This window comes from Salmo trutta, chromosome 23 (assembly GCF_901001165.1).
Source record: "Salmo trutta chromosome 23, fSalTru1.1, whole genome shotgun sequence".
In the NCBI taxonomy this organism is placed as follows: Eukaryota; Metazoa; Chordata; class Actinopteri; order Salmoniformes; family Salmonidae; genus Salmo; species Salmo trutta.
The window spans coordinates 12,642,579-12,930,936 of NC_042979.1; the positions used below are offsets into that span (position 1 = coordinate 12,642,579).

At 43.3% G+C, this 288,358-nt stretch overlaps 7 protein-coding genes across 19 annotated transcripts; 3 read left to right on the forward strand and 4 right to left on the reverse strand.

Moving 5' to 3' along the window:
• Window positions 1-32,701: 32,701 nt before the first annotated feature.
• Window positions 32,702-53,640, reverse strand: LOC115159369 (pikachurin). 6 transcript variants are annotated; one of them, XR_003868879.1, is made up of 20 exons: window positions 53,271-53,640; window positions 52,704-52,813; window positions 46,292-46,378; window positions 46,172-46,198; window positions 45,922-46,039; window positions 45,392-45,527; window positions 43,765-43,931; window positions 43,558-43,673; window positions 42,978-43,449; window positions 42,756-42,856; window positions 42,505-42,605; window positions 42,288-42,432; window positions 41,951-42,140; window positions 40,968-41,093; window positions 40,644-40,887; window positions 40,329-40,440; window positions 40,020-40,148; window positions 35,170-35,350; window positions 33,587-33,690; window positions 33,403-33,489 (listed from the first exon to the last, which is right to left on the reverse strand). XR_003868879.1 is itself a non-coding variant. In XM_029709006.1 (20 exons), coding segments are annotated over exons 1-20 (2,694 nt in total). In that variant the 5' UTR covers window positions 53,377-53,640; the 3' UTR covers window positions 33,603-33,688. The 6 variants fall into 6 exon arrangements, 5 of the variants coding, with proteins under 5 accessions (XP_029564865.1, XP_029564867.1, XP_029564868.1 ...); XM_029709006.1 differs by lacking the exon at window positions 33,403-33,489 and adding an exon at window positions 35,030-35,053 and having other exon boundaries at window positions 33,603-33,690; XM_029709005.1 differs by lacking the exon at window positions 33,587-33,690 and having other exon boundaries at window positions 32,702-33,489.
• Window positions 53,641-85,599: 31,959 nt separating this feature from the next.
• On the forward strand, window positions 85,600-97,186 carry LOC115159371 (glial cell line-derived neurotrophic factor). Its single transcript, XM_029709010.1, has 4 exons — window positions 85,600-86,353; window positions 87,634-87,864; window positions 93,659-95,003; window positions 95,767-97,186. Exons 2-3 carry the CDS (start codon window positions 87,660-87,662, stop codon window positions 94,249-94,251), a joined length of 798 nt encoding a protein of 265 aa, XP_029564870.1. The 5' UTR covers window positions 85,600-86,353; window positions 87,634-87,659; the 3' UTR covers window positions 94,252-95,003; window positions 95,767-97,186.
• Window positions 97,187-99,197: 2,011 nt separating this feature from the next.
• Window positions 99,198-182,543, reverse strand: wdr70 (WD repeat domain 70). The gene is made up of 18 exons (XM_029709018.1): window positions 182,203-182,543; window positions 181,316-181,369; window positions 181,114-181,197; window positions 180,919-181,012; window positions 180,538-180,754; window positions 179,589-179,648; window positions 174,994-175,127; window positions 168,189-168,342; window positions 165,506-165,582; window positions 147,734-147,908; window positions 128,586-128,685; window positions 127,857-127,941; window positions 127,501-127,639; window positions 118,938-119,038; window positions 111,047-111,126; window positions 107,859-107,975; window positions 101,882-102,044; window positions 99,198-99,431 (listed from the first exon to the last, which is right to left on the reverse strand). Exons 1-18 carry the CDS (start codon window positions 182,225-182,227, stop codon window positions 99,344-99,346), a joined length of 1,947 nt encoding a protein of 648 aa, XP_029564878.1. The 5' UTR covers window positions 182,228-182,543; the 3' UTR covers window positions 99,198-99,343.
• On the reverse strand, window positions 181,920-213,273 carry cplane1 (ciliogenesis and planar polarity effector 1). Of its 6 annotated transcripts, none has more exons than XM_029709013.1 (44): window positions 213,113-213,273; window positions 212,625-212,821; window positions 212,328-212,463; window positions 211,898-212,017; window positions 211,569-211,801; window positions 211,342-211,442; window positions 210,916-211,176; window positions 210,647-210,829; window positions 208,352-208,604; window positions 208,004-208,186; window positions 207,128-207,888; window positions 206,812-207,002; window positions 206,608-206,688; window positions 206,365-206,529; window positions 206,014-206,181; window positions 205,682-205,913; window positions 205,410-205,549; window positions 205,056-205,273; window positions 201,112-201,276; window positions 200,721-200,862; window positions 200,525-200,634; window positions 200,263-200,415; window positions 200,014-200,125; window positions 199,436-199,772; window positions 198,282-199,263; window positions 196,364-196,518; window positions 196,038-196,290; window positions 195,877-195,935; window positions 195,481-195,561; window positions 195,108-195,336; window positions 193,387-195,021; window positions 191,603-191,819; window positions 191,270-191,505; window positions 191,038-191,140; window positions 190,401-190,595; window positions 189,877-189,936; window positions 189,524-189,557; window positions 189,240-189,371; window positions 188,472-188,649; window positions 188,332-188,387; window positions 187,589-187,780; window positions 187,301-187,467; window positions 187,022-187,120; window positions 181,920-183,390 (listed from the first exon to the last, which is right to left on the reverse strand). In XM_029709013.1, exons 2-44 carry the CDS (start codon window positions 212,703-212,705, stop codon window positions 183,098-183,100), a joined length of 9,882 nt encoding a protein of 3,293 aa, XP_029564873.1. In that variant the 5' UTR covers window positions 212,706-212,821; window positions 213,113-213,273; the 3' UTR covers window positions 181,920-183,097. The 6 variants fall into 6 exon arrangements, with proteins under 6 accessions (XP_029564873.1, XP_029564872.1, XP_029564874.1 ...); XM_029709012.1 differs by having other exon boundaries at window positions 182,748-183,390; window positions 188,472-188,652; window positions 212,625-212,736; XM_029709014.1 differs by having other exon boundaries at window positions 182,748-183,390; window positions 188,472-188,652; window positions 189,240-189,368.
• Window positions 213,274-213,361: 88 nt separating this feature from the next.
• On the forward strand, window positions 213,362-219,764 carry LOC115159376 (serine/threonine-protein phosphatase PGAM5, mitochondrial). Its single transcript, XM_029709021.1, has 6 exons — window positions 213,362-213,780; window positions 213,962-214,143; window positions 214,261-214,386; window positions 218,709-218,794; window positions 218,995-219,125; window positions 219,383-219,764. The coding sequence occupies exons 1-6, from the start codon at window positions 213,548-213,550 to the stop codon at window positions 219,531-219,533; spliced, it is 909 nt and encodes a 302-aa protein (XP_029564881.1). The 5' UTR covers window positions 213,362-213,547; the 3' UTR covers window positions 219,534-219,764.
• Window positions 219,711-227,588, reverse strand: LOC115159374 (ankyrin repeat and LEM domain-containing protein 2). Its single transcript, XM_029709017.1, has 13 exons — window positions 227,458-227,588; window positions 226,230-226,601; window positions 225,943-226,140; window positions 225,610-225,803; window positions 225,321-225,509; window positions 225,048-225,170; window positions 224,818-224,881; window positions 224,538-224,719; window positions 224,323-224,429; window positions 223,147-223,346; window positions 222,550-223,024; window positions 222,285-222,416; window positions 219,711-220,439 (listed from the first exon to the last, which is right to left on the reverse strand). Exons 2-13 carry the CDS (start codon window positions 226,585-226,587, stop codon window positions 220,298-220,300), a joined length of 2,364 nt encoding a protein of 787 aa, XP_029564877.1. The 5' UTR covers window positions 226,588-226,601; window positions 227,458-227,588; the 3' UTR covers window positions 219,711-220,297.
• A 13,080-nt stretch (window positions 227,589-240,668) lies between these two features.
• Window positions 240,669-273,903, forward strand: LOC115159377 (protein FAM222A-like). 3 transcript variants are annotated; one of them, XM_029709023.1, is made up of 3 exons: window positions 240,669-240,960; window positions 261,808-261,964; window positions 272,268-273,903. In XM_029709023.1, the coding sequence occupies exons 2-3, from the start codon at window positions 261,856-261,858 to the stop codon at window positions 273,653-273,655; spliced, it is 1,497 nt and encodes a 498-aa protein (XP_029564883.1). In that variant the 5' UTR covers window positions 240,669-240,960; window positions 261,808-261,855; the 3' UTR covers window positions 273,656-273,903. The 3 variants fall into 3 exon arrangements, with proteins under 3 accessions (XP_029564883.1, XP_029564882.1, XP_029564884.1); XM_029709022.1 differs by having other exon boundaries at window positions 240,669-240,956; XM_029709024.1 differs by lacking the exon at window positions 240,669-240,960 and adding an exon at window positions 244,640-245,374.
• The last annotated feature ends 14,455 nt before the right edge of the window (window positions 273,904-288,358 follow it).

Below are 288,358 nucleotides of genomic sequence, written 5' to 3' on the forward strand. Positions count from 1 at the left end.
GTAGGGGAAGAGGTAGTTGTATGGGCTACATTATAGATGGGCTATGTACAGGTGCAGTGATCTGTGAGCTGCTCTGACAGCTGGTGCTTAAAGCTAGTGAGGGAGATAAGTGTTTCCAGTTTCAGAGATTTTTGTTGTTCGTTCCAGTCATTGGCAGCAGAGAACGGCCAAAGGATACATAGGGGGTACTTGACAAGACTCATGAGATCATAGGCCTACTGGTAAAATGCACATGGGGGATACTTCAGGGGTATTCTGGACAGAGCTAAATTAATTTGGTTGTACAGTAACTGAAAAAGGTTGAGATGAAGCTGAATTTATCTATGATCCTTCATGCGTTTGGGAGCAACTGAGATACATTGTCTAAATATAGTAAAATATTGTCTGCGTATAATGAGATGAAGTAGATCAGTAGATTTTAAGGAAATGTATGTTATTTCCTTCACTTGATGAATTTCCTGGGCCAGGGGTTCCATGGATAATAAAAATAGCAAAGGTGAAATTGGATCGCCCTGTCTGCTGCTTCTAGTGATTCCGAATGGAGCACAGCAGATAATGCCTGTTACAACTATGGCTGAGTTGTATGCATATATCGACTATGCATATAGCATTTTAATGCATATAGCATTATATTAATGAAATTGGAGGCAATTTCCATTATGTTCCAAGACAGACCAGAGATATGACCATTATATCATATCAAAAGTTTTTTCTGCATCGAGAGATAATACAGCCCAAGGAGCTGTTGTTTCTGATGAAGCATTTAAGACATGTAATTATCACGCCTGCCCCCGCTCCCCCTCTCTGGCACTCGAGGGCGCCAGGCGGCCCATCATTACGCACACCTGTCACCATCGTTATGCGCATCAGCGCTTCATGGGACTCACCTGGACTCTATTACTTTATCGATTGCCTCCCCTATATCTGTCACTTCCTCAGTTTCTTCCCCGTGTCTGCATAAATGTCGTTTTGTTCCCCGTCCAGACGCTGTTCTTGTTTTGTTTCATGTCCGTAATTTATTAAATATTCACTCTCTGCACTTGCTTCTCGTCTCCCAGAGTTTGTCCTTACAGTTGGTGGAGATTATCCGAAAATAAACGTTTTTTAACAAACACACTTTAGTCTGTGTGGGCCAATTTGGGTAATTAAGTCTCGAGACAGGACAACAACATTTTGGAAAACAGTTTTATTTCTGTGTTTATCATAGATAGGGGGTTATAGTGAGAACACAGGGTGGCATCCTTTCCTTTTTTTAATAAAAGCGAAATTAGTGCTGTATTCACGTCTTTCCAAAATGAACCTTTGTGAATGGCTGTATTCATCATTTCGAACAATAGTGGACCTCATTTATTTAAAAAATGAAATTTGCCTTTATTCATGCTATCCAATGCCCTTTTGAGTTGAGAGAGATTTGGGCTCACAGCGAGGTGACTTCTTCTGTTGAGAGAAGAGGAGTTACTAATTATTTTAGAAAGGACTTAGTCTGGCTTGGTGTGGATTTACAATCAGAGATGTACAGTTTTTTATAGAAGCGGGATAATATTTGATTCATTCATTTGAGTTCTGACCGTAATTCCCCTGTTTTAGATTCAGTAGTTACTATATCAGCTAACTGTTCATTACTGCGAAGTTTGTTTGTCAGTAAACGACTAGGATGATTACCATGTAAGTAATGGTTGAGTCTAACTCGATGGATGGTAAATTCTGCTTTATGTCTTATCAATAAATGAAGTTCTGTCTTGATTTTAAAAGAGTAACTGGTGTGAAAAGAGTGTTTGTTGAGAACGCTCTAACACAGTTAACAACATTTCCATTTCAGATATACTTTTTAATTGCAATTTATTCAACCAGGTGCAAATGCAGTTGCACTATTTTTTATAAAACCTTTAGTGGCATCCCATAGAATCCAGGGGTCAACTGAATTTTGATTGATCATTATGAATTAATTTAGTTCAATTTCAAATTAATCAGAATGTAGGATTTTGTAGTAATGAAAGGTTGAAACGCCATCTTGTGGCTCTTTTAGTAGATTCGAAGATTTGAAGTTGGCAGTAGTTTGTGTGGTGATCAGACAAGCTCATATTAAGTCAGATTTCTATTTTCTTGATTAAAGAAAATATTGGTGTAGATAATTGTATGAAATCGATTTGCGAGAATGTTTCCTTTGCTTTAAGATGATGTGCTTGCCAGGCATCAATGATGTTGTAATCAGAGAGTATACAGTATGCTGGAGAGCCTTGGTTGCGTGTGGACTGTAGTTATTAGATTTGTCTCGCACGTCCAAAATGTCGTTAATGTCTGTCCGTATAACCAGATGGAATTCAGTTAATTATAACAATAGGGTGTTCAGAGAATCAAAAAATGCAGGATCATATGAATTTGGAGCATACACATACAGGCTATAGTAGTAGGTGCCAGGCCCCCTGGTTTGAGTGTGTCAAGAACTGCAACGCTGCTGGGTTTTTCACGCTCAACAGTTTCCCGTGTGTATCAAGAATGGTCGACCACCCAAAGGACATCCAGCCAACTTGACACAACTGTGGGAAGCATTAGAGTCAACATGGACCAGCATCCCTGTGGAACGCTTTCGACAGCTTGTAGTGTCCATGCCCCAACGAATTGAGGCTGTTCTGAAAAAAGGGGGTGGAACTCAATATAAGGAAGGTGTTGATAATGTTGTTTGTACACTAACTGTATATATTTGTTTAGGAATTAAGTTATTCATAAATAAATCAAGTGAAACACAATAAGTAAGCATTTACCCCTTCAGACTGGTACATTTAAGCAAGTAGACTTGATGAGATATGGTGGGTAATAAAAGAAAAGGAGAAAAGTAGGTGAGATATAACTGATATGCAAGCCTAAACAGTCAAATAGGACGGCTGTACTGTAGGAGTAATATCCCTTGAGCCATAATCCTCATTATTATTATTAGCAATATGGTTTAAATGACCATAAACATAAATGTACCCTTAATTTGTATTAAGCATTTAGGTGCTCTATACTACATTTTCAGTAGCGTAAATGGAAGGGGACACTGATCAACAGGAAGAAGAAAAAAAGGAATTGTGTGGTAGCCCATATAGGACTGGCCATCTATCCTAAACAGTAGTACAATAAAAATAGTAGGGGAATAGCTTCCAATTTGTATTGCCATATTTAGACCACATATGGATGCAATGTGCTGTATCCCCACAATGAAGCAGCCCCAGTCTGTATGACACTTCAATATATTGTCCATTGTTCATTAATTGACGTAGAGTCCTTTTTGTCTAGATGTCCTGGATCATAGGCAATATAGTAAGAAGGAAGTCCAATGTTCAGCAATAATAGTATTAATAGTGTTCCTTTTACCCAAGTGAGAGGGTGTCCTCGTCATTGTCTTATGCTGAGGGCAGCATCATAGCCATAGGCTGTTGTGGTTATGCATGGTTGTGTGGTTGTAGTCTAATTCAATAGTCTAATTCAAATAATTCCAGACTTATTCAATGTATTTTTTTAGAAGGGACGCCCTGCAGTGTAGTGAATCAAATAAAGTTTTACAGAATCAACATAGCTTTCAACTCGCAATACTGCAAACATTTTGAAGACAGATTTGATACGAGCTTCATCTTCAAATCACAAAATCCATCAATCAATCTATGTTAGCAGAGAGAAAATGACTGAACAAATCAGAAATAAGTCAATTCCACATACCTGTTGCCCTAGTGATGTCCTCCTCCTCCTGTTGAGTCTATGTTCGTATGGACTGGTGGAGATGGGTGACTTTGGCTGCGCAGCATGTATAGGAAGTGCTGGAGAGAGCAGACAGACTGAAGGTTTAAATGTTGTGTAAGGTTCTAGACTCAAGCCTCTCTCTCTCTCTAATTCCTGGGTTAGGTGGAGCCTGACGTTTGTTCAGATAGTCTGATGATAATCACCCAAAGCTACAGGAATCAACTGCTCTGCTCTCCACTACTCTGCTCTCACCTCAGCCTCCTCTCAGCCAGCCAGTCAGCCAGCCAGCTGAAAGAGTAACAGTGAGAGAGGAGGAAGCAGCCTCCCCCACCCCCGACTCCTCCCCTGCTTCCCACCCTCCCCTGTCACTCTGCCCTCTGTTCTCACGCTGGTCATGTGTTACATTGATTTCCAATGTGCTTTTGGCAATACTTCTCAATGTTGCATGTAACCTTTAAATCTTAATTAGTTTTGGATTAGATTAGTTATTCATTTACTATGTAGACTTTGACTGAATTCCATGATGAGGACATTTGTGAGGAGTGCAGGTCTTGGCAGTGTTGCAGTATTAAGGAGAGGGGGCAGTCTGATCATGTCAGGCACAGGGACTACATTTCAGCAGGGGTCATTAAACTCGTTTTTCAACCACTCCAAACATTTCTTGTTAACAAACTATTATTTTGGCAAGTCGGTTAGGACATCTACTTTGTGCATGACACAAATTATTTTTCCAATAATTGTTTACAGATTATTTCACTTATAATTCATTGTATCACAATTCCAGTGGGTCAGAAATTTGCATACACTAAGTTGACTGTGCCTTTAAACAGCTTGGAAAATTCCAGAAAATAATGTCATGGCTTGAGAAGCTTATGGTCATCATTTGAGTCAATTGGAGGTGTACCTGTGGATGTATTTCAAGGCCTACCTTCAAACTCAGTATCTCTTTGCTTCACATCATGGGAATATCAAAAGAAATCAGCCAAGACCTCAGAAAAAAAATTGTAGACCTCCACAAGTCTGGTTCATCCTTGGGAGCAATTTCCAAACGCCTGAAGGTACCACGTTCATCTGTACAAACAAAAGTACGTAAGTATAAACACCATTGGACCACGTAGCTGTCATACCGCTCAGGAAGGAGACGCGTTCTGTCTCCTAGAGATGAACGTACTTTGGTGCGAAAAGTGCAAATCAAACCCAGAACATCAGCAAAGCACCTTGTGAAGATGCTGAAGGAAACAGGGACAAAAGTATCTATATCCACAGTAAAACGAGTCCTATATCGACATAACCTGAAAGGCCGCTCAGCGAGGAAGAGGCAACTGCTCCAAATCTGCCATAAAAAAAGCCAGACTACGGTTTGCAGCTGCACATGGGGACAAGGATCGTACTTTTTGGAGAAATGTCCTCTGGTCTGATGAAACAAAAATAGAACTGTTTGGCCATAATGACCATTGTTATGTTTGGAGGATAAAGGGGGACGCTTGCAAGCCGAAGAACACCATCCCAACCGTGAAGCACGGGGGTGGCAGCATCATGTTGTGGGGGTGCTTTGCTGCAGGTTGGAGACTGGTGTGCTTCACAAAATAGATGGCATCATGAGGATGGACAATTATGTGGATAAATTGAAGCAACATCTCAAGACATCAGTCAGGAAGTTAAAGCTTGGTCGCAAATGGGTCTTCCAAATCGACAATTACCCAAAGCATACTTTCAAAGTTGTGGCAAAACGGCTTAAGGACAACAAAGTCAAGGTATTGGAGTGGCCATCACAACACCCTGACCTCAATTCTATAGAAAAATTGTAGGCAGAACTGAAAAAGCGTGTGCGAGCAAGGAGGCCTACAAACCTGACTCAGTTACACCAGCTCTGTCAGGAGGAATGGACCAAAATTCACCCAATTTATTGTGGGAAGCTTGTGGAAGGCTACCTGAAACGTTTGACCCAAGTTAAACAATTTAAAGGCAATGCTACCAAATACTAATTGCGTGTATGTAAACTTCTGACCCACTGGGAATGTGATGAATGAAATAAAAGCTGAAAGAAATAATTCTCTCTACTATTATTCTGACATTTCACATAAAGTGGTGAGCCTAACTGACCTAAGACAGGGAATTTGTACTAGCATTAAATGTCAGGAATTGTGAAAAACTTTATTTAAATGTATTTGGCTAAGGTGTATGTAAACTTTCGACTTCGAGCTGTAAATCCTGTTTTAAACATCTTTGCCATACCCTATATTCCTTGGTAACACGGTGATATAAAGTCGTTTCAAGTGGCTTAAAAGTACAGTGACTGGTAGATGTGCTGTCTACAGTTTTAGATTATTTCACTTTTATTTATTTGTATTTATTTACTTAACCTTTATTTAACTAGGCAAGTCAGTTAACCTGTTTAGGATAGGGGGCAGTATTTTCACGGCCGGATAAAAAATGTACCCGATTTAATCTGGTTATTACTCCTGCCCAGAAACTAGAATATGCATATAATTATTTGATTTGGATAGGAAACACCCTAAAGTTTCTAAAACTGTTTGAATGGTGTCTGTGAGTATAACAGAACTCATATGGCAGGCCAAAACCTGAGAAGATTCCGTACAGGAAGTGCCCTCTCTGACCATTTCTTGGCCTTCTATAACCTCTTGATCAAAAATAGAGGATCTCTGCTGTAACGTGACATTTTCTAAGGCTCCCTTAGGCTCTCAGAAGGCGCCAGAACGGGGAATGATGACTCTGCAGTCTCTGGGCGAAAAACAGTAGGGCTTTTGGAAAGTGGTCGTTCTGAGAACAATGACACTGAGGCGCACGTGCATGTGAAGACTCCATTTTCTATTTTCAGTGTTTGAACGAAAACAAGGTCTCCCGGTCGGAATATTATCGCTATTTTACGAGAAAAATCGCATAAAAATGTATTTTAAACAGCGTTTGACATGCTTCGAAGTACGGTAATGGAATATTTTGACATTTTTTGTCACGATATGCGCCGGCGCGTCACCCTTCGGATAGTGTCTGGAACGCAAGAACAAAACGCAGCTATTTGGATATAACTATGGATTATTTGGAACCAAAACAACATTGGGTGTTGAAGTAGAAGTCCTGGGAGTGCATTCTGACGAAGAACAGGAAAGGTACCATTTTTCTTATAGGAAATATGATTTTGATGAAGGCTAAACTTGCCGGGTGTCTAAATAGCTAGCCCGTGATGGCTGGGCTATGTACTTAGAATATTGCAAAATGTGCTTCATCCGAAAAGCTATTTTAAAATCGGACATAGAGTGCATAGAGGAGTTCTGTATCTATAATTCTTAAAATAATTGTTATGCTTTTTGTGAGCGTTTATCGTGAGTAATTTAGTAAATTGTTAGTAAATTCCCCGGAAGTTTGCGGGGGTATGCTTTTTCTGAACGTCACATGCTAATGTAAAAAGCTGTTTTTTGATATAAATATGAACTTGATTGAACAAAACATGCATGTATTGTATAACATAATGTCCTAGGAGTGTCATCTGATGAAGATCATCAAAGGTTAGTGCTGCATTTAGCTGTGGTTTTGGTTTTTGTGGCATTATATGCTAGCTTGAAAAATGGGTGTGTGATTATTTCTGGCTGGGTACTCTCCTGACATAATCTAATGTTTTGCTTTCGTTATAAAGCCTTTTTGAAATCGGACAATGTGGTTAGATAAAGGAGAGTCTTGTCTTTAAAATGGTGTAAAATAGTCATATGTTTGAAAAAATTGAAGTTTTTGGATTTCTGAGGTGTTTGTAATTCGCGCCACGCTCTATCATTGGATATTGGCGAGGCGTTCCGCTAGCGGCACATCTAGATGGAAGAGGTTTTAAAAACCAATTCTTATTTACACTGACAGCCCACTTACCCAGCATGACACAGGATCACAGAGTTGCAGACTGGTATCAGACTGACTGGGTCAAGCAAAGCATGGAGGAACAGGTGCAACAGAGAAAATCGACTGCATTGGTCAATTACCTGAAGACAGGACAGACAGGAGAGTATGTATTGAACTGCACCTGTCGCCCACTAAGGCTGTCTGGCTCTCAGCTAGATAGTATGAGCTTTATAAGCATACATGTTGTATCATTGCATTATGTAGGCTCTACAACATACTGTATCATTCCTAGACTCCAATCTCCATTATATAACTACTGTAAATGCGGAACATCACAGATAATTCACTTCTAAAAAGCGCTGTTCTTCTCTCTATCTCTGCGTGCCTTAATCAGATCTGAGTGTACATAGAGCTCCAGGGCCCAAGGTACATGGAAGGTGAGAGCAGTGTGGCCCAGCTTGGCTCCCTACAGAGGGGAGGAGAGACCGAAGTGATCCAGCATGGGGATTCAGGGAGAATCAGCCCTTTTAAACCAGCATCAGGCCTGTTAAATGAGCAGCCATGTGTAAGGGAAGGTTAGTCCTGGGAGAGGGACAGATAAAAGCCTCCCCACTTTTATCAAGTCACGCCCAAGTGAGCAAGCAGCTGCCGTTCCACTCCCTAAGACCCTATTCAGACCGCTTTGCTCAAAAACCAAAATACTAAACTCGATTATCTTGGGTTCACCACAGGTCAGAACTCACTAAAGGGTGTAAAAAGAGTGCCTTCGCCACTTGTAAAAGAGATAGCAGGTTCACGATGTACAGGGTTTGTCAGGACACAAGAGACTGTGGATAAAGAAAGAAAGGTGTTATTTAAACTCCACCCCTGAGGACAGTAAAAACGGCTGAATTCATTCCATTTTCTAGGGAATTTGATTTGTTGCAAATAGAATATTTATCACCAGCTCCAGTGCTTTAGAATGTTCCATTCACAAAAATACAAATGCCACACTTTTTCCACATAATAGATTTTTTTCCACTGGATGACAACTACAGTGCCTTCAGAAAGTATTCATGCCCCTTGACTTTTTCCACATTTTGTTACGTTACAGCTTTATTCTAAAATGGACGAAATTAGAAATGTTCCTTATGTTCCTACACACAATACCCCATAATGACAAAGCAAAAACAGGTTTTTATTAAATAAGTATTCAGACCCTTTGCTATGATACTCGAAATTGAGCTCAGATGCATCCTGTTTCCATTGATCATCCTTGAGATGTTTACGCAACTTGATGAGTCCAACTGTGGTAAATTCAATTGATTGGACATGATTTTGAATGGCACACACCTGTCTATATAAGGTCCCACAGGTGACAGTGCATGACAGAGCAAAAACCAAGCAATGAGGTCGAAGGAATTGTCCCTAGAGCTCAGAGACAGGATTGTGTTGAGGCACAGATCTGGGGAAGTGTGCCTAAAAATGTCTACAGCATTGAAGGTCCCCAAGAACACAGTGGCCTCCATCATTCTTAAATAAAATACGTTTGAAACCACCAAGACTCTTCCTAGAGCTGGCAGCCTGGCCAAACTGAGCAATCGGGGGATTAATCTTGATCAGGGCCAAGAACTAGATGGCGCCGACAGAAATGGTCACCTCGCTTCGAGTTCTTAGGAAACTATGCAGTATTTCGGGGGTTTTTACGTGTTATTTCTTATATTGTTACCACAGGAAATCGGCTAGGCCACTTTTTTCTCAATTTCACCCTGAAAGACGTGCCCAAAGTAAACTGCCTGTTGCTCAATTTAATCTGGTTATTACTCCTGCCCAGAAACTAGAATATGCATATAATTAGTAGATTTGGATAGAAAACACTCTAAAGTTTCTAAAACTGTTTGAATAGGTGTGAGTATAACAGAACTCATATGGCAGGCCAAAACCTGAGAAGATTCTATACAGGAAGTGCCCTGTCTGACAATTTGTTCTCCTTCTAGGACATCTCTATCAAAAATACAGCATCTCTGCTGTAACGTGACATTTTCTAAGGCTTTCATTGGCTCTAGGAAGGCGCCAGAAAGTGGAATGAGAGCTCTCCAGTCTCTGGGCGAAAAACAGAAGGGGTTTTTGTGAGTGGCCCTTCTGAGAACAATGACACTGGAGTTCTGTATCTATAATTCTTAAAATAATTGTTATGTTTTTTGTAAACATTTATCGTGAGTAATTTAGTAAATTCACCGGAAGTTTGCGGTGGGTATGCTAGTTCTGAACATCACATGCTAATGTAAAAAGCAGTTTTTTGATATAAATATGAACTTGATTGAACAAAACATGCATGTATTGTATAACATAATGTCCTAGGAGTGTCATCTGATGAAGATCATCAAAGGTTAGTGCTGCATTTAGCTGTGGTTTTGGTTTTTGTGACATATATGCTAGTTTGAAAAATGGCTGTGTGATTATTTCTGGCTGGGTACTCTCCTGACATAATCTAATGTTTTGCTTTCGCTGTAAAGTCTTTTTGAAATCGGACAATGTGGTTGGATTAACGAGAGTCTTTTCTTTCAAATGGTGTAAAATAGTCATATGTTTGAGAAATTGAAATTATTGCATTTTTAAGGTTTTTCGTATTTCGCGCCAGGCGCTACCATTGGATATTGATGAGGCGTTCCGCTAGCGGAACGTCTGTCCATAATTAACAAAGCAAATTTGAGAACAAGTCTACCTAAATTCTTCCAGCATATTGATTGCGCTACGCGTATGTTCAATACCCTCGACCACTGCTGCTCTAACTTCCACGATGCATAAAAAGCTCTCCCCCGCCCTCCCTACGGCAAATTCGACCATGACGTCATCTTGCTCCTTCCATCAAAAACTCAAACAGGATGTACCAGAGACGAAAACCATTCAATGCGGGTCCGACTAATTGGAAGCCACGCTTCAAGATTTTTTGATCACGCGGACTGAAATATGTTCCGGTCAGTCTCAGAGAACAACATCGACCTATACGCTGACTCTGTGAGTGCGCTTATAAAGAAGTGCATTGGAGATGTTGTACCCACTGTGACTATTAAAACCTACCCTAACCAGAAACCGTGGATGAATGGCGGCATTCACGCAAAACTGAAAGCGCGATCCACCGCATTTAACCATGGATAGCAGCTTTTCCCTCCGCAAAGCAATCAAACAAGCGAAATGCCAGAACAGGGACAAGGTGGAGTCGCAATTAAATGGCTCAGACACGAGACGTATGTGGCAGGGTCTACAGGAAATCACGGACTCCAACAATAAATCCAGCCACATCACGGACACCGACGTCACGCTTCCAGACAAACTAAACACCTTCTTTTCCCACTTTGAGGATAATACAGTGCCACATGGCTGGTGTGTTTACGGACATATTCAATCGCTCCCTATACCAGTCTGTTGTCCCCACATGCTTCAAGATGGCTACCATTGTTCCTGTACACAAGAAGGCAAAGATAACTGAACTAAATGACTACTGCCCCATAGCACTCACTTCTGTCATCATGAAGTGCTTTGAGAGAGTAGTTAAGGATCATATCACCTCCACCTTACCGGCCACCCTAGACCCACTTCAGTATGCATACTGCCCCAACAGGTCCAGAGACGACGCAATCGCCATCACACTGCACACTGCCCTATCCCATCTGGACAAATGTAATACCTATGTAAGAATGCTGTTCATTGACTACAGTTCAGCATTCTACCCATAGTACCCTCCAAGCTCATCATCAAGCTGGAGGCCCTGGGTCTCAACCCCGCCCTGTGCAATTGGGTCCTGGACTTTCTGAAGGGCCGCCTCCAGGTGGTGAAGGTAGGAAACAACATCTCCACTTTGCTGACCCTCAACACTGGGGCCCCAACAAGGCTGTGTGCTCAGCCCCCTCCTGTACTCCCTGTTCACCCACGACTGCGTGGCCATGCACGCCTCCAACTCAATCATCAAGTTTGCAGACAACACAACAGTAGCGGGCTTGATTACCAACAACGACGAGACAGCCTACAGGGAAGAGGTAAGGGCACTCGGAGTGTGGTGTCAGGAAAACAACCTCTCACTCAACGCCAACAAAACAAAGGAGATGATCGTGGACTTCAGGAAACAGCAGAGGGAGCACCCCCCTATCCACATCGAAGGGGCAGAAGTGGAGAAGGTGAAATGTTTTAAGTTCCTCGGCGTACACATCACAGACAAACTGAAATGGTCCACTCACACAGACACCGTGGTGAAGAAGGCGCAACAACGCCTCTACAACCTCAGGAGGCTGAAGAAATGTGGCTTGTCACCCAACACCCTGGCAAACTTTTACAGATGCACAATCGAGAGCATCCTGTCGGGCTGTATTACAGCTTGGTATGGTAACTGCACCGCCCTCAACCGCAAGGCTCTCCAGAGGGTGGTGCGGTCTGCACAACGCATCACCGGGGGCAGACTACCTGCCCTCCATGACACCTACAGCACCCGATGTCACAGGAAGGCCAAAAAGATCATCAAGGACATCAACCACCCGAGGCACTGCCTGTTCACCCTGCTATCATCCAGAAGGCGAGGTTAGTACAGGTGCATCAAAGCTGGGACCGAGAGACTGAAAAACAGCTTCTATCTCAAGGCCATCAGACTGCTAAACAGCAATCACTAACTCGGAGAGGCTGCTGCCTACATTGAGACCCAATCACTGGCCACTTTAATGAATGGATCACTAGTCACTTTATACAATGCACTCTAAATAATGGCACTTTAATAATGTTTACATATCTTACATTACTCATATCACATGTACTGTATATACTGTATTTTTTTAACCATTTATTGCACCTTGCCTATGCTGCTCGGCCATCGCTCATCCATATACTTTCATGTACATATTCTCATTCACCCCTTTAGATTTGTGTGTATTAGGTAGTTGTTGGGGAATTGTTCGATTATTTGTTAGATATTACTGCACTGTCGGAACTAGAAGCACAAGCATTTTGCTACACTCGCATTAACATCTGCTAACCATGTGTATGTGACAAATAAAATTTGATTTGAACACGATGGTCACTCTGACAGGGCTCCAGAGTTCCTCTGTGGAGATGGGAGAACCTTCCAGAAGGACAACCATCTCTGCAGCACGCCACCAATCAGACTTTTATGGTAGACTGGCCAGACAGTAAAAGGCACGTGACAGCCCACTTGGAGTTTTCCAAAAAGGCACCTAAAGGACTCTCAGACCATGAGGAACAAGATTTCTCTGGTCTGATGAAATCAAGATTGAACTCTTTGGCCTGAATGCCAAGCGTCCCGTCTGGAGGAAACCTGGCACCATCCCTACGGTGAAGCATGGTGGTGGCAGCATTATGCTGTGGATATATTTTTCAGCGGCAGGGAAGTGGAGACTAGTCAGGATCGAGGGAAAGATGAATGGAGCAAAGTACAGAGAGTTCCTTGATGAAAACCTGCTCCAGAGCGCTCAAGACCTCAGACTGGGGGCGAAGGTTTACCTTCCAACAGGACAATGACCCTAAACACACAGCCAAGACAACGCAGGAGTGGCTTCGGGACAAGTCTCTGAATGTCCTTGAGTGGCCCAGCCAGAACCCGGACTGGAACCTGATCAAACATCTCTGGAGAGACCTGAAAATAGCATCCAACCTGACAGAGCTTGAGAGGATCTGCAGAGAAGAATGGGAGAAACTCCCCAAATACAGGTGTGCCAAGCTTGTAGTGTCATACCCAAGAAGACTCTAAGCTGTAATCACTGCCAAAGGTGCATCAACAAGTACTGAGTAAAGGGTCTGAATACTTATGTAAATGTAATATTACATTTTGTGGGTAGATTGATGAGGAAAAACAACAATTGAATCTATTTTAGAATAAGACTAACGTAGCAAAATGTGGAAAAAGTCAAGGTGTCTGAATACTTTCCGAATGCACTGTAAGTATTCACACCCCTGAGTCAATACATGTCAGAATCATCTTTGGCTGTGATTACAATTGTGAGTCTTTCTGTGTAAGTCTTTGAGCTTCTGAGCTTTGCACACCTCAATTCTACAATATTTGCACATTATTATTTTCCAAGGGGTGTGAATACTTTCTGAAGGCACTGTAACTGACACTACAAAATGCTTTTGTTTTTATAAAAAATATGAGTATCTGCAGCTCTGTTGATGGGTTGCTCTGTGGACCAGTTTATTTTAGGCCAAACACAGCCAGTCCATGGTTGTGATTACCAGCTGATCCACGGGCAGAGGTTTATCATTGCTGAAACAAAGCCAACTAGTGTTCCTGGACATAACGGAGACACGAAGCCCTCTCCGAACGCTGCATCATGAAAGGAGCTCTCCAGGCATCTTACACGCATTACCCCCTACTGCTACAGCACTATGGGCTGTGAGTGTCTGGGTCTTTGGGCTCTATGGGCCCTGGTCAAAAGTATTGCACTATATAGGGAATAGGGTGCCATTTCGAATGGTATTTAGACTAATTAGAGGACACAGCCAAAGGAAAGTCCCATAAGACTGTATGGCCTGTAGCATTAGGTTATGTTATGTTATCTTAACGGTGTGGGGTAGAATCTCAAATATAGCTTTGTGATATTTGCCATATCATCATAACCATTTTATATTGCTGTTGTTACCACCTCATGTTTTAGGTCCACAGATGGTGTCAGACTTCCACCGAAGGTGGCTCCTCTCCCTGTTCGGGCGGTGCTCGGCGGTCGTTGTCGCCGGCCTACTAGCTGCCACCGATCCATTTTTCCTTTTCGTTTGTGTCTGTCTGTTTTATCACACCTGTGTTCATTTAGTTGATTTCGATGGGTTTATTTACATCCCGCTGCCTGCTAGTCTTTGTGCGGGATTGTTCAGTGTTACTTTGTTAGGGGTGCGTGTATGCACCACGGGGGTTTTCTTTGCTCACGGTAATGTTACCGTTTTGATTTATTCGTCTAGGAGTACAAGTTTCTCCTCCGTGTGTTGCGTTTCTTCCCTGTGTGTGGCGACTTCGTTTTAGCGTGTTTTCCCACGTGTTGTTGTTTGTTTGGGACTCCTTGAGTAAACGATTGTGCCACTGGGACTTCCTTGCTCTCCTGCTCCTGATTCCTGCACCTCCCTCCTACTAGGAGGTACATAACAGATGGTGCTGCGATTACATCCATGAATGCATGTCAATCTTACTGGCCACCCCAGCCACAATTTTTTCTAACGCTGAATAAATTCTTTTTTTTATCACTATAAAATAACTGTATATCATTCACTCCCTGATATCTGATTTCAGGAGTGAAATAACTGTATTCCAAAATGCCTCTCATTTGTGCTAGTGGCATATGCCATTGCAGCCTGCTTGGGACAGGTCACCCTACCTGCTGTCTCTGCTGTGGGTAATAGGCCATCTGATTGGTCTGTCACCCTCTGCTCTGGGGCCACTGCGCAGGCTAGGTGTGAAAAGACAGCTATAGCCCACACATACACATCATCTAGCCCACCACAGCAGAGGTCAAATAAATGCACTTTAACTTACTTAGGTTGTTGTTGTTGTTTGTGTGTGTGTGTGTGTGTGTGTGTGTGTGTGTGTGTGTGTGTGTGTGTGTGTGTGTGTGTGTGTGTGTGTGTGTGTGTGTGTGTGTGTGCGTGCATGCCTGCGTGTGTGCCTGTGTGTGTGTGTGAAAGTCACAAAGGAAAGGGTGGGGGGGGGTGTGAATTCTAAGAGTAAGGCCATATTCTGAGAAGAGGCAGCAAGATGTAAGAGCTTCTGAGAAAAGGCATTGTACCACACTATGGGTATGTTGTGGTGAGACTGTGTTTTAATTTGAGAACCACTCAGGACAGGTAGATGTGGGTGTGAAGTTAGGGGAAAGGGAACCTAGCAGAACTGACAGGTAGGGCACTGCAAATGCCTGCAGAAGAAAGTAATTTGTAAGTCTACATTTTAGTAATTTAGCAGACACTCTTATCCAGAGTGACTTACAGTTAGTGCATTCATCTTAAGATAGCTAGGTGGGACAACCACATATCTCAGTCATAGTAAGTACATTTTTCCTCGATAAAGTAGCTATCAGCAAAGTCAGTGCTAGTAGGAAAAGATCAAGTGTGAGTGTTAGTTTACGAAAGGCAAGAGTGATAGTGTAACGTGTGCGCTGAGAGTCGGGAAGCAAGTTCAGGGAGCGAGTGTTTTAATAAATAAACGCAACTAAATACAAACACGAAACGCAAACAATGCACAGACATGACACTGGAATAGAAACAATGACGCCTGGGGAAGGAACCAAAGGTAATGACATACATAGGGCAGGTAATCAAGGAGGTGATGGAGTCCAGGTGAGTCTGATGATACGCAAGTGTGCGTAACGATGGTGACAGGTGTGCGCCATAACGAGCAGCCTGGTGACTGGAGAGGGAGCACACGTGACAGTACCCCCTTCCCGACACGAGGCTCCTGCCGCAGGACGCCGACCAAAATTACGATCCCGGGGATCAGGAGCGGACCGGTCACCTCTCCTGAGGTGTGGGAAACCTGTCAGTCTGGCTGAGACGGTTGAGCATGGCGACCTAGAGCGCCGGAGAGAGAGCATACGTGACGGTACCCCCTCCCCTTTCAGCTCCAGCCGCAGGACGCCAACCAAAGGGACGATCCCGGGGCCCCGGAGCAGACCGGTCGCCTGAGGCATGAGAGCCTGATGAGCCGGCTGAGACCTCCGCTGTTGCCTCGGTCGAGGCATGGGAACCTGTTCACCCGCTGAGTGTCATGTCCTGACCAGTAAAAGGGGTTATTTGTCATTGTAGTTTGGTCAGGGCGTGGCAGGGGGTGTTTGTTTTGTGTGTTTCGGTGTTTTGGGGTTTAGGTCCTATGTTCTCTATTTCTATGTTTATATCTAGTTTTCTATTTCTATGATGGGTTTTTGGCAATGCCTTCCAATTAGAGGCAGCTGGTTGTCGTTGTCTCTAATTGGAGGCCATATTTAGTTGGTGTTTGTTTCACTTGTGTTTTGTGGGTGGTTGTTTTCCTGTATAGCCTGTGTTGCCTTACGGAACTGTTTCGTCGTTTGTTTATTTAGTTTAAGTGTTTTCTTCAAATAAATTAAGAAGATGAGCACTTTACCCGCTGCGCCTTGGTCCAATCCTTACGACGCTTATGACACTGAGGCATGGGAGCCTATCGAGCCCGCTGATGTATGGGAGCCTATCGAGCCAGCTGAGGCATGGGAGCCTATCGATCCCACTGAGGTATCGGAAACCCGTCGAGCCAGCTGAGGCAGGGGAACCCGACAAACCATCTGAGGCCTCCCAGGTAGCTTTGGTTCGGACACCCGGACCAGACATCACCTCCAACACACACACAAAAAAATCACCCCCTAATGCTTCCCTTTTATGAGGCATCATTCTGTAAAGTGTGCGCTGAGAGTCAGGAAGCAAGTTCAGAGAGTGAGTTTTAATAAATAAATGCAACTAAATACAAAACAAGAAACACAAACAATGCACAGACATGACACTGGAACAGAAACAATTATGCCTGGGGAAGGAACCAAAGGGAGTGACATACATAGGGCAGGTAATCAAGAAGGTGATGGAGTCCAGGTGAGTCTGATGATGCGCAGGTGTGCGTAACGATGGTGACAGGTGTGCGCCATAACGAGCAGCCTGGTGACCTAGAGGCCGGAGAGGGAGCACACGTGACAGATCGTTTTTCTTTTTTTTTTATAGAAGGGAGGGGCAGGTGCTGTGGGATTAGTCAAGATAGTCCGTGAAGAGGTAGGGTTTCAGACATTTTCGGAAGATGGGCAGGGACTCTGCTGTCCTAACATCAACTCTGGGAGGGGGACACTGTGGAATTGTCAACCATGATGGAGAGGTCTTGGAGTGGGAAGTCCTTCCCCAGGAGGAAGACCAGCTCCGAGGTTGAGGTGGTGGGCCAACATCCAAGCTCAGATGTCTGGGCCGATTTCCAAACTGAGATGTGTTTTGCTACCTGGGTGTCAGAAGGCGAAAAGGAGAAAAGTAGTTGAGTGACATCTTCATAGCAATGATAGGAGAAACCATGTGAGGATATGACAGAGCTGAGTGACTTAGTGCATAAAGAAAAGAGGGGAGGGCCTAGAACCGAGCCCTGGGGGACACCAGTAGTGAAGGAACGTAGTGCAGACACAGATCCTCGCCACATCACCTGGTAGGTTGGATGCAATCCAAGAGTGTGCAAAGCCTGAGACACCCAGCCTTGAGAGGGTGTAGGGGAGGATCTGATGGTTCACTGTGTTGAAGGCAGTGAATATATCTAGGATGAGAACAGAGGAGAGAGAGTCCCCTTTGGCAGAGTGGATAGCCTCCATGACACTGAGGAGAGCGGTCCCAGTAGAATGATGCGTCTTGAAGTCTGACTGGTTAGGGTCAAGAACATTGATCTGAGAGAGATAACGAGAGAGTTGGCCATAGACAGCACACTCAAGTGTTTTGGAAAGAAATAAGGGATACCGGTCTGTAGTTTTTGAAGTCAGAGGGGTCGAGTGTTTCTAGAGGGGAGCAACTGTGGCCATCTTGAAGTCCGAACGGACAGCCAAAGGTCAGGGATGAGTTGATGAGGGAAGATAGGAATGGGAGAAGGTCTCCAGAGATGGTCTGGAGAAGGGAGGAGGGGATGTGGTCAAGTGGGTAGGTTGTCAGTAGCTGGACATCACTAGTTACACAATTTCATCTGGAGAAAGAGGTCAAGGCATAGGGTAGTTCTGTGTGGCTGGGACTAGTGGACTAATAGACTGTGAATGAGGAGCAGATGTCGTCAAACTTCTTTTCAAAGTGGTTGACAAAGTCATCCACAGAGAGGGAGGAAGAAGGGAGAGGAAGTGGATGATTAAGGAGGGAGGAGAAGGTGGAAAATAGTTTCATAAGGTTAGAGGCAGAAGTTTAAAATTTTGAGTAATAGAAAGCGGCTTTAGCAGCAGATAGAAAGAGAAAGTAGAGAAGAAGGAGGGGAAGAATACCTGCAGCCCTGTTCTGTGAGCCCGCAGTGAGCCACACAGCCACAGAGCGGGAGGGGAAGGCCTAGCCAGCGGGGAGGAATGGGAACATTGAAAATCAAAGGATGCTGAAAGGTGATAAGAGTAGGGAGAAGGATTTAGCAGAGGGGAGAGATGATAGGATAGAGGAGCAGTAGTGGGAGAGTGAGCGGAGATTGCGACGTGCAGGACCATCTGGGTAGGGGCTGAGTGGGTAGGGTGGGAGGAGAGAGGAAAGGAACATTTGTGATCAGAGACATGGAGGGGGGTTGCAGTGAGATTAGTAGGTGAACCGCATCTAGTAAAGATGAGGTCAAGCGCATTGCCTACCTTGTATTGTGCGTGTGAGGGGACTGGGAAAGGGTGAAATCAAAAGAGGAAAGGAGTGGAAAGAAAGAGGTGGAAAGAAATTAATCGAAGGCAGGCTTTGAGGGGTTAAAGTCACCCAGTACAATGAGTGGTGGGCCATCGTTGGGAAATTAGCTTATCAAGGTGTCAAGCTCATTGAGGAACTCTCCAAGGGCACCTGGTAGGCGATAGATGACAACAATGTTAAGCTTTAGTGGACAAGTGACAATTACAGCATGGAATTCAAATGAGTAGATGGACAGGTGAGAGAGGAGGAAAAGAGAAAATCTCTGCTTAGGAGTAATGAGTAGCATCTTCTGGACCGCAGATTGGAAGTGCCAAATGCTGCCAGAGACCAGGAATTACACATGGGGTGTGCACGCAGGGTACACTAAATTAGAAGGGTTGCAGCCACAGGGTGGAGAGCATCTGTAAAACCTACAGGGAGAGGAACGAACAGGGATAAAAAACAAACACATAGTTGACACGTGGGTTGCTTGACAAAGCTATAAAAGAGCTAAATGAGATCATCTGAAAATAACTAGGCAAGAAACTCAAGTGAGAGAGTGGTGTGGAGCCTTCCTCTCTATTTCCCTCCTCAAACAACTCCGCAGAACAACTCAGCAGAACTGTCTTTGTTTTGTTGACAGTTTTGGCAATAAGGTCACCGCTTCACAAGACTGCCACTTACAGCTGCCATACAAGCACTAATTGCTGATTGCCTAGCACAGGGTTCCCAAAGTGGGGTCAAATATATATATATATATATATATATATGTATATATATATATATATATATATATATATATATATATATATATATATGTATATATATATATATTGCTAACAATAGCAGATTAAAATACTTTTGGACAAGGGATCTGTGTTAAAAGCTTAGAGGGTGCAGTACAATACAATGTAATATTAATAATCCACAATTTATGTTCTAAACTCTTAAATGCATGGGCCTGGAAGGCTCACAGGGATATTGGTATCCACAGTAGGGTCGTTCCACCAATTAGGTGCCTTTTGAGTAGTGTGACTTGGTAAAAAAAAATATTTGATTTCAGATCATTTTAACAGTATGTCATAAAAAGTACATGTTCATAAAAACAAGTTTTCCCATCTCAAAAGGTTTGATAAAACAATGACTATAGTGCCTATTAAGTGCCAAATATAGTATCAGCGTTGACTGTAACAGCGTTGACTGTAACAGGGTTGACGATTTCATCATAAAACAGTCATAAATCCAGGGAAGTGCAATTGAAAATAATCTTCACAAAAAAAGTTACACGTTAAAACATCTCTGTCTATCTATGGGTAACACGGTCTGCATTGTTGGAAAAGGACCTGTAAGTAAGCATTTCACTGTTAGTCTACACCTGTTGTTTACGAAGCATGTGACAAGTACAATTGGATGGATTTCCACCACAAAATACCAGAACATGGCCAAAAAGAATAGAATGCTTTTACACTATGGTTTGACTATTAGGTGTTTAGTGTTCTTCTGAATATTTTTTTTTAAAAAGGAATAGTTTCCCTCAGTTCGCGTAACAGGGTTGATCTTAAAATGAGGGACAGATGTAAATGTATAATAATCTTCAGAAATGACTAGGGCTTTACAATGATGGTGAAAACTTAAGTGGGTGAAAGCCCCCATGTAGTCTTTGTAATTGTATTTTAAAATCATCACTGTGTCTCTAATAAATCACTGTGTGTTTGCTTAAGGATCCGACCCTTTTTTTCAATTTTCGCCTAAAATGACATACCCAAATCTAACTGCCTGTAGCTCAGGACCTGAAGCAAGGACATCCATATTCTTTATACCATTTGAAAGGAAACACTTTGAAGTTTCTGGAAATGTGAAATTAATGTAGGAGAATAGAACACATTAGATCTGGTAAAAGAAAATACAAAGGAAAAACAACTGTTTTTTTGTATTTATTTTGTACCATCATCTTTGAAATGCAATAGAAAGGCCATAATGTTTAATTCCAGCCCAGGCGCAATTTAGATTTAAATAGATGGCAGCAGTGTATGTGCAAAGTTTTAGACTGATCCAATGAACCATTGCGTTTCTGTTCAAAATGTTGTATCAAGACTGCCCAAATGTGTCTAATTGGTTTATTAATAACTTTCAAGTTCATAACTGTGTACTCTCCTCAAACAATATCATGAAATTCTTTCACTGTAATAGCTACTGTAAATTGGACAGCGCAGTTAGATTAACAAGAATTTAAGCTTTCTGCAAATATCAGATATGTCTATGTCCTGGGACATTTTCTTGTTACTTACAACCTCATGCTAATCACATTAGCCTACGTTAGTTCAACCGTCACACGGGGGACCCACCGATCTTGTTTAATGAAAATAAAATGTATTTTTTATCATTCATTTCCCTGTGCCTTCTTTGGCCCTTGAAATACTCAGTCTGATGGTGTGGGCATTCTGAAAAAATTTAGAAGATATTTACATACACAGCCCTTATTGGCTGATAGGATGGTCTAAAGCCCGCCCCCTTAACCAGATGAACAGTCATTGGTTTAATATAATCAGATTACATTGTGATGTCATTATGTGGGCCAAAAGTTCCATCATACCTGAACAGGCTGATATTCCAGGCATTTCTTTCAAACAGCTCTTACACAAAAAGGACATTATCATAATTTTCACAATTTCAAACTGATGCGGGATCGGCAACGTTGTAGTTACTCCACAAATCTAACCTAAATGACAGAGTGAAAAGAAGAATGTACAGAATAAAAATATTACAAAACATGCATCCTGTTTGCAATCAGGCAATAAAGTAAAACTGCAAAAAATGTGGCAAAGAAATTAACTTTATGTCCTGATTACAAAGCGTTATGTTTGGGGCAAATCCATCAACACATCACTGAGTACCACTCTTCATATTTTCAAGCATGCTGGTGGCTTCATCATGTTATGGGTATGCCTGTCATCGGCAAGGACTAGGGAGTTTTTTAGGGGGGGGGGTAAAAAGATACAGAATAGAGCTAAGCACAGGCAAAATCCTAGAGAAAAACCTGTTTCAGTCTGCTTTCCAACAGACACTAGGAGACAAATTCACGTTTCAGCAGGACAATAACCTAAGACACAAGGTCAAATATACACTGGAGTTGCTTACCAAGACAACATTGAATGTTCCTAAGTGGCCTAGTTACAGTTTTGACTTAAATCGGCTTGAAAATCTATGGCAAAACTTGGAAATGGCTGTCTATCAATGATCAACAACCAACTTGACAGAGCTTTTTATTTATTTATTTTTTATTTAACCTTTATTTAACAAGGCAAGCTTGAAGAATAATGTGCAAATGTTGTACAATCCAGGTGTGCAAATCTCTTAGAGACTTACCCAGAAAGCTTCCCAGCTCTATTCGCTGTCAAAGGTGATTCTAACATGTATTTACTCAGGGAGTGTGAATACTTATGTAAATTAGATATTTCTGTATTTCATTTTCAATACATTTGCAAACATTTCTAAAAACATGTTTTCACTTTGTCATTATGGGGTATTGTATGTAGATGTGTGAGAAAAAATTTATTTAATCCATTTTGAATCCTGGTAGACAGCACCCCCACAAATGAGACACTACCGACGCTCAAAGCTATGGATGGATAAATAAGTCTGCCAATGACGGGGCATTGTCGGGACGTCGCACCGCTACAGTAGACCAGGGTCAAATACCTTCAAATATTTCAGGTGCGCTTGGTTTAGCTTGACCAGAATGCTCTTTTGGGACCATTCCACTGCTTCCATTATGCCAGGGAAGTGAAGCGCATATTTGAAAGAAAACAAATAGACCCACGACAAATATCAGAGCCTGAGTAGGAGCATGAGTCATTGTTCTGTGAGCTTATTGCACTCTTGGTTCTCTCAGGCTAAAGGAAACAGGCATACATGGCCAGATGCTATTTCCTACTGCATCAGCTGTTTTCCCAGCCCAGCCCAGCCCCAGAGGCAGTCTGAGAGAGTGCCACAGAGGATCACCCATCAGCAGTATCATCCTGGTCTTAAACATCTCTAAGGGGGCACGCTGCCCTGGGATTCCAGGAGGATGAGGAGAAGAGGACTGATTCAATGCTACACTTCTCACCACCCCCACACCACATTCTTCCTGTGACTCCCTACCTTTCTCCCTGTGTGTGTGTCTGTGTGTGCGTGCGCGCGCGCGCGCGAGCGTATGGATGTGTGTGTGTGTGTGTCAGACCTGGGTTGAAATACTATTTATGGTATTTCAATGACTTTGATAGACATTTGGAAGTAAGTATTTAAATATTGAAAAGACAAGTAGTTGAACATTGGAATATATTTGGAAATACACATGGAAAGTATTTGAAAATACTCAAATAGACGCATTTAACCCAGGTATTTGAAAATAGTATTTGAAATAGTTGATTCGGGGCACATTATTTGAAAATACTCAAATACACAGAAAATACGTATTTAAATAACAAATGTATTTGAATCCAGTTCTGGTGTGCGTGTATTGGGAAGCACAGGCCAGGGCTAGGCAATGGACCAGAGCAGAGAGAGAAAGAGAATAGGTTATTGATCGGGTGACACAGACTTTTAATTAGACTGACCAGGCAGTCATTGACAGATACTGAATAGCCTTCAGGACACAGGCTGCATTCACACAGGCAGCCTAATTCTGATATTTTTTTCCACTAATTGGTCTTTTGACCGACCACATCAGACTTTTTCACATCAGATATTTTTCAGAGGTGATCTGATTGGTCAAAAGACCAATTAGGCTGCATTTACACAGACAGCCCAATTCTGAAATGTTTTCCACTAATTGGTCTTTTGACCAATCACATCAGATCTTATCACATATTTTTCAGAGCTTGTCCTTTCTAGGGTAGGGGGCAGTAGTACACCTCTGGATGAAAAGCGTGCCCAAAGTAAACTGCCTGTTACTCAGGTCCAGAAGCTAGGATATGCATATAATTGGTAGATGTGGACCCTCTAAAGTTTCCAAAACTGTTAAAATAATGTCTGTGAGTATAACAAAACTGATATGGTAGGTGGAAACCTGAGAAAAATCCATCCTGGAAGTGGAATTATTTTCATGTGGTTGTTTTTCAACTCAATGCCTATAGAGAATCCAACGGGTTAGGAATCAGATTGCAGTTCCTATGGCTTCCACTAGATGTCAACAGTCTTTAGACATGGTTTCAGGCTTTTATTTTGAAAAACGATGTGTAAATAGCCATTTTGGTCAGAGGACAGAGGAAGTTTGCAGACCTGATTTGGCGCACTCCTGTGAGCGCACCGTTTGTTATTTTTCCTTTCTATTGAAAACGGTATTGTCCGGTTGAAATATTATTGATCGTAAAGACAATAAACAACCTGAGGATTAATTATAAACATCGTTTGACAAGTTTCGACGAACTTTACTGGTACTTTTAGTATGTATTTGTCTGCCTGTTGTGATTGCCTTGGAACCATTGGATTACTGAACAAAACACACCAACAAAACTGAGTTTTTGGGACATAAAGAGGGACTTTATTGAACAAAACAAACATTTACTGTGTAACTGGGAGTCTTGTGAGTGCAACCATATGAAGATCATCAAAGGTAAGTGATTCATTTTATCGCTATTTCTGACTTTAGTGACTCCTTGACTTGGCTGGTAAATGATTGTATGCTTTTCTACACGGGGCGCTGTCCTGAGATAATCGCATGGTATGCTTTCGCCGTAAAGCCTTTTTGAAATCTGACACAGCGGCTGGATTAACAAGAAGTTCATCTTTAAGCCGATGTATGACACTTGTATATTTTTATGAATGCTTATTATGTGTATTCCTGTATTTTAAATTTGGCGCTCTGCAATTTTACCGGATGTTGGCCAGGTGGGACGTTAGCATCCCACCTACCCTAGAGAGGTTATCTGATTGGTCAATTGACCAATTAGTTAAAAAAATATCTGAATTGGGCTGCCTGTGTAAATGCAGCCATAGTGAATAAAAAGATCAGAATTGAGCTGCCTGTCTAAACACAGTTTATAGAGCGGGGACGAGAGGGTCAGCTCAGCTGCTTATGGCTGTGGGCCACAACTGAGGGAATTCAATGTTCCAAGATCAGGGACAGGTGATTTAGTTGTCTCAGACTGCATTTAAACAGGCATTTTTTTTACCAATCAGATCAGCTCTGAAAAAGATCTGATGTGAAAAGATCTGATGTGATTGGTCAAAAAAACAATTAGTAAAAAAAATATCAGAATTGGGCTGCCTGTATAAACGCAGCCATAGTCACTCTGATCATTCAATCAGGAAGGTATGGTGGGGTAGAGAAACCAGTTGAACGATTTTATGTGATTTAAATGAATCACTAATTACAAAACCAATTACAACACATTCTTACTCAATATAGTCCTTGTTACATACATTATATTGAAGTAGAAATCTTCCCTCTGAAGATTTCATGAGAAGCAGCAACCTCAAGTGGACAGGTTGTATTCAACAACTCAGTGGGGTGCTAATCAACATTCTGTCCTAGCAGAGCCAGAACCAGAGGGTTACTGGTGCACCCGCTCCAAATACTGGTCTATCATTAAGTGAAACGTGTTATCTAATAGCAGTGGAGATCAAGCCGTCATTCATGTTAGGGACTGATACTGTGCTGTCAGTATAGATTAGTATGGATTTAGCTACAGCCAATGGCAACGCACAGCCAATTCATGACAGATTATCATTAAGGAAACTACCAATGACAGGAAGCACAGTCAACAACAGGGTTAAAACTGATCGTTACTGAGACGTTTGGAATTCATAACTCAGGACACACATCTGTTCGAAGCAATTTACATGGACATTCTGGAGAACATATTAGCCAATTGTATCTATCACAGCAGCGCAGACTAAGCATTTTAGACTGCTGTGCCTGGCTGAATAGTTCCTCACAATAGTGTGAGGAAGTCAGCTAACTTCAACATTAACAGTCCATTTGCGTGACCATTCAACCATACTGCTATTGCTGCTGGTAAAGGAAACCTTGGGACGGAATCACTGTATGCACATAACTTATACCTGAAGGACTCAAGTAGCAGTATACCATCTGATACTCTTAATTCAACAATGAATCTCTGCGCCAAGCCATAGGAAAGGACACTGTAAAAGAAAGGAAGCATTAACCAGAGACTTCTCAGTAGCATGTGCCTATTGTACACCGGAGAATAACACATAATGGTGAGTGGGTAAGGAGAGGTGAGATCATGGGAGTGGATGGTGGTGAAAATGGAGGAAGAGTGCCCAAGTTTCAGCCTGGGAAACCAGGGGTTGAAGAGAAACAGAAACAGAGAGAAGGGGGGAGAGAGGAAACGAAGCCAGAGCTATTAGGCTGGAGAACAGATGAGCTCCTTAGGAGGGAAGGAAGGAGAGCTTTAGGAGGAGTGTCAGATGGGATTATCACAATGCAGTCTCTCTCTCTGTAGTTACACCCAGAGAGGAACATCATCATCAGTTTAAGCACTCTGGGGCAAACCCCATGACAGAGAGAGCAACAGACGTAAACCGTCCGCCCGCACAGCATACAGCCACAAACAAACAAAACAACTTTAGAATCAGCTCCGTCTCTCTGAGATTTAACACAGAATTCTCAGACAGTATACAATTTCTCTGAATTTCTTCTCCCCATGGCATTCAAGCTTAGGCTGTTTACTTAAAAAATGTATATACATTATCTTCGTGCAAAAACTATAAATGTTATATATTTTCACCCTGATATATAGATTCTTATTAGATGATTGTATCATTGTGCTTGAGGGTGTGAAGTTAATTAGACAAGGGATGATAAAAAGCTATGTATGCTCTCTGTACAGTTGAGTGGTGAACACCCCAGGGCAAAGTCTTAAATAACCTCTATCCACCAACAGTTAATCTGGCATGCCTTCTCAAACAACTACAACTGTATCCCGCATCTGTTGCTATGGGGTAATGATGTTAGGGACAGTATAGGATGGAATCACAATGGAATGTAAAGTGCATAATAATTGTTCAACATTTAGATGTTGTACTGCCAGTCATTGTTATAGGTAACAATCCTTTGTAGGAAGTGGCAACATTATTGAGCATATTATTCGTCAATTGTGTGAATGAATTAAGATATGCAAGATTTTTTTAAATACACTGAATCAAAATATAAACGCAACATGTAAAGTTTTGGTCCCGTGTTTTATGAGCTGAAATAAAAGATCCTAGAGCATTTCCATATTCACAAAAAGCATATTTCTCTCAAATGTTGTGGACAAATTTGGTTACATCCCTGTTAGTGAACATTTTTCCTTTGCCAAGATAATCCATCCACCTGACAGGTGTGGTATATCAAGAAGCTGATTAAACAGCATGATCGTTGCGCAGGTGCACCTTGTACTGGGGACAATAAAAGGCCACTCTAAAATGCGCAGTTTTGTCACACAACACAATGCCACAGAGTTTTGAGGGAGCATGCAATTGGCATGCTGACTGCAGGAATGTCCAACAGAGCTGTTTCCAGATCATTTCATATTAATTTCTTTTCGATAAGCAGACTCCAACTTCGTTTTAGAGAATTTGGCAGTACGTCCAACTGGCCTAACAACCGCAGAACACGTGTATGGCGTCGTGTTGGCAAGCGGTTTGCTGATGTCAACGTTGTGAACAGAGTGCCCCATGGTGGAGGTTGGGCTATGGTATGGGCAGGCATAAGCTACTGACAACAAACATAATTGCATTTTATCTATGGCAATTTGAATGCACAGAGATACTGTGACGAGATCTCCACCTCCAACACCTCATGTTTCAGCATGATAATGCATGGCCCCATGTCGCAAGGATCTGTTCATAATTCCTGGAAGCTGAAAATGTCCTAGTTCTTCCATCGCCTGCATAGTCACCAGACATGCCATTGAGCATGTTTGGGATGCTCTGGATATTGCCGTGTACGACAGCGTGTTCCAGTTCCCGCTAATATCCAGCAACTTCACACAGCCATTGAAGAGAAGTGGGACAACATTCCACAGGCCACAATCAACAACCTGGTCAACTCTATGCAAATGAGGTATGTCGCACTGCATGAGGCAAATGGTGGTCACACCAGATACTGACTGGTTTTCTGATCCATGCCCCTAAGGTATCTGTGACCAACAGATGCATATCTGTATTCCCAGTCATGTGAAATCCATAGACTAGGGCCTAATGAATTTGTTTCAATTGACTGATTTCCTGATATGAACTGTAACTCAGTAAAATCTTTGAAATTATTGTTGCGTTTATATTTTTTGTTCAGTATATATACTGTATATATACAGTACCAGTCAAAAGTTTGGACACACCTACTCATTTAAAGGTTTTTCTTAATTTTTACTATTTTCTACATTGCAGAATAATAGTGAAGACATTAAAACGCTGAAATAACGCAAATGGAATCATGTAGTAACCAAAAAAGTGTTGAACAAATCAAAATATCTTCTTCAAATAGACACGCTTTGCCTTGATGACAGCTTTGCACACTCTTGGCATTCTCTCAAGCAGCTTCACCTGGAATGATTATCCAACAGTCTTGAAGGAGTAGTCAGACTCCTTCCCTTTTTCCACATTTTGTTATGTTACAGCCTTCTTAAAAAAATTCCATCTCATCAATCTACACAGAATACCCCATAATGACAAAGTGAAGACAGGTTTTTATATATTTTTGCAAATACTGAAATACCTTATTTACATAAGTATTCAGACCCTTTGCAATGAGACTCAGGTGCATCCTGTTTCCAATGATCATCCTTGAGATGTTTCTAGAACTTAGATTCCACCGGTGGAAAATTCAATTGATTGGACATGATTTGGAAAGGTATACACCTGTCTGCATAAGCTCCCACAGTGCATATCAGAGCAAAAACCAAACCATGAGGTCAAAGGAATTGTCCTTATAGCTCTGAGACATTTCTGCAGCATTGAATGTCCCCAAGAACAAAGTGGCCTCCATCATTCTTAAATGGAAGAAGTTTGGAACCACCAAGACTCTCCCTAGAGCTGGTTGCCCGGCCAAACTGAGCAATTGGGGGAGAAGGTCCTTGGTCAGGGAGATTACCAAGAACCCGATGGTCACTCTGACAGAGCTCCAGAGTTCCTCTGTGGAGATGGGAGAACCTTCCAGAAGGACAACCATCTCTTCATCACTCCACCAATCAGGCCTTTATGGTAGACTGGCCAGACAGAAGCCACTCCTCAGTAAAAGGCCCATGACAGACCACTTGGAGTTTGCAGAAAGGCACCTAAAGGACTCTCAGACCATGAGAAACAAGATTCTCTGATCTGATGAAACCAACATTGAACTCTTTGGCCTGAATGCCAAGAGTTACGTCTGGAGGCAACCTGACACCATCCCTACGGTGAAGCATGTTGGTGGCAGAACCATGATGTAGCAATGTTTTTGAGCAGCAGGGACTGGGAGACTAATCAGGATTGAGGGAAAGATGAACAGAGCACAGTACAGAGAGATCCTTGATGAAAACCTGCTCCAGAGCGCTCAGGACCTCAGACGGGGGCGAAGGTTCACCTTCCAACAGGACAACTACTCTTAGCACACAGCCAAGACAACGCAGGAGTGGCTTCGGGACAAGTCTCTGAATGTTCTTCAGTGGCCCAGCCAGAGCCTGGACTTGAAACTGATTAAACATCTCTGGAGAGACCTGAAAATAGCTGTGCAGCGACGCTCCCCGTCCAACCTGACAGAGCTTGAGAGGTTCTGCAGAGAAGAATGGGAGAAACTCCCCAAATACAGGTGTGCCAAGCTTGTAGTGTCATACCTAAGAAGACTCGAGGCTGTAATCACTGCCAAAGGTGCTTCAACAAAGTACTGAGTAAAGGGTCTGAATACTTATGTAAATGTGATATTTCAGTTTTAATGTTTAATACATTTGCAAAAATGTCTAAAAACAAGTTTTTGCTTTGTCATTATGAGGTATTGTGTGTCAATTCATGAGGGGAAAAAACTATTTAATCAATTTTAAGAATAAAGCTGTAACATAACCAAATGTGGAAAAAGTCAAGGGGTCTGAATACTTTCAGAATGCACTGTATATATATATATATATATATATATATATATATATATATATATATATATATATATATATATATATATATATATATATGCACACACATACACACACTACCGTTCAAAAGTTTGGGGTCACTTAGAAATGTCCTTGTTTTTGATAGAAAATACATTTTTTGGTCCATTAAAATAACATCAAATTGATCAGAAATACAGTGTAGACATTGTTAATGTTGTAAATGACTATTGTAGCTGGAAACAGCAGATTCTTTATAGAATATCTACATAGGCATACAGAGGCCCATTATCAGCAACCATCACTTCTGTGTTCCAATGGCACGTTGTGTTAGCTAATCCAAGTTTATCATTTTAAAAGGCTAATTGATCATTAGAAAACCCTTTTGCAATTATGTTAGCACAGCTGAAAACTGTTGTTCTGATTAAAGAAGCAATAAATTGGCCTGTTTCTCAAACTAGACACTAATGTACTTGTCCTCTTGCTCAGTTGTGCAACGGGGCCTCCCACTCCTCTTTCTAATCTGGTTAGAACCAATTTGAGCTGTTCTGTGAAGGGAGTAGTACACAGCGTTGTACAAGATCTTCAGTTTCTTGGCAATTTCTCACATGGAATAGCCTTCATTTCTCAGAACAAGAATAGACTGACGAGTTTCAGAAGAAAGGTCTTTGTTCCTGGCCATTTTGAGTCTGTAATCGAACCCACAAATGCTGATGCTTCAGATACTCAAGTAGTCTAAAGAAGTCTAAAGAAAATCCGCCATTTCCAGCAACAATAGTCATTTCTAACATTAACAATGTCTGCACTGTATTTCTGATCAATTTGATGTTATTTCAATGGACAAAAAATGTGCTTTTCTTTCAAAAACAAGGACATTTCTAAGTGACCCCAAACTTTTGAACGGTAGTGTGTATATATATATATATATGGGGAATGGAAATGATGCAAACAGTTACATTGACAGAACCCACAATCTATCTGCAATATTAAAGCTGATCTAACCTCCTACAAAAAATAAACAGTCTCTAGAAAGTGTTGACAGTTCCTTTTCTTTCAGTGGTTCTCAAGAAAAGCTACAGTACAGGCAACTTGAGGTAAGACAATGAGAAGTGGACGGCAGCCACAATGGTTTACTGTTTTGTTCCGTGGTGTCCACAGGATCTCAGGCCTCTAGGAACAGCTCTCAGGGAAGAACCCAAATCATACTGTCCTTGTAGCTTCTGATTGTCAGCATAATCGTAATGAGTCAGAGAGAACACCTCAGCATCTTTGCCCAGGCTGTCAGTCTTTGTCTCTCTGTATGCCTCTCTTTATATCTCACCTAGATCTGATGTGTTTGACATTTGTATCCCCAGGTAACTGGAATGTGAGGTGAGATGGGATTAGTGGGGTAAGATGGGGCCACCGCTCTGCTCACGGACCCCTGGAGGCTCCTGAAGGCCCCCCCCCAGAACCAGACAGACTGTCTCCCTCTATCTGGGCTCAGTGATGGGAGAGAGCAAAGTGATTTAGAGCAGACCCATCATTACCGCTTGGTAAAACTGTCCAGATAACATCGTATTCTTAGCTTATCCAGCTGAAATACAGAACACCTTAATTAACTGTAGCAGTCTGCTTAAGGACAGTCAATGACAAGGATCTCGTCATACACACCTTGTTAACAGTGGACCTGGGATGTCATCGTGACTAAAACTGAAACGTCAGATCTCGGCTATTTATACTTCCCCGGTTACAATGAGAGGATGAGGAGGATGTTTTTCCAGCTGAGTACATGCTTTTGCCTTATATAAATTGATCAGCGACCAATGCATTCTTTCTGTCATTTGCAAGGGTTCGGGTTGAGGTATTGTTAACCTGGCAACACTACTTTGTACAGTATGAGTATTATACAGTGAGTATTGTACAGCATGAGTATTATACATTGAATATTGTACAGTATGAGTATTATACACTGAGTATCGTACAGTATGAGTATCGTACAGTGAGTATCATACAGTATGAGTATTGTACCCAGAGTATTGTACACCGAGTATAATACAGCATGAGTATAATACAGTGAGTATTTTGCAGTGTGTATTATACTGTGAGTGCATCATTGAGCAGCACAGGGGTGTCTTCCTAACAAGCAAGGTTTCCGCTATGAATCTGTTGTATAGGAAAAGGTACACGACATGCTGCAAGACATGCTAGATGGAAATAGTTATTTTCAGTAGGAGTAATTGTTCTGAGACTCTTATGACCATTTTCACCTGGAACGGCAGAAATGGCCTTAAGATTCTCAGAAAAGAAAACAGAACATTTGCTCTTTCTCCTACTGAAAATAAGATGATTTTTTCCCACCAATTTCTGACGGACATCTTTTTGAGCGGAAGATGTGCATGAACGTTTCTAGGAATGGTTTATATGTCCTTTCACCATCACTTTCTGTTGAGCTATTGTTCCTCTATGGCAGACAATATAACAAGGACTGTATATGTGTTTGTATGGAGGAGTCTGGCAGACTATTTCTGGCCCAGTAGGTGGCCAGGAACAACCACAAAGAGCAGAGGTGACAAAATGTTTTACTTTGGAGGACCAGTCAGGCATACTGCTCCAGTCTGCAAAGAACAGTTGTTTGGGAAAATAATGTTTCAGTTTTAAAACCTTTTTTTTCCTGTTATGACACAACACAAGAAAGGTAACTTTAGTGGTACACCTGTCAAGACAATATTACCACATTCTTTCTCAATGAAAGACAATCAAATATAACATGCTGTTTAAAATGTTTATGTTTCTAAAAAGACGTCAGGACATGTTATGGCATTTGTATATATTTCCACATCCAGAAAATCTTCTGCATATTGCAATACATATACATCCTATACATTTCCTTTGACAGATATGGTTACAATACAAGATGAAGGTTGTATTCGTCATATGTACAGGATACACATGGTGGACACTGTCCAAGGAAATGCTTACTTGCAGGCTCCTTCTCTACAATGCAACAACAATAAGAAATAATAAGAGTTAAGAATATGAACATAAAGTAAACACGATGCATGTATTACGGGATTAAATCCACAAAACAGCTGGATAGCAGTATCTGACAGTACAAAACACCACACCTCAGTATCAGGCACACAGAGATTCTAGAAGGCTGAGTTCCATGCCTCTACTGTCCATGAGACGGGAATCCCATAAAATCAGACATATTCAAAACAATTGAAATTCTTTACAGTAAAAAAAAAACAGAAAATAATAAAATATTTGCAAGTTTAACCATCAATTGAGTGTTTGGGTTCATCCCAAGACATACAGTAAATATGAACATAATTCTAAAACATGATATAGTCTGCTCATGGTCTCCGCTGTAAATGAGTGCCCAGGGAAACGAGGTCAGCAGCTGTCAGGGACTGCATGTGTTGATGTTCTTGCCAGCGGCTGCATCCTCCACCAGAGACAGGTGGTAGTCAGTAGAGGGAGAGCTGAGAAACGCAGCCCACCAGGCCCCACAGGTACTGGCCATGGGTATACAAGCCAACCTCTTTCATTCCACCTGCAGGAACCATGGCGTCATCAATATTATTTTCAACATCAATATTCCCACCACCACCACCATTACCCCTACTATCTCCATCAACAGCACTACTGACCCAGGTACACCATGCTGTTGGTATTGAGCTGTCTCATGTTGCCTGGTGATCTCCCTGTACTGGTCTCATAGTGGTCCACTGTCAGGCTCCCATACTGGCCATCTCTAATAAAGAGACAACCTCATTACATCACACCACCAGGAAGCAGACTCAACAAATCGCTGTGTAAATGCAGGTAACGGAATTGTTTGTCAACACGTCAATATTTCTGAGCCAAAGAAAGGCTAGAATAGTGAAAGAGGTCACCTGACTGCTTTGACCCGATGCCATATACAGTGTCTTCAGAAAGTATTCATACCCTTTGACTTTTTCCACATTTTGTTGTGTCACAGCCTTAATTAACAAAAATGATTAAATATATGTTTTTTCTAATCCATCTACACACAATACCCCATAATGACAAAGTGAAAACATGTTTTTAGAAATGTTGATGAATGAATGAAATGATGAAATACAGAAATGTGTCATTTACATAAGTATTCACACCCCTCAGTCCAGAATCACCTTAGCGATTACAGCTGGGAGGCTTTTCTTCAAGCTCTATCAAGTTGGTTGTTGATCATTGCTTGACAGCCATTTTTTTTTAAGTCTAGACTGTAATTAGACCACTTAGGAACATTCAATGCCATCTTGGTAGGCAAGTCCAGTGTTTATTAAGACTTATGTTACTGTCCTGCTGAAAGTCTCCCAGTGTCTGTTGGAAAGCAGACAACCAGGATTTTGCCTGTGCTTAGCTCTATTCCGTTTCTGCTCAAAGGGATATTCAATGATTTTTGTTACTTTTTAAAATGTTTACCCATCTAAAAATAGTTGCCTTTCTTTGGGAGGCATAGGAAAACCTCCCTGGTCTTTGTGGTTTAATCTGTGTTTGAAATTCACTGCCGACTGTGGTACCTTACAAATATTTGTATGGGTGTGGTACAGAGATGAGGTGGTCATTCAAAAATCATGTTAAACACCATTATTGCACAGAGTCCATGCAACTTATGTGACTTAAGAAAATTCATACTCCTGAACTTATTTAGGCTTGCCATAACAAAGGTGTTGAATATGTACTGACATTTCAGCTTTAAATTTTTAATTAATTTATGAACATGTCTAAAAACATAATCCCACTTTGACATTATGGTGCATTGTGTGGAGGTCAGTGACACAAAATCTCAATTTAAAATCAATAAAAAAAAATCTTCCTTTAACAACAAAATGTGGGAAAAGTCAAAGGGTGTGAATACTTCCTGAAGGCACAGTAAAGGGGAACCTGTACTTACCCACAATTTCCACTAGATGGCAGTACAACGTTTCACATGGACAGATTCAAATCAATAGACTGTTTCCAATTACAAGTAAACGCCACATGCTTTCACATGCTGTTATACAGCTTATTGTTATATGTCATTGTAGAATTATGCACCGGAGCAACATGACACACACAGTGAGACTTACAGTTCATGCAGAAAGTCCCACATTCTGCTCAGCAATACCATGGTCAGAGAAGAGAGAGAGAGGGTGAGAGGTGGGTACACTAGATATGTGTGCATGCAGCATACACATGCATTATATAGTATAGCAGTGAGAGGTCTGACCTTGCAGGCAGTGCTTTCCAGTGTATCCCAGGGGGCAGTCACACTCATACAAGGCCTGTTTTGGGCGGCACGTGCCCCTGTTGGCACATGGGGAGTCTACACAGGGGTGCAGGGAGTTCTCTATGTTTACCCCGTCAGAGAAGTCCTGGGGCAGACGGATGCTGCGCTCATTAAGAGTGATCTGATAGAGATGGGAACGGCAGAGGAATATGGAACAGTCAATAAGGATAAAGGAGGGTGGAGACAAATAGTTAGGGCATAACTATGTAATGTATCCCCAGCAATCATTATGTACAATACTGTTACAGAACCACATAGCTTCAGTAAAGGTCACTAAGTGTATTTGACAGCGATGAGATTAGAAACGTTTACATTTCCTATGGGGGACATGCCCTGCAAACAATAATGAGTCGTTGGGACGTCATGAAATGGTTGCCTGAAGTCGTCAGGACGTTGTGTCATTGTCTGCTGGAGGTTTTGTGTAGTTCCTGGTTTGTTCCGGGATGGTTTTAGGACTTTCTTGGAATGTTGTGTCATGGTCCCATGAATGGCCTCTAACTTTCTTGGGATGTTGTCATGGTCCCGTGGAGGTGTTTGTCTAGTTCCCGGTTTGTCCTGTGGATTTAATTTTTTTTAACCCAGCCCCCCCCACCCACAAACAACCTAGTTTCATTATACATCACAACCTTGTTACTGTTGCCAAGCCCATCAAGGCCCTGATTGGTGAACAACTGATCCAGTCACAGCTCTTTGTCTTTTGGCAATGCTGGGGACACAGAGTGCTTTTCACATAGTGTTTTCAACTTATACAGTTGACACATTTTGACATACATAATGTATGTATTTTTCATACAGTAATTATTACTTAACATGTCCTCACCTGGGATTTGAACTCACAACCTCATGGTTCACAGCATTCCGATCTTCCTGCTATGCCGCCATGTCTGTATCAATTTCACCTGTAGGCCTATTCCTACACTTTGCAAAATATACTGAAGAAAAATGACTATATTCAGGAGTAACATTAAAACAGAATAATATGCCCCACCAACATTAGACAACTACACCAAAATCCAAAACTCAAATTGCTGAAATTAAATCAATAAGAGAATAGTCATATTAACTTAACTAAAATAGCAGTGCAGATGGCACTCTTTTTCTAAGTGCAGAAATGTATTATAGGTAATGAATGTGTAGGGAGGGGACATCTGAACTTCTACAGACTTTGTGGTGCAGCAGAAAGGTCAGCATACCCCAAACCCAGAGGTTGGGAGTTCAAATCCCATATTGGAGTCAGTACTGACCATGTCAAATGTGATCATATTGTCATTGATTAAAGGTTTACACTATTTTAGCTGAACAGCGTACCATTTACCTTAAAAAACTCCTATACCATCTCATTGCTTTACTTATAATGGTTTGAGACATCTGGGACTCACCTGACAAAAACCTCCAGGGGACCATGACACAATGTCCAAAGAACGTTCAAGGGACCATGACACAACGTCCCAAGAACGTCTTAAAAGTGGCTAACCGGGAACGATAAAAAGGTCCGCCAAAGAATGTTCACTTGGGACCATCACCTGATGTTTTATTTGTAGTTAAGTTTATTAATTCGACCATTTTAAAAAACAAGCACTCAAACAACTTGAAAAAGCCAAACATGCAAATGAGTTAAATCATGGAGGATAACACACAATAAAGTCTGGGTCTTGTTTCCATTGTTTTCCTCTTGAGACAAGATGGCTAGGTAAGATCGAACACGGTTGAACACAGTATGACAGCGAGATAATAAAACAAAAAACAAAAGAAGAACATCTATTTCATCATTGCAGTTTACATCATAGGGGTCATTCATATGGGCACAGAAGACATCAAACAGTTTTTTACTATATTTTTAAAGCTGCCCAGAGGGGAAGTCATTTTTATGTGCAGAGGCAACTCATTCCACTCTGAGGCTCCAGTATACAAGACAGTACCTTTCCCAGCATTACTCCTGAATCTGTATAAGCACACATTAGCAACACCTGATCTGGGGCCTCATTTATAAAACTGTGCAGAGGATTCACGTCAAAAGGTGGCATACGGACGAAACAGAGAAAGTGCTTACGCACAAAAATATTCTGATTTATAACAGTGCACACGCACGTCCCACGCCAGTTTCCCTTCATAAATCACAATCAACTCAATTTGGCGCATGTGAGCGAGCGTCTTGTCCCACCTTTTTTTTTTATTTTTATTTATTTATTTCACCTTTATTTAACCAGGTAGGCAAGTTGAGAACAAGTTCTCATTTACAATTGCGACCTGGCCAAGATAAAGCAAAGCAGTTCGACAACATACAAAAACACAGAGTAACACATGGAGTAAAACAACATACATTTTTAACGCCCATAGTTGCCTATAAATAGTCAGTGAAACGCCCTAATTAATATTCATCCAAAACTGACTGCATGACGACAATGACGGCAAATCACAACAGAAAGGCTAAAAAAAGACATTTCACCCAGTGTGAAATGGAAGTTCTTGTAGGGGAGGTTGAAGCAAGAAAAAATATATTGTTTGGTGGACGCAGTGTGGGAATTACAAATGCCTAAAAGGCGTTAGAGTGGCAGCATGTGGCGGACGCTGTGAATGCTGCTGGCTCAGAAGGTCGGACCCTCTCAGAAATAAAAAAGTGGTCCGACATAAAAGTGGAGGCCAAAAGGCGCATAGCCTTCTGGGTGGAGTAGTGACGGAGGTGGAGGGGGACACGGACATGCAAGACGCACCGGATGATCCAGGTATGTAATAGGAATTCCCTCGCTTTAAAAGAGTCAACCAAATGCATTCAAATTGTGTTTAAACATATTTACACAAACAATTGGGACATTTTCTATTGTTTTTAGTCACTGCGTGTTCCAGCGGGGGTCGGTGGTGCTGCAGCTGAGCGGAAGCTGAGTGTTCCAGCGGGGGTCGGTGGTGCTGCAGCTGAGCGGAAGCTGAGTGTTCCAGCGGGGGTCGGTGGTGCTGCAGCTGAGCGGAAGCTGAGTGTTCCAGCGGGGGTCGGTGGTGCTGCAGCTGAGCGGAAGCTGAGTGCTCCAGCGGGGGTCGGTGGTGCTGCAGCTGAGCGGAAGCTGAGTGTTCCAGCGGGGGTCGGTGGTGCTGCAGCTGAGCGGAAGCTGAGTGCTCCAGCGGGGGTCGGTGGTGCTGCAGCTGAGCGGAAGCTGAGTGTTCCAGCGGGGGTCGGTGGTGCTGCAGCTGAGCGGAAGCTGAGTGTTCCAGCGGGGGTCGGTGGTGCTGCAGCTGAGCGGAAGCTGAGTGTTCCAGCGGGGGTCGGTGGTGCTGCAGCTGAGCGGAAGCTGAGTGTTCCAGCGGGGGTCGGTGGTGCTGCAGCTGAGCGGAACCTGAGTGTTCCAGCGGGGGTCGGTGGTGCTGCAGCTGAGAGGGAAGCTGAGTGCGCCCAGCCCCGGCGTCTCCACCGCACCTCGTGCGTCGCAATCCTCCAGCGGCCGTGTCCTCACATACGCAGTCCTGCAAACGCAAAGAGACTATAGACGCCATAAACGAGGTTGCCAAGGAGATGAAGTGGGACAGGCATGGCTTGGTTTCTGCGGGTGCTTCTCTGTAAAGCTGGGCCCACTACAGCACAGAGATCCAAGAGAACAGCGCTTGGTAATTGGAACAGGCTCATAAACCACTCATCGTCGTTCTTCCATTCTCCAAATCTTCCAACAGTGCCAAAGCAGTTTGTAATTGCATGCCTTTTTATACCCACCCATTTGACTGTCAAAGCTCCCCAATTGCGTAACACCTTCAGGTGAGGTAATTACCCTGATTGTAACTGACAATGACAGGGCCATTATCACAGTGACAGTTCTGCACAACAAACATGTGATAACAATATGTGAAACTGTGCACTCCTATCTGCCCGACTGAGGCATCGAAAAATGCATCAGTTTATACATAATTTGTCCTAACGTTCACCTTATTATAAACAGACATCTCTATTTATTATCCTAAATCATGTTTTTTTGTGTGTACTCCAGGGAGCTCTTCATATATAAGACGTGAGAGGTAATATTTAGATTTATTTTACACAATGGTATCAATTTCAAAGCATTTCTTGAGTTTCTAATTTCTGCAGTTTATGTGCGTACGTATGGGTCAAAGTGTCAGTGGAGGACCGCACATTCTCAAGATAGTTTTTTTATAAATCCCAAAGTTTGCTTAGAAAGTGGCGTACACCTTATTTTGTAATCAGTTAGATATCTGGGCGCAGAACCATAAATACTCCCGTAAACGAAACCCAGTCTAATCTGGGACACCCTAGCCCCAACAGGCAGCCAATTGAGTTCCTGAAAGCAGCTCCTGCCTATGTGAGTATGTGGACTCCCCTTCAATACTAGCCTGATCAGCTTATTCTGGGATATCTGGAGCTTCCCCTACATAAGCTTAGAAAAGCCCCCAAACCAGGAAGTACTAGCGAGACAAAATGGCATTGAATGAGGGCAGTAGCTAGCACTTTCATGGAGTCCTTATCAAGTAGCTTGGACTTTCTACCCAAAAACTTAGTCCTGGCATTAACCTTCCCTAGCACTTTAGTGGAAATGCTCACACCTCCTAAGGACTATTAAAATGAAAGTCCTGAGAACGTCCTAAAAAGGTCCTGACATGGTCCTCAGTGACATCCTGGGAACATACAGGGAACTAGACAAAGGTCCCCCAGAGAACGTTCCCTTGGGATAACGTCGCATCGAAACCCTTAAGGGACAAAATGGGAACGTCGCCGAATGTCCACAGGACATCCCGTTTACTGGGTGGTGTCATATCTACCAACCAAACACTGGGGGCTCATTGGTCTGTGGTACCTTTTGGATACTGCCAGTGAAGTGGTGTAGCAGGGCAGCACCAGCGTTGATCTTAGTCCTGGGGTTGGTGTGTTCTGGAACGCCCCCGATGTACAGAGGACCGCTGCACCTGATCTGAGTGAATGCTCCCTGAACAACAGGAGAGAGGAAGCCAAACTACATTTACTTCAATCTACATTTACTTAAAACAACAAAGACGACCAAATTCACATTTCAGTATTCTTCTAATTTACGGTTTGAATACATTTTGATCAGTCTTTACTGAAATGTTCAGTGTATGTTTTCAGCAGGCTCCATGAAGGTCTGTACCTCGCCCAGGCTGTGTGTGGGCATCTGGTTATCCACCTGCAGGATGCCCTCTCTGCCCGTCCTGGAGACACGCAGCTCATGCCACTCGTTCATTGTGAGCGTCTCTTCACTCCTGCACATGAACGGATACATCAGCCTTACCAGTGCTGACCGGACACAGCCTTTCTCCTATTTGGTTACATTTATGTAATGCCTTGGTTCTGCACATAGATGGCCTTTCCTCGACAACATCAACATGTTGAAATATAAAAATTGTGCATGCTTCTCAAAAACAGGACTCTCCCACGACTAAGCAACCCTACTGTTATCCCTAACCTGATGGTGGCTGTCCCAGAGCCACAGTCGAAGCTGAACTCCAAGTAACCTCCCAGCAGACTGATTGACAGGAAGTCTCTGCTGGCTGAGTCCTGGCTGTAGAGCAGAATGCCATCAGGAGCCGTCGGCCTGAAGGTCACCTCAAACTCCATCCAGGACAGGTTGTGTCTGGAGGACCGAGGCCAGGGGGCGCTAGCGTATGACAGCACAGACGCATTAAAGTACGGCACCACCAGCTGGAAGCCTGGGGGAATACATGGAAGGTGTGTGTGTAATTACAGTAGGTTCAAAATAAAAAAATGTGGAGATGTGGTAGCTACTCACTCTCCTGGCATAGAGGACCCCTATAACCCAGTGCGCACAGACATATGTACCCATCTGCATGGCTGGCAAAGCAAGTTCCTCCATTGGCACAGGTGACCCCTTCACAGACACTGGCACTGCATTCACCTACAGGGTGAACCACATACACCATAGTATACCAGTCATTTAAACAGTCCTACATACATTGTCATACAGAATATATGTTTATGAAAGTGAACAAGAGAGCGAGGGAGAGAAAGAAAGAGAAAAGAGGTAGAGATATTGAAAGAAAGATAGATAAGGAGAAAGAGTAAAAAAGACAGACAGAAAAAAAAGACAGAAATTGTGTCAGTCCACAAATGGACCAAAACAAAAATCCCTTTTTACATAATCTCACTTATCGAGTCAGCTCATTAGGGACTATTGTGTCTGACCACTTTGGCATCTCCCTGCTGGCATTCATCATATCCTATTGAACTAGAACACAGACTTCCTTTCTGTCTCTCTGAATAATAGGAGTGATGAGGAGGAAGCCTTCCAGAGGCTGCCATAGAAACGCATCTCACCAACCCTAGGCCATTCGAACCAGACGCAGACCCACACATCAAAGCTTTGTCTGCTCCGTCTTAATGTGCACATGTTGTACACAACAAGGACTGCTGTGTGTCACAATATCTACTGAACAACTGACTCAAGATGACAGTATGTTCTTAGGATATTCAGACATCAACAAGAAAGAAGGCAAATTGGCCAGTGACCAGGAAGTTGTTGGTTCCGACAGAAAATAAGACATGACAAAGGGCTTCAGAACAAATACAAGTTTATAACCTACTGTCATTCAACACTTATGTTAATCATTGATTGACATGTTACTTGCTATGACCTTCACGCAATGACATAAATAAGCAGGGATAAACTCACCAACAGAGAGAGTAAATGAGGTGAGAGATTATGATGGAAACATTAATGTATTAGAATCCAGTGGCTTCAGTTCAGTGACTCACCCACATCCGCCCCACTAAGAGCCCATCCCATTGGCCAAGGCCTCATGTCCGTCACCCTGCTGTTGATACTTAGCGTCTGGATACACCCCTGGAAACCCCGATTGGTCCCTGCTGTCCTGGCCAGCCAATAAGCATTAGGGGAGCCGCCCACGTAAAGAGGGGTTCTGAATGTGATCTTATTGTAGTCGCCCTGTAGGATCAGAGATTAGGAGATACACACCCGGACAGGGCCTGGCCGCACGTAGGGTTATTACATTGTATAGTGTGTATTTACCAGTAGCAGCAGAGTGTGCTCTTTTGTAATGTACGTCCTATATACAGAATGAAATGTCCTGACCTGTGAGTGTCCTGTGACAGGTGTGTCATTGTCCAGTCTTAGCCAGCCAATCACACCCTCCCTGCCGACAACGACACTGTGCCACTGGTCCAGTGCCACCCGACTCCCACTCACTATCTGGGCAGTGCCTGTGCCACAGTTAAACCTGCACACACAGATAGAGGTGAGGTGAGTCAGTCAGTGTGTGACTGACTGATTTGTATCAACATGCACCCACCTAAAGTGGAGCTTCCCATGTATGAGAGCCAGTGAGGTGAAGTCTCCACTGCCATGTTCATTCTCCCCACAGAACAACAGAAGGCCATTCTCTGAGTCAGTCTGTGGAGTAACAAGACAGGGGTGAGCATCCATTTGTTTTACATTCTTTAGAATACCATGGACTTTTATTTGGGATGTACAAAATAGCTTTACAGCTTATTTCTATGAAGGAACTGCAACACATTCAGAATGAAACAGACAACATTTTACCTTAAACTCAAGCATGATCTGAAAGGATTGATAGGAATTCTTCAGTGGCTCAAAGGCAATATGGGAGAAGCCGTAAAACTGTGGATATTTCACCACTACAACTGGAGGACAAAGAAACCCAGAACAAAAATAGACAAATAAGCTCAAATTCAGTAGCAAAACAGAGACTAGTGTCCATCAACTAAGCAATAATAGTCCATTAGAGTGGTTCTCTTGTCTCACCCTGAGAGCAGGCGTCCCCTCCTCGGCCCAGGGCACAGTAACAGCGAGATCCCCCACTTTGGTAGTCATCTATACACACACTGTTGAGAGAACACACAGCATCCTCACAGGCCAGGTCATACAGCCCCCTCACCTGTCCCTTCCACTGGGACCTGGGGCCGGGAGGGGTAGGGGAGAGGGGGCCAGCCAGGGTGGAGCGGGCCGGGAGTGGGGCTGAGCTAGGGGTCGGCAGAACGCTATCCAGGCCTGGAGACGAGGTGAGGGCAACTGGGTTGGTGGTAAGGGTGGGGTTGGCGGGAATGGGTGTGGTAGAGGTGGATATTATAGTGGCTGCCTTGTTAGCAGTGACGATGGTGCCAGAATCAGCAGTGTTCTCACTAGGAGACATTCCTCCTCCCCCTGTGTGTGAGATGGGACTCCATGTTCGGGACCTCGGCAGAGATCTTCTGTCTTCTTCTGGAGAGAAAAGTGGCTGGAGCAAAGACAGTAGGACACAATAAAGAAGAGATACTTGGGACGTTTGGGAAATAACTCACGAGAAACATGGTGATTGTGAAGCCTGCATGACACTGTCTTTTACCTCCTGAATGAGGGCCCCATAATCAGAGTTCTCAACATCAGTCAGATCCTCCTGATTAATGTTGCCGTTGCCAGGAGAACCCTGACCCAAGCTCCCGCTGCCCCCCTCCTGCACACCTAAACACAGAGACATGAATAAATGACAAATCACGGACTTGGACGAGCAGTTTATCAAATCATTAATGAAGAGATGCCTTCCCACACTCACTGAAGGTCCATATTGGGTCAGTGATGACGCTGTGTGGGCTGGCTCCGTAGACATTGACTGCCTGGACAGCAAAATGGTACTGAGTGTCAGGATCCAGTCCTCTCACAACCACCGAGCTGCCGTTCACTGGATCCTTTAGGGACGTCCACTCAGAGTCCAGCTCTGGTCTGCATGGTATCACAGGTAGAGACAGACTCTGAGGTAACGGTATAAGTAACTGTGAATGCATTTAACTTGTTAAATTAGCCATTACAATCTGACTGGGTAGTGTGTCAAAGACAAGGCGGGTAAGGGATAGGTTAGGAGCTCTCTTACACACGTTAGACAACGTCCACGTGTGAGGCAGGCTCTTCCAGAACACAAACACCTGCTTGCTTACAGTAATTGCGTGCTCATATTGCCATTGCTGGGACAGGTTGAGACATTATAGAATTGTGAAGGTCTGAACAACAGCATGTCACAGAAACTGAGCTCAGCAAAATATAGACAAGTGAAGTATGTTCGCATTGCCCTTGTCCACAAATCCATGCTGACTACAGCCTTCATAAGTATTATACTGTCTTTGTCAACATCCTTCAACTCCGGTCACGTAGTTTCAATGATAGTCACTATCCATCCTCTATTCACAACAGATTCAAGCGAGGAAAGACTGTGACTCAAATAGTCATCTCTAGTCATCTCTCTCTGGTGTATACTGTATGTGTGTGGTCTGTCCCTGGCTCTGGATATCTGCTATCTGGCCATTCTGGCAGCTCTTTAGACAAGAGATGAATTACTCAATAAAAATCCTACGGTACTTCACAGCATCATTAACATTCCTTGTTTGGTCTCAACACGCAAACAGGCTGCACGCAAACATTTACTCGGTTTGCTGTTCAAATGACTCCTTTTGGAATGTCCATTCAAATCTATCAAAATGTTTGACTAATTGACTATTTCTTTAGTTCTTCTCTAAATCCTTGTACCCATAGAAAAATCACACAGCTCGTCCCCAATGAACTGTCAACATCTCAAAGTATTGTGGTGTTTGTGTGTCAGACCGTAACCTTGTGAACCACTGTAAAATCTATTATCAGGCTTAGCACTCCTGTATATTTCATCATAATATTTCCGACACTGTTTTTCCTCTACTGCTTTTGTTAATCAAAACCAAACGTGTTGGTAACCTATCTGTAAGAGCAGTGGTTCCAGGAGATGAAAATAGCCACCGTACGTTATGTACAACCTAATCTCCCGTGGACAAACCCAAGAATCAGCCGGGATTGAATGGGAGGTGTGAGATAACGATGTGGAGTAGCTCCGGTCTTTGGGTTTTCACCGCTGGTTATACAGACGTATCAGGATTGGGAGAAGACAGAGTTTCCTTTTGTGAGAGGTGGAAACTTCAAACTGCCAGAACTGTCCATTTCTAACACATATAAACACACAAGTTAATGAGACAGCTGACCAAATTTTGCAAGATTATGAGATTATGCACAACCATAATATTTTCAGCCAAAGTGGTCTTCAAGTTAATTCAAGGACACATTAACCATTACACACTTTCAGGAAAAATAACAGCAGTAAAGGAAATAAAAGACAAGCGGTTGCCTGGGTCACACTCTAATAGGAGAAAAACAACTCTTACCTGATATAATACACAATGAAATGGAGGACAGGTGAGCTTCCCTTTCTTTCACTCCGTTTCCATGACAACTCGGTTTCAGTGTCTGAAACGGCCCCTACGGCTGGTTGTGAGGGGGCCGAGGGGGGCATGCACATCTCTGTTGAGGGTAGTGGTGGAGTGTGGAAAGATACAAAAACAATCAAAGATGTGAAATCTTTTCTCTGGAATTCCACGTCCTTGTTATTAACTCAAAGCGTGGGTGCATTCAGGGGCAGTGGAGCAAAGGGTCATTCAGTAGGTTCCATGATGCATGAACATCCCCTCAACACCAGCATCAAATTGTTGTTGTACAGTACAGTGAATGAACTGAAAATGACATTCCCAGAAGAGCCATTTGTAATCAAAGTGCCATCTCCTACCATTCCACTCTTTTCTAAACATTCAGTAAATTCAGCCCCAGATTCATTGCTACACGCAGTAAGCTCACTGGTTTTCCCTCATTCAGGATGACTAGACTGGCCAAGGTGAGTCCCTCTGCTCCATCCACTTACCTGGTTGGAAGGTGCTGACTCTCCGTGGCACGCTGTGTCGTCCCTCTCCTGCCCATCCATAAGCACCGACACTAAACACATACTGAGCTGCCATCTTCAAACTGCCAATTTCTACATCCTTACAGCCACAGGAAGATTTTTTTTTTAAATATATAGGAAGATACAAACACTGAATCTCGTGTTGTGCTCATTCTACAAGTAGTCTCAGTTGAATGATATTAGTTGAACATGCAATGCAAAATACACTTACAAAAATGGTGTGCCCTTTGAACTTTACCTGGGGGTAAAAATAAAGGATTTTCAGAGAAAAACTGTCGAAAGAATAACTTGGAAATATAACGTATTCAATATATAAGGAGAAATAGCTCACTGTAGCCAACATGTCCAGACTGAGACGAACATTCACTGCTACTGCTGAACTTGCTGGACGGCCATTCCTCATCTCAGTGTAAAACACCTACAGCAGAACACACGTGAATACACAAAATACTGCATGTAGAATTATACATTATAAATATACATATCTGTATACATCTCAGGACACCTCAGATTAATCACCTCTGGGATCATTTCTATTGTAAAACAGTCAAGGAAACCATGTGGTTGTCTGTATACAAAAGTGAGCTCTAAAGGACTGGGGGTAGTTGACGATAGCAGAGGACAACAAAAGAGTCCATAAGAGACAAACAGAACCGAGTCTAAGTTACTGTAGCCCACTGAACTGTATCAGATTTCTGGGCTGACTTAGCTCATCGTTTAACAATGTGGCCCATTACAATGACAAGCCATAGTCAAAGCTGAAACACTAACTGCATGTTGTTTTACGGTAGAACAATTAGTGTACAGCTGCCTGCTCAACCACAGCAAGACATGATTACTGCCACGCTGAACAATATCTCTGTCACGCTATTAAAAGCAGACAACAGAACTCCAAATGAGACAAAGAGCTGTAATAACTCAAAAATATCTCAAGGCTTGCAGTCTGTTCAATTGAATTAGCATCTTGCCACAACCAGCACCTCACAAACTACAACATGCCATATCAATCTGCGCACCTCTCTTTCCCTGCACATTAGCAGATTGTTCAAGACGCCAGCAGTACACTCACATGTCTGATAGGATTGAAGTGTTCCTTGTCCTTCTTACTTCCAAACATCCTCCCTGAGCCTGTGTTGGTACTACACAGTGTTGGCATTAACCCTAAGGGTAAACTCCTGTCCTGTACAGTTCCTTCAGGAAAGGATTCAGACCCCTTGACTTTTTCCACATTTTGTTATGTTACAGCCTCAGCAATCTACACACAATACCCCATAATGACAAAGTGGAAACAGGTTCTTAGACATTTTTGCTAATTTATTAAAAATAAAAAACAGATTTTCCTTATTTACATAAATATTCAGACCCTTTGCTATGAGACTCAAAATTGAGTTCAGGTGCATCCTGTTTCCATCGATCATCCTTGAGATGTTTCTACAACTTGGAGTCCACCTGTGGTAAATTCAATTGATTGGACATGACTTGGAAAGGCACACACCTGTCTATATAAGGCCCCACAGTTGACGGTGCATATCAGAGCAAAAACCAAACCAGGAGGTCGAAGAAATTGTCTGTAAATCAAATGTTATTGGTCACATACACATATTTAGCAGATGTTATTGTGGGTGTAGCGAAATGCTTGTGTTCCAAAAGTGCAGTAGTATCAAACAATACACAAATTTAAACGTAAAAGAGTGGAATTAAGAAATATATAAATATTAGGTTGAGCAATGTCGGAGTGGCATTTACTAAAATACAGTTGAATAGAACACAGTATATACATGGGTAAAGCAGTATGTAAACATTATTAAAGTGGCCAGGGATTCCCTGTCTATGTATATAGGGCAGCAGCCTCTAAGGTGCAGGGTTGAGTAACCGGGTGGTACCCGACTAGTGATGGCTATTTAACACTCTGATGGCCTTGAGATAGAGACTGAAAAACAGCTTCTTGGTCCCAGCTTTGATGTACCTGTACTGACCACGCCTTCTGGATGATAGCGGGGTGAACAGGTGGAGGCTCAGGTTGTTGATGTCTTTGATGATCTTTTTGGCCTTCCTGTGACATTGGGTGATATAGGTGTCCTGGAGGGCAGGCAGTGTGCCCCCAGTGATGCGTTGGGCAGACCGCGCCACCCTTTGGAGAACCCTGCGGTTGCGGGCGTTGCAGTTGCCATACCAGGCGTTGATACAGCCCGACAGGAGGCTCTCAGTTGTGCATCTAAACATTTCTGCGGGTCTTAGGTGCCAAGCCAAATTTCTTCAGCCACCTGAGGTTGAAGAGGCGCTGTTGCTCCTTCTTCACCACACTGTCTGTGTGGAAGAACCATTTCAAATTGTCAGTGATGTGTACGCTGAGGAACTTGAAGCTTTCCACCTTTTCCACTGCGGTCCCGTCGATGTGGATAAGGGTGTGCTCCCTCTGCGGTTTCCTCAAGTCCACTATTAGCTCCTTCATTTTGTTGACATTGATGGAGAGGTTATTTTCCTGGCTCCACAACGCCAGGGCCCTCAACTCCTCCCTGTAGGCTGTCTGGTCATTGTTGGTAATCAGGTCTACTGCTGTTGTGTCGTCAGAAAACTTGATTGTGTTGGAGGCGTGCGTGACTACGCAGTCATGGGTGAACAGGGAGTACAGGAGGGGGCTGAGCACGCACCTTTGTGGGGCCCCTGTGTTGAGGATCAGCGAAGTGGAGGTGTTGTTATCTACCTTCACCACCTGAGGGGGGTGGCCCGTCAGGAAGTCCAAGACCCAGTTACACAGGGTGGAGTTCAGACCCAGGGCATAATGATGAACTTGGAGGGTACTGTGGTGTTAAAGCCTGAGCTATAGTCAATGAACAGCATTCTGACGTAGATATTCCTCTTGTCCAGATGGTATATTGTCCCGTGTAGCTCAGTTGGTAGAGCATGGTGTGTGCAACGCCAGGGTTGGGGTTCGATTCCCACGGGGGACCAGTATGGAGAAAAATAAAATAAAAAATGTATGAAATGTATGCATTCTGGATAAGAGCGTCTGCTAAATGACTAAAATGTAATGTAAAAATGGATAAGGCAGTGTGCAGTGCGATGGCGATTGCATCGTCTGAATCTATTAGGGCGGTAAGCCATGGAGAATGAGAGTCCACAGACCTTGGGAGCAGGCCGCGTCGGCGGCACTGTGATATCCTCAAAGCAGGCAAAGAAGGTGTTTAGCTTGTCTGGAAGCAAGACGTCGGTGTCCACGACATGGCTGGTTTTCCCTTTGTAACCCATGATTGTCTGTAGACTCTGCCACATACGTCTCGTGTCTGATTGTGTCGAGGCACAGATCTGGGGAACGGTACCAAAAAGTTCTACAGCAGTGAAGATCCCCAAGAACACAGTGGCCTCGATCATTCTTAAATGGAAGAAGTCTGGAAACACCATGACTCTTCCTAGAGCTGGCCTCACGGCCAAACAGAGCAATCGGGGGAGAAGGGCCTTGGTCATGGAGGTGAAGGACAACCATCTCCAGAGAAGGACAACCATCTCTGCAGCATTCAACCAATCAGACCTTTATGGTAGACTGGCCAGACGGATGCCACTCCTCAGTAAAAAGGCACATGACAGCCCACTTGGAGTTCGCCAAAAGGCACCTAAAGGACTCTCGGATCATGAAAAACAAGATTCTCTGATCTGATGAAACCAACATTGAACTCTTTGGCCTGAATGCCAAGCGTTACGTCTGGAGGAAACCCGGCACCATCCCTACGGTGAAGCATGGTGGTGGCAGCATCATGCTGTGGGGATGTTCTTCAGTGGCAGGGACTTGGAGACTAGTCAGGATCGAGGGGAAAGATGTACAGAGCAAAGTACAGTGAGATCCTTGATGAAAACCTGCTCCAGAGCGCTCAGGACCTCAGACTGGGGGCGAAGGATCACCTTCCAACGACCCTAAGCACACAGCCAAGATAACACAGGAGTGGATTCGGGGGGGGGGGGGGGGGGGGGGGGGAGTGTCTGAATGTCCATGAATGGCCCAGCCAGAGCCCAGACTTGAACCCGATCGAACATCTCTGGAGACCTGAAAATAGCTGTGCAGTAATGCTCCCCATCCAACCTGACAGAGCTTGAGAGGATCTGCAGAGAAGAACAGGAGAAACTCCCCAAGCTTGTAGCGTCATACCCAAGAAGACTTGAGGCTATTGTCGCTGCTAAATGTACTTCAACAAAGTACTGATTAAAAGGTCTGAATACTTATATAAAATGTGATATCCGTTTTTTTTATTTTTAATACAATTTGCAAAAAGCTCTAAAAACCTGTTTTTGCTTTGTCATTGTGGGGTATTGTGTGTAGATTGAGGGGAACATTTTAATTGAATCAAATTTAGAATAAGGCTGTAACGTTACAAAACTTGGAAAAAGTCAAGGGGTCTAAGTACTTTCTGAATGCACTGTATAAAGCGCTTTAATTTCTAAACAGTGAATCAGATATGTATGAAAATACCCTCAAATAAAAAGGTGACATTAATGTACAGTTGCCTCATGAAACATTTGATCTCAAATCCAAAATGATGGAGTATAGAGCCCCCAAATTTTTTTTACAAATAATATCATAATTAGGGGAGTGTATATTTAATTCAATAAAATATCCTTCTCGGTATTAATTGTTTGCATCTTTCTCCTCATTAAAGTGATGCTCCCAAACTTTTGCATAATTTCAGCCAGTAATTTTAAAAGTGATGCTCACAAGCCAAAACAGGTCACCGTTTTCTGTGTACTATGTCATCCAATTGTGTACTACGTCATCCATTTCGTATGATACTGTACGTTACGTCCTGCAAAAAAAATATACAAAAATGTATGAATCCAATTCGTACAATATGTTACAAATGTGTTGTGTTTAAGATACTGGACTGCATCTTTAAGTGCATAAAGACACTTCATGACAGGCTTTCCTTGCTAAATCATATCATATACACAACACAAGTCACCTTGGCAGCTCTTTACACATATGCGGTTTGAAAATGGCAGATTTGTTCACTGATAAGCACCTAAATTGGACTGCAGTGGCTAACATGCTATACATGCCACAAGCAAACCACACACCCCTCAGTCCAAATGTGCATTTCACATTTCCATATTATAAAACAAATGTAAATTACAGCATTAATGTTTATAATTGCATACGTTCGATGTACAGTTATAAGGATAACATGGCATCATACCCTGGGTTGTTCTGAACAGAATGAGCCTGTTTGTCATATTTGCGGAACACTCACCTGAATGCACTCATGAATCCATTCTATACGCACCAAAGTGCCTTGTGAAAACTTAACACTATAAGATTGTATAACTTAGCTAGTCATGTTGACAATAGAACAAGCTTTCAAATGATGCCCACCTGACCCAGATTGCGATTTATAATGGACCGTTTTTGGATTGCGTAAACACCAGTATTGTGTGATGGTGGGGATGCAGGTCCAGTCAGTGTGCCCCCCCCCCCCCCAAGCAAATACTGCTTACAGATATTTTTATAAATAATTATGATAAAAAGTGGGCTTAAAAATTAAGCTAGTAAATCATTTTACATCAGAATTTTTTTTAAACAGGACAAATCTGAGAGGGCACGTGCCCTTGTGTCTTGGGCATAACGGATCTCGATGCAGGGCTATGTTCCAAACAAAAAAATACAAGTGTGCTTGGCTAGGAGAGCTCAAAAAAGCACCTCATAGTTGAAGGCTCTTTCCTTGAGTCATGAAAGTGCATTGAAATTATTTAGTAACTGTGCACACTTTGGAGAGGTGTGTGTGGCCTCTTATGCAAACCCTTGTCGTTTTTTTGGTCTTATGTTGCACCTACCCCTCATTTACCATGAATATCGTTATTATGTTACTGAATGTATCCACAGAATTTTCAGATTTCATTATCGACAAATCCTGCGAAAAGAACAGTAAATGCTAAATGTACATAAAAGCAAGTGTAATATTCGTATTCAGTCTTGTGTCAGGTGAAGTGATGCGTCTCACCTTTGGTCTGATCATTTCCCCATAATCTCCAAAGTCTTCCCTTTCAATTGCTACCATGGTTATGCATAGGTCTCTCATATTTTCTTCTGTTTGAAACAATTCAATTTGGTACTATCCCACGAGTGTAAACGGTTAACAAACAATCTGCTAAAATACAGTAAAGACAGGCTTGTTTTGGATCTCAAAGGTAGCAGTGGCCAGAAATCTGACAGAATTGAACACTCTCATAAAGACACAGTTACTTTGTAGGCTGTCCCCTGGGGGAAACTGACTGGGGGTAAAATGACTTTGACTAGATGACAAAATGACTACAGGATTTTACAAGCTGTCATGTGGATCTCTAAGCATGGATTATTAATTTAATCATCTCCTCCCAGGCCCAGGGCCTTGTCACAATTCTGTATTACAACTAAGAGTCTGAATATAAACAGTGACTAAAAGCAAACAAATCCTTTCTGATTTTCCCTTGGGAGAGTACATTGAAAACTGCAGTAGCTAATGATGTGTGTGGGAAGCAAACCTCGCACAGTTTCACATGACAATGGGGTTTCTGTCTACTAGAGATATACCAAGGGAGGAAATTTGATTTGGAATAAATTCAATTGAAAACAAACTATTTTCTTAGTGTTGGGAGAAGAGTAGGCAGGGGTCAGTCGCTCTCTCTTCATGAGAACTTCACTAAGATCAGAGATGGTTTTCCTTACAACACTCAAACATCATCATTCCAGAGGTGTACAAGTGAGACACAGTAGATCTTACCTTGTAACCTGTAACAGTACTGACGTGTCTCCAGGGTAACCTCCACTTGACCCGGACTGCAGTGCAGTTGATCGTCTCCAGCTCAATTTCCAGAGGTGGATGGAGACGCTCTGCACAACCAAGGAAAAACATGACTATTTTTAACCCAGTAGTACCAAGTGAACAAAGACAGTGACATTTATAATTGTATTGAACAATTTTGTCCACTGGAAATTGTACTATAGGATGCTTTCAAACCCATAGAGCTGCTGAGTTGACAGCATAGCTCACATCCCTATATTACCTAGCTATCTTCCGTGGCAGCTATATAACGTTACTGGGAAAAGAAGTTCCTCCATTAACATATATGGGCTACAGGTACGAATAACAGCCGATAAACTAACGCATTCCAAAAGTCACCAAAGTCTATGTGTCGCCTAAACATAACAATGCTGAAAGGTTTTTATTGGGTGAATTGGGCTACATCATAATGAAACAAATACGAAGCTACACAACAAGTACTTGAATAAAATGTCCACAATAAATGATCAGAACTTCAACTTAATGCAGGTGAGGACATTAACTTACCGGATCTTCTGACGTACGTCCTTTTAACAGCAAAAGATATCCCCACCGCGTTCAGTAACACCAACAAAATAAAGCACATGCGTATCTTTTGACTCAAGACATCCATAACTCAGAAAAAGTTAATTAAATGTAAACACAGAGGATAAAACTTTGAGGGATGCGTTTGAGCACCACGTTGCAAACTGCAAATGTTTCCCGAGAATAGGTGTGTGTATGCGCAAGTGAGACGATCAACATTCGGATGATGATGATACCGGACAGCCTTCTCCACCGCGTATCTGGACCATATTGGCGTGAATTATCTTCAGTAGCCTACCAGTACAGTGGGCGTGTACTGTAGTCCAGTGTCGGACGCTACAGTTTTGACAGCACCTTCTATCAGTGCAGCCAGGTAGTGAGCAGGTAGGTTGGTGTAGGCGGCATGTGGGTTAATTATGTGACTGATCACAGGTTATCGAATAATAATAACAACACGGGTTCATTCATTCACCAGTCATTAGAGACAATGTTGGTAAATTGTGTTTGTCAGTATGTCCCCCTTTAAAAAAATAAGTATAACAGTATAACAGTAGTTTGAATATAATATACAAATGATTGACAATATACAGACAAGAAATATATACAGTGCATTCGGAAAGTATTCAGACTCCTTCTTTTCCACATTTTGTTACATTACAGCCTTATTCTAAAATGTATTAAATCTTTTTTTTTTCTCATCAATCTACACACAATACCCCATAATGGCAAAGCAAAAACAGGTTTTAGAAATGTTTGCAAATTTATAAAAAATATATAAAACAGAAATACCTTATTTACATAAGTATTCAGACCCTTGGCTATGAGACTCGAAATTGAGCTCAGGTGCATCCTGTTTCCATTGATCATCCTCGAGATGTTTCTACAACTTGATTGGAGTCCACCTGTGGTAAGTTAAATTGATTGGAAAAGATTTGGAAAGGAACACACCTGCCTATATAAGGTCGCACAGTTGACAACACATGTCAGAGAAAAAAAAAAACAAGAAAAAAAACAAGCCGTGAGGTCGAAGGCATTGTATGGAGAGCGCTGAGGCATTGTGTGGAGAGCGCTGAGGCATTGTGTGGAGAGCGCTGAGGCATTGTGTGGAGAGCGCTGAGGCATTGTGTGGAGAGCGCTGAGGCATTGTGTGGAGAGCGCTGAGGCAGGATTGTGTTGAGGCACAGATCTGGGAAGGGTACCAAATCAGTTCTGCAGCGTTGAAGGTCCCCAAGAACACAGTGGCCTCAATCCCCTCATAAATGTATAGTCCCAATATTTGGGGACCCTATTTGTTTTCGTTTATTCAATTCAGTGTGTGATCAGAATGGTAGCCCCTACAGTATCTGCAAAAGCAGGGTGTCTGCGGAAAGCTGAGTATCTTGGCTATTGATCAGTGCCTTCAAATCTTTGACTTACTACCATATATGGGCATACGAATTTGTAAGGCCGATGACCTCTTTCAAGATGGCTGCTATCTACATTCCGGTTAGTGTTGTGAAGCATAAACGAAATAAACACGGAATACGTTGATACACACCGAAAGCCGGAACTCCACAGATCACGAGGGTATCTTATTGTTTGCCTGTGACTTACCGTTATTGATCACCAGCCAAGATAGTCAAAATGTTTATTTTACAAAACGTTTTCACCAAACAGCAACCATCTTACAAGGTAAGCTTCGATTTGGTCTGTTTGAGTTATAGCTGCATTGGGTTATCAAATTAATCCTTAGGTTGGTAGGAACAAATCTAGCCTATTGCGAATATTATCTAATGATGTATTACTTAATGTCAACATCGAATGTTCACCAAGTGACTCTTTTCACATGCATAATGCAAACAATTGCTACCTGGCTCAGATTTTTCTTCTCGGCAGACAAAGATTGCTTTCTAGAAGGATTGGATCCAGTTTTAGATCTGTAAGTAAATTATTTTCATGACTTTATATAGCTAATTTACTCAATGTATTTTTTTTAATAAGTTGTCTGCTTTTTGTGCTTTGAATTTAGTTTACATAGGCCAATGTAACAAGTAATTTCAATGTTATATAATTCCAAAGTAGTTATTTTCTGTTTCTTCAAATTAGTTCACTGTTTGCTGTTCTAAGTTTCATCCTTAACTTAGGAGAGGCCACTAAACTCTCAAGTCATTGTTTGTTTATTTGTGGTTCTCACCTATGCATTTGTCTCCAAAGCGTTACTGTTTGCATTGTGTGTGTTTGTGCTACACACCTATGTGAGTCACTGTACAGGTAAAGTTTAGGCTTGGTGTTTTTACTTTACAGTAATGGGTTTTGTACATTTTGTCAACTGTAATTCTGTCTTACAACAATATATCCCTTTATTGTATTCACCGCAGAGGATTTGGATGATGACTTTTGGGAGCCACCCCTCCACAGCAAGCTCCCCCGCCGGTCAAGGTCCTCACTGCCATGTCAATCACCCCGTCTGATGGTTCTACATCCACCACTCCTCTTCAACCACCCCCACTGCAGGCCTTGGCACACTCCCCTCTGCAAGTTCATCTGGAGGCGTGGGGGCAGGGAAGAGCTCTAGGCCTCAACAGAGAAGATGCAGTGGAAGCAGCACAACAGAGGGAGATGAGACTGAGGACCGGTGGCATAGCGTCCTTGAAGATGAGGATCCAGAACAATTTAGGTATACACCCAAATGACCTGAAGGCCCACAGTTGGTTAGTGATGAAATATACACCACCTTTCAGCTGATTCAGCTCTACTTTACCACCTCTACTGGGAACACAAAGTAGTAATACCAACAAGTATGGGGACAAGACGCAACAGGGGGAAGGAAGATGTCCTGGAAACCTGTCACCAAAGGTGACATGCTCAACTACATTTCCTTGGTGATTTACATGGGACTGGTAAAGGTATCAAGACTAGTTGACAACTGGAGCAAGTCCCCACTCTATCAGTTCGAGTTCCCCACCTCCATCATGAGTGAACTGATTCTTGGCCATCAACTGTACTCTTCACATGAGTGACACACAAAAGGATCAGGAGAATGACCAGAAGAAGGGGGCTACAGGGTATGATCGTCTTGCAAGAGTCAAGCCCCTTTATCATGACATGGTGGAGGCATGCAAAACTTACTTCCAGCCTGCTTAAAATCGATCTATAGAGGAGTACATTGGCTTGAACCAATATATTAAAAATAAGCCAACCAAATGCTCTTTGTGCTAGCCAATTCTGCCTACACGTGGGACCTTTTCATCTATTGCCACGTCTGCTCCTCCCCTCCGGTGTACAACGTCACCAGAATACTGACCACCGGTCCTGGGATTCATCATGACGCTCACTTGTGAATCATTGATTCACACCTGGACCCCATTACCTTCATCATTTCCTCTCCCACGTTCACTCACCAGTTGGTATTAGAGGTCGACCGATTAATCGGAATGGCAGATTTAATTAGGGCTGATTTCAAGTTTTCATAACAATCGGAAACCGGTATTTTTGGACACCGATTTTGCCTATTTATTTTAAATTATTTTTTACACCTTTAACTAGGCAAGTCATTTAAGAACACATTCTTATTTTCAATGACGGCCTAGGAAGGGTGGGTTAACTGCCTTGTTCAGGGGCAGAACGACAGATTTTTACCTTCTCAGTTCGGGGATTCGTTTTTGCAACCTTCCGGTTACTAGTCCAACGCTCTAACCACCTGCCTTACTTTGCACTCCACAAGGAGCCTGCCTGGCAGGCTGACTACCTGTTACGCGAGGGCAGCAAGAAGCCAAGGTAAGTTGCTAGCTAGCATTAAACTTATAAAAATCAATCAAGCTTCACATAATCACTAGTTAACTACACATGGTTGATGATATTACTAGTTTATCTAGCGTGTCCTGCGTTGCATATAATCGATGAGGTGCCTGTTAATTTCTCATCGAATCACACCCTACTTCGCCAAACGGGTGATTTAGCACTGTCGTTGCACCTAACCATAAACAACAATGCCTTTCTTTAAAATCAATACAGAAGTATATATTTTTAAACCTGCATATTTAGTTAATATTGCCTGCTAACATGAATTTCTTATAATTAGGGAAATTGTGTCACTTCTCTTGCGTTCCGTGCAAGCAGTCAGGGTATATGCAGCAGTTTGGGCCGCCTGGCTAGTTCCGAACTGTGTGAAGTCCATTTATTCCTAACAAAGACCGTAATTAATTTGCCAGAATTGTATATAATTATGACATAACATTGAAGGTTGTACAATGTAACAGCAATATTTAGACTTAGGGATGCCACCCGTTAGATAAAATACGGAACGGTTCCGTATTTCACTGAAAGAATAAGTTTTGTTTTCGAAATGATATTTTCCGGATTTGACCATATTAATGACCTAAGGCTTGTATATCTGTGTTATAATTAAGTCTATGATTTGATAGAGCAGTCTGACTGAGCGATGGTAGGCAGCAGCAGGCTCGTAAGTATTCATTCAAACAGCACTTTCGTGCGTTTGCCAGCAGCTCTTCGCAATGCTTCAAGCATTGTGCTGTTTATGACTTAAAGCCTATCAATTCCCGAGATTAGGCTGGTGTAACCGATATGAAATGGCTAGCTAGTTAGAGGGGTGCACGCTAATAGCGTTTCAAACGTCACTCGCTCTGAGACTTGGAGTAGTTTTTCACCTTGCTCTGCAAGGGCCGCGGCTTTTGTGGAGCGATGGGTAATGATGCTTCGAGGGTGGCTGTCGATGTGTTCCTGGTTCGAGCCCAGGTAGGGGCGAGGAGAGGGACAGAAGCTATACTGTTACACTGGCAATACTAAAATGCCTATAAGAACATCCAATAGTCAAAGGTATATGAAATACAAATGGTATAGAGAGAAATAGTACTATAATAACCTAAAACTTTTTACCTGGGAATATTGAAGACTCATGTTAAAAGGAACCACCAGCTTTCATATGTTCTCATGTTCTGAGCAAGGAACTTAAACGTTAGCTTTTTCACATGGCACATATTGCACTTTTACTTTCTTCTCCAACACTTTGTTTTTGCATTATTTAAACCAAATTGAACATGTTTCATTATTTATTTGAGGCTAAATTGATTTTATTGATGTATTATATTAAGTTAAAATAAGTGTTCATTCAGTATTGTTGTAATTGTCATTATTACAAATAAATAAAAATCGGCCGATTAATCGTTATTGGCTTTTTTTGGTCCTCCAATAATCGGTATCGGCGTTGAAAAGTCATAATCTGTCGACCTCTACTTGTTATTGTGTATCGGCGTACTACCTTATGTTAGTGTCGTGTTCTTGGTTTTGTTATATTAAAACATTTCACCTGCACCTGCTTCCGACTCAACGCCCCATCATTACATCTGTGAAGGCAAGGCGATCACACCGACTGGGAAGGGCCTTAGTTATGACTCTGTCATGCAGCTGATGTACTTCCCCTTACTTGGCAGTGGGTACAAGCTCTTTGTGGACAATTTTTATACTAGTCCCATGCTTTTCATAGGCCTCTTGAAGAAGAAAATGGGGTCTTGTGGCACCATTTGTCCTAACAGAATAGTTTTTTCTAAGACCAAGGTAAACGACATGCCAAAGACAGCGGAGAGAAGGACTAAACGTTGGATCAAGACTAACAAGCTGCTTTTTGTGAAATGGAAGGACACTAGGGAAGTAACCATGCACACCACACAGTATAAGGCATTCAATAACGACCATATCTCAAGGAGAGTGAAATTCCAATAGGGCACGGTTCTGAGGAATGTCCACGGTTCTGTGAAAGACTACAATGCCAGCATGGGGGGTGTCAACCTATCTGATGCTCTGATGGGCTACTACCAGGTCCTCCACAAGACCAGGAAGTGGTAAGACTTTTTTATTTATTTATTTTTTTAACCACTTTGTGGACATTGCTATAGTAAATGCTTTCGTTCTCCACAAGCAGATGGTCAAAGCAGATGGCCAAAGCAAAAGGTCAAACCCCTCTCTTCAATTTGACCTTCCGAGAGCAGCTGGTGTTGGAAATGGCTGAATTGGGGGCCCAAAGCAACCTCACAACCATCACAAGACCCCCCCCCCCCCTCACTCAAGGTGAGTGCCACTATCCAACACACATGCCAAAAGACAAAAGGAAGAACTGTAAGCATTGCACAAACACGGGGAAAATGCCAGTTCGCTTTTTGTTTCTTGGCATAGAGGGACTGCTTCAAAGATTATCATGACATGCACAAGATATGGTGAAAGTGAAATCGAATCATCTACACCTGGGATGTAAAACAAACACAAATGCCCTTTGTAAATAGTTCAGCTTATTTTTATTTTTGCACCTTTTTTTAGTGAAGGACACGTGTGTGACGAAGTTTGTTTGAGACATTTTTATATATTTTATTTACAGTACCAGTCAAAAGTTTGGCCACACCTACTCATTTCAGGGTTTTTCTTTATTTTTACATCGTAGAATGATAGTGATGACATCAAAACTATGAAATAACTCATATGGAATCATGTAGTAACCAAAAAAGTTTAACAAATCTAAATATGTTTTATTTTTGAGATACTTAAGTACCCACCCTTTGCCTTGACAGCTTTGCACACTTGACATTCTCTCAACCTTCAGGAGGTAGTCACCTGGAATGCATTTCAATTAATAGGTGTGCCTTAAGTTAATTTGTGGAATTGCGTTCCTTCTTAAAGGGACGCCTATCCCGAAGAAGTTAATGCAGTTAATGCGTTTGAGCCTATCAGTTGTGACAAGGTAAGGGTGGTATAGCAAAGATAGCCCTATTTGGAAAAAGACCCAAGTCCATATTATTGCAAGAACAGCCCAAATAAGCAAAGAGAAACAACAGACCATCATTACTTTAAGACATGAAGGTCAGTCAATACGGAAAATGTTAAGAACTTTGAAAGTTTCTTCAATTGCAGTCACAAAAACCATCAAGCGATATGATGAAACTGGCTCTCATGACGACCGCCACAGGAAAGGAAGATCCAGCATTACCTCTGCTGCAGAGGATACGTTCATTAGAGTTACCAGGCTCAGAAATTTCAACCCAAATGCTTCAGAGTTCCAGTAACAGACACATCTCAACATCAACTGTTTAGAGGAGACTGTGCGAATAAGGCCTTCATGGTCAAATTGCTGCAAAGAAACCACTACTAAAGGACACCAATAAGAAGCAGAGATTTACTTGGGCCAAGTACACAAACAAAGGACATTCGACCGATGGAAATCTGTCCTTTGGTCTGATGAGTCCAAATTTGAGGTTTTTGGTTCCAACCGCGTGTCTCTTTGAGACGCAGAGTAGGTGAACGGATTATCTCCGCATGTGTGGTTCTCACCATAGAGGAGGTGTGATTGTGTGGGGGTGCTTTGCTGGTGACACTGTCTGTGATTTATTTAAAATTCAAGGCACATTTTAACCAGCATGATACCTTTCACGTCTATTCCCTCTCCGGCGCTCGACGTTGCCAGTTTACTCATTACGCACACCTGCGCCTCATGAGACTCCATCACTTCTATGATTACCTCCCCTATATCTGTCACTCCCTTTGGTTCATTCCCCAGGCAGTATTAGTTATGTTTTTCATGTCCAGACGCTACTCTTGTTTTGTATTGTTCCATGTTTATTATATTATTAAATTCCCCCTGTACTTGCATCTCGACTCCCAGCGTTTGCGTTACGCTATCACAGCATTCTGCAGCAATACGCCATCCCAACTGGTTTGAGCTTAGTGGGACTATCATTTGTTTTTCAACAGGACAGTGACTGAAAACACACCTCCAGGAGAGTGATGGAGTGCTGCATCAGATGACCTGGCCTCCAGTGGCAGTCGAAGAACTGTGGCCTCCATCATTATTAAATGGAAGAAGTTTGGAACCACCAAGACTCTTCCTAGAGCTGGCCGCCCAGCCAAACAGAGCAATCGGGGGAGAAGGGCCTTGGTCAGGGAGGTGACCAAGAACCCAATGGTCACTGACAGAGCTCTAGAGTTTCACTGTGGAGATGGGAGAACCTTTCAGAAGGACAACCATCTCTGCAGCACTCCACCAATCAGGCCTTTATGGTAGAGTGGCCAGATGGAAGCCATTCCTCAGTAAAAGGCACTGACAGCCCACTTGGAGTTTGCAGAAAGGCACCTATAGGACTCTCAGACCATGAGAAACAAGATTCTCTGGTCTGATGAAACCAAGATTGAACTCCTTGGCCTGAATGCCAAGTGTCACGTCTGGAAGAAACCAGGCACCATCCCTATGGTGAAGCATGGTGGTGGCAGCATAATGCTGGGGTTATGTTTTTCAGCGGCAGGGACTGTGACACCAGTCAGGATCGAGGGAAAGATGAATGAAGCAAAGTACAGATAGATCCTTGATTGAAAACCTGCTACAGAGCGCTCAGGACCTCCGACTGGGGAAAAAGTTCACCTTCCAACAGGTCAACAACCCTAAGCACACAGCCAAGACAATGCAGGAGTGGCTTCAGGACAAATCTCAATGTCCAGCCAGAGCCCGGACTTGAATCCGATCGATCATCTCTGGAGAAACCTGAAAATAGCTGTGCAGCAACACTCCGCATCCAACCTGACCGCGCTTAAGAGGATCTGCAGAAAAGAATGGTAGAAACTCCCCGTCTCAGCAGACCAGACAATCCATTTCAGTGATGGAGGAGGTGAGGATGGACTCAATGATGGTCGTTTAGAACTGAACCAGTACACACAGCAGTCAAAGGAGGACTAAGGACAAAACAACATCATGCATTCACCAAACATTTCACTGTGGAAAACAGATGTTTTATAGTAATTGTCTATCAATTACAGATAATTAAATTATTTAAATTTGGCATTGAAAATTTTATTGAATAAAGTCAAATACAGGAGTCAAATCGCATATGGAGTCTCATCAGATCAGATGTTTCCAGCAAGCCAGAGCCATCAGTGGAAAGAGCACAAGTAGAACAAACATGAGTGCAAACATAATAAATGTATCATTCAACATAAGTTTCCACATAAAACAATGATATGAGCTTGGTCCCAATTCATCTCTGCCCAACTCCTCACTTCCTCTCTACTCACATCCTTCTCAACCCCCGTTGGAGGAGTTCTGAGGCGTGGAACCTTGGGTTGTCTGCTCCAGGGGGGTTTTAGGAGGCACAATGGTCAGACCTTGCATCCTTAGCGATGTCTTTGAATTTGAGTGGTTACATTTCTCCAGCCCATCCCTCAGCTTTTTATCGAAACAGGGGTGGGGTGATGCTTTCTTGTTTCAACTGCTGATTTCCACTTTAAGAAACCCATAAATGAGCATACAAGTATGTTTAAACATGACTGTTGGGAGTGTGGTGCCATACCTTTTAGCTCCCAGGTGCAGCAGAGCTGACAAACTATAGATACATTTTCAGCAAATGACTTGACCACCCTCTGGTTGTTCTCCAGACAGATGACTTGACCTCCCTCTGGTTGTTCTCCAGACAGATGACTTGACCTCCCTCTGGTTGTTCTCCCGTCAGATGACTTGACCTCCCTCTGGTTGTTCTCCAGACAGATGACTTGACCACCCTCTGGTTGTTCTCCAGACAGATGACTTGACCACCCTCTGGTTGTTCTCCAGACAGATGACTTGACCACCCTCTGGTTGTTCTCCAGACAGATGACTTGACCACCCTCTGGTTGTTCTCCAGACAGATGACTTGACCACCCTCTGGTTGTTCTCCCGACAGATGACTTGACCACCCTCTGGCTGTTCTCCCGTCAAATGACTTGACCTCCCTCTGGCTGTTCTCCCGTCAGATGACTTGACCCCCCTCTGGCTGTTCTCCCGTCACTGTTTGTGGACACCACCTCCCTCAGTAAATCAAATCAAATGTATTTATATAGCCCTTCGTACATCAGCTGATATCTCAAAGTGCTGTACAGAAACCCAGCCTAAAACCCCAAACAGCAAGCAATGCATGTGAAAGAAGCACGGTGGCTAGGAAAAACTACCTAGAAAGGCAAAAAACCTAGGAAGAAACCTAGAGAGGAACCAGGCTATGAGGGGTGGCCAGTCCTCTTCTGGCTGTGCCGGGTGGATATTATGACAGAACATGGTCAAGATGTTAAAATGTTCATAAATGACCGGCATGGTCAAATAATAATCATAGTAGTCGAGGGTGCAACAAGCACGTCCGGTGAACAGGTCAGGTTTCCATAGCCGCAGTACCAGTGAAGATCTCCAGGTTCTTACAGAGGGGCATCAGCATAATCTATAGAGGACAGAACAATACAGGAGATGGAATTAGATTTGTTATGGAGTCGAAGTCCCAACTTAAAACCATTGTACAATCCATAGACATTGCTGAAAAGGTAAGCAAAAGTAGGGCAGTGGGAGGAAGGTGGAGCGATACATATGTGCAGAGTTGTGTAAGGCATAAGATGAGTTGGTGTCTCACTGGTCCAAACTTGGCGTCCTCTGCTTCATTGGTGTAGTGGTCCAAGGCGATGAAGTAGGAGCCTAACTCCACCTGGTCAAACGTGTTCCCTCTACACACACTGGCCTCTATCCTGAGAACAACTGGAGTGACCGAGTGGAAAATAAGATGTCAGACGGTTCAATTTAAGTTTTTTAAATGTTTTAACATCTTAATGTTGCATTCAAGTAAAAGTCCATTATAACTATGGATAATAATTTAGCCAAATAAGAGAACACACAATGTGATACTGGACTGAGCACAGCTGTAGGGAAATTCCACTGTACCAGTCATGCTGACGCTCAGTTTCTAAACTTTTAAAAACCCACCTTTGTGGAGAGCTATCCTCCTGTAGGTGTTCACTTCATCCTTTACCTACACTCATTTATTGTTTAGCAATGACTATCACATACATTCATTAAAGAACCATCTTTCTAACCAATAGACAGCAGCTGGTCATCAACGTGACAAATGTCCTATGCACAATGCCTTCAAAAATGGAATTCTCAGTACCACTAATGATTACATTAGTAATGTGCCTAGTGGAGAGCCAAGGTAACCTACTTGGAACAGAATGGACTCCTGTATCTGTCAGCTGAGCAGATAACAACTTCACCACCACATATTATTGACAATGGACTTGCATGGCAAGAGGGATGGAGAGAGAGAAATGGTTTGAGGTCATTCTCAATTATTTAAAAGTTATCAAATCTTTTTCAATCGGATTGTATCACAAAGTATGCGGTTTGTGGTTTGGTTCAGTCTGACCTCTTGGCTCCAGTGAGGGTCTTCCCTGTTTGTTCTCACCCTGCCTCTCCCTTCTGCCACCCAGTCATGCTGGTCTTCCAAGTCCTCTACCAAACCCCTCCTCGACTTAGGTACACTGCTCTTAGTAAACCAGAGGCGGTACAGAAACCACCTTGGCTTTGGTTAAACCACATGGTTAGCTTCCTAGCTACCTGACGTTAACCTAGCTTGCCTCATCAATAGCCTGCTTTAATAATAGAAGATTAAATAACTACTTACTTCAAAATTGAAATCATAGTCGATTAGCTAGCTAGTGGGTTTAGGTTTCTACTGAAATGATCGAACTCTTTTGTTAGCCATCGTTCACCTTTCACCGACCCTATCATCTCTATGGTCAAAACTCCGGACGTTTGAATTGTATTTGACACCAAAATGCACTAAATTAAACATTAAGAAAGTCTATAGCGCATAGCTTTAGCACAGACTACCTCATGAAGCTGGTTGAGAAAATGCCAAGAGTGTGCAAAGCTGTCATCAAGGCAAAGGGTGGCTACTTTGAAGAATATATTTTGGTTTGATTAACAGTTTATTGGTTACTACATGATTCCGGTGTCTTCACTATTATTCAACTATGTAGAAAATAGTACAAATAAATAAATAACCCTTGAATAAGTAGGTGTGTCCAAACCTTTGACTGGTACCTACTGTACAGTATATGTATACATTACCTCGATTAACCTGTACCCCCAAACATTGACTCTGTACCGGTACCCCCGTATATAGCCTCGCTACTGTTATTTTACTGCTGCTCTTTAATTTTTTATTTAGAAAAAACAAATACTAATCTCTTTTTTTACTTAACCAACAATGCAGTTAAGAAAAATAAGTGTTAAGGACTTGTAAGTAAGCATTTCATTGTAAGGTCTACACCAGTTGTATTAGGAGCATGTGACAAATACGATTTGATTTACTACACTGCTCAAAAAAATAAAGGGAACACTAAAATAACACATCCTAGATCTGAATGAATGAAATAATCTTATTAAATACTTTTTTCTTTACATAGTTGAATGTGCTGACAACAAAATCACACAAAAATAATCAATGGAAATCCAATTTATCAACCCATGGAGGTCTGGATTTGGAGACACACTCAAAATTAAAGTGGAAAACCACACTACAGGCTGATCCAACTTTAATGTAATGTCCTTAAAACAAGTCAAAATGAGGCTCAGTAGTGTGTGTGTGTGTGTGTGTGTGTGTGGCCTCCACGTGCCTGTATGACCTCCCTACAACGCCTGGGCATGCTCCTGATGAGGTGGCAGATGGTCTCCTGAGGGATCTCCCCCCAGACCTGGACTAAAGCATCCGCCAACTCCTGGACAGTCTGTGGTGCAACGTGGCGTTGGTGGATGGAGCGAGACATGATGTCCCAGATGTGCTCAATTGGATTCAGGTCTGGGGAACGGGCGGGCCAGTCCATAGCCTCAATGCCTTCCTCTTGCAGGAACTGCGGACACACTCCAGCCACATGAGGTCTAGCATTGTCTTGCATTAGGAGGAACCCAGGGCCAACCGCACCAGCATATGTTCTCACAAGGGGTCTGAGGATCTCATCTCGGTACCTAATGGCAGTCAGGCTACCTCTGGCAAGCACATGGAGGGCTGTGCGGCCCCCCAAAGAAATGCCACTCCACACCATGACTGTCCCACCGCCAAACCAGTCTTGCTGGAGGATGTTGCAGGCAGCAGAACGTTCTCCACGGCGTCTCCAGACTCTGTCACGTCTGTCACATGTGCTCAGTGTGAACCTGCTTTCATCTGTGAAGAGCACAGGGCGCCAGTGGCAAATTTGCCAATCTTGGTGTTCTCTGGCAAATGCCAAACGTCCTGCACGGTGTTGGGCTGTAAGCACAACCCCTACCTGTGGACGTCGGGCCCTCATACCACCCTCATGGAGTCTGTTTCTGACCGTTTGAGCAGACACATGCACATTTGTGGCCTGCTGGAGGTCATTTTGCAGGGCTCTGGCAGTGCTCCCCTCCTGCTCCTCCTTGCACAAAGGCGGAGGTAGCGGTCCTGCTGCTGGGTTGTTGCCCTCCTACAGCCTCCTCCACGTCTCCTGATGTACTGGCCTGTCTCCTGGTAGCGCCTCCATGCTCTGGACACTACGCTGACAGACACAGCAAACCTTCTTGCCACAGCTCGCATTGATGTGCCATCCTGGATGAGCTGCACTACCTGAGCCATTTGTGTGGGTTGTAAACTCCGTCTCATGCTACCACTAAATTGAAAACACCGCCAGCATTCAAAAGTGACCAAAACATCAGCCAGGAAGCATAGGAACTGGGAAGTGGTCTGTGGTCACCACCTGCAGAACCACTCCTTTATTGGGGGATGTCTTGCTAATTGCCTATCATTTCCACCTGTTGTCTATTCCATTTGCACAACAGCATGTGAAATTTATTGTCAATCAGTGTTGCTTCCTAAGTGGACAGTTTGATTCACAGAAGTGTGATTGACTTGGAGTTACATTGTGTTATTTAAGTGTTCCCTTTATTTTTTTGAGCAGTGTATATATGGCTGTTCAGGGATTGCAAAAGCCAGTACCTGGGCTTTAGTGAGGCTTTCCAGTTTCTCAAAGGCCATTTCACACTTTTCATCCTACCCAGATCTGAAGGGTTTTGAGGGCTTAAAGTACACCTAGTATTTTTCTTCCTTTCTCAATTGAGAGAAGGTAACCATGCAGGAGTTAATTCAACGGGTAACTCACTTTTGAGTAATCTTTCCCAAAGTGTGTGTGTGTGTGTGTGTGTGTGTACTATATCCGAGGAAAGAGTGCAGAGACAGTGTCTGGTCTCGGCCATGTGGTTACTGTTTCGATCTTTGATGGATCTGAAGCCACTCGGTCCTGGGATACTGTGTCCAACATCGTTGCGATTTGACACTTGTTCAAAGACAACTTCAGGGCTTCAACTTTTAAATGATCCAACACTTCGAGAAGCCTCGCTTAGTATTTTGTAAAAATACTGGAAGAACACAGTCAGATCATCTAAGTACACAAGAACTTAGAGCAGATTCGTGTCTCTAAAGGTCTGTTCTATAACACGTTGAAAAGTTGCTGGTGCTCCAGACATACCCTGTGGCATCCTCTCACACCAATTAGAATCCAGACAGACGTATGAAAGCAGTCTTCTCTTTGTCAGCTTCACTCATCAGAATTTGATAATTTCCACTTCTGAGATCCAACACGCTGAACCATACGATTCCATTCAAACTGGTCAGGGCATCTTCAATCCGTGGAACTGTGTATTGGTCAGGAACTACGTCTGAGTGTCCTGTAGTCCACACACATCCGTATGGTTCCGTTCTTCTTCCTCACCACCACAATCTGCAATGCATAGATCATTTCAGCATCTTTAGTAGTTTCTCACTTCTTCCACATGAGCTGGGCCAGCTGTCGAGACCTCTCCCTAAAGTGTCATCAGTGACTGATGGTATGGTGAGTGCTCTTGGAACAAACAACGTCAAACTCATAAGTTGAGAACGCATCTTGTCAGATATAACCTCTTCTTCCATTCTTCAGATACACAGTTGAATCACCAAAGTTGAATGAAATAGGAGTCAGCTTCTCCGGTAAATTTCCCTTATCACAGCAGAAGCTACTACAGTACACATCTACAGGAAACAAGTAAGCAATGGGCATGCTACATGTTAAGGTGAATTCCCGCGATGATACATTCCTGAATGCAAATGTTATTCTTCGAGACGACACAGCCGTAGACGTCTGCATTTCAGGTCTCACAAGAAGTTATTCTGGAAACTGGGATTCTTCATCCCTATCCACCAGGAATTTCTGGGTACAAGGTGATCCAGGTAACTTCTGAATTCCAGTTACTCTTGCTAGTCCAAAAGTTTTGTCTGCAAGAACCAAACTATTCCTCTTTTCTGGTCATCAACATCAGTTGGGGTCTCTTTCATTTTCTCATAAACCTCTTTGATGGCAGGATGAACTCGGTGTGCTCAGGAAGTCTTTACCTCCCTTTTCTTCTCATGCCGTCATCAGCCTTCTCACCACAGAAGTCTTCGTACCAACCAGCATAGAGACTTCACCTTTTATGGCCGGGTCTGGACATGCCAACACAAGTGCTTCAATGGTCTCCGCTACACCGACTACTGATCCTGTGAACTCCAACTTCAGTGACAAATAGCCATCTTTGGGGTTTTTTTCTGCGCTAAGCCCCCTAATCTCCAAGTGTTTAATGGCAGATGAGTCAAGTACTTGTTGTAAAGGGACCTGTAAAGTTGAGTAATCTGAGACCTACTACCTAGTAAAGCTTTAGCCTCGATGTATTCAATCTTTAAGGGAACAATAGAGGTAGGGCCCATTTAAACTGGTAAGTAGTCTGTATTATCTATTCACGTTTCTTTTTGCACTTGGTGGAACATACTGTATCTTCACCGGGACTTCAGGACGCTCCTTTACTGGGTCCCTCTGTAGTTCCCCATCGACTGTTTCTAGCTGATGAGACACTTGTTGACTTTCTTCAGATTTTCCAGACCCTCAGTCTCATTTGAAGTATCCATACTCTCCACATTTATAGCAGAAGATACCAGGTCTGCCTTCATCCTTGGTAGGACCTTGAGATGGATCAGCGCTCTTCTTTTTGACAGCGGAATCTGACTTTTGAGTGGGCGTGTCATGCTTACTTGTGGCGACAACAGCAGACCTAAGACGAGTCATCTCAATGTTCAAACCATTCAGATCTTTTCTCAGCAGCTCCATTGCACTGTTAGCTTCTGTGGTTGCAGCAGTATTTGTAGTGACATCACAGTTCTCGTCTTGAATCATGTCTTCCTTCTCCCTCACCTCGTGAAGCAGAACAGAGAAGGCAGATGGCGCACGCAGCTTGTACATAATCCATATGGTTTCTAATTGGCTAACCAAATCCAGCCATTCTAGTTCGCATCAATGCAAAAGGTCAAACTAATTGCGTGGATGGTACATTAGATAATTCAAGCAACAATGACTGACAGGTTGTTTCTTTGAAGTTTGCACATGAAAGAAACAAGTATGTGCAATGCAAAACCACAGGCTCAACAGCAAAGGCTGTAGTAAAAACGTGTTTCTAATGCATGGTTTTAGCAGGGTATTACAGTAATGATTAATAAATGGTAAATACACAATTGATAAATGATTTATTATGGACTGTTACCATGGGTAAATACATGACCAGTTATGTATTTACTGGTCATGTATTGCAACAACAATTTGACAAAGAACAGTCCCTGAGCTATATGCGTCTCTGCCCAGAAGATTCCCAGAAGGACATAATGTTTCTTGGCACATCTTGCGCCTCTATCAGACTTCATATCAATGTCTGGTATCAGGCTTTATCTGATTTCCCGCTATTGATCAATAACCTTTTTACTGGTTTCTTTCACAACCCCAGGCTCCCATTTTAGTGACATTCATCCACTAACCCTCTAGACAGGAAGCCAGGTTGGAATTTGACTGTTGATGTTATTTCAGACACTTGTTTTCAATTCATAAAGCTTCCTACTGTTACAGTTTGGAAGTATTCATTAAACCAGGGTCAACTGACGTAAAGTCATCCTATACTGCCCTCACACAGAACCAAGATTATAACACCATATTTTACTGTCCAGGGCTTTGCCAGTGCCACTACTCTGGGTAACACCATTGATGTCTAACTATTTCAGAATGTACTGTAAATGAAAGCTTGGTTATAAGTATCACTTCATTATACAATGATCTTACTTACTTAATATAGGCCCACTAGTAACACATATTTACAACTAAACTGGATATGTACATTCAACCCACTATATTCAATATTACGGAGGACATTTGAGATTAAAGTCTGCAGTAGATTGAAATTCACTGGCAAACTCACGGGGTCTATCAATAAAGGTTTTCGTTACCAAGGTTAGAGTGTAAGATCATTTGGTCAGTGGGAACATATTAAGCATGCTAAGATATTCATGGCACTGGAATAAGAGCTGGTGTTCTCACATTGCACACTGAGGTTTTTCTTTTCTATTTTCAGTATTTGAATGACAAATGTAGGATCTGGAAGTCATAGCTCTAGGCAACTCAAACACATTCCATCTCTGTTACCCACACACTGACCCTGGCCTTAACTCCCTCCCAACCCCAAAGGTGATGGACTCTTTTTCAAATAAAGGCCAAGTTATGCACGGACACACACACATGGACACACACACACACTTGAATAGCATTGCTTACCGTATAACACTTTAATAACATAAAAAGGGCAGAGTTCTCAGCTGTTTCAGAAAAATAAAGAGCAAACTTTTGCACAGTTCCTTTGTTCACATATCTGCCGGTAAAGGATATACACTATGTTAGTTAGACTACCAGAACATTGTTATGTCTTGATGTTTACTCCCACCTAGTGGACCCAGGAGGCAAACACTTCCAAAGGGTCAGCTATACTGATGGACTGTAGAGTAGGGCAGGGCAGTCGTTGGTGGTCTGTGGTGGGCCTCTACAGCTGTAAATAATGTCCTGACACGTGTCTGACCACTCCTGTGTCTCTGACCCCTGAAAGCTTGGCTTTTCCACCTGGTGGAAGGTTGCTCTTGATCTCCCATCACCTCCCTCATACTGAGAGAAGAGAGCTCACTCCATCTCCCTGTAAAGATTTACAACCTCAACCTTACGACACATGACACACAGACAGCTCCTTATACAGTACCAGTCAGAAGTTTAAGAACACCTACTCATTCAAGGGTTTTTCTTTATTTTTACTATTTTCTACATTGTAGAATAATAGTGAAGACAAACTATGAAATAACACATGAAATCATGTAGTAACCAAAACGGTGTTAAACAAATCAAGATATATTTGAGATTCTTAAAAGCAGCCACCCTTTGCCTTGCTTACAGCTTTGCACACTCTTGGCATTCTCTCAACCAGCTTCATGAGGTAGTCACCTGGAATGCATTTCAATTAACAGGTGTGCCTTGTTAAAAGTACATTTTTGGAATTTCTTTCTTTCTTAATGCGTTTGAGCCAATCAGTTGTGTTGTGACAAGGTAGGGTTAGTATACAGAAGACAGCCCTATTTGGTAAAGTCCATGTTATGGCAAGAACAGCTCAAATAAGAGAAATGACAGTCCATTACTTTTAAGACATGAAGGTCAGTCAATACGGAAAATTTGAAGAACTTTTAAAGTTTCTTCAAGTGCAGTTGCAAAAACCATCAAGCGCTATGATAAAACTGGCTCTCATGAGGACCGCCACAGGAATGGAAGACCCAGAGTTACCTCTGCTGCAGAGGATAAGTTCATTAGAGTTACTAGCCTCAGAAATTACAGCCCAAATAAATGCTTCACAGAGTTCAAGTAACAAACACATCTCAACATCAACTGTTCACAGGAGACTGTGTGTATCAGGCCTTCATGGTCGAATTGCTGCAAAGAAACCACTACCAAAGGACACCAATAAGAAGAAGAGACTTGCTTGTGACAAGAAACACGAGAAATGGACATTAGACCGGTGGAAATCTGTCCTTTGGTCTGATGAGTCCAAATTTGAGATTTTTGGTTCCAACCGCTGTGTCTTTGTGAGACGCAGAGTAGGTGAACGGATGATCTCCGCATGTGTAGTTTCCACTGTGAAGCATGGAGGAGGTGGTGTGATGGTACTTTGCTGGTGACACGGCACACTTAATCAGCCAAAGCACAATTAACCAGCATGGCTACCACAGCATTCTGCAGCGATACGCCATCCCATCTGGTTTGCGCTTAGCGGGACTATCACTTGTTTTTCAACAGGACAATGACCCAACACACCTCCAGGCTGTGTAAGGGCTATTTGACCAAGAAGGAGAGTGATGGAGTGCTGCATCAGATGACCTGGCTTCCGCAATCAACTGACCTCCACCCAATTGAGATGGTTTGGAATGAGCTGGACTGCAGAGTGAAGGAAAAGCAGCCAACAAGTGCTCAGCATATGTGGGAACTCCTTCAAGACTGTTGGAAAAGCATTCCAGGTGAAGCTGGTTGAGAGAATGCCAAGATTGTGCAAAGCTGTCATCAAGGCAAAGGGTAGCTACTTTGAAGAATCTCAAATCTAAAACCAATTTAATTTAACACTTTTTTTAATTCCGTATGTGTTATTTCATAGTTTTGATATCTTTACTATTATTCTACAATGCAGAACATAGTAAAAAATAAAGAAAAACCCTTGAATGAGTAGGTGTCCTAACTTTTGACTGGTACAATATTTAAAGGGATACCACTCTCAAAAAGTGGATGGTACATTAGAGGTTAGGTTGTGTTATTCATTTCTGACCTTAAAGGATATCATATGTCTTAAGTATTTTACGCGTGTTACACATGTCACACATGCCATACTTCAGAATTTTGTTTAACAGGTTTGTTGTAATCCTAAGTAACTATGTAAAACACTGTCACAATCAGTCACACTAGAGTTTGGTCAAATCCAGGAAAATATCCGAATAAAGAAATGTTTTTGCTTGAGATGTAAGATGAGTCTGAGAGGGCAGCTCTCTCATTCAGTACACACTGCTTGTTCTCATTCAGTACACACTGCTTGTTCTCATTCAGTACACACTGCTTGTTCTCATTCAGTACACACTGCTTGTTCTCATTCAGTACACACTGCTTGTTCTCATTCAGTACACACTGCTTGTTCTCATTCAATACACACTGCTTGTTCTCATTCAGTACACACTGCTTGTTCTCATTCAGTACACACTGCTTGTTTTTCATTATTTCAGCTGATATCTCTTGATCATTGAGATGAGTTTCAAAAGGTGCCCTCACCATGCCTTGCCCTATATTTTGCTCAGACTAACTGTATTTAGCCAATCCCCGAAGAGGCATTTATTTACGTCATTGTAAATCATCCGAAACAAATACTATGGACTGTAGCTGTTGCTCATTTTGGACTTAAAGCGCGCACACACACACACACACACACACACACACACACACACACACACACACACACACACACACACACACACACACACCCGCAACAGACCAGCTGTTTCCAAGTTCACCTTAAACTGACCAAAGACACAGACATCCCCCTCAAGACCTCCATATGTTTGTTCAGGGGCAGGTGATGGTAGTAACAGGTTTAGCAATGTAACCTTCCTGTTGAGGTCTGGTAGTACGACTAATATGGACAACTACATGCGTGACGAGCTGGGCAAATGGCTTCACTAAAACGTAAAAGAAAAGTATTTCTTTGTTGCAGGAGACTCTTGCATGAAAGCTTATCACAAAGTATAGATTCTAAATGTCTTTGAATATGGTGCGATGGTGATAGGTAAAGAATAGGTTGTCAAAAGTCAAAAGAGAGCACAGGTGCTGCAAGGTAACTACACGAAGTCCAGCCATCAATTTGGTCCTGTAGGTGTGTCTTTGTCCATTGCTAATGTGGATATAAAAGGACGACGGGTGAGCAATTTATCAAATCTCCAACACTTACATAGTCTGCACGCCCCGTTTACATTGCTTCAAAGGAACGCCACCTCCACCATGCAACATGTGCAGGGGCGTGCAGCCATTCGATCAGCTTTATCTCTCGGTTTATTCAAAGATACATCAGCAACAATGGGACAAGGCTCACTCCCACCATCTGCTCTATTGTCAGGAGCATTGTCTAGTCTCTTTTATTCCCCAGCCCACATGCACTATAGTACAATATAGTGCAGGGGAGGACTGCTCTTCACAAGGCTGGTAACATGATGACCCTACAAAGGAGAGGTGAGTAAAAGCCCCACCCCACTCGCACTGAGACATGTGTCACAGTCCAGTCCCCTCTCCACCTTTCTTGTGGTCTCCTTTCTCTGTCCCCCCGCTCTGTGTCTTCTTGCCCCCCGGCCACAACGATAAAGCCCCATCTGCTTAAAAGACTCAGGCCTTTCTCTCTCTGTAATGACCCCTTACAGCACATTCCCTTTGACACACACACAGATCACGTATCGCATTTGAAATATTGCTTTTTGGCATGCAGACAGTTGAAGGGATAGCTCTTTTCGGTTGTAATAGCAATGTGTAGAAATAGAAAATAATTGCGCTCCTCATCGGTTTCACCACGAAGGCCAGGTTTGTGTCTGTCTCTCCAAAGCCTTTGCCTCTGGGTGGTAGTGACACCAATCCCCTGGTGAAAACACACAACATTGACATGCAGAAGAAAAGCAGAAAGGAATGCATGAATACAGCATGTTGATCCTACCTGGGAGCTGCATAATTGACCCCTTGGTTGGCTGACCTACATTTGTCTTGGAAAATAAATAGAAATAAAGATTTTGTGTTACACCATTCTCTTAAACACAAATACAGTATCTTAAATGTTCACAAAATGCATCCAGATTACTCCAGTGCATGCAAATAAAGATGCTGTCAAGTGTCAAGCATTTGTTGCCAGAGTATTCCCTCCCCTCAGATCACCCCGAAGCTCTCTCTCTTCATCTGTCTATTCATCCATCCCTCCCTTTCTTGACCACAGAGTAATCACAGGTCATTTTTATCATAGTATTTTTCAGCTGTTTCTACACGCCACATAACAGCTGTGTTGTAGGCTACATACAGGGACGCCCCTGATTAGATAGGACTACATAGGTTCAGGCCGCTGCTCTGCACCGCAGACACCAATTGTTTGACACATGAGACCACAGTTCCAACCCTCTGTCAGTCCGATCTTCTATCACAGGTCATTGGAGCAGTGGTTAGGGAAATGGACTGGTAACAAACAATGTATGGGCACAGGAGCCGTACAGAAGTACTGTAGCAGCTATAAGTAAATCTATATCCTTAAGCCGTTCAAGGTTCAGAACTTCAGATCCACCCCCTGACTCACCATGAGTAATCTGTGACACCTGAACCTTGACCCCTGAACCTAATTCCCTGATCAGTTGGTCAGCTTCTCCTTGCAGTCAGAAAACACGTCTGATACAGTACAAGTGTGACTGCAAACTCACTGGTGATTGACTGCTCTTAATCATGGTCTTTCCTCAGGTTATAGTCAGAGTCACCGTCCTTGGAGAACATGCAAGGACGGTGACTGACCTCCCTGTTCAGATAAAGTAAACAGATGTGGTAATAAACCAAGCCTGCATCCCATTAATTTATCTGATTAGCAGACTACATTGTGTTTGTTGTTCCTTTCATCAACAAATGTATTTACATTGTCCAATGTTGGCACCCTAATCCCCTTTAAGACCCAGACCCAGCTACTGCGGTTTAATTCCATGTCTAAATATTATCCCTGTGAAATTCCATTAAAAGGGTTTCATGTTTCCCAGTCTATTGTTTGCATGGGGCTGTAGTTGTTTGGTGTGGGAGCCCAGTAGCAAGCTAAATTAACCCGGCCTAGCAACTCTTATTACAACATCTAATTAGGCCACGTCTGATCCTTCCATTCCAGGTGATTTACTACAGTACAATTCCATGGCCTTATCGGAGCCGCTTGGAGAGATGCCCATCAAAGCAGTAGGCACTATTTCCCCCTGTACTGAATTGCAGCATTGCTGTCTATACGTAGGCTGTCCCTAACAGTTACAGTCCCAAAAGTTATTTATTTTAATTGTTTCTTGGCAAACTTCATTATGAATGATGTCCAAGGCTGTGGCCACATTTAACACAGCATGAGCATTCCATTGACCATTCCATTGACCCATCATGAGCATTCCATTGACCATTCCATTGACCCATCATGAGCATTCCATTGACCCATCATGAGCATTCCATTGACCCATCATGAGCATTCCATTGACCCATCATGAGCATTCCATTGACCCATCATGAGCATTCCATTGACCCATCAGGAGCATTCCATTGACCCATCATGAGCATTCCATTGACCCATCATGAGCATTCCATTTGGCAGAACCCTAAGGGAAACGCAGGGAGATTCACACAAGGGCTGATCACTGCTGAGCTACAGTACTGTACGGCTTCCGTCTCCACCCAGAACAGCTCTGTATTGGAACAGCAGGTGCAGAAATGGCCTAGAATGACATACATTTCTCTCCTTTTCAAGTACCAAGTCTAGGCTCAAGATAACCCCACATACTGTATATCCCCAGTATCCACCAACTTGTAACACCATACATGACCAAATTTACTGGTGGTAATGTGAGAAGCTCATACTTGCATTTTTTTTTCATGAATTCCTCAGCTCTATTATGTAATTGTAATTTCACATAATTGTTGCTCACCTAATTTGAACGTGTAAAACAACATTCTCAACCTAGCAGCTGCCATGATATACAGCGGGGAAGGACATCCAGCTGTAACAATACTGGCATTAGGGCATAATGTACCTTTCTGGCTGGGATCAAAGTGTGTTTAGGTTTCCCAATTTAGCCTATGAAGTATAGATAGGAATGGCTGGTCCCACTGTTGTTCTGTGTCAGTGATTTATGTGGACTAGTGACCCTTTTGGATTGGTGTCAGGTCTCCTCTTTACCCAGTCTCCTCACTGTGATAGTGAGACAAATTTAGCCCTGTTATTAATAGATAAAAACTGATCCCAACTGGACCACTAGCAATGATATACAGATGGGCAAATTAGTCTCAGAGTGTTACCACATTGGTGGTCATAGACTGTACTGCTGGCTGCAGAATGAGTAAATACAATTTTCTGCAAGTACTCAAAGATTTAGGGTAACCAGGTGCAGATCCACTTATCTAAAACAATGCTGTTTTTCCTGATGATATACAGTAGTACATTGCACCTGGAAGCATTATTTATTTGCTGAAATATCGGATTTTGATCAATGTAACAGTGACTGTAAGCAGCATGTAAGCTGATTGACACCAGTGTTACTGTCATGCTGTCATGGCCTGGGGAGCCAGCTGCTCACTCTGCTGAGAGAGAGACATAATATCCTCTGGGTATAAACTGACATGGAGGTGTGTGTGTGTGTGTGTGTGTGTGTGTGTGTGTGTGTGTGTGTGTGTGTGTGTGTGTGTGTGTGTGTGAGTTTGTGTGTGCCTGACATCCATCAGGTGCTCTCTGTGTCCAGTGTGAGCGAAGCATTGGAGGAAGTATGGCGTTAGCGACTCTTTGCACTGCCACCGGATGGAAGCACACAGCCAATGGCCCCCACCCTGTTCTCAACACATGCTAGGCTGGATTAGAAAGGGGAACCAGAGCAGAGGCGAGCAGAAACAGGATCCGACCCCCTCTCCAATTTCTCGCAGGGGCCACAACCCCTCCCCCAAAAACATCCTCGGCACTTCCTCCTCCAATTAGTGCGACCTTGTTACATTTGGGACGGGTACGCGTTGTGAAAGGTAAGACCGAGCCCCTCGCCTGTACAACGCTTTTAGCCAGCAGCAGCAGGCTAGCAAGCCTGAAGGCTAGAGGTTATCATTAAAATAGCACTCCTCAGCTCTGTAAAGAGATAGTGTATAAAGCAGCAGGACAACAAGCAGCGTAATCATTTCCTTTCCCCAGGGATGTTTTACTCTAAGCCCAGTGAGGCTACTCAGTGCTGCTCAGCGCTCTCGCCCATCCAAGTTTGTTTAGTAACAGCAGTAGGAAGAGGGGCCGGCACGGCGGACTCTCTTTGAATGGTCAAAGTCGTAAAGCCAACGTCGGTTCTAACACAGTGGCACCTTGGGGACCGTCCTACATGTCTTCTATGAGATGGTTCCTCACACTGACAGCTGCTGAAGGTCAGAGGTTAAGCCCATCACAGGTACCATATCAGCCCAAAGGCATGCTGGCGGCCCACAGAGACCCTCTTAGGGCTGGCTGTGGGCTGAATTAAAAGGCCCTGTTGGAACACTATCAGCTCTACCATAGACGCGTGCCCTTGACTGCAGGCCGGTATGTCTGACGGCCTGAGGAAGGCTTAGAGAGCCGGCACAAAGCGGACCAAACAGTAGACAAACTCAGCACAGACGCCACTCACTGCCTGACTGCCGTACAAACCCTGCAGAAATCTCCTGGGAGTCCTAGTTTGATTAATTGATTATGCATCAATTAACAGAGCTGCATTACATATGACCAGACAAGGTTACAAAGATAGGGTATATTACCGGTAACTTTCTGAGTTTAGCAGTATACTACTGGAGTGTTTTATACTGAACAAAAATATAAATGCAACATGTAAAGTGTTGGTCCCATGTTTCATGAGCTGAAATAAAAGATCCCAGAAATATTCCATATGCACAAAACCCTTATTATTCTCAAATTGCAAGCACAAATGTGTTTATATCCCTGTTTGTGAGCATTTCTCCTTTACCAAGATAATCCATCCACCTGACAGGTGTGGCATATCAAGAAGCTGATTAAACAGCATAATCATGACACATGTGCACCTTGTGCTGGGGACAATAAAAGTCCACTCTAAAATGTGTAGTTTTGTCACACACCACAGATGTCTCAACTTTTTAAGGAGCGTGCAATTGGCATACTGACTGCAGGAATGTCCACCAGAGCCGTTGCAAGATAATTTAATGTTAATTTCTCTGCCATAAGCCACCTCCAGTGTCATTTTAAAGAATTTGGCAGTACATCCAATCGGCCTCACAACCGCAGACCATGTGTATGGCATCGTGTGAGCGAGCGGATTGCTGATGTCAATGTTGTGAACAGAATGCCCCATGGTGGCAGTGGGGTTATGGTATGGGCAGGCATAAGCTACGGACAACGAACACAATTCATTTTATCGATGGCAATTTGAATGCACAAAACTACCGTGATGAGATCCTGAGGCCCATTTATTTTTGAAGGTATCTGTGACCTACAGATGCAAATATGTATTCCAAGTCATGTGAAATCCATAGATTAGGGCCTAATGAATTTATTTAAATTGTTTGATTTCCTCAAATGAACTGTTACTCAGTAAAATCTTTCAAATTGTTGCAGTGTTGCATTAATATTTTTGTTCAGTATTTAGTTTCAGAATAAAATATATATAATTTTTTTACACACTTTTCTTTATTTTACCTTGTCAATATGTATTTTGATGTCAATGTTTTGGTGCCAAACTGGTGGCAGTTGTGAAAAAAGTAAATAGTTGGAGGACTTGCAGAGTTAATTGGAAATTACGTAATTGTTGACTAGATGCTTTCATCATTAATTATGCTGTTTATAAAGTTTGAATTCTTATGAAAGTATCCATAGATCACGTGTTAATCACCAAAATTTGGAGTAGTTATGCTACCCTAGTCCAGACTCTACATCCACATTTCTGTCATTGTTATAGGACATGCTACTCCAAAAGGAAGCCTCTGTTTCATTACAAAAAGTAAAAGGTGAACAATTGCGAAAGGCACATCAATCACCACCCCTTGATTAGAAACCACATTCAGCACACTCCACCACCTTAATCAAGGACCTTGAAAAATGTCCATCAGAAGCCTATGCGCGCCATATTATTTTGGCCTTGTATTAAGCTCCTTTGATTCTCATGAGGTGATAATTCACCCTTGACCAATAATGAGCTGTTCCCAGACCTCCCCAGCATGCTGCTCTATAACAGTCAGACAGATCAATCACTGGCCTTTATCTCCACTTTACAATCTTCCAGATTCCTGAGGCACAGCTAGAAGACAGCCGGACAAAAAGTGAAAGGATGGGAATGGTGATCTTCACCCTCACATCTCCTCTTGGATTAATGTGTCAATTGGATTCTTTGACACATTTCATCTGCAATATATCGCATTGGAAAAGAGAGACGGTATTTGACGGAGTGGTGCGTAGGTTTTTAAAATGTGATCTCTCTCTATATGTTACATTTCTTCGTTTGAAGGATTTAACCTGCATTTCCTCACTTCTATTAATAACGGTGTCATAGTCCTGCCTGCAGTGTGATACTGTGTACTCACACACACATATACATCTCTCTCTCTCTCAGCAACACCTCAGCTGTTTCAGCAAAGCACAGATGATATTGGGTGGTATCTTACTGTAAGTGACCTAGATGGTTTCTCATAGAGTAACATGAGATACAGTAGATTGTGTCAGTAATACCTATACACCACCTTGTGTGTATGATAAAAATAATGGGAGAGAACAGGTGGAGATGAAGCACTGTATGGCACAGTGAGCAGTAGTATAAGAATTGCCTACTGCTCTAACTGTTACATACTGCACTACTCTAACTGTCACATACTGCTCTCTCAACAGGAACCTGTTGGTTCCACGGGTTATCCAGGGTGGGTGCCTGTGGCAGCCTGTGGCAGCTGGGTATTAGTGGAGTCGTGACACTGCCCTCCAGGGTATTAGTGCCCAGGCACACCGCAGAGGATAGAGACTCAAATTCCACCCTTGTCCTGGCTGATCAAGAGTTCCAGAGGGGATTTAGAGACAGGACCACTATGCAATGCCATGTGACTGTCCCACAGCCACATCAAACAAACACTGCCTGATACTATCTGGCTAGGGTGGGACCTGGTCAGGGTCGGCTCGCTCGGCAGCTCAGGAAGTGGGTGGTGGTACTGTCAGTGATCATGCCACGTTGTTTCACAAGCATGTAGTTCAAATGAAGCCCACAAACTGCTGAAGCCCCCAAACTGTGCATTTGTTTTCATCACATGATATGGATGCAGGTCAATACACCTGTCTCAACTGATTTAATCAAGTCATCACCATCAAAGGCCTACTGAAGTTGGGACAGAAATGCACACTGCAGTGGCCTCGAGTTCTGTCACCGTATACAGTGTCACGGATCACATCAGAACATAAGGTCCACTCCGTGGGTGTAGTGGGAGTGAGGGGTGTATGATGTGTGTGAATTCCATGTGCTAGCCTGATAATCCTGCGAACATGCCGACCTTTTAGACAAGCCCACATATCACTGGAGTGGCTACTGTGGTCAGGACCGTAAAACACACCAGACAAAACTCTCAACAGGCTGATGAGTGGTTAACATGTCAGCCATGTGATAAACACAATGGTGGATCATACTAAAGCCTTCTAGGAATATCTTTAATGTACGTGTGTGACATGGGGATTGTTCATTGTGTATTTGATTCAAGCGGATCAACATTGACATCATGAGTTGTCAACCGGCTACAGAGTTTAGTATGATGACCCCTGTTATTCCGCATTCCTCTGTCCTCTATGACACACACACACGATGACTCCCACCACCACACAACGAGACCCAAAGCTGTCCAATAAAAAAGTCCCCAAACTCCCAGTGACTAGCACTATTAAACCCTGGGGTTGAGTTTGAATACTAAAAGGTCAACGAAGAGTCACCCTCCTCCTCAGACAGATAAGGCTGTTTGTGTGCTCTGAGGGGTTGGCATTCAAAATAAAGTGGTTTGCCCCGTCGCACTGCACGCCTAATGAGAGAAGAAGGCACTTCCATCTCAGTGACTGGTCCCTTCTGCGAATGACACCCTCAGCCTGGGATGTGTTCTCACACAAAGGAGCTTTCTAAAACATGGACTATGTTTGGAAGCCATTACTACCTCGTTTATGTTAGTATCAGCGGTCCAGAGAAACGGTAGTATGGAGGGAGTCTTTGGTGTCACCCCAGTTTACCCCAGTGTGGTCCAGTGTTTACCAACTCCAGTCCTCCAGCACCCCCAACAGCAGACATTTTGTTGTAGCCCCAGACAAACTCACCTGATTCAACTCACGGAGGACTTGACGATTAGTTGACAAGTTAAATAATGTGTGCTTGTCCGGGTCTACAACAAAAATGAATGCTGTTGGGGGTATTAGAGGACTGGAGTTGGGAAACACGGGACAAGTCCACATAACAAAACACACTCTGTCTGGGCCATGAGCTGTCCATGTTCAACTAGTCTGTGACATCAGAGAGCTCTGTGACACACTCCCTTGTAAACGCCGCTAAAAGGAAAAGACCAGTCATCACTGAAAGAGAGTGATTGCTTTTTATGATATGGATTGATTGGATCCCAGTGGAGTCATTACTGGATCTCTTTCGCTCAGTTCTCTGTGACAAGGTTTTGGTATTCCCTCCCTTCTAACCCTACTGGCTCTGTACACTGGCATGACTATCTCCAACCATAAACACTGCTGTTACATGTACTCATGCCAGTCATGCAAACTTTTGATACAATTTCCCAGTGCCAGCCAGAGGAAGCTTTTTGATATTTCCCAAAGATGTTGTTCTCTGCCTGGTTGTTCAGTTATCACTTCATAAAAGCTCCTGAGCTCCTTAATTCCCCCCCCCCCTCCACACACACACACACACACACACACACAGGGGATAGCTATTCTCTCCAGTACAACCCCCCCACCTGTAGAATTCTCAGCCCCTCCCCTTAAAAAATGCTCTCAATGTCAGCACTTTAAATCACTTCTTTTTTTTAAAGACCCAAGCTGTAGTTCAGGACCACTGTTGGTTGTATATGTTGTCTGTTTGTTCCCATCTGTTACTGGACACGACTATGACATTACTGTGCTTGTTGGTAGCAGACAGCATGTTAATCCTTGTTGTCATTACTGTTGATATTCTCATTGACCGTAAGGGGGAAAAGGGGCATTATGCAATCCTGTTTATTCTTGTTTTTATTGTAGTGTTTGTTTGTCATGGTCTGTTAGTAACCACTAGTAACCGCTGCTTCCATAAAGGATGAGTGATGCATCTAGGTGTCCATGGCCAATGGGCATCATTCCTGGAGACACCAGCGCCAAGCTAAACATTTGGCCAAACCCAGAGAATCACAGAGGCACACACAGCTCCGACTGTCAATAACACCCAGAGGAGATAGAACAGGAAACCAACAGTTAAGTTGATTCCTCATGACAAGACCTAAATCAGAGGGGCTGGGCAGAGCACCAATTATGACTGGACCGCTTAAATATAACCCCACTCACATATCTCAATGGAGGAGCAAGAGATAGGACTTCACTACGGAATGAGTGCCTCCCTTCAAATGTCAACTGATTGACCCACAGCAGACACATGGTTCTTCTATCAGCCTGTGGTTAAATGGTTCCGCCATCATTTACTGTCAATATTACTACAAGTTGTAGTACTGTAACCTGACTATCAACCGTTCCTCCAGTGACATGATATGAATCAGTCAGTGACTCTGATGGCATCTAAACAACCATTTGGATCACCAACAGAAACAAATAGTGAATACAGATCATCCGGAGACAGAGGACATTTTGTTGAGCTTGTGGATGGTAGACTAGACTGTTCAGGTCCGTTAACTTGATCCAGAGTGCAGATTAGGCCATGAATTCTCTCAGGGTCAGAGTAAGTACATTTTGTTGAGCTTGTGGATGGTAGACTAGACTGTTCAGGTCCGTTAAATTGATCCAGAGTGCAGATTAGGCCACGATTTCTCTCAGGGTCAGAGTAAGTACAGGCAGAATAGATCACATTTAACCCCTTCCCATGAAATCCTAGATGTCAAAGGTTCTAAACAGAGGAAAAGCAAGTTAATGGGGGTTGTGCAAATCCTTATAGCTAACACCAAGAGAGGGACAGAGGAGAGGTGATACTAGGAATGTAAAAATAGGAGAATCCCACCCATCCACCATCAATTTACTGTCGTTTTTGTAAAAACAAAAAACAACATTAACATGTCATACTGTAAACTCCCTTAGCCTGCACCTGCACTTAGAAAGTACTGACTGGTCAAGTGTTCTGTTGTATAGGACATCACCTCTCTTGGCTTTTAAAACATCTTACATTTTGACACAGACTGACAAACAGACACTACACTTAAAAGGGATTCACTGAGGAAAAATTGTTATGCTGTGTTTCAGGTATTATTGTGAGATGCAACATAAGCAGAACACAGTCAGCCATAGGTGTGTTTTAAAGGCACGGATTTAGACAATTGTATACCTCTCGACCGGTTATTGGAGCGCCCATTACTCACAGAATGTTACTGATCCAGTAACAATGAAGTGCATAGCTTCTGAAGAGAACATGACAGTGAGGAATCTACAGTATTGTGTATGTAGAAAGGAGTCAATACCAAGAGGACACAGATGGTAACCAAGGCAGACACACAAAGAAACAGATTAGAGAATACATGCATTAACGTGTGATCCCAGTCCTGGAGCTAACAAATATGCACCTTCTAATGCCAATGAACGGTCAAAATGAGCTAAATCACATCACCAGTAGCCTTAGACTGACAGTGTCAACCGTTGAATTTGCATCCCTTGTGTCACAGCCAGAATGTTGCCCTCTGTAATTTGCCTGTCAAACTTAAATAAAATCCTTCTCTCTGAATGTTTTATTTTTAAACGTGTAAAATATCTGGGTGTATTCTCACTCGTCAACGCTGAAATGAGTTGAATTCATAAACAGTTGGGTAAAACCAGGAAGAATGTAGTTATCCTGAAGATGAAAGAGATCTAGAGTGTCAATGAGGGCTAATGGACCAGGCCTCTCAGGTACCACATCACAGGGGGTTTATAGTCCCTCTATTGTGGGCCACACAGACCCCTGCAGGCAAAAGGACACCAAACACTGGTTATTAAGTGACCATTTGCTCCAAGCTATAGTGTGCATCTGAATACTTCCCACTGGCCACAGACTTCAATTCAAAGTCTATTCTACGTTTGTTCAACATAATGTAATTGAAATGACGTGTAAACAACGTTGATTCAACCAGTGTGTGCCCAGTGTGTTATGTAATGGGTATTCTACAGCTGCTGCAGTGCATTATATTGTGGAGTATTATATAGTGTGCCATATGTATAACATGTTAAAAGGACTTACATATTTTCACCTTTACCCACAAATGCCCATCACACTTATTTACAAGTCTGTCCTAGTAAATAAGTGTGGTGGGCATCCTAATTTGATCTATGAGTAGCTGGAACCCGACACCCAGCGCGCGCGGTAAAGATCAGTGTATTCAAGGAACATGTATAGCAAACGAACGTCTCCAAATCGCCTTCCGCATTACTGAAATCTAACCCCAGGACATTAGGAAAGTGACATACTCCTAAAGAGATCCCGAAACTGCGACCCAGCAAATGGAGCGCCAGGGGTGTTTTGGAGACGTGAGTTTGCGTGTACTTCTGTTTGTACTTGCTGTTTGGTTGTGCAGAGGTCGAGAAAAGAAGGGCGGACTCTTCGAAACGTCAGCGCGCTCAAAGCTATAAATCTATCCAAACCGTCTTCTGCGTCTCTACAGCGTGATGCGCAGACAGCTGCACATCTGTACTGCCAGTGCCAGTCTGGAGAGAATATACAGAGCCCGCATGTGGACTCCTTGCGCGGACACCACTTGGATATAATGGAGAATACACATTGCCCTCGTTTTTTATTAGAATACCAAGTCCATTGGGGATATGAAAACAGCAAGTAAATCTTCTTGACCATATGTTGGTCTGGTGGATGTTACAGTCGTTTTTGGTTCGATTTTCTCTCATTAAAAAAGTTTATGGTAACACGTAATAAACTGTCTCTCTAAAGCGCGATTCGGTGCGTTTTCCCTGCGCTTCGGCTTTGGCAAACCGCTCTGCTCCCTGCGTCGGTAAAGCTGATGTCTTCATTTGACTCCTTGCAGTTGGTGATGGTGGATCTCTCTCGGATTTCCAATGTGGAAACCAGCATCCAATTAGTTTGCGATTGAGCGCCTGGATAGACAGCGCAGAGGCACTTTGGCCAGCTAGCCACTTAAGCGTGTAGCCTACCTGTGGGCAGACGCATGGTTGGGCGCTCTGTAGGCTACAGAATTCCATTAATTCTGAGTGTCATTTTTACTTATAGTTTTTTTGTTGACATTGTCATTTAAATTGAACGCATCGGATCTTGTTTATGTGATCAGATAAAACTGTACAGTCTGATTATATCATTTGGATACAAGTACTTCTAACTCACCACGGAACGTTAAATGCATCGCTGTGTGTTGGACTTTAATACCGATACGATTGCAGGTCTGCAAGGGCCAGATTTAAGGTAAGCACATTCCATTCACAGTTATTAGATTGTGCAATAAAAAAAATTGTAAGTGAGATGCACTTGTGTAGACTGTGAACCTACTGAAGGAATTTTGAGGATATCAGACCTATTCTGAATGTCGATCAGCCTACAAAGTAAGCATTCACAATGGATAAAACACGTACAAAAAAGGAAAAAATATATTTTAACACGCATTAACAGTGTGTCAAATTTTTCTAGGTATTAGTTGCAAATCGGAAGTAATTTATTTTACGCATTACGCCTATTCAAAAAGTACACCCTATGGACATACTTTAGCTGCAGCCAATGCTCAATTAACAATAGTCACAAAAGCAATAGAGATTCACCATCTGGCAAATAGATGCCAACATGAAGGCTACTGTAGCCTTTCTACTGGACACCAGCCAATACTCGATGTATGGTGCGTCCATAAACGAATTTTGGAGTAAAGGCGCACCCTTTGCCTGTGACGGCCACCCATTTCAGTAACACGCACTCATAAATTATCACTCAAATAGGTCAGAAATGTGTTGTAATCGAGGTGCTTTGGATCAGAATGTCCATCATATACAAAAACAATAATTAAAACGACATTGTAATATCAATATGTTGTATCATGTAGAAGCTATGGAGGTCCCTAAAAGTAATAGGATAGTTCAGTATGAAATCATATTAATAGATTATATCTAGGCCATGTCAACCTAAAGACCATGGGCTAACAGTTTATATTTAGCCTACATATAGCGTTTAGAACTTTCTAGCTATATTTGACCTTTTTGTTGAAAAATATACCATTTGATACAATGTAAATAATGGTCTCTGAAGTTTGTTCATTTGGATCCCCAATAGCTGTGCCAAAACACAACAGCCAACAAAACATCATACATACAGCAAGTTGGCTTGTTTCACTGTTGTTGAATGGGCATATCCTCTTGACATGAAGGATGGTTGCTATTGCCAAATGAATTTCCAAAGATGTCATCATGACTCAAGACTGTTTTCTGCACTGTATCAAAGCAGGTCAACAATGTGCCAGTCCTGAGCTACAGTATCTACTACACCTTATTCCCATCCTTCATAGTATCAACATCAAATATTCATGCTTGTAATATTTTCTCGCAATTCAAAAGATGACCAAACTAAGCCCATTTTGGCACTGTGTCCTATGTTTCCCATGTTTACAGCCTACACATATTTTTACATTTCAATCTAATTTGTAAATGTAGGATTATTTCAAAGGTTGATCCAACTCAGACACCTGTTTTGTTTTCTTGCAGCTTCCTTCATAGGAACTGAGTCTAAGATGAAGTTATGGGATGTTTTGGCCACGTGTTTGTTGCTCCTGAGCTCCGTCTCCACACGCCCCCTCTACCAAAACCTTCAGCCTGCCAAGAGAGCTCACTACTCGGATCGGTACAGTGATTCTCTGTCCCTGTCTGTGGAGGAACCAGAGCCAGAGTTCCAGTCAGAGTCTCACAGCCTGCAGGAAATCTCCATGGAGGATAAATGTAAGTCAAGACTCTGATAGTGTTTTCTCACCTGCTGAAGTGTGAGTCAAATATACTTTCTTCTGATTAAAGGTAAAATTCTTGGGTGCTACATCCATTTTTGAACTTGTGATATAAACCCATTGGTTATTGGAGAATATAACATATGAATGCCTCATGAGCTTAGTTCAACTGTCATACCCCATCAGAGCCCCAAATACAGTTGAAGTCGGAAGTTTACATACACATACATTAAAACTAGTTTTTCAACCACTCCACAAATTTCTCCACAAATTTCTTGTTAACAAACTATATTTTCAAGTCTGTTAGGACATCTACTTTGTGCATGACACAAGTAAGTTTTCCAACAATTGTTTACAGATTATTTCACTTATAATTCACTGTATCACAATTCCAGTGGGTCAGAAGTTTACATACACTAAGTTGACTGTGCCTTTAAACAGCTTGGAAAATTCCAGAAAATGATGTCATGGCTTTAGAAGCTTCTCATAGGCTAATTGACATTATTTGAGTCAATTGGAGATGTATCTGTGGATGTATTTCAATGCCTACCTTCAAACTCAGTGCCTCTGTGCTTGACATCATGGGAAAATCAAAAGAAATCAGCCAAGACTTCAGAAAAAAAATTGCAGACCTCCACCAGTCTGGTTCATCCTTGGGAGCAATTTCCAAATGCCTGAAGGTACCACGTTCATCTGTACAAACAAAAGTACACAAGTAGAAACACCATGGGACCACGCAGCCGTCATACCGCTCAGGAAGGAGACGCGTTCTGTCTCCTAGAGATAGACGTACTTTGGTGCGAAAAGTGCAAATCAATCCCAGAACAACAGCAAAGGATCTTCTGAAGATGTTGGAGGAAACAGGTACAAAAGTATCTATATCCACAGTAAATCGAGTCCTATATCGACATAACCTGAAAGGCCGCTCAGCAATGAAGAAGCCACTGCTCCAAAACCGCCATAAAAAAGCCAGACTACGGTTTGCAACCGCACATGGGGACAAAGATCCTACTTTTTGGAGAAATGTCCTCTGGTCTGATGAAACAAAAATAGAACTGTTTGGTCATAATGACCATCCTTATGTTTGGAGGAAAAAGGGGGAGGCTTGCAAGCCGATGAACACCATCCCAACCGTGAAGCACGGGGATGGCAGCATCATGTTGTGGGGGTGCTTTGCTGCAGGAGGGAGTGGTGCACTTCACAAAATAGATGGCATCATGAGGAGGGAAAATTATGTGGATATATTGAAGCAATATCTCAAGACATCAGTCAGGAAGTTAAAGCTTGGTCACAAATGGGTCTTCCAAATGGACAATGACCCCAAGCATAGTTACAAAGTTGTGGCAAAATGGCTTAAGGACAACAAAGTCAAGGTATTGGAGTGGCCATCACAAAGCCCTGACCTCAATCCTATAAATAATTTGTGGGCAGAACTGAAAAAGCGTGTGCGAGCAAGGAGGCCTACAAACCTGACTCAGTTACACCAGCTCTGTCAGGAGGAATGGACCAAAATTCACCCAACGTATTGTGGGAAGCTTGTGGAAGGCTACCCGAAACATTTGACCGAAGTTAAACAATTTAAAGGCAATGCTACCAAATACTAATTGGTGTGTATGTAAACTTCTGACCTACTGGGAATGTGATGAAAGAAATAAAAGCTGAAATAAGTCATTCACTCTACTATTATTCTGACATTTCACATTCTTAAAATAAAGTGGTGATCCAAACTGACCTAAGACAGGGAATTTTTACTAGGATTAAATGTCAGGTCGTGAAAAACTGAGTTTAAATGTATTTGGCTAAGGTGTATGTAAACTTCAACTAGCCTACCTGATTAAATAAAGGTGAAATAAAAAAATAAAACTATATAAGCTTGTTTTACATTGTTTACAATGTAAATGTAAACAAACACTGTATAGCCACAAAATGGGGTTAAAACTATCATATTTATATCGTGGATGGTCAGTCCTTGTATCCATTGCTCTGTATATTAATTTGTGAGTGGTTACATTTCTCCAGGCCCATCCCTCAGCTTTTTAATAAAACAGAGGCGGGGTGACTGCTTTGTTGCTAATTCAATGAAGGACTCTAGCTTTAAGATCAGTCCGTGTTCTAGAAAAGGATTCTCTTACAGAAGGCTAATAAAAGTTGCTTGATGAGGCTCTGTTGCAAAACCATGGCAATAAAGTGACTGCAGTACTGAGTAGTCAACTGGTTCTCAGTTCCTTGAAGTGTATATGGGTTTGAAGAGGGTGACAAACACGGCCGCTGGAAAATGCACATTCAACATACCATTTATGGTTTGGCACTTAGTTTGTTCAAAGGCCTGATTACCAAAACAAACGGGACATACTCAGCCCAAACATGTAACCCAAACCTCAGAGAGGATACATATGTTTATGTGATGGCCAGAGGTTGCCATGTGTTCCGTATTGCACATACAGTATTATGTGTTTTTAAATAGAGTCAGGGTTGCTCCCTTGGTAGGAACAGGCTCTCCTTGGGTTCACACTTGGGTTAAAGTCTTGCAAGCCATGAACCTTTGCTATGGATCATATTGTAGCAACTAGCAAGGCAAGCTTATCCCAAATAAAGGGAGTCAATGTAATTGAGGGCTGATTGTTTGAGTTGATTTTTTTTTTACAGGGACAGTGCACATTAATCAACATTTCAGTAAAAGTGACGGTTTAGCCAGCTGGCTAATTTTCAACCGCAGTTGCTGGGCAGGTTATTACAAATAATGACAATAACAATACAATACAGACAAACAATGAGCAGTGAGCACATGCAGAGCAGCATAGGACAATCAACACGTAGCACGCAGACAGAACAACACAAAAAGCAACAAAACAAAATACATAAACGCAACTGTTTCCACAGCTCACAAGCTGCAGACTACATGGAAAGACACAATACACAGCTAGGGATTATGTTCACAAGTCTGACTGGCCTTTAGCCTTGTCTTTATGTTTTGTGTGAAGGTGCTATAAGTGGTGCAGTTGATGACAGTGTGTTCCAGACATGGGAAGCTCTCACAGAGAAAGCAGATTGACTAAAGGTGATTTTCCTTAAGGGAACTATACAGTCACCTCTCATGGCAGACCTTGTGGATCTGCGGCCATGGGTTTGGGTTTTCTGTTGAACAAAAGTACTAAGTGGTGGGGGGCAGGCCATTTAGGATCTTGAATACAAGACATGCGTCAGTGTATTGCACAATAATTTTGTTCTTTCTGGGGATGTAACAGTGATGATGGCTATTGGGCTTCCTATCAAGCACTTTGAGAGCCTGTTTGTAGACAGTCTGAAAGGATTTTCATGTTGTACAGCAAGCTTGGGCCCAACTAGTCAAGCAGTATGTTAAGTGGGGGAGTATCATAGATTTGAAGTAGTTTTGTTACCTCTGTAGTCAAACAATTTTGTCTGAATCGGAAATTAGCTAGGTTGAATTTGGTTATTTGAGTTACGTTTTTCACCTACTTGTTAATTGTTGAAGGGCACTTAAACTGAGGCACCCATGGGGCCAGACCAGTCATTGATAAATCCTGCTGACTACCTACTTCAGAGCAGTTTGTCTAGCAGCAGGTTTAATTAAACAGTTTTCTCTACTGCTGTGTGCAGCATCACGTTGATGGTAAAAACATTTACTGCTGTGGGCAGCATCACGCTGATGGTAAAAACATCTACTGCTGTGTGCAGCATCACGTTGATGGTAAAAACATCTACTGCTGTGTGCAGCATCACGCTGATGGTAAAAACATCTACTGCTGTGTGCAGCATCACGCTGATGGTAAAAACATTTACTGCGGTGGGCAGCATCACGCTGATGGTAAAAACATCCACGCGGCAGAAGGAGCAAGAAATAGTGAGTGCGGCTCCTCAGTTCCAAACACAGAGGCTGGCGCTGACATTCCTTTTGCTTGTTTATCTTCACCCCCGTCTCTCTGGGACTGCAGGACCTGTGCCCTCTCCCTGTCAGGAAAACATAGCGTGTTGTGTTTTATCCCTAACCAAGTTAGAGTAAAGGAACATGGAAACAGATGCAGATCACAGGAGAAAGACTGGACAATACGGCAGAGTCAAAACCAACAAGGGCACGTGCAATATTGTGTTCAGGCTCATTTTAGCATCTTCGAGGGCAAGGAATTCCATTTGTTTAAAAGAACATAACAGTCTTGACTTTACACAGTAGTAAACTGTGCAGCGCTCTAGATAAGGCATGGAACATTTAGAACAGATAAATGTTTTTCCCTTCACCTCATATTCAGTTAGCGGTGGTGAGTGACATCACCTCAGCCTGTTCTGTAACTTAAGACCTTTAACAATGCACCAAGGTGTAAACAACCCTGGAACTCAATGGGAGGTTTGGCCTTTTGTTTCGGGTGTGATGTCTGTGGTAAGCGATGAATCTTGTACCAGTTCCAAGTAACCTTTGGAGCCAAGTGTCTCTGCAGCTGATCCACTGCCTCTAGAGATACTTGTGTCTGGCTTCTGGTGCATGCTCCACTAGGCTAGAAAACTATGTGAAGTGAAGTATTTAATACAAAAATCTTTTTGTATGCCTTGTCAGGACTTCACTTTGTTCTCAGTGGAGTGTTACACCCGGCAGACTACAGAACTGATCGCTAAATCATAACAAACGTGATTCTGGAGAACATTTGAAACAGGTGCACGGGGAGACCTGGGAGGTGTTGCTGTCGTTTGGGCTGTGGAACAATTGTGTCTGTCAGCTGGCGTAGAATAGGTGCTATCCCTGTCTGTCTACTCTATCGTCCATCAGTTGATAGCCACACAATAGAAGGTGTTTAAATCAAAGGGCACAGGGTGTCTAAACAGATTGGTCCCTGGCTCACCCGATACCGCCGCGACGGCCCAATCAGCCGTGGCGCTGGGTGGATCAGATGACCTGTACGCTGGCAGTGGGACAGGTGAGACAGGTGACTCCCAACGGCAAGAAGAGGCTGGGCTACTGACACCTCCGCCTGGCAGATAGACACACTACACAACCTGCCTGGGTGCCCTGTGCCCGCCACACACAGGCCAGTCCACTGAGGCCTGGAGTAAATCATGCCAAGGCCAGCTTTAAGGGCATTCCTTCTCTACTAACCCCACCTCCACTGATCGAACACACACGCACAAAAGCTAGCCACACACACACACTTATACACACACATTAAAACATAAAAAAACATCATACACCTGACATTCATATTGGGTAATATGATTAGTGTCATACTAATTGAGTCATTTAACAATAATGTTTTCTGTGATCTTCTGAGTGGGTTGCCAGACGTTTAAGCGATGCGGAGAAGGAGGGGGGAGTTTACACTATAATGGAATCACCGTGTATTACATGAGGATCAAAGGGCTCTCTGGGGTTTTGTTTCCCTCTGCAGATGGCGGAGGGCTTCCTGCATGTTTTGAATTTGAAATAGAATAAGTGCTGAAGAGAGATGAAATCGTCTCTCTCCATATGATTCCCTTCTAGCGGTGCTTTGAAGCTCTGATTCAGTATTTTAAAAAGGGAACGAGAAGGTGGTCCGTTCCAAGAAGTATAACTACAATTACTAAGAAATACTAAAACAATCTTCTATATGGAACTGTCAACTGTTACAGTTATTGAAGCATCGCTACCTTGTCACGGGGAAACTCTATATTGATTTAACATTCTAATTGTTGCCATCACTATTTTTACTTCTATTGTTTATTACTACAGTATATGTTGTCACTTTAATGCATTGACTTTACTATTGCATTATCAGTCATTTCCTCTTTGCATCCTCTCTCTCTTATAGATGACATCACAGGCCCATATCCGGACCAGTTTGATGATGTAATGGATTTTATCAAGGCTACCATTGGCAGACTGAGGAGATCATCAGAGCCCGCCGGCGGCTCAAGGGAAAGGAGGGAGCAGAGAGAGCAGGAGAGACAGAGAGGAGCAGCAAACGCGGACCGAGGAGGAGGAGGGAGAGGAGAGGGGAGAGGAGGACGGGTGAGAGGAGGACGCCCGGAGAAGAAGAAGGGTCGGGGGCGAGGGGGCAAAGGAAGGAGCAGTGAAAGAGGGGAGCAGCGGATGAAGCCGGTTGAAGGCCGTGGCTGCTTGCTAAAAGAGGTCCATCTCAACGTGACAGACTTAGGTCTGGGCTACCAGACCAAAGAGGAGCTGATCTTCCGGTACTGCAGCGGCCCCTGTTCGGACGCAGAGACCAACTATGACAAGATCCTCAACAACCTCACCCACAACAAGAAGCTGGTCAAGGACATACCTTCCCGCACCTGCTGTCGACCAATCGCCTTTGACGATGACCTGTCGTTCCTGGATGACAACAACGAGGACTACCACATTCTGCAGAAGCATTCCGCCCGCAAATGTGGTTGTGTTTGACTCTGGGAGAGATGAAATGAGAGAGAAAGGCAAAGAGAGAAAGGCAAAATAACGGAACGTGAGACGGATAGTCCACTCCAGTGGTGTCTTAGGACCCATGGCCAGTGTTAGCGTGTCCTGTCCTACTCCTGAGAAGCTGCAAAGGGTTGAACAGGGATGGTGTCGTCCCCAAACCTCCAGTGATTAAGCTGATCCAGAGCCCAAGTCAGGTCACAGTGGAGAAGGGACTCCTCTATGTTCTAACGACAGTTTATGACTGACATTAAATGACATCGAAATTCAGTGTAACAGCCCATTAAAGAGACATTGTCAATTCAGCTCAGTATTCACTTCATGGTTGGATCCCGTCATTGGAGGCCTACATGGATACTGTCTCATTTACCTATTGAACCATGCTGTTAGACTCAAAGGCTGGCCTGCAATGGAGTTGCTGAGACAGAACCAGACAGAGGAAATCTGGATATTGAAAGCTGGTCTGTTCCTCAAAACGCCAGATTCTCCTGGGAGCATCTATTTTCCCAGGAACTTAGTCAGCTCCTGAGGCTCACAGTGAGAACAGTGAGAGCAGACCTCGTCCCAATGAGTATTTTTAGCTGCAGTCCAGTGCGTTCTGGTTCCACTGCACAGACTGGACCTTAAAGTTTACATTCACAATGAACGAGGGAACGGGAGAAAAAGAAAAAGTAGAGAGGACTCTTCAACCTGTCGACTGGCTTAGTCCTACAGCAGGCTGTCTGGTGCAACACATCAATGTAAAATCCCAAATATTTCAAATTATATATGAGATGTATTTATTAAGATTGAATTAATTTATTGTTATTTATTGCAGTCCATTTTATGATTTTCCTTATTTATTTGAGCTTTGTTTTGTCCTGGATAGTGCCAAAGCAGAGCATGTGTTTTCTAAGGGAAATCAGATTGTGCTGAAACAACCAGGTTCAAGGTGCAGCCATAACTAATCAAACTCATCCTTATGTTTCAAAACGCTGTACAGTTTGTATCCGAATTCCATGGTAGATAATCCTAAACCCACTGCTGATTCCAAAACATCATGGATTTATGAGAATAACATAAGGTATCAGGTTTAGGGAGGGAAAGCAGAGAGAGAAAGACAGACAGCTCGGAGTGGACCAATTTCAACCTTTTTCTAAACAAAAAAATCTTATCTCTGCTTTCCGATCATTTTGAAGTATGCCAGGTTTGAGCGTCTTTGACAGTGTTCCTCATTTGTCACTAATGGAAAGCAGAGAGGATGGAGCGGCCTGGGACGTTAGGGGCTGAGGGCCTGGGAGAGACCAGTCAGCTGCTCCTCACTCCTAACTCTATCAAAGTAAAGGGGTAAACAAACCATGGCATGCCATTATATGTTTACAAAGGAGCATACAAACCCTGCATTCTCGTTTTTTTTTTTTAGGACAGAATAAAGTCGTACTGCCGGTGGTTATCTCAGACAGCTGTGCATCCTTCCCTACAATGATACTCCCCACATTAATTCAACGTTCTCTTCTTTTCTAGACAGAATAACAAAAGGACCTCAGGAGGTACAGGACAGGTTGGATATGGGCAGCCTCCAGGTCCACTGCTTTCAACGCACTTTCATTCTCTTTCAATCACACCATTTGCAAAGTAATATTTCACTGACCGCTTTACAAAAGACCACAAAAAAAAAAATCATACAGAAAATCTCTGATATAGTGAAAACCTTGAGGGAATAGACTGTGGAAAATGAACCCAGTGTCCTTTGGCCATCACAGTGCAGAAGTTGACGGTATGCATGCATGCTTGGCTGCCAGGGTCTTATATCTCAACCTTCAGCCTGGTCCTGGCTCTACACCAAGTCTGGGCAAAGGCTTTGTAGTGGTTACTGTCCCAGTAGGCTTTAGCGTTCCTGGGAGTGTCTCCGTCTCTGTTGTCTCTGCTCAGACACAGGTCTTTCTCACTGATCTGGGGTTAGTTTGAAAACGATCCTCTAACATGCAGCTTAGCCCACTACTCCCACTGGCCAAGGCACCCTGGTGTTTAAAACCATTTAAGGGAGATCTGGCTCTGTCTCTCTTAGCCAAGCCGACATACATGTCTTAGGGCCAGACAGTACAACAAAGAGACGGACATAGATTGTGACATTACTAAAGGGGAGAGAGGGGAGCACTGGGGTAACCAGGCATTCTCAGTGTGAGGACTATACAGTATACCATCAATCCTCACCCAAAACAACTACTGAACAGAAGAAAAAAAGAACACAAACAGAGGACTCTTCAAAGCATATTACTACAGTACTATGCCCTTGTCCCATGTTCATATAGAGGAGCTTGTGAGTGAAACCCAGAGAAAGGGTGCCCCAGAGCAGGCCTTGATATTAGCATGGATTATGGACCAGAGTATCTGTGCTCACCCAACAGAAACCAAGCCAGCTTTAGCCCCATAATCTCCCCCAGCACACAGAACAAATCCACGGCATCAAGATGGATTTAGGCCACTGTCAGAGAAAGATCGACCCCTTTAATCACAGCATGCTTTTATCAATTGGATCATCATCCCCTTTAATAACTGATTTCTGTGTAAGCCTTTCCGGCAGCCTCTTGGGCCCTTACCTTTCCGTATGTTACTTTTAAGTGTGTGTGAACTGTGGCTGACCACTCCCCCTCTGTCTTTACACATTGTTGTTTCCTCAACTGTCAGTGTTCCTTTTCCTGTGTGTTCATAACGCTGGCAGTTATTTTGTGAAGGTAAGGTGTGTGTAAAGGCAGAGGAATCTCCAGTGCAAACACCATGTAGAAAGGATTGCATTTTTGGTTTTCAGACCCATGTTTGTGTTATAATCGCCTGTGAAAGAAAAGGTGTAATGTTTTGTGTTACTGAACCAAAGCCCTCAACAAACTTTATTTTTGTACAATATTCATTTTATAACTTTTTACAGAATTAAACTCATTTTTATCAAAATGTCTGTCTGATGGCTATTGAATACTAAATGCTTGTTGCTTCAGTGAGCTGTAGAATCTGAAAAAGATTGCCAGGTTTTCGCCAGCCAGAAAGGTCTTTCATAACATAAGTAGTCTCTCCCCAACATACATTTGTGGAGAAAATAAAGAGAAAATGTAAGCAAGGCGAGTGCAAAAGTATTTCTCATTGTGGAATAATTTATCATCTTGTTGGAGGTTGTCATCAGCACTTGAAGTTAGGGGGGGTCAGGGGAGTGGGTGGTTGAGGGTTGTAGGTGTGTGTAGGGAGTCGTAGGACCGGATTCGAGAGAGGAGATAGAGGCTCTCTAGTGCTTTACTCCTCGTGTTGTGCATTCCTGAACGCCGTCCCAGGGTTGTGCGGTAAACAAAAGCTTGCTGTAAAGCGACACCATGCTGTAAATCGAGGCACTCAGCGGGAATGTTTCCACCGTGCAGAGAAGATATGTAAACGCTGATGAGAAAAAATGGCACAGTTGGCCAGGCGGAGTGAGTCAGTCAACTTCTGCCGGTGTGTATACACCAAGGTTTATGTACCTTGATCTTTTACAGTGGATAAAACCAAAGCACTGATTATGTACACACAACTGTCCTGTGAGGATCAAGACTTCACGCCTGGACTATCGGCCAACCAGATTCCTTTAGTCCAAAACCTGCCCCTCTCTTGAACTAATGGCGGCAAGGAGATGGGGACAAACTTGAGACTAAAACAGAGGAGATTTGATCCTCTGACTTCTCCATGACTTATACGGGCCGTAGTGCCAAACAGGGCCCCAACACACCCTTTGCCCACTACTAAAGGAGGCAGATGATCACACTGGGCATGGGTGGACTGTGACATCACCCATGGCTCTCCTGCATTCTAACATTGTGGCATTCCCGGGCCAGTAACAGACACTGCTGGAGCCAGTGGCTGGTGACGTCAGCATTTGGAATAGTAGTGCTGGGCAGCAGGATTGGCTAAGCCACGCTCCTTTGGGAGTTATTACGGCTTTCAGGACGTTTGAGGCTTTTTCATGGCGATCTGGCCACAGCCCAGATAATGAGCAGCTTTCGAGGATTTGTGTTTAGAACACGTTTTCTAGTCCAGATCTCTTGGGATGATTGTTTGTGCAGGCCAAAGCACAGCACACCCTTTGCGATTTGATTGACTAAGAAGGAAAGACAAATCGAAACCCTTTCCATGCCTGTATTCGGTCACACCGGTGAAAGACGTCGGACACTTTCTAAAGGCACTATAGTAGTGCTTGTTGAAACTGAACGGTCTTCTCAATCCCACACAACTGTTTGGTGGGTTAACCAGAGGCTACATTCCAGGGGATTGTAATGAACACAAACATGTGATCCATGAACTGTATGGCATAGCTTTTTCTGTCACACTAACGTAATTATACACACTACAGGATGTACAAGAGATTTAGGACAACACTGCTGACTGTCGTCACTATCTAGTTTCCGGGTGAGGCGAAAGGAAGCAATTCAAGTATATTTAAAAAATGTCTAGCTATGCAGCAGCTTGTTACCCATATAGTTCTATTGGGTATGTATAACAGAAACATAACCTTCTAGTCAATTCATACCCCCCAAACTATTCTCCAACATGATGGATCGGAAGTTACACCACATGGCATGGAGTTGTCTTGGTATTTCCGAACGCAATCATTCATTTTCATGCAAAATGTTCACTTTTCCCACCAATATTTAGGAATGTTTGAGTCCTGCAAGTGAAACGCACTAGTATAAATATTTATTTGAAGGAGTGACTCACAAAGGAAACACATGCACGTCCTTCAGTCCATGACTAAGACTGAGTGGACATCCAAGAGGGTGAACTCTCTGATAGAATCCATCTTGATCTATCTGGTTTCTAAGTGGAGGATATTGCATCACAAAATCTTGATCTGGGTTGATCTTGGACTCTGCAGGCCCAAAGACAATGCTATAAGCATCAATGAGATGAGGTAAAATGAGGTAAAAGTACTGTGAGTGTGACTTGGATGAACTGTCCCTTTTATTACTGTTTCTCAGGAGATCACACTACATTTGATTCAAGTACAGTAAAGTACAAAAACATGCACATATCCAAACACACCTGTGCACACTCGCACAAACACACACAAAGGGGTTGCTGCGGCTCAGATCTTGCGTTTCTTCCACTCTGGTTCCTTGTCAGCCTCTTCATCAGACTCTTCCTCCTCTTGAAAGATGGCATCTGGTTGGGTCCTGGCAGAAGACCGGGAGAAGGGGAGACAACTTACTATACATCTTTTACTTTGGTACAGTACAATACAACCATCCTTATTCAATCCAAATAAGAGGGTCGAATTCAGGGTCAACCCTCACTAGACAATGAAGACAGATGTGGGAGATGGAAGGGACAAGATAAAGAGAGAGAACGGAGGAGTAGTGAAAGGGAAAGGACACAAACCAGTGCAGCAGGACAGGATGAGATTAAACATTCCTCTATTTTTATCACTCTGTCTATTCTGAGCAGTGATTAAAAGCCAACATCTGTCCTGTGTGAGTTACGGAGGGGATGTGACACACACTCATAGAAACGTGCACAGACGTACGCGGAAAAAACACACACATAGGGTTGGACTATAGGAAGGAGTACGGAAATTAAGAATATGCTCTTCCAAAACCTTCACTAGTTCATCTCCCCATACTGGGTCAATTGGCTGAACCAGGCCACTCAGATGAGAGGCTACAGGTAGAGGTTACATGGATCAGGGGGTTTACTTAGGCCAGACTAGATCAGGGTGTGTACTTAGTCCCCTCCTGTACTCCCTGTTCACCCATGACCGCGTGGCCAAACACGACTCCAACACCATCATTAAGTTTGCTGACGACACAACAGCGGGAGGCCTGATCACCGACAATGATGAGACGGCCTATAGGGAGGTCAGAGAACTGGCAGTGTGGTGCCAGGACAACAACCTCTCCCTCATTGTGAGCAAGACAAAGGAGCTGATCGTGGACTACAGGAAAAGGCGGCCGAACAGGCCCCCATTATCATCAACAGGGCTGTAGTGGAGTGGGTCGAGAGTTTCAAGTTCCTTGGTGTCCACATCACCAACGAACTGTCATGGTCAAAACATACCAAGACAGTCGTGAAGAGGGCACGACAAAATCTTTTCCACCTCAGGAGACTGAAAAGATTTGGCATGGGTCCTCAGATCCTGAAAAAGTTGCACCATCGAGAGCATCCGGACCGGTTGCATCCCTGCCTGGTATGGCAACTGCTCGGCATCTGACCGTAAGGCGCTACAGAGGGTAGTGCGAACGGCCCAGTACATCACTGGGGCAAAGCTTCCTGCCATCCAGGACCTATATAATAGGCGGTGTCAGAGGAAAGCCCAAAAAATGTCAAAGACTCCAGTCACCCAAGTTATAGACTATTTTCTCTGCTACCGCACGGCAAGCAGTACCGGAGTGCCAAGTCTAGGACCAAAAGGCTCCTCAACAGCTTCTACCCCCAGGACAATTTACATTGACCCCCCCCGTACACTGCTGCTACTCACTGTTTGTTTGTTAGCTGTGCATTGTCACTTCAGCCCCACCTACATGTACAGATTACCTCAACTAGCCTGTACCCCTGCACACTGTATATAACCTTGTTATTGGTAAATATTTTAATATTGATAATATCTTCTTCTTGAACTGCACTGTTGGTTAAGGGCTTGTAAGTAAGGGTTTATGACATAGCCCCTCTAGTAATTAGCAGGATTTCTATGGTCAGATCCCACCAATAGAGTTCCAGACACTTTTAGAATCTATGCCAAGGTGCACTGCAGCTGTTCTGGCTCATGGTGGCCCAACGCCCTATTAGGTTGGTGTTTCTTTTATTTCGGCAGTTACATGTACCTGTATGGATGACGATGAAGATAACATCTCCATAACTCATCTCTGCACCTGTCCACTGGTGAGGTGATAAGCTATTGACAGACAATCCATTGGGATTGTGTCGCTAGAATTAGACTGATGCATAATGCATGTGAACACCCAAACAAGCAGAGACCAGAGCCAAGAGAGGTGTGACTGTTGCTGTTACTCCCAGAGGGCCAAACCGGGGCCAGGCTACACTCCAACCTCTAGAGCAATAGCATCAACATGAGGGAATCTCTCTCAGGGGAGTGACCTATTCTTACGCCTGGTCATTTTAGATTTTCGATCATTAAATTGAGTTGAAAGGTTACATAAGGTAAAACTGTCAACCCCAATAAGTTCATTCACTCATTTACTGTTCCAACTAAAATACCGTGAGCTTATCTCCTGCCAAACACCCTGCCATGAATTACATTGATACGGGCCTGCTCATACCATCAAGGGGTCCGATACGTCTACAGATGAATGTGGAAGTTCTCCTTCAACACCTTTAGATCCTCAGCCAAGAATAGCCCCGTTCTTTAGCCAGCGTGTCTGTGGACACTGAGGTGAAACACAAGCCCTCTCAGGTAGCTGATTGGTTGTGAGTGGGCCTCCAGGCCTAGGCTGCAGCTTTTTAAACATTCATGTGTCACCAAGCCAGCCAGGCAGGAAGGCTGGAACCTTAGCACAGCCACACTGCCATAAACTACACCCAGTGAAGACTCACCTTACTGTCTGTCTGCGTCATCCCAGTAGTGTGTGTGTGTGTGCGTGTGTGTGTGTGTACGTGTGGCCAGTCTTACTTGGTGTAGGCAGGGGCAACCCAGTAGGGGTTTTCGGAGGCCTCCTTGGCGTGTCGGAGGATGGCCTGGCGAGGATTGCTATCGTCTGTTTTGTCCAGAGCAATGTTCTTGACAATGAAAGAGGACAGAGTACCTCCATGGGCTGCCACGCGACCACCACGACCTGAGAGGAGACGACAACCACTGGGTTAGGAACACACGTAACTCATGCACAAGCACAGACAGACAGGCAGTGAGGCAGACAGAGACAGACACACCAGGAAAAGCATACACACCACCAAACATAGATGACAGAAAAAGTCTACCACAAATTTAGTGACATGCAAGGAAACACATTCCTCTTCCGCCAAAACATACACACATGAGAACGTTGGGAAAAACATCCTTGTCTCTGTAAGAGGGTATTTATGTTGCGTTTAAACATGGACTGGCACACACACACACACACACACACACACACACACACACACACACACACACACACACACACACACACACACACACACACAGTGAGGCCCAGCTGAAAGAGGAGACTTCAGTGATATCCTGTCTCCAGTGGGTTGGTGTCAGAGGTGGCTGTTAAGGGAGGGTTGAAGGAGGTCCTCTTGCAAGCAACCAGCCAAAATCCCAAACATTACACTACATTAAAAGGTAGGTTAATCAGGATGATAAACAAATGACAGTGAATTAGCCAACAAGTCATTCTCTCTCTACCTCTTTCTTCCACTTTCTCCATCTCGAGGAAGAAGATATGGGACGTTTCAAGAGGAAAGCTGGGGTGTAAACTTTCTCATCGCATCACAGCTAAACAGACAGCTGGGAGACATTTAGTCCAGAAAGGTTGTGCCCGCACCTCAGCTTATTGAGGGAGGGTGAGGTAGAGCGTAGAGGTTGACTGTATGCAGCGTGGACATAGGAGTTCACCTTAGTGCAGCAGCATCACTAGGCAGTTAGGGAAATGACACAGTGGCCAAACGTGTTAGGAGTGAAAAGCCCACAGGGGCTTAGAGTGAAAAGTATTTTTCACAGCGTGAAAATCTATACTGCTGTGTGACGCCGAACTGCAGCTGTATTACTGTAGAAAATCTAATCTAGGGTATGAGTGGCTTTGGATGAATGTGTCTGCCGTCTGGTAAGCAAAGAATGATCGAGTCAATTCATTTCAAGAGGAAAACACTTCCAACAGTCAAGCCCCTGGATGCACCTGCCTTGGGTAAGAAGTGTTCCTACCACCAGTAATAACACTAGTAGACAGATATAGTGGCGGTATTGGTCGTGTAACATTAATAACAGTAGATATATGTAGTGGTATTTAACTGCCAAAATAAAGGAAACACCAACATAAAGTGTCTCAATAGGGCGTTGGGCCACAACGAGCCAGAAAAGCTTCAATGTGCCTTGGCAAAGATTCTCTAAGTGTCTGGAAGGATGTGACACCAGTCTTCCACGAGAAATTCGATCATTTAGTGTGTTTACGATGGTGGAAAACGCCGTCTCAGGCGCCGCTCGAGAATCTCCCATACCGTAAGTGTTCAATTGGGTTGCGATCTGGTGACTGAGACGGCCATGGAATATGGTTGACATTATTTTCATGCTCATCAAACCATTCAGTAACCACTTGTGCCCTGTGGATGGGGGCATTCTTATCCTGGAAGAGACCACTCCCATCAGGATAGATATTCATCACCATAGGTTAAAAGTGATCACTCAGAATTAGGTTTGGGCGACATACCGTTTATAGCGTATACCGGGGTATTTCGAAATATAGACGGTATGATTTCCAATACCGTAATAAATTATGAATAATAATAGGGCTGTATTTTTCCATATACGGTGCCTTCAGAAAGTATTTATACACTTGACACAAATTCTGTTGTTAGAGCCTGAATTTAAAAGGAATGAAATGCTCTCTCTGTCACCCATCTACACACAACACCTCATAATGACAAAGTAAAAACATATTTTTATATTTTTTGTAAATTTATTGAAAATTAAATACAAAAATATAACTTTTCACACCCCTTTCAATAATTTGTAGAAGCACCTTTGGCGGTGATTACAGCTGTGAGTCTATTTGGGTAAGTTTCTAAATGTCAACCAGTGCATGTAAACTTCTGACCCACTGGAATTGGGATACAGTGAAATATACTGCTCAAAAAAATAAAGGGAACACTTAAACAACACAATGTAACTCCAAGTCAATCACACTTCTGTGAAATCAAACTGTCCACTTAGGAAGCAACACTGATTGACAATAAATTTCACATGCTGTTGTGCAAATGGAATAGACAACAGGTGGAAATTATAAGCAATTAGCAAGACACCCCCAATAAAGGAGTGGTTCTGCAGGTGAGGACCACAGACCACTTCTCAGTTCCTATGCTTCTTGGCTGATGTTTTGGTCACTTTTGAATGCTGGTGGTGCTTTCACTCTAGTGGTAGCATGAGACTGAGTCTACAACCCACACAAGTGGCTCAGGTAGTGCAGCTCATCCAGGATGGCACATCAATGCGAGCTGTGGCAAGAAGGTTTGCTGTGTCTGTCAGCGTAGTGTCCAGAGCATGGAGGCGCTACCAGGAGACAGGCAGTACATCAGGAGACGTGGAGGAGGCCGTAGGAGGGCAACAACCCAGTAGCAGGACCGCTACCTCCGCCTTTGTGCAAGGAGGAGCAGGAGGAGCACTGCCAGAGCCCTGCAAAATGACCTCCAGCAGGCCACAAATGTGCATGTGTCTGCTCAAACGGTCAGAAACAGACTCCATGAGGGTGGTATGAGGGCCCGACGTCCACAGGTGGGGGTTGTGCTTACAGCCCAACACCGTGCAGGACGTTTGGCATTTGCCAGAGAACACCAAGATTGGCAAATTCGCCATTGGCGCCCTGTGCTCTTCACAGATGAAAGCAGGTTCACACTGAGCACATGTGACAGACGTGACAGAGTCTGGAGACGCCGTGGAGAACGTTCTGCTGCCTGCAACATCCTCCAGCAAGACTGGTTTGGCGGTGGGACAGTCATGGTGTGGAGTGGCATTTCTTTGGGGGGCCGCACAGCCCTCCATGTGCTTGCCAGAGGTAGCCTGACTGCCATTAGGTACCGAGATGAGATCCTCAGACCCCTTGTGAGAACATATGCTGGTGCGGTTGGCCCTGGGTTCCTCCTAATGCAAGACAATGCTAGACCTCATGTGGCTGGAGTGTGTCAGCAGTTCCTGCAAGAGGAAGGCATTGAGGCTATGGACTGGCCCGCCCGTTCCCCAGACCTGAATCCAATTGAGCACATCTGGGACATCATGTCTCGCTCCATCCACCAACGCCACGTTGCACCACAGACTGTCCAGGAGTTGGCGGATGCTTTAGTCCAGGTCTGGGAGGAGATCCCTCAGGAGACCATCCGCCACCTCATCAGGAGCATACCCAGGCGTTGTAGGGAGGTCATACAGGCACGTGGAGGCCACACACACTACTGAGCCTCATTTTGACTTGTTTTAAGGACATTACATCAAAGTTGGATCAGCCTGTAGTGTGGTTTTCCACTTTAATTTTGAGTGTGACTCCAAATCCAGACCTCCATGGGTTGATAAATTGGATTTCCATTGATTATTTTTGTGTGATTTTGTTGTCAGCACATTCAACTATGTAAAGAAAAAAGTATTTAATAAGATTATTTCATTCATTCAGATCTAGGATGTGTTATTTTAGTGGTCCCTTAATTTTTTTGAGCAGTGTATAAGTTAAATAATCTGTCTGTAAACAAGTGTTGGTAAAATGACTTGTGTCATGCACAAAGTAGATGTCCTAACCGACTTGCCAAAATGAGTTTGTTAACAAGAAATTTGTGGAGTGGTTGAAAAATGAGTTTTAATGACCCCAACCTAAGTGTATGTAAACTTCCAACTTCAACTGTGTGTGTGTGTGTGTGTGTGTGTGTGTGTGTGTGTGTGTGTGTGTGTGTGTGTGTGTGTGTGTGTGTGTGTGTGTATATATATATATATATATACTTATATTTGTACCTTTATTTAATTAGGCAAGTCAGTTAAGAACAAATTCTTATTTACAATGACGGCCTACAGCGGCCAAGCCCGGACGACGAAAGGCCAATTGTGCGCTGCCCTATGGGACTCCCAATCATGGCTGGTTGAGATATGGCCTGGATTCCAACCAGGGTGTCTGTAGTGACGCCTCTAGCACTGAGATGCAGAGTAGACTGCTGCGCCACCCGGGAGCTTCTCTAAGAGCTTTGCACACCTGGAATGTACAATATTTGCCCATTATTCTTTTAAAAATTCTTCAAGCTCTATCAAGTTGATAGTTGATCATGGCTATAGCGCCATTTTCAAGACTTGCCATAGATTTAAGTAAAAAATGTAACTCCGCCACTCAGTAACATTCAATGTCTTCTTGGTAAGCAACTCCATTGTATATTTGGCTTCGTGTTTTAGGTTATTGTACTGCTGAAAGGTGAATTAGTCTCCCAGTGTCTGTTGGAAAGAAGACAAACAGGTTTTTCTCTAGGATTTTGCCTGTGCTTATAGCTGTATTTCGTTTATTTTTATCCTAAAAGAATTCCCTAGTCCTTGCTGATGAAAAGCATACCCATAACATGATGCAGCCACCACCATGCTTGAAAATATGAAGAATAGTACTCATTGATGTGTTGTGTTTGCTCCAAACATAACACTTTGTATTCAGAACAAAAAGTTAATTTCTTTGCCACATTTCTTGCAGTATTACTTAAGTGCATTTTTGCAAACGAGATGCATGTTTTGTAATATTTGTATTCTGTACAGGCTTTCTACTTTTCACTCTGTCATTTAGGTTAGTATTGTGGAGTAACTACAATGTTGTTGATCCATCCTCAGTTCTCATATAACAACCATTAAACTCTGTAACTGTTTTTAAGTCACCATTTGCCTCGTGGTGAAATCCCTGAGTGGTTTCCTTCCACTCCGGCAACTGAGTTAAGAAGGACGCTGTCACGTCCTGACCAGTAAAAGAGGTTGTTTGTTATTGTAGTGTGGTCAGGGCGTGGCAGGGGGTGTTTGTTTTGTGTGTTTCGGGGTTTTTGGGTTATGTTCTAGTTTTTCTATGTTTCTATCTAGCTTTTCTATGTCTATGTTGGTTTTGGTAGGACCTCCAATTAGAGGCAGCTGGTTGTCATTGCCTCTAATTGGAGGCCATATTTAGTTGGGTTAGTTTTCTCTTGTGTTTTGTGGGTGGTTGTTTCCTAATATAGTCTGAGCACCTTATGGGACTGTTTTCGTCATTTGTTTTGTGTAAGTGTTTTTTTTCTTCTCCCTTCAATAAATACGAAGATGAGCAATATACCCACTGCATATTGGTCCGATGATTTCTCCTCTTCTGACGACAAAGATTATGACAGACACCTGTATCTTTGTAGTGACTGGGTGTATTGATACACCATCCAAAGTATAATTAATAACTTCACCATGCTCAAAGGAATATTCAAAGTCTGCTTTTTTTCAACCCATCTACCAATATGTGAGGCATTGGAAAACCTCCCTGGTCTTTGTGGTTGAATCTGTGATTGAAATTCACCACTTGGTTGAGGGATCTTACAGATAATTGTATATGTGGGGTACAGAGATGGGGTAGTCATTCAAAAATCATGTTACCCACTATTACTGAACACGGAATGACTCTGTGCAACTTATGTGATTTGTTAAGCATATTTTTTACTCCTGAACTTATTTAGGTGTGCCATAACAGAGTGGTTGAATACTTATTTACTCAAGACGTTTAAGCTTTACATTTGTATTCATTTCTAAAATGTTCTACAAACAAAATGCCACATTGACATTATGGGGTATTGTGTGTAGATCAGTGACACAAAATCTAAATGTAATCCATTTTAAATTCAGGCTTTAACACAACAAAATGCGGAAAAAGGGGTGTGAATACTTTAAGGCACTGTATAATATATGTATGTATGTAGTGGAATTTTCCGTGTAACGTTACCTGGTCCAGTGACAGGGGGTTCAGGCTTGTGGGACTTCATTGGGTCCAGTCTGTCTTTCTCCAGCTGTTTCTTAGTGCTGCGCTGCCGGGCCTCGCGGAACATGGGAAGAGCATGGGCTGGCGGGAGAGAAGAAATGATCAAATATGAGAGAGAGAGAGAGAGAGAGAGAGAGAGAGAGAGAGAGAGGGGGAGAAACAGAAAACGAGTAGAAAACGCATACATTAACAAACACTTCAATAAGCCTAAGTGCAGAGCATAGCATAAAAGCCAAACACTCAAACACACCAAGTGGCCTCTCGCGAGGTCTATAGCACTCTGCCTACTGCCATGTTGGACACCAACACAATCACGTCCATGTTTATATTTCACAGTTTGCTGAACACCACCCCAATGCATGTCTGGGGAACTTTACAGCGTAAGTGTGTATTCTATGTCTATACCTGAGTTATTGCGTGTGTGTCCCCAACAGTATGTGTACGCTTGTATAACTGAGTAAGTACCAGTGTGTGTGTGTGTGTGTGTGTGTGTGTGTGTGTGTGTGTGTGTGTGTGTGTGTGTGTTTCCTCAGGGGTTACAAAGGGACACAGTGTGGGCTAGATGAAGTGATTTTCCATTCAGGAGCCCCTGTTGTCACTGCTCAGTGTTAATTCTTCTCCTCCATGCTACATTAAGCAAAAAGGTTACTGTTAACAGATTCCCACTCTTTTCTCAATGGGCCATCACCACGCTTCCTGTCCCCACTAATTTTCCAGCACAAGGGCACAAGTGCGTCACTCAGCGATCGCGGTCATCAGACACCGGCCTATAGTCTCTCAGCTTGTCTGGGTGGCGATGAAATCACATGATGGATATTAGAGAAGGGTTCTGTCACCTAAACAATAAGCTGTGTTTCCCTCCTAGTCTATCACGGCTCAGCCAGGTGTCTTGTCCTCCAGTTACCTCAGTGGAGTGAGAGAGTCTTCTGTATGAGGTTGAGAGAGCCACACGTCGTCCATGCACCGTGCAGCTGAGTGACTCGTGTGGAAATGACAGACTGGCTGGGTTAAAGAATGGTCAAGTGTGGTGGGTTGTAGGGAGGGGGGGGGGAGTGTGTTGATTCAGGAGAGGGGTGAGTGGGAGTATGAGACGGGAGTGTGTGTGTGTTAGCGGGGGTATCACGCTGCCAGGGTTGGGCGAGGTGGCTGTCCCTGGCGTGACTGGAGCCCTGGTGGCTGACCTGTGGCTGACGCGTGGCATCATGCCCTGTGGCTGTCTGTTCACTCATGCTCACCCCACGCCATCAGCTAATGGCAACACTCTGATGCTGCCTCTGAAAGCTGTGTGTGTGTGTGTGTGTGTGTGTGTGTGTGTGTGTGTGTGTGTGTGTCACGGTTTCCGTTAGCCGGTAATAGTCGGCTTTTGGACGCTAAAAATGTGAAAAGCAGATAAATAAAATTGGCGCCGGCCAATTATCTGGGAGAAGAAAAAAAAATAATCACATTGCTAAACAATGCTTTTTTTTGCCTATTCATTGATGGAAATCCCAGTTGATGGAAATACATTTGACAGGTCATGCTTATCCGTCTATAGGTTCATTTGCATAATTTTGTGTAATACAAAATGGCGCATGGGTACATTCGGTATGCATCTTATTTATCACATGCGCACAGCGTTACAGACAAAAAGCCTTTGAGCGGAAAATCTGTCAGACAACGCGAGAGCTGCTGCTAATCTCCTCAAATAGCTCTTCGTTGCTGCTAAGCTCCTCAAACAGCTCTTTGTTGCTGCTGGAGTGAAAAGTGTGCTTTTATAAGCCCAAACAGTTTTGATTGCTATGACTAAAATGAGCTACTATTTTTATTCCTCAACTTGTAATTGATGCGTACTTCCCATTCGCCATTCAAATGCATAGGCAACGGAAGGCAGGCTTCATCAGCGCGTCACACAGCACTTTGCAATGATCTAAAGGCAGTATGCATTTTGAAAACATACTTGTTTGAAACCTGAACGTTTTACTACATATTATGAGGCATGTCTTACCTTTTTTCAAAGTACCCTAGCCAAAATTCGACCATATCTGTGGAGGCAACCATTTTATAAAGACTTCCAGATGCCATTAAAACCAGTAACCTATTGTTTTATGAAGACTTCCATATGTCATTGAAACCAGTAGCCTATTTCTCTCATGTTCTATTGGTTTTCAAATCAACTTTCTTTCACCGTTCAGTAGCCGAAGGCACAATCCTAGCCATATTAGCAACCCATGCTAGTTCTTACATCTTTAGATCTCCCCTCTTTCTAGCAGATATTCATCTCTGTCACATGAAACCGCTAGCATGTGCAGTGTGGAACGAACATTCGTGCATAGCCTACTGAAGAAACAGTAGTTTATCAACATTTAAAGCTAAATGTTGCATCAGCCTCATTGCTTTTTAACGTTTAAAAAAAATCAATTATATAGCCTAGGCCTACTGGTTCTATTCATTCGGGATAGGCTATTTCTTTCTCAACAAGCTGACCAAAAGAATAGGTGAACTTTTCTACTATGGGGGATAGTAGATTGACATAGGCTAGTGATTTTGCTGATCGTTACTGGTCTTGTTGTCTGAGGAAAAGTACATGTGGACAGTTATTCTAACATCTTCAAAGTGCGCATTGGAATTCAGTAAGAAGAACGGTCAAATGTCCAGCGCTACATTTTCCCAACGGAAACCCTGGTGTATGTGTGTGTATAGTGTTCCGATTGTCTAACAAGCTTTCACAAGCCCCCCCACTCCACATCATGCAGTAATGCGGTGGCTTTCTGTGTTCTGGTGCAGTGCGTTTTAGACTAGGATGGCTGTCCTTCCTGGAACACTGTGACATATGGGAGGGAGCAGGTCACTGGTGACCAGATGGTTGTAGCTGGTTCAAGGTAGCTCCTACCGCTGTAGTACCCTTGAGAAAGGCACTTAAGCCAAATTGCTCTGGTAATTGTCCACCTCGTAAACTGACTAAATTGTATGCCTTGCACAATGACTTACCCTGAGGGAAAGAGGGTCTATAATGCCTATATGACAGTGTTAGGACCGACAGCTACTGTTTAACTTGAGTTACGACTACAAGGAGCTACTAGCTAGGAAATAATTAAGTGATCATGGATGGTATATGGTAGGTGTGTTGTAGATCTGATACTAAATAATGCACAGGTGTGTGTTGAGGTACTTACGTGTGATGATGTAGTCTTGCGTCAGTGTCTCCGCTTGCCTCTCTTTCCTCTTGCTCTTCACCACACACAGCTTAGCTCCCCTACACACAGAGAGATAGAGGAGACACCATAGAGTTCATATTTCATTATGTGGGAGACACGGTCAGCTTTATACACCGTTCTCAAACGTGGGTGACTGTAGCTTAGATACAGTACAGGCCAGTCTCTTCTGATCTGCTCCTAACAGGATGGAGTCTAGACAACCCACTTCCGACTAGTGTTGTCGAAAAACCAGAATATTGACTTCCATACTGATACCAGGTTTTTATTTTTTTTATTTCACCTTTATTTAACCAGGTAGGCTAGTTGAGAACAAGTTCTCATTTACAACTGCGACCTGGCCAGTTGTAATATCATGTTTAATATCATGATACTCGATACCGAAACAATACCACAGCAAAAAAAGAAAGTGTATTAGCTTAAGTCACTGAATAACCACTGGGCTTTAGTTTTTAAACATTGAACAATATGTTGATAAATGGTAGAACAACAAAATTAACAAATAGAATATCTTCCGTTCTATATGAAATTGCTTGAAATAATAAAACACCATATTAAATAACAGAAGAATCTTACATCTTCCTTATGCAAAACCATACCAGACAACAAAATAATTTTAAACGTACATCTAAACGGTTTTAAAATATAATTTGATACACGTTAAGCTGAAGTTGCTCATCTATGGCCTTAATATTGGGTCAAATGACATTCATTATACCAAAATCATGTAATGTATTATATGAATAGTTTGAGCCAAAACGACATAAAACACACACTTTGAAGCTTCTATTTTTTATTTTTATTTTCACCTTTATTTAACCAGGTAGGCCAGTTGAGAACAAGTTCTCATTTACAACTGTGACCTGGCCAAGATAAAGCAAGGCAGTGCGACAAAAACAACACAGAGTTACACATAAACAAACGTACTGTCAATAACACAATAGAAAAAAATCTATGTACAGTGTGTGCAAATGTAGAAGAGTAGGGAGGTAGGCAATAAATAAGCCATAGAGGCAAAATAATTACAATTTATCATTAACACTGGAGTGATAGATGTGCAGATGATGATGTGCAAGTAGAGATACTGGGGTGCAAAAGAGCAAGAGAATAAGTAACAATATGGGGATGAGGTAGTTGGGTGTGCTATTTACAGATTGGCTGTGTACAGGTACAGTGATCGTTGAGCTTCTCTGACAGCTGATGCTTAAAGTTAGAGAGGGAGATATAAGACCCCAGCTTCAGTGATTTTTGTAAATCGTTCCAGTCACAGGCAGCAGAGAACTGGAAGGAAAGGCGGCCAAAGGAAGTGTTGGCTTTGGGGATGACCAGTGAAATATACCTGCTGGAGCGTGTGCTACGGGTGGGTGTTGCTATGGTGACCAGTGAGCTGAGATAAGGCAGGGCTTTACCTAGCAAATACTTATAGATGACCTGGAGCCAGTGGGTTTGGCGATGAATATGTAGTGAGGGCCAGCCAACGAGAGCATACAGGTCACAGTGGTGGGTAGTATATGGGGCTTTGGTGACAAAACGGATGGCACTGTGATAGACAACATCCAGTTTGCTGAGTAGAGTGTTGGAAGGTGTTACGAGGGTATGTTTGGCATCATAAGTGAAGGAGGCTTTGTTGCGAAATAGGAAGCCGATTCTAGATTTAATTTTGGATTGGAGATGCTTAATGTGAGTCTGGAAGGAGAGTTTACAGTCTAACCAGACACCTAGGTGTTTGTAGTTGTCCACATATTCTAAGTCAGAACCGTCCAGAGGAGTGATGCTAGTCGGGCGGGAGGGTGCGGGGCAGCAATCGGTTGAAGAGCATGCACTTAGTTTTACTAGCATTTAAAAGCAGTTGAAGACTACGGAAGGAGTGTTGTATGGTATTGAATCTCATTTGGAGGTTTGTTAGCACAGTGTCCAAAGAAGGGCCAGATGTATACAGAATGGTGTCATCTGCATAGAGGTGGATCAGAGAATCACCAGCAGCAAGAGCGATGTCATTGATATATACAGAGAAAAGAGTCGGCCCAAGAATTGAACCCTGTGGCACCCCATAGAGACTGCCAGAGGTCCGGATGGGACAACAGGCCCTCCGAATTGACACACTGAACTCTATCTGAGAAATAGTTGGTGAACCAGGCGAGGCAGTCATTTGAGAAGCCAAGGCTATTGAGTCTGTTTGTTAACTTGGCTTTCAAAGTTTTTTGAAAAGGCAGGGCAGGATGGATATAGGTCTATAACAGTTTGGGTCTAGAGTGTCTCCTCCTTTGAAGAGGGGGGATGACCGTGGCAGCTTTCCAATCTTTGGGGATCTCAGACGATACAAAAGAGAGGTTGAATAGGCTAGTAATAGGGGTTGCAACAATTTCGGTGGATAATTTTAGAAAGAGAGAGTCCAGATTGTCTAGCCCAGCTGATTTGTAGGGATCCAGATTTTGCAGCTCTTTCAGAACATCAGCTGTGGGGGGGGGCTTTGGCAAGTTGCTGCAGGGGGTGCTGAGGTGCTGGCCGGGATAGGGGTAGCCAGGCCTCTATAGGCCTCTACGATTCCCAGAGTACATTTTAACTCCCAGGATGCAATGCTCCACCCAGGGCTGCTGGTGGGCTAGTGGCTAGTGGCCCACAAGCTCAGACAAACAAAGTACTCTAAATATACTGCTGTCATAAATTGAGTGCATTTCACATTACTTTTGGGTTGTCATATTATAATGCTCACATGAATGTCATGCTGAATATATGTTCATGTCATTGTCACTCAAAAAAAATTGAATTTACAATGCCTTTAGAAGGTATTCATACCTCTTGATTTATTCCACATTTTGTTGTGTTACAGCCTGAATTCAAAACGTATTAAATATACACTACTGTTCAAAAGTTTGTGGTCACTTAGTAATGTCCTTGTTTTCCATGAAAACATACATGAAATGAGTTGCAAAATGAATAGGAAACAGTCAAGATGTTGACAAGGACATAAATAATGATTTTTAATAATAATTGTGTCCTTCAAACTTTGCTTTCGTCAAAGAATCCTCCATTTGCAGCAATTACAGCCTTGCAGACCTTTGGCATTCTAGTTGTCAATTTGTTGAGGTAATCTGAAGAGATTTCACCCTATGCTTCCTGAAGCACCTCCCACAAATTGGATTGGCTTGATGGGCACTTCTTACGTACCCATACGGTCAAGCTGCTCCCACAACAGCTCAATAGGGTTGAGATCTGGTGTCTGTGCTGGCCACTCCATTATAGGCAGAATACCAGCTGACTGCTTCTTCCCTACATAGTTCATGCATAGTTAGGAGCTGTGCTTTGGGTCATTGTCCTGCTGTAGGAGGAAATTGGCTCCAACCGTCCACAGGGTATGGCATGGCGTTGCAAAATGGAGTGATAGCCTTCCTTCTTCAAGATCCCTTTTACCCTGTACAAATCTCCCACTTTACCACCACCAAAGCACCCCCAGACCATCACAGATGGCTTCAAGAACTCATCCAGCATCCTGTAATTTTTTCTGCATCTCACCAAAGTTCTTCTTTGTGATCCCATCACCTCAAACTTAGATTCATCTGTCCATAAGACTTTTTTCCAATCTTCCTCTGTCCAGTGTCTGTGTTCTTTTCCCCATCTTAATCTTTTATTTTTATTGGCCAGTCTGAGATATGGCTTTTTCTTTGCAACTCTGCCTTGATGGCCAGCATGTTTCAGTTTTCAGCTGCGCTAACATAATAGCAAAAGGGATTTGTAATAATTAATTAGCCTTTTAAAATGATAAACTTGGATTAGCTAACACAACGTGTCATTGGAACACAGGAGTGATGGTTGCTGATAATGGGCCTCTGTACACCTATGTACAGCTACAATAGTCATTTACAACATTAACAACATCTACACGGTATTTCTGATCAATTTGATGTTATTTTAATGGACTTTTAAAAATATTTTCTTTCAAATACAAGGACATTTCTAAGTGACCCTAAACTTTTGAATGGTAGTGTATGTTTTTTCTCACCCATCTACACACAATATGTCACGGTCGTCGTCGGTGAAGGAGGACCAAAACGCAGCAGGTACGTGTATGCTCATCTTGCTTTTAATAAATACAACATGAACACCAAAATAACAAAGAATGAACGATCAACAAAAACAGTCTGGTAAGGCACAAGGCTAAACACAGAACAATCACCCACAAATATCAAAGGCAGATAGACAACACCTGCCTTCAACTGAGAGTCCCAACCCCAATTAACCAAACATAGACATACACTCACTAGACTCCACATAGAAATACCTAAACATAAACCAAAACCCGGAATTACTAAATCAAACACCCTTTTAACCTCTACGGGCTAGGGGGCAGTATTGAGAATTTTGGAAAAAATATGTTCCCATTTTTAACTGCCTCCTACACCAACTCAGAAGCTAGAATATGCATATTATTGTTCAGGTTTGGATAGAAAACACTCTGAATTTTCTAAAACTGTTTGAATGGTGTCTGTGAGTATAACAGAACTCCTATGGCAGGCAAAAACCTGACAAGGTTTCAAGCAGGAAGTACCCTGTCTGACAAGGAGTCGTGCGTCTTGCATCTTTTTATTGAAAAGTAAGGATCTTAGCTGTAACGTGACAATTCCCAGGGCTCCAATAGGCTCTCAGAGCCCGGGAAATAACTGAAGGTTTACGAGGGAGCCTCAGGCTGAAACATATTATCACCTTTTGTAAGTGGCTGCTCAGAGGACCTTTGAATGAGGCGCGTGCACGATTCGCTCCTGAGGAGAAATTTTATTCGGCTGTTTAGGCTCAATGCATATTCCCGGTCGGAATATTATCACTTATCTACGAGATAAATGGCATAAAAATTGGTTTTAAACAGCGGTTGACATGCTTCGAAGTACGGTAATGGAATATTTAGACATTTTTGACACGCCAATGCGCCATGCGCGACACCGTGAAGAAGCATTCTGACAGTGTCTAGAACTCACGAACAAAACGTCGCTGTTTGGATATAACGATGGATTATTTGGGACCAAACCAACATTTGTTATTGAAGTAGAAGTCCTGGCAGTGTATTCTGACGAAGAACAAGCAAGGTAAGAACATTTTTCTTATAGGAAATGTGATTTTGGTGGAGGCTGACCTGGGTGGGTATCTAAATAGCTAGCCCTGTGATGCCGGGCTATGTACTTAGATTATTGCTAAATGTGCTTCATCCGAAAAGCTATTTTAAAATCGGACATATCGAGTGCATAGAGGAGTAATGTATCTATAATTCTTAAAATAATTGTTATGCTTTTTGTGAACGTTTATCGTGAGTAATTTAGCAAACTGTTAGTAAATTCCCCGGAAGTTTGCGGGGGTTATGCTTTTTCTGAACGTCACATGCTAATGTAAAAAGCTGTTTTTTGATATAAATATGAACTTGCTTGAACAGACATGCATGTATTGTATAACACAATGTCCTAGGCGTGTCATCTGATGAAGATCATAAAAGGTTAGTGCTGCATTTAGCTGTGGTTTGGGTTTATGTGACATGATATGCTAGCTTGAAAAATGGGTGTCTGATTTTTTTCTGGCTGGGCACTCTGCTGACATAATCTAATGTTTTGCTTTCGTTGTAAAGCCTTTTTGAAATCGGACAGTGGGGTTAGATTAACGAGATTCTTGTCTTTAAATAGCTGTAAAATAGTCATATGTTTGAGAAATTGAAGTAATAGTATTTCTAACGATTCAAAAATCGCGCCACTGGATTTCAGTGGCTGTTACGTAGGTGGGACGAGTTCGTCCCACATACCCTAGAGAGGTTAACAAAACACACCACCCTGAACCACATAAAACAAATACCCTCTGCCACGTCCTGACCAAACTACAAAACAATTAACCTTATACTGGCCAGGACGTGACACAATATCCCATAATTTTATTGAAATGTTTGCAAATGTATTGAAAATGAAATACAGAAATAACTAATTTGCATAAGTATTCACACCCTCGAGTCAATATGTTGTAGAAGCACCTTTGGCAGCGATTACAGCTGTGACTATTTCTGGGGAAGTCTCTAAGAGCTTGGATTGTGCAACATTCGCCCATTATTCTTTTCAAAATTCTTCCAGCTCTGTAAAATTGGTTGTTGATCATTGCTAGACAACCATTTTCAGGTATTGCCATACATTTTCAAGTAGATTTAAGTCAAAAACGTGACTCGGCCACACAGGAACATTCACTGTCTTCTTGGTAAGCAACTCCACTTTTAGGTTACTGTCCTGCTAAAAGGTGAATTAATCACCCAGTGTCTGGTGGAAGGCAGACAACCAGATTTTCCTATAGGATTTTACCTGTGCTTAGCTCCATTCCATTTATTTTTTTATCCTGAAAAACTCCCAATTCATTAACGATTACAAGCCTACCCATAACATGATGCAGCCACCACTATGCTTGAAAATATTGAGAATGGTATTCAATAATGTGTTGTATTGGATTTACCCCGATCATAACACTTTGTATTCAGGACAAAAAGTGAATTGCTTTTCCAAATGTTTTGCAGTATTATGTTAGTGCCTTGTTGCAAACAGGATGCATGTTTTTGAATATATTTATTCTGTATAGGCTTCTTTCTTGTCACTATCAATTAGGTTAGTATTGCGGAGTAACTACAATGTTGTTGATCCATCCTGTTTTCTCCTATCACAGCCATTAAACAAACTATTTTAAAGTCACCATTGGCCTCAGGGTGAAATCAAAGGGATATACAATGTCTGCTTTTTATTACCCATCTACCAATAGGTGCCCTTCTTTGCGAGGCATTGGAAAACCTCCCTGGTCTTTGTGGTTGAATCTGTGTTTGAAATTCACTGCTCGACTAAGGGACCTTAAAGATAATTGTATGTGTGGGGTACAGAGATTAGGTAAAAATCCTGTTAAACACTATTATTGCACACAAGAGTCCACGCAACTTATTATTTGACTTGTTAAGCACATTTTCACTCCTGATCTTATTTAGGCTTGCTATAAGAAAGGGATTGTATACTTATTTACTCAAAACATTTCAGCTTTTTTTTTTTTTTCTTTTTACATTATGGGGTATTGTGTGTAGGCCAGTGAAAGAAAATCTCAATTTAGGCTAAATTCAGGCTGTAAAACAACAAAATGTGGAAAAAGTCAAGGGGTGTGAAAATGTTCCGAAGGCACTGTAGTTACTAGTAGAATAACGTTACAATGCAAATGTCATGTGTGAATATATATCTTTTTTTAAGTAGTTTTGGAACTAAAACTTCCTTGCACTGCACGGCTTTGTAACACTTTTTGCATAGTTGTTTGGGTGGGCTGGCCCTCATCTGCTCTGCAAGGAAAGTATTCCCATATTTCGCTTCAGGAGGCATTTTTGTCAACAAGCTGCGGGCATGGAGGTATGTTTTTGTTAGAAGAAGCCATGCTGTCGGCATTTTCTCTCCCCTCGCATGCTTCCCAAAAGTGGCTCTCGCTGTGTCAGCTGCATGCACAAGCGCAAGTAGCCTGGCTAGCTTACTACTGCCCCCTTGAGAAGACTCAGACAAATTACTAGACAGACTCAATCCCTTTCAATCCGTACATGACGTGAGACTCACATATGACAGAACTACCGAAAGTAACAAAAATTATAGCACCGACCCGTTTGTCATGTTCTAGTATCAAAAAAGTACCGACGTTTCAGTATACCGTGCAACACTACTTCAAACCTATTATCAAATATACACACTATCATTTCTCAATGGGAGTTTGTACAGTGAAGTCAGAAAAAGACTGATAATGTACAGGACAGCTAAAAACTCGTCATGAAAAACACAACTTCCGTCCACAGCTAAAGGTAAGCATTCTCAGCGCAGCGTACCTGTGACTCTTGACAGGGTCGTAGTAGACCTTAGCCAGTCCGTTTCCAGTCCCCACCATAATCTGATTCAGCTTGGGATGCCAGAGACACCGCACCACACCCTGAAAACGACACAAAGAGAAACAGAGACAGGAGATGAGCTTTTCAGAAACATGGTGAACATTTGATTGTAACATGAGATTAAAAACATTCTTAGTGAAAACTGCTGGAGCGGACACAGGCAGGTTTTGAACTGTCGGAGTGGTCGCTGCATTAGCTGACTATATTTGGTCGTCAGGACGCGGCCTGGATCCTTCAGTCTGTGTATGACAGATGGCTCGCTGCCAAGGGCAAATGTGACCACGCTCATCCAGAGTGTGTGTGTGTGGTGTTTGTGTGTACGCAAAAGTGTGTGTGGGTTTAGCAGTGAGGAAGCACCTACGAGTGCATGTGTGTAGAGACTTCCAGTCAATTTGTTTGAAATTCTGAGTTGCAAAGCAGATGTGTGGCAGCTAACACAGTAGCGGCTGGACGTTGGGATGTTTCTGAATGTAGAGCAGAATCTTCAGGCTTTTTTGAGCTCTCTTCGTCCCTCTCTTGAAGACCCTCTTTGTAACAAAGGGGCCAAAACAGAGGACTGGAAGAGGATGCATTGCTCTCACGCATGGCACAATTAGCATACAACCGTGTAGCCGACGGTTGTGGACGAAGACCATCATGAAAATAAAATATCCTTCATAACAGTAAAATGTCAAGTGTTTCATGTTTCATGAGCTGAAATAAAAAGATCCCAGAAATGTTTCATACGCACAAGAAGCTTATTTCTCTCAAACTTCCCGCACAAATGTGTTTACATCCCTGTTAGTGAGCATTTCTCCTTTGCCAAGATAATCCAGCCACATGACAGGTGTGGCATATCATTACACAGGTGCACCTTGTGCTGGGGACAATAAAAGGCCACTTTAAAATGTGCAGTTGTGTCACACAACACAATGCCACAGATGTCTCAAGTTTTGAGGGCGTGTGCAATTGGCATGCTGACTGCAGGAATGTCCACCAGAGCTATTACAAGATAATTTAATGTTCATTTCTCTGCCATAAGCCGCCTCCAATGTCGTTTTATAGAATTTGGCAGTACATCCAACCGGCCTCACAATCGCAGACCACATGTAACCAAGCCAGCCCAGGACCACCACATCCGGCTTCTTCACCTGCGGTATCATCTGAGACCAGTCAACCGGACAACTGACGAAACTGTGGGTTTGCACTAGAGGTCGACCGATTATTCGGAATGTCCGATTTCAAGTTTTCATAACAATCGGAAATCGATATTTTTGGATGCCAATTTGGCCGATTTTTTATTTTTTTTTAGACCTTTATTTAACTAGGCAAGTCAGTTAAGAACACATTCTTATTTTCAATGACGGCCTAGGAACGGTGGGTTAACTGCCTTGTTCAGGGGTAGAACGACAGATTTTTACCTTGTCAGTTCAGGGATTCGATCTTGCAACCTTACGGTTAACTAGTCCAACGCTCTAACCACCTGCTTTACATTGCACTCCACGAGGAGCCTGCCTGTTACGCAAATGCAGTAAGAAGCCAAGGTAAGTTGCTAGCTAGCATTAAACTTATCTTATAAAAAACAATCAATCAATCATAATCACTAGTTAACTACACATGGTTGATGATATTACTAGTTTATCTAGCCTGTCCTGCGTTGCATATAATCGCTTAGGTACACGTTGCTCCAACCATAAACATCAATGCCTTTGTTAAAATCAATACACAAGTATATATTTTTAAACCTGCATATTTAGTTAATATTGCCTGCTAACATGAATTTCTTTTAACTAGGGAAAATTATTCACTTCTCTTGCAAACAGAGTCAGGGTATATGCAGCAGTTTGGGCCGCCTGGCTCTTTGCGAACTGTGTGAAGACTATTTCTTCCTAACAAAGACAGCCGACTTCGCCAAACGGGGGATGATTTAACAAAAGCGCATTTGCGAAAAAAGCACAAGCGTTGCACGACTGTACCTAACCATAAACATCAATGCCTTTCTTAAAATCAATACACAGAAGTATAGATTTTTAAACCTGCATATTTAGCTAAAAGAAATCCAGGTTAGCAGGCAATATTAACCAGGTGAAATTGTGTCATTTTGCGTTCATTGCACGCAGTCAGGGTATATGCAACAGTTTGGGCCGCCTGGCTTGTTGCGAACTAATTTGCCAGAATTTTACGTAATTATGACATAACATTGAAGGCTGTGCAATGTAACAGGAATAACATTTTGTTTTCGAGATGATAGTTTCCGGATTTGACCATATTAATGACCTAAGGCTCGTATTTCTGTGTTATTATTATGTTATAATTAAGTCTATGATTTGATAGATCAGTCTGACTGAGCGATGGTAGGCACCAGCAGGCTCGTAAGTGTTCATTCAAACAGCACTTTCGTGCATTTTGCCAGCAGCCCTTCGCAATGCATTGCACTGTTTATGACTTCAAGCCTGTCAACTCCCATGATGAGGCTGGTGTAACCGATGTGAAATGGCTAGCTAGTTAGCTGGGTGCGCGCTAATAGCGTTTCAAATGTCACTCGCTCTGAGACTTGGAGTAGTTGTTTCCCCTTCCTCTACATGGGTAACGCTGCTTCGAGGGTGGCTTTTGTCGATGTGTTCCTGGTTCAAGCCCAGGTAGGAGCGAGGAGAGGGACGGAAGCTATACTGTTACACTGGCAATACTAAAGTGCCTATAAGAACATCCAATAGTCAAAGGTATATGAAATACAAATCGTATAGAGAGAAATAGTCCTATAATCCCTATAATAACTACAACCTAAAACATCTTACCTGGGAATATTGAAGACTCATGTTAAAAGGAACCACCAGCTTTCATATGTTCTCATGTTCTGAGCAAGGAACTTAAACGTTAGCTTTTTTACATGGCACATATTGCACTTTTACTTTCTTCTCCAACACTTTGTTTTTGCATTATTTAAACCAAATTGAACATGTTTCATTATTTATTTGAGGCTAAATTGATTTGATTGATGTGTTATATTAAGTTAAAATAAGTGTTCATTCAGTATTGTTGTAATTGTCATTATTACAAATAAAAAAAATTAAAAAAGATTGGCCGATTAATCGGTACCGGCTTTTTTGGTCCTCCAATAATCGGTATTGGCGTTGAAAAATCATAATCGGCCGATCTTTAGTTTGCACATCAACCAAATAATTTTGGTTAACTCATCTGTGTGCTCGTTGTCCTCCCCAGGGTCTTAACCTGACTACAGTTCGGCATCGTAACTGACTTTAGTCAGAAAATGCTCACCTTCGATGGCCACTGGCATGCTAGAGAAGTGTGCTCTCCACGGATTAATGTATGGGGTCGTGTAGGTGAGTGGTTTACTGATTCCAACGTTGTGAACAGAGTGCCCCATGGTGGCGGTGGGGTTATGGTATGGGCAGGCATAAGCTACGGACAACAAACACAATTGCATTTTATCGATGGCAATTTGAATGCACAGAGATACCGTTGACATCCTGAGGCCCATCGTCGTGCCATTCATCCGCCGCCATCACCTCATGTTTCAGATTGATAAAGGTTCTGTACACAATTCCTGGAAAATGTCCCAGTTCTTCCATGGCCTGCATACTCACCAGACATGTCACCCATTGAGCATGTTTGGGATGCTCTGGATCGACGTGTACGACAGCGTGTTCCAGTTCCCGCCAACATCCAGCAACTTCGCACAGCCATTGAAGAGGAGTGGGACAACATTCCACAGGCAACAATCAACAGCCTGATCAACTCTATGCGAAGGAGAGGTCGCGCTGCATGAGGAAAATGGTGGTCACACAAGATACTGACTGGTTTTCTGATCCACTTCCCCAACCTTTTTCTTGGTTGTATCACATCTGTATTCCCAGTCGTGAAATCAATAGATTAGGGCCTAATGAATATATTTCAATTGACTGATTTCCTTATATGAACTGCAACTCAGTAAAATGTTTGAAATTGTTGCATGTTGCATTTATATTTGTGTTCAATGTACATAGACTGTGGTCATTTGTCTGGCCAATTACCGTCATCCAAAATTCCATGGCCGTCAGAGCCCTACTCACTCACACTGAGGTGCAATTTCCTCTATGCATGACTGTGTGTGACAGAGAGGGAGGAATAATGATGATTTCCTAGTTCACAAAGGATAGCGTTTTGTATTAAAATAAATCATGAAAACGGTTTATGAATGATGCTGGGCAGTGGGCAGTACTACAAGCAGAGACCATGGATGGAGTATTAGTGTGGATGTGGAAATCAGTGGCCCAGTGGGGGATGGGACAGGATGGGGGCGGTTAGGACTAGGGGTGGTGTGCTGTGGGGAGGGTCTGTGACAGGTTGAAAGCTGCTTAACGCCCAGCTGTTCAGCTTCCCACCGGGCTCCAGTTGGTAAAGGGACCAACACACAGCAACCAAAACACACACATACTATTAGGAACTCACATATTCCCACAATACCTAGGCATTACACATCATGCACTTACATAAACCCAGTCAGCCAAACAGCCCCTCACCACAACATGCCAGATCCTCAAAGACTTGCCTAGCAGACCCCCGAGGCACCTCCAGCAGCTCTGTGGTGACGGGTGAGTGAGTGTAGTGGACATGTCAGGGTTCATTTGCCCCACTGACCATGTGGTGAAGTAATTGATGATTTAGGAAGATCTAGAAAATGCTCCCAATCAGAACTTTAAAGAAATGTGAAATGTGTAAACATGCTGCACAAACGTATCTGGACAGAACTGTGTGTGTGTGTGTATAGCGTAATGAACCAAAGCGCCCCTTGTAGAGATGCTTCAATGACAATCAATGGGCAGTGTGTAAAACAGCCTATCACGGTCGCTATGGTACCGGAGCACATATATCACATCACATGCATAGCATTGAGGAATTCCGTTCCACTCCAGTGGAGCTCAATCATAGCTCAGAGACTCGACCCAGCAGCATCCCAACACAGGCAAGAACCAAGTAGAACCGAGCCTAGCAGAGCTCAGCCCAACACAGGCAAGATCAGCAGAACCATGACCAGAAGAACAAGTCCGATCCAACCCAACTGACTGAGCCCAGCCAGGTATGGCCCAGCCCAAGCCAGCAGAGCTATGCGGTAGCCTCACTGAGCAGTAGAGGGTTCCAATGTGGATATTCAGAGCCGTGTGTTTACAGTGTGGGGAATACATTGTTTACACTCCTACTCCACACAAGGTTGTAAGGACACATCCATACAAAGCCTAACTACCACCCCCCTTTTTCCAATGCCACAGCTGACTATTTACCCACAGCAGACAGAAATCTAGCGTTGGTGCCATCAAACGTGAAAATCTCAATGAAAGTGTCCGAGTTTGCCTCAGCACCCCATAACTGAAATCAGAATGACCTCCAGATAGGCTCTTGTGGAGGAGCAACGTACTGAGCCACAAAGAGGAGAACCACCATGGCCCTTGTCCCACCTTCCACCCTCCTCACACTAAAGATGAAAGCCTCTGTATCAAAGAGCAGGAGAGGGAGAGGCAGGCTACTGTTTGAGAGCCATCAAGCGTGAGAAGTGAAGTGTAGCGAGTGCAGACATCAACACACAGATGTGACACACACTATGAGAATGTGAGGCTGGGACAACGCCTCACCGACACACAACACCCAGCCACCAGAAGTAAATACCCACTACACCCACTGGGTCTTTGCCATCACTCCTCAGAGGAATCTACCGTAGAGTTCCCAGGACTGCTACATCCACCAGTACTCTCACTGATAGGTATTTCTCACTGTACCTCGGCTGGAGTGAGTCTGTGAGTCCTCACCTGCTTCATGGCCGTTGTGATCGACAGAGATAAGCTTAGAGTGGCTGGAGGATTTACCTAACCCAGGCTAAAAACTCATCCACGCCATAGCACAGCCTATGCCCCGGGTCCAGGGGTTATGTAGACTGTTTAGTCGGAGATGATTGGTAACCCTGCCTTTCACTTGACCGCCTGGTACACCGCTTCATAAAGACAACACTTCAATTCTTAACCCATCTCAGAGCGGGGACGGCTGGTATAAACACAGTAAACAGCTCATTGGTCAGGTCCCCCGAGTGCACGTCGCCCCAGAAATAACTACATCTGCTGCAAAGACAAACGTTTAACACCTCAGAGCTCTGCTTTTCTGATTTGGAATGGGGAAGGTACTAAATATACATGGGTACATGCACTTAAGAGTTGTCTCTCTCTCTCTGTAGGCTGTGCCAGGCCGGCTGTCAAACATACATGGAGAAAAGACAGCAGCCGGCTGGCAGGTAGGGTGCAACATGGCCACTGTAAACCCCCAGAGGATAGGAGAACCTGGCTGTCAAGCCTGGACCAGAGGGATACTGAGTTAGCCTCTGTCAGACCTCACTGTTTTGACTACACATACACTCTGATAAATCCACTGGAGAGTGCCGGGGTGGGGGAGAGAGAGAGAGAGCAAGGAGAGATGGAAAGGGATTGGCAGAAGAGGGGAGAATGGAAAAAGAGCTGCGCTGCGCATACTGTACCGTACCACATGACACAGAGAGAACATTCTTTCAACCAGGGGCTGGCGGTGTGGTTTCAATTCTCCACAGACAGAGCTCTCTCTCAGCAGCCTTCTGATCTGAATCCCCATCTACCCTGGTGAAGAGAGCTATTCTGATCAGCTAATGCTAGACAGACGCTGCAGTGGAGTGTCGGTGAGAAGAGCGTCTGGAGCTGCTGTATCTCTAGAAGATCATTTTTACACCTACGTGCCCTTTGCCTTGGCAACAAGTAGCATGTTTAGTAGGTTCCCTACATGCTAGATTGCAGAGTACATTACTTCACATGTACATTAATATGTGTATGTGAATGGACTACACAATGTTTTGCTAGTTAGACCAGTTAATTCTCTATCCAATGTTTACTGAGTCAATCGGAAAAGCATTTTCTGCCAACACTTGACGGGGATGATTGGCAGAGAGTAGGGTTACATTTTTCGTCTCTCTTTCTTGGCTTGGCCCCAAACCGTGTTCCTGACTCTTTTCTCCTAGCTTGGCTTGGATGGGTTGAGCTGGGTTTTCAAGTTGTCCCTGCACTGAAAGATGATCGTGCCACTGGCAAACCACAGAGTTGGGGGAAACATAAGTATTCTGCTCTCATTCAGAGATAGCACAGGTGGCCATGTTTAGACCCACAGCCATAACTCAAGTCAGATGCTTGAAGAGAAAAGGCTAACACTATTGAAATGCAGCAAGGATACGTGTAGGCTAATTCTGATGTTCAGACACACATGCATGGCTTGAATTAAACGACGTGATACAAAGCTTAAGGTCCCTTGTTCCATGAATTGTTCCTAACGAAATCTACATCTCATATCAACAGGAACACATATTGGAGGGGCTGTATGGGCCTCTATAATAACTCTGTAATAATACACATTTTCAAACAGCAGGACTGTTAAAACAGAACTTGGCCATCAAAAAACCCTCACTGCTACTGACACAAGGCAACAGAACCAGTAGCCACCAGGCCTGAGTGATTAAGTTAGGTGTTCAGCAGTATCTACAGTATCAGAACTGACTAATAGAGTTCAGCAGTATCTACAGTATCAGAACTGACTAATAGAGTTCAGCAGTATCTACAGTATTAGAACTGACTAATAGAGTTCAGCAGTATCTACAGTATCAGAACTGACTAATAGAGTTCAGCAGTATCTACAGTATCAGAACTGACTAATAGAGTTCAGCAGTATCTACAGTATCAGAACTGACTAATAGAGTTCAGCAGTATCTACAGTATCAGAACTGACTAATAGAGTTCAGCAGTATCTACAGTATCAGAACTGACTAATAGAGTTCAGCAGTATCTACAGTATCAGAACTGACTAATAGAGTTCAGCAGTATCTACAGTATCAGAACTGACTAATAGAGTTCAGCAGTATCTACAGTATCAGAACTGACTAATAGAGTTCAGCAGTATCTACAGTATCAGAACTGACTAATAGAGTTCAGCAGTATCTACAGTATCAGAACTGACTAATAGAGTTCAGCAGTATCTACAGTATCAGAACTGACTAATAGAGTTCAGCAGTGTGCAGTATTCCCCAGGATAACCCTCCTATCCTGCCTGTACAGTCAGAGTAGTGGTTGTAAAGTAGCTCTAAACCCTGCTGGGGATAATTCATCTTGGGTTAAATGGGAAATTACCTGAAACCCCTTAATCTGAACAGACAAGACTTATTTCCTGCCCAAATGAGAGCTTAGACTGATATAGGAGAGTTTTAAGATGGAACACAAGGACAAACCCCAAATCCTGAGAGGAAATTACATTTTAGGGACTTTCTAGGTAAGTCTGCATTACTGCCTCTGTTGCAATGTACATAAATGAATGTTGCCCCTTCAACCAATTATTACGGTTTGATTATCAATGTACGTGTTTTTATTATAATGTCAGAACCAACACAGTTAAATGGAACCTGAGGATACGATGTAGTCATTCTGGTCAGTAATTATTACTGTTGCAGTCAAAGTTAAAGAATGTTTCTCACCGCGTTGGTGACATCTATCTCGTAAACCTTCTGGAAGGAGGCTCTGTCAAAGAACACCAGCTTCCCGTTGCCCTCGTCCTTCTTCACCGACGTCCCCGTCACCAGCAGCTTGTCATCAGGGCTGAAACAGCAGTCCGTCCTGTTCGGGACACAGCCACACACACCACACTTCAGCCAGATGATACTAGACAAGCACGTTATTTTTATTTTTCATGTCCTTCAAGTTGTTCTCAGGAACTGTACCCTGCACATGTAGGTAGTACCAACCAGTTATATTAAAGTAATCACAGGAAATCCCATAAAGGGTGTTCAAATCACCAATGATTAATCAAGGGAATAATGACAGGAGTACTCACATGGAGAAGAAGGTGGAAAGCCCTGTAGCCACATTCAGAGGCTTCTTGAAGTTACGGATGTCCCAGGTCTTTAGAGTGTCATCACCTGGCAGAGAAAATGGAAGTTATTCAAGAGCTATTGCAATTATTTCACGGTGCACTGATGTACAACTCTCTCCTGTGTTACGTACCATGGATCACACAGTCTGGTCAGTCATGTACAGTAAAAGACAGTTTGTTCTTAACTCAACAGTGACCTTCCAGGGAATTATAATGGTTAAGGAACACTGGCACCCTGATGAGAGTCAACACAGGCATGATCTAAGGCTGAGGCATCACGGGCCAAGCATTACAGCCTACTCAGAGGGACGTATGGCTAGAACAGAACACACGCTAAGACGGAGGAAACCCCTCTGCTTCTGTGTATGGAAGATCTGCATGTGTGCTGCACAGCTTCGCTAATGGTGACAGACTGGCTGTCTTTATTTGCACTTTGGGGAAGAGATGAGCTCTTTCCCCGCTGAAACAACAGACTTGTGGATGCGTGTTCAGACATTACATCTCCCCTGAAAGCACGGGGTCAGGGCTGGGGCAGAGGGACTCGCTCCAATGTATACACACACAGGCACAGAGCTACAGTACAGTGTTGTAGAACGCACAGTCAGGCAACACTGACGTCCATGTTATACTGGTGGTGTACTGTAGTAAGGGGGAATCAGGTAAGTAGTGAGGCAGGCTGATAGATCCCACCTCCTCGAGAGGCCAGCGTTGTCCCGTCGTAGGAGAAGGTGAGACAGGAGGTGTCTGTTCCTGGGGCGTGGGCCTGGCGACAGTGGAACTTGGTGTGGACCTGAGGGTGAAGAAGATAGAGGTCAAAAAGTATGACAAGTAAAAGGTGACCCAACATTCACATAGACATCGTATCAGATTGAAACATCCCAGGACATCGTCTCAGTGACTGAAGCGCTGTAGCAAATGCATGTTCCCTAGACTGTCAATCACCTTTGGTGAACTTCTAAACGTTCTTCTAGAAGTTTTCTTTCACCAACGGATGTTGAACTCTTACCACTCCAGTAACATAAAGACTTATTCATGCGCCATCTCTTCAAGACAACATACGGTTTCCATTTGCTCCTAAAACACCATACCCTCAAAACCACCATGTTGTATGACACACTCAGACCTTTGCAGACGGTACAGACACGGTGTGTGATTTTAGACTCTGGGGGTTTACCTTGGCAAGCTGAGCTGCCTGACTACTAGTCTTTTATTTTTCTCGATTTAAATCCAAAACACATAATCATAACTCAAGCCGTATGTCCCCCACCACATAGCAGATAAACCACTTTGTCCTAACCCTTTCAAGGCATTTAGGTTGGAAAGCTTACAAGACTTTACATGTGACTGGGGTCAGTCATAGTGATGTCAATAACACTGTAAACACCATGTGTCAGGAGCGTCATAAATTTGCACAGCCCTATCAATACCAAAACGAAAACACGGTTGACATTGCAGCATGTGACGTGATCAACACGTGCCACTCGCACCATGGAAGCCACATGATTTTTCAGCCCAGAGTCATATCTATTGAGCGCTCTCAAACGGCCTGACTGTGCTAATGCTGGCTAAAACTCCCTCACAGGTTAAAAACGCCAATACAAGAGAATTTCACTTTAAAGAGTAGTGCTTTTATAGATCATCTATTGAAAAGCGGTTTATGAGTCTCGGGGGGGGGGGGGGGGGGGGGGGGGGGTTACGGTAAAGTGGTGTTGACATGTATTACATTTAAGCTACAGATTATTTAGATAAAAGCCAATCAGACTGGCAAGTGGCCATATGAAGTCAAGTTTATCCACCAACATTCATCTCAGCTCCCTAACCATGTCCACGCTGAAGCAGACCGGTTCCTGTGTGCTCGTCTGCATCAGCTCCTGTTGCGGCAGAGGCGCTGTGTGTCAAGGTCCACAGGTCTGCACGATTGGCATTGCCCCAATGTGCCTTCAGCATGGAATGGCAAAGAGAGTTATAGCTTTTGCTCCACAGCACTAAACCAAAGCCACTCAGACCGATGAGAAACAACACGGAGGAGGAACACATTTGCACAACCCAGCACATACAGTTTTTTTTAAACTGTAGATTACCAGAATAGAATGATATGATATATTATAAACTGGGTGGTTGGAGCCCTGAATGTTGGTTTATCAGATCGTATACCATGGGTATGACAAAATAGTACTTTGTACTGTTCTAATTACATTGGTAACCAGTTTATAATAGCATTAAGGCACCGCGGGGGTTTGTGGTATATGACCAATATACCACGGCTAAGGGCTGTATCCAGGCACTCCGTGTTTAAGAACAGCCCTTAGCTGTGGTATATTGGCCATATACCACACCTCCTCGGGCCTTATTGCTTAATTACTGTATATCATAGCGAATCTCAGCTTTACCTGTGCTGAGTACAACCAGACTACCCACATAAATCCCAACCAGACAGCTTTCAGCACTGACGTAAAGGACTTCCCAGCACTCAAACATACACAACCTGGATTTATATATGTAAACTTCAACTCTAAACGATAACCAAATACATCAATGGTAAATTAAATATAGCAACAAAGGATTTCCAGTCAGAGAGCGAGAGAAGGAATTTGAAATGGAGGGATGGTGGGATAAAGTAAAGGGAAAAGATAAGAGAGCTAGAGAAAGAAAGAGCAATATTGCCAGAAAAGGAGACAGAGGAATGAAACAGGTGGTGCTGTGTTGACGAGAGAGAGGGAACAGGGCCATAAGCACCATAGTAAGTGGTGGGAAGTTATTAAGCTGGGAAAGAGATATAACGCTGCTGTATACCTTCGGCTTCAGATAACACACACATCCACTCACTGCCTTTTACCACTCAACGTCTCTCTCCGTCTATTCCAGTCCTCTCTACCATTTGGACTCAACTACTTATTTTCTTTTATCTCTCAATTCTCTCATATTCTCTGGGGCAAATGGTTTTTGAAGAGTGATTGCTAAAAGCTTCACTTTTATATGTTTGTTTTTTCATGTTCAAAAGTTTGGAATGTTAAATGAACAACAGGGGACAAATCTCAACACAGAGAGAGGAATGACCAAGACAACATCTGGAAGCCCAGCACACTTTTTAACCTACAAATAATTCATTTTGCATACCACAAAAAGTACATTCGCTTTTCAAGCTATAATGAATGTGAAAACCAAGCACTAAGTTCATATTTTGGGTCAAATGATCTCACTTACGAGAACCTAAATATTCTTGCAAATTAAGAAGTCCCTACTTTTGCTAAACAGAGCAATGTGACCCCTGGTTGAGCTTTGGGAACTGGGGTCGTTATTCTCCCAGCCCAAAACACAGACATGAGGTAAGCCTTGTTACAGGGAGATTTGATTACTGTTGACATGACATATTCATCCCTTTTCCTGCACCGCTCTCCTCAGTAGAGGAATGGGAAAGGTGAGGGGAGAGACAGAGGGGGGGGAGACAGTTACAGCTTCAACCAGGAAAGGGTCTTCTGAGAACTGGGAACCCTGCTGAGATACAGCAGGGCACCAAATTCTTCTCATTTCACTCCTCAGGCTGGAGAAAGAAACTTCCTAATAGTGATCTATAATTATTTTATTTGTTATTATTTTACCTTTATTTAACTAGGCAAGTCAGTTAAGAACAAATTCATATTTTCAATGACGGCCTAGGAACAGAATCACACTGACTTATAGGTATCCCACCTAAGTCATGGGAAGTATCAACCGTCATTGTACCAATAAATCACACAATGCATTTGTGTTATTACCATCCAATCCTATACTGTGTATTTGCCGACTACATTCTTACAGGTTTTAATGTGTTCATTTCCTGATGTTGGTTTGCTTCCCGTGTTAAGCCTAGCTTCCTGTTCTGCACCAGGTTGTGAAACTCGACTCTTCGTTTGAAGCCTGTCTCACACTTCTCGCTCTCCCCTTCCTCAGCATGGAGCAATAGGTGGCCCCTCTCTATGTATCCCTGTCCCACACACACACACTAAAATACATGCATGGATGAAAACAGATTTGGCTCAGAGCCTACAACTGGAAGTCGACCGATTAATCGGCATGGCTAATTAATTAGGGCCGATTTCAAGTTATAACAATCGGTAATCTGCATTTTTTGACACAGATTATGGCCGATTACATTGCACTCCACGAGGAGACTGCGTGGCAGGCTGACCACCTGTTACGCGAGTGCAGCAATGAGCCAAGGTAAGTTGCTAGCTAGCATTAAACTTATCTTATAAAAAACAATCAATCTTCACAAAATCACTAGTTATCTACACATAGTTGATGATAATACTAATTTAACGAGCTTGTCCTGCGTTGCAAATAATCAATGCGGTACCTGTTAATTTATCATCGAATCACAGCCTACTTCGCCAAAAGGGTGATGATTTAACAAGCGCATTCGCGAAGAAAAGCATTGTCGTTGCACCAATGTACCTAACCATAAACATCAATGCCTTTCTTAAAATCAATACAAAAGTATATATTTTTAAACCTGCATATTTAGTTAAAAGAAATTCATGTTAGCAGGCAATATTAACTAATTGTGTCACTTCTCTTGCATTCAGCGCAAGCAGAGTCAGGGTATATGCAGCAGTTTGGGCTGCCTGGCTCGTTGCAAACTGTGTGAAGACCATTTGTTCCTAACAAAGACCGTAATTAATTTGTCCGAATTTTACATAATTATGACATAACATTGAAGGTTGTGCAATGTAACAGCAATATTTAGACTTAGGGATGCCACCTGTTCGATAAAATACGTAACGGTTCCGTATTTCACTGAAAGAATAAATGTTTTGTTTTCGAAATGATAGTTTCCGGATTTGACCATATTAATGACCTAAAGCTCGTATCTCTGTGTGTTTATTATATTATAATTAAGTCTAAGATTTGATATTTGACAGAGCAGTCTGACTGAGCGGTGGTAGGCAGCAGCAGGCTCATAAGCATTCATTCAAACAGTACTTTCCTGCGTTTGCCAGCTACCCTTCGCAATGCTTGAAGCACAGCGCTGTTTATGACTTCAAGCCTATCAACTCCCGAGATTAGGCTGGCAATACTATAATGCCTAAAAGAACATCCAATAGTCAAAGGTATATGAAATACAAATGGTATAGAGAGAAATAGTCCTATAATAACTACAACCTAAAACTTCTTAATTGGGAATATTGAAGACTCCTGTTAAAAGGAACCAATCAGCTTTCATATGTTCTCATGTTCTGAGCAAGGAACTTAAACGTTAGCTTTTTTACATGGCACATATTGCACTTTTACTTTTTTCTCCAACACTGTGTTTTTGCATTATTTAAACCAAATTGAATACGTTTCCTTATTTATTTGAGACTAAATTGATTTTATTTATGTATTATATTAAGTTAAAATAAGTGTTCATTCAGTATTGTTGTAATTGTCATTATTACAAATATATAAATAACAAATCGGCCGATTAATCGGCATCGGATTTTTTTGGTCCTCCAATAATCGGTATCGGCGTTGAAAAAAAATAATCATAAAATCGGTCGACCTCTACCTACAATGCTGATCCCTGGGACATCACCAGAAATTTCACACATTTTCATCAAGGGTTGGGGGTGTTGTGGTGTATGACCAGGCTCAGAGTCAGACCACAGGAGATGGGCTAGGTTTCATCCTTGGAAGGGTCTGATAAAGATCTACCACAAGCACAACTGTTCCTGACCATGTTATCCGAGTAGCGTTATATCAATATTACAACCGCCACACACAATCACACACTAATACACACACCTGAGCCACCTTGTGAGGACCTCTGTCCAGTCAGCCTTACGATCAGGCTCTGAACTCTTGCTGGTTGTGAAGATCAAGCTGCCCAACTCCAGCCCTGAACAGCTGCTTTGATCCTTCATGGAAATCAACAAGTGCTACTCTCTCTCTGTGTGTGTGTGTTTTAGAGAAAGATGTCAGTGTGTTTCTGAGCCAATCTCCTCTACCTTATCTCTCCATCTCCCCCACAAAACATTTCTCTAAGTCATAAAGCCTTAGCCAAAATGCAGGGAATAAAATCTCTTCACTTTAGAATGTAGAAACAGAGTAAGAACCATATTGGAGGCTGTCAGTGGCATTCCTTTGCCACAAGGCAAATCTCCCAGTTCCCTGACTGGCTGGCTGCCAGTCCCAGCTGTGATGGAGGCTGTGGTATTGTGGTATTGTGTCTGTAGGAGGCAGGATGCATTCAGCCAGCCAGACAGGCCCAGCTGGGGCAGTTTGTTCACACTCCAAAGGGTTCCCTGAAGACAGGCTCGTAAAGCTGAGTAGCTGCTCCAGCTTTCTGTCAGGGCCTGGGCTTCTCCTTGAAACATTTTCATTGGGCCTGTGTTTTTAGACCTCTGCAGGCAGTTCCTAGCCAATCTCCCTGGCCCTATCTTTTATGGCCCCGGGATTTACTGGTTTACAGTGACACTGTGCAGAGTCACATTGCTGCTGTGTTGAGGTCCCATTAGGCCGGTGACTGCAAATGATGTGTTGGCCAGCTCTGGTCCATTTACCCAGGCAGGTATACAGTGTGTGAATAGAATAAAAACAGGATGGAGGATTATCACCAAATTTGACTTCATGCTGTCACAATGCATATGATTTGATTTGGATCTCTTTTAGTCCCCATTTGGACTAATCTTCCAAGAGTCCTTAAATATTAAAATACAATTTATATACAAACACAATTTCACATATAACACACTATTACAAACATACATAATATACTAACGTAATAAACCAATAAATAATCAATCTAAAAAATATGAATTCTTCATCTACTGTAATCCCACAACATTTCTGTGTATTATATTTAAATTGTTTTAAAATAATGTTTAAATTTATATATTGAAAGGTTTCTGGTTTGCTCAGTTAATTTATTCAATTTCTTTATTGCTCTAAATCGAAATGTTCTTTTGCCTATTTCTCTTTTCTGTCTGGATAACACATAGATGGTGGACAATCTATTCCTAGTATTTACGGAATGTCTGTCTCTTACCAACTGATTACCGTTGTGAATTGTACTTGGCCGTTTTAAATGATGTATATTATGAAATAAAATAAGCATGTTTTTTTCAATTATCTTGTCGATTGATGACCAACCAAGAACATTGCGTATGACTGCAACAGAAAAACCATATCTCCACCGTAAAACAATCCTTGCTGCTTTGTTCTGTGCAATCTGCAGCCTCCTAACTTCACTTGATGATGCATTTCCCCAGACCACAGAACAGTAGTTCACTTGACTCTCAATTAAAGCTTGTGTTATTTGCTTAAGAATTTTTCCTGGTAAATATTTAGCTATCCTTCTGATTATGCATGCTGTTTTAATATTTTTTTTTTTACATAGATTAGTTATTCGAGATGACCATGATAAGCAGTTGTCTAGCTGCACTCCTAATAGTTTGGTTTCTGCCACTTCTTCAATTTGTACTCCTCCCATACTTAATTGTATCCCATGCTGTTTTGGCCTTTTCCTAGTGGAACAGACCAACATAACTTTGGTTTTCTTGGTGTTTAAAACAAGTTTATTCTGGCAAACCCACTCCCTAATATTCTCCAAATCTCCTTGTAAAGCTTGCTGTACCTGTTGAACCGATTGTCCTGCTGCATAAATTGTAGTATCATCTGCAAATATAGTAGCTTGAGTTTCAGCTAGGGCATAGGAAAGGTCGTTGGTATATATTAAATAAAGAAGTGGCCCAAGGCAGCTGCCCTGCGGTATTCCACAGTTTAAAGCATGAGGGGAAGAAAATGAACCATTGATATAGGTAGACTGTTTCCTGTCAGTTAGATATGACTGTACCCAATTCAATGCTACCTCCTTAAAACCATAATGCATTAATTTTGTAAAAATTATCTCATGATCCACTAAATCAAATGCTGCACTGAAATCTAAAAATGTGAACAGTATGGATTGAAAACATGAATATCACAAAGGACTGTATGTTCCTACTCATTATGGTGTGCAGAACTTTGCACAGACGTTTCGTAACGGCTCTGTACTACACTAACACTGACCACTGCTTGATTGAAACCACCCCTCAAGTGGATGCACTTTGTACTCTGGAGGGCTTGGAGGAGAACACTGACGACATAACATTCCGTACGTCTCTGTGGGAATGTTCTGGAACCGAGGCCAGCGTCTCCGCGCACCGCTTTCACCCGTACGTCACCCATTCTTAGTGTGAAAGGCTTCCCAGCAGCACCCTAAAGTACCACTGCACATTACCTGGCAACCCTGGACATGAAACTGGGTCATTTTGGCACAAATGCAGTAATAACAGCAAGCCACGCAATCACTGCCTACCCTACAGCAGCAAGGCTGAGACCTTCTTGACTCCCATCACAGGATCAATCAATCCCACGTCAGGGTTCAGGAGCCTGATCTGTCATCCTCAATAATCCTTCTTCGGTCCGAGCACTAGATCAAGGTCGGCTGGATAATTGATATTGTCTGTCGACATTTTCTGCCCATGAGTAATAGAAGTGATACGGCAAGAGATGGACTTGATCCTAACCTCTTCAGAGTGAAGAGGAGTAGCAGTGAAAGGGCATCAGTAGTGAGTTGCTAGGAAGTGGGTCTAAATCTATGAGAGTGATAAGAGTTAAATTGATTATGTTTTGTCATAACGTTTTCTGGGTTCCTTTATTTAAATCACAAAAATGTCCTGGGCTTGTCCCAGGGCTAGGGTTCTTACAAACGTGTAGTGGTAAAGGGCATTCAGTGAAAACTTGCCCCTCCATCCCAGGTGGCCAGAGAACACACAGTGTTATTGTAAGCTGCTATGGGATGCTGGGTAAATATTTAGTCTGGGAGAAGAACCAGTAATAAATTAGAGAGCTTTTACTCAATCTCTCTGAGCCTGCTGTTATAGCCATGTGTGTGTGTGTGTGGGGGGGGGGGGGGGGGGGGCAAGTCTCTAGGCTCTGTTAGGGCTGGCAGGACAGGAATCTAGCAACAGAAACTCACTAGCATCACTCAATTCACAGACTCTCTGGCAGACGTGAGAAAATGTCTACTAGTAGTGACCAAATGTGAAACTGAAAGCATGCCTGGTACAGATAAAATCAAAGGTTCATGGGTCGTAATAATTTAAAAAAAGTACTGTTACATTTGTGAATATAAGATGTTATAATCTCTAAACAAATACCGTCATTTGTCTGAGCCCTGTTTCCTGACTCACTGCACAGAGAGCCTGCAGATATCAGGCCTGCCTGTCACTGTCTCACAGATGTCCCCTCACACTAAGTAACAGTCACGTCAAACACATTGAGCTACTCAACACTGTCCACAGAAAGGTCCTCAGCGGAAGGGAGGGATCAGGGGAGCTGCTGGAGGTGTAAGGGAAAACCCATATGCACTGTATCATCTCCTAACATTCCTTCAGCCAATTACAACTGTCCAGGATTTAGCTGTTAGCAAGGCAGACGAGCATGAATGACGGTCAACATTTGGATTAATGTTGTCCTGATTTTGTTTTGGTTAAGAGTAAATAGAAGGGGGGAAACAAAGCAAAAGCTAACATGGGAAGAATAAATAAAGAGATGTTTGAGCCTTGGATACTAGAGTACCTTGTGAATAGTCTACTCTAGTGGGATAACAAGACTTGTGAAACCTGGCAACAAACACTAAGGAAATGAACATAACTAGGAGGAAATCAAACTGGAGTGATGTCCTGACATTCTGACACCTCCTCAAACTTAAAGAGATTGCCTCAGTAGGCCTCTTGCCAGGTCCCGAGTGCTCCCTCTCCCCCTGTCTCTCTTTCCCCCTCTCGGGGGTCAGGTCTGTCTGTGACAGCTGTAAGTGAGGCTGTGAGTGATAGACTGCCAAACCTGCTCTCTCCACTGATCCCTCCACAGGAAGCTGCGGCGTGTCATTTCTTCCCACCACCCCGACACAGACCAGAGACGTGTCACCCACCAGCCGCAAAAGCCCCCAGGTAGGTAGGATCATGGGTAGACGGTCGGGCAGGACTTGGAGAGTCCGGGAAGAGAAGTGAAGATGCGACTGACCATCTGAGCTGGGAAAAAAAGCCTGTTTGTCCTCAGTCTGTAGCCAGGCAGGAAATTCTACTCCATGAGAGACACTCGACTCAAGCAGATTGAGACATACCCAAGTGCTGAATGCAGGTCATTTTCATCCACTGTGTAGGGCTCAGTTTTTTCCCCCCAAATTCCGTTTCATCAGTTCTGTTTTTACAGGTTTCCATTTCCCCCTGTTTTTTCAGGTTTTCGCTCTCAAAATCACACCTTTTTAATAGACAAACAATGCTTAAACGACATCAGGAGACCACTTTTGAGGTCTGGGGAAATATAACTTTTGGGTGTAGTTACCCTTTAATTCCAGTGGGCACCTAGCAAGAGGATGTTTAGCAGTGTTTTTGTAGAGCACAAACAAACACCCACTGGATTGATGCAAATAATCATTATATGCTTCTCCCAGGTAAGCATAGGCTACTTTGTAGTTAATATTTAATTGAGAAGGTTTTTTGGGAAAGCCTTTCCATCTAACAGAAGACTTTTCATTAGCATCATCGCTAATGGATAAACAAAGTGGTAGAAATGCACACCACACACAGACGGGGGAAATTACCATTGCCTCTTCAGAAAGTTGCAGGAAATATGAATCACTGATGCATTCTGTTCATGCTTATGATAAACTTGGACAAATGTATTAATTTTCAAGACATTTAGTTGATTCCCTACTAAGTTCAATAAATATTTGAATATTGATGAATTTCGTTTTAATGTGATTCCGTCCACATTCTCTGCATCGCAGATTTGATAAGGTCCTAACTGTGATGGTTTTCACGTATCTCCAGAGAAAAACTGAACAGCCAGGAAAATGTGAAGAACGCTTCCCAGGATCCAAAATACACAATTAACAGTCGGGATCAGAGAGATGGATGGAATGCACACTTTGATTACTTAATTAAGTAATAGTGGAAAAGTACAGAAGAGAGTGGATTTGATTAGGCCTCCCAGCAACCTCCATGTCTGCCCACTCAATCATCACACCCCACCACAGACAGACTTTTATTACATCACTGGCTATTTTTCACTGGGCTAGGTTTAGGATGACGGATAGCCTGTGGAGCTTCGCTTAGGTTATATATTTACTACAGCCAAGGCTGAGTTATGTCAGAATCAGGCAGCAGCATTGTGTAATAGCGGACTGTTGACCAAAACATGCAGGCTATTTCTGAGGTTAAAACCCCAGGTGGAATATGTTACTCTTCTGTTGTTGTGCAGTTCACATGCATTCGAAAATTCAGTTCGCCATGAATAACATTAGGCGAAACTCTAGGGCCACCCAAATAAAGTTGTATAGCAAGTCTACTAAGCTATGAGTTGATTTACTGTTTCAATGGAAGCATCCTCCATCTAGCTAGTAATTCACAGTATCCTCTCCTCTCCGCCAAGCTGTTCACACCATTAGATGAACCCTCGAATGTGACATTATCACTCTAGGAATTAACCCCAGGTGTAGCACTTATTTCTCAATGACAGAAACGCATATAGTAGTAGATCACCCCAACAAAACATTCCCAAATTACAAACTCTTAAATAAAATTTTTATTATATTAAGTTGTTCAAAAAGCTGGGTTTGAGGTTCTCCCCAAATCAGCTCTAACTTCAGAAGAAATCCCACAATGCCCCGTGGTCATCGTCACACTATCTAAAATTGAACAATTATTTGAAATGTCCTCACTTGCACTAGGTTAATGTGGTTTTAGCCACAAGCACAAATCTGTAAGTGTTACCAAAATCTGATATTTGTAAAAATGTGGGACATTTGTGAGAATGAGGAAGGCGAATTGGGCGTCTACTCGTCAATTTGCAGGGTAATGCAAATTGGAAAGAGTGCTTGGAAAGAGTGCTTCAGCAAGAAGTTGCTTCTCAAAGTGGATGCTGTACCTACCATCAACGTCACTTCTAAATCATCTCAAACAGCCAGCAGCAACAGCAGAGGCCGAGCATTATCATGGGTTACAGTCAGGATGGAAATCAATCAGGTAAGTAAAAGTCAAAGAGCTAACTTGCTACCTCTCTGCTAATGTTAGCGAGCGCATTTAGCTCACGTCTTCCATGTAAATAACACAAATAAAATGAACCAAATGTAAACATGTCTGCCAGCTCTTCGTAGCTAACTACTGATGCTGTCATAATATAAACAGTACAATCTTAAGGGAAAACATAGTTTTGGCTGCGATGGTGGTCACTGTTACAGTATAAAGCAAGTTTTCAAGGTGTTTGTGGGGGCTGCGCATTGCGATAATTCGGTATTTCTGTGGCTCCGGGGGTGTTTTCTACATAGCCTGCCGAGTGTGGGCTAAACTGAAATTTGATGCTTGGAGGGGTGGATTTTGCTCAGTGGGAATGTTTATTTTTGGATCTTACGATCAATGTTGTCACAGTTGCTTCTTGTTCTTGTTGAAGAGGCAGCTGCTAACGTTAGCTTGCTATAGCTAGCTATCCTCTTCCTCCATCTTGGCGTCCACATCACTAAGGACTTAACATGGACCACACACCCCCGCACAGTCATGAAGAGGGCACGGCTGTGCCTCTTCCCCCTGAGGAGGCTGAAAAGATTTGGCATGGGCCCTCAGATCCACAAAAAGTTATACAGCTGAACCATCGAGAGCATCTTGACTGGCTGCATCACCGCTTTGTATGGCAATGCACCGCCCTTGACTGCAAAGCGCTACAAAGGGTGGTGCTCACAACCCAGTACATCTCTGGGACCGAGCTCCCCGCCATCCAGGACCTCTATATCAGGCGGTGTCAGAGGAAGGCCGGAAAAATTGCCAAAGACTCCAGACTGTTCACTCTGATACCGTCCAGCAAACAGTACCCGGAGTATCGACTCTCGGACCAACAGGCTCCAAGACAGCTTCTACCCCCAAGCCATAAGACTGCTAATTAGCCAGACTGCTAAATAGTAAATTAAAGGTACCCAAACAATCTGCACTGACTATCTTGCACAGACCCTACGCACAATCACTAGAATTGAAATACACATCATATACAGTTGAAGTCTGAAGTTTACATACACCTTAGCCAAATAGATTTTAACTCAGTTTTTCACAATTCCTGACATTTAATCCTAGTTAAAATTCCCTGTCTTAGGTCAGTTAGGATCACCACTTTATTTTAAGAATGTGAAATGTCAGAATAATAGTAGAGCAAATTATTTCTTTCAGCATTTATTTCTTTCATCACATTCCCAGTGGGTCAGAAGTTTACATACACTCAATTAGTATTTGGTAGCATTGCCTTTAAATTGTTTAACTTGGGTGAAACATTTTGGGTAGCCTTCCACAAGCTTCCCACAATAAGTTGGGTGAATTTTGGCCCATTCCTCCTGACAGAGCTAGTGTGACTGAGTCAGGTTTGTAGGCCTCCTTGCTCGCTCACGCTTTTTCAGTACTGCCAACAAATTTTCTATAGGATTGATGTCAGGGCTTTGTAATGGCCACTCCAATACCTTGACTTTGTTGTCCTTAAGCCATTTTGCCACAACTTAACCTTTCTTGATAGCATCCCGTCGTTTCTGCTCGGCCTGGGATCATTGATTACCAATTAGTCTGGAGCTAGCCCTTGCTAGGCCCATCTCCCGGCTAGCCGAAGAGGTCCATCAGCCACTTGGGCAACAATACCTATTTTGCCAATTGGCCTAGACTCCTTTTACTGCCGACACGGAGCCCCATAGTTCTGTCATCACGACTGGACTACCGACGTAATTCGCCTGAGTGGGTTTTTCAACTGGCTCCTCCGATGCGACGTCCCCTGAATGCCAATCTGCTAGCCGCGGCCCGCTAGCTGTCTAGAGCATATCGAACTGTTAGCTGAAGAGGCCCATCGGACAAATTCTTTGGCCACTATACCTATTTTGTCAATTGGCCTCGACCCTTTAACCACACGAGGCCCTGCTGATCCATGACGACTGGTCTGCCGACGTAACAGCAAGAGGGGGCTACAACAGACTTCAAACGTCACAACATCCCTCTAAGGCCCTTCTGCTAGCTTGCTAGCCCCGGCCCGCTAGCTGTCTGAATCGCCGTGTCTCCAGCCCGTCCAGCTGCAAACTGGACCCTATGATCACTCGGCTACGCATGCCTCTCCCTAATGTCAATATGCCTTGTCCATTGCTGTTTTGGTTAGTAATTATTACCTTCTTTCACTGTAGAGCCTCTAGCCCTGCTCAATTCTCCTTAGTTAACCCTTTAGTTCCACCTCCCACATATGTGGTGACCTCACCTGGTTTAAATGATGTTTCTAGAGACAAAATCTCTCTCATCGTCACTCAATGCATAGGTTTACCTCCACTGTACTCACATCCTACCATACATTTGTCTGTACATTATGCCTTGAACCTATACTACTGTGCCCAGAAACCTGCTCCTTTTACTCTCTGTTCCGAACATACTAGACGACCAGTTCTTATAGCCTTTAGTCGTACCCTTACTCTACTCCTCCTCTGTTCCTCTGGTGATGTAGAGGTTAATCCAGGCCCTGCAGTGCCTAGCTCCACTCCCATTCTCCAGGCGCTATCATTTGTTGACTTCTGTAACCGTAAAAGCCTTGGTTTCATGCATGTTAACATTAGAAGACACCTCCCTAAGTTTGTTTTAGCACACTCGGCCAACTCGGATGTCCTAGCCTTGTCTGAATCCAGGCTTAGGAAGACTACCAAAAACCCTGAAATTTCCATCCCTAACTATAACATTTTCCGACAAGATAGAACTGCCAAAGTGGGCGGAGTTGCAATCTACTGCAGAGACAGTCTGCAGAGTTCTGTCATACTATCCAGGGCTGTACCAAAACAATTTGATCTTCTACTTTTAAAAATCCACCTTTCCAGAAACTAGTCTCTCACCGCTGCCGCTTGCTATAGACCACCTTCTGCCCCCAGCGGTGCCCTAGACACCATATGTGAATTGATTGTCCCCCATCTATCTCCTGAGCTTGTGAAGTTAGTAAACTGGGACATGCTTAACACCCCGGCTATCCTACAATCTAAGCTTGATGCCCTCAATCTCACAAATGATCAATAAACCTACCAGGTACAACCACAAATCTGTAAACTCGGGCACCCTCAAAGATATCGTCCTAATCAACCTGCCCTCCAAATACACCTCTGCTGTTTTCAATCAGGATCTCAGCGATCACTGCCTCATTGCCTGCGTCCGTAATGGGTCCACAGTCAAACAACCACCCCTCATCACTGTCAAACGCTCCCTAAAACACTTCAGCGAGCAGGCCTTTCTAATCGACCTGGCCCGGGTATCCTGGAAGGATATTGACCTCATTCCGTCAGTAGAGGATGCCTGGTTAATCTTTAAAAGTGCATTCCTCACAATCTTAAAATACACATGCACCGTTCAAAAATAATTTGAACAAGGAAATGATATAGCCCTTGTTCACTCCAGACCTGACTGCCCTTGACCAGCACAAAAACATCTTGTGTCGTACTGCATTAGCATCAAATAGCCCTCACGATACGCAACTTTTCAGGGAAGTTAGGAACCAATATACGCAGGCAAATTGAAAAAGCTAGCCTTTGCTTTCCTAACAGAAATTTGCATCCTGTAGCACAAACTCCAAAAAGTTCTGGGACACTGAAAAGTCCATGGACAATAAGAGCACCTTCTCCCAGCTGCCCACTGCACTGAGGCTAGGAAACACTGTCACCACCGATAAATCCGCGATAATTGAAAAGCATTTTTCTATGGCTGGCCATGCTTTCCATCTGGCTACCGATACCCTGGTCAACAGCCCTTCACCCCCCACAGCAACTTGCCCAAGCCTCCCCCATTTCTCCTTCACCCAAATCCAGATAGCTGATGTTCTGAAAGAGCTGCAAAATCTGGACCCCTACAAATCAGCTGGGCTAGACAATCTGGACCCTCTCTTTCTAAAATGATCCACCAAAATCATTGCAACCCCTATTACTAGCCTGTTCAACCTCTTTTCCGTATCGTCTGAGATCCCCAAAGATTGGAAAGCTGCCACGGTCATCCCCCTCTTCAGAGGGGGAGACACTCTAGACCCAAACTGCTACAGACCTATATCTATTCTACCCTGCCTTTCTAAGATCTTCGAAAGCCAAGTTCACAAACAAATCACCAACCATTTCGAATCCCACCGTACCTCCTCCGCTATGCAATCTGGTTTCCGAACTGGTCATGGGTGCACCTCAGCCACGCTCAAGGTCCTAAACGATATCATAACCGTCATCGATAAGAGACAATACTGTGCAGCCGTATTCATCGACCTGGCCAAGGCTTTCGACTCTGTCAATCACCACATTCTTATCGGCAGACTCAACAGCCTTGGTTTCTCAAATGATTGCCTCGCCTGGTTCACCAACTACTTCTCTGATAGAGTTCAATGTGTCAAATCAGATGGCCTGTTGTCCGGGCCTCTGGCAGTCTTTATGGGGGTGCCACAGGGTTCAAGCCTCGGGCCGACTCATTTCTCTGTATACATCAATGATGTTGCTCTTGCTGCTGGTGATTCTCTGATCCACCTCTACGCAGACGACACCATTCTGTATACATCTGGCCCTTCTTTGGACACTGTGTTAACTAACCTCCAGACGAGCTTCAATGACATACAACTCTCCTTCCGTGGCCTCCAACTGCTCTTAAACACAAGTAAAACTAAATGCATGCTCTTCAACCGATCGCCGCCCACACCTGCCCGCCCGTCCAGCATCACTACTCTGGACGGTTCTGACTTAGAATATGTGGACAACTAAAAATACCTAGGTGTCTGGTTAGACTGTAAACTCTCCTTCCAGACTCACATTAAGCATCTCCAATCCAAAATTAAACCCAGAATCAGCTTCCTATTTCGCTACAAAGAATCCTTCACTCCTGCTGTCAAACATACCCTCGTAAAACTGCCGTATCCTACCGATCCTTGACTTCGGCGATATCATTTACAAAATAGCCTCCACAACTCTACTCAGCAAATTGGATGCAGTCTATCACAGTGCCATCCATTTTCTCACCAAAGCCCCATATACTACCTACCACTGCGACCTGTAAGCTCTCGTTGGCTGGCCCTCGCTTCATATTCGTCGCCAAACCCACTGGCTCAAGGTCATCTATAAGTCTTTGCTAGGTAAAGCCCCACCTTATCTCAGCTCACTGGTCACCATAGCAGCACCCACCCGTAGCACGTGCTCCAGCAGGTATATTTCACTGGTCACCCCCAAAGCCAATTCCTCGTTTGGCTGCCTTTCCGTCCAGTTCTCTGCTGCCAATGACTGGAACGAACTGCAAAAATCACTGAAGCTGGAGACTCATCTCCCTCACTAGCTATAAGCACCAGCTGTCAGAGCAACTCACAGATCACTGCACCTGTACATAGCCCATCTGTAAATAGCCCATCCAACGACCTCATCCCCATACCGTTATTTGATTTATTTTGCTCCTTTGCACCCCAGTTTCTCTACTTGCACACTCATCTTCTGCACATTTATCACTCCAGTGTTTAATTGCTATATTGTAATTATTTCGCCACTATGGCCTATTTATTGCCTTACCTCCCTTATCCGACCTCATTTGCACACACTGTATATAGACTTTTTCTATTGTATTATTGACTGTATGTTTTTTTTATTCCATGTGTAACTTTGTGTTGTTGTTTGTGTCGCACTGCTTTGCTTTATCTTGGCCAGGTCGCAGTTGTAAAGGAGAACTTGTTCTCAACTAGCCTACCTGGTTAAATAAAGGTGAAATAAAAACATTTAAAATAAAAATGCCCATTTGGAAAACCCATTTGCGACCAAGCTTTAACTTCCTGACTGATGTCTTCAGATGCTGTTTCAATATATCCACATAATTTTCCATCCTCGTGATGCCATCTATTTTGTTAAGTGCACCAGTCCCTCCTGCAGAAAAGTACCTTCACAACATGATGCTGCCACCCCCGTGCTTCACGGTTTGATGGTGTTCTTCAGCTTGCAAGCCTCCCCCTTTTTCCTCCAAACATAAGGATGATCATTATGGCCAAACAGTTCTATTTTTGTTTCATCAGACCAGAGGACATTTCTCCAAAAAGTACAATTTTTGTCCCCATGTGCAGATGCAATCCGTAGTCTAGCTTTTTTAAGGATGGTTTTGGAGCAGTGGCTTCTTCCTTGCTGAGTGGCCTTTCAGGTTATGTCGATATAGGACTCGTTTTACTGTGGATATAGATACTTTTGTACCCGTTTCCTCCAGTATCTTCACAAGGTCCTTTGCTGTTGTTCTGGGATTGATTTGCACTTTCCGCAACAAAGTACGTTCATCTCTAGGAGACAGAACACGTCTCCTTCCTGAGTGATACGACAGCTGCGTGGTCCCATGGTGTTCATTCTTGCATACTATTGTTTGTACAGATGAACGTGGTACCTTCAGGCGTTTTGAAATTGCTCCCAAGGATGAACCAGACTTGTGGAGGCCCACCAATTTTTTTTCTGAGGTCTTGGCTGATTTCTTTTGATTTTCCCATGATGTCAAGCAAAGAGGCACTGAGTTTGAAGGTAGGCCTTGAAATACATCCAGTTAAACCTCCAATTGACTCAAATTATGTCAATTAGCCTATCAGAAGCTTCTAAAGCCATGACATCATTTTATGGAATTTTCCAAGCTGTTTAAAGGCACAGTCAACTTAGTGTATGTAAACTTCTGACCCACTGGAATTGTGATACAGTGAATTATAAGTGAAATGATCTGTCTGTAAACAATTGTTGGAAAAATTACTTGTGTCATGCACACAGTAGATGTCCTAACCGACTTGCCAAAACTATAGTTTGTTAACAAGAAATGTGTGGAGTGGTTGAAAAACGAGTTTTAATGACTCCAACCTAAGTATGTAAACTTCCGACTTCAACTGTACACACTCGCTCACACACACTGAACTGTCATTCTTACACAAAACCCTCCTACATTCACAAACACCACATATACACACACACACGCATACCGACACAACAAAAACACATACATACCCACACGTCAGTTGCTGCTGCTACTCTGTTCTTTATTTTACTCATTATTATCTATCCAGATGCCTAGTCACTTTACCCTGCCTTCATGTACATATCTACCTTGTACCTCTGCATGTTGATCTCTGGTACTCCCTGTACTGTATATAGCTCCATTATTGTCTATTTTATTCCTCATGTTAGTCACTATTTAAATGTATTATTTTATAAACTCTGCATCGTTGGAATGGTTCGTAAACAAGCACTTCACTGTAAAGTCTACACCAGCATACCTCCTCCTATATTATATATTTTTTTTGGGGGGGGGGGGTTAGAGGTAATGTAAACAGTTACCCCCACCCCAGTGACCGAAAACAATAAATGTCTGCCTAACAACCAACAATCCTCCATCTCAGCAATGAGGATCAAACCTAACCATCTGTCCCGCTAACATACGACACATTATATTTCAACCATGCCCCCCCCCCACACACGTAGAGACCTCTCCATCTGTATACCACACTGCCCTCATCCTATATCACACCAGATACAAGACAGATGGAAGAAAAAAAAACAGACAGGGTAGTTTGAATTAAGGCTATTTATCAAACGTCACTTTCCCACCTATGGCTTTATTTACTGCTGGGTCCTGCTTAGTGTTGGGGACCTTTTGAATTCTGACTCCATCCCCTGGCCTCCTGCTCGGAGTCCTTCTTGTGTGACTAACAGTGTGTGCGTACGCCAGTGTGAGACAATGGTGAGGTAGTGGGTGTGTGTGTGTGTTCGTTTGTGCGTGTGGTCGTTTATGCATGTGCTAGCGAGCGCGTGAGACAGAGAGACTCACACTGAGGTTCCTGTCCCAGATCTGGATGGTTCCGTCCTGGCAGCCGGCTGCCGCCAGCTTCCCGTCTCGGCTGTAGGTGCAACATGTGGGCGTGACTTTCTTCCCCTGCAGGGAGCGGGGTTTGAAGCACATCTTGTGCTTCTTGTTAGAGCTCAGGTCCCATGTGCGAACAGTACTGAGAACACAGTGAGAGAGGGGAGAGGTTTACGAACCAACACACAGATGCCGAAACGACACATAATATTAACATAGTGTATTCGGAACGTATTCAGACCTCTTGAATATTTCCACATTGTGTTACTTTACAGCCTTATTCTAAAATGGATTAAATAAATAAAAATCCTCATCAATCTACACACAATACCCCATAAGGACTAAGTGGAAACAGGTTTTTAGAAATTGTTCAACATTAATTAAAACAAAAATACCTTATTTATGTAAGTATTCAGACCCTTTGCTATGAGACTTCGAAATTGAGTTCAGGTGCATCCATTTTCCATTGATCATCCTTGAGATGTTTCTACAACTTGGATTGGAGTCCACCAGTGGTAAATTCAATTGATTGGACATGATTTGGAAAGGCACACACCTGTCTATATAAGGTCCCACAGTTGACAGTGCATGTCAGAGAAAAAACGAAAGCCATGAGGTCGAAGGAATTGTATGTAGAGCTCCGAGACAGGATTGTGTCGAGGCACAGATCTGGGGAAGGGTACCAAGACATTTCTGCAGCATTGAAGGTCCCCAAGAACTCAGTGGCCTCCATCATTCTTAAATGGAATAAGTTTGGAACCACCAAGACTCTTCCTAGAGCTGGCCAACCGGCCAAACTGCGCAATCGGGGGAGAAGGGCCTTGGTCAGGGAGGTGACCAAGAACCCGATGGTCACTCTGACAGTGCTCCAAAGTTCCTCTGTGGAGATGGGAGAACCTTCCAGAAGGACAACAATCAGGCCTTTATGCTAGAGTGGCCAGACGGAAGCCACTCCTCAGTAAAAAAGGGACATGACAGCCCACTTGGAGTTTGACAAAAGGCTCCTAAAGGACTCAGACCATGAGAAACAAGATTCTTTGGTCAATTGAACTCTTTGGCCTGAATGCTAAGTCACATCAGGAAGAAACCTGGCACCATCCCTACAGTGAAGCGTGGTGGTGGCAGCATTATGCTGTGGAAATGTTTTTCAGCGTCAGGGACTGGGAGACTAGTCAGGATCGAGGGGAAAAAGGAACGGAGCAAAGTACAGAGAGATCCTTGATGAAAACCTGCTCCAGAGCTTGAGAGGATCTGCAGAGAAGAACGGGAGAAACTCCCCAAATACAGGTGTGCCAAGCTTGAGGCGTCATACTCAAGAAGACTCGAGGCTGTAATCGCTGCCAAATGTGCTTCAACAAAGTACTGAGTAAAGGGTCTGAATACTTGTGGTATTCCAGTTTCTTAAAATTTCTCATTATGGGGTGTTGTGTGTTGATTGATGAGTGGAAAATAACAATTTAATCCATCTTAGAATGAGGCTGTAACGTAACAAAACGTGGAAAAAGTCAAGGGGTCTGAATACTTTCCGGATGCACTGTATCAGTAGTAGCCCTAACCTCTGTGCACAATATCCCCGACTAGAAATTCCTCAAATCCATTAACAATCACAACATACCACTGTTCCATTATCATCCAAGTATTCTGACAGCTCTCCTATTACAACTCCACAATTCCTATCAGCCAGTAACTCACATCATATAGATGTTCCCTAGTCTCTGAGCCTCCTTCCCATACCCCTCCATATCGTATCAGCCAGATATGTGTTGAAGGATGAGAGGTTATGGAACGGAGCAGAGAGACAGAACACTAGATCAGCCTGACAGGCGTGTCTGAAGCCTCCATGAAGTCCTGATTTCATTCCCTACATCTGCTCAACACATTATTGAACCGTGCTGCAGACAGATGCCGCAGGATGGGAAGAATTAAAAAACAAACATACATATTACTAACACCGATATGTACACAAACACAGCGGAGCTGGTTGTATACGGTTGAGTCAGTTCTAAGTGTTGAACCAAATATTGACTTGGCTACTAGGAGAGGAGTGATACAGGGACAGGGTGGTACAAGTCAATGGAGGCATATTGAGGGAGGTTGCATATATTCTCTGTAATTCCTTGAAAAGGTGATAAAAAAAAAGAACACATTAAAATCATCCTACACAATTTTACCCAGATTAGAAATTCTAAGGTTTCTAAAGCATGTACAAGCGCCTACAAACTTTTAAAAAAACAAGGGCTTGGTCTCTGTTAAAAAATATAACTTTTTGAAGAATAACGGGTTACACATGTTCCTGCGTAGTTTGGGAAAAATATTACTAATATTTTGTTATATTCTTATTATAAAATACATGTATGTTGACTGATCAGGTCCTGATTGAATGAATTAATAACGCATTTCTTTGTGATGGTGTATATTCAATGGATTTACTCAAATAGACGGCCACCCACATCTGCACACCCCTATTCCCACCCGTCACCGGTGCCGGGCTGCACAACGCTATGTATAAAAGAAGTATGCCGCTAAAGTGGTGAAAAGAAATGACTGTTTGAAAGGGTGTCATGTAAACATTGCAAGGTTTTTTTCTACAGGTAACAAACCATAAATTTGATCTGAAATATGTATACGTGTCAGACAGGCTCAAAGCAGGCATTCTGCAGCTTTTAAAACATACCAAAGTGGACATTGGACAGTCATGTGACTGGGACCACCAAGGCCTGTAGGGTCAGAGGGGAAAGGAAGTGTAACCTTTAACCTCACCAACACGGTTGGTTTCCCATCCTAAGGATGCCCTAAGGAGGTAAGTTCCACACGCCTCAACATTATAACCTTCACCTCACTTAACACAGACGCTCAGTAGTTCACCCTTCTAAAGAGGTTGAGGAGATAGACAAGAGGAGGGGGGAGGAAAAGGGAGTACAGGATGAGAAAAAAATAGAGCGAGAGATAGAGATGGAGTAGAGAGGAGAGAGCAGAGGGGACAGTAAAGAGGGGAAAGGAGGATGGGGAAGTGGAAGCCGACTTGCACAAACATGAGTCAGAGGGCAGACACTAGAGGCGCCTGGTGCCGTGTGTCAGTCTAGCAGACCAGCCGTGCCAATGTATGTCTCTCTGACCCGTGTATGTCTCTCTTGCATGTGTGTCTCTCTGAACCACTGCCTGTTTCAACAGGCCTGACCCTTGGGGGTCACAGGGTCAGGAGAGGAGCATAAACACACAGAGTGGCAGAGCTGCTACTAACAGCCAGGCATGGATTCCTCCACGGCTCGCTACACACTACAACAGTCAGAGACACACTCAACTGTGTTTAGATAAGTTTGACAAGGTGACACAGATGCCAGCCAAAGACAGATCGTCTGAGGGAGTATTGGCAGTTGTTTAATAAACCTCACAAATTTACAAGCGTTTAATAATGTTGCTAGCACAATGTGATTTCAGGCTGATCCTCATACTAGCAACAAAACAGTGAACATGTTTAGTGCGTGATGTGAATTTGTATGTGAATGTTGCATTCGTGTGTGTGTGTACGCATTGCATACGTGTCGTAGATGACAGGAGTGTGCAGGGTGACAGATCGTTCCACCTGCTCGCTCACAGACGTCTGTATTCTGTTTACATAGGAGCCTAGGCGTCTGTCCAGACACTAAAGACAACAAAACTTTTCACGTAGCAGCACACAACACCAGGAATTCAATTCATCTCAGCCAGCCTCTTTCTAAAACATGGCCCTGATGGCTGACGGCAGGAGCAGAGGCCACCGCCACCCCACCACGGCTGGGCCGATCCTGGGTCTCTCACACACCTCAGCAGCTAGGCAAGCAGAGGCTGGGAAGGAAGCGGCGTACGGTGAGGCTGCTCTACCACAAATTAGGTGGGAAGTTGTAGGGATTCAAGGAATGGCAGCAAAGTAATGCAAAACCTAGTGGATTGTAAACTACAGGTGCACTCAAGTTATTTATGTGCTGCACCTCATGTTTCTTCTAATTATTATTTTGGTGACCCTCTAACATCACCCGCTTTAGAAGGGTTCTACGTTCCTGTGTGATGAACGAACAACTTAGCAACCATCTCACAAGTCGCAACTCAATTCTTTTCAATGAAGTGACAAAACATTCATGTACAGAATAATAAAGAAACCAAAACACGGAGGGGCACACAAAGTATCACGCCACCCTTTCTTTCCCTTCCCCAACAAGCCTGTTTTCGCCTCAATCAGCGCTCCCCTTTTCCTGTGTAAGCGCTTAAAGACCCAGAGGGGCATTCGTGATAAAAGACAAGAGCCATACAGCCTCAGTCATGCGTGTGTGGTTTACTAGGTAACACAGCCGTTCACACATCAACCCAGGGTTTAGGCCCCACCCACCTCTCCCCCACCTCCTCTCTGCCTTCAGATGCTATCTGTGGGACAGTCTTTAGGTCTGCCAGGGCCGGGTGGCTGGGATTATGGGAAAGCTCCCCAGATGGAGGGATAAGGAGGAGAGGAATAAAGGACAGGCTGATCAAAGCGCAGGGGCCTCTGTGTGTCAGGCTGTGTTAGAATGGCTGGGGGCCCGGGGAGGGGGCCCGGCTGTGGGGTCCGCTGAGGCTCTGTTATAATCACTGATAGGGATTAGAGAGGAAAATGGAAGCTACTCCATCTCAGAGGATGTACAAGATAAGAAGGGGAAAGTAACTGCTGGATGTCAAATAGGAAGTGGAGCAGTCAAGAGACATAGATGAACACAGTAGGTTCAACCAGACATCCAGGTGAGGCCGGATAAGATGTTAGTGCACCAACTTAGTGCACAAACATAGTATACAGAATAAAATATACAGAACATTGCTATTATTTGATATTCTTGTCATAGCAGCGGGAAGTACCCCGTGAAAAATCAGAATATATTTAATTTTTTACAACAACAAAAAAGTAGTGCCATGGGCCTTTACTAGTATTAGCGGACCGATATAAACGTCTGTAGCGCTGGCAAAAACATTTTTTCAGCATCTCCACTTCGGAAAAAAAAGTAGTTGTATAACTAAGAACAGTATCTTGCAGGATTCAATAGTTGTAATTGTAGTTGTTGCCCTGTCCCTTTCTCGGCGATTGTCATTCTAATGGCATTCATTAAAACAAAAAAAACCTGTCCTCAAACATTCACATCAAAAGATGCAAAGTTACGGACAAAGACAAAACATTCACATCAAATATTTTTATAACACGGAAAACAAACACTTTTTGTACAGTCATAATTTACTGTATGCACTCACTACTACTGTAAGTTGCTCTGGATAAGAGCGTCTACTAACATGGAAAAGGAATGAATAGACAATCAGTTTTCACATAGAAATAAGATGCATTTGCAAAGTATTTCAAGAAATTGTAAAAATAATTTTTATATTCCGCAAGTATTATCAGATTAACTGTTTTCTACAGATAATTATCAGACTCAAGTTACAAATGCTGGTAAACTCAAATACATTTGGTTTAAACATTTTCCACAAAAGAAGTGCACTGGGCCTTTACTAGTCCTGCATTAACGGACCGATATAGACGTCTTCAGCTTGGGCAAAGAAAACGCTGCACCCCCACCGCCACCCTACTTCCTGCGGCTATGATTCCTGTGTGTACATTGGATTTCAATCCACCTCAATAGTGAGATAAAAAGCTTATCAATATTGTCAGCTTGGTTTAATGGATCCTCATTAAGCTCAATAAGTAGGGCAGTGCATCTGCATCCAAAGACCAAATGATAGACTGTAGCTCATCCAGGTTGATTGGTTGAAAAGTTAAGTAAGCCATTAGCCTAGATCCCATTGGAGTAGCACAGGAGGAAATTACCATGAAAGTATCTTTTCACTCCAATAAACAGGAGTAGCCTCACCGTAGCAACAGGTCGAGGTTACTGAGTTCAACATCCAATTCATTCTGTGTTGCTAGACAACAGTCTGTACTTGAACGTATCTGGTTATGGTATTTATCGTGAACAAAAAAAGTCTTGGTCCATGTTTCATGAGCTGAAATAAAAGATCCCAGAAATTTTCCAAATGCACAAAAAGCTTATTTCCCTGATTTTGTGCCAAATGTGTTTACATCCCTGTTAGTGAGCATTTCTCCTTTGCCAACATAATCCATCCACCTGACAGGTGTGGCATATCAAGAAGCTGATTAAAAAGCATTCATTACACAGGTGCACCTTGTGCCGGGTACAAGACCTCTACAATGTGCAGTTTTGTCACACAACACAATGCCACAGATGTTTTCAGGGTGCATGCAATTGGCATGCTGACTGCAGGAATGTCCACCAGAGCTGTTGTCAGAGAATTTTATGTAAAATTCTCTACCATAAGCCGCCTCCAATGTTATTTTAGAGAATTTGGCAGTACGTCCAACTGGCCTCAGAAACGCAGACCACATGTAACCCTGCCAGCACAGGACCTCAACGTCCAGCTTCTTCACCTGCAGGATCGTATGATACCAGTCATCTGGACAGCTGATTAAACACAGGCGTATTTCTGTCTGTAATAAAGCCCTTTTGAGGGAAAAAACTCATTCTGATTGGCTGGGCCTAGCTCCCAGGTGGGTGGTCCTATAGCCAGTCATGTGAAATCCATATATTAGGGCCTAATGAATGTACAGTTGAAGTCAGAAGTTTACATACACCTTAGCCAAATACATTTAAACTCAGTTTTTCACAATTCCTGACATTTAATCCTAGTAAGAATCCCCTGTCTTAGGTCAGTTAGGATCACCACTGTATTTTAAGAATGTAAAATGTCAGAATAATAGTAGAGAGAAGATTTATTTCAGCTTTTATTTCTTTCATCACATTCCCAGTGGGTCAGAAGTTTACATACACTCAATTAGTATTTGGTAGCATTGCCTTTAAAATGTTTAACTTGGGTCAAACGTTTTACTGTGGATATAGATACTTTTGTACCTGTTTCCTCCATCATCTTCACAAGGTCCTTTGCTGTTGTTCTGGGATTGATTTGCACTTTTCTCACCAAAGTACGTTCATCTCTAGGAGACAGAACACGTCTCCTTCCTGAGCGGTATGACAGCTGCGTGGTCCCATGGTGTTTATACTTGCATACTATTGTTTGTACAGATGAACGTGGTACCTTCAGGCATTCGGAAATTGCTCCCAAGGATGAACCAGACTTCTGGAGGTCTACAATTTTTTTTCTGAGGTCTCGGCTGATTTCTTTTGATTTTCCTATGATGTCAAGCAAAGAGGTACTGAGTTTGAAGGTAGGCCTTGAAATACATCCACAGATACACCTCCAATTGACTCAAATGATGTCAATTAGCCTATCAGAAGCTTCTGAAGCCATGACATCATTTTCTGGAATTTTCCAAGCTGTTTTTAAAGGCACAATCAACTTAGTGTATGTTAATTTCTGACCCACTGGAATTGTGATACAGTGAATTATAAGTTAAATAATCCGTCTGTAAACAATTGTTGGAAAACTGACTTGTGTTATGCACAAAGTAGATGTCCTAACCGACTTGCCAAAACTATAGTTTGTTAACAAGAAATTTGTGGAGTGGTTGAAAAAGAGTTTTAATGACTCCAACCTAAGTGTATGTAAACTTCCGACTTCAACTGTATGTTTCAATTGACTGGTTTCCTTTATTGAACTGTAACTCAGTAAAATCTTCGAAATTGTTGCATGTTGTGTTCATATTTTTCCTTCATTGAATTACATTCCAGGGCAGCAGGATATGGAACACTAGCTCCGTAAGGCAGGCGGGGTGCCGGGTGCTGGGAGACGTGGTGTGAGAGACGCGCTGGACTGTGGATGAACCTGATGTGTCTGAGTGTCTCAATGCCCAGAGAGGATGAGATGTTCTCTCAGACCCCTGGGACATCGGTCTGTTCTCACTCCACATCTCCGTATTGCCATGGAGATCACAATTAATAGCCCTGTGATCCTGCACAAGTCCTCCAAAAAGCCCAAATTAGGGTATCTCCAAGCTCCATACTTTGGGCTGAGAGCCTAGGGTTACATATAGAAAAATGGGAAAAATACTCAGTTGACAAGCACAGTATGCCAGAAATGAACAATTAAGAGATAGTGGGATGATCTCAAGAGCAGGGAGGAGTGTCAGTTTACATCGAGATGGGACACAAAACACTTGTGAGAGCTCAACTCAGAGGCTGTTACAGTGTGAGAAACCCCATAGCAATGATTTACGGGGTTCGCTCAGTTCACACATCCTTTATCATGGTTATTCTACTGGTGTGACCCGAGGGCATGAAGCAGATTCATAATGGTGTCCATTTCCAGAAAGATCATGAACAATGGTGATTCCATAATGTGCCATATACACTGAGTGTACAAAACATTAAGAACCCCTTTGTAATATCGAGTTGAAGACACCCCCCTCCCTCAGTGTAGATCATATACTGTATGTTTGGGTGGTGCATGGAATGGTGGGGTGTACTGTATGATAAAGACAGCAGACAGATGAACCTCCAGGACCGGGGCTGACAGGGACATGCTCTCCTCTCCTCTGGGGCCTGTCTGAATCCACATCCCAGTCCTGTCCTGCAGCCCAGCACGTAGGTTATCCCTGGCATCCAGCAAAACATTCCTCACAGTTATTAGGGTTATTGTTTGTGTGTGTGTGTGTGTGTGTGTGTGTGTGTGTGTGTGTGTGCCTACATCCCTATTAATCTGTGTCAAAACATGTCTTACTTAGTAAAACCCATAGCTCAATCTTGGCTAGAAATACTCCCACAGAGGAACAAACTCCCACAGAGGAACAAAGTCTTTACACTTTCCAGGGGCAAACTATTTGGCCTGAAACATATTATTCTCCTTGAGGCTTTCAAACAGGTGTTCTTTCAGCAGAGAATTTGTTTAAGTAACACTGCACTTAGCAGGTATTTGGGCCCTATGCTTCAAATATGAGTAATCACTTACTTTGCGTTTAGGTAGCGTGCTATTTGGCATGTGTGCCAATTTCATCTCAAACAAGAGAGAGAATGTTGAAAGGGGCTTCAATACAGTTTAACTCCAACTGCTGCTCCACGGGGCTACTTTATCTGGAAACGACATCTCTCGTCACATTCCTCTGATAGAAATATGTCGGGATAGTTTAGTCACACTTAAAGAGGACAGCTACAGCCATGGGAAGAGGAATCCACAGAATGTGACAACCAGAGAATATGTTGTATATCTTAGGCCTAATAACCCACATCAAAAAATAAAAAAATACTATAGTATAAATTCTATAGTATTCACTGTAGTGTTTTTGCAGACTGTTCTGTAGTATTCACTGTAGAAAGTCTATGAAAACAGTACAGTGAATACTAATATTTACTGTAGTATTTACAGTTAAATACCACAGTTTACAGCAAAATAAAACTCTAGTATATACTGTAGGGTTAAGGGAAAGGGGATACCTAGTCAGTAACTGAATGCATTCAACCGAAATGTGTCTTCCGAATTTAACCCAGCCTCTCAATCAGAAAGGTGTGGGGGGGCTGCCTTAAAGGAAAACTCCACCCAAAAACTATCTTTTGGTATTTGTTTCATAAGTCCATTGTTGATGTAGTCGCAAAATGTTTTGTATGTTAGCAATCAAGCTTTCAAGATATGTAACTTTCAAAATACAGAAATCTGGCTTATATGATGCAAAATGCATCACACTGGCCAGATTTCTATATGTTGGCAAATTTCTATATTTTGGTCCATTTCTTAGCATCGAAGATAACATTTTGTACCAATACCCATGTGAGCCTCCCAGGTCCATATCCCTGTGAGCCTCCCAGGCCCATGTTGCCCAGGGTTAATTAAGAACATAATAATATTACATTGTATTGCATTACACACTTAAACTTATTCCATTAATCCCTTCGCCAAAAGTTGTGTTGTTAGTAATATTCATTTATTTAGACAGCTGGCTGTGGAACCCACTTTGAGAACCCCTGCTGTAAGGAACACAATATATGGCCTAAATATGGTCTACAGTGCCTTCGGAAAGTATTCAGACCCCTTGACTTTTTACACATTTTGTTACGTTACAGCCTTGTTCTAAAATGTATTAAATCGTTTTTATCCCTCATCAATCCACACACAATACCCCCATAGTGACAAAGCAAAAACCGTTTAGACATTTTTGCAAATGTATAAAAAATAAAATATCATGTTTACATAAGTATTCAGACCCTTTACTCAGTACTTTGTTGAAGCACCTTTGGCAGCGATAACAGCATCGAGTCTTTTTGGGTATGATGCTTCAAGCTTGGCACACCTGTATTTGGGGAGCTTTTTTCATTCTTCTCTGCAGATCCTCTCAAGCTCTGTCAGGTTGGATTGGGAGCTTCACTGCACAGCTATTTTCAGGTCTCTCCAGAGATGTTCGATCAGGTTCAAGTCCAGGCTCTGACTGGGCCACACAAGAACATTCAGAGACCTATCCCTAAGCCACTCCTGCATTGTCTTGGTTGTGTGCTTAGAGTGGTTGTCTAGCTGGAAGGTGAACCTTCACCCCAGTCTGAGGTCCTGAGCACTCTAGAGCAGGTTTTCATCAAGGATCTCTCTGTACTTTGATCTGTTCATCTTTCCCTCGATCTTGAACAGTCTCCCAGTCCCTGCCGCTGAAAAACATCCCCACAGCATGATGATGCCACCACCATGCTTCACCATAGGGATGGTGCCAGGTTTCCTCCAGAGGTGATGCTTGGCGTTCAGGCCAAAGAGTTCAATCTAGGTTTCATCAGTCCAGAGAATCTTTTTCTCATGGTCTGGAGAGTCCTTAAGTGCTTTTTGGCAAACTCTGAGTGGGCTGTCATGTGCCTTTTACTGAGGAGTGGTCTGTCTAGCCACTCTACCATAAAGGCCGTTTGGTGGAGTGCTGCAGAGATGGACGTCCTTCTGGAAGGTTCTCCCATCTCCACAGAGGAACTCTGGAGCTTAATCAGAGTGACCATCGGGTTCTTGGTCATCTCCCTGACCAAGGACCTTCTCCCCCGATTGCTCAGTTTAGCCGTGAGGCCAGCTCTAGGAAGAGTCTTGGTGGTTCCAAACTTCTTCCATTTAAGAATGATGGAGGCCACTGAGTTCTTGGGGACCTTCAATGTTGCACAACATTTTTGGTACCCTTGCACCTTTTATTATTTATTTATTTATTTATTTAACTAGGCAAGTCAGTTGAGAACAAATTCTTATTTTCAATGACGACCTAGGAACAGTGGGTTAACTGCCTTGTTCAGGGCCAGAACGACAGATTTTTACCTTGTCAGCTCGGGGATTCGTGTGTAGATTAATGAGAAACATTTTCTATTTTAGAATAAGGCTGTAACGTAACAAAATGTGGAAAAAGTCAAGGTATCTAAATACTTTCCGAATGGACTGTACACTTGGCACGTAGGTTTTCCACTAATGGGTGGCACAAATTGGGATATGGGCGAGGAGAAAGGGCAGGGTATATGCTAATTAAATACTGTGGTGTTTTTGCGGACATTACTGTAGTATTTAGTATAGTATTCTACAACAAGTACTTCACATGATTGAGAGATACTACAGTGCGTAGTATAGTATACTACAGTTTACTAAAGAATTGTATAGTCATTTGTTGTATTTTTTTCGTGTGGGTAAAGACAGGGCTCTACTGTGCGATCATTTGACTCGGCATATGTGCCTAAATATTTTGCTGTGCGACCTGGAGTTTTAATTTAGGTGCAAAAAAAATCCCCTAGATGATAACTGTTGCAATGATTACTTCACTGTACTGCAGCCCGTGTGCCATGGAGAATGCACTGAGCGCAGATACATGACCGTCATGCTTGCACCATTGCTAAAGAAAACGGCTTGTTATCTTAAATATTTGTCATTGTGCTTCTAAATATTTCAACTTAGGGGCACACGTGCTCCTTGTAAAAAACGGTCAGCGTAGAGCCCTGAAAGAGCTAGTACATTAAAGCAGCGAAAGCAACACATCAAAAGCGGCGTCAGAACAATAGAGGGAGAGAGAGAGAACCTATTAAACCTGGGTGGTAACACTGGTCTGTTGTCAGGAAGACAGACGAACAGTACCAGGCACCAGGCGGTACGGCTGGCCCTCCCCTGGACTTCAGAAATAGAAGCCCTGGGTCCTAGTCTATCTGGCCCATTGTCAGACAGAGCCACACACACAGCAGCCAAGACATCCAGGCTCCCCACTGGGACCACTGAATGGGAGTGCAGGAGTGAAAGAGAGAGAGACAACATTTACATTTTAGTAATTTAGCAGGCGCTCATATCCAGGGCGACTTACAGTAGTGAGCGCATACATTTTCATATGGGGTGAAAACCAAGGCTACAGCCCAGCTCCCTGTGCTGTGAGGTCTACTGAGTGTACCTCCCATGCTGATCATCATTACCCAATGACGACGCATGAACTGTTTCTTACTGTCAGCGGCAATTCATTGAAACTAACACTTCACCGTACGCCTCATTCAGTCCCTTCCAGTTCTGACCTCAGTTACTCATAATAATGAACAGTGTACCTCACCTCGCTCACAAGAGGCAGTCATAGAAAGTCCCAAACATCCCCTTTCACAACATCCGCCCGACAATCATCCGTTCCCCGAGGCCTTTAGAGTGAGACGTATGATTAAGGGAGACAGACGGAAAGGATGGAGGGCAGGAGAGGGAGAGAGACTTTGAAAGAAGAGGGACCTCCCGAAAGCAGGCCACTGGGCATTCCCTTCCTCTCCTGGTCCCTGTGGCCCAGGGAGCTGTAGTGACCTGCTCTGGACCCTCCCACCGGGGACCCTTCACATCTACAGCTGGTCGCGGCTGCAAACGGCTCTCTGTCCACTGCTCTGATCTGCTCTACTCCCAGAACTGGGCTGGCAACCCCCAGCGCAAACGTGCCACGTGAGGATTCCCAGAAGCCAAAGTAAAGCTAAATAAAGCAGCTAGCCCCCACGCCACATCTGGGAGGGAGAGCTGGCAGCGAGAAGAGACGGTCAGTAGTCAACACTGGTCCCAGCCCCTACCCTCCTCAGCCTTGTTTTCAGTCCTGATCATGGTGTTGGGTTTCTGCTCCGCTGCCTGTCACACTCACTTAGACTCATCACTGGGGTTCTCTCCCTCTCGCTCTCTCACACACATACATAAACATGTTCAGAGAAACACACACATGGACCCCGCCCCTAAACATAGAAACACTACAGCCCCTGAGATAAGCGCTATGGGGAAACCAATTGGCTAGAGGACAACATAACAAACAGAGGGCTTGTGAAAGTGTAGTAGGTTACATGGATAATTCTGTATTGTATTACCATTGTATTCTGAAAACAGAGATTTTCCCCAATGAAAGCTCCAGGAGGTGACTCCACACTGTGAGAGAGGTGAGGACAGACCAACGGTCCCAGAGGCGTAGCTTAGCCTAGAGGACTCCCTGCTGGTGACAAGTGAGATGATGGGAAACTAAACTCAGCAAAAAAGAAACGGCCCTTTTTCAGGAACCTGTCTTTCAAAGATAATGTGTAAAAATCCAAATAACTTCACAGATCTTCATTGTAAAGGGTTAAAACACTGTTTCCCATGCTTGTTCAATGAACCATAAACAATTACTGAACATGCACCTGTGGAATGGCAATTAAGGTCACAGTTATGAAAACTTAGGACGCTAAAGAGGTCTTTCTACTGACTGAAAAATACCAAAAGAAAGATGCTCAGGGTCCCTGCTCATCTGCGTGAACGTACCTTAGGCATGCTGCAAGGAGGCATTAGGACTGCAGATGTGGCCAGGGCAATAAATTGCAATGTCCGTACTGTGAGACGCATAAGACAGCGCTTCAGGGAGACACGACGGACAGCTGATCGTCCTCACAGTGGCAGACCACGTGTAACAACACCTGCACAGGATCGGTACATCCGAACATCACACCTGCGGGACAGGTACAAGGTGGCAACAACAACTGCCCGAGTTACACCAGGAACGCACAATCCCTCCATCAGTGCTCAGACTGTCCACAATAGGCTGAGAGAGGCTGGACTGAGGGCTTGTAGGCCTGTTGTAAGGCAGGTCCTCACCAGACATCACCGGCAACAACGTCGCCTACGGGCACAAACCCACTGTCGCTGGACCAGACAGGACTGGCAAAAAGTGCTCTTCTCTGACGAGTCGCGCTTTTGTCTCACCAGGGGTGATGGTCGGATTCGTGTTTATCGTTGAAGGAATGAGCATTACACCGAGGCCTGTACTCTGGAGCGGGATCGATTTGGAGGTGGAGGGTCCGTCATGGTCTGGGATGGTGTGTCACAGCATCATCGGTCTGAGCTTGTTGTCATTGTGTCATTGCAAGCAATCTCAACGCTGTGCGTTACAGGGAAGACATCCTCCTCCCTCATGTGGTACTCTTCCTGCAGGCTCATCCTGACATGACCCTCCAGCATGACAATTCCACCAGCCATACTGCTCGTTCTGTGTGTGATTTCCTGCAAGACTGGAATGTCAGTGTTCTGCCATGGCCAGCGAAGAGCCCGAATTTCAATCCCATTGAGCACGTCTGGGACCCGTTGGATCCGAGGGTAAGGGCTGGGGCCATTCCCCCCAGAAATGTCTGGGAACTTGCAGGTGCCTTGGTGGAAGAGTGGGGTAACATCTTACAGCAAGAACGGGCAAATCTGGTGCAGTCCATGAGGAGGAGATGCACTGCAGTACTTAATGCAGCTGGTGGCCACACCAGATAATGACTGTTACTTATGATTTTGACCCCCCCTTTGTTCAGGGACACATTATTCAATTTCTGTTAGTCACATGTCTGTGGAACTTGTTCAGTTTATGTCTCAGTTGTTGAATCTTGCTATGTTCATAGAAATATTTACACGTGAAGTTTACTGAAAATAAACGCAGTTGACAGTGAGAGGACATTTCTTTTTTTGCTGAGTTTATATTGTCAGCAATGATAAACCAGCATTTTTGGAAGCTCAAACTTGTACTGCCTAGTAACTGTTGAATTGGAAATAGACTTCAGAGGGCCATATTGATGCCCAGGTGATCTCAATGAAAATGAGTCTTAAAGGGATATGTTAATTTGCAATCCTCCGGCTGATCCTGGATAATCCACTGTACCCCAGCTCAAACAAAGACTCTAGTGATCATACACCGGCATTGCTGTCCTTACATTTTGGTGAGATTATCCGACTAGTTTATTCCCTGTAAGAATCGTTTAGGGTCTTCTTCTTCTTCGGTGAGGGTCCTGATCCACATAATCCTGCTGTTAGGAAGATTAGTGACCAAGTAGACATGAGTTGCACGGTGCCATTCTGAGAAACCAGTGAGACATGGCAGTGCACCCTTACTCAGCTCATTACTGCCTTTCTCAAACCAATTAAGCCACTCATCCCAGCTCTGATAGAGCCCTCCAGCTGTAGGAGACAGCCCAGTGCTGTGTTCATTTAAATCAAATACAATTTTGCAGCTGTTATTGCGGGGATAGCGAAATGCTTAAGTTCCTAGCTCCAGCAGTTTTTTTTATTTAAAAATAAATTATTTCACCTTTATTTAACCAGGTAGGCTAGTTGAGAACAAGTTCTCATTTACAACTGCGACCTGGCCAAGATAAAGCAAAGCAGTGCGACACAAACAACAACACAGAGTTACACATGGAATAAACAAACATACAGTCAATAACACAATAGATAAAGTCTATATACAGTGTGTGCAAATGAGGTAGGACAAGGGAGGTAAGGCAATAAATAGGCCATAGTGGTGAAGTAATTACAATATAGCAATTAAACACGGGAGTGATAGATATGCAGAAGATGAATGCGCAAGTAAAGATACTGGGGTGCAAAGGAGCAAAATAAATAACAGTATGGGGATGAGGTAGTTGGATGGGCTATTTACAGATGGGCTATGTACAGGTGCAGTGATCTGTGAGCTGCTCTGACAGCTGGTGCTTAAAGCTAGTGAGGGAGATATGAGTCTCCAGCTTCAGTGATTTTTGCAATTCGTTCCAGTCATTGGCAGCAGAGAACTGGAAGGAAAGGCAGCCAAAGGAGGATTTGGTTTTGGGGGTGACCAGTGAAATATACCTGCTGGAACGCGTGCTACGGGTGGGTGTTGCTATGGTGACCAGTGAGCTGAGATAAGGCGGGGCTTTACCTAGCAAAGACTTATAGATGCCCTGGAGCCAGTGGGTTTGGCGACGAATATGAAACGAGGGCCAGCCAATGAGAGCTTACAGGTCGAAGTGGTGGGGAGTATTTGGGGCTTTGGTGACAAAACGGATGGCACTGTGATAGACTGCATCCAGTTTGCTGAAGAGAGTGTTGGAGGCGATTTTGTAAATGACATCGCCGAAGTCAAGGATCGGTAGGATAGTCAGTTTTACGAGGGTGTTTGGCAGCATGAGTGAAGGATGCTTTGTTGCGAAATAGGAAGCTGATTCTAGATTTAATTGGATTGGAGATGCTTAATGTGAGTCTGGAAGGAGAGTTTACAGTCTAACCAGACACCTAGGTATTTGTAGTGGTCCATATTCTAAGTCAGAACCGTCCAGAGTAGTGATGCTGGACGGGCGGGCAGGTGTGGGCAGTGATCGGTTGAAGAGCATGCTTTTAGTTTTACTTGCATTTAAGAGCAAGTACTTGCATTTAATAGAGCTTGAGGCCACGGAAGGAGAGTTGTATGTCATTGAAGCTCGTCTAGAGGTTAGTTAACACAGTGTCCAAAGAAGGGCCAGAAGTATACAGAATGGTGTCATCTGCGTAGAGGTGGATCAGAGAATCACCAGCAGCAAGAGCAACATCATTGATGTATACAAAATGTAGAGAGAAGAGAGTCGGCCCGAGACTCTTATTACCAGTGCAGTAATAACTAACAATGCAAAACAATACATGCAAACCCCAAAAATGTAAATAAAGGAATTAAGAAATACTGAAATAGGACGAGTGATGTCAGAGTCCGGAATATAAATATATACTGTATGTATATGATGGTGTGTATTGACATTATGGACAGTATATGAATAGAAGAGGTGTGTACAGCAGTAGATATATACGATGAGCCTTGACTAGAATACAGTTATACATATGAAGTGGGTAAAACAGAATGTAAACATTATTAAAGTGACCAGTTTTCAATGACTATGTACATAGGGCAAGGTTGAGTACTGGTTGGTAGCCAGCTTGCAGTGGTGTAAAGTACTTAAGTAAAAATACTTTAAAGTACTACTTAAGTAGTTTTGGGGGGTATACTATTACTATTTCTATTTTTGCCAACTTTTACTTCACTGCATTCCTAAAGAAAATAATGTACTTTTTACTCCATACATTTTCCCTGACACCCAAAAGTACTCGCTACATTTTTACAGGAAAATGGTCCAACTCACATACTTATCAAGAGAACATCCCTGATCATCCCTACTGCCTCTGATCTGGCAGACTCACTAAACACAAATCCTTCATTTGTAAATGATGTCTGAGTGTTGGAATATGCCCCTGGCTATCCACCAATAAAAATTAAAAATATATAAATTGGTGCAGTCTGGTTTGCTTAATATAAGGAATTAGAAATTATTTACACTTCTGATACTTCAGTACATTTTAGCAATTCCATTTACTTTTGATACTTTTACTGGGTGACTTTTACTTGAGTCATTTTCTATTAAGATATCTTTACTTTTACTCAAGTATGACAAATGAGTACTTTTTCCACCACTGCCAGCTTGTAACAGTGCGTTTGTCTGTCCCTGTGAATCTCAGATTCACCAGCACAGAGAAACATACACACACACACACACAACTCACCCGTCGTTGGAGCAGGTCATAAACTCGTCCTTAATCTTGGGGTGCCAACAGCCGCTGTTCAGCATGGCAGTGTGACCCTGAAATAAAAAGACAGACAGAAACGTAGTTAAATGGCTATATTTTTACCCAATCAGCACTGAGGAATCTGGATTTAAACAAGTAACGACCAACCATCTATTTTACAGAGAGTGGCACGTCTTGCATAGCAGCCTGATCTCACTGCTCCTAGTTAGCCCTTGGTCCTTCTCCAGAGAAAAGAGATGGACCTACAGGGAAGGAGAACCCCCCTAAACACCAGAGCCAGCCAGGCCCAGTGGAGCTCCCTCTGCCTCAAAACTGAGAGCTCATAGCACTGTGACCTCCAGCAGGGCTCTCCTCTGGTAAAAAAAAAAACACGCGCAGAAATAGCCATAACAAATAACATCTTCAAAGAGCGACTGCCCAGAGAGAACAGGGGATTTCTCCGACGTGCAGCAAAGAGAGTTCAGACATGACATATCTCAACCTGACAGAGAGGACAGGAGTTGAGCAAAATGACATCAGTGTGTGAATTGTGGAGAGACCTGCCTGCTCACTGTGAGATCCCCTTAGCCCTTTTACCATGGGACTGGACACGGCCCGGCTTCCACTGTACCATGTTCCCCTTTACCACGACTTATCAAACCGTCATTCTCGCTCATTTATAGCATTTAAACGCTATATCTCTCTCCATACTGTAAAATACAAGGACTACTTTGAATATTCACAGATGGAGAACAAAAAAGTATTTCAACCTATACTTGTAATGCTTAGGGTACAGTCCATAAACGGTGTTGTATGTTTAGCGCTTAAATGGTTTTGTAAATTACTGAATTACTTCCACGTTCTGGCAAAAGGCATCAAAACAAACAGCTCCGGTCGTTCACAGTCTTAATTGGACTGGAGGAACTACCGTTGCTATGCAGCTCTGATTCCCCTCCTCCCCAACAGAACAGGAGAGGACAGCCAACTGCCAATGCCTAATTAGAACCAGATTGACACACACACTTGACAGTAAACACCACATCAAAAAGAATAAGCCTAATTACAAACAGAAACCTGGGTGGAAAAATCAGCCTCACTGATACTAGGAAACCATGGAAAGCCTTTAGTGTGTGTGTTAGTGAGGGGGGGACCGATACAGTTACATATCAGGATATAATTGTTGATTATATATCGATCGTATCGTTATAAAAATATTGCAATATTCTTTTTGCGCTAGTTGGCTGTACCTGCACCAACACTCCAATATTTTTCGCCATCTTATTTTTGAAATAGATTTCAGTACTTCTATTTCCATGACTCATTCTCATGGGGGCCTCCTGAGTGGTGCAGTGGTCTAAGGCACTGCATCGAAGTGCTAGCTGTGTCACTACAGATCCGGGTTCGATACAGGGCTGTGTCGGAGCTGGCCCAGACCGGGAGACCCATGAGGCGACACACAATTGGCTCAGCGTCGTCCGAGTTAAAGGAGGGCTTGGCAGGCCGGAATGTCCTTGTCCCATTGCGGTCTAGTGACTCCTGTGGTCGCCAGGTGTACGGTGTTTCCTCAGACACATTGGTGCGGCTGGCTTCTGGGTTAAGCGAGCATTGTGTCAAGAAGCAGTGCGGCATGGCGGGTCGTATTTCGGAGGACGCACGGCTCTCGACCTTCGCCTCTCCCGAGTCCGTATGGGAGTTGCAGCGATGAGACAAAACTGTAACTACCAATTTGATACGAAATTGGAGTGAAACAGGGGGAAAAAAATTAATGAAAAAATTATCATGGCTCTCTCTTGTCCCTCTGCAGCAGACATGATGAGCAGTATGTTTGGAACATCGAATCGCAATACATACAGAATCGTGAAAATTGCAATGCATATCGTATCGCTAACCAAAGTATTGTGATAATTCCCAGTCCTCTCTCTCTCACACACAGTGTGTGTGTGTGTGTGTGTGTGTGAGAGAGTGAGAGCGTGAGAGAGAGCATATGGGTGGGTGCTGTGCAAGAGACAGAGCAGAAGAGAGTGAGAGAGAAAGAGAGAGACTAGTGTGTGTGTGTGTGTGGTGGTGATGTAGGGATGTGAGAGAATTGGTTTTGGACACACTAAATTAGCTGGGTCACCTTCAGCAGAGCTTCACTACCCAGAACCCTGCTGCCAGCTACAGCCCCAATGGAGCATTGGATCCACAGGAATGTAGAGAGACAGAGGGACACCCTACAGTAGTTATCCTACTGGGGAAGTCATCTCTATCACATCATTCTCACAGGCGTCTCAGCCATCATGCAGAACATGCTCTGCAAATGGACAGTCAGCAACGGCCTTTTAGACAGCAAAAACTGTTCACCCAAGACGCATTGAATGAACGCGACCTTGGTCAGTGGTCGGTCACCACGGCATGATCTAGTTGTGAATGTCATCGTGACCCTCTCCTACTCTACTCTGACTGCTCCCAGCTGGAAGTACAGTACACATCATTACCCCCATACACAAACTAACCTGCAGCTGCAGAACATACAGTGCAGGGGTCATCCCTGACACAAAGCTAAGGCCCAGGCCCGAATGCTTGTTTGAGTGGCCACCGACAGGGGGGGGAAGGCCATAGTGTACGATGGCTATATCTCTTCCCTTCTCAGTAACAGAGGAAGCACATATCAGAGAGTAGGTGGTGGATGAGTGTGTACCTTGGTGTTAGCCATGTCCACGATGTACTGGTCTCCCTTGGGACACTCCATGACCGGGAACCCGTCTCGGTCCAACACCTTGGCCTGGGCATTCCCAGACACCACCAGGATGACATCACCAGTGATGCTGTATTGCAGGGACCTGATCTGGTGGCTGAGAGGGGACACAATGGGAGAGGATGAGAAAGGCAAAGCTTTTTTACTTATCATTCCCGTGGCTACCATTGGTCATTCCTGAAAAGCGTGCGGTAAGTGTCTTTGTGGGAGTTTCTGTTGAATTGGTGAGAGACATCTGCTAGGTCTGAACGTGTACGGCATCAGAGCTACAGCGATGTCATATAACAGCTTTAAATCCCGAAGCAGTTTTAGACAAAAACCTGTTACCATAGGAACCGTGACAACACACATCACAGAGAGTTAGCGGAAACGGTCAGACGTTCGGCCCATTAGATTTGGACCAGACAGACCAACAGTGGAGATGTCTAGGTCTGGGCCTCTCTCTGTCTTGTCCCTCAGACTCAACACAATGAAAAGTGTGTTAGACTGGGACAGAAGAATGGAACACACCGCGGCTAACCTTGGCTGCACTAAACATAGTTGGGTTTCTTCTTTCCAGCAAGAAAAGGAGTGGAGAGGTTCAAATATGAGCCCAAAGATTGGGATTTAGCCTAACCAGCAACCCATTCACAATGCCAATCTATGCGCTGAACTCTTACTGTTACCTCCTACTCCATGCAAGCACGCACACCACACGTGTCACGCAACACACACACATAACCACTCTCCCAAAGTGCAGATAGCAATTCAGGTCAATATCAAACTGCATTAACACAGCAGGGGGTAGAGGGGCCAGCCAGGTTCCGTGCGGGGAGCAGAACGCTTAGGGAGTGGGACCATAGTGAAATAAAACTGGGTTAACATCTCTGTTCCTACCTCCAGGGGCTGGAGCACAGACAGCCATCACTACATTTCCTTCGGAGGAAGAGTCAACAACACTGAACCAATCAAGGTTCCTCATTAAGCGGAAATAATCCCTCGTTTTTAACTCGTGTGCCCTGCAGGTCGATGGAGAAACAGCGGGCTTCACACGGCTCTCCAAATACGGCCTAGTGTGTCAGTGACCGCAGAGACTATTGGACAGCTCTGTAATCAGGCTAAATGTGGCGTAGAGTTCTGCTAATAAGATTCAGGGAAAGCCCGCTCCAGCTCAGCCCATTGGTTCTCAAAACCCCTGAGAGAATGTATTCATTGATGGGTTCCACGAAACAAACATTAAATACGCACAGTGATACACATGTACACAAACACATACACAAGCTCTTCTCTCATCTGCATCCGAGTATACAGTATTTAGGTTAGGTCCATTTAATTAAAGGGAGAAGATCCATTCCTCTGACATGAGGTACTACAGTTAACATGAGGTGCGCTGAAGCAATACAACAACATGTTTGTGCATGTGTATGAGCATTTTGATAGCAGGGTTTCCTTAGCTGGTAATTGCCGTTTTTTGGCCAATAAAATAAATGAAAAGCCGATAAATACAATAGTAGCAGGACAAATTGTCCCGGGGTGCATATCAGACTCAATAGAATATATTGAAAGAACGGGTTCAGAATATTAGGGATAAATGAAATTAAGCCATCTAAATATATGCATATTCGTCTCTGCTTCAGCACCAATTGGTAGACTTAAAAATACTCTGATCTTGTAGATTATTTAGGGTTGGGAAAGTATTTATGAATCACAAAAAAAGGTTTAGAGCCTTTACGCACTAAATATATTGGTGAATAAAAAAATACAGTGGGTTCACTCATCCTGAAAGTTGCCATATCTCAAGTTTGATCGATGCGATATTGGAACAGTGTTTCCGCTGCAGTCATTTAACTGTGGCGCTGCGCCACGGCACAATCATTGCTTCCATGGCAAAAAAATATGGAACGTGAAAAAATATCTGTCGTGGCGCACTTTGAACATGCTAGAACAGTCGGCTAGTTGTTGTGTGTTCTATGCGAGATAAATATTCCTCTCGAGGGGCATTTAAGTTACGAGTGCCATAGGGAGGGAAACCTGCATTCTGACAAGCAGTCAATGCACAACAATTCCTCTAATTGTGGGGAAAATAGCAGTTTAAATGGCCTTTGTTAAAAAGGCAATCCCAGCTTTCCATACCTACTTTATTTGTCAACTCCTAAATATGCGCAAACTGCAGTGTCATGGTTAAGCACCATACACCTCTGCAAATCCCTGTGAGTGCATAGGGGAGAGTAGGGCTAACTGTAACGGGTCAAAGGTAGAGTAACTTGGACTTAAAACGCCACCCTATGAAGTGGTTTCTTGGAGAAGTACAGACAGGGAACATGCTACCCCGGGTGGCGGTTTACCCCAAGTTACCTAAACATATAGGCTTACATTAAATTCACTGTGTTTATGCAAGGTTTTTGGGACATAAAATTCATCAATAGGATGCTAACTAGTTAAAAGATTACATTTGGGATCCAACTAATGATTAGCCCAACAGGATGAAAGCAGATAGGCTGAAGCATGGGGTTGCCTATGCTGCATCAGTTGGGCTACAGATGGTAATGCTTATTGCTAATAGCATACCTGATAATACGGGCCATAATATGGAAAATTGCCACATTCAACTCTTCAACCCATGGTAATGTTGGAAGAGTAGTGTACACAGAATTATAATAGGGAGAATAGCGTAGAATAGTAGGCAACATCCTTGTCTATTGCCTGCACTAACGACGGAACTGTGTGATGACACGGCCAATTAATTATTGCACCATGCGTCGGGTTCAAACTGTTACGACTTGGTCTGCTCTCCGCTACATAACGATTTAATCACCCTACATGTTTTTTTACTAATGATCCTCAGCAACAACCACACGGCCATGACGCCGTTTACAGAGGAAGCAAATGAAGGTAAACGAAACATGTCATTAAATGGAATGATGTAGGCTATACCAAATGAAAAGAACTAACAGTAAAATGGCAGTTGAATATGTGTGGTTATTAGGACTATTGACAGTTGATACTGATAGAGGCTAATACTTAACATGATACAAATAGGAAACAGAGAAAGTCTGGTTAGCCTATAATTAAGAGTGCCCATCAGTGCAAGTTAAAATGCTGTACAATTTCAATTTAAAACTTTACTTTAAGTCGATATGCTTCAGGTTGCTGCCATATGAGTGGTTTCACATTTGTCTCCAGCGATTATAAGATAAAATAGATTTAAAAGTGGAATGTATATTTACAATTCCCTTATCCAAACAGATTACTCATTTATCAATAGCTCTTATCAAGTTATACACCGAGTGTACAAAACATTAGCCCGAGACTGCCCCGCGCAGCTCCCCCGGGACTGCCCCGCGCAGCTCCCCCGGGACTGCCCCGCGCAGCTCCCCCGGGACTGCCCAGCGCAGCTCCCCCGGGACTGCCCCGCGCAGCTCCCCCGGGACTGCCCCGCGCAGCTCCCCCGGGACTGCCCCGCGCAGCTCCCCCGAGACTGCCCCGCGCAGCTCCCCCGAGACTGCCCCGCGCAGCTCCCCCGAGACTGCCCCGCGCAGCTCCCCCGAGACTGCCCCGCGCAGCTCCCCCGAGACTGCCCCGCGCAGCTCCCCCGAGACTGTCCCGCAGAATAAATATCAGCACACAGGGAAACGCACGAGATTGAACTGGTCGATCTCAAAGGGAGTCCTGGTCGATCTGCAAACTGTTCTGTAAAAAAAAATATATATATAAATATATATATATATATATATATAAAGCCAATTATTCTTTTTTTCGTCTTGGGCTGTTGGCCGTAAGTGAACCCGATTCAGCTGCCCTGCTCGCCGGGAAGGCAACTGTTGCCATTTAGAACCATTTCATGTGTCTGAAGGTACAAAAGCTACAGCAAAGTTGATTCTGTGAGAGTTCAAAACATTTAAAACCATGACTAGAGAAGACTGTCAACAAATACAGCAAAGAGCTGCTGTTTATGTTGAAGTTCTTACTCAGCACTGTCAACACTGTGTCACTGCAGCAGTAATGAACGAGTAGGAAAGTGTTTCTATAGGCTTGCATTGTTGTTAATATTAGAGGCTTGGGTCTTTTTTAATATCAAGGAATATTTCACTTACTCTGTTCATAGGAGTAACAACATGGATTTGTGAATGAGGCAGAAATAATGGGGTGAGACTCGAGTTGCCATCAGTTGGAAGACGATGTCCCTTATTGGTCAGTGTCAGTGGAGGAAAGGGAGAGCAGAGGGATGTTGAAAGGCAGACCCTGAGTCTGCTGCTCTCTCCCTCTGCTGAGACTGACCATAAGATGCAGGCACCATCAGCCCGGTAAAATAAAAAATAAATGCTAATTATTTAAATGCATGCTCACTCAGGTGTGCCTCACAGGTAACACAACAATGGATCTATTACCGGTGTGATCATATAGCCTACCTTATATTTTGAGCTAAAAATGGCCCGAACAACAATGCATTGGCAGGGCAATTCAAGCAAAGTCAATATGCGGTGATAATGTATTGGGCCTATAGCTTACTGCACAAACCTCATTGCTATGGTACAGTTGGTTAATTGGTTAATGTTGCATAGGCTTGAATAAGCTAAGTAGCCAATAGGCAGAGGGTAGCATAATTTATCTGATTCTCTGTACTAATGGTATTGTAATAATAATGCATTTTATTTGCATCAAACAACAACATTTTCAGTCACCTCCTTGTCTGAAGGACAAGTAGATAAACAGGTTAATGTCAAGCCCTGCATGTTTTGTTCAAATGTCTCATGGAATGAACAAAACACATTGGTTACTACTGTAGGCTGAATGATAGAACAGCTGTTTCCATGTTAAAATGTTATGGGATGCATTTTCTCCATTGTTTTTGATGGTAGGCCACTCTAGTAGGCCTACATTATGATCAAGTAGCCACAGTAGCCTACTTGGCCACTGTTAAAACTGTAACTTCAAGCGGGTACAGCCTCAGGGTTCACAGTAAACGTGTGCTGTAAGTTGGGCTCAGCAGACCTGAAATTTGCCCAGTTACCCCAAACATTGAGAGAACATTGCTGACCAGGTGAAAGCTATGATCCCTTATTGATGTCACCTGTTAAATCCACTTCAATCAGTGTAGATGAAGGGGAGGAGACAGGTTAAAGAAGGATTTTTAAGCCTCAAGACAATTGAGACATGGATTATGTATGAGTGCCATTCAGAGGGTGAATGGGCAAGACAAAATATTCAAGTGCCTTTGAACAGGGTATGGTAGTTTGTGCCAGGTGCACTGGTTTCAGTGTGTCAAGTACTGCAACGCTGCTGGGTTTATCCACACTCAGCAGTTTCCCCTGTGTATCAAGAATGGTCCACCACCCAAAGGACATCTAGCCAACTTGACACAACTGTGGGAAGCATTGGAGTCAACATGGACCAGCATCCCTGTGGAATGCTTAATACCATGTAGAGTCCATGCCCCGATGAATTGAGGCTGTTCTGAGGGCAAAAGGGGGTGAAACTTAGTGTAAATTAAAGTGCATGGAGAATGTTTTTTTTTTTTATATCTACAAACATTCAGTCCATGTTTTTTCCACTTGGAACCGGTAGGTTCACTAGACTTTACTCATGGTTTCCTCACGTGTAAAGGTGGTGGAATTAAGTCAAGGTCAGAATATGGCATATCTCTAGACACACCACCACACCTTCATTTATTCCATCTCCACCCCAAACAAATAGCTGGTGAATAGCATGCTATTATCATGCTTAAATTCAAGGTCAGAACAGAGAGAAAAGTGCATAGAAAGGGAATTACGTTGCATTTACATTTACTTAACTCGCCTACAAGGGGATACGTTTTAATATTGTAGTGGACAAATATGAGAAGAACGTACTGTGCAACTCACTATTCAGGTAGGATGCTATTTTTTTAACTTATTTTTTCATATGAATAATTTAAACAATATATCATTACTATAATATATCATTGTTATTATTGTAGGCCTATTTATTGATCTAAACCAGCTCCTTAATAATGCTGAATGTGTTTTGTTTCATTCTGTTGAGACATTTTGGTTGGCTAAATGAAGTTTAATCTGTCTTTATAATTGTGTGCCCCATATTTAGTTTAAGGTTATAAGTAGGCTGGTTGTAAAATTAATATTATTAGCCTATTGCTATCATTTGTTGATTACGGTAGGCACTAGCCTTTCTTAGTAATTGCTGCAATTGCGACCAGAGTTACTCCTATTATCTACCAATATAATGCTTATCTTAATAAAGAAAAATATTAGGATAAAAAAATGCATGAATTAGCCTCCTTCTGTACACCTATATCTGTAGAGCAGACGCAGTAGCATTTCTGGCAAGGATAAAGAAATGCATGTCGGTGTCGTAGCATGCCGCCACCATCTCTCTCTCTCTGGGGCTAGGCCTACGTTTCTCTTTCTTCATATATATTAATATCATACATTGGACTCCTAAGCCTATAGGTGTATGCATGCAATGCCCTGATGCATTTATCACTCAAATCTCCGACAGCTGAACCGTGATGTGGACATCTAGTGTTTAAGGAAAGTAAAAACCAATAAAACAACTGGCTGTAAAGTTTTGTATACGCTACACATCACAAACAAGGAAGTGTTTTTGTCATTTGTTATAAGCTTTTTTTTTTAAGGTAAAAATTGCTCATTTGGCCAATATCCCTCGTTTATTGATGGCTCTGGCTACATGGGTGGACAGCCTAATGGGTTACGCTCCCAATGCACTCTGTTTGATAGGCATGTGTATGTTCTAGTCTATGTGGAGGACACACCATTCGCAGGGCTGTATTGTTCTGAAGGAATTCAGAGCTGCATCCATCCCAGCAAAGTCCCAGAAGCGCACGTCAAAGTCGTATCCCCCGGTGACCAGACGGGCTCCAGAGGGGTCCAATGCCAAGGCCGACACCTGAGGAGGGAGGGAGCAAACAAACAGAGGTTACTTTCACCTGCCGGGGACCTTATACACCTAACTAACACCTAGTTGCTACTAGGTTAACAGCACACCACCTAACCAGCCAGCTTAGTGCACAATGGTCACAATCTTGGCTGAGGGTCCCAGTAGTTTGTCTGGATGTGCATTGCCTAGCCTTTTAACGCTAGAACCGCCATAGGCCAACGGCCACTGACATTTGATTTAGTAAATTAAAGAAATCAATCCCCAAAAAAGCTTTGTCCTGCTGCTTCCCTGACTTATTCTAAATGGTTGTATTTTACACAGCTCAATTGTCAGAATGTTGAAACCACAGAGAAGTATTTAGTGCCTTTTACTCAGTTTTTTTCACACCTACTCCTAACGTAACCTGCAAGACAATGTGCTGTAGGATGTTGGTACCCAGCCAGGCGCTAATGCATCTCTCTCTCCTCACTGAATGAATGACAAATGAATGAATGGGCGATAATTGTGCACGTTGCTTCACAATTGAATTTAAATTAGGACCAACTGAATGTTAAGGAGGGTGAAGAAGTTGATTTAATTGTGAAAAAAATGTGTAATGATGAGTTTGTGTTATGCCTATTTATCAGCTTTGGAGCTTATGTTAATAATTTGACCGCGCTCCTTGTGAATTGATACCGTTCTCTTACATTTTACTTTGTAAAAAGAAGCTGTTACGGGACTGTTTTATTTACTGTAACTCTATTACTAATCAAATGTATTGTAAGGGAAATGAAAACATGCTGTGTGTTGGAGTTGTTCTTAAGAATAATACGAAACATATCCTTTACTCTATCCAACTTCATGAGTGGGAAACAAACGATGCCAGTCAGCCTGCACAACCGGCCATCGAAACTACACACTATACCCAAACTAATTGCACACATAAGAGTTAGCCAATAGACAGGATTACATTTTTCAATAATCTGATGAGTGACAATATTAGGCCTTTCAGTTGTCAAATTGAACATGAAGAGATGGGCGCATCTTGTAATTTACAAATGCAGGGAAAGGATCATCACTTTATCGAATCCTCCTTCAGAGTCACATGCAGGTAAAACACTTTGATTTCTATACAGTATCTGAAAGAAGATATTCTGTCATTTCTATTACACTTACCTTTGTCAAATAACTCTCATAATTCAAGAGGTGCAGCTCTATTTCCAAGAATATCAGTGCTGTCCATGTACTCATCACATGACCACACGTACAGCAGCATTGCTCTGGCTACGATGCAAAAACTAGTAACATAATGAATTTAAAATTCAAATATGCTATTTATTTATGCAATTCATCCTTTACAATTGTTCATGCACTGACACTTTTGTTTAGGAATAGAGCAAATCATTTAACCTGGCCGATTACTAGTAATACTAATTATACTAGATTCATTATACTATTCATTAATTAATTATACTATTTCATTATACTATACTAATTAATTACATTTACATCGTCATTTAGCAGACGCTCTTATCCAGAGTGACTGACAAATTGGTGCATTCACCTTATGATATCCAGTGGAACAACCACTTTAGTATAGTGCATCTATATCATCATGTTGTGAGGGGGTTAGAAGGATTATTTTATCCTATCCCAGACCCTCCTGCAGCAAAGCACCCCCACAACATGATGCTGCCACCCCTGTGCTTCACGGTTGGGATGGTGGTCTTTGGCTTGCAAGTCCCCCCCTTTTTCCTCCAAACATAACAATGTTCATTATGGCCAAACAGTTCTATTTTTGTTTCATCAGACCAGAGTACATTTCTTCAAAATGTATGACCTTTGTCCCCATGTGCAGTTGCAAACCGTAGTCTAGCTTTTTTATGGTGGTTTTGGAGCAGTGGATTCTTCCTTGCTGAGCGGCCTTTCAGGTTATGTCGATACAGGACTCGTTTTACTGTGGATATAGATACTTTTGTACCGGTTTCCTCCAGCATCTTCACAATGTCCTTTGCTGTTGTTCTGGGATTGATTTGCACTTTTCACACCAAAGTATGTTTATCTCAAGGAGACAGAACGTGTCTTCTTCCTGAGCGGTATGACGGCTGCGTGGTCCCATGGTGTTTATACTTGCGTACTATTGTTTGTACAGATGAATGTGGTACCTTCAGGCGTTTGGAAATTGCTCCCAAGGATGAAGACTTGCGGAGGTCTAAAAAACAATTCTGAGGTCTTGGCTGATTTCTTTTGATTTTCCCATGACGTCAAGCAAAGATGCACTGAGTTTGAAGGTAGGCCTTGAAATACATCAACAGGTATATCTCCAATTGACTCAAATGATGTAAATTAGCCTATCAGAAGCTTCTAAAGTCATGACATCATTTTCTGTAATTTTCCAAGCTGTTTAAAGGCATCTTAGTGTATGTAAACTTCTGACCCACTGGAATTGTGATACAGTGAATTATAAGTGAAATAATCTGTCTGTAAACAATTGTTGGAAAAATGACTTGTGTTATGCACACAGTAGATGTCCTAACCGACTTGCCAAAACTATAGTTTGTTAACAAGAAATTTGTGAGTGGTTGAAAACTTCAGACTTCAACTGTATGTATGTATGTATGTATGTATGTATGTATGCATGTACGTACACACACACACACACACACACACACACACACACACACACAGGTCAAAAGTTTAAGAACACCTACTCATTCAAGGGTTTTTCTTTATTCTTTACTATTTTCTACATTGTAGAATAATAGTGAAGACATGAAAACTATGAACACATATGGAATCATGTAGTAACCAAAATATATTTTAGATTCTTCAAAGTAGCCACCCTTTGCCTTGATGACAGCTCTGTACACTCTTGGCATTCTCTCAGCCAGCTTCATGAGGAATGCTTTTACAACAGTCTTGAAGGAGTTCCCACATATGCTGAGCACTTGTTGGCTCCTTTCCTTCACTCTGCGGTCCAACTGATCCCAAACCATCCTAATTGGATTGAGGTCGGGTGCTTGTGGAGGCCAGGTCATCTGATGCAGCACTCCATCCCTCTCCTCGGTCAAATAGCCCTTACACAGCCTGGAGGTGTGTTTGGGTCATTGTCCTGTTGAAAAACAAATGACAATCCCACTAAGCTCAAACCAGATGGGATGGCGTATCGCTGCAGAATGCTGTGGTAGCCATGCTGGTTAAGTGTGCCATGAATTCCAAATAAATCTCTGACAGTGTCACCAGCAAAGCACCCCCACACCATCACACCTCTTTCTCCATGCTTCACGGTGGGAACCACACATGCGGAGATCATCCGTTCCCCTATGATAGAAGGTTGGAACCAAAATCTCAAATTTGGACTCATAAGACCAAAGGACAGATTTCCACCGGTCTAATGTCCATTGCTCGCATTTCTTGGCCCAAGCAAGTCTCTTCTTATTATTGGTGTCCTTTAGTAGTGGTTTCTTTGGAGCAATTCGACCATGAAGGCCTGATTCACACAGTCTCCTCTGAACAGTTCATGTTGAGATGTGTCTGTTAATTGAACTCTGTGAAGCATTTATTTGGGCTGCAATCTGTGGTGCAGTTAACTCTAACTTATCCTTCAGGTCTTAAAGTAATGATGGACTGTCGTTTCTCTTTGCTTATTTGAGTTGTTCTTGCCATAATATGGACTTGGTATTTTACTAAATAGGGCTATCTTCTGTATACCCCCCAATACCTTGTCAGAAGACAACTGATTGGCTCAAATGCATTAAGGAAAGAAATTCCACAAATTAACAAGGCACACCTGTTAATTGAAACACATTCCAGATGACTACCTCATGAAGCTGGTTGAGAGAATGCCAAGAGCGTGTAAAGCTGTCATTAAGGCTAAGGGTGGCTACTATATAATATACATCTTCATTTGTTTAACACTTTTTTGGTAACTACATGATTCCATATGTGTTATTTCATAGTTTTGATGTCTTCACTATTATTCTACAATGTAGAAAATAGTAAAGAATAAAGAAAACCCTTGAATGAGTAGGTGTGTCCAAACATTTGACTAGTACTGTACATACAACAAAATATATGGGAAATTGGAAATGATGCAGACAATTACAATGGTGGAAGCGACAATCTATCTGCAATATTGAAGCTGATCTACCCCGTAAACAAATAATATGTTTATAATAGTTTATGCACTATTTATCAAGCGTTGGTGCTTATGTTTGCTTCACCTTGCACCTATGCATCTGATGCATATGCTAAAGTGTACGCCCGGCAACGTTCTCTAGCGGGTACTGATAGACTGAAAGGCCAGGCAGTTCTATTGTTAATGAGTCCTAGGAGGGAAATATGCAAATGAATGGGCGCTATATTTAAACGGGCTCATGAGTGCAATGAGTAACAATGAGCAGTTTGGAATCCACTTTGGAAAGGTTATATAACACCACAGTTAAGAAATATAGAGGGGGGTTATAGAGAGGAAAGTTGGAAAATGCTTACCGTTTTGGTGCCATGCTGCAGAGTAATCTCATGAGTATCTGGAATCTTCTTCACTGGATTCTGAGAGAGAGAGAGGGACAGGAAGTTGCCTGTCATACATGTGTGGATGAAGGTGGAGTGGGCTGCTTGGCACTCTGTCATACACAATATTTCAGCTTTAATGGGCTGTGTGATAGGCTGGTTTTCTCCCACAGCAGGGTCCACTAGCTACACCTACACCCAATGGGAGGGCTGCGTTTGGCCTGAGGGCCGTGTTATTACCAGAGGCCAACATGTCACAGGCCACCATCCATCACATAGCCCCACGGCGGCCTGAAATCACACCTGCTCTGAGAACGCTGGGTGTCTGGCCTATATCACCCATAACATACACACAGCAAAGAGACTTTTACTACTCAGAGAGAGAGAGAGAGAGAGAGGGGGAGATGAGGGACAACACTTTTTTAAGGAGAAAACCATCTGGCCAAGTGTCTTTGGGCGGTGCATTTCGGTGGCCTACATACTTTAAAATGATGGCTTTTTGTTATGGTTTATCAGGAGGTGGTGTGAGAAAGCCAACTCTTGCTTTCCCAAGCAGTACACCAAGATTGCACTGGGTCGACTCACAATACATTATTGTGTAAAAGGGAACGATAAAGCAAGTCTCATGAAATGCTAAGAGTGTACTGGCCTCCAGTGGTATAACATAGTAAGAACACACCATGTAAATAAATATGTGGCTTCAGGACTGTAAAAAATGTTCAGTGTTGCAGACTGAAATGTATAAAGATAATAAGATCATAGCAGACTATTTGGTCTGCTTATGTAAATTGTTTATTGTTGCAGACAGAAATGTATGTACTTATGTAAAGGTTTAGCAACAGTATGGGAGCAGATGTTTTTAGCCTCAAGCAAATCTACTGTAAAATGTTTAGTTGTTTCCTTGTGTCATAAGTGGAAACAGACTTACATCATCTTCATCATCCTGCATATCATCATCATCATCGTCGTCGTCTTCATCGTCAGCTGTGCTTCCTCTGTACCCTGGTGGTAGTGGTGGCCCCACTAAGTCCTCATCATCCTCCTGACCAGTCAGTTGTTTGGGCACTGGGGGGCCAATAAGCTCTGAGTCTGAGTCAGAGTCTGAGTCACTGCTGCCACTGCCACTACTGCTCTCCTCCTTATTCCTGTTGGGTAGTATGTAATAGAGACCCATGGGTTTCAATAATCTAGCCAAATCCGCATACTGGTAATACCACTCAATTTCAAATGACCCTCCCACACAGTTAATTTCACTCTGAGCATATGCAAGTCATTGGTCAGTTAGGATGGATGGGATTGTTTGTGTTACCTGGGTGCAGGGGCAGGGGCTCTGTCTCTCTGTTTGGAGCTTGATGCCTTGGTTGTATGGGAGCTCTCCCCAATTTCCTCTTTCTGCCTCTCCTCTGGAGACACAGCTGAGGTTAGACACTTAAAACACACACACACACACACACACACACACACACACACAGAGTTAAAGGGCACGTAGCTATTTGTCACTAACCTAATACTTGTTGACTCCTCTCGATTGCCGTTCTTCGGGTCTGCTCAAAGATGGCATCCAGGTCAAAGGTGCGAGCTTTCTTTCCTGGAGTGAAGAGCGGAACGCTGGTATTAAAATGCTGTACTCACCTATTAAAATACATTTCTGGTGAATATGTTGTTGACATCAGGTTGATATGAAGGCCAATGGAAGTAGCACTTACCAAAACCAGAGAATCCCATGACAGAGGCCATATCTCCATCACTCTGGTCAGACGCTAAAAGACAAGAAAAGGATTCAACCACACTAGCTGCTTCATTCATTCACTACTTTCTCTCAACATGAAATCACTACCATTGTCAATACATAATGTTACCATTGTCACACCAAGAACTAACAAAAAATCTGACAGACTGTATACATTATTTACTGATAGACTGACTACACTCCAGAGTGGCTATTGTACTTCACAAACTAGCTCACATATGCACTCACCCACACATATGTACATATTATGCACAAACACATACGACACGACTTCTATTACTATTGCAAAAAATATTGCACAATTTAAACACTTTGCTCACCATATCCCCTATCGCACATGCAACTATTGTCCATGTTTGAGTGCCTTTGTATTATATTTTCATTGAATTTCTATTTGATCTTTATTGCTTATTTTTTTTATATTATACTGTTGTCGCATTGTTGAGGTGAACCTGCAAGTAAGCGTGTCATTGTACTGTGTCTGTGTACATGTGTATCCTGTGCATATGACACATACATTTGACTACCTAGCGCATTACAAACTGCACGAGGACACAAACTTCTGTTCGGTTGAGCTACTTTGCAGTTGGACCCGTTTAATTAAGAAAACATTTCGGAGTGCATTGTTCATTGAAAGAATAGTCGTAGCAGAGATGCTGTAGTAGCTAACGTCAGCTAGCTAGCTACCAAACAAGCTAGCTAGCAGCAGCAACAACAGGATGATTTCTCTCACATTCGTTATATTGAATAATCATGCTTGCTGCGACCATTGTCCTCTGCAACCATTTATTCAGTTAATTATAAAATTGACCCCCAAAAAACAGCTAATAACGTAACATTTACCGTTGCCCGTTTTGTTAGGATCCATGTTTTTTTTTAAGTTTACTTGAACTGTGACCCGGAAGCTGCTTCAATATTTCAACAAAAGCGCCAATACTGCCAAATAGTGGTCATTTCTAGTTATTGATAATATTGTCACTTCCAGTCATTGACCATTTGTGCAGATTCTGTATCTTCCAAAAAAAGAGGCGCCCTTACCCTTTCTAGTACTATCAAGGAATTTATATTAAAAAAAACAAATTAAATGTTGAGCTTTGCCACAAAGCAAAGACTAACTACATTCAAACTCTATTTCACTTTTTTCCTGAGTGGAAATCATCAATTTATTTTTCTTTATTTGACCTTTATTTAACTAGGCAGATCAGTTAAGAACAAATTCTTATTTTCAATGACGGTCTAGGAACAGTGGGTAAACTGCCTTGTTCAGGGGCAGAACAACAGATGTTTACCTTGTCGATCTTGCAACCTTTCGGTTACTAGTCCAACGCTCTAACCACTAGGCTACCTGCCACCCACATCAACTGGTCATATAAGCTCACACAAAAATAAATAAGCAGGTATTTAAGACCCAAAACAAAAATGTCATATACACACACTGGATCTCCAAAAATAGACCTGACAAACTCATACAATACACTACAAAGATATGGCATGAGTACCAATATGATGCTGATTCTCTGGTAAAAGCTGGTACCAAGAGGATGCATGACAAGACACACAGTACTGACTGCCCTCCACATGCGCCCATGAACAGTTGAGACACTTTCAAGTAATATCACAGCGTATAGGCACATCAATGGTTTTAATGTTGTGATCCTTCCCTTGTGACCCTGTGCTCCTCTTGTCCCTCAAGATAGTCATCCTTGTCTCTGCATGACGAGGGGGTGCTCAAAGTCAATCAGATGGCCCCTTCCGAGGCCACGATGCTTTCAATGGCAGCCCAATCCAGTTTGCTGAGGATGCTGCCAGTGCTCTCTGACAGGGTATCCAGTCTGTCCAGCCCTGTTCCCCCAGCTCTAGCCACCACACCACCCTGGCCCTCTGAGTTCTCCAGCCCCAGCAACCTGCAGATCTCTGGAGGGGGGTTCCATGGGCTCACCACCTCCTCCTCCCTCTCTTCAGTCTCTCTCTGCTCCCTTGCTCCTCCACCTCTTCGTCCAGGTGACGACTGGATCACTTCTCTTCTCCACTCTACAGGGCGAAACAGGGTATAACTTTAATCAGTATTACCTAAACACATGGTTGGGTAGGTTACTTTCTAAATGTAATCCGTTACAGTTACCTGTCCAAAATTGTAATCAGTAACGTAACTTTTTGATTACCCAAACTCAGTAACGTAATCTGATTACATTCAGTTACTTTTAATGACTTTCCCTTTAAGAGGCATTAGAAGAAGACAAAAATGTATGTTACCAATTGAACGACATCTATTGCAGGATAAATCAATGTTAAAGTTTACATAGCTGGCGATATATGGATGTAAAATGTTACTTTATGGGTTGGTTATATATTCTTGATCTTCAAGAATAGGACTTAGAAATATGGAAGTATAGATTAGCCAAATTGTTTTACCTGAGCATAACCCCAAAACAAAGGACTTATTAGCCAGCCCTACTGTGTTGTTTATGATTTTGTCATGGAGGACTGATTGGGGTCATTGAGTCGAGTTGAAAAATAAATGCTGCGCTCATGGAATGGCATGCTTTGAGCACTACTGAAAAGTGCTATTTACATGTCAAAAATGAATGCCATATGCTGCATTTGCTATAGGCCTATTTACCTTTTTGATGGTGACACTTTGATAATATCAAATCAAACTTTATTTGCCACATGCGCTGAATACAACAAGTGTAAACTTTACAGTGAAATGCTTACTTACAAGCCCTTAACCAACAGTGCAGTTCAAGAAGAATAAAATATTTACCAAGTAGGTTAAAATAAGGCTAGTTGAGGTAATCTGTACATATAGGTGGGGGCAAAGTGACTATGCATAGATAAACAAACAGCGAGTAGCAGCAGTGTACAAGAAAGGAGGAGTCAATGTAAATTGTCCGGTGGCGATTTTTATGAATTGTTCAGCAGTCTAATTGCTTGGGGGTAGAAGCTGTTGAGGAGCCTTTCGGTCCTAGACTTGACGCTCCGGTACCGCTTGCCGTGCGGTAGCAGAGAAAACAGCTGTTTAAAGGGCAAATCCACAGATGAAACAATAACAAAACGGTCACCCCGCCTCTGTTTTGGTAAAAAGCTGAGGGATGGGCCTGGAGAAATGTAACCACTCTCAGATTAATAGACAGAGCTATGGATACAAGGACTGACCATCCATGATATAAAAATTATAGTTTTAACCATGTTATGAGGCTATACAAACATTGGAAAAACACAAGCTTATATTGTGGGTCCTCATGGAGTGTGACAGTTGAACTAAGCTCATGAGGCAGCTTGATGGATATACAGTACCAGTCAAAATGTGGGACACACCTGCTCTTTCCAGGGTTTTTATTTTTACTATTTTCTACATTGTAGAATAATAGTGAAGACATCAAAACGATGAAATAACACATGTGGAATCATGTAGTTAACAAAAAAAGTGTTAAATAACGTAGATAATAACAAAGTAGTCACCCTTTGCCTTGATGACAGCTTCGCACACTCTTGGCATTCTCTCAACCAGCTTCATGAGGTAGTCACCGAAATGCATTTCAATTAACAGGTGTGCCATGTTAAGTTAATTTGTGGAATTTCTTTCCTTCTTAATGCGTTTGAGGCAATCAGTTGTGTTGTGACAAAGTAGGGGGGTATACAGAAGATAGCACCCATTTGGTAAAAGACCAAGTCCATATTATGGCAAGAACAGCTCAAATAAGCAAAGAGAAATGACAGTCCATCATTACTTCAAGACATGAAGGTTAGTCAATGAGGAACATTTCAAGAACTTTGAAAGTTTCTTCAAGTGCAGTCGCAAAAACCATCAAGCGCTATGATGAAACTGGCTCTCATGAGGACCGCCACAGGAAAGGAAGACGCAGAGTTACCTCTGCTACAGAGATTAAGTTCATTAGAGTTACCAGCATCAAAAATTGCAGCCCAAATAAATGCTTCAGAGTTCAAGTAACAGACACATCTCAACATCAACTGTTCTTAGGAGACTTGCTGCAAAGAAACCACTAAAGGACTTGCTTTGGCCAAGAAACACAAGCAATGGACATTAGACCGGTGGAAATCTGTCCTTTGGTTTGATGAGTCCAAATTTAAGATTTTTGGTTGCAACCACCTTGTCTTTGTGAGATGCAGAGTAATTGAATGGATGATCTCCGCATGTGTGGTTCCCACCGTGAAGCATGGAGGAGGTGGTGTGATGGTGCTTTGCTGGTGACACTGTGATTTATTTGGAATTCAAGGCACACTTAACCAGCATGACTACCACAGCATTCTGCAGCGATACGCCATCCCATCTGGTTTGCACTTGGGACTCTCATTTGTTTTTTAACAGGACAATGACTCAACACACCTCCAGGCTGTGTAAGGGCTATTTGACCAAGAAGGAGAGTGATGGAGTGCTGCATCAGATGACCTGGCCTCCACAATCACCCGACCTCAACCCAATTAAGATGTTTGGGATGAGTTGGACAGCAGAGTGAAGGAAAAGGAGCCAACAAGTGCTCAGCATATGTGGGAACTCCTTCACGACTGTTGGAAAAGCATTCCAGGTGAAGTTGGTTGAGAGAATGCCAAGAGTGTGCAAAGCTGTCATCAAGGCAAAGGGTGGCTTTGAAAATCTCAAATATAAAAAAAAAAACTATTTGTTTCACTACATGATTCCACATGTGTATTTCATGTTTTGATGTCTTCACTATTATTCTAAAATGTAGAAAATAGTGAAAATAATGAAAATCCCTTGAATGAGTAGGTGTGTCCAAACTTTTGACTGGTACTGACTGAATGTATGCATGTATGACATTTAGAAATCCAAAAATGGATCTAGCAACTACAGATTGCCTCTTTAAGTCTATCATAAGTGTGTGAGTTTGAGCATGTGTCTATTAGGTCTATGGATTTATTTAAATTTTTTATCAGCATGAATTAGATTGAACACCCCACTTTTATTCCATTGGCTGGGGTCCGCACTGTGCAGCTGTTGCAAGAGCACATTTTTCACTGGCTGTCCACTGGTTTCAAAAACAATGATTGATAGGCAGCTTTAACTTCTTGAATTCAACCATTATTGGGTTCAAATACACATTTAGATTTGTGAACAGCCATCCGCAACAACCACAATCCGTAAGGAGCAGATAGCTAAATGAAAGAGCAGCAGTGTGATTCACATCAATGCGCAATGAAGATATCAATAATAAGTGATATCCGTTTCGTCGTAGACCACAAAGCATTTATACAAGTTGGATAATCTTTGGATGCCGACAGCAGCTGCACCATTGGAAGACATAGCTTGGACTGTAGTCTATATATGGCTATTCCTGCTCTTTTACCGCGATCCATCAAACACATTTGGTGTGTCATCATAGTGGTCTCTGACTTGTGGTCAGACTCGCTCAGGTGGAACAAACTTAAACTTTCACTTTTTTCAATGCTGATTTGAATGTTATTGAGTAAACAGTTAATGATTTATTTTCTCTCTCAAACATCCTTTCTGAATTTAAAAGTAATCATCTAGTTTTTCAATATTACAATATTTTGGCTGGTAACAGATTACAGTTACCAGGTTTTTATAATCCCTTACATGTAACGGATTACATGTAATCCGTTACTCCCCAACCCTGCCTAAACATGGCTACTAAGATTACTCAACAGCTTGGCAGTGTCTCACCTTGCTGGCTGGTTGTCTTAGGCCCAGTCCTGCCCCTCAGGTCTGTGATCATACCCCGCCGGGTCACCTGAGAGAGACGGTCCCCTGGCAGAAAACTCACTAACGCCCAGGAAACAGACACACTGGTCAGTCACTGCATTCTGGACAACATTCTACATGCTATGGATCCCAGGTCATCATAATATATTATATTAATACATTTTGCTTACCGTAAGCCCCTAGATTTTTTTAGAACACCGAAATCAAAAGAGATTGTTAGTGGATGGTGGAAGCCCTAACCTGGTCTGTGCAGTCCCAATCTGGTAGTCAGTGTCTCCTGCCCCCCTGACGACGCAGGCCGTCTTTCTGAACGTGGTGTCACCCCTGGAGAGGAGAGGGAGCGGGCTCTCCCAGTCTGGGGTTTGGTACTGGTCCTCCTCCTCCCCCCAACAGACAGACTACGACCTCTGGGACGTCACAGAACGACAAGGATCATCCTCCATTCCTCTCATTACAGTTTTAGACACATTCGTTGAAATCGAATTGTTCTTAAAAACCACCCAGATGTGAATGCCCTACGAGGTGTACCTGGGGCTGTTGCGGGCGCTGCCGACGGTCTGAGCTGTAAGGGGTCGCGTGGAAGAGGGTCGTGGGGAGGTGGAGGGTAGGTTCAGAGTACGGTTGGCGTTAGTGGGCAGGGTCAGCGGGGTGGTGAGGAGGTCTGTGATCAGACTACAGGCATCGCGGGCACGCTGATTGTGGTGCTCCAGCAGTACCGTCCTAACAGTCCAAACACACAACATTTCAACACATATACACACTTCTAATACTTGGAACACTTGCATGTACACTACCGTTCAAAAGTATGGGGTCACATAGAAATTCCCTTGTTTTTGAAAGAAATGCACATTTTTGTCCATTAAAATAACATCAAATTGATCAGAAATACAGTGTAGACATTGTTAATGTTGTAAATTACTATTGTAGCTGGAAACGGCTGATTTTTAATTGAATATCTACATAGGCGTACAGAAGCCCATTAGCAGCAACCATCACTCCTGTGTTCCAATGGCATGTTGTGTTAGCTAATCCAAGCTTATAATTTTAAAAAGGTTAATTGATCATTAGAAAACCCTTTTGCAATTATGTTAGCACTGCTGAAAACTGTTGTCCTGATTAAAGAAGCAATAAAACTGGCCTTCTTTAGACTAGTTTTTATTTTAAAAATTAATTTAAATTTTTTTATTTGCTTTTCTTCCAAAAACAAGGACATTTCTAAGTGACCCCAAACTTTTGAATGGTAGTGTATCCATCTGTATCTGTGTTCATACTTGTCTTTCTCTTCCTTGATTTTCTTATTGATGTTTATATCTTTGGACGTTGGTTTCTGTGAAGAGAAATGGTGTCTGAATGAAGGCACTGAAAAACGAATCAGAACACAGAATGTAAATGCGAGTCAGAAGCCTCTCACCAGTGTGGCAGGGGCCGAGAAGGGTTTGCGTTCCCTCTCCCTCTTCTCCTCCCTCTGTCTGCGGTACTCGACCAGTTTCTCCCTCTGTTTCCTTCTCATCCAAACCCTCAGCTCTCGCCTCTCCTCCTCTGCTCGCACGCCCCTCTGTCCCGCCCTGTCGCTCTGTTGCTGGTCCAGCCTGCTGTCAATCACAAACACATCACTGCTGAGAGCCAGTCAAAAGTGTTCGAGATTGTCACAATCAAATCAAAGTTTATTCGTCACATGCGCTGAATACAACAGGTGTAGACCTTACAGGGAAAAGCTTACTTACAGGCTCTAACCAATAGTGCAAAAAAGGTATTAGGTGAACAATAGGTAAGTAAAGAAATAAAAAACAACAGTAAAAAGACAGTGAAAAATAACAGTAGCGAGGCTATATACAGATACCGGTTAGTCAGGCTGATTGAGGTAGTATGTACATGTAGATATGGTTAAAGTGACTATGCATATATGATGAACAGAGAGTAGCAGTAGCGTAAAAGAGGGGTTGGTGGGTGGCGGGACACAATGCAAATAGCCCGGTTAGCCAATGTGCAGGAGCACTGGTTGGTCGGGCCAATTGAGGTAGTACTTTACATGAATGTATAGTTAAAGTGACTATGCATATATGATAAACAGAGAGTAGCAGCAGCATAAAAGAAGGGTTGGGGGCACACAATGAAAATAGTCCGGGTAGCCGTTCAGAAGAGGAGTATGTTTAGAGCTGTTCACTGTGCAGGTTCCTACCTGTTGAGGCGGGCAGCTTGGGTGTGCGACAAACCCAGGGCCGTGGGGGAGATCCCTCCCTCCCTCACCAACTCCGCCAAGATGTCTGCCACATCACTCAGCCCACTGAGACCCAGAGTCTCCTCTGCCCATCTGAGGAAGACAGGAACGGCAGGAGGAGAATAATATGCGACAGTTCAAACCACAATCACATCTAAGGAAAAATGCTCACACAGAGGGTAACCAACAGTGATCATTTAACATGTTCCGAAATAGATTACCGGTATCAGTTTTCAAATACTTACTTTCCAGGTGCTCCATACATAGTGTCTGTCAAATCTGCAAGAGGAACACAATCAACATACAGCTTACTAAATAGGATGATACAGATCTGAATGCTGCTGCAAGGGGTTGAGTTGTGCAGCCGTCCAATGTCTCTTCCATGTATGTCGACCTGAAACACAAACTACCACAAACCAGAGACATGCAAGTACCAGGTGTACCATTACAAGGTGAGCGTGCCTGTATGTGGGATGTAGCAGGTGTCCACTCGCAGTCTCTATCGGTTACAGCACAAGTGTGTATGCAGAGTTAGGTAACAGCACTGAGTCCCAGCCAGGTGTGTGTGACAGTGTGTGTTGAGACGGCTGGCTCTTACCTTGACCCATGTCCCACACACGCTGCTCTGGTTCTGGTCTGACGGGAGACAACCACAGGCCTGCAACCACAGACAAGACAGAGATGCCATTCAACAACAGACAAAAGCCATTCTACCCAGACTGATCCCCCAGTTGATATACTATAGACCTCAGGTCAGGCAGCCTGGTTAGAGGCACAAAGCAGGGATGTGTGGTGCTCGGGTAGACAGACACTAAAGATACAGCTGTGGTGAGCCAGTAACAGGAGTATTAGATGGTAGCCTGGTAACTGGAAACGGCACAACAGACCACTACCACCTGCCGAACCAATAGGGACTCATAAGAACTACAATCACACTAACACCATCATGGCTCACCATTATCTACTAGGGAGATATTTCCATTGGACCCAATGGCCAATAATGTATCAACAATGCCATGACAAGATAAGCTAATGGCGATCTTTTGACACATGTTAGGAATTGTTTTACTAGCACAACTACATTCCCACAGTTGGAATGCTTGCTGAAGAGTGCTGCTATACCTGTTGGTGTGGGCTGGTGCAGGGTCAAGGTGCTCTGGATGGCAGGAGCGTGAGGAGAAAGAGAGATGGGCTGTGTCACACCCCAAGGAGCAGAGCTGTCTACAACACTATCAGGTCCTTCCTCCTGCTCCTCTTCTTCCTGTCGAAGACCCGCTAGCTCAGGGTCATGGTGCACGGACAGACATGATCTCCACCCTGCTCAAATGGAGAGGATACACACACATACAGAGTCAGGGGGGGTATGGCAGAACTGTTGTTGTCAAGCGTTTTAAGCCTGGCGCACGCTTCCACGTCGTAACGGTTAGCGCATATATTATGGCAACGTTTGGTTACGTTTTGGAGTACAGCGTTTTTGTTTTGTTTTTTTTGGGCTGTTTGAGCACACAAGTCGAAGTTCAGTAGCTGAAGTCCACGCCCCTTCTTCTGTGACTGGTCAAAAGTACTACTCCGAGTAGGAGTGGGAACTGCGGACGGGGTTCTTCAATGAAACGTGTGTTGACATTCTAAGAGAGACAACTAGTTTCCATGCACATTTTTGAAAGGAGTATGCGAGCAGAGGCGTCCGCGTCGCCTAGCCCGAATTCTGCTAGGAGCAAACCTAAACTATGTATGCAGACGCTTTAACTGTGGATCTGACCTTCTGGTGAGACGGCCAGAGTGACTGTCTTGTTCACTGGTGTTCTTCCCTCCACCCTTTCAGGAGCCATGGCAGGACCCAGAGTCTCAATGGTGCTCACCAGCTAAGAGAGGGAATACTAAATATTACACATACGGACTATCAGCAGACTCACCGACTTGCCAATCATCAGGCTGACAAGTGGACACAGGCAGGATGAGGTGTAGATATGTAAATCCCAAAGCTACGTTACCAGTCTGGTATTGGCAAACTCTCTCTCCATGTGATCTGCAATGTTCTGCAAGGCAGCTAGCTGCGCGTCCATCTCAGACAGACGGGCAGACACCTGGATCACTGGGGCCCTGGATGGAGCTCCGCGATGGGTCTCCAGGGCACGGCCTGGAGCTCTACTCTCCTGCAGCAGACTGCGAGTCACTGGGTCTCCACTGGGCTCAGGGTGGGCAGGTGGAAGGGACGCTACAGAGAAGCCTGGAGGAGACACAGGACATATTACAGACAGAGACAATATACGGAGTACAACTCTGTTGTTTTAGCAGAGGGAATCGATTATATTGACTCAGACCACCTGGCTGATCTTGGGGTTGGTCGTCCTCTGTGCTGGTGTCTGCAGTGAGTTCCGAAGGGGCTGAGTTGGTGACGGAGGCTGCCAGCAGGTGGAGCTGTGCTGAGGTGGGGGGAGAGGGGTTGACATCATGATCCCGCACCGCAGGGCGGGGGCACGATGTCAACTCCTGTAGTAGAGCCCCATCCTCCAGATCTATCACATTTATGAACTGACGGCCCTGTGCATCCGGAGAAGCAGGGAGAGAGAGATATAAGACCATTAAGTAGAATTTCATGAAATGCCTGAAACAGTATTGATGATCTGTACCGGTGTACTGAACGTTCCACTCGATTCTGTCATTAACTTCTTGGTGACAGGGAGCAGTATTCAGAAATTCAGATTAATACGTGCCCAAATTAAACTGCCTGCTTCTCGGGCCCAGAAGGTAGGATATGCATATTATTAGTAGATTTTGATAGAAAACACTCTGAAGTTTCTAAAACTGTTTGAATGATGTCTGTGAGTATAACATAACTCATATGGCAGGCAAAAACCTGAGAAAAAAATCCAACCAGGAAGTGACTTGTAGTTTTTCTATCTAATCCCTATTCAAACTACAGTGTCTGTGGGTCATTTTGCACTTCCTAAGGCTTCCATTGGCTGTCAACAGCCTTTAGAAACTTGTTTCATGCTTCTGTTACTGGGCAGAGAATAAGAGCTCAGTCAATCAGTGGACTGCCTGGGACCAGTGAGTTGTTTACTGCGCGAGCACGCAAGCGCACCGCTCCTTATTTTTCCTCTGTAATGAATACGCTATTGTCCGGTTGGAATATTATCGTTTTAAGTTTAAGTTTTATGTTAAAAAGACCCTAAGGATTGATTGTAAACATCGTTTGACATGTTTCTACGAACGGTAATGGAACTATTTGACATTTCGTCTCTGGTTTTGCGATCTGAACGCGTGAACAAAACGTAGGTATTTGGACATAAATATGGAGTTTGTCGAACAAAAATAACATTTCTTGTGGAAGTGGGAGTCCTGGGAGTGCATTCCGACGAAGATCAGCAAAGGTAAGGGAAGATTTATAATACTAATTCTGAGTTTAGTTGACTCCAGAACTTGGCGGGTAACTGTATAGCTTGCTTTGATGGCTGAGCTCTGTACTCAGAATATTGAAAAATGTGCTTTCGCCGTAAAGCTATTTTAAAATCTGACACAGCGGTTGCATTAAGGAGAAGTGTATCTATAATTCTTTCAATAACTGTTGTAAATTGTATCAACGTTTATGATGAGTATTTTTGTAAATTGATGTGCTCATTCACCAGTAGTTTTGGTGGGAATACATTTTCTGAACATCACGCGCCAATGTAAAATGGTTTATGGATATACATATGAACTTTATCAAGCAAAACATACATGTATTGTGTAACATGAAGTCCTATGAGTGTCATCTGATGAAGATCAAAGGTTAGTGATTCATTTTAGCTGTATTTCTGGTTTTTGTGACGCCTCTCCTTGCTTGGAAAATGGCTGTGTGGTTTTTCTTGTCTCGGCACTGTCCTAACATAATCTAATGCTATGCTTTCGGCGTAAAGCCTTTTTCAAATCGGACACTGTGGTTGGATTATGGAGAATCTTATCTTTAAAATGGTGTATAATACTTGTATGTTTGAGAAATTTGAATTATGAGATTATTGTTGTTTTGAATTTGCCGCCCTGCTATTTCACTGGCTGTTGATAGTGTGTACCGCGGGTGGGACGCTAGCGTCCCAGATGTCCAAGAAAGGTTAAATAGTCCTCTCACCGTGTTTCTCTCTGGTCGTTTCTCCCCCGATGTCTCTGTGTCGTGGACAGGAGGGTCTCTATGGAACTGCAGATTCAGGAACAATTCATGAGGGAGAGCAGCAGGTCCAGAAGCAGTAGAAGTGACAGTAGGTTGGGCAGAAATGCCTGTATCTGAGTGAGGAGAAGCTGGGTCTGTGTTGGTGCAAGCATCGTGGCTCTCAGGAGGCCTCTTGTGTGTAGAGGCAAAAGCATGGAGCTCAGCTGCAGTAGACAGTGCCCTGTCCACCAATCCCTGACCAGTCAGCACGGAGTCAAAGGTCCCAAGAGGAAAGACATAGCCCTCCCCAAGAACAGGCTCTGCAGGCTCGTCCTCATTGCGCTCTCGCGGGAGGATGATGGAGTCCTCTGGTCTAAATGTGACCTCTGCTTTCTCTCCCTCTCTCCTCAACCTCTCCACTCGTCTCTTCTGCCTCCTGCTGGAGATGGTGGAGTGTGTTGCTGGGGTAGGGTTCTGTGCCTGTGGGTCCACTCTGAGGAGTTGGAGTCTGGCCTCTGCCCCCCTCTGTCTCCCTGCAGCCCAGCCCATCAGCTCCCCCAGAGGGATGAGACGTGGCACGCGGGCCGGAGGGGTGGCTTCGGGCAGAATCATTCTAGGAGGGTCTGGGTCTCTCTGGAGTAACTGTAGTCTGGGATTGTGGCCCGTGGCTGCTGGGGTGACAGTCAGGGGTCTGGAGGAGTGTGGGAGGGGTATGAGGGCGAAGGTCGTAGGGGGGCGTGGATCAGGGTGGAAGCGGAGGAGGGGGAGGCCGTGGACAGGGGGAGGTCTGTGGGATTGGAGGGTAGGAGGGAGGTGAGGGGGCTCAGCCCCTCTAGACCTCTCCACCCTGGTCTCTGGATTCTGGAGCGGGGGCAGTGTGTTCCTGGGGGCCTGGTTGGAGGGATAGTGGGCATACTGTGTCAGATTGAGGTGTGATGGTGGCGCGGTGGACTCTCTCTCTGCCTCCCTCGTTCTCTCCTCTGCCCTCCTCAGAGCGGCTGGGTCATACTGGCTGGGGTTCAGGTGGGGGGGCACAGTAGTGCTGGGTCTCCTCTCAGACGGGGGTCCCCAGGCCTCACGTACAGGGGCCGTGTTACCATGCCGCTGGAGGGACAGCAGGGGAGGGTGCAGCTGAAGGAGCTTCAGTCCTGAGCTGTAGGGAGCAGGAACCTGTGAGCTACCACCAGAGGGCAGTAGCAGAGGGGCACTGCAGGTGGGGTCCACAGTGGTCTGAAGCCCATGAGAGGATGAGATCAACGTCCTGGTCTCCCCCTGGATATCTCTCAACGGCTCAGGGTGGACGGCCAATGGCTGCATTTCGTGGATGGGGGGTTGGTCTGTGGATCTGTCTCCCCCAGACGGGGGCTCCAAGGCTAGAGGAGCCTGAACCGAGCTCTGGGGAAAACCAGCCTGGGTCTGGGGCATAGGGGACATGTTGTTCTGGGAGGGGGTCAGATTCAGGTGAGGGAGGAGAGTGTTAGGGTGGGACAGGGGTGCATTGGGGTGTGGATAGAGCACATTGGACTGGGCCGGGAGTGTGTTGTTCTGTGAGACTGGGAGGTTGACAAACGACGCTCCGACCACCTGCATCAGACTCATGAAGTTGATCTGCTGCAACTGAAGAGAGAAACACGAAGCAATCATGAAATAGTCCGTAGCTACATACATACATTTATGTATTTTCCTCTCATATTTATATCCACCTGGACCAGTCTGAATAGCTCATCCTGCAAGAGCTGTCTGACAGGATCTGCCTGGGCAGGCAGGGTTTGGATGGGAGCAGAGGCAGGGGTTGTATTGGTGCTCCCCTGGGGCAGTCCGCCGTTAGGGGCAGAGTCTACTGCTTGAGCCCCAGCCTGAGGCCCTGCCCCGGGAAGGGGTTGGAAGCTGGCATGGGGAGGGACACCTGATCCTGAACCCTCACACGGAGTTCTGAGGAGGAGAAAACAGACTAAGTAAATGTCACAAATGCAGATTTGAAGGGAAGTGAACCAAAGTACCTCTGTAATATTATTATATGGAACTAAAGGAATACAAAGCAATATACACAGTGTGTTTTTGTTTGGGCTCACTTACATATTTCTTGTCACTTCTTCAGTAATATCTGATGGTCTTCTCAGGGAGCCATGAGACAGCAGATTCTCTGCCTCCTCCTCTCTAGTACACACAAACATTCATGTAAACATAAACATTATGTGAAATAACTTTTCCAAAGAGACATAAAACAAGCCCTCTAGTAACTGGCTGCTTTGGTTACAATCCAGTGTCGGTCACGTTGAAATAGAATGAATAGAATCCATTTCTATGGTCTGTCATACCAAACTGTAGCTTCTGTTTACTATCACCACGGTAACAGTAGCCTACCAACTCACCTTGGCCAAGCAGCCACGGTTGCCTTTGGCTCTGGTGTCAAATAGTAAATGAGAAGAAGAAAAAAAACTTTTCCCTGTGTTTCCCACACCCAGAACTCACTGAGAGCTGACAATGTCCTCTTCCCTCTCTGAGCACTGTAGATCTGCCAGCGTTAAGGCCTGAGGAGAAGAAAGGATAGACAAACTTAGTGACCAGGTGCCAACCAAACACTTCATCTAGCAACATAGAGGAATGCTCATGGTGTGATTGGCAGTGCCCACCTGGCCTGGTGGGCTCAGTGTTGGACGGAGGCTCTTGATGTGGACAGAGATGTTGGGGATGGCAAGAGAGGCTGATGACCTCAAGGCCTCGTCAGCATTGCTGTCCTCTCCTTCTTTTTCAGCAGAAAGGTCAAGCTTGTTGTCTGGGAAGTCTGCCACCCCACTCTCAGGGTTTAAGTTCACTCCCACAGGGTCAGAAAGCTGTGAGGTCTCTTGGGATGTCACTCGTTCCACCCCCTCAGTCTGTGACCCACTGTAGAACAGAAATATATTAAGATCCTCTCTGAGCCATAAGAAAATGATAAAACACTCATACACACACTCACTCGGACAGTTGGCAGTGTTGGGGGTCCTGGTCTGGCAGAGTAATGGGTGTGCCAGCTGATGCAGGGTAACCTGTATCCACACTGCTCTCCCTCTCCAGCTTCCAGCCCACCTCAGGCTGCAACACTGGAGCCACTGTCCACTGCCTCTCTGGAACCTGGGGGTGGAGGGGAGAAAGGAGAGGGAGTGTTTACGGGCATATTCAATCTCTCCCTATCCCAGTCTGATGTCCCCACATGCTTCAAGATGGCCAGCATTGTTCCTGTACCCAAGAAGGCAAAGGTAACTGAACTTAATGACTATCGGGCCAGAAACACTCACTTCTGTCATCATGAAGTGCTTTGAGAGACTAGTCAAGGATCATATCACCTCTACCTTACCTGCCACCCTAGACCCACTTCAATTTGCTTACCGCCCCAATAGATCCACAGACGATGCAATCTCCATCACTCTGCACACTGCCCTATCCCATCTGGACAAGAGGAATACCTATGTAAGAATGCTGTTCATTGACTATAGATCAACACCATAGTACCCTCCAAGCTCATCATTAAGCTTGAGGCCCTTGGTCTGAACCCCACCCTGTGCAACTGGGTCCTGGACTTCCTGACGGGCCACCCCCAGGTGGTGAAGGTAGGAAACATCCCCTACACTCCGCTGATCCTCAACACTGGGGCCCCACAAGGGTGCGTGCTCAGCCCACTCCTGTACTCCCTGTTCACCCATGACTGCATGGCCAAGCACGCCTCCAACTCAATCATTAAGTTTGCAGATGACACAACAGTAGTAAGCTTGATTACCAACGATGACGAGACAGCATACAGGGAGGAGGTGAGGGAGTGTGGTGCCTGGAAAATAACTTTTCACTCAACGCCAACAAAACAAAGGAGATGATCGTGGACTTCAGGAAACAGCAGAGTGCACCCTCCTATCTACATCGACGGGACCGCAGTGGAAAGCTTCAAGTCCCTTGGCGTACACATCACTGACAAACTGAAATGGACCACCCACACAGACAGTGTGGTGAAGAAGGTGCAACAGAGCCTCTTCAACCTCACGAGGCTAAAGAAATTTGTCTTGTCACCTAAAACCCTCACAAACTTTTACAGATGCACAATTGAAAGCATCCTGTCGGCTGTATCACCGCCTGGCAACTGCACCGCCTGCAACCGCAAGGCTCTCCGGAGGGTGGTGCGTTCTGCCCAACGCATTACCGGGGGCAAACTACCTGCCCTCCAGGACACCTACAGCACCCGATGTCACAGGAAGGCCAAAAAGGTCATCAAGGAAAACAACCACCTGAGCCACTGCCTGTTCACCCCGCTATCATCCAGAAGGCGAGGTCAGTACAGGTGCATCAAAGCTGGGACTGAGAGAAATGAAAAACAGCTTCTATCTCAAGGCCATCAGACTGTTAAACAGCCATCACTAGCACATTAGAGGCTGCTGCCTATAGGCAGACTAGGAATCACTGGCCACTTTAAGGAATGGAACACTAGTCACTTAATAATGTTTACATATCTTGCATTACTCATCTCATATGTATATACTGTATTCAATACTATTCTACTGTATCTTAGTACGCTCCGCTCTGACATTGCTCGTCCATATGTATATAGTCTTAATTCATTCCTACTTACATTTGTGTGTATATGTTGTGTACTTTATTAGACATTACTTGTTAGATATTACCCCACTGTCGGAGCTAGAAGCACAAGCATTTCGCTACACCCGCAATAACATCTGCTAATCACGTGTATGTGACCAATTACATTTGATTTGAGATAATGAGAAGAAAGGAAACCTGTCAGAGAATTCCGGTCTATGCCAAGTCTGGTGGTCCTCATCACTCATGGCACACAGCCCACGCACATCTCTATATCTGGTTAATAAACAGTTCATAGAACACTATCTACTCACCTGTAAGTTTGCGCTGTAGTGGTCCATACCTTGCAGGGCAGCGGTGTACCTGTGCTCCAACATGCTGAGGGCCGTGAGCACCGCAGGAGCCGAGGCTTTGACCCGAATAACCACCCCACCTCCCTCTCCTCCGCCGGCCTCCCTCTCCTTCATCCGGCTGGGTTGACCCAGCAACACCCTCTTATCAGCCCAGCGCACCATCCACTCCAGCAGCCTGCCCAGCCCTGGGAACTGGGCCTCCAGCTTTGGCTCCAGCTCCTGCTGCAGTTCTACAGCCTCCACGGAGCTCAGGGGCCCGAACGCCCAGCCCTCTGATGGTTGCTCCCAGGGAACAGAACTCTGACTGGGGCTGGACTTCGAGCCGAGGCGGCTTCTTTGAGGTGTGGGTTCTGGAGCTGGGCTGGCTGGCCTGGCCTGCAGACTGAAGCCAAACAACCCCTGCTGCTTGCCAGTCCTGAGCCCAGGAAGGGACAGGACACTGACAGACATGCTGGGTCTGGGTGTAGGGGGCTCACTGTGGAGAAACGAAGGGGTGGTAACGAGTACTGGTTTGTAGCAGTGTCCTGCTCTGAACACGGGGGCGTCACTGCCCCCCTGCCTCCTGGTCGCTTGGCGCCCATCTCTCTGGCGACGGCGGAGGGTGGTGAGGACATCGAAGGTGAGGGAGTGCAGCTCCCTCTCTCTCAGCTGGCTACAGAAGCCCTTCAGCAGGGGAGGGTCACAGCCTGCGTCTGGGTCAGGGCCGTCCTTCTCCAACACGTAGCTGAGGAAGAGCTCCAGGAAACGCAGGTACTCCTCATCCTCCAGCTCAAACTCCCAGGTCCCCACCACGGGCAGGGTCAAAGAGGGGCTGTCCTCCCCCACAGCATGGTCCTGGGCTAGGCCCGTGCAGCTCTGGTCTTCCACCTGGATGCTCCCACCCTCAACTACTTGACTTCCAGGCTTGTCTGCTCGGTCCTGCATCCTCAGTCTCTTGCTGATGCTGAAAACAAGAAAGTTCACACCACAAATTCCGCCAAAGAGCAACTTTTGTCCAATCAACTGGCCTGACGTTGCCACAATGGCCATAAAAGGACAATGTTTAAAAGTAATGATTGATTTCTTAACAAATATTTCTGACAGATACAAATTTCATCAAGAAAGCCTGAGTCTACCTGTGAGGAGGCCTGCTGTGCAGGTCAGGAGAGAGAGCCACGGAGTTCTCGGCCGTGTCTCCATCGCTGTACACCAGGGGGCGCCCACAGTCCGTCAGGGTGCTGTTACTCAGACTGGCCCCCAGGGAGAATCTCTCTAGCAGGGCTACAGCCCCCTGCCCTCCTCCCCCCCTGTCCTGCTCCTCCTCCCTCTCCCATAGGTAGAGCTCCAGGGGAGCCAGGTGCCTGGCCAGACGCTTCAGGTCCTTCCTCCTCTGTCTGAGCCGCTCCTGCACCAGAATCATCATCACCTCCTCTCCCTCCTCCTCATCCCTCTTCTTACCGTTCTGTCCTGAGGCTAGAAGAGAGAAAGAGAAGGTCAAGGAGAGAATGAAGATTAGTAAGAAACATTAGCATTACCTTACGCCGAGATAGTGGGTTTGATTCCCGGGACCACCCGGATGTAAAACGGATGAACGCATGACTAAGTCAGATTTGATTAAAAAAAGTGTCTGCTAAATGACATATTATTTTGTAGTCTCTTAACGTTCTGCTGGGCAGAAAGGTGAAGAGCGGTGACATTAGTAGATAGTGGTTACCTGGGACAGTACAGTGCCTCAGTCTCTGCAGCAGTGACTTGTACTTCTCTCTCAGAGGGACCCTGACTGACTCCTCCTCCTCTGGGAAGGCCTGCACCAGAGTCTCTGCCACCTGGAAGAAGACAACAGCCTGGGGGTAAGAGACGTGATTCCACTCCACGTTGTACCTCTCCTGTGTGGGACGCGGGAAAAACACAATGAACCGAATAGGAATGCCTGTGAATGAGGTGACTGCCGGCTCAGGTTTACCAGGGTCACAGGGGGTAGTTCAGAGACCAAGCTGAGGAGGGTGTCCTGGAGGATCTCCTCAGCATTGAGGAATCGGGAGAAGGGAAGGAAACGACAGGCCCAGCGGAGAGCCTCCTCGCAGGCTGCGGTCACCTCGCTGTCATCTGCTTGGACCTGAAATACACACATAAACAGGTTGTTAACAGATCATTGATTATAGAGGATCACACACACAGGCTGAAGATATACCAAGCAACACAGGAAAAAGGCCTTTGTGTGGTACCTGGGGATCTCTCCCATGGTTCCTTGCAGCCTGATACTTCCTGCAAGACATTGAGAGCTGGTCTCTGACATTCAGCATCCAACACAGGCCACACAGCTCCCTGAAGCAGACTGGAGGAAAAAGGCTCTGAATTAGGCCACGCTTCAATGGATGAATGTAGTTCAATGGTGTGACAAACAGTAAAAAAGTATCTTACTGATAGTTTGTATGGTGAAAGAGTCCATGGTTCCGTCCCCACTGGGTCCCAGTCTGAAGAATCCACTGCGGGTCACAAACTTCATCAGAGCCTCTGGGAAGGCCTTGGTCACACACTGCTGCTGGGAGTACTTCTGACGGATCTAAAGACCGACCAACAAGTTAGTCCCCACAAGACTCAGCATAACTCTCCAAATCATCTCCTTTCACTCAAAAAGATTGTATGAAGGTGACTATCTATTCTATAAAACAGATAGCAGGGGGTTTAGAGGGTGTGGGGACAGGGGTAAGAACAGGATAGCAGGGGGGGACAGAGGGCTGGAGACAGGGGTAAGAACAGGATGGGGGGTTAGAGGGTGCAGTACCTTGCGTAGGAGAAATTGAGGAAATACCTTGTCTAGGCGATGTCGGGAGCGTCGCAGGTGGCTGATGTACCACTGGGCAGCTGGACGGGAGCAGCGGGCAGACCTCAGGAGCAGCAGCACCCTCTGGAGGACCCCTGACACCCTGTGACGGGACGCCCCCTCCAACAGCTGCCCAAACCCCCCTGACGGGTCCTAAGTAACAATGACAGATAAATCAGACTCTCTCGAGGGATAATCAAGGCGGAACAACATGCGTTGTGGAACGGAATTGCAGAATCTGAGGACAAAGTGAGGGAAATGATCTCTGAGTAATGAAGATGGACCGCAGGAAAACTGAGGTGGAGCGCGCCCACAGGACTGGAAAACCCACCACCGGCTCAGGTGATAGGCCCAGGCCGATATTGGTCAAGTTCCCGAGGTTCAAGGACAAGGTAGCTGTTCTGGAAAGAGCCAAGAACTTGAGAGCAACGAATATCTTCCTCAACGAGGACTATCCTGAAGCTGTGCACCAAAAGAGGAAAGAACTGATCCCAGCCATGAAAGCTGCCAGAGAGTGTGTGGACATTGCTTACATCCGCTATGACAGGCTCATGGTCCACCCTCCCTCCCAGTAGCCTGGAGGGGATGAGAGAGCCAAGCCTATGGGTTCATAGCTTCAACCATGCAGCACACACACACAGAAATGGATTAATGGACTGCTGAATGTAGATATTGTTTTATCTTGCTTTGTTTGCTCTTTTCAGTATTATGTCTCTCTGATAATCTACCCAGGAAAGAGCTGAAAATAGCCCATATTAATATATGTAGCCTTAGAAATAAGGTTCATGAAATCAATAACTTGCTAACATCAGATAACATTCATATATCAGACATTTCTGAGACTCAATTAGATAATTCCTTTGATGATACAGCAGTAGCAATACAAGGATATAACATCTATAGAAGAGAGAAATGCTTATGGGGGAGGTGTTGCTGTGTATATATATATATATATATATATATATATATATATATATATATATATATATATATATATATATATATATATATATATATATATATATATATATATATATATATATATATATATTATTTTCATTCAGAGCCATATCCCTGTAATGCTTAGAGAAGATCTTATGTCAAGTGTTATTGAAGTGTTGTGCCAAGGGAACCTGCAACCACATCTAAAAGCCTTTTCTTTTGGGGTGTTGCTATAGGCCACCAAGTGCTAACAGTCAGTATCTAAAAAAAATGTGTGAAAATGCTTGATAGTGTATGTGATGTAAACAGAGAGGTCTACTTTCTTGAGGACCTGAATATTGACTGGTTTTCATCAAGCTGTCCGCTCAAGAGAAGGCTTCTTACTGTAACCAGTCCCTGTAATCTGGTTCAGGTTACTAATCAACCTACCAGGGTGTTTACAAACACTACAGGAACAAGATCATCCACATGTATCGATCACATTTTTACTAATGCTGTAGAACTTTGTTCTAAAGCTGTATCCGTACCCATTGGATGCAGTGATCACAATATAGTGTCTATATCCAGGAAAGCCAAAGTTCCAACAGCTGGGCCTATAATAGTATATAAGTGATCATACAAAAGATTTTGCTGTGACACTTATGTGGATGATGTTCAAAATATTTGTTGGTCTGATGTGATTAATGAGGAGCATTCAGATGCTGCACTTGATGAATTTATGAAATTGCTTCTTCCAATTATTGATAAACATGTAACTGTTAAGAAACTGACTGTTAGAACTGTTAAGGCTCCATGGATTGATGAGGAATTGAAAAACTGTATGTTTGAAAGAGATGGGGCAAAAGGAGTGGCTAATAAGTCTGGCTACACATCTGACTGGCTTACTTACTGAAAATTGAGAAATGATGTGATTAAACTCAACAAAAAGAAGAAGAAACTGTATTATGAAGCCAAGATCAATGACATACCGAATGATGGAAAAAAAAACTTTACTTCAAATGAAATTATGGGCAGAAAGACAAATTCTTTTGTTGTTATCGATCAATAATGACAAACCTCCTGGCATTGACAACTTAGATGGAAAGCTACTGAGGATGGTAGCTGACTCTATAGCCACTCCTATCTGTCATATTTTTAATCTGAGCCTAGAGGAAAGTCTTTGTCCCCAGGCCTGGAGGGAAACCAAAGTAATTCCGCTACCCAAGAGTGGTAAAGCGACCTTTACTGGTTCTAACAGCAAACCTATCGGCTTACTGCCAGCTCTTAGCAAACTGTTGGAAAGAATTTTGTTTGACCAAATACAATGCTACTTCTCCGTAAACAAATTAACAACATACTTTCGGCATACTTATAGAGAAGGGCACTCAACACGTACTGCACTGACACAAATGACTGATGATTGGTTGAAAGAAATTAATAAGAAGAAGACTGCGGGAGCTGTACTGTTAGATTTCAGAGCAGCCTTTGATATTATTGACCATAACCTGTTGTTGAAAAAACTTGTTATGACTTTTCAACCTCTGCCATATCGTGGATTCAGAGCTATCTATCTAATGGAAGTCAAAGGGTTTAATTTAATGGAAGATCCTCTAATGTCAAACATGTACAGTGTGGTGTACCGCAGGGCAGCTCTCTAGGCCCTCGACTATTTTCTATTTTTACCAATGACCTGCCACTGGCATGAAACAAAGCATGCGTGTCCATGTATGCTGATGATTCAACCATATACGCATCAGCAACCACAGCAAATAAAGTCACTGAAACCCTTAACAAAGCGTTGCAGTCTGTTTTGGAATGGGCGGCCAGTAATAAACTGGTCCTGAACATCTCTAACAATAAGAGCATTGTATTTGGTACAAATCATTCCCTAAGTTCTAGACCTCAGCTGAATCTGGTAATGAATGGTGTGGCTGTTGAACAAGTTCAGGAGACTAAATTACTTGGTGTTACCTTAGATTGTAAACTGTCATGGTCAAAACATATAGATTCAATGGTTGTAAAGATGGGGAGAAGTCTGGCCGTAATAAAGAGATGCTCTGCTTTTATGACACCACAGTCCATAAAGCAAGTCCTGCAGGTTCTAGTTTTGTCTAATCTTGATTATTGTCCAGTCGTGTGGTCCAGTGCTACAAGGAAAGACCTAGTTAAGCTGCAGCTGGCCCAGAACAGAGCGGAATGTTTTGCTCTTAATTGTAATCAGAGGGCTGATATAAATACTATGCCTGCCAGTCTCTCTTGGCTAAGAGTTGAGGAGAGACTGACTGCATCACTTCTTTTTATAAGAAACATTAATGTGTTAAATCCCAAACTGTTTGCATAGTCAACTTACACACAGCTCTGACACACACACTTATCCCACCAGACATGCCACCTGGGATCCATTTAGACGCCAAATCCAGAACAAATTCAAGAAAGCGTACAGTATTATATAGAGACCTTATTGCATGGAACTTCCTTACATCTCATATTTGTCAAATAAACAGCAAACCTGGTTTCAAAAAACAGATAAAGCATCACCTCACAGCACAACGCCGCTCCTCTATTTGACCTAGATAGTTTGTGTGTATGAATGTATGTATGAAGTTCTGTCCTTGAGCTGTTCTTGTCTAATGATGTTCTGTATTATGTCATTCTGTATTATGTTTTGTGTTTTGTGGGGACCCCAGGAGGAATAGCTGCTGCTTTTGCAACAGCTAATGGGGATCCTAATAAAATCCCAAATATATAGATAGAATAACACCTAAATGTTCCCTTTCTAGATATTTCTATATTTTAAGTTTGGAATAGTGGTGGAACATTGTCTCAGTCCCCCTCCCTTCAAATTGGGTGTGGTTGTACTCCAGGGTTCTCCCCAAAGAATGAAAGAGAGGCGCAGGAAATGGCAGTTACAGGTGTTCAAAAACGCAAACATCTCTGGGCACCCCCCCAAGCCTTACTCAGCAGCACCATCTTGTTACAACATTCTGGGGAAACGCCGTGCTCTGTAGTACCTGTGTGTTGGGTGCAGGCTGGGGGCAGTAGAGTGGCGGTGCAGGCAGGTACAGGCCCATAGGCACCAGAGCAGGAAGGCAGGAGGACAGGTCTTTGGCTGAGTCCAGTAGAGCACCCAGGGGCTGGGACAACACATCTACCCCAGCCATGACTGATGCCTTCAGGATCTCTTGCACTGAACCCTGCAACAACTCCACGTCCTCACCCTCCAGAGAGTCTGAAAGAGAGAGAGATGAGAATGATAAAGGCGATGAAAAAAGAAAAGTGCATATGAGCGATAGAGACAGAGAGATGTGGAGGCAAACTGTACTGTAGAATGGAGTAGCCGAGGTCCACCGTCAGGCACAACACACCTGTGAAGCTCTTGTAGTTCTCCTCGTCTCCTTGGGTCTCCTCTGACCTGGCCTTCCTGCCCAGTACAGACTCCAGCTGACGTTGAAAGAGGCTCACAGGCTCAAGGGCTGCTGGGAGATGTAGTTCTCGCCACCTGAGCCTGAGATGGCAACAGACAACCATCAGAAACTCACAAAAGCTCATTGACTTAATTATCACAATCCACATACACGTCTCAGTGGTGAATTGATGAGCTGGCAGCTCTAACACCTACAGACAAACACACACTGACCCGGCGAAATCGCAGTATTCTGTGGAGTAGGTGGTGTAAGCCAGGCCCAGGGAGACTGCAGTCTTCCAGTCCCCCAGACGATGAGCCAGCCAGGTGGCCTCCGGCAGCAGACCCCCCTGTAGCAGCAGGTCCAGGGCATAGCCCACCGTCCACACCTCTGACAGCTGCTGACCCCGCACCGCCCCTGCCACGCCCTCCTGGCACAGGGGCACCAGGCGCCCAACACCTGGGGCTGGAGAGAGTGGACACACAGACATAGATATAAACACACTGGCCAACACACTGGCCTGTATGGACCAATAATGTATGTGTTTTGATGGAGAAGTTTTTACCACGGGGGAGGTGTAGGGGAGGCAGTACATCCACACTGTGAGGGGGCAGGATGAGAAGGGGCTGGTTGGTGAAATATGAGGCCATGAACCTTCCCAGAGTCTGTACTACAGCACAGGCTGCCTCCCTGTGGACCTCTTCAGGCAGCCAGGAGACAGGAAGAGCCTCCTCTACAACCAACAGATAAATAAAGTCAATGTCAACAAGCAACAATACATTACTTTTAAAACTGATAGATACAGTCTCTTGGCATGATATTAAGCCAATTTTTTTGCGCTATGGAAAGCCAAAAGTATCATTTTTGGGGGGGGTAATCTCTTCCAATGAACCTGGATTGACCAAGATCCACACACCAGCGTTGTGGGCACTATCGTCCTCATGTGGTCCAGCCTGATGGAGTAGCAGACGGGCCATGTGGTCCCCCAGCCCCTGGGCCTCTTTCAGATGGTACTGGAACAGCAGTCCATACAGCAGGGACAGCAACAGGCGTGTCTCCAAGAACGCACTCCGAGGCCCATCTGGGGAACAGGTGGTAACACCTTTAGATTCAAACTGTCCCCCAAAACCAAACATATCAACTAAACTATCCTTCTCACCTCTCTCTCTCTCTGCCCACAGCTCAGCTCTCCAAGCCTGAGCACTCTCTGAGTAGGAACCAAACAGGAAGTGCTGTTCCCCTGGGGACCCAAAAGAAAGTTGTACATTTGAATCATCACTTATATACAGTACCACTTCAATGTACAGAAACCAGATGACCCCCCCAGCTTTATAGTCCTCACACATGCTCCCGTTCATCCTACCTGTGTAGCTCAGCAGAGTGGGCCCCTCCTCCAGCCTTTCTCCCATCCCCTGTAGAGCTGCCTGGATCTGGGACAGGATGACAGACACACGGCCCTGCTCCTCCTCCCAACCCGTACCGCTCCTACGGTACTTCAGCTCCTCCCAGTACTGCAGGGTGTGCCTGTTTACTGCACGCCACGCTCCCCGCAACCTGCCGAGTCATAATGTCCGAGGGGCATGAGAGAGAGATCAGGCTAAAGAGCCAAAAATGACACTATGTTAAATCGATCACACGCCCACTCTCATGAATACACACGCACAAGAGATTGACTCTACCTGCTAGAGGGCCGCTGGGGGAGAGGCAGATCCTGTTGTGATGGCCCAGGCCCCCCTCCCTCCTCCTGCAGGAATAGCACACAGTAGACATCATCTGTGTGGGCACATTTCTGCTGGAGGCTGTAGGTGTGGTCCATACTGTGGGAGGTCAGCTGCAGGAGGAGCAGGGCTGTGGACAGGGTCTGGGAGGAGGGCTCAGAGCTAGCCTGGCCAGTCTGAGAGAGGTCAGGGGGCGAGGAGAGGAGCAGGCCCACTAGCTGTTGAGTAAGCTCCACAACCAAACCCAGGCAACTCCTCCCCCCTGTGTGAGGGGCACCCCAAGGGAGGAAAGAGAGAAGGGTTCTGAGGAGGTGGAGGAGGCGGGAGGAGAAGGGAACGGTGCTGTTCTTTCTCTTTCCCGTGTGGGGGCTGGGGATGGAAATTAGACGGAGGAGAGCAGCGAAGCGGACCGCACAGCGGACCGTGTGCTTCAGCAGACACTCTCTCTGCTCCACAACGCCACCTAATGACACACCCAGAGCCCACGCTGTCAGCAAGCTGCCCTGGACCCCCCGGAGCGCAGGAGGGAGGGTTGGGGGACTCCTCTCTGAGTCCGCAGAGCTAGCATCAGGGTCAGGGCGAGGACTGGGGTCAAGATCAGCCAGGGTGTCTGAGAGGGCATGGAGTGTGTCGAACATGGAGGCAAACTCCAGCCGACCTCGGTCCTCCACATGTGAACCAGCGGGCGGTCCTTCGAGATCAGAGTCATCCTCAAACAAAGCCTAAGGAAACACACACACCTTTACACAGATTAACATTTACTATGACAAAGAGAAGAGAACATTGTGTGTGTGTGTGTGTGTGTGTGTGTGAGAGAGAATCAGCTGATGGACAGACCTGAACTCTCTGGATCAGCTCCCTGGTGTCCCCCAGGCCTCCCTGGTCCTGCAGGAAGAGGGGCAGGGTGGATGTAGCTGTGGCTGTTGGGGTAGGTACAGGTGTGGGCCTGGCTCTCAGCTCCTGCAGACTGCTACTAGGATTCAGACAGGATATGGACTCCAGCCACGCCCTGGCATGGGGCTGGGAAAAGAGAAAGTAGACAGCAGAAAAAAAAGAGCAAACAAGAGAAATATACGGGCCCGTTGATCTTAGCTATTGACCAGATTATTGAGCATTTCAGCAACTACACAAAAGCAAAACAATGAAATGCACTGGAGCCAATTACGTTCAACTCGCTCCCCTCACCTGTGTTCGCTCCAGTGCCCGGCTGGCACGCTCCAGGCCCTGGCTGGTGTCATGCAGCAGAGCCCTGAGGAGGGTGGCGGGGGAGGGCTGCTCAGGTACCCGCAGCACTGTGGCCATGTAGCCATCAGACACAATGAGGTAGGGCAGCCGTGGGTGCCAGGTCACCGAGTAGCGCTGTCTCAGGACATCCCATACAGACAGGCTGGAGCTGGACAGAGGGTCAACCCCAGCCCCCCCAACAGAGACTGGAGGTCTGAGGAGAGATGAGGGGTGACAGAGGAGGGTGAGAGATGATTGGGAAAGGGGAAAGTGAGGGGAGATGAGGGAGAGATTAATATAGGACGGGAAAAAGCATCACCATTCATGTGTATATTATAGTAGTATAGTAACATGCTTTTCAAGGGGATAGGCATGTACAGTGCATTCGGAAAGTATTCAGACCCCTTGACTTTTTCCACATTTTGTTACATTAAAGCCTTATTCTAAAATCGCTTAATTTGTTTTCCCCCCTCATCCATCTACACACAATAACCCATAATGACAAAGCAAAAACGGATTTTCATAAAAAACTGAAATGTCACATTTACATAAGTATTCAGACCCTTTACTTAGTACTTTGTTGAAGCACCTTTGGAAGCAATTATAGCCTCGAGTCGTCTTGGGTATGACGCTACAAGCTTGGCACACCTGTATTTGGAGAGTTTCTCCCATTCTTTGCTGCAGATCCTCTCAAGCTCTGTCAGGTTGGATGGGGAGCGTCGCTGCATAGCTATTTTCAGGTCTCTCCAGAGATGTTTGATTTGGTTCAAGTCCAGGCTCTGACTGGGGCACTCAAGAACATTCAGAGACTTGTCCCTAAGCCACTCCTACATTGTCTTGGCTGTGTGCTTAGGGTCGTTGTCCTGTTGGAAGGTGAACCTTCACCCCAGTCTGAGGTCCTGAGTGCTCTGGAGCAGGTTTTCATCAAGGATCTCTCTGTGCTTGGCTCCGTTCATCTTTCCCTCGATCCTGACTTGTCTCCCAGTCCCTGCTGCTGAAAAACATCCCCACAGCATGATGCTGTCACCACCACTTTACCGTAAAGGCCTGATGGTGGAGTGCTGCAGAGATGGTTGTTCTTCTGGAAGGTTCTCCCATCTCCACAGAGGAGCTCTGCCAGAGTGATCACCTCCTTGACCAAGGCCCTTCTCCCCCGATTGCTCAGTTTGGCCAGGCAGTCAGCTCTAAGAAGAGTCTTGGTGGTTCCAAACTTCTTCCATTTAAGAATGATGGAGGCCACTGTGTTCTTGGGAACCTTCAATGCTGCAGACATTTTTTGGTAGCCTTCCCCAGATCTGTGCTTCGACATAATCTGGTCTCGGCGCTCTACGGACAATTCCTTCAACCCCATGGCTTGGTTTCTTCTCTGACATGCACTGTCAACTGTGGGACCTTATATAGACAGGTGTTTGCCTTTCCAAATCATGTCCAATCAATTGAATTTACCACAGGTGAACTCCAAGTTGTAGAAACATCTCAAGGATGATCAATGGAAACAGGAAGCACCTGAGCTCAATTTCCAGTCTGATAGCAAAGGGTCTGAATACTTATGTAAATAAGATATCAGTTTATTTTATTATATATTTGAAAACATTTCTAAAAACCGGTTTTCGCTTTGTTATTATAGGGTATTGTGAGTAGATTGATGAGGAAAATGTTTTATTTAATGCATTTTAGAATAAGGCTGTAACGTAATCAAATGTGGAAAAAGTCAAGGGGTCTGAATACTTTCCCAATGCACTGTACCAACTATGTAGAAATAATCATCAGAAATGTCAGTGATTTATTTTGTGTTTCAAGTGCCATCAAGCTAGTGAGAAAGTGAATTCGGTTTAGGAGATAGCGCAAGTGTGCTGTGTGGAGTATCAAGACCAACACGTGTTAACCCCTCAAATACTGACATGAGAAAAAGGACACAATGACCATGTTGGAAGAGGACAGCGAAGAAATAGAGAAAGAGGATGACTACAGATGAGAGAGAAGAAGAAAGGAAAAGGAAGTAGAGAGACTAATGGATCAAAACAGATAGAAAATAATCTAGAGTGTGTTCAAAATCAGTTTGACATTCTATGGCTATGCATGGACTGATTGATGAAGAGAGTATCACACTGATGGTATATTTCCTGTTGGAGAACTTGAACAAACACTTTAACAAATCCAAATTGGTCAGGGTGGCTACAATATGTAAGATTATCAAAATTGACCATTACATTTGAAATGGGTTGCTTATTTTAATGGAATCATTCTCATGTTTACCTGTAAGTGACTAGCGGATGCAGGGGCAGGAAGTGAGCAGGGCCAAAGTCCACATTGCACCCTGAGGTAGACAGAGAGAGCAGCCCCCCCAGACGAGCCAGCATGAGGAAGGAGCCCCTCTTCAGCACACAGGCCAAGTAGAGCCCTCCCGCAGCCCAGCTCACACTGCCCACCCAGTACGACCTGCAAGATACAAGGGTGTCATCTTTATCATCTAAAACACATACAGTGTCTACAGTACATACTCCCTGTTATAGTCGTGTACCTACCTCACATATTTAGAAGGAATGACGAGTTTCTTGCTGCCACATCCCCCCAGTCCACTGGAGACAATCACAAAGTTCTGAGTGCTGACAAAGATAACCTGCGTAGCCCTGGGGTCTCTTTGGTTCAGGACTATAGCTAACAGCAGGCCATCAGGGGAGAAGGCTGGCACCAGTGACCCCCTGGACCTCACTGGACGACAGGGTGGTGTGAGGCAGGACATGGGGTATGTCTTAGTGACCCAGCGTACACTGTACCCCACAGGACTGAAGGAAAAACATACATCCCAATCAAAGATGTTCCAGATGAGCAACGTGAGAACAAAGATCTTTGATTGTATTATGACAATAAAAAGGTATATAGAGGAGTGTAAATGCTTGAGCGGCAGTATTGACCCCTTGACCCTGAGAAGTCGTTCCCAGTCCACTCACCTGCTCCTCTGACCCTCCTCCCATTGGATCTTTAAGAAGGTGACACTTAGCTCCACCTCGGAGGTGAAAACAAAAGCTGACAAGCAGATATCACCCACTGCCTGGCGGTAAAACAAGGAAAGGACGGGAAGAAATGATAAGGGCATGACAAACGTTCCCTAGGGAAACTAGTCAAACATTTCCAACCGGATCATGTCTATCCCTGTGGACAGAGTAGTCCTTCTCACCTCCCCTCTGACGAAGATGCTGTGTTGAGATGCCTCTTTGTCCTTTGGGGATGGCAGAGCAGTGTTTCCAGGGTGCTGTATCTGAGCCCAGCGTCCTCTGGCAGTACCATCCCGTACCCCTGACAGGTCGCGCACGTCCACACACTCCCACAGGAACACCTGGCCTGTCACAGTCAACAGCAGCACCCGCATCCCATCCCCTGAAACCACCAGAGACAGGCACACGCCAGACCCTGTGTACATACCCACACATACGCAGTAAGTACATGGAGCTGTGTTGGCAAGCTTGAACATGGCTTATTGTAACAATGGCTTGAGCACATACAGACCCTGTGCTGCAGTGACAAGCTGAGCTTCTGTCGGGACTGCTGCCACGGTCTTCAAGAAGTCTTTGTCCCTGCTCCATAGAAACATCTCTCCTGAGACCAGCAATCCCGCAAGCCACACACCTACAAACGGAAATGAATAATGGGAATTTATTTATTTATTTTTATTTCACCTTTATTTAACCAACAAGTTCTCATTTACAACTGCGACCTGGCCAAGATAGAGCAAAGCAGTGCGATACAAACAACACAGTTACACGTGGGATAAACAAACTTACAGTCAATAACAGGGTGTGCAAATGTAGTAAGATTAGGGAGGTAAGGCAATAAATAAGCCATAGTGGTGAAATAATTACAATTTAGCAATGAGGATTACTGCCGTGTTTCTATGGAATCAAATGGTGTTGAAATGTAAAGGCCACTGAAAGCGTACCATTCTGGGATGCGGCCATGGTTACCACCCTGGGGAGCAGGGGCTGCAGCTTGGGGATCTTCTTCTTGGTGCGTCCAGACACCATGTTGATCTCACTGATCCGCTTGTCATCCAGCAGGAAAACAGACTCCTTCTCCTGGTCAAATCAACCGTTTGATACAGTCACAAACTGCACAGATACTACCGTTTTCAATACTAGTCCATTTCATGTTCAAGCTGTGCAATCAAAATATTTGCATTATCTAGTGATGGATGTCAATATCTCTGTGTGGATGACTGACAGTTCAGTGTCCTCACCAATCCAAGCCAACAGAACCGTGGCCATGGTTTCTTCCGTTTGATGCTCGATGACAACACAACCTCCAGCTTCAGCTCCATCTTTAATCGATAACGTTAGCGTACCCCCTTGCTAGGTATTGATGGGGAAATCATCATGCATCATCTTCAATCATCTCAGGTGGAGTTGATGTTCTGTAATGTTAGGGACTAGCTAGCTAAACGAAATGCCGAGAAGATATCACAGGTCAGATATCACACAAGTCAAGTGGTGATAAAGTGATTTAGCTGGTAGCTAGCTAGCATGTATGCTACTTTGACGTCCACAAACAACAAGGAAGTGTTGGCTGGCTGGCTAGCTAACGTTAGCTAGCTAACGCTAACACCGACCCAACATATTTGCACTTAATCTCAACAGTAATCTCTAATGTCATTCAAATATTATTGTTGTTTACAAGTACTGCAATTGTTCGACCTACAAAAATATTGTAAAAAATGAATTTTAATACCATAATTTCGAAGATTTTCAAATTTCCCTCCGCTTTCTGTGTTGGGAGAGACTTCCCAATGATCCTGACTCCTCCTGAGTAAAGCCACGGCGTTGCCTTGGAGCTAGACAAAGCCATAAAATGTTGTTTTTTTTGTGCCAAATGAAAATAGCTAGCTATCTACTGACACCCTGTGGCAAATATGGGTACTACGGCTGTAAAGCTGTGTTTGGATAGGTAGCGTTTATTATTTCCGTATTTTTTTTCCTTCCTACGCTTCCGTAGTTGCATCGTCTTTTCAGTGCAAACGCCACTGTTGTTATTGTCCACGCACATAGATTATTTCTTTAAAATGTTAATGTCTCAGATGTGGTAGCTAAATCAGTTTAGGTTTGCTACAGTAGTTGTTGCGTCCGGATTTGGTGATATCGTTTTGTTCTCCTTTTCCTGGCAAGGATGTCTTTCAGGAGGGTAACAAAGCTGGTGTGTGGGCTTGCTGGTGGATCAGCAGTACTTGTGGCAATGGCTGAACCGAAAGGATATCCTTTTGAAAAAACGAAACATAACGAAAGTTCAAGAAAATGGACTGGTCTAGGTGTTCTCCAAGCAGCAGTGCCTCAGACGTGGTCACCAGGCCATGACCACACTGTGACTGCCAGTGGGAATGGCTGGGACAGTAACTGGGATAAGTAAGCTATAATTAGCCTAAATAGATTTCTCATGAGCGCATCTCTCAGTAACGGGAGTAAGATTGAACCAATCGAATCGTTGATTCGTTGTCAATTGTCATTATGGGAATTTGTGTATGAAGTGAAACATGATGTTTCATGATTACCTGATCTCTGCTTTTTCATGTGATTCATTTTTAAGGCGTGACCCCCTGGCACTCATGAATGGGAAGAAAAAGAAGGACAAAGAGATCACCAGTGAAGAACTGAACACAGAGGTGGAGAATAACAAACCCAAAGCCACTCGTCACATCTTCCTGATCCGCCACTCACAGTACAACCTGAATGGGAGTGTGGACAAGGAGAGGGTCCTAACCCCTCTAGGTATGTATATGAAGTGCATTGATTACAGTGTTGTAGCCATTAAAAAAGTATCAGTGAGGAGGCTGAAGTAAATTGAATCCAATGAAGCACTGATTGATTGTTTGATTTGATTTATAGGCAGGGAGCAGGCTGAGTACACTGGTCAGCGATTGGCTGCCCTGGGGTTGAAGTATGATGTCATGGTCCACTCCACCATGACCCGTGCCACAGAGACTGCCAGCATTATCAGCAAGCATCTTCCAGGTCAGAGACAACAGGACACCACTCATTCTAAGCTCGAATCAAAAGTACAGTACCAGTCAAAAGTTTGGACACACCTACTCATTCAAGGGCTTTTCTTTATTTTTACTATTTCCTTCATTGTAGAATAATAGTGAAGACATCAAAACTATGAAATAACACATATTGAATCGTGTAGTAACCAAAAAAGTGTTAAACAAATCAAAATATATTTTATATTTGAGATTCTTCAAAGTAGCCAACCTTTGCCTTGATGACAGATTTGCACACTCTTGGCATTCTCTCAACCAGCTTCATGAGGTAGTCACCTGGAATGCTTTTCCAACAGTCTTGAAGGAGTTTCCACACATGCTGAGCACTTGTTGGCTGCTTTTCCTTCACTCTAAGGTCCAACTCATTCCAAACCATCTCAGTTGGGTTGAGGTCAAGTGATTGTGGAGGCCAGGTCATCTGACACAGCACTCCATCACTCTCCTTCTTGGTCAAATAGCCCTTACAAATAAAATAAAATCAACATTTTTTTTGTCACATGCGCCGAATACAACAAGTGTAGACTTTATCGTGAAATGCTTACTTACAAGCTCTTAACTAACAGTGCAGTTCAAGAAGAGTTAGGAAAATATTTACCAAGTAGGCTAAAATAAAAAGTAATAATAAAAAGTAACCAAATAAGAAGAACAATAACGAGGCTATATACAGGGGGCACCGGTACCGATTCAGTGTGCGGGGCTACCGGTTAGTTGAGGTAATTTGTACATGTAGGTGGGGGTGAAGTGACTATGCATGGATAATAAACAGTGAGTAGCAGCAGTATACAAAAGGTGTGGGGGGGGTGTGGGTTCAATGTAAATTGTCCGGTGGTGATTTTATTAATTGTTCAGCAGTCTTATGGCTTGGGGGTAGAAGCTGTTGAGGAGCCTTCTGGTCCTAGACTTGGCGCTCCGGTACCGCTTGCCGTGAGGTAGCAGAGAAAAGTCTTTAACTTGGGTGACTGGAGTCTCAATTTTATTCGCTTTCCTCTGACACCACCTATTATATAGGTCCTGGATGGCAGGAAGCTTGGCCCCAGTGATGTACTGGGCCGTTCGCACTAACCTCTGTAGCGCCTTACGGTCAGATGCCGAGCAGTTGCCATACCAGGTGGTGATGCAACCGGTCAGAATGCTCTCGATGGTGCAGCTGTAGAACCTTTTGAGGATCTGGGGACCCATGCCAAGTCTTTTCAGTCTCCTGAGGGGGAATAGGTTTTGTCATGCCCTTTTCATGACTGTCTTGGTATGTTTGGACCATGCTAGTTCGTTGGTGAAGTGGACACCAAGGAACTTGACGCTCTCGACCCGCTTCTCTACAGCCCCGTCGATGTTAATGGGGGCCTATTCGCCCGCCTTTTCCTGTAGTCCACGATCAGCTCCTTTGTCTTGCTCACAATGAGGGAGAGGTTGTTGTCCTGGCACCACACTGCCAGTTCTCTGACCACCTCCCTATAGGGCATCTTATCGTTTTCGGTGATCAGGCCTACCACTGTTGTGTTGTCAGCAAACTTAATGATGGTATTGGAGTCGTGTTTTGCCACGCAGCCATGGGTGAACAGGGAATACAGGAGGGGACTAAGTACACACCCCTGAGGGGCCCCAGTGTTAAGGATCAGCCAGGCAGACGTGTTGTTACCTACTCTTACCACCTGGGGGCAGCCCGTCAGGAAGTCCAGGATCCAGTTGCAGATGGAGTCCTTAGCTTAGTGATGAGCTTCGTGGGCAGTATGGTGTTGAATCCTGAGCTGTAGTCATTGAACAGCATTCTCACATAGGCAATACTTTGAGTACACGTCCTGGTAATCCGTCTGGCCCAGTGGCTTTGTGAATGTTGACCTATTTTAAAGGTTTTGTTCACATCGGCTACCGAGAGCGTTATCACACAGTCATCCAGAACAGCTGGTGCACTCGTGCATGCTTCAGTGTTGCTTGCTTCGAAGTGAGCATAAAAGGCATTTAGCTCGTCTGGTAGGCTCACGTCACTGGGCAGCTCGCGTCTGGGTTTCCCTTTGTAATCTGTAATAGTTTTCAAGCCATGCCACATCAGACGAGCGTCAGAGCCGGTGTAGTAGGATTCAATCTTAATCCTGTATTGACGGTTTGCTTGTTTGATGGTTCTGAGGGCATAGCGGAATTTTTTATAAACGTCTGGATTAGTCTCCCGCTCCTTGAAAGCGGCAGTCCTAGCCTTTAGCTCGATGCGGATGTTGCCTGTAAACCATGGCTTCTGGTTGGGATATGTACGTATAGTCACTGTGGGGACGTCGTCGTCGATGCACTTATTGATGAAGCCGATGACTGATGTGGTGTCCTCCTCAATGCCATTGGATGAATCCCAGAACATATTCCAGTCTGTGCTAGCAAAACAGTCCTGTAGTGTAGCATCTGCGTCATCTGACCACTTCTGTATTGAGCGAGTCACTGGTACTTCCTGCTTTAGTTTTTGCTTGCAGGAATCAGGAGGTCAGATTTGCCAAATGGAGGGCGGGGGAGAGCTTTGTATACATCTGTGTGTGGAGTAAAGGTTGTCTAGGATTTTATTTTCTCTGGTTGCACATGTGACATGCTGGTAAAAATTTGATAAAACTGATTTAAGTTTGCCTGCATTAAAGTCCCCGGCCACTAGGAGCGCCGCTTCTGGGTATGCATTTTCTTGTTTGCTTATGGCCTTATAGAGTTGTTTGAGAGCAGTCTTAGTGCCAGCTTCGTTCTGTGGTAGTAAATAGACGGCTACGAATAATATAGATGAGAACTCTTGGTAGATAGTGTGGTCTACAGCTTATCATAAGGTACTCTACCTCAGGCGAGCAATACCTCGAGACTTCTTTAATATTAGACATTGCGCACCAGCTGTTATTGACAAATAAACACACACCCCCACCCCTCATCTTACCAGAGGTAGCATCTCTGTTCTGCCGGTGCATGGAAAATACCACCAGCTCTATATTGTCCGTATCGTCGTTCATAAGATGGTAGCAGCAACATTATGTACAAAATAAGTTACACAAAACGCAAAAAAACTAACAAAACGGCACAATTTGTTGGGAGAATGTAAAACGTCAGCCATGTCCTTCGGCGTCATCTTGGGGCTCTGCCTGGGGGTGTGTTTTGGGTCATTGTCCTGTAAAAAAACAAATGAGTCCCACTAAGCCCAAACCAGATGGGATGGCGTATTGCTGCAGAATGCTTTGGAAGTCATGCTGGTTAAGTGTGCCTTGAATTCTAAATAAATCACAGACGGTGTCACCAGCAAAGCACTCCCACACCATCACACCACCTCTTCTATGCTTCACGGTGGGAACCACACATGCAGAGATCATCCGTTCACCTACTCTGAGTCTCACAAAGATACGACGGTTGGAAACAAAAATCTCAAATTTGGACTCATCAGACCAAAGGACAGATTTCCACCAGTCTAATGTCCATTGCTTGGGCCAAGAAACACAAGCAAGTCTCTTGTTCTTATTGGTGTCCTTTTAGTAGTGGTTTCTTTGCAGCAATTTGACCATGAAGGCCTGATTCACAGTCTCCTCTGAACCGTTGATGTTGAGATGTGTCTGTTACTTGAACTCTGTGAAGCATTTATTTGGGCTGCAATTTCTGAGGCTGGTAACTCTAATGAACTTATCCTCTGCAGCAGATGTAACTCTGGGTCTTTCTTTCCTGTGGCAGTCCGCATGAGAGCCTGTTTCTTCATCAGCAATTGATGGTTTTTGCGACTGCACTTGAAGAAACGTTCAAAGTTCTTGAAATGTTCTGTATTGACTGACCTTCATGTCTTAAAGTAATGATGGACTGTCATTTCTCTCTGTTATTTGACCTGTTCTTGCCATAATATGGACTTGGTCATTTGCCAAATAGGGCGATCTTCTATATACCACCCCTACCTTGTCATAACACAACTGATTGGCTCAAACACATTTAAGAAGGAAAGAAATTCCACAAATTAACTTAACAAGGCACACCTGTTAATTGAAATGCATGCCAGGTGACTACCTCATGAAGCTGGTTGAGGGAATGCCAAGAGTGCCTTGATGACAGCTTTGCACAAAGGGTGGCTACTTTTAAGAATCTAAAGTCTAAAATATATTTGTTTGTTTACTACATGATTCCGTATGTGTTATTTCCTAGTTTTGATGTATTCACTATTATTCTACAATGTAGAAAATAGTAAAAATAAAAACCCTTGAATGAGTAGGTGTGTCCAAACGTTTGACTAGTACTCTAATTCTAAGCCTCCAAACTGAACAGTACTAACCATAACTTGTTTTGCTCTCTCTCTCTCTGCATTAGAGGTGGACAAAGTAAGCTGTGACCTGCTAAGAGAGGGTGCTCCCATTGAGCCTGTGCCACCAATCTCCTGGAAACCTGACTGTGTGGTGAGTGATTTGCTATCCTTAGTCCTGGAGATGGATGCAATTACCCACTTGCACTTATTTTCCTTGTGAGATATTCACTTAAAGGCTTAACCGATACAAACCATTTAGCGCTTGAGCTTCAAAGTAATCTGTTAGTGCTGTACCAAATTGGCTCTGTCAAAAAAACTTTCCCTCACGCACTGTACTGGTGCTTTCTGCAGTATCATGAAGATGGAGCTCGGATCGAGGCAGCTTTCCGTCGCTACATCCACCGTGCAGACAGCAAGCAGACAGAGGATAGCTACGAGATCATTGTCTGCCACGCAAATGTTATTCGCTACTTTGTGTGCAGGTTAGTCCCTCACGTCATCAACACCACACTATGGAGTTGCATAGCTCAGCTAATTCATAGTGATTGATTTGTCCTCGGTGAGGTGAACATTCAAGAGGTTCACAGATTACTGGCAAGGTGTGGAAAAACATGATCTACTTGTCAATGTTCAACACTGATAATATAGTCCAAGGTCCTGGTTTCAGGACACATTTCTTTAGGCATTGATTGTGAGGTCAAATCTAATGTTATGGAACTGTTTCTCTTGGTTGATCCAGGGCTCTGCAGTTTCCCCCAGAAGGTTGGCTGCGGCTGGGCCTGAATAACGGCAGCATCACCTGGATCACCATCAGACCCAGTGGCAGGGTGGGACTGAGGATGATGGGCGACTCAGGCTTTATGCCTCCTGAAAAACTCACCCGTACCTGACACTCCTTCAACACTGTTGGCCCCATGTAACCGGACCTTCTGCTGCCACATCATTTGAAGCCATCATTTCTCCTCTAAGATGGTTTTGCCCACGTTGGGAATCATTCTTTTGACTGCAGTTTTGTATGGAAAAATAATTTGTAATGTATTTTACAGACAGTGCCATTTCTTAGTAAATTGATTTGATAATGCTTTAATATTACATTTTATGAATAAACATGAGTAAATGTACTGACTACATCATAACAGTTTGTGTATAGGTATACATTAAAACAATAGATAATTTAAAACTCTTTACCTTGAATCAGCTAGTTAAGTAATTAACAATATAAAACCAATTTCATAAGAAAAAGCATCATTGCAAATTGTAAATACATTACATACTGTATCACTTCAGCATTGTGAGGAGTGTACACCATTAGGTAAATTGAAAGTGTAATCTGTAGCTATGCTATCCGGCAGAAGAGAATGCTTGCATTGAGGACATGCATTAGTGCAAATATCAGCTCAATAGTTACCAGATAAGGTAATAGTGGCTTGCATAGAAAAGCCAAAAGAGTTGCATGAATGGAATCCAGCAAAAAGGTAAAATAAGGACATGTAATCTGTTAAATGGCAATGTAGTGGTTTCCTGCCTGGGTTCTAAAGTCAGACTATAGACCTGATGTGGTGGTACAGGATGTTGGCCAACATTCTCTGTTGTATTTTCAACACCACATTCAGATTGTGGGACATGACATCCTATTGCTTGTGGTTTTCCTATGTCAGTTTGGGGAGTGGAATAGGGTCCTGCAGAGGATGGTCTGGGTGTAACAGCTCTGGGTGGTGGGGCCTGGGCTGTGAAAGCTGAGCCTGCTGGGAGAACAGTTTGGTGTCCCAGTCAAGCTTCTCTTCGGGCTTGGCCAGCTGGAAATAAAAAACAGCAGCATTAACCACCTGAGGGGTATACAACAAAGCAGGATCAATGAGTTAACCATAAAATCAACTGTTAGTTTCTGGCTCATTTAAAAAAAAAAAAAGCTAAACTTCAATATGTTTTTTCTTTTGTTAAATCAATTAGACCATGCCCATTTCAAGAGCATCTTTCTACAAAATAAAAAAAATGACAGAATATTAAGACAAGTTAACTCCATAATCCTACTTTGTAGTATACCGCTCAAGAGTATCGAAGATGAGATACAGTTGAAGTCAGAAGTTTACATACTTAGGTAGGAGTCATTAAAACTCGTTTTTCAACCACTGCACATATCTTGTTAGCAAACTAATTTTGGCAAGTCGGTTAGGACATGTGCATGACAAATAATTTTTCCAACAATTGTTTACAGACAGATTATTTCACTGTACCACAATTCCAGTGGGTCAGAAGTTTCCATACACTAAGTTGACTGTGCCTTTAAACAGCTTCTGACAGGCTAATTGACATCATTTGAGTCAATTGCAGGTGTATCTGTGTATGTATTTCAAGGCCTACCTTCAAACTCACCTCTTTGCTTGACATGAGAAAATCAAAAGAAATCAGCAAAGACCTCAGAATTGTAGACCTCCACAAGTCTGGTTCATCCTTGGGAGCAATTTCCAAACGCCTGAAGGTACCACATTCATCTGTACAAACAATAGTACGCAAGTATAAACACCATGGGACCACGCAGCCGTCATACCGCTCAGGAAGGAGACGCGTTCTGTCTCCTAGAGATGAACGTACTGTGGTGCGAAAAATTTGCAAATCAATCCCAGAACAACAGCAAAGGACCTTGTGAAGATGCTGGAGGAAACGGGTGCAAAAGTATCTATATCCACATAACCTGAAAGGCCGCTCAGCAAGGAAGAAGCCACTGCTCCAAAACCACCATAAAAAAGCCAGACTACGGTTTGCAACTGCACATGGGGACAAAGAAATAGCCTCTGGTCTGATGAAACAAATATAAAACGGTTTGGCCATAATGACCATCGTTATGTTTAGAGGAAAAAGGGGGAGGCATGCAAGCCGAAGAACACCATCCCAACCGTGAAGCACAGGGGTGGCAGCATCATGTTGTGTGGGTGCTTTGCTGCAGGAGGGTCTGGTGCACTTCACAAAATAGATGGCGTCATGAGGATGGAAAATGATGTGGATATATTGAAGCAACATTTCAAGACATCAGTCAGGAAGTTATAGCTTGGTCGCAAATGGGTCTTCCAAATGGACAATGACCCCAAGCATACTTCCAAAGTTGTGGTAAAATGGCTCAAGGACAACAAAGTCAAGGTATTGGAGTGGCCATCACAAAGCCCTGATCTCAATCCTATAGAAAATGTGTGGGCAGAACTGAAAAAGCATGTGCGAGCAAGGAGGCCTACAAACCTGACTTAGTTACACCAGCTCTGTCAGGAGGAATGGGCCAAAATTCACCCAACTTATTGTGGGAAGCTTGTGAAAGGCTACCCGAAACATTTGACCCAAATTAAACAATTTAAAGGCAATGCTACCAAATACTAATTGAGTGTATGTTAACTTCTGACCCACTAGGAATGTGATGAAAGAAATAAAAGCTGAAATAAATCATTCTCTCTACTATTATTCTGACATTTCACATTCTTAAAATAAAGTGGTGATCCTAACTGACCTAAGACAGGGAACCTTTACTAGGATTACATTTCAGGAATTATGAAAAACTGAGTTTGAATGTATTTGGCTAAGATTTATGTAAACTTCCGACTCAACTGTATGTCTGCTGACACAGCATAAAGAAACAGAATAGGTATCTAGCTCACCTTAGCCTCTGTGAAGAGGGATAGGCCAGAATGGTGTTCTTCCACTTAGTAATGCAGGGGTATCTCTCAAGGTCAATCTCCATGTTATTCATTGCAGACAGGACCTCACTGTCCAACTTGGTGGGAAATTCCCTGCAAGAAAGAGTCAAAGAAAATTGGTTAGCATTTCCATTTTGTTACAAAGAAACATTTGTTGTGCGAGTTTAAATTGCAACAGATCATTTTGACAGGTTGACTGATGTACAGTAAATAAACAAAGACGTACCCATCCATAAACAGTTCCTGTCTTCGTCTTGTAGGGGTGACCGTCATCAGAATTGTGTCTTCAGCGGTGTCTCCTTCCGTTGATTTGTAAGACGCGCTAGAGGATCCTGAGTCTCTCCTGTTTCCCCCATCTCTGGGACCATCTGGGCCCTCTGAGTCTGAGCCCTCGTCTGCAGTCAGATACTCCTCAGAGCTAGGGTTAGAGAGCTCCTCCGCCTGCCTCTTCCCCTGACTCCTCTCCCAGGTCCTCCAGAAGCTACCGTCCCCCAGGTCCAGGCCTTCTCTCCAAGGTACAGAGGGAGCCAGACATGCCTTCTCTGGGTCCTCCACAGTGCCAGAGGCTACCTTTAGACTGGCTTTCTCAAACTCTGGCAGGAGGTTACACACAGGTGACTGGGAACTGTTCTCCACTGGTGCTGAGTTCTTGTCATTCAGGATGTGGTTTGACGGGGCGTGGCTCTGGTTTTTCTGCTCCTCTGAAATGACAGCAAACACATGAATGTGAGATTATTTTGGGATTTCCCTGTATAATTTCAAGCATGAAATAATATGTTATAACATGTTTGTAAGGTTGTAGATTTTCTATGGAAGTGCTTACCTTTGGAGAGTGTTGATGTTTTAAATCCACCACCGGTCTCCTCTGTCCTCCCATATTCTTCTCGGGGAAGCTCACTTCGGTCCTTCCTATCCAGATACTCTTCCAGCCTCTTCAGTCCCTCCTCTGTAGACAGGTCAGTGAAGCTCTGAAGGAAGTCCCAGTACTCTGCCCAAGGATGCCCCATGCCATGTGCAATCTCCCTGTTGAGAGAGATCAGATCGATCAGAAAATATGCCAACTGTAGCTATTACATTTTTCCTTGAAATGATATTCATCGATCGTCAGCAAGTTTATGGTTACTTGATAAAATGTTGCTTGTTTGTTTCCTTAGAGTTTAGCCTATTAAAAGCTCACTGCAGTCAAAAACTATATTTGCCTATGCTTTACATATACACTGAGTGCACAAAACATTTGGGACACCTTCCTAATATTGAGTTGCATGCCCGTTTGCCATCATTACAGCCTCAATTCATCCTGTCAAAAGCGTTCCACAGGGATTGCTGGCCCATGTTGACTCCAATGCTTCCCAAAGTTGTGTCATGTTGGCTGGATGTCCTTTGTGCAGTGGACCATTTTTGATACACACAAGAAACTGTTGAGCGTGATAAACCCAGCAGCGTTGCAGTTCTTGACACATTCAAACCGGTGTGCCTGGCACCTCATACCCTGGTTAAAGGCACTTCAAAATCTTTTTTCTTGTCCATTCACCCACATACACAATCCATGTCTCAATTATTTCAAGGCTTAAAAATCCTTTAACTTGTGTCCTCCTCTCCCCTGTTGATATAACAAGTGACATCAATTGTGTCCTCCTCTCCCCTGTTGATATAACAAGTGACATCAATTAGGGATCATAGCTTTCACCTGGTCAGTCTATATCATGGAAAGAGCTGGTCCTAATGTTTTGTGCACTCAGTGTATTTCCACACTATACGGTTGGAACAATATTATGAAAGTTATGATAATGCCCTTTTAGTGTAAGAGCTGTTTGAAAAGACCCCCTGAAATTTCAACCTGTTTTGGTGTGATGGTGGAACCATTTTCATTCAAAACAATTACAGTAAGGTTACCCAGAAAGGTTACCCATTGTTACCCAGAAATGATTTGATATTGAGATAAAAACAGCTGCATTTGACCTTTAATAAAAGGTCACAGGTCCACTGTTCGTTCACTTACCTCCCCACACGCTCTGCACCCCTGTCAGGGTCGGATTTGAGAATACGGTGGAAATACTCTGCTCGATCCCTGGGTGGAGTTCTCCATAGTCTATGGAACTCATCTGCCTGTAAGACCAAAACAGAAAATGGGTTTATGGGGTTTAGAGACAAAGGCCTATGAGCCTCTATAGATGGATTTGTTCATTGTACAATACTCCAAGTTATTGAGGTTACCTTTGAAGGACTGAGGGGACCCACATACGCTCTCACAGTCATGACTGGGTCTATGGGACTCCCAGCCACTCCTGATCCCTGCGAATGAAAATCCACCTCCAGTGGGCTTGGAGACCATGGCAAACCAATCACAGGCTGGAAGCTGTTGTCTGTATCCCTCAGCAAGGGAACATAGCACCGTTCTGTCAGAAAAGGGTCAAAGTCAGCAATGTGTTCACAAGTTGGCATTTGCACATACAAAAAGGTTTTATAGCCAGCATTGGCAACCATCTAAACGTACCCTCCAAATATTCCTTGATCTTCTTCTTTATGTCAGGGGTTTTGTTTTTCCTCTCACATATCACCTGTAAAAGGCATTTATAAAGTCAAGTATTTAGTCCTCAGAATCGTCTCTTTTCTGGCATGAAATTCAGGGGATACTGTACCTTACTGAACAGAAATGGAATGCTTTACTAAGAGAATGGTTTTAGTGCAAATGAAGTGGTTCTTCATAGCTGTAATGTGGCTTACACTAGAGGGCTTCTGGTTGTACTTGTTCTGCCGGTGTTTATCAGTGGCCGGATGAGAACACAGCACGTTGACCACGTCTTGACAGCCAAACTTACAGGCAAAGTGAAGAGGAGTTTCATTGCTCTGCAGGGAGATCACACACATTCAATACATCTCATGAATACCTTACGTACACACTTTAACGCTAACAGACTATATTTTCTGCGTGCATTGTGCTGACTACCAACTACCATTGTATTACAAAGTTACGGTTCATATACTGCAAGTTCTCACTGCTTTGTCAGGTGTGTTGAGGTACAGGTCAACGAGGTAGCGGATGCGTTGGTGTAACATGGCCTCCTGGTCATCGGGATACATGAGTCTCATGAAGTCTGGGCTCTCCAGGGTGTCCAGGAGGAGCTGAACCATCCCTGACTGGTTCTCTTTGGCCGCCACATGCAGGACGTTATAATGGCATCCTTCCTATAAAACAGGAATACAGAGTTATTCCACACCAGAGAATGTGAAGCACCATTCTGCTCCCATGGAAATGACAGAAACAATAATTATCTCAAAGGCATACATGCACGATGGTGGGGTTGTCTCCAGATCCGATAAGGTAGCGTGGGTTGGCCCAGACCAGCTTGCTGAAGGCTTCCTTGTCCCCCTTCTCCACTGCCTTTCTCAGCTTGGCTGTCAGGTCCTGGGTGCGGGGGCTGCGGAACTCATTAGCCCTCTCCAGGTTCACAGGTGAAGTCCCTGATGCGGTAGGGCTTCCTGGGAGGACAAGAGTGTCATTGCTGGTCAACCTTTTTCTTGCTAATTTTACATGACACAAGAGGTGAATGATCCGTCTAGCTTTCTATCTATATAGTGGCTCTATATTAGATAAAGTTATGCTATGAAGCAGACACACCTGTGTGGACTACAGGTTGCAGCACTCCCTGGGGCCCGTCTGGTGCAGTTGTGCTGGCTAAAGCTGGGCTATGTTCATTGATGCCTTTTGAGAATTTCTCAGCTTCCTCTCGTGTTGAGAAGGACTTAAACCTGGACTCTTTCATTGTCATCATGGCTCTCAGAGCTTTCTTCCTGTCCACATATACATGGACTTTGTCTGGTGGGGAAAACATAGTCATTCACCTCACACTGAACTCAGAGACAATCTCTATCTTGCACTATTCATAGGATAAAAAGAGGTCTTACCATCAGTGACCACTGACTCCTCCCAATGAGGACATACACCATAGTAAACAAGGGGAGATTCTGGTTCATCCAATTCCTCTGCCTCTTTGCACTCCTCTGCTGATGATTTGAGTTCCAGGGTGTGGTCTGCTTCTACTGTATCTGTTAAGGGTCTATTAGACTCTGCATTGGAGGAGCTACCGCCACCAGACACCCCTCCATCCCCTCCCTGCTTCTCCAGGAGGGATCTGGCCAGCTTCCTCTCAAAGATGGCTCTTGTAGTGGTGGTAAGGGGGCCACACTTCAGCCCTGCCCCGATAATCTCCTGTCGTAGCTGATCTGGGTTCAGGGCCTGCAGCCTGCTCATGACTTCCTCCATGTTGCTGTCACTACCTAGGATAAATAAATGTGGCATACCCAGAGAAGAGTCATGTTACAAATATACTCTGAAGAACATAGTCAAATGGCACAAAAACATACTACTCATTCGCATCAGAAATTACACTTTAACTCGTCGTTCCTGGCCTTAAAACAGCAGATAACCATCAAATAAAATGGTAAGTCGTGTCATAGGCTAAAGATAAAATGTTATTGAACCACTCGTGTCATAGGCTAAAGATAAAATGTTATTGAACCACTCTGGCCACGTTCTCTTCAAAATCACATGCATAATTGGCAAAACGATGGTCTAAAACGGAAGACTTACTACACGCCATTGTAGCCTACGTGTATATATATTTTGGGATGTGGAACAATTCCATGTGGAGAATATTGTAATAATGTAGCTGGAGCAAGTATTCTGTATACCTACGCCTGTTGTTTACCTATCGGGGCGCGAGCTCATTGGTCGTTTCAAACAAAACGATGCCCCGCCTTTTCCAATATGACTCATAACACAAATAGTTTGTCGTTTGTAATAATGTATGATATGTCATTACATTCAACGTGCTGAAGCTCTAGGACATTTGCATGTACACAATCGATAGTTACATATGTATTATTTAGGCTACGATACGTACTTATAATGACCCAATTCTCACAATATCTGCCCCGTAATCATTAGTTATGATAAACTTATAGTGCTAAGGTTAGGCCATATATTCCCATTGAGGAATGTACTACAACAGCTAACTTTTCCCTAGCCACCCTAGCTAATGGCAGCTAAGACCTGATTCAATTACGTGCCAGACATATATTTAACTTAAATGGACTCGTAAACGTTCTCGAATACACTCAGATAATATCTTACTTCACAGACTCGTGCTTGTAGTCCTCCTGTGGTGTACTCATTACGTCGGGCAACGGAAATCGTTTAAGAACGGATAGCACCAAAGATTTGTATAGCTAAGATAGTCGTTTCCAATAGGAACCAGTGAGTCATAGTGGGCAGAACAAACCAGAAGGTGATCAGAGCCAAGCACGAGATAGCGAGATCCTATTGGTGAGTTCTAGCATTCATTTGCATATTAACGTTAGGAACGCCTGCTCTGTGAAGTGCAAGTGTGCAATAACTCAATTCGCATTTTCACTCCTTCGCTTTTTTTTTTACTTTGGCAAAGGGTCTAGTCTACAAAACATTGTCAATTCTGTTCGAAACAGATTATAATTTTGGGAACAGAAAACTGTACTGAGATCAAATGTTTCATTAATAAGAACATTTGCAGAATGTCGGCCAAAATCGATCTCGTTCCATCTTCTCCCACTTCCGGCCACTGGGCTTCCTCTCACTACCATATTTGGTAGGGATTGGAAACACCATGCGGATGCTTCACATTTATACGTCCAGTGAAATATCTGTCTCATTGTTCTAGTTGTGATAGCACTGACCAAGCAAACAGATCAAACGAAACGGGGAGGGACCTTCTTCTTCTTCTTCTTCTTCTTCTTCAAGGTTTTATTGGAGAACTATATCCCCAAAAATGTATTGCCGCAACCTACTGGGTGGGGTAAAAACGTAGATACTTTAACGAAAAAAAGTAAATGTAGTCAGATCCCTACACAAGCTCTGGGGCCTGACGCTTCGAACACACCGATAGTGCGTTTGCGTTTTGTTACACAAAAATTACGTTTATTTCCAATGAAACGCTGCGTTTGCCTTGCACCATTGCGTTGCAGAGGCAGTTGCAGGCGTTCGGTGTGGTGCATATGCTTCGAACAAACCGACAGTGTTTTTGGCGCAAAATAGTATGCAGCATAATCTGGAAATGTATGCAACAAAAGTTCAACATACACCTTCTGATACCATTTCTATCAAGCCGTCTATGCATACAGTTTGACGCATACGTTCGATAAATCCAACGTTTGCACCACACCGAATGTAAAGTAGAAATGTATGTAATTCTTGTGTACCAAAATGCAATGACACCGTCAGTGTGTTAGACAGTATTCCGTGCAATGTTTCAGCTGTGAAAATCCTGGAGATCAAGAATCTTTCAGCCACTTTTACAATGATTTCCAGTTCCTTAGATGTTTTGTAAATTTGACCTGTGCAATTATCTCCTGCGCAACAAAATCAACCTTCTTCACAATTACATTTCTCAACTGACTGACATCCACAGACTGTTGGCCATCCACTGCATTCATCATCTCTACTCGCTGCTTCGACAATTTTCACCGCCTCTGCATAGGAGACCTTCTCGACAGCCCTGACCCTTCCTAATTTGACCTTCACTCAGGGAACTCTGGAACGTTATTCCCATCACAATTGCAACACCGTGCATCCTCAGACTCTTCAACAATGATATTCCGTTTGCAAACACTTGACAAGTGGCCAAACGTTTTACATTTATGTAAAGTGGCTTTTGTACATAAACTCGCATCGCATATCTCATATATCCCAGCTTTACATGGGTTGAGATAACTTCTTCATCAAACATCAATAATAGAGAAAGGCTTTCCTCCTTCCCATTCGCAGTGCGTGTTAACGACGTCAACTATTCCTGGCATGTTCATCTTTAACCATGACGGCTTAATATCCATCGAGACGCCAGATGACACCTTTTATCGGTTCCCTACTCCGATAATCATAACATTCCACTTAATGCGTGGATTATTTGTACATCCACAGTGCTTTCTCTTTTTTTTGGGGGGGGGGGGGGACCTACCTGCATTTGACCAATAGAAACTCTCGTTTTTGTTGCAAAACATTTTCCATTTTGAGTAAACTGTTTCTGTTGCAGAACGTTTTGCAACAGAATCAGCGTAATGAATACAACTCTGATCATTTTTTCCACACCCATTGGTCCACACTCCAGTCAGACGGTATTCAAGATGTGTAATGTTCTAAAACTGTCATTGTGGAGTGCAGTATGATTTTATGAGAGGCAATGTTAGCCAGCAGGTGGCAATATACATTATGAAATAATCATATTCTCATATGATCACAAATCCATGTTAGAGAATTATTTTTTATTTTAAGCTGAAAGTGGATTCTCAAGAAGACAGAAACTAAATAAGAGGCACCATGGACACACATGTAGACCTAGTATCTGTGTATGTATATATCATGTATAGAAGTCTTCTCTCAGAGATAATGTAGGCTATAATTCAACTTCACCTCTCCACTACCTGAGACTAGGAGCTATTGTCTTCCTCCCCATAGCCTATTGAACTGGATGTGATGGTCTGACAGAAGGCGCAATTTGAAGATAATGCTTCTTCCCCCATTAGTCTCTGAACCTCACAGTCATAATGTCTCTCCTGACCCTTTTACAGATAGTTCTACCGGGGTCGCCCCTGACCCCTGCTGGAATTGAATTACCCCTGCACTCTTCCCCTTTCATCATGACAGAGCTGAGGGGAGCCAGTGGCATGTGGTGAGAGAGGAGATGCTACAGAGAAGTTCATTGGTTCATTCGCCTCTTTCCTTCCGCCTGCCAGGCACAGATGGTATTCTTTATTAGTGTCAGCGCCAGGTTCATTCTGCTCTGATGAGGACACTCTGTAGAGGGAGGGCCTGCCTGAGTCCTCAGCGGTGACAGACAGCTAGCGGAAGTGGAAGAGTCCAGGGCAGCAGCAAATGGCATGGCTGAGATAGGATGTAACTATATGGGAGTTGGGAGAGCACAGGGGGGCATGGTTAATATTTTGAGAACATCTGTCAGTGAATAGGCCTGAGTCTAAACAAAAGTCTGTAAACATACTTTATCATGTTGATTATTCAAACCAAGCAGATCTTGTCTGCTGTATGAAGTAAATATGTTTTTTTATTTTTATATTTGAGCATGAGCATTATAACCAGAATTTACAAAAATGACAGATTAGGATCCTGGCTTGGTTTATATCCATATACGCTTTTATAAACACCCATTTTTGAATGTGGAAATCTGACATGGTAATGCAGTGATTAGATTATCATCATGTTTTGATTGATTAATATAAGCACAAAGACATCTGTCTACGCCTTTCAGGGTAAAAGTAATCACGTGGATGGTTTTCAATCTAGAATTTCATTTTTCCTGCATTCCCTAAAATACTTTCACAGATTGCACAGGCAGCTTTCGCATGTTGTTTCTCTTTGTTATACTGTATTTCCCAGACAAAATGTATCCATATTTACATCCCTCAGTATGTCCACTTGGACATGCTATTGTTTTTGCTAAGCGGCTTCCTGGATAAAAATTATCTCAGTCTCTCTTCTTGTTGTTTCTCTTTTCGGGGATAAAACAACAATATAAACAAGATGTAGATTTTTCACCGCTTTTTCAAGCATTAATTTAAAACCGAATTGTCTTTTTATATAGACCATTTCAGCCGTGTGTGTGTGTGTGTGTGTGTGTGTGTGTGTGTGTGTGTGTGTGTGTGTGTGTGTGTGTGTGTGTGTGTGTGTGTGTGTTAAATCTAGCTAGAGGTACATTGAACCCTTTTTGTCTGACAGAATTACATCTCAATTTGAATTTCTCAATCTCTTTGTACAGTTCCACTTCATGCTATCAGAAAATGTGTCCCTTCATTTTCTGTTGTAGACTATAGAAAACCACATGATTAACATTAGGGTGAATAACTGGAGTTTGCCAAAATAACATGGAAATAGACACAGCATTGTAAACATGTTGACATACTGTAGCAGAATATTTTTGGAGTGAAAGGGGGTAATTAACATGCTGCAAAAGTCTGTTTGAGAATGTGATGTAAATTTAAACACACGTTCAGATGAGTGACTGCTCTTTGAGTTTTACTGTTGAAATCCACTTAATGCTCTCCCTAGCTGGTTGTGCTTAGTTTCTAAATGAACGTCATTCTGCTTTGGAAAGTAATTATTTTGTAATGAAACATCAAATTGAGGAGATCATTGAAAAAAGGAAAACTGAAGAGGAATATACCCACTGTGTTTTTTCCACCTGGATTGATTCAAAGGAAGGATTTTAAAATTCATCCAAAGAGTAAATGTTCTATTTCTACACTAATTCTATTATGCAAGGGTATTCTTACTGTATGTCTATAGAAAAAAGACTGACCTGGAGAATATATTACAATCAGGGTGTATTGTTCCTTGTCTATGATTGACAACCAACATTTGCAGTATTGTCAGTAACAACTGTAAGTGGTGGTTTAACACAAGTGAAGTAAGCCTAAAAGCATTTTTTCATTTTGCATAAGGAGTCCTGATAGACTAAAAGCAGAGGGACCCTTTTCCAAATTATTCTGCTGTCACAAGCTCAAGGGGATCAAAGAAATTTCCCTTTGATCAATCCGCTTATTTATAAATTAATTAGTGTGTTTTGCATTGTGTAAGGCTGGCAGCAACAACAGTTACTAGGATAACATTTCTCCATGTATTGTATATCATACAGAACCAGGGTTGGCATGGTAACCTCATTTGCCATTGGAAGCCCTTTTTAAAATTGAAGAATGGCACTCAGGGATATTGTCATATTTCAATATTCTTATTTATATATATTCTTCATGAAAGCAGCTGTACATGTAGGTTTCAAATGGTAATTTATATGACATTGTGCATAATGAGGGTCCAATTTCCTTTTTTAAAGAACACAGCTGTCAAATTTACTTTAGGGCACAATTAAAGTTCAGATTTCAAGTATGTCTTTTTTAAGGTGTTATTGGCTCACACAGCGTTAGAAATATTCACTGAGGTGAGCAGTAAGCCTATCTGTGCTACAGAGTGAACTGTGATGTGCTTAATATGTGGATAAAATGACAGGGCTGTTTGAAGGCTAATTGAGCAACTGCAAATGAAATGATGATGTGGTCATGAGGTGTTTCTGCATGTCTGCGTAAATAGGAAATGAGGTCACAGATGCAGGATGGCGGGGTAGGGGGTAGGAAGCTTAAGGGCAGAGATGGGTGCAGCTGTTTTACCCTAAAAGCCAGCCAGTGGGAGTAGAGTCCCTTCTGAGAGCAGAGCACAGTATTAGCTGCAGGAGCATTGGCCTGGACACACACACACACATGCACACACTTACTCCCACAAACACACACATGCACGCACACACACACACACACACACACACACACACACACACACACACACACACACACACACACACACACACACACACACACACACACACACACAGGTACACCCTAGATCCCTCAGGCAGACAGCCCCTGCTGTGTTGCCATTAGACGTAAACATTAGAGATGAAAGACAACCACCCACATAAAGCTTGCAAATACTACATATGCTTGGAAATACTGTTTGCAATAAATATAGCCCCATGTAGCCCCGATGTGAAAAATCTAAATTGTTCATACTACAATTACTGTAGGAGCAATTTGGCTTGTGCCAGTGGTATTTCATTTGGAATCGCCAATACAGTTACAGTCAATTAGTTATCACACAACCTTGAAACCCCTACATACACAGCATACCAGACAAAGAACACAGCACTCAAACCTTTTGTGAGTATAATAAAATACATGTATAAAAGATTGAGGCACTTCAGGCTGAACTCAACGACCTCGTGAACAATCCAATCCAATCTGTTTATGATTGGCCTGTGGTGCATTTTGAGCTGATGCTCAATTCAGTCAAGCTCAAACACATGCACACACATGCACACCCATACACGCCTGCAAGGGTTCACACATTTTCTGATAGCATGAAGTGGAGTTCTGTATGACGAGATTGAGAAATTCAAATTGAGCTGTAATTCTGTCAGACAAAAAGGATTCAATGTACCTCTATCTAGCAGGGGGGGTCAAGTCCCTCGCACCATCAGAAAGTAATCATTTTCTAGCAACAAGCCATAACAAGCAGCTATCAATAGTTACCATGGAGACTGTGTTTTGAATGAAAGCTGTGTCTGCTGTAAGGCCATATTGCTGATGAAATTATAATTTGCGATGGAAAGGTTGACAGACGTCTGACTTCAATTCCCATTCAGGTGTGTAAGCTTGAAGTTTACTGTTTAGTTAAAGCTCCCATTCCACATATTACAATACTATCTATGTAGGCCAGCCTACCTACAGTAAATGTTATATTTGATCTCAGATTTATTTTAAAGCCCTTTAGAAGTGTACTAAATAAAGTCGCCCGCGTGCTTCCCAGCCTAAACACTTCGGTAGAGTTCACGCATATATTACGCAACATTTTGTGACGTTTTTGTTCGTTTAGGACTTCAGTGAGTGTTTTTTTTCTCAGGTGTTCAGGCACAAAAACATTATCGAGAGGGAAGTCGAAGATCGGAGCCGAAGTCTATGCCCCTTAGCTGGTGATTGGTCAACATTAGGGATTGTAGCGTGTTTTTTCCCTGGTTTACATTCGCTCTTCTGCTTCTGTTTTTTCCCTATAAATAATGGCTTGACTTACTTTTTTATATTACCCTAATAAAGTGTATAAACGTTTGTGAAGGTTTGGTGTGGTGTGGCTATTATTAAGCTTTAGCTACTGCAGGTCTATGATATGAAGGCAGTGCCCCCCGGCGCTCCAACTGACTCTGACAGTTGAACTTCAGGTGAGGAAGTCTGTTTCAGCACTACCAGAATTACTCCTATAATCTAACAATATAATGCTTATCTTTATACAAGATATTCTTATAGGAAATGTACGTATATATATATATATATATATATATACATACAATTGAAGTCGGAAGTTTAAACACACATTAGCCAAATACATTTAAACTCCGTTTTTCACAATTCCTGACATTTAATCCGAGAAAAATTATCTTTCTTAGGTCAGTTAGGATCACCACTTTATTTTAAGAATGTGAAATGTCAGAATAATAGTAGAGAGAAGGATTTATTTCAGCTTTTATTTCTTTCATCACATTCCCAGTGGGTCAGAAGTTTACATACAACCAATTAGTATTTGGTAGCATTGCCTTTAAATTGTTTAACTTGGGTCAAACGTTACGGGTAGCCTTCCACAAGCTTCCCATAGTAAGTTGGGTGAATTTTGGCCCATTCCTCCTGACAGAGCTGGTGTAACTAAGTCAGGTTTGTAGGCCTCCTTGCTCGCACACGCTTTTTCAGTTCTGCCCACAAATTGTCTATGGAATTGAGGTCAGGGCTTTGTGATGACCACTCCAATACCTTGACTTTGTTGTCCTTAAGCCATTTTGCCACAACTTTGTAAGTATGCTTGGGGTCATTGTCCATTTGGAAGACCCATTTGCGACCAAGCTTTTACTTCCTGACTGATGTCTTGAGATGTTGCTTCAATATATCCACATAAATTTCCATCCTCATGATGCCATCTATTTTGTGAAGTGCACTAGTCCCTCCTGCAGCAAAGCACCTCCACAACATGATGCTGCCACCCCCGTGCTTCACGGTTGGGATGGTGTTCTTCGGCTTGCAAGCCTCCCCTTTTTTCTTCCAAAAATAACAATGGTCATCATGGCCAAACAGTTCTATTTTTGTTTCATCAGACCAGAGGACATTTCTCCAAAAAGTACAATCTTTGTCCCCATGTGCAATTGCAAACCGTAGTCTGGCTTTTTAATGGCAGTTTTTGACCAGTGGCTTCTTCCTTGCTGAGCGGCCTTTCAGGTAATGTCGATATAGGACTCGTTTTACTGTGGATATAGATACTTTTGTACCTGTTTCCTACAGCATCTTCACAAGGTCCTTTGCTGTTGTTCTGGGATTGATTTGCACTTTTCGCACCAAAGTACAGTCATCTCTAGGAGACAGAACGAGTCTCCTTCCTGAGCGGTATGACGGCTGCGTGGTCCCATGGTGTTTATACTTGCGTACTATTGTTTGTACAGATGAACGTGGGACCTTCAGACGTTTGGAAATTGCTCACAAGGATGAACCAGACTTGTGGAGGTCTACAATTCTGAGGTTTTGGCTGATTTCTTTTGATTTTCACATGATGTCAAGCAAAGAGGCACTGCGTTTGAAGGTAGGACTTGAAATACATCCACAGGTACACTTCCAATTGACTCAAATGATGTCAATTAGCCTATCAGAAGCTTCTAAAGCTATGACATCATTTTCTGGTATTTTCCAAGCTGTTTAAAGGCACAGTCAACTTAGTGTATGTAAACTTCTGACCCACTGGATTTGTGACACAGTGAATTATAAATGAAATAATCTGTCTGTAAACAACTGTTGGAAAACTTACTTGTGTCATGCACAAAGTAGATGTCCTAACTGACTTGCTAAAACTATAGTTTGTTAACGAGAAATGTTTGGAGTGGTTGAAAAATGAGTTTTAATGACTCCAACCTAAGTGTATGTAAACTTCCGACTTCAACTGTATATATTAAAATATGAATATCATTCAGTGGATACCTAAGCCTATAGGCCTTTCTTTGCATTGCAGTGCCCTGATACATTTAGTGCTCAAATCTCTGACAGCTGAACCATGATGTGGACAATTATTGTTTTAGGAAAGTAGCCTAAAACCCCCCAAGATAAATAGATTATAAAATGTGTATGTGCTACTCATCGAAATACAAGGAATAGTGTTTTGTAATTTGTTATAGGCTGTTTTTAAGGACACATAAATGTGGCTCATTTGGTCAACATCCCTCATTTATCGATGGCGCTGTGCGCCATTTTGGGTCTGAATTCATATGGATTTCCATTAAATTAAATCATTCCCGGTCATGTTGACTGGCGCAAAGTGGTCCTAAAGGAAATTCTGAAATGTCTTATTGTTTTTATGAAGATTTTAGAATCTTCACATGAAAATCTGTTGCCAATTGAATGGAAATCTAGTTATAGACACCCTAAAGACTCTTGCAGGTGGGCTAGTCCAGTTTCACTGATAATGCCTGCACATCACGGTTCACCAGTAGCCCCAAACATCTAAAGAATAAGTTACCAGCCAAACAAGCTTGTAAGAATTGTCTCTATCTCTGTAACGTGTCTGTATCTCTGTAATGTGTCTGTATCTCTGTAATGTGTCTGTATCTCTGTAATGTGTCTGTATCTCTGTAACGTGTCTGTATCTCTGTAATGTGTCTGTATCTCTGTAATGTGTCTGTATCTCTGTAATGTGTCTGTATCTCTGTAATGTGTCTGTATCTCTGTAATGTGTCTGTATCTCTGTAATGTGTCTGTATCTCTGTAACATGTCTGTATCTCTGTAACGTGTCTGTATCTCTGTAATGTGTCTGTATCTCTGTAACGTGTCTGTATCTCTGTAATGTGTCTGTATCTCTGTAATGTGTCTGTATCTCTGTAACGTGTCTGTATCTCTGTAACGTGTCTGTATCTCTGTAACGTGTCTGTATCTCTGTAATGTGGCTGTATCTCTGTAATGTGTCTGTATCTCTGTAATGTGTCTGTATCTCTGTAATGTGTCTGTATCTCTGTAATGTGTCTGTATCTCTGTAATGTGTCTGTATCTCTGTAATGTGTCTCTATCTCTGTAATGTGTCTCTATCTCTGTAATGTGTCTGTATCTCTGTAATGTTGCTGTATCTCTGTAATGTGTCTATCTCTGTAATGTGTCTATCTCTGTAATGTGTCTCTGTAATGTCTCTCTGTAATGTGTCTCTATCTCTGTAATGTGTCTCTATCTCTGTAATGTGTCTCTGTAATGTATCTCTGTAATGTGTCTCTATCTCTGTAATGTGTCTCTATCTCTGTAATGTGTCTGTATCTCTGTAATGTGGCTGTATCTCTGTAATGTGGCTGTATCTCTGTAATGTGTCTGTATCTCTGTAATGAGTCTGTATCTATGTAATGTGTCTGTATCTATGTAATGTGTCTGTATCTCTGTAATGTGTCTATCTCTGTAATGTGTCTGTATCTCTGTAATGTGTCTGTATCTCTGTAATGTGTCTGTATCTCTGTAATGTGTCTGTATCTATGTAATGTGGCTGTATCTCTGTAATGTGGCTGTATCTCTGTAATGTGTCTCTATCTCTGTAATGTGTCTGTATCTATGTAATGTGTCTGTCACGCCCTGATCTGTTTCACCTGACCTTGTGCTTGTCTCCACCCCCCTCCAGGTGTCGCCCATATTCCCAATTATCCCCCATGTATTTATACCTGTGTTCTCTGTCTGTTTGTTGCCAGTTTGTCTTGCTTGTTCAAGCTTACCAGTGGTTTTCCTGTCAGCGCCGCTCTTTTACCAGCCTCTCTTTTCTCGTCCTCCTGGGTTTTGAACTTTGCCTGTCCTGACCCTGTACCGGCCCGCCTGACCTCTCTGCCTGTCCATGAGCCTGCTTGCTGTCCTGTACCTTTGCTCCACCACTGGATTACTGAACTCTGCTCGACCCTGAGTCTGCCTGCAGTCCTGTACCTTTGCCTTACCCTGGATTATCGACCCCTGCCTGCCTTGACCTGTTTTTTCCTGCCCCTGTTACTACAATAAACATTGTTACTTCGACAGTCTGCATCTGGGTCTTACCTTGATTCCTGATAGTGTCTGTATCTCTAATGTGTCTGTGTATCGTGTCTGTGTCTCTGTAATGTCCATACCCTTGTCTGTAAATTATGCCTTGAATCTATTCTACCACGCCCAGAAATCTGTTCCTTTTATTCTCTGTCCCCAACGCACTAGACGACCAGTTCTTATAGCCTTTATCCGTACCCTTATCCTACTACTCCTCTATTCTCTCTGGTGATGTAGAGGTTAACACAGGCCCTATAGCGCCAGTTCCACTCCTATTCCCCAGGCGCTATCATTTGTTGACTTCTGTAACCGTAAAAGCCTTGGTTTCATGCATGTTAACATCAGAAGCCTCCTCCCTAAGATATGTTTTTCTCACTGCTTTAGCACACTCCGCCAACCCTGATGTCCTAGCCGTGTCTGAATCCTGGCTTAGGAAGGCCACCAAAGTCCTGAAATGTCCATCCCCAACTACAACATTTTCTGCCAAGATAGAACTGCCAAAGGAGGTGGAGTTGCAATCTACTGCAGAGACAGTCTGCGGAGTTATGTCATACTATCCAGGTCTGTGCCCAAACAATTCGAGCTTCTACTTTTAAAATCCACTTTTCCAGAAATATGTCTCTCACTGTTGCTGCTTGTTACAGACCCCCCTCAGCCCCCAGCTGTGCCCTGGACACCATATGTGAATGAATTGCCCCCCATTTATCTTCAGAGTTTGTTCTGCTAGGTGACCTAAACTGGGATATGCTTAACACCCCGGCCATCCTACAATCTAAGCTAGATGCCCTCAATTTCACTAAACTTATCATGGAACCAACCCCAAATCCATAAACACGGGCATCCTGACCAACCTGCCCTCTAAATACACCTCTGCTGTCTTCAACCAGGATCTCAGCGATCTCTGCCTCATTGCCTGCGTCCGTAATGGGTCTGTGGTCAAATGACCACCCCTCATCACTGTCAAATGCTCCCTAAAACACTTCAGCAAGCAGGCCTTCTAATCGACCTGGCCCGGGTATCCTGGAAGGATATTGACCTCATTCCGTCAGTAGAGGATGCCTGGTTATTCTTTAAAAGTGCCTTCCTCACCATCTTAAATAAGCATGCCCCATTCAAAAAATGTAGAACCAGGAACAGATATAGGCCTTTTTCACTCCAGACCTGACTACCCTTGACCAGCACAAAAACATCCTGTGGTGTTCTGCATTAGCATCGAATAGCCCCTGCGATATGCAACTTTTCAAGGAAGTTATGAACCAATATACACAGGCAGTTAGGAAAGCAAAGGCTAGCTTTTTCAAACAGAAATTTGCATCCTGTAACACAAACTCCAAAATGTTCTGGGACACTGAGGAGTCCATGGACAATAAGAGCACCTCCTCCCAGTTGCCCACTGCACTGAGGCTAGGAAACAGTGTCACCACCGATAAATCTACGATAATTGAGAATCTTGATAACAATTTTTCTACGGCTGGCCATGCCTTCCACCTGGCTACCTCTATCCCGGTCAACAGCTCTGCACCCCCCACATCAACTTGCCCAAGCCTCCCCCATTTCTCCTTCATCCAAATCCAGATAGCTGATGTTCTGAAAGAGCTGCAAAATCTGGACCCCTACAAATCAGCCGGGCTAGACAATCTGGACCCTCTCTTTCTAAAATTATCCACTGCAATTTTTGCAACCCCTATTACTAGCCTGTTCAACCTCTCTTTCGTATTGTCTGAGATCCCCAAAGATTGGAAGCTGCCGCGGTCATCCCCCTCTTCAAAAGGGGAGACACCCTGGACCCAAAATGTTACAGACCTATATCTATCCTACCCTGCCTTTCTAAGGTCTTTGAAAGCCAAGTTAACAAACAGATCACTGACCATTTCAAATCCCACCGTACCTTCTCTGCTATACAATCTGGTTTCTGAGCTGGTCATGGGTGCACCTCAGCCACGCTCAAGGTCCTAAACGACATCATAACCGCCATCGATAAAAGACAATACTGTGCAGCCGTATTTATCGACCTGGCCAAGGCTTTCGACTCTGTCAATCACAGCATTCTTATCGGCAGACTCAACAGCCTTGGTTTCTCAAATTACTTCAAAAACTTCAAAATTAATGATAGATTTCTTGAGTTAGATTAATTTGGACTATTTTGAGGAAGTGTATACTGGCTACAGGGTCTCAAAATGGACAAACAGTACTAACGTAGCTTTTTAAAATGTTTTAGCTAAGGTCTTTTAACGAAGTATGCAAGCACACTCGTTCGGTTTGGCTAGCTAAATTTAGGCGGCAGCTGAACTGAAGCATGCTGACGCCATATTAAGGCCAGCTGGAAAGCTTTTTAGAAGAGGCTTAATTTTTGTGTTAGCCTAATTGATGACACTCAAAACGTCTTATTTCAGAAACCATGTATCTATTGGTGTATGTTACATTTGTGTTCGATCATGTGCTAATCGAACAACAATGATTAAATTAAACATATTTTAATCTCCTTTGTTGTAGAGCGAGACCCTGACAGAAGCCATGCAATACCCCTTTAAGTTTTTCCGCGAAATAACAACGTGCTCACCTAGACGCTTGCGGCGTCACCGTGGTTACCGCCTTCTGTTTCAAACGATTGGTTGAGCCGTGGGAATATTCAAATTTACTCTTAATTGATTGGTCGGATGCCCGGTTTGTGCAGTCGGGAGAATTCATTCCTTGCACTTCGACATCTTTCATTTCGGTCGGCTTTGGGGAGAGAAGAGGACATGGGAGACAAATTGAACTGAATATAGCTACAAACTAATTTATTTTCAATATCAACCCATTTGGCATTTTGAACATACTTTTTAAAAGTGGTTCTCATGGATATTTTCAGACCGATAATTCCCAGTCTCATCGGACTTCAGCAACGTCTCTTTGGAAAAGGAAATACGCCTTCCGAACAGGGGAACAAGCATCCAGCAGTGGCGAGCCAAAGATAAACAAGCCTTATGATAGCACTGAACACTGTATGTAAGAAATAGTTTTTATGTACTATTCTAGTCTTCATTGCATTACTTCATTTGACATAATCTCGCCAGGCTATCCATTCAGTTTAATGCATTGTTTGCGGTCATCAGCAGGTGCATTCATTTTACTAGGCTATGGTTAAGATTTGTAGACCTTAAGAATGATGGGAATGGGAGGGAAATCAATCTCCTTTTATGAAACCTGGTGCATTTATATAGCCTAGATTGTTCCACTTGGATCAAATAAAGGTGAATTAATTCAGTTAATCCATCAATGTCTTGTGCGCAATGAGACCAGTAGCCCACTAATATGCGTATGGTCCCAGACCCAGTCTAGACTTGTTCATTATTTGTCCTGTAGTCTAGAATTACTTTCCTTTGGATTAACTGTTTTATGGAAACAGTCTGCCCCTGAATGCGGCATCTATTGGACCTAGTTCGAGAGACTGTGGGACAGATTTGAGTAATACTAGAACATTAAATATATTGGACCGGGACACAGGGTGGAAGGCTACTTTCATGTTTTTGATGGTCCGCTCCGTTTTAAGGCATATCCAGATACCTAACTGCTAAGTTTATTCTTTACATTTATGTTGAGTATTAGACTAGCATTTTTCAGTTCCACCTTTGTGCGCATTTGGAACTAGTCATAGCTGCGGAAATTAGGGGTGCGGAGGGTACTGCTCCACCCCCTAAAAAATGATTTCAAAAAATATTTTTTGATAAAGATTTTTTTTTACTAGTATAAGCAGACTAGTTGTTGCCCTGTCCTTTTTTCTGCCATTGTCATTCTAATGGAATCCAGAAAGAACAAAACCCTAACAATGTTTTGTGCAGTATTAATTTACCGCCTTTACAAATCACAATGTAAATGTACATTACTGTATTGTACATAGGCAGGTCATCTAGGTTTGTACCTGTAGACTTTCCATCACTATGAAGAAAAACAATGTGCAATACAGTAATTGAGTACTCATGTGGCTCAGTTGGTAGAGCATGGCGCTTGCAATGATAGGGTTGTGGGTTTGATTCCTGTGGGGACCAGTATGAAAATGTATGCACTCACTAGTGTAAATTGCTCTGGATAAGAGCATCTACTAAAATGGAAAAGGAATGAATAAGGCATTTCAGTTTTCACAGAAATAAGTTGCAAAGTATTTCAAGAAACTGGGAAACATATATCAAGTAATTGTTTTTATATTCCACAAGTATTATCAGTAACTTTTTTGTACAGATAATTATCAGACTTTTCCAAAAAAGTGGTCTACTGGGCCTTTTACTAGTCCTGTATTAGCGGACCAATATAGAGGTCTTCAGCACAGCACCCCCAAACTACTTCCCTCCGCTATGGAACCAGTCCCTGATTGAAAGCTCCAAACGGGTCTAGTCTGGCATGAAGTTCCACTCTGTCTCTGAGGCGAGCAGAATGTTTTTTTGGTGGATGTACAGCCTGCAATAAAGGAGGACTTATGTGTCAGAAACCCAGTGGTTACAGGAAATGCTTTGAAGTATATTATTGGCCCTTCAAAGCTGCATCCAAAGGCTATCTTCCACGTCTATTGGCAAAGCCGGAGGAGGAATCCTCACACCTCATTGCACCTAGAGGCAGAGCTGAAGGTTGGCCGCAGTAAAGGGCCATCGATAATAGGCCGAGGTGTGAAATTCTATCCTGCATGCTTTCCTGGCGGTGTCAGATCATTTATTGGGTAGAGAGTGGTCACATCTCCTTCCCATCTGAGGTTTAGCAATAAAAGAGAGACATCATGGCAAATTAACAACTTACTCTACTATCTGAATTTCTGCCAGTGACTAAACTTACATTTTTTTATTGAAGACATCTTTTAAAAGCACATTTTAACCAGACTAAGTCTGAAATGCAATGTTTTCAGTTTATGTTCTTAGTGTAGTCTTTTAAAGCCCATCAGGCCATATGTATGATGGACAGTACTTGACTTTGACTGAAATAAGTGCCGGTACTCATTTAGTTTATATTTAGTTGCAGGAGCTCCACAATACTTTTGAGCTAATATTCTATAAGCTGTAGCAGTAGAACATTTGAGGTGCCGGTACTCCGCTCCAGTGAGCTCCTGCCCAAGTCAAGCACTGATGATGAATAGTCCTAAGAACTCATTCCATCCGTCTCCATGTCTCTTGCCTCAGTACCTGAAAGGCCTCTGTCTGTATAAATGTTATACGATAAAGCATCTGAAACAAAATTAGGGAGGACCTGCTCTCACTCCTGCCCACTCACATAATTTAGCATCATTATGGGATTGCCTCTGAATATATTTAAATCATGAAATAAACATTATGGCCTTTTGAGTAGAGCGAATGTAATTAAACTAAATGAAAAATGCTCTGACTTACCCTCCCCCACATCCCCACTAAGGAAATTGCTTTATTCACACATCTTGAGTTGACATTCAATCCGTTTGACTGGGCTCTACTTTAATAATTCTGTCAAGTCTGCAGTTTGAATAGCAGTGGCAAAAAAAATCTTACTTTCAGCTGCCACTCTGTGTGTAGTGCTGTATGTTTAATATATGACTGAGCATAAAGTCAATGTAATTACTCTGAAATTGCTTTGGCTTTGCCTGTAATGTCTGTATTGGTTTTGACAGACAACATCCTTCATTTTGGGGAACATTTGGGTTGGAGGATGGAAAGTGTCCTTGTGTTTATTATACTGGATTGATATAACCCAGGCCTAGTGGGGATGTCAGACATTTTACTGAGTAGCTGAGTAGCAAAACTGATATATCGGCATACTCTGCTCTAATTAACATTCTAGATATTGGCTTGGCTTGTGCTTTTTCTTGATCTGAGAAACCGTTAAAAGGCTTAGCTTTTTATGGCTTGGCCAGCCTGTAGTCAGTGTATCAGAGGCTAGCGGGTAGAATTACAAACAGTCATGTGCACATCTCCCTGGGGTTTTCTACAGATCACCTCACACCCATCAGCATTTTATCTCCGGATCCATGATGGGGATTTGTCATCTGCTGGCTTGTTTCCCTCTGCTCTCCATACAGGTCACCATCGGAGTAGCTCTTTTGAAGGTTCTGCGTTGGCCCCCCCCAGTCCACTCGTCTAGCCACTCAAGTTTTAATGTCACATGCACAAGTACAGTGAAATGCTTTTCTTGCAAACTCTTACCCCAACAATGCAGTAATCAATAACAATACTAAAAATAACATAAGGTAGAACAAAAACACGCAAGAAATAAGAACACGATGAAGTAAGCGTACTATATACAGGGTCAGTTTCAGTACCATATTTACAATGTGCAGGGATACTGGATTGATTGTATGTTATGCCTCTTTGTTGCATGTTATGCTCTGCTAGGTTTCAAACCAATGAGGTGTGTGCATTTTTAGCCTGGAGTTCTATGAATATCTTAGCTACTATCATTTCACCAAGAGATTTGGAAATTATTTTGGAGTGTGTAGGTGACATGCACATCCCAAATTTCTCCACCAGCTAAAAACAAAGAGTGATGATAAAAAATGCATTGAAAATAATTCTGCACCACCACAGGTAGGGCTACATGAATATCACATTGTATTATGTATCCCGTAGTTACTCTGCAAGAGGCTATATTTCCTACTGTGTGCAGCAGGCCCACCCACTCTCATGTGCTGGTGAACTGTAAGATAGAATTGATATGTTCAACCAGTCTTTCCCTTTATGGAGTCCTTTGCGCTTCATATCCAACACACAGCTAGGCTTTTAGGCCTAGTCATGGGGCAAAACAAAATGGCTGTTATTACCAAGATGGTTTGTTGATGTTAACCTAATATTGGGAATTTGTGTTTCCTGCCCAGTGACTGTTTGCTCTTTTTGTGTTTGTGAGATGGAGAGAGTCAGTGGAGGTAAAGTGACCTCAGAGAGTGCATGAACGGCCAATCACCCTGCTCTGCTTAAAGGGATATTGTCAATGGCTTGGTTGCTAAGCTGTTTCTCCCATGCATCCATAGTAATCACCTTTTATCTCCTAACAATGTCATGTGTAATTATGAGCTAGCTGCCATCTTTTGAAATCTGCCTAATTGGTCTTTTTTTTTTTTTTATGGGATGAGGAGGCTAAGAGACAGGGGGTTAAGGGTGGGAGTTAGAGGATTGGGTCTCTGGGGTCATTGGGGAGGGGGAGCTCTGGGGGCTGTCGTTGCTGTGTTTACCATTTGAAACAGTCCGTTGTTTTGTGTACATTATGGTGCTCAGAAACCTCAAAGAATACACATACTGGCTGATTGCATGCGAAGCAATGTTATCTGCCCTTACTGGGAAGGCAGCAGGCAGAGGTCATTTTGGATTAGTCCAGGGACTAAAGTCCTCTTTCTCCAAGAACAGTTTGGTTTTTCCATGCCGCCCTGTGAGGACCAGAGCTTATCATTAAGTGTGGAAAAGGAGTTCTCTCCAGTGTGAGTACCCTGCAGGGAGCATTTTGCCAATCTTTTCTCATGACTTCTCTGTTTTTATTAAAATGTTTAATGACTTGAAGGAATCAGTGACCCTTAACAGCATAATGAATGGCCTTGCCTGCTCTGACAGGAGAGGGGAGGGCTTGGTGGGTGGTGGGTGGGTGGGTATGGAGGAGTTTGGCAATGAAAGGCACTGTAGCCAAAACTATACTGTAGGAACATTTTTCCTTTGTAGACAAAATCTCATCAGGCAGGCATAGCTGCCACTTTGTCTCTAGAGGGTGGGTAAGCAAAACAAACAGTTAGGATTATGATGGAAAATGGATTATTAAACCCTAAGGACATACAAAGACTAGTTAAAGGATTTGTTCTTGGCCAGATTGAGAGCATAAACTCAATCAACATACTTGTAGAGCCCAGTAACAATGATTGCTTGAGATGGACTATGAGAATATTCATGAGAGGTCTAACTTGACTTTAGTCTGCCCTGTCTGTGGTATAGGCCAGTCCAGTCTAGTCTGGTTCTGTAGACTCTTCACCAACCATGCTAATCTGTATAGAGAGACAGAAGAACATCTGTCACTGTGTTTTGACTAGAAAAGCTTCCATCTCTCCCATGTGTGCTCTAACTGATTAAAGACAAAGACAGGCCTTTTGATTATTGCCTGGGTTCATCTTTTTGGGTTTCCACTCCCAGCAGGTGAGACTGGCAGTCAGTGGGCGGATCATAGACGCAAAGCATCTGTAGATCAAAACGGATAGTTATTGCTCTGACGTTGTGTGTATGTTTTAACCCTAGCTAGCTTTTGAACAGCGCTCATTGCAATAACTTGGGATTTTCTTTGTTTGTCAAAGCTTCTTCTGTCAGAAAGCTTGAATACCTGCAGCATAATATGAATGTTTTTGTAAGGCATGGACCATTTCTCAAGTTGATTCATTGTAAACAAACTTCTGTTATGGCTGTAGTTGTTGGGCTGTGGTCTGATAGCTTAAGGTGTGTTTTGATTAGATCCAGGCATCTTGTCAGTGCCCTCAGTGAGCAGTCCTCTCTCTCTGCCCATTTGTCAGCCCACCCACACCCATTTAAAACCTGTCAGAAACTGTTCAGGGTAAAAGAGCAGGCTTTATGGGAAGCACAAAGTCTAACATGTCATACAGAGGAACTATTTTGTCGTGAAAGCATTCATTCACAATTCAATTCAAGGCCATCCAATGTGGTAGTCCACAATTAATAAATACGTTTTATTTTTATATTATGATGACATTTACATGCAGAGCACACAGCGGGCGTATCGACGTAACTATTATTGTTGGCTATTAATAGAGGCAGACTAAATAATGATCTCTGATGCAGCCAATGCAAAGTGGCAGTGGTGTGGGACGGGAAGCCCAGGAATGGGGCATTTTCATTGCCGAACATCTGTATGGACAACAGACAGGAGAGATCTGTCTGTGCACTCTGCCTCACTAAAGGTGTGTGTGTATATATATATATATATATATATCTCACACACTAGAAGTCAAGGTTGGCCAATGTTCCCCAGGGTTATCCAGTCGGTGTGTGGGATGAGGATAAGATAAGGCCTTGTTTACTTTTTATGCTCCCTCGGCTATTGCCAGGCTCCATGCCCAAAGCACGAGCAGTGATTTTACCTTGGCACCTGTGCAAGGACAGGGTTGAGGGAGCCCAAGGCTCTGTACCAAGGCTCCCTACTGTGAGAACCATTAATGATTCTCTGACAGAACTGAATGAGTTCATGGGATTTATGATTAGCCTACATGGGCTGTATGTTCAGGTTACCTACTTTTCCTCCCCAAGTTGACAATGTGTCTGTGGTAAAATATATATATTTTTCTTTCATTCTAGTAGAGAATTTTATTTTTGGTTGGCGATATAGTATTTTTTGGGGGTTTTGCATGTACTTGGCCTAGGTCTAAAGAAACATTTAAATGAATCTGAATATTCTACTGAGTCTAGGCTTGTCATTCCCTCCCGCTCTCAAAGGTTTTATGGCTCTCTCAAAGTGCATCTGCCAGAAGTCTCTCCAGGGATATTCATATCGACCCATTGTATTTATTTTCCATACATTTTCGAGCAAGTGCATGCATTGTACAGAAATAACAATCCTCCAAACCCTGCTTAACACTGTTGTAATACCTTTTTATAGAAGCTAATCTCAATGGAAATGAGGCTCATTGTTGTCGGCCCCAGGCCTTGTGCACGCTCATTGTGTGGAGCAGAGCTGTTCTGGGTTGTTTGGATGTCCTGTAGTTCAACCTTGTTGTCTTTTTTGTTCCCCCACAAAAATAGGGCATAAGAGGAAAAATCTGTCTCTCTCCAACCATGTTCTGATACCAATTATGGAAACTATTAGAGAATTTAAACAGGATGGCTCTTATCGGCTAATCCGGGAGTAATAGATTCCATTAAAAATGCATGAGGGGGTGCAGAGATGAAACCAGCAGCTGCAGTAGCAGTGCTGTCTGTCAGTCTGTTTTAGACTCAGACTAGACTGCTTGCCCTGTCTCCCTGGCTCCATCGCTTTGACAGGATCCTGCATCCATTTAGAGGAGGCCTTTGAGAGTCAGTAGATAGTCTTTAAGTGTGACTGCAAGCTATCAGTCTGGCATTGCAGGTCATTGATGGAAATTGTTGTTAATACTTTAGGGCTCACTTTTGGCATGAATTATTCACAAAACCTTCTGCATTTTCAGTGCTTTTAAAGCAGTCATTTAATACCCATTTTTACTGTCATCCCCAAACAGAACCTGTGGTTTTGCAGGTCTTTGTGATCGTATCACTAATGGTGAGTCTTATCCAATGTTTTTACCAGTGTACTGTAACACTGTTGATGCGGTTTGCATACCTTTCAGGTTGTAAAGAGCCTGTAGGTGGCTGACCGCTCTTTGCAAGGTTGTAGATCTGTTATTCAGAGTGATAACGCTGTAAGGAGGCCACTCGGTGTAGAGACGTAAAAAAAAAGTTAAATTAGGTCAACGTTACTGTATGAAGTTTGTTCCTCCTGTGTCTGTGTTTTGCTTTTGGACCTGTCAGGGATTTCAGTGGTTAGGGAAGGAAGGACGTTAGCATAGCACTCTAATGAATCCAACTAGAGAGTGAAAAGGGCGCTAAGCCTAAACCTTTTTTCATGATAATCTAATTATTAACTGAGGATTCTAAGAACTGCAAAGACAAGCTGAGAGGATTGGGGGAGGAATGAGGTGGAGGGGTTGAGAGAGGGGGGTTAGCGTGTGTGTGTGTGTGTGTGTCTTTTTTTTGTCTGTGTGTTTTAGTGTTTATTGAAAGGAAGGGTCACAGGGCAATGTTACTCTGCTCCAGTCAAGGCCCTGGAGGCCGTTCAGAGGAGAGAAGCGTCTGGAAGGTCAGGCAGATCACCGCCTTTTTATCTGTGTAATTTCCATGTAAAAGGACCCATGAGCACCAACGTGGAGTTCACAAGATATCAAATTGGGTGTCAAATGAAGGCTGTCTATATTTTGAGGGAATGATACATACAGTGAGGGAAAAAAGTTTTTGATCCCCTGCTGATTTTGTACGTTTTGTCCACTGACAAAGAAATGATCAGTCTATAATTTTAATGGTAAGTTTATTTGAACAGTGAGAGACAGAATAACAACAAAAAATCCAGAAAAACGTATGTAAAAAAATTATTTGCATTTTAATGGAGGGAAATAAGAATTTGACCCCTCTGCAAAACATGACTTAGTACTTGGTGGCAAAACCCTTGTTGGCAATCACAGAGGTGAGACGTTTCTTGTAGTTGGCCACCAGGTTTGCACACATCTCAGGAGGGATTTTGTCCCACTCCTCTTTGCAGATCTTTTCCAAATCATTAAGGTTTTGAGGCTGACGTTTGGCAACTCGAACCTTCAGCTCCCCCCACAGATTTTCTATGGGATTAAGGTCTGGAGACTGGCTAGGCCACTCCAGGACCTTAATGTGATTCTTCTTGAGCCACTCCTTTGTTGCCTTGGCCGTGTGTTTTGGGTCATGCTGAAATACCCATCCACGACCCATTTTCAATGCCCTGGCTGAAGTAATGGCTTTACTTTCTAGTCAAACAGATCTTAGGGTCTTAGAAAACATCATCTACCAGAAAAAGTATTAAAAGATAGAAGGGTTGGCTGAAAACGTCACGAAAAATGATGTGCGCCAATCGATGGGGCGGAAGCTGTGCTTTGCTATGATTCTGAACGGTCAGATCACAAGAAGCTGCCATGTGGGGAATCGTAGGTTGCTCGTTTCAGCAAGTTTTTATCATATTCTTGATACCATGTCTTGTTTCAAGGTGTTTTGACTGATTTCATGTCGATGCCAATATGGCAAAAATTCGCTAGCTAGTTAACAGCGACGATGTATTTGATAGACAACAAGTGCTCGTTTTGCAAATGTATTTGGAGACTAAATATAATTTACATGTCGGCAACATTCTAAGCCAACCCTGTGTTTTGCCCCATAGTTGCGCACGTGTCGGTTTTGTTTCTAAACAACCAATCCGTCTATTAGAAATACATCAAAACGCAATAATGTTGAAGCGATGACCCCTGCCAACCAGGGTGTCTGTTAGGAAAATGTGGCACCTGACAACGTGACAGGGAATATTTAAATTGACTGGCTATTTGAGACATTTTCCGGACCCATATGCATTGGGTTCATAACAAATTAGGGCGTCTACCCGTGGTCCTCAGAATGACAAATCACATGTAGATTCTGGTAAAGCATCTGAACAGAACATGCAACTCATGTAATGAAGCAGCCAATAAAATGTAATTTTCAAACATTTGCCAAAATGCAATTCGCGGGAAAACTAAGAAAAGAGGGATCTAAAGATGCAACAACTAGGATAGGTTGTTAATATGACTAGGATTGGCTTCTGGACAACTAAATCAAGTTTACATGAAAACCAATAGAACAGGAGAGAAATGGCATAGCGGTGGGTCCAATAGTGGAGTAAATGGAAAAATACATTTGCCAAAATTATATAATTACTCCTCTTTATACAGAAATAAATAAAATCATTCAAAATACTTCACCAGAAAGCATGGATTAGCCACAGAGGAATTGATGATCATTTGCTTCTTTAAAAAATAGCTGTGGATTGTTTCAAATCACAAGCTCGTATGCGTATTTGGGAAGGCCGCAATTTGGGCAGCATGTGTGACAATAGGCCTAGCTGATTATTGAGTTGCGGCTGTACGTTAAAAGCATCAAATATCTGTGACGATAATGTGTCGTGAGTATAATTTCAAATGTTGACAAGAAGAGAAGGGTGTGTGGCAACGATATAGGTGAGTCTCTCTCCAGAATGGCTCAGCTGTCTCCCGCCAATTCTTTCGCATTCATTGTTTCATTGTGTGAATTGTTTGCCCTTATTTTTTAAAATAAATTCCCCATAATATAAACTCAGCAAAAAAATAAACGTCCTCTCACTGTCAACAGCGTTTATTTTCAGCAAACTTAACATGTGTAAATATTTGTATGAACATAACAAGATTCAACAACTGAGACAAACTGAACAAGTTCCACAGACATGTGACTAACAGAAATTGAATAATGTGTCCCTGTACAAAGGGGGGGGGGGGGGTCAAAATCAAAAGTAACAGTCAGTATCTGGTGTGGCCACCAGCTGCATTAAGTACTGCAGTGCATCTCCTACTAATGGACTGCACCAGATCTGCCAGTTTTTTTCTGTGAGATGTAACCCCACTCTTCCACCAAGGCACCTGCAAGATCCCAGACATTTCTGGGGGGAATGGCCCTAGCCCTCACCCTTGGATCCAACGGGTCCCAGACGTGCTCAATGGGATTGAGATTCGGGCTCTTCGCTGGCCATGGCAGAACACTGACATTCCAGTCTTGCAGGAAATCACGCACAGAACGAGCAGTATGGCTGGTGGCATTGTCATGCTGGAAGGTCATGTCAGGATGAGCCTGCAGGAAGGGTACCACATGAGGGAGGAGGATGTCTTCCCTGTAAAGTGTTTTTTTTTTTAACGTCCATTGCAAATTATAATATATTAAAATGATTGTTTCAAATAGCTTACTGTGAGGAACTATCTTTCTAGCAATCTCCCTCTTGATAATCACCAATCCTCGGTGTGAAAGAGCAATGGAAGTTATAGGCCAATGCAGATGTAGGCCTTTAGGCAATGAGTTCCATGCCCCCCCTTTTTTTTTCTAGCCACCAATGGATCACGGTGTATCAATGTGTGCATATGGCAGAGGCTGGTGATCTCACATTAGTTGACTTTTACATTTGATCATTTTAATTCAATGATTTCGAGAAATGAAAACATTATTGAAAATGCGCATATGAAAATCATAACTGGTACGCAGAATGGTAGAAATGGTAGGATAAAGCTTCCCCAAACTTGAAACTCATGCGCTCTATGAAGTGTTTTTATAAATGAATTGCCTCCACGTTTCCATGGTCATATTTTGCCAATGGGCTATATTAAAGCAAGGTAAGACATGCCTAATAATATGAAATAGAACATTCAAACAATTAAGTATGTTTCCAAATGCATACTGCCTCCAGCTCACATTGTAAAGTGGACCGATATAGACCGATAAGCATGACAGTCAAATGTATTTACATCAATCAATGGAAATAATTATTTTGCAATGGGATTTTTTCTCCTGGTCATTTTAGCCGGGAACAGTTTCATTTATCAGCTTTACATTTTTTGGCTGGTCCAAAAGCCAGCCATTGACGGCTAACGAAAACCCTGCTGCCAACTAATATCAGCACTTATATTTAGTTTTGGATACTTTTTTGCCTTCTGTAAGTTTTAAGAATCATTGCCTTGTGCCTTGTAATTCCATTACCAAAAAATCCATGCATCTTTTAAGATATTTTCTCATTTTTCTCCTTCACGAAGAGACAGGATAATGAATGTTCACAGACGTAAGTAAAGGTAGACCTACCAATTACTTGGTCTTTTTACTGATCTCAATTTTTGTTTATGCATTATTAAGTGTTTAAAATGTGTAGTTCTGTAACCAAATCAGTAACATACTTACGGACAAAATAGTAATGGAATTAATACAATTGAATTGGCTACAATGGGGAAATCATAGTATTCGCAGTTGGGTCACCTGCTACTGTCCTACCTTCCACTGGCATTCTGTTATGTTCAGTTCATAACTGATTTCTTTCTGTTGTATGCTCATCAAAGCGAGAGTGTGAACATTCTGGACAACTCCTCCCTCTCTCCAGTTAACATTAACTCTCCCGGCTCTTACTGATACCTACCCATGACCCCCCCCCCCCCCTTTCTATTTACTGTAACCAGCATCTGAGCACCGACCAACACCGGACGTCAATGGACATTGAAATTTGGTCAGTCCATCCTGGCTTTGATTTCAATGTCCACAGACGTCATTCCGGACCGGCCTTGATTTCTGCGTCTACAGACGTTGATTTTTGGTCTGGACTGGCCTTGAATAAGCATAGGTGTCCATGATTGGTGACCGGACCAAATCTGAACCAATCATAGACGTCTATGTTTTACATGTTTGGACAGTACAGTACGTGAAGTACAGTAAAGAAAAGTATAGTACAGTAGAGCACACGAGTACAGTATAATGTACTGTACTGAACTTTATTGTACTCTAGTGTACTGTGATACATATACAATCCATTCGGAAAGTATTCTGACCCTTTGACTTTTTCCACATTTTGTTACATTACAGCCTTACTCTAAAATGGATTAAAAAAAAAATCCTCATCAATCTACATACAATACTCCATAATGACAATGCGAAAATATATATAAATACATTATTTACGTAAGTATTTAGACCCTTTGCTATGAGACTGGAAATTGAGCTCAGGTGCATCCTGTTTCCATTGATCATCCTTGAGATGTTTCTACAACTTGATTGGAGTCCACCTGTGGTAAATTCAATTGATTGGACATGATTTGGAAAGGCACACACCTGTCTATATAAGGTCCCACAGTTGACAGTGCATGTCAGAGCAAAAACCAAGCCATGAGGTTGAAGGGATTGTCCGTAGAGTTCCAATACGGGATTGTGTCGAGGCACAGCTCTGGGGAAGGGTACCAAAAAAATTCTGCAGCATTGAAGGTTCCCAAGAACACAGTGGCCTCCATCATTCTTAAATGGAAGAAGCTTGGAGCAATCGGAGGAGAAGGGCCTTGGTGGTGATCAAGAACCCGATGGTCACTCTGACAGAGCTCCAGAGTTCCTCTGTGGAGATGGGAAAACCTTCCAGAAGGACTACCATCTCTGCAACACTCCACCAATCAGGCCTTTTTATGGTAGAGTGGCCAGGTGGAAGCCACTCCTCAGTTAAAGGCATATGACAGCCCACTTGGAGTTTGCCAAAAGGCACCTAAAGGACTCTTAGACCATGAGGAACAAGATTATCTTGTCTGATGAAACCAAGATTGAACTCTTTGGACTGAATACCAAGTGTCACGTTTGGAGGAAACCTGGCACCATCTCTACGGTGAAGCATGGTGGTGGCAGCATTATGCTGTGGAGATGCTTTTCAGCGGCAGGGACTGGGAGACTAGTCAGGATCGAAGGAAATATGAACGGAGAAGAGATCCTTGATGAAAACCTGCTCCAACAGGACAACGACCCTAAGCACCCAGCCAAGACTTTTTGTATTTTTTAAATGTTACCTTTATTTAACTAGGCAAGTCAGTTAAGAACAATTTCTTATTTACAATGATGGCCTACTTGTAAAGCCCCCCCCCCCCCCCCCCCCCCCCCCCGGACAAACCCTACCCTAACCCGGATGACTCGGGAGACCCTTAGACTCGGGAGACCGAGTGGCGCAGGAGTGGCTTCAGGACAAGTCTCTGAATGTTCTTGAGTGGCCAAGCTGGAGCCCGGTATTGAACCCAATCTTACATCTCTGGAGAGACCTGAAAATAGCTGTGCAGCGACGCTCCCCATCCAACCTGACAAAGCTTGAGATGATCTGCATAAAATAATGGGAGAAACTCCCCAAATACAGATTTGCCAAGCTTGTAGCGTCATACCCAAGAAGACTCGAGGCTGTAATCGCTGCCAAAAGTGCTTCAACAAAGTACTCAGTAAAGGGTCTGAATACTAATGCAAATGTGATGGTTCCGTTTCAAACATTTTTTATTGAAAACTTATTTTTGCTTTGTCATTCTGGGGTATTGTGTGTAGATTGACGTGTGTAGATTTTTTAAAATCCATTTTAGAATAAGGCTGTAATGTAACACAGTGTGGGAAAAAGTCAAGGGGTGGGATTACTGTCTTAAGGCACTGTACGTCTATGACTGGTTCAGATTTGGACTGGTCCTGACTAACACATTTGGTTTTGTTTGGGGAAGGAACTCATTAGAATAATAGCCAGTATGTAAAATAATACCTATATATGCAAATTTTGACTTTGTGCACAGCATACGTCACCATGAAGAGAATTTATATCCATAATTATACATTTCTGTGTAGTACAGATCAGGGACCCATGATATATAATTCTGCACCAAATTCCGTTACCGTAATTCTGATACCGGGTGTAAATCCACTTCACTTACTGTAGTTTAATAACCAATAATTTTTTTTTTCAAACTCAAGGTGTCATGTCATTGCTGACACCCCATTCTTTCCGCAGACGACATATTTGAATCTTTAATTCCGAGCAGATATTTAAGAGCTTTGGGAAAACATGAAAGCATAAAAAAACTGAGGGAGATTTTACCGTAATTCTGTTACAAACGTTGCATCTACGCAGTTCTTTTAGTGAATGTGTTTTTGTGAAATGTATTCTGTAAATTGTTCTAAGTAGTCCTTGTGCATGGAGTTGTATGGTTTGTTAACCTTAGAAATCAATGTTTTTTGTTTGGTATACATTTTAAAGTAAAAAATCTGAATGGCCTTTCACACTTTCTGAGGTTGTTTATTTCAACACGTTCTTGTTTGAGGGAAAAATGTAAGAATCTATCCTGCACGATTTTTCATAAAATGTTTCTATTAATTGTCCAAACCATAGTCTTCGACACTCCAAGGTTAATCCGTATGAGATCATACATCAATATTCTTCCAGTGTCAATGCATAGCCAGCTTTCTTAATGCAACAGAGTAAGTACTGGCACCTCAAATGATCTACAGCTTGAGTTCCTGCACCTCTTAGGGCGCTTTCACATATTATTTTATGATCCTGGAGCATTTGGTACCCTGATCTGTTCAATAAAGCATGTGTGAAATGCAAACGAACTCTGGCTGAAACTAATCCTGGACCTGCGGGAGTAGCGGGAAGAAGGTAGTGTGATACGGCAGCATGAGTGGCGTGGAACCTTTTTTGCCTGTTGTAAACATGCTAACGTAATGTGCATCTTGCTAACCGCAACCTGAAACGGTTATGTTAAGATCTTGTGAAAGCAAAACTTATTCTGTAGAATTCTCACAAACACTTCAGGAAGCCGAACCAGGGTGCTGAATTTCATATGTGAATATTAGGTCAAAGCCATTGTTGAGTTCCTGCACCTAAATAAACAGCACCGGAACCTTTTTCAGTACAAGTCAAGCGCTGACCTCATCCATTGGGGTGTTTCACAAATGACAGCCAGCCACCAAGTCAACCCACTCTTCATCAGTCGCTAACTGACTCTCATACTGTTGATAGAAGCTGAGGAGGATACTCTTTTCTGCCAGGTTCCTAGATAAACAGCCATGGCTTGACCGAAAGGACAATTATCTGGTGTTTAGATAAACAAACAAATTTTGAGGAATATTCCTGGCTCATAATCCTAACTGATGTGTTTACGGTCTGACAAACAAACTATTAGGCTAAGTCACTTTGACTGTGTGATTCTGAAAACTGAAAATATTTTTGCCTGGTGTAAGACATTTTCAGCCCGACAAATGATTTCAGTAAATCTAAGGCAAACTTTCTAGATAAGGCACATAAACCTGATATCTCTTATCAATTGCTCTCTCGAGGGTAGGCTACTCTGAAGGATAGACTACATGTCCTTGGGGGACCATCTGGACCCAGTAAGAATATAAGAGGATCATTTTTAGACCTCTGTTCATTTAAACCATGACAGCCATCTAGCTCCCCATCACTACCCTTCTCCCTCTCAAAGTGACCTTGTTATCTTCCAATAAACAATCCTCTTTCTTCCTGAGCCCAGGACAAAAGGCAATAACTTGTAAAATGAGACATTTTATTTTCCAATGCCATTCCCGCAGACCCCCCCCCCCCCCCCCACAAAAAAAAATGAGCCCTTAGCCCATCATTGATGGAGCGGCCAATTTGTCTGCCAAAACGTCCTTATCAGGGGAAACCTTGGGAGACAAAAGATGGAGTGCAGAGCCAGGGGTCTTATCAATGTGGCATACCCTCAGCGGACCTGCATCACGCCTGATAACGCCTCTTATCGCAGCCACTGATGTCACCCCAAAGTGGCAAGGATTTACTGTCCTTGCCACTCAAACTTTGTCCCATTTTTTTTATTTATTTATTATTATTTATTTTTTTATCCATCACTGTGGAGACCTTGCAGACAAAAAGAATAGGGAGCATAAAGCTCCCAGGCGATTGGTTGGGAGAAGAAGAGGAGGAGCTGAGTAGATTTATGGGATTAAGCTGAGGTTTTTAAGTCAAATCAGGAGCTGAGGTACATATTAGCTGGTGTTAAACTGCATGCTTCATTTGAGAAAAATCTGGTCAGCACTCAGCAGTTGTTTTGAGGTTTTGTGAATGTCGGCAATGCTAAGAAGGAAAAAAATAAAGCAGGTGGGGAATTGGATAGATGACCATTGCCATGCTTGAAATCCCAATTGGGTCATGGTCATAAGGCTTGAGTAGAGCTCTGTCGACGAATCTATCATTGTACCTTGACAGTTGTCTTCATGCTGGCAGATGGCTGACTGATTGACAGTTAGCAGAGACGATTAACTTCAGATATCTTGGGTTTTAGTTACAGTTTTAGCAATATGAGCTGTTGAGTTTCATGTATTTAAAAAAAAAAATGTATGCATCTCATCTAAAGTAAGGAGAACTGATGGGGATGTCACTGAGCGAGTCGGAGCTGGAAAAAAAGGTCTGACAGGCAATAGAAGGAGCCCTTTATCTCAATGGTGCTGGTACTCTCTGAACTCACTTTTTGATCTGTCTGTACTCTGTCCTTTTTAAAGGCAGTCTAATTGAGAATGCAAAAGTACTTTTAGAGCCCTAAAATAACTGTTTATTTTACTTTTACATTTTGATGGGATGAAAACAACATTCTGCCAGTTATGCATGCCATTTCCTTTTTCTTGCTTCCTTTTTAATTTTGCTTAAATAAAGCAGCGGCCTCTCTCTGTGAATAATGCCTGCCTTGATGCATTTTTAATCAGGAGAAAATTGGGAGAGTAATGGAAGTTATTCTGATACCCGTCTCTTTCATTTTTCGACAGTAAAGTAGTGGAGGCATTTCCCTGGAGATTTCTCTTTCTCTGTGCCTTTTCTCCTCAACCCTCTTTTGACAAATGCGTGGTAATGGAAGGGTTGTTGTGAAATTGGTATTCTTTTCAAAATGGAGTCTGACCATAGAGAGGCTTTTAGCTTGTCAGCTGTGTGTGATCAGATGAGAGAGCGAGAGAAAGAGGCTGTGCTGGGTGGTTTGAAGTGGGGCTGTCACATTGTGAGAGGAGAGGCAGGTGGGGGAGGAGGAGAGGACGAAAGGGGTGAGAGAGTTGGGGGGGGGGGGTCTCTTCAGGCACCTGACTAGAATGAAAGCCACTCTGTTCCTCCTTTCTTTTGGGGTGGAGGTAATCATGTTTCTGTAGCCAGTCACTGAGCTCTCTATCCTGTGGCTGACTCACTTAAGCTGGCCTGTGGACATTGAGGGGGAAATGAAAACAAGCCAAAGAATTTTAAAAGAAAAGAGGAAGACGGGGAGAATAAAGAAATGAAGCCGCTCTGAGACAGCTGTGTGCAAGACATTCACTTGAATTGAAACTTCAGGGGTGCTGTTTTTTGGATAGAAGTAAAATATTTGCTGACCATACAGTACCATTTAGATGTTGTTGCCGGTATATAGGCCTATGCACCTATCTATAGAGAGTAGAATATAGTACTCTGCTTAAGTCTAGTATTCAGAATGATAACTACAATCAAAGATACTGGGGTAAAACACTTCTTAATCATACACACACACCTACACTCCCCTTCATATGTATTTAGACAATGAAGCTACATTTGTGAATTTGGCTCATATATTTTGGATTTGAGATAAAATATTTCACCTTTTTATTTGAAGGTATTTTCATGATCTGTTTTACCATTTAGAAATGATAGCACTTTATTCAACTAGTCCCCACCCCATGTGAAGAAGTATTTGGACAAATTCATTATTAGTGTATCAAAGCAGTTAAAAGTTCAATATTTGGTCCCATATTCTTTGCACGCAATGACCCTCAAGCTTGTGTGGCGAGAATCTCGTTGGATGCATTTGCAGTTGTGTTTTTGCCTAATAGTAACTGAATGGTGAATGAAGACTGGAGTAAGTTTCTTTCTAAGTGAGTAGATAAGATGTTTCTAAACACTTCTAAGTTAATCCTGATAATGCCGTGAATGAATCATGAATATTGATGAGTGAGATGCTGTTTAGAGGCTACACCTCTCACATAGACCAATAACGGGGGAGGTTAGTGTTTCTTTGTGGCTATGATCACTGTGCCTCTGTAACCATCTCATCATTACGCACGATTTGAATTCATGATTATCTATAATCATGGTAGCATCCACATAGATGTAGAAGTGTTCAGAACATCTTTCTTACAATAGAAATTACTACAAAATGGCACAATCCAGAACAACCAAAACAAACCGCCAAATGCATCCAACAAGTTTGTAGTTACAAGCTTGACGTAGTCATTGAGTGCTAGGAATATGGGACAAAATAATACATTTTTTGACTACTTTAATACACTAAGTTAATTTATCCAAGCACTTAAGCTTTATCCCCCCCGCCCCCTCCATTTGAAGAGGTCGTAAGTGCTTTCATTTCTAAACGGTAAAACCGATATGTAAGAAAATGCCCTCAACATTCTGTACTGTTGCCTAATATGGAACATTCTACCTCAAATCTCAAATTCTGGGGCATAGAGCCAAATATATATTTTTTGCTTCTGTAGTGCCTTCAGAAAGTATTCATACTCCTTGACTTATTACACATTTGGCTGTTATAGCCTGAATTCAAAATTTGATTATATTGTTTTCTCACCCCATAATGACATTGAAAACATGTTTTTAGACATTTTTGCAAATGTATTGAAAAATAAATACAGATATCTAATTTACATAAGTATTCACACCCCTGAGTCAATACTTTGCAAAAGCACCTTTGATGGCGATTACAGAGTCTTTTTGGGTAAGTCTTTGCACACCTGGATTGTACAATATTTGGCAATTATTCTTTTGAAAGTTCTTCAAGCTCTATCAAGTTGATTGTTGACTTTATTTTCTTTATTTAACTAGGCAATTCAGCTAAGAAAAAAGTATTATTTACAATGACGACCTACCAGGGAACAGTGCATTAACTGTCTTGTTCAGGGGCAGAATGACAGATGTTTACCATGTCAGCTCGGGGATTCGATCTAGCAACCTTTCGGTTACTGGCCCAACGCTCTAACCACTATGCTAGCTAGTGCTAGATGACCATTTTCAAGTCTTGGCATAGATTTAAGTAGATTTAAGTCAAAACCTTTTAACTAGGCCACTCAGAAACATTCAATGTCATCTTGGTAAGCAACTCCAGTGTAGATTTGGCCTTGTGTTTTAGGTTATTGTCTGGCTGAAAGTTGAATTTTCTCTGTGTCTGTTGGAAAGCTGACTGAACCAGCTTTTCCTCTAGGATTTTTCCTGTGCTTATGGCTGTATTACATTTTTATTTACATTTTTTTACAAAGAAAACTCCCTAGTCCTTGCTGATGATAAGAATACTAATAGCATGATGCAGCCACCACCATTCCTGAAAATATGAAGTGGTACTCGGTGTTGTGTTGGATTTGCCCCAAACAATGCTTTGTATTTAGGACAAAAATTAACTTTCTTTGCCACATTTTCTACAGTATTACTTAAGTGCCTTGTTGCAAACAGAATGTGTGTTTTGGAATATTTTTTATTTTGTACAGGCTTCTTTCTTTTCACTCTGTCATTTAGGTGAGTATTGTGGAGTAACTACAATGTTGTTGATCCATCCTGAGTTTTCTGATATCACAGCCATTAAACTCTGTAACTGTTTTAAAATCACCATTGTCCTCATGGTGAAATCCCTAAGCAGTTTCCTTCCCCTCCGGCAACTGAGTTAGGAAGGACGCCTGTATCTTTGTAGTGACTGGGTGTATTGATACACCATCCACAGTATAATTAATAAGTTCACCATGCTCAAAGGGATATTCAGTGTCTGCTTTTTTTATTCGTACACATCCTCACTTATCTTTGTGGTTGAATCTGTGCTTGAAATTCACTACTTGATTTGAGGGACCTTACAGATCATTGTATGTGTGGGATACAGTCATTCAAAAATCATTTAACTACTATTAATGAACACAAAATGAGTCCATGCAACTTATTATGCAATTTTGTACGCACATTTTTATTCCTGAACTTATTTAGGCTTGCCATAACAAAGGGGTTGAGTACTTATTGACTTAAACAATTTACATTTTTGATTAATTTCTAAAATGTTCTACAAACAAAATTCCACTTTGACATTATGGGGTATTGTGTGTAGATCATGGACACTCTCAATGTAATACATTTTAAATCCAGGCTGTAGGCTAACAACAAAATGTGGAAAAAGTAAAGGGGTTTGAGTACTTTCTGAAGGCACTGTACATATGGAGGGGAGTGTATCCTTGTGTGTGCTGAAGCCATTTGGGGGAAAGGGCTACTTTTGGCTTTTCACTCCTGATCTATATCAGCATCAATTCATAGACATTTTAGACTTCCTGAGCTCCAGGCTAGTGACTGGGTAAAGGATACAGCCGACAGCAACAACAGGCCTTGTAAATGCGCTGTGTTATTTGCAACAGAGTAAGATGGAGAACAGAAAAGACCCATCATAGCATCTGAGCAGAGTGGGGGAAGTTGACTTGATGTTAAGTGATATTACATTCTTAGATGTGTAGCCTCTGTAGTTCGAAGGGGGGGTTGCTGAGTTTGAATATGGTGTTACAGACCCGAGTGGGATTTTTTTTTTTTAATTTAGGGCTTAAAAGGAAAGAGAGCGAGCACGGGAAACTCCTGAGGGGCAAAACATCCATCAGCATGGGTAGCAGTTTGCTTTCAGGGCTTTGACTTAAGATTGGATAAAAGGTTTTGCATTCAGTTCAGCTGCCAGCTGCTTATAATTTAATACATGATCAAAAGTCTAACTGATGTGTTTTTTTTTCTCTCTGTCTCTCTCAGGATCCCCCAAGGTCCGAGCGACTGTAGAACCCCAGAAAAGCAGCAGCCATGTTAGCCTGCCTACAGAGACGGCAGCAGAACCTCTCATCTCAGCGTCTGGTATGCACCCCCAAGATCCTGGATGCTCCGCCGCAGCAGCAGCCCAGCACACAAAAAAGTGAGTCCCCATGTCTCTGCTCTCAGCAGCACAGGACAAATCAAATCAAATGTGTATTTATCACATGCGCCAAATACAACAGGTGTAGACCTTAGTGAAATGCTTACTTACAAGCCCTTAACCAACAATGCTTTAAAAAAAGTGTTAAGTGAAAAATAGAAAATAACAATGACAATTTTTAGGGTTTTTCTCTGACACCGCCTGATATAGAGGTCCTGGATGGCAGGAAGCTTGGCCCCAGTGATGTACTGGGCCGTACGCACTACCCTCTGTAGTGCCTTGCGGTTGGAGGCCGAGCAGTTGCCATACCAGGCAGTGATGCAACCAGTCAGGATGCTCTCAATGGTGCAGCTGTAGAACCTTTTGAGGATCTGAAGACCCATGCCAAATCTTTTCAGTCTCCTTTTCAGTCTCCTGAGGGAATAGGCTTTGTCGTGCCCTCTTCACGACTCTTAGTGTGTTTGGACCATGATAGTTTGTTGGTGATGTGGACACCAAGGAACTTGAAGCTCTCAACCTGTTCCACTACAACCCCGTCGATGAGAATGGGTGCGTGCTCGGTCCTCCTTTTCCTGTAGTCCACAATCATCTCCTTTTGACAACAGCCTCTGACTCTACATTTCACTACAGAGACCCATTTTGTTTCATTTGTGGCGCTGTGTTTGTATCTCTGTGTAGTGACAGTCGGATTTCGAGAAAGAAAGCCCTGTATAAGATTTTTAGGGGGAAAGTAAAGTTTCACTTTACACACACAACTGTAGTTTAGTTCAGAGACGTAGAGCGTTGCACCCGGGTAAACCAGACTCTCCTGTAGCAACCATTTGTACCACTGAGCCTCCATCTGATGGAGTTGATTGGCTTCAATTACGCCGCTCGTCTCTATGCTGCATCGGAGGTGTGGAGTTCTGCCTGCGGGGCTACGGAGCAGGAGACCACAGGGCTGTTCTGTGGTGAGGAAGGGCAAGTTCACCTTGGCCTATCTACCGCTGCCTGCCTGGCTGTCTGGCCTGCAGAAGAGAACCATGCAGGGTTGATATCTCCCACTCAGATCTGTGTGGATCCTCTGGGTCTTATCACAGGTAGTCATCTTGCACTCTTTCATTTCATTCTTAAGAGCACTGATCAATGATGGAGCGGAACGCTGTTATGTTGGCTGGCTCGGTTGTTGTTGTTGATGATGAGAGTTTGCCCTGCCAAGGGCATACTAGCACGCCCCACCTTGTCCTAGTCAGCCCTGAACTTTTGCCAATATAACTATTTTACACTTCTTACCTTATTGTATGCCTCTTTCACACATACTTGCACGCTCTGCCATTTTAACTCTAAACACACAGTGCTTACAGTTTATTATTCAGGTGTTCTCTGCTATTTATGCAGCTTTTTGCTGCATTATGTGGCTGGCACGCGGTCAAAGAAAACCCTGTTGTCATGGCCACTCTCGCTCTGAGACCTAAATGACATAGGGGAGAGTGGGGTATGTTGTGTTTTTTACATTCAGCATCACTACGTCAAGGGAAATATATTATTCTTTCTAACAAATACAGTACCAGTCAAAAGTTTGGACACACCTATTCATTCAAGGGTTTTTGTTTAGTTTTACTATTTTCTACATTGTAGAATAATAGTGGAGACATCGAAACTATGAAATAACACATATGGAATCATGTAGTAACCAAAAAATATTTCAGATTCTTCCAAGTAGCCACCCTTTGACTTGATGACAGCTTTGCACACTCTTGGCATTCTCTCAACCAGCTTCATGAGGAAGTCACCTGGAATGCTTTTCCAACAGTCTTCAAGAAGTTCCCACATATGCTGAGCACTTGTTGGCTGCTTTTCCTTCGCTCTGGTCCAACTCATCCCAAACCATCTCAATTGGGTTGAGGTCGGGTGATTGTGGAGGCCAGGTCATCTGATGCAGCACTCCATCACTCTCTTTCTTGGTCAAATAGCCCTTACACAGCCTGGAGGTGTGTTAGGTCATTGTCCTGGTAAAAAACAAATGATACGCCATCCCATCTGGTTTGCAATTAGTTGGACTATCGCTGCAGAATGCTGTGGTAGCCATGCTGGTTAAGTGTGCCTTGAATTCTAAATAAATCACTGACAGTGTCACCAGCAAAGCACCATCACACCACCTCCTCCATGCTTCACGGTGGGAACCACACATGCGGAGATCATCTGTTCACCTACTCTGCATTTCACAAAGACATGCGGTTGGAACCAAAAATCTCAAATTTGGACTCATCAGATCAAAGGACAGATTTCCACCAGTCTAATGTCCATTGCTCATGTTTCTTGGCCCAAACAAGTCTCTTTTTCTTATTGGTGCCCTTTAGTAGTGGTTTCTTTACAGCAATTCGACCATGAAGGCCTGATTCACGCAGTTTCTGAACAGTTGATATTGAGATGTGTCTTGAACTCTGGGACGCATTTATTTGGGCTGCAATTTCTGAGGCTGGTAACTCTAATGAACTTATCCTCTGCAGCAGAGGTAACTCTGGGTCTTCCTTTCCTGTGGCGGTCCTCATGAGAGCCAGTTTCATCATAGCGCTTGATGGTTTTTGCGACTGCACTTGAAGAAACTTTCAAATTTCTTGAAATGTTTCGGTTTGACTGGCCTTCATGTCTTAAAGTAATGGTGGACTGCCATTTCTCTTTGCTTATTTGATCTGTTCTTGCCGTAATATAGACTTGGTCTTTTACCAAATAGGGCTATCTTCTGTTACCACCCTACCTTGTCACAACACAACTGATTGGCTCAAACGCATTAAGAAGGAAAGAAATTCCACAAATGAACTTTTAACAAGCCACACCTGTTAGTTGAAATGCATTCCAGCTGGTTGAGAGAACGCCAAGAGTGTGCAAAGCTGTCATCGAGGCAAAGGGTGGCTACTTTGAAGATTCTCAAATATAAAATATATTTGTTTAACATTTTTTGGGGTTGCTACATGAGTCCATGTGTGTTGATACATGATTCCTATATTTACTGTATGCCTTCATTCAGACTTCTCTGTTCAATATCACTTACCCTTATTTCTGGAACTGGGCTTTCGTTTTGATATGCCAATTCGTAAGCAAGTTTTCTACATTTGAGGCTACTAAGTTCATTAAAATGGTCCGCAAGATTCTTAATATGTTTAGCAAGTTCAGACTCCATGTAATCAGATAAGACCTTGTGTGACTCTGCTACTCTATCATAGCCTGTCTTTCGCACAGTTACATGTTCGTTGTCTTCATTCACAGCTACAAGGATACACTCATGCTAGGTTTAGGACCTCATATTGTAGCTTAGAGAGACCCCAACTGATGTATAAAATGATCTACTTCGGTTTAGTTACAAGCATCATGAAACCTATAACACATGAAATTCATTTGACTTTGTGAAAATCCATTTGTTTACCACTTTTCCCATGTCTTCCTTCATAGTCTCCATGAAATGACCTCTTCCTAAATATTTGGTCACATGATTCATTTTGTGTATTGTTTCCTACAAACAAAGGATGGCTCAACTAACCCTTTGGCTCAACTTACCCCGCTCTCCCCTATGTAACATAAGCTAGAGATGACCTCATTCCCTAACCAATTGAGGATCTTCCTTTTGAACTTGGATCAAAGAAGATGCTTGCTCAAGCACATGTGTTAATCAGTTGATAAGTGATTGCGAGCCATGTTATCCATGTCATAAACAGAGATTTCAAAAGACCGTGTTTATTATTCCCACTGCCAGTGCACATTATTATCAAATTTAATGAGAGGTTATGTTGTGGCAGTTGTCGGCGGATGAAACCAGCACAGGGCAGTCTGAGTTTACGTATCATATTTCCATGATTCAATTCAGAGATAATGTTTAATCACTGTGTTTTATACTGCTCTGTCAGATTTCTGTGGAAGTTTATGACATGAATTTATGGGAAACCGCATATCACGCCGTGCCTATCCCCACATAGCTAGCGTAATAACATATTCAAAAATTTTTTTGTGATATAAATTGCCTATGAAAAATGCATAAATTCTCTGAGTGATTAACTCCAAGGCCGATGAGTATTTGTGTGGAGACATTCGGACTAAATGCAAGCTGATGGATTTGTAATGTATATTGTATTTCTCTAGCTTCACTTGTCAGATTTGGGCCATGAAAACAAATCCTGTGTGTCCCCCAGCTTTCCTTCACATTGAAACCTTTCACTAATGCTCTCTGGGAGACGAGCAGTCTCTCTTCCCTATCTCATATCCCCATGTCCCTCATCTCTCTCCCGGGGTGAAACACCCCTTTTTGTCTCATTATTAAATATTAATTGGGAATCAGTAGAGCACTTGTCTGCTAAATGCTGGAACAGAAGGACCTAGTTTGCCTCAGGCAGAACCACGGGCGCCTTTCACATCCTGTTTACCTGCAGGAATCATTCCTCCCTCCTGGAGCTGTGTGTGTGTGTGTGTGTGTGTGTGTGTGTGTGTCAGTGGCGTACTACAAAACAGGTAATTTCTACAATTCTACACATTTTGCAATGAGGCTGAGAAAATGTTAGTTTTACAGCTTTTTTTGTCACTGCTTCTGACGTGTTCATATGCTATCGGGGGGGGGGGGGTGCGTGTGTGTGTGTCTGTGTGGAGCAGCATCCATCCCCCCCTTCCCTCCAGCACTAACCTGACATTTCAAGCACATCCATATGAAACAAACTGCTCTACTGATTGGAGCCTGCTGGTTGGACTTGATTAGACCCAGAATAGTTCTCTAAAAGGTTTTTGAGTTGTTTTTCCCATTGGGATTCTGTGTTGGAAGAGTGGTTTTCACGCAGATTTTTGTTGAAAAGCTTTCGCAGAGGATTCAGAGGTTACAGATTTAGATAGACGAACCATTCTAATGGATATCTGTGGTTTGGTTTCACAGAGGAATCCCTGACAATGCCAACCCATCTCTTAAATATGAGGAAGTGTGTATGAGTGACTGAGTGCGACAGTTTATGTGATGAAAGTTAATGAGTGCTCTGCTCTTGGCCTGAACGGCAGATCAGAGCCGGGAATGCTTTTTCCCACGCTGCCGGCCTGTCTTTCCGGAGGGCTCTTTTAGAGCGGCGCACTGCTTTCCCCGGGGCTGCTGAGCAGAGTGGCACAGAGACAAATGGGGAGTGACACTCGCGTAAAGAGTTACCCGCCTGAGTCTCTTCAAGCACAAATAACTAAGTGTTCACCACTGAGGTTATTCTGTTCCACGACCAACACCCCTCATGAAGAGATTACAGAGAGCGAGAGAGGGAAAGCGAGGGATGGATGTTAATGGGTTGAATGAGTGCAGTTTCTCTTCATGTGTGTATGAGAGCGGGCGGCCTTATGTCCCACCCGGGACGAAGAGGACTAACTAATGAGAGCGAGGGAGCGGTAGACTGAATGGAGTGCTAGGCTCTGTGTCTGTGTCTGTGTGTGTGTGTGTGTGTCAGTGCCTTCAGCTTTGTCTTTCTCTCGTTCTGTGTCTTGGGGCTGATGAGCCTCTGGTTTGCCAGGGTCAGGAGCTCAGGAATAGTAACCTCAGTGGAGTTGAGTATGTAGGTCTGCACACAGAGGACTGGAACACAGGGGCTCTGTCCAGCCTCTCTCTACTCTCACTCCAGATCTATGTGAGGAGGCCTCAGCCTCGACCCAGCTAACCTCCTCAGACGCCATTAATATTAATGCATGTTAATATGGATACAGAGGTGAAGAGCGCTGCAGGCGCTGCATCTCAATACCTCTGCTTTATAAGGGCACCGACTTGTGCACAGCTAGACACCATTCAGATGCTCTACCGTAAGATCCAGAAGACGCCCTAGATCCCCACTCCCCTCATGGATATTGAATGCATGCATGAGGTTTCTGACTTCATTTTCATTCACAACAGTTACTGTATGCCTCGGTCAAATTGAAAGGAAAGTAAAGTAACCATGTGAAGCTGTATAGTGTATTGTGCTGTATTGTGTGGGACGTGAGGCAGGTCCAGATAGTCGATACGAAGCGTCCTTGCGCTGCCTGAGCAGCAGGGGGGGGTAGTCAATTACAGTGCCTTGGCGCGAGGAGCTGAATGGAGTCAGGGTCAATTAATTACATGGGCCCTAATGAGTGGGCTTATTAGGGCCAACTGTGCTCGTACCAGAGGTTGTCATGGCAACGCAGAGGCCTAGGTTTTTAATGTGTTAATCTGCCTAGTTGTCAAGGACAGTCTGTGTAAGGCAGGTAGGTACGGTTAGTGTATAGTGGTGTTGGTATTATTTTTGGATCGCCATCGTGAAATACTGGTGTGTAACACGATGTTTGGCAATGAGTGTTTTGTGTGTTTGCTGGTGATTTCTGAGAACGGCACTAATTAACCTCCGTGAGTGCTGCAGTGTGGCACGTCCCCAGTGAGGATTAGCTATTAATCATGTTTATCAAACAAACATTTTAATCTTAAAAGCATTTAACACCAAATACCTTTCGTGCAACCTAGACTTCTGGGCTTCTTGCCCTGTTTTTCCAAATTTGTCTGCTAAGGATCTTTTTGTGATAGTTGCACAAGGACAATCACCAAGCATAGGACTACACTACTGGTTTTCATGTTCATTGTAATGGAGGGAGATGTGAAGGTTATTTTGTTGGTCTTGGTGTTTTGTGAGATAGAAGAGCAGTTCTGTGGAACTGGAAATTCAACGAGCCAATCCAACTGCAGCTTTTAGCCCTGGCTCAGGGGCTTGTTTTGCCTGTTAATCAGTGATCAACTCAAACCGCTCCAAAACAACCAGGTCTCCACTCTGATCTGTGGGGTATTGCATTAAGCTTGACCATGGGAAAAAAGATTAGCCAGCTTCCCGCGACTGAAAGCGGGGTGTGGGATTGTACGGGGGTGGATTCGGTGCAGGGTTACGAAAGACTGTGGCATGGTGAAGAATACTTAACGCTGTACATCATCTCACCAGTCTGTTTTTCATTCACAGTTTATGTTTGACATATTGTAAACCTTAACTATTAGGCCTACACACATTTCATGCATGGAAATGTGTATACACACACACACACACACACACACACACACACACACACACACACACACTCCTCACATACAGATACACGGGATCAGGCTGCTGAAAATTGTTCATTTGATTTCCAGAATGTGCCTGTGGTTAATTCTGGATGGAGAAATTCTAGAGAAACTAGAGGAATAGACTGACTTCAGACTAGACTTTAGCTCTCTCTCTGGCATAGCTTCTCTTCGGATCCTAAACACTGAGTTCACACTGAGGCAGTTCCTGGTGCACAGCAATCCACATAATTCCAGGTTTCCACATTCATTTGAACCACCCTAACTGCTGTGATATGCCATTCGTGCCACTGCCAATGGAATTCAATTGATAAGTGACTTTAATATTTGAGCGGGTGAGTTTCAAACCAGCAGAGGCCTGTGTGTTGCCACATGAGCCCGTTACTGTGGTGGCATGGCCACACTGCGTCTTTGTGCCGCTGACAGGGCTGTAATCTGTGGATTTATGGAGCGAGACGGCCTTTGAAGATGAGTTAGCACTCAGAGTGTTTTGAAGTGTTTACGGAAAACCAAGCCAATCTGGAGGGATCAGGGCAAAACATTGACTCCATACCAAACAAGGATGGCACCAACGGCACTCCGTGATTGGTTTCACAATATTTATCTCGCTGTGGTAATTGGGTGCGAGAAATGATTCGGAGCAGAATAGATCTCTCTTTGTGTGGTACAGTACTTCTGATTGATGCTGGTGTGTTGTGATGGAAGATGCTGACGATGCCTTGAAGTGGTTTTCTGTAATTAACCAATAAGTCTTGAGGTGTGTGTGTGGTCCATAAAGCGGTGAATTGGGAGCATAAACAGTGTGCGGGGCTTCCTGTTCTTCCCAAGTATTCTTTATTAGCCCAGCACCTGCGTTTTTAAAGGACGTGTGTATGACCACAAACGTTTGTATATGGCCAATATACCACGGCTAAGTGCTGTTCTTCGCGTGGTGCCTGGATACAGCCCTTAGCCATGGTATATTGGCCATATACCACAAGCCCTGAGGTGCCTTATTGCCATTTATAAACTGGTTACCAACCTAAATAGAAGAGTGAACAAGTATCTTTGCATCATATCCGTGGTATATTTGCTGACATAGCCTACACATGGCTGAAATGCTGTTTCAGCCAGTCAGCATCCAGGACCCAAACTACCGGGTTTATAATAGATATTATATCACTGAAGTAGGTCAACTCATTAACGTAGAGTAGATTAGCGCTTTCAGGTGAACATGAAAGCACTAATCTATTCTAGTTATACCCGTCGAAGGGTCATGAACTCTCGCCCTGTTTTGACCAGAAGGCAGTTAAAGGCAGCTCATTCTTTATACACTCCAGGGTCCTGTTCAGTGTGGCACACTGTATCAAAACATTCTGCAACGGAAAAAGAAAATCTCTGCTCATATTGGACAAGTCCAGGCAGTAACTCCACCGCTTCAATAAGTATTCTCCTTACTGAATTTGTTTTTTCACCTTAATGAGAGACTTGATGCTCATGCAGGATCACAGGGTTGTTTAGACGTCTAGAGGTTGAGTAGGCATCTGTTTAACACTCCCAGATGTCCTTGTTTCCTTTACCACTGGTGTATAGTGATACATAAATAACTAGTGTTTTTCTCTGTTGTATTTCTCTGTGGAATTCACTCTGGCTGCTGCTGGCACTGCTGCGGTTCTGTTCTGTTCCCTTGGCTCCACTGGGAGATGCTTGGATGGATAAAACACTCCACCTCTCCTCTTTCCTCCATTTTAAACACCCAATTGTATTTCCTTTATGAGATGGATCTTGTAGATTGAATCATTTTCACAGTTGGAGGCTCATTGTGGGCCTGAAATGAAATTAACTCCCCAATCAATTCCGAACGGGCACAACAAGTGAGTTCTCCCTTGCACGGCTGAAGTGCCTCTTCAAATGGGTTTTGTTATTGAAAACGAAATGAAGTGTTTTGTTTTTCACGCTCCCTTTGTCGCCTCCCTCTGCCTTGTTCTCTGTGCTGTGGCAGTGATTTTCGCTGACGATAGAGTAGGTTAATTTCAGCACTTTTGCTTTTCATGTCAGGAATTCCATAAGTGTCGTTCAGAGGGGCGGCGGTCATTTCTGTCAGGTGATTCATTGCTTTTAAATGGAGCGCCTTTTGCGCGTCTCCTTTGTCGCTGTGAGCTAAGCAGCCATGAAATTGCCTGAATAATGGTGTTTTAAATCCAATCTTGGTTTGTCCCCTCAGCTTTCCCGTAGACCATTCAATAGCCTTCCCTGTGGAGATTGCGCTTTCTCAGTGTGCCCTGACTTCTCACAGTTTAAGCTCCAGGCTTTTACATTGCAGTTAATACAGGTCTGTAAGAGGCTAGCTGAATTTTTACTTTACAGGTAGGCAGCCTTGGAAGATTTGAAAGCGATCTTCATCTTCAAGTCACATTGGAAATGGTTGGATATAGGGCTACATGGTAGAACATGAGTGTTTTTTTATCAGTGAAATTTGAAGATGTAACAGTAAGGAATAAAAACATGATTCTCCTCATCAGATTTTTTTCAAGGATATTGGCTCTCAGACTGTATGAGAAACCGCAACAGCTTTACATTTCTGTTTTAGATTGGCCAACAATATAAACACATGAGCACAGCTGTAATTTCTTCACTTCCAGTCCCATCCGCTCCAGCTTTTAACTCGGGTACATCCGACGGTAGTTTCATGGCCAAATGTCACCAAATGAATCCCACTTGAGCCGCTGCGACAAAATTGGCTTTCTCTCTCTCCCCCGCTGCCTCCTGCTCCACTCCCTGATTTCCCAGGGTAATCCGATTCTGGGTTGAAATAAGTCCAAATTAATTTTATAAAGCACTGATCAAACAGTGCCGTAGGTGTTTCCCTCCCCCAAATGAGTTTATAAGAGATGCAGATGTCGACGGTTCATCTTCCTAAAGGGGGGGGGGGGGGGGGGGTGAAACTGGAGATTGTGAAAGGGAAATGGAGGAGACATTACAATAAGTGTGTTTTTATTGGTCTATTGGTCTTGTCTCAGCTCTGCTCCTTGGACATTGTGTTCTCTGTTCTGACATGCTTTGTTTATTTGTTTGATTATTTATCACGAGGAGGGTTTTTGCAAAACAACCTTTGTGGAAAGGTCAATTGATTGTTTTTATTTTAGTACCAGCTGGCAAGTATCATCAAGCCTGCCCTTGTACTTTATAACCAGGCACATAGTGTGAGAGAACTCTTATGGAAGTATAACCATTTCTTTGTGTGTGTGTGTGTGTGTGTGTGTGTGTGTGTTGCAGGTGAGCTGGTCTCCATGAATGGCCCCCGGTATCCATCCCCTGCAGAGCTGGATGCCTTTGCCCAGAAGACGGCCAGCAGCCCCCTGTCCATCAAGATCTTCCCATCCAACATTAGAGTGCCGCAGCACAAACAGCTGAACAGGACGGTCAACGGCCTGGACACCACATGCACCCAGCATTACAGTCCCTACTCAGGAGGCTACCAGGGCCTACTGGGTGTTGTAAAGGCCTCCGTCTCCGTGGTCAAAGGCGTGCTGAAAAACTCTGAGGGCAAGAGGACTAAACATTCCCCCGCCCAAACTGCAGCGGCACCATACAACCTTTTCTGTAACAACAGACACGGGCAGCAGAAGAGCTACCGCATAGGCTCCTGCAAGCCTCATGACGGGCCAAATGTGTCTGTACCCTCTAATATCATTGGGGCTGCGTCAGTCATTCCCACCCCGGTAGGGCAGACTCTGGCCCCTCAGTCGGACCTGGACGTCCAGAGCCTGCTGAGGCAGATAAACAGACACACCCACAGCCAGGCCCTGCAGCACGGGGGAGGGGCCCAGCCAAGCCCTTCCCTTCAGGCTGTGGCCGCTGTAGCCTGCTCAGACTCTGGCTTTACGCTGGGAATAGCACCCCAGAGCAGTCTGGCATATTCGGGGGCTGTGCTGCCCACCCAGAGTGCAGACATGGCCAAGGCTGGCTACCTGGACAGAGTGGATTATAGCACATGGCAGCACAAACAACATCAGCAGCACTATCAACAGGGGGCGCTAAGGATATACAACAATGCTCGGATGGGCAGCGGGGGAGGTGCCGTGGTCAGCCGCTCTCCAGAGACTTGTCTCCCTTTGGCCTGCTCGGCACAGCTCTCCTATAGGCCTCACCCCCTCAGTGCAGGCACTAACGGGGCAGGAGCAGGGATAGGGCAGGACCGGGTTAGCTCCTCCCCTCTGAACTGTGCTGCCATGCATGGGGAGTTCTCTGTGGGCCAGTACTTCGCCCCTCCCTGGAACAGTGTTCTGGTCACTCCGGACAGCGACTGTTACAACCCTCAGGAGCTGGTGCCTGGCTCCTCTATTGTCCGGCCCAGAGACATGGGGCTCTCCCACCCTCATCCAAACCATCACCCCAACCGCCAGCTCCACCCCCACCCTCACCCCCAGGCCTATGCCACAGACCAAAGCCTGGGCCTCTGTTTTGGGCTGCCCAGCACCAGCCTGTGCCACGCCTCTGTTTTGAGCAGCAGCCTGCAGTCTCTGGAGTGCCTGATCAGTGAGATCCACCCACCCTGCATTAAGGAGCGCATGCTGGGACGGGGCTATGAGGCGGTGGGGATGCCCCAGCTACTGGACCACAACCTACAGCACACCCACATTCAGCTGCCTGTGTTCCGATAAGACGGGACATATCCACACAGGGCATACAGTGCCTTCGGAAAGTATGTAGACCCCTTGACTTTTTCCAAATTTTGTTACGTTACGGCCTTATTCTAAAATGGATTTTAAAAAATTAGCTACATTTAAAAAAAAATGTTTCCAAATGTATAAAACTTTTAAAACCAGAAATATCTTAGATAAATAAGTATTCAGACCCTTTGGTATGAGACTCGAAATTGAGCTCAGGTGCATCCTGTTTCCATTGATCATCCTTCAGATGTTTCTACAACTTGATTGTAGTAAATTGTGGTAAATCCACCTGTGGTAAATCCACCTGTGGTAAATTCAATTGATTTGGAAAGGCACACACCTGTCTATATAAGGTCCCGCAGTTGACAGGTCATGTCAGAGAAGAAAACAAGCCATGAGGTCAAAGTAATTGTCTGTAGAGTTCTGAGACAGGATTGTGTCGAGGCACACAATCTGGGGAAGGGTACCAAAAAATGCCTACAGCATTTGAAGGTCCCCAAGACCACAGTGGCCTCCTTTGTTCTTAAATGGAAGAAGTCTGGAACCATCAAGACTCTTCCTAGAGCTGGCCGCCCGGCCAAACTGGGCAATCGGAGGAGAAGGGCCTTGATCATGGAGGTGGCCAAGAACCCGATGGTCACTCTGACAGAGCTCTAGAGTTCCTCTGTGGAGATGGGAGAAACTTCCAGAAGGACAACCATCTCTGCAGCACTCCACCAATCAGGCCTTTAGGGTAGATTGGCCAGACGGAAGCCACTCCTTAGTAAAAGGCACATGACAGCCCGCTTGGAGTTTGCCAAAATACACCTAAAGGACTCTCAGACCATGAGAAACAAGATTCTCTGATATGATGAAACCAAGATTGAACTCTTTGGCCTGAATACCAAGTGTCACGTTTGGAGGAAACCTGGTACCATCCCTATGGTGAAGCATGGTGGTGGCAGCATCATGCCGTGGGGGATGTTTTTCAGTGGCAGGGACTGGGAGACTGGACAGGAACGAGGGGAAAATGAACGGAGCAAAGTACAGAGAGATCCTTGATGAAAACCTGCTCCAGAGCACACAGCCAAGACAACGCAGGAGTGGCTTCGGGACAAGTCTTTGAATGTCCATGAGTGGCCCAGCCAGAGCCCGGACTTGAACCCGATCGAACATCTCTGGAGAGACCTGAAAATAGCTGTGCAGCAATGCTCCCCATCCAACCTGACAGAGCTTGAGAGGGTCTGCAGAGAAGAGTGAGTGAAACTCACCAAATACAGGTGTTCCAAGCTTTTAGCGTCATACCCAAGAAGACTCAAAGCTGTAATCGCTGCCAAAGGATGTGTGTCCAATGTGTCGGAGGAAACACTGTACACTTGGCGACCGTGTCAGCGTGCATGCGCCCGTCCAGCCACAGGAGTCGCGAGAGCGCGATGGGACAAGGACATCCCGTCCAGCCAAACCCTCCCCTAACCCAGATGACGCTGGGACAATTGTGCATCGCCTCATGGGTCTCCCGGTCTCGGCCAGCTGCGACAACCCTGTATCGAAACTAGGATCTGTAGTAACGCAGCTAGCACAGCAATGCAGTACCTTAGACCGCTGCGCCACTCGGGAGGCCCATTTGCTAAACATTATAAAGAGCTGTTTTTGCTTTGTCATTATGGGGTATTGTGTGTAGCTTGATGAGGGGAAAAAACCCATTTTAAATCAATTTTAGAATAAGGCTGTAACAACAAAATGTGAAAAAAGTCAAGGGGTCTGAATACTTTCTGAAAGCACTGTATACTGTATAACAGGAAATATACTGTATAACAGGAAATAAACTGTATAACAGGAACTCTATGGATGCAGCGTTTCATTTTGAAGCGACCACCTCAGAATGAGAAATGTACAGTACCTTTTATTTAGTGTGTATGTGTGTGGGTTGTATTGGTAGAGGGCTATGTGGTTTGGATGTGACCAAGTGTTTTAAACCTTTAAAGGGTAATGATAATCATGACCTAAAGGGTCATCTCATTTGACATCTTAATGTTTTCATTTCGGAGGGTTTGTTAACCAATCATATCAGTTCACATCTTCTGGAAGTTCCTCAGAAGATTCCAGTGCTGTGCACTATGTCAGAATCGTGTTTTGGGGCTTATTTTTCCATCTGTCCATTGTTAAATTTTGAAACCATTTGAAAATGTTGTAGATTCAAGTATGGCGAAAAGGTGACGTGCAGGCAATCCTCCTATTGCCCTTTTACAAAGTGCCAAACTGGAACATTTTATACTTAGGGGATACAAGGGCACAGCTCCAGGGCTCAAGACTGTCATGCTTTAACCCTTACACTTAACTGACCAATAAAGGTCACTGATTATAATGCACTGCTGTAAGAATGGCAAAGAATAGGTTAGACATGGGGAAAGGTGTCTGGGATCTGTTATTTTAAAATAAAAACTTGAATATATTTTGTTGTTTGTATTTTTGTTTGGCATAACCTGTGTTGGCTGCTAATGGAGCATAATGTATTTTATATAATGACTGACCTTTTTTTGTTTTTGTTGATGTTTTGTCTGATCTTTGATTGATTACTGACTGTCTGTTACCAGGCTGTTGCTAGGCTGCATGTCACAGGCCAGATATCTCCAAGCCATCACCATTCATGTTTGATCATTTAATTTATTGGAATGACAGAGAATGATGTTTTACCCATAACAACACTGAGACATTGAGGACAGGATGTGCCATTTGATTATCTAATTTGTTCACATCTTGCTATTTTCTTAGCTTTTTGTTGACATTCATCCTTTAGGTCTGAATGACAAAAATACTACCTTAATCTGCAGGAGTCCCTCAGTTTCCCGGTGACAGGAGAACTGTGAAAGCATGACTATCAAATTCCATGGAAGACCATTTGATTTACAAATTAGTCGAGTTCACTGGATGGGTGTCCCTGTTTTCACAATCACTGGAGAACAGGCATTCATTATACCTTCACTGCTTTTCTGTCAATGTTTTCTTTCTAAAGATTAGATGTATTTATTTGATTAGTGGTTTATTTGATGGCCTGAGAAGTATGGCTATATAAAGAATCTCTTTGTCAGCACTGTCTAAGATAATTGCTTTTTATTTTCTTCAACCAGTTAGTCAGGATTTATGTTGGTTAACAACATAAGTAACCGACTCAATGACTATGAAGTGCAATTATAATATTGAACAGTGAGGCCTCTACAAACATGTTGAAATTACTACATTTACATGAGTACATGTATGACCCCAGACTCCCATATCCAATCCCCTATTCTTAATTAAGATTGTCAAATAAAAAATCTAAACCCAGCACTTTGTTTCAGTTGTTGTTTTTTGGTCCACAAGTTATAGTACTGCAGGCAAGGAAGCGGTTCGACTCAACTGCGTTAAGATAAAGTACAGTTGCAAACAAGCGAGAAAGGTCTTTAGAGAGTAAAAAAGTTAAAGTTCTCTGAAGTGTAATATTTTAATTTTATTATGCCAAGGTGTGTGTGTGTGTGTGTGTGTGTGTGTATGTATGTGTGTGTATATATATATTGCGGCGTGCGGGACATAGAAAGACCCAACACAAACGTTCTGTTTCTCTGAGCCTATTTGGCTCCTCTAAATATTATCTAGGCTTAGTACAGTGACCTAAGTATCAAAGGCTAATCCGATTTCAGTATGACCCAACTGCTATCAACCCAGCTCACATCTCTAAGTGCACGTACTGGATCTCAATGTAGATCTAGTACATGTAAGCGCATCAGATGCTGCCAATTAAGGTGATCGTCAGTCAGAGTGCCAGCTTGTAGAGCCGTGAGGCTGCTGGTTTGTTTGGTGGCCATGAGGGCTTTCCTTTTGGTTTTGAGTCTTTTAGTTTGGACATGCCTTTTTTCTTTTCTTTTTTTACATATTTATGTTTCGTCCTCATCTGAACAAATAATAATCTGCTTGGACTGGCCGACCAAGAGGTCAAGAAGGAGCTGGCCCTGGACCAACACCTCAGCGCAAACGCTTACATCACACATTAAGCACACATCAAATCAGGTTACAGGCTATGTAGCTAGGCCTTAGGCATAATGAGAGCAGCAAAATCAGCGGGCTAGTTATTGGTTTTGTAACACTAGGCTTTGGAGAAAGGGGGAGTATACTACATATTGGAAGTGGTTGGACTGTTAATGGTTCTGTCACTGAGTGTGAACCCATAAAAAAAATTATAGGTTAAAATGGTTTTTTTAAACGGCACATCGATTATATGATTGTAGCATCATTGTCTAAGGATTTACTATGGACTGGGGAAATGGGATGCTTTTTTGTTAATTTTGGAAGGGGGGATTCTATTCTCTTCAGTGGCTATTATTACAGTAGCTGCAATGGCTGGAAAAGCTTGAGGTAGCTTGGAGCTAGTGCAACCTTAAAAGAGTCATATACAGTACCAGTCAAATGTTTGGAGATACCTACTCATTCAAGGTTTTTTATATATATATATATTTTTTTTACTATTTTCTACATTGTAGAATAATAGTGAAGACAAACTATGAAATAACACATGGAATCATGTAGGAACCAAAAAAAGTGTTTAATCAAAATGTTTTATATTTTACATTCTTCAAAGTAGCCACGCTTTGCCTTGATGACAGCTTTGCACACTCTTGGCATTCTCTCAACCAGCTTCATGAGGAATGCTTTTCCAACAGTCTTGAAGGAGTTCCCACATATGCTGAGCACTGGTTGGCTGAGCACTTTTCCTTCACTCTGCAGGCCAACTCATCCCAAACCATCTCGATTGGGTTGAGGTCGGGTGGTTGTGGAGGCCAGGTCATCTGATGCAGCACTCCATCACTCTCTTTCTTTGTCAAATAGCCCTTACACAGCCTGGAGGTGTGTTTTGGGTCATTGTCCTGTTGAAAAACAAATAATTGTCCCACTAAGCGCAAACAAGATGGGATGGCGTATCGCAGCAGAAAGCTGTGGTAGTCATGCTGGTTAAGTGTTTCTTGAATTCTGAATGTGTCACCAGCAAAGCACCATCACACCACCTCCTCCATGCTTCATGGTGGGAACCATACATGTGGAGATCATCCATTCACCTACTCTGCATCTCACAAAGACACAGCGTTTAGAACCAAAAATCTCAGATTTGGACCAGACCAAAAGACAGATTTCTACCGGTCTAATGTCCATTGCTCGTGTTTCTTGGCCCAAGCAAGTCTCTTCTTATTGGTGTCCTTTAGTATTGGGTTCTATGCAGCAATTCAACCATGAATGCCTGATTCCCACAGTCTCCTCTGAACAGTTGATGTTGAGATGTGTCTGTTACTTGAACTCTGTGAAGCATTTATTTGGGTTGCAATCTGAGGTGCAATTAACTCTGCTGCAGAGTATACGTTCATTAGAGGTAACTCTAGGTCTTCCTTTTTCAGTTTCATCATAGCATTTGATGGTTTTTGCGACTGCACTTCAAGAAACTTTCAGTTCTTGAAATGTTCCGGATTGACTGACCTTCATGTCTTAAAGTAATGATGGATTGTCGTTTCTCTTATTTGATCTGTTCTTGCCATAATATGGACTTGGTCTTTTACCAAATAAGGCTATCTTCTGTATATCACCCCTACCTTGTCACAACACAACTGATTGGCTCAAACACATTAAGAAGGAAAGAAATTCCACAAATTAATTTTTAACAAGGCACACCTGTTAATTGAAATGCGTTCCAGGTGACTACCTCATGAAGCTGGTTGAGAGAATGCCAACAGTGTGCAAAGCTGTCATCAAGGCAAAGGGTGACTACTTTGAAGAATCTCAAATATAAAATATATTTAGATTTGTTTAACACTTTTTTTGGTTACTACATGATTCCATATGTGTTATTTCATAGTTTTGATGTCTTCACTATTATTCTACAATGTAGAAAATAGTAAAAATAAAGAAAAACCCTGGAATGAGTAGGTGTGTCCAAACTTTTGACTGGTACTGTATATGGAAATACAATTCCATAGGCCTTCCCTCACTCCTCTCCCCGCAGTGTTGCATTTGTGTGTGAAAAATGCATGCTCTCCTCAGGATAAATGCGCAAGAATATATTACTTTTAATAATGTATATTATCCCATTCTTCAGAAATGGGCGAGCCAATTCTGAGCTGTTGAATATTTAGCCTGGAGACGGAGGTTCTGTGTCTTCAGCACTGGTTTGCATCATTCCCAAAATGTCAGCTCACAAAAGATCTGATGATACCTGTAAATCAGGGATGTCAGTCAGTTTGGCCATTTTTATTAACGCAAACATCAGGAGAAGGGTTAAACGTCAGTGTAAAAAAAAACTGAAATGGAAAGAAAAACACTTCTGCTTACACGGTGGTGACCCGTCATTCAGGACAGGTGGGGCAGAGCCTGTTTTGCTTGTTATTTTGGCATTAATACATATCAGTTTGTAAACAATGTAAAACATATATATCATTGAGTTAATAAAGCTGCATAACAAACATGGTCTCTTTTTTGTTTTCTTGAGTAAGGCAGCTCTAAAATGCAGATGTTCCAGCCTAGCTCAGTGCTTTCTGTGGCGGTGGGGCAAGCCAGTAGAAGATACGGAGCGTTGCACTGTGATTGGCTTAGTGTTCTGTCACTCATGGGGACACTACGTCACCGCCAAGTCTAAGGGTAGAGCTCGAAAATTCAATTCCCTTGAGTTCTGCCATTGAGTTACATTAGAAGTGTCCATCCAAGAAGGCTCAAGGTCATTGGACACAGATAAAATTACGTCAAATCACGCTATATCTACAGTAGCTTTGATCATACTGATCAAACAACATCATACTTTCAATCTTAGCTAGCAGTCATCATCATGAATCAAGTCGACAATCTACTGGCAAATAATTTTGAATCCTTGTCATATGAAGAGAAATAATGAAGAGAAATGTTAGATAAAATGTATCGGTGCTTATCAGCCATTGGACATAAAGGCTTACACAACAAGTTGGAAGGAATCAGTGGCTAACTGCAAGCATAGCAAAGCAATCATTAGACTGCTATTCAGTGGAGTGGCTATGTGGTCCCAAATCTAAGATTAAGGGTCTCTTTTCCTTGTTTAAAATTATAAACATTCAACATTGGCCATACTGTCAATGAAGCATGATTTATGCCGCGCTCAAAACAACTATTAACTCGGAACGGCAAAATCTGACTTTAGTTAGTTCAAGACAACTGGGAACTCGGGAAAAATGAGCTACGACTGGGAAAATACGTTTTGAACTTTCATCCAACTCGGAATTCTAAATCGGGAACTCTGGCCTCTTTCTAGAGCTACGACCCGAAGATCACTGATGTCATCATGATTCAACCTTTTTTTCCCTGAGTTGCCAGTTGTCTTGAAAGCACCATAAATCCAGAGAATGCCAGACTTTAATGACAAAGTTTCACCTCTTAATTTCGCCTACTCTTCTGACTTGGTGGTGCACATGTAGCCTATAACCTGTTTTTGAGAAATGTAATCATCGATTATTGTAAGAGCTTTCATTGTCTGCTTATATGTCCCCTTTATTTATCCTACGGTTCTGACTTGGTGTACAGGGAGAACACTGTAAGAATGGCCCATGTTCTGAATTCTGTCTCTGTACATTTCAAAAGTGCTGAACAAATAGTTATATTGACTATGTCCGTCCGAGAATGCTCATAAATGTCTTATCGAAATTACGGATTGCCTCTTATCTGCTTGTCGTCCCCTTATGCCATAGTTTGTACATCTCAATTGTCAGTAGAAACCACATTTGTTTAAGCAAGTCAATTGCCTCTTATCCGCTTGTCGTCCCCTTATGCCATAGTGTGTACATTTCAATTGTCAGTAGAAACCCCATTTGTTTAAGCAAGTCAACCATATCAGCCATGTTTTTTTAAAGGCAGTAAATGAGGCTGAATTAACTGTTTCACTGCCAGACAAGGCTCTACTGATATCCTGGTGTAGCAGTGGTGTGGTGCAATTAATGTATTGTTTAGTGTTGTGTTGTGTAGTGGCTTTGCTGGCATGCATCCCACATTTTTTTGCCCCACCAAGATTTACATGCTAAAATTGCCATTGTGCTTACTTATACTGTACAGTGCCTTCAAATTATTCACACCCCATGACGTATTCCACATTTTGTTGTTACAGCCCAAATTCAAAATAAAAATATTCTTACCAATCTACACACAATGCCACATAATGACAAAGTAAAAACATGTTATTTTTTTATATTTGCAAATTTACTAAAAATGAAATACAGAAATCTCATTTACATAAGTATTCAAACCCCTGAATCAATACTTTGTAGAAGCACATTTGGTGGCGATTACAGCTTTGAGTCGTCTTGGGAATGTATCAGCTTTGCACATCTGGATTTGGGGATTTTCTCCCATTCTTCATTGCAGATTTTCTCAAGCTTTGTTGAGTTAGATTGTGAGCAGATTTTCCATGGAATTGGCTGGGCCACTCAAGGACTTTAACATTCTTGTTCTGAAGCAATTCCAGCGTTGCTTTGGCTGTATGCTTGCGGTCATTGTCCTGTTGGAACATAAATCTTGGAAATCTATGGACAGTTCCTTGGATTTCATGGTATAGCTTCTGCTCTGACATGCACTGTCAACTGTGGACCCTCATATAGACAGGTGTGTTTCTTTCTTAATCCAGTCCAAACAATTGAATTGGCCACAGGTGGTCCAATCAACTTGTATGGACAGCTCAGGGACGATCAAAAGAAATTGGATGCACCTGAGCTCAATTTGGAGTGTAATAGCAAAGGGGTGTGAATACTTATGTAAATTAGATATTTATGTGTTTCATTTTCAATACATTTACACAAATCTCAAAAAACATGTTTTCACTTTGTCATTATGGGGTATTGTGTGTAGATGGGTGAGGAAAAAAAATATAATACATTTTGAATTCAGACTAACACAACAAAATGTGGAATTAGTCAAGGAATATAAATAATTTCTGAAGGCACTGTATGTAAAAAGCTCATTCATGTTAGGCGCACAAATGGGGCCGCAGTAAATCAGATCAGGACCGCATGTTTGACTGCTGTGAATAGGGGCTGTTGATTTAGCTTTGTTTCTTCAGTGTTTAGGTGCTGAGTAGACCTGTCGTAAAGGTGGAGCTGTCGGTGAGGCCCCGTCTCTGGTCTTTTTGTCTGTTCTTGGTCTTTTGTTTGCCCTGCCAGGAGGCTTCCCTTCCTGTTCCTCCCAGGCTGTCTGTCTGTCTATCCTGGCTGTCTGTGTCCTGGCTCCTGGCTGGGCTTTGAGGCAGCTGTGCTGATAAACCTGCAGGATTAAGAGGCCTGTTCAACCTGCACAGCACACGCTCACAAAGGATTAGAGGGACAGGAGCCACTCTGTCCTTTAGCACTACCACAGTCCCTCAGGTACAGAGAGGGGAGATAATGGGGGTCGGTGAAAAGGGGAAGGCTCTCTCATTAGAGCGGTCACCCCATTACATTGACTGCATAACACTATTGGTAATAAAAATGCTAAGTAAATGTAGAGGGTGAAAGTGTTCCAGTATGTTATCAAATACATGGCCTTTTATTTACAGTACATAAAGTATGTACACAATTTTTATGTTGTGTGTAAATAAACAGAAGGTGACCTCTGTTGGATAAAAGTTGCAACTGCATCCCATGAGAAGGGCAGTCAATGAATTAACATTTATTTGGTAAATGTCCTCCCCCATGAGGTTGACAAGTGAATTGCGTCTTATGACAGGTAGGCAGTAGCTGGTTTTATCCACTGGCTTGTGGTATAAAGTGAGGAAGGACACCGTGACTCAATACACAATACTTCAATTCACATTTTAATCTTTAAAATGCAATATAAATTAAGTTCATCCTTTGAAATCTACAGGGCGTTCAGAGATAATTTTATTTATTATTATTATTTTTTTAAATTTTAAATCACTGTGATGTGAGCAATGCACATAACCCTATTCCAGGTATATATACAGTACAAACCCAAGCATGTATCTTGCAAATAAATAATGATATGCATTGACTTTGTTCTTTTGATTGGCCCAAAACCATGTCACCAGCACTATAGAATGACTCCCCTCAGTTTCCAACAAATAGCAAATACATTACAATTTCTGAAATAACCTTCCTGAAAAAAATAAATAAAATGCTTTCAAAATAGTATGAAGTATGACAACCCAATAGTGAATGAAACTGACATGTAAATGTATGTGCCAAATACTGTTTGGTATTGTGTTGACAAAATTGAAGGAATTGAAAATATGGATTCCACTAATGGAAACTCTTACAGACTTAAATCGTTAACACAAAAAGACATGAAAGAAGTGCAACCCTACACAACTAAACGTTCAGTTGTTCAAACAAGCATGCAAAAGCCACGCAAACAAAACATCACTTGATAGAACACCTATGTGAGAATGCTATTCATTGACTACAGCACTGCGTTCAACACCATAGTGCCCTCAAAGCTCATCAATAACCTAAGGACCCTGGGACTAAACACCTCCCTCTGCAACTGGATCCTGGACTTCCTGACGGGCAACCCTTCAGGTGGTAAGGGTAGATAACAACACATCCGCCACGCTGATCCTCAACACAGGGGCCCCTCAGGGGTGCGTGCTCAGCCCCCTCCTGTACTCCCTGTTCACTCATGACTGCACGGCCTGGCACGACTCCAACACCATCATTAAGTTTTCTGATGACACAACAGTGGTAGGCCTGATCAGCGACAACGATGAGACAGCCTATAGGGAGGAGGTCAGAGATCTGGCCGTGTGGTGCCAGGACAACAACCTCTCCCTCAACGTGATCAAGACAATAAGATGATTGTGGACTACAGGAAAAAGAGGACCGAGCACGCCCCCATTCTCATCGACGGGGCTGCAGTGGAGCATGTTGAGAGCTTCAAGTTCCTCGGTGTCCACATCACCAACAAACTAACATGGTCCAAGCACACCAAGACAGTTGTGAAGAGGGCACGACAAAACCTATTCCCCCTCAGGAGACTGAAAAGATTTGGCATGGGTCCTCAGATCGTCAAAAGGTTCTACAGCTGCACTATCGAGAGCATCCTGACTGGTTGCATCACTGCCTGGTATGGCAACTGCTCGGCCTCCGACCACAAGGCACTACAGAGGGTAGTGTGTACGGCCCAGTACATCACTGGGGCCAAGCTTCCTGCCCCCCCCCCCCCTCTTTTACACTGCTGCTACTCTCTGTTATCATCTATGCATAGTCACTTTAATAACTCTACCTACATGTACATATTACCTCAACCCACCGATGAGCACATACCTACATTCACATTGACTCAGTACCGGTACCCCCCTGTATATAGTCTCGCTATTGTAATTTTACTGCTGCTCTTTAATTACTTGTTACTTTTATTTCTTATCCGTATTTTTTTTTAAACTGCATTGTTGGTTAGGGACTCGTAAGTAAGCATTTCACTGTAAGGTCTACACCTGTTGTATTTGGTGCATGTGACTAATAAAATTTGATTTGAAGTCACTAAAACCACTAATGGTGGTTATAATCTCTAAAGGCATGGGATAAAGGCATGGGATAGTTGACTTCCCAGTAGCTACCAGGCAGTGAGGGCACTATCTCACATTTCAGGGCAAAGTTACAGTAGGAATTTGATGAGTCATGTGCAACGCGAATCAATAGCAGAAATATTCTCCCCTTCCACAGAGAAAGAGATGCTGTATTAAAATAACACTGACCAGATCTCAGGATATCACTTCTGAATGTCTCTTACCTGTGGTGAATCATGTGTAACAGCATCAGACCGCACCAAGAGCTGTGCTAGACCTGTACGAATTAAAAAACACAACACGGAATATGCCACTTTCTGTCCAGTAGCAACTCATCAGGGGCCAAACTATCAACATTCAGTAGGGAGGGATTTAAAAGGAGGGACAGAAGAGTAATAATAAAAATGGTGACACGGATAAAAACGTCTTCTTTGAAATAGAATCCTCAAGCCTCAAAAGATGGAATGTTCCATCACCTGAGAGAAAAGACGAAAAACAGAAGACTGAAAGAAAGTAACAAGTAGGATGCGGCTGCAGTCCGGTTTGGGGGACAACATCAAACGCTATAGTCCAGCTCTGCATTCAGCGTTGTGTACATCTCACGGCATCCACTGCATCCACAGTGGCCGTGAAATTGATGAGGAACTGGCGTACACTAGCCATGCAGTCCTCCTCTGTGACCTCTTGACCTTTTGACAGGGCCTAGATAAAATCTGACTTGTAGGGTGCTGCAAGCAATGCCGCCTGGAGTGGACAGGGAGAAATACAGTTGTGTGTGTGTACTCAAATACGTGTGTATTTGAGTACATGTTATTTAAATAATTATTTTCTGTGTACTTGAGTATTTTCAAATTATATGGCCTGAATCAACTACTTATATTGGAAGTACAGTATTTTAAAGTATTATCAAATAATTTCGCAAACACTTTACTTGACATCCAACGTCATAACACATTATGACCAATATTACATCTAAGCATCTACATCTAAAAAATATCAGCCCTCGCAGAGAAGCACGAGATTGAACTTCACTTAATTTTGTATTGTTTTCCCCTTTAGTTAACACTATCAATGTTTTGCTCTACTGTGGGAATTTTGGTCGAATCAACGCAATATTAGCCACTTTCAATGTAACATACCAAAACAAAACGAACTATGCAAGTTTTAGTATGCAAAACTAACTGTGCAAGAGATTTTCATGTGGGCAGAGTGCATTGGAGTAGGATTCTATTGCAGTGACAGGCACTACTCAGGCCCCTACTCTACACAGAACGGTGCACTATAACCAATCAGAGCTGCAGTAGGCCTATAAACAGCCATTTCCATATATGGATCTGTGACATTCACTTTGAACTGGATTGGGTTTATAGCATGAGCCGTCACGAGTAGATGAGCTTGTTTTGATATCAAAGCGAGAGCTGCATGTAGCCACCTGTGCACATTTGTTCATATTCTTTGCTAGTTACTGAGTTATTAGCCCAGTTATAGCTAATTTCTAGTCAACAATGGGGGAGTGATTGCTTCCTACAGGAGCACAAAATATGTGCATTTCTATCCATCTTTGAAAAACCAGTCAGGTAAAGGGGTAGTGTTGTATTTTGAGACGGTCTTGAATAAGCTAAATAGACAATAGGTAGAGGGTAGCATCATTTGTCTGATTCTCTCTAATAATGGTATAGTAATAATCATTTTAAACATTTTTTAAAGTGGTTTCTTGCATCAAACATCACATTTGCAGTCACCTCCTTGTCTGAAGGATAAACAGGTTAATGTCAAGCCCTGCATGTTCTCATGGAAAGTCTCATGGTATGTAGGTCTACATTGAACACCACCTATTGGCCGCTACTGTAGGCTAAATGATAGAACAGCTATTTCCATGTTAAAATGTTATGGGATGCATTTGTCTCCATTGTTTTTGATGGTAGGCCACTCTGGTAGGCCTACATTATGATCAAATAGCTACAGTAGTCTACTTGGCCACTGTGCATTGGGCCAGTAACCGAAAAGTTGCTGGTTCGAATCCCCGAGCTGACAAGGTAAAAATCTGTCATTCTGCCCCTGAACAAGGCAGTTAACCCACTGTTCCCCGGGCGCCGAAGATGTGGATGTCGATTATGGCAGCCCCCCGCACCTCTCTGATTCAGAGGGGTTGGGTTAAATGTGGAAGATATATTTCAGTTGAATGCATTCAGTTGTACAACTGATGAGGTATCCCCCTTTCCGTTTCCATAAACGTGTGCCGGAAGTTGCACAGAATATTCTCAATGTTCAAGTTTGCGCTCAGCAGACCTGAAATTTGCTCAGTGCCTAATTTTTTTGGAGGGAACATTGGTTGGAATATATGGGAATATATGGGTCATGACAGTGTTATGACCCTATTATGACAGGTTATGACAAGTTATGTCAGTTATGACATGGTTATGACCGTGTCAGAAAGTGTTATGACACTGAGTGTCAAGTAAAGGGTTACCATAATTTCCTATAAATAGCCTACTATTTGAAAGTATTTTCAAATAATTCTTTCAAATATTAGTTTACATTTGAGTAATTTAGCAGACGCTCTTATCTAGAGCGACTTACAGTTAGTGCATTCATCTTAAGATAGCTCGGTGGGACAACAACATATCACAGTTGTATTAAGTACATTTTTCTCAATAAAGAAGTAATCGGCAAAGTCAGTAGTAGTAGGAAAATATGTGCCTTTTTGTGTGTGTGTGTGTGGGGGGGTAAGACAGATGTATTATTTAAGATACACTCTTCTTTGAAGAGATAGGGTTTCAGATGTTTTCGGGAAGATTGTATATATTCAAATACCTGGGTTAATGCACGGGAGTGTATTTGAGCCAGTGTATTTGAGTATTTTAGAATAATTTCCAAGTGTATTTCCAAATACATTCCCATATTCAACTACTTGTCTTTTCAAATAAAGCTTTTCTAAATACTTACTTCCAAATGTCTTTGAAAGTAATAACCTAAATAGTATTTGAACCCAGGTCTGTTACATAGTTAGTACACCTTCACTGAGCAGTTCATATACATTCAAATTCAATTATGTAGTTTTCAGTTATTATATTTATAAATGTTTTACTTTGGGTGAATGAAGTTCAATATGAAAGCAATACACTCAGAGGTGCTTGAGAACCAGGGTTATGTAGAAAACCAGGTCAAGGGTCAAAGGAGGTCAAGAC

What these genes read in the sequence shown, in the direction of transcription:
- LOC115159369 (XM_029709005.1), bottom strand. Translation starts at nt 53,376, where the DNA reads ATGGATGTCTTGAGTCAAAAGATACGCATGTGCTTTATTTTGTTGGTG. An exon ending in TCAAAGGGCACACCATTTTT is followed by an intron (nt 46,040 to 46,171) that starts GTAAGTGTATTT and finishes TGTGGCTGTAAG; the next exon opens with GATGTAGAAATTGGCAGTTT. An exon ending in CATGGGAAGCTCCACTTTAG is followed by an intron (nt 42,433 to 42,504) that starts GTGGGTGCATGT and finishes CTGTGTGTGCAG; the next exon opens with GTTTAACTGTGGCACAGGCA.
- LOC115159371 (XM_029709010.1), top strand. Translation starts at nt 87,660, where the DNA reads ATGAAGTTATGGGATGTTTTGGCCACGTGTTTGTTGCTCCTGAGCTCC. An exon ending in AATCTCCATGGAGGATAAAT is followed by an intron (nt 87,865 to 93,658) that starts GTAAGTCAAGAC and finishes TCTCTCTTATAG; the next exon opens with ATGACATCACAGGCCCATAT.
- wdr70 (XM_029709018.1), bottom strand. Translation starts at nt 182,227, where the DNA reads ATGGATCCTAACAAAACGGGCAACG. An exon ending in TCCTAACAAAACGGGCAACG is followed by an intron (nt 181,370 to 182,202) that starts GTAAATGTTACG and finishes CTTGTCTTTTAG; the next exon opens with CGTCTGACCAGAGTGATGGA. An exon ending in GCCCCTGCCCCTGCACCCAG is followed by an intron (nt 180,755 to 180,918) that starts GTAACACAAACA and finishes ACTACCCAACAG; the next exon opens with GAATAAGGAGGAGAGCAGTA.
- cplane1 (XM_029709012.1), bottom strand. Translation starts at nt 212,705, where the DNA reads ATGGAGCTGAAGCTGGAGGTTGTGTTGTCATCGAGCATCAAACGGAAG. An exon ending in TTTCACCATACAAACTATCA is followed by an intron (nt 200,635 to 200,720) that starts GTAAGATACTTT and finishes TTTTTCCTCCAG; the next exon opens with TCTGCTTCAGGGAGCTGTGT. An exon ending in AGCGCCCGCAACAGCCCCAG is followed by an intron (nt 187,468 to 187,588) that starts GTACACCTCGTA and finishes GTGACGTCCCAG; the next exon opens with AGGTCGTAGTCTGTCTGTTG.
- LOC115159376 (XM_029709021.1), top strand. Translation starts at nt 213,548, where the DNA reads ATGTCTTTCAGGAGGGTAACAAAGCTGGTGTGTGGGCTTGCTGGTGGA. An exon ending in TGGGACAGTAACTGGGATAA is followed by an intron (nt 213,781 to 213,961) that starts GTAAGCTATAAT and finishes TTCATTTTTAAG; the next exon opens with GCGTGACCCCCTGGCACTCA. An exon ending in ATTCGCTACTTTGTGTGCAG is followed by an intron (nt 219,126 to 219,382) that starts GTTAGTCCCTCA and finishes TGGTTGATCCAG; the next exon opens with GGCTCTGCAGTTTCCCCCAG.
- LOC115159374 (XM_029709017.1), bottom strand. Translation starts at nt 226,587, where the DNA reads ATGGAGGAAGTCATGAGCAGGCTGCAGGCCCTGAACCCAGATCAGCTA. An exon ending in GGTGCAGAGCGTGTGGGGAG is followed by an intron (nt 223,347 to 224,322) that starts GTAAGTGAACGA and finishes CTCTCTCAACAG; the next exon opens with GGAGATTGCACATGGCATGG. An exon ending in AACATCAACACTCTCCAAAG is followed by an intron (nt 223,025 to 223,146) that starts GTAAGCACTTCC and finishes CTGTCATTTCAG; the next exon opens with AGGAGCAGAAAAACCAGAGC.
- LOC115159377 (XM_029709023.1), top strand. Translation starts at nt 261,856, where the DNA reads ATGTTAGCCTGCCTACAGAGACGGCAGCAGAACCTCTCATCTCAGCGT. An exon ending in GCAGCCCAGCACACAAAAAA is followed by an intron (nt 261,965 to 272,267) that starts GTGAGTCCCCAT and finishes TGTGTGTTGCAG; the next exon opens with GTGAGCTGGTCTCCATGAAT.